The following is a 288,358-nucleotide window of genomic DNA, read 5'->3' on the forward strand; positions in this document are numbered from 1 at the left end:
CAGCAAGAATGAATTCCCAGATACATAACATAATAGCTCCTCAACTTGCTCATCTGAGGTGGCCTGGGTGCTGGGATTTATATTGGGTCTAGAGGTGTGTCTGGACCCGTTGCTGCCTGTAAGAGAGAGCAAAAAAATTTACTTCATGAATAGACTGAATATAACATTGCAAGACACTCACTGAGAATGCCAAAATGTGATGAACTCACGAAGGGTTTATCTCTACTGGCTTACTTGGAGAAGCTGATCCCATTTCCCCACAGGAACGGTCCCTGTTGTCGCCCGCCAACTCGGCAGCATCCTCCTCAAATTTGGTTATCTCCATGATGTGAGCCCCATCTGCCGCAGTCTGGGATCTCTCCCTCTTGTTGTGCACAAGCTTGGCCTGGATGAAGACAAATGCATGGAATGTGATGAGAAGAGATGGAGGAGAGGTTGCGAAGCACGCATATCTACTATGTGCTGAGCCCTTCCCCGTGGGGCTGAGGATGGAGTTTGTGCAGCATGATAGATGAGATGCTGAGGATGTTAAAGTGTCCATGAGACAATCAGTGGTGATGTGTCCTTCACTACACTAATATTGTGTGAGATCCCTGAGTGCAACTTTTGAGGGCATGATGCCTATGCGAGTGTGAGATTGGACTGAGGTGAAGGCTGACTTACCCTGGTGGAGCAGATGAGACCATTCAGCCTGTTCCTGCAGTGGATGGCATTTCAAGGGTGCTAGCCTCTGGCGTTGACTGCCCTTGCAATGGCCTCACAGGCTAGAGAGGTGAGGTTGGTCTGCTTTCTCGAGCCATCTCTGGGGTAGAGGATATCGTGGTGCAGGAGCACACCATTGATGTGGGCCTCCCGGGCGTCGTAATTGAACTTTGGAACAGCTCTCTTCTTTGATGCGGCCATCTCGGAATGTATTCTTCTCAAAGCTGAGTTAGAGAGAGTGAGGGTAGCATTTTAAAATGGCTCCCGGACCTGCAGGCCCATTAGGTGACAGCGGGGCGGGTGAAACAGTTCCCGACCCACCACGTGAGTCAGAGAGAAACTTGGTGAAGCATAATTAATGAGCTTGCAAGCACAAAATTGAGCATGATTTCCCCGCCATACCACCCAGCAGGAAACGCACCACAGAACACACCTACCACGGTTCTCAGTCACAAAGATGGAAAATTCCATCTAATAACCCTAAATGGTTGTGGATGTTCCATCATTGAGTATATTCAAGGTTGGGATAGATGGATTTTTGATCTCTAATGTAATCATGGGATATGGGAAGCAGGGGGGAAAGTGGAGTGGGGCGGAGGTAGAAGATCAGCCATGATTGTATAGAGTGGGGGAGCAGGCTTGAGAGACCATATGCCGTACTCCTGCTCCCATTTCTTATGTTATTAAGTAAGTCACCAAAATCTTTTAATGTTCCATGTAAACCTATCATACCCCTCTCAGTCTCTGTCGCATTACCCATTGTGATATAGAATTCATAGATTGATGATTCATAATTCAAAAACTGTGCATTGGTACGCATGTGAGCTACTGAAAATCAACATCAAGGAGATGGAGTGATGTTTCTCCTCCTTCTTCTGAGGAAACTAAAATATCTTGAATTGGATACACAGTGTCCATGTTAGAGGATTCACTTTGTGAGTACTCTATTGAAACTGCTCACTCTTCAATAAAAGTAGAGAAAACCCCCTTTTAAAATGGAAACATTTATGATTTTGAAGGATGTTTACCACTGCAACTTGTGTGGAAAAAACTCTTAGTCATTCTTTTAATATTTATGAAGAACCATAAATTAACACATTGTGTATTTGTGATGGAAGTCCATGCATTGACTAATGTGGCCAACCTTATTGGTGAATAATACATATCTGAAAAGTTTCAAAATGAGAGATAAACTGAGTCAGATTAAATGTTTTTCAGTTGTGTGGGAGGATGATTTTCACACTGGGTATATCCTTCAATAGAATTAACCGGTTGAAATTGTAAAAGCAAAAGTCCTAAGATGAAGGACTAGATTTCCGCAAGCTCCCCAATTTTTCCCCTAGTCCCTCGTTGGTTCCCCTGGAAAGCACCTTAATGTGCTTCATTAGTGAAAGATTCTGTATAAATGTAGAACATTGAATGACAAATGAATATTTTAACATATATTATATTTAAAACATTAATTATTAAAACTCAAATTCTTAATTATATAGATTGAGTACAAATAGTGTAAATAACCCAATATATTGTGTCATGAAAGGCCTTGCATTCTCAACCTTGCCCCTTCCCTCAGGTTAAATCACCAGAAATCTGCTCTCCACCTCAAAGGAGAAAGCAGCCTATGGTCATCTGGGACTATGGTGACTTTACTTCAGTAATGAAACAGTTTTACAGTATATTTTTATGAATCACATGATCATTCTGTTATCAAAGCATGCCACATATCTGATTAGAAAAAGGAAAATTGATAAGTGGTTTTGAGGCTTCAATCTTAACCGGAAATTGAGAGGGCACAATCTTTGCAATCAAAAATTAAATAGGTTATAGGCATCAACTGAGACCAGCAATTTTCTCTATCTTGTACTTACTACGGGAAAAATGGGATTCTTTTAGAACCCATGCTGTGAAGTTTGTGAGAACACTTCTATTTCATTTCCTGTTTAGTCTATTTTACTGCAAACAAGTTTGGTGTCAGCCAACAGACTTCATGTGACTGATACATGGTGGCATATATACTGGAAAGTTAATGATTGTGATGCTAAGTGGCTAAGTGTTAAGTAACAGGCAATAATAGTTTCTACATATTACAAAATTGTGAAAGATCTAAACTAAACATCATGGCAAATGGTGCAAACACCATCAAACATTAACCTTTTCTGGTCACTCCCCCCCCCCCCCCCCCAGCTAAAATGGTGCCTTGGGCCCTATACAGTACTGGTCTACATTCGCAACAATCAAACAAAACAACAATATCAGAAGTTATACCGGAACAAAAACAGCAAATGCTGTAAATACTCAAAAGGTAGTATCTGTGGAGAGGGCAAAAAACAGAGTTTTCTCCAGTGTGCAGCAGTTCACATTGTGAGCAGTGAATACAGTAGACTAAATCGAGAGTAGTACATACTGTTGGGTTCCTCAGGGTAGTGTCTCAGGACTTTAGGCCCAAACATTTTCTGCTGCTTCATATATGATCTTCCCTCTATTATAAGGTCAGAATATTTGCATCATGTTCAGTTCCATTTGCAACTACTCAGATACTGAAGCAATCCATGTCCATATGCAGGAAGACCTGGACAGCCTTCAGACTTAGTTGGTAAATGGCAAGTAACATTTGTACTATACAAGCAAAAGTCATCTCCAATAAGAAAGAATCTATCAATACATTAATATTCAATGTCATTATCATTGCTGAATCTCTCACTATCAATATCCCCAGGGTTACCATTGACCAGAAACTGAACTGGACCAGCAAAATAAAATACTGTAGCTACAAGAGACTGGGAGTTGTGAGGAAAGTAACTCACCTCCTGACTCCCCAAAGCCTGTGCACCATCTACAAGGCACAAGTCAAGAGTGTAATGGAATAATCTCAGTTGCCTGGATGAGTCTGACTCTAACAACACTCAAGAAGCTTTGACACCATGCAGAACAAGGTCGCCTGCTTGATTAGCATCCCATCCACGGCCCCTTTAACATTCACTCCTTCCACCACTGATGTACAGTGACAGCAGTGTGCATTATAAGCAAGATTCATGCAACAACTACCAATATTCCTTCAACAGCAACTTCCAAACTCACAACCCCACTACCTAGAACAGGACAAAGGAACACCATAGCCTGCAAGTTCCTCCCCAAATCACACACCGTCCTGGACTATATCACAAGTTTTTCACCGTTGCTGGAGCATAATTCTGGGACCCTCAAACAGCACTGTGGCTTTACCTGCACCAGATGGACTGCAGCAGTTCAAGAAGGTGGATGACCACCTTCTCAAGGGCAATTAGACTAGAAGAGGTCAAAGCCTGAGAATAATGCATATGATGACCACCACTTGACCTCTCAAACAATATATACCATCTACAAGGCTCAAGTCAGGAACATTCGCAGTTTGCCTGAATGAGTGCAGCTCTAACAACACTTAAATAGCTCGACACCATCCAGGACAAAGTAACTCACTTGACTTGCACCCCATCCACCCTCTTCAACATTCACTCACTCCACACCAGGGCATAGTGGCAGCAGTGTGTACCATCCACAAGATGCATTGCAGCAACACACCAAGGCACTTTTAACAGCACCTTCCAAACCTGTAACATCCACCACATCAAACAAGGCTGGCAGACACGTGGAAAGATCAACACCTACAAGTTCCCCTCTAAATCACACGCCACCCTGACTTAGAAATCTATCACTGTTCCTTCATTGTTGCTGGGTCAAAATCTCGCAATTCCTTTCGTAACAGCACTTTGTGGGTCTACCTACACCACTGCAGCAGTTAATGAAGGTGACTCACCATCACCTTCTCCAAAGCAATTAGGAATAGGTAATAAATGGTGGCCCTGCCAGTGAAACCCAAAAAATAAATATATATAAAATTTGAAGTTAACATACATAATATTTAAACAATCATGAGGGTGGGGGGGGGGGGACTAAAGACAGGAAAAAGTATAAACTAAAACCCAGTCTCAGTTCCAGCTGTATTCCATTGAAACTGCTACATTACAATCACTGACAATTAAATCTAAACAACTAAGATTCAAAACAAAAATTATATTGTCCTTTGTACAAGTTCAAAAATGCATACAGATTGTAGTTTAAATTTCCATGTCTGATTAATATGCTAAACTGCAATGCTTTAATTTTCTACCAGTCTTTTGCATTCCACAATGCAGAGCTCTATCAATTTGACAGAGCTTTGTCCTTTTTTAATATATTTTCTCCCACACTCTGATCAATCTGTTCCTCCCTGTTTTCATTATCCTCCATACACCACATGCAACATTCAGCAATAAAACAGGACATGGCATAGGATATGAGTCAGAGATAGGATTTCATCTCTCCCTCACTTCATCACAAGATGCTTACAGTTGGGCAAGGCCATTCAGCCCATTTTTGCTCATCCATCAAGAAAGTCCTTGAAACTCCCCCCCCCCCCCCCCCCCCCACTATTTCAGCATTCAGTTGACCGTAAATGTTTCCAGGCTTCCATCACACAACTCTATCCAGAAGTCCATTCATGTATTGAAAATTCTTTGTAAGAAAAACGTCTAGGTATTAGTCTTAAATTTACCTTTAGTTTGAACCTGTGTCCCTTTGTCTTGCTCTCACAATCTGAATTAAACTAATTTGTGGGTAAACAGTTTACAATCTTACATACCTCTTTAAGATCACCTGTTACAGCCTCCTTTCAAGATGGAACAGCCCACATTTCTCCTGTCTTTCCTTGTAATTCATACCTTTGATGCTAGGGACCAGACTTATGACTCTTCTCTCTATGGCCCCCAACACGTGAATGTCTCTCTGCGTCTCACTGACCTAAGTGAGCACAGTACTCAAGATGTGGTCTGACTAGAGAACTACAGTTTGATCACAACTTCCTGATTTGTAAACGACTGTTTTGGCTAAGTAGTTCAACATTCCTTTGCTCATTCCTACTCATCATTGGTTGGACCTGTTGGGGTAGATTTTTAACTTGGTATTGGGTATGAAACCCAGCTTGCAGATCATCTGTTCATTATAGAATTGGGGTGGTTTCTATGCTGAACGGCCCATCTGCTCAACTGGCTTTGTGCCAACGACAAGTTAAAATCCACCCCATTGATCATCGACTCTTGGGTCTCTTTTAACTTCACTGTTAGATATTTTAATCTGAGGATAGCATGTGCCACACATTTTTCCTTCCAATGTGCAAAGTTCACCTGCCTTTTATTTAAATGAGACATTTTCATTTCACCAATCTTTCAATGTGTCTCTCTCCCACTGACTCCAATCCTTCTCTTGCATGAGTTGGATGAATCTACCAGAATCATTATAGAACACAGTATAATAGCATGTTGATGCAGGATTTAGATGTTCAGACTGTCCCGAGACCACACTATAACCCACTGGCCTGCCATTCCTAGATCATCAGAGACTACTACATGCTACAGAACTGTGACATTCAACGTATGGTGTCAATGTACAGCAACCGAGGGAGGAAGACAATGAACAGTGGGGAAGGAGATTGGGGCCCTTAAAGCAACCAGCTTCTCACTTCCTAATTGAATACCATATTAACAACACTCATCAAACACAACGCAACTTCAGTGTAACCTTGTTTTATTTATTTATTTCCACAAATATGGTGATGGTCTAAGGTCTTGTTGGGCTTCCCCTTGATCACTGCATGTGACAGAGATGTCCCACAAGAAATCTATAACTTCTATGTGCTCCCCAGTGGCAGGTGCATACACGGTGACTGGTTCACGTAAACCATGTGTGTTCACGAGAAAATCCTTTAGGGAATGATATCGCCCCCAAATTGTGAGGGGGGCCTGAGATAACCCAGCTGCAGTCTCCACCGCTGACACAGTTGTGCTACAGCTTGGAATTTATGTAATCCTCAGAGGAGGATGGCAGAAGGATTGCGAAACAGCAGTATTATCTGTCCCTGTTCTATTAAATGTAATTTCTTCATGTCCCATTCATCTGAGCAAAAGAGTTAGTAGCAACAAGGTTGTCAAAACCGAAGCAGTGCATGTGGCCCCCAAACCCTGCCCAACCTGGACACATTAGAGACCAAGGCTTGTACAATTAGCAGTCTTATTATTCACAAGAAACAGCACTGTGAATACCATATGCTCCATAGCAGATTTCTTAGTGGTTACCGCCACAACAAACGGTTGTCAGCCCAGCGACTAAAGCTGCTTATGATGAACGTTCAAGTGGTTTTACAATAACAAGGTATATTAGTGACATTTATACAAAATCATATGTAAATAATACAATCTGGTCCCCAGGCTCTGACAACCTCTGATGCCATAGAACAGAAAGTCTTGGAGTGACCTGTTCCCAGCCTCCAGGCTCTCCACATTGAATGGGGCCTGGTGCTATTATACCATAATACAACCTTGGCTAGTGTTTACTTAATACCTAGGTCTGAATATGTAGTTTGCATGTCCATCTAAGGTTGCATTTACCCAGCTTATAATCTTTTCCACCTTTGCATGATGAGCTTTGCTTATAACATTGTAGTGCTTATCCCTTTCTCAAGACCTGGATGTTTTAATTTGCTACCCGTATAATTCTAAACTTGTTCATATAGAGGAACAAGATTTAGATTTCCTTCTCTTGCATATCTACTCAAACACTAAAATGCTTCAAGTTGTAATATTAGATTAACTTTTGAAATTAATCTCCTAATGAAAAAAACAACATTCCATCACCATCCAAAAACATAGCGCACTAGTGCATAGTACCCATCATTCGTTGTAGGTGCTTGGCACAGTCGCAATGAGGCCAACAGTTTTTGATGCCAAAAAAGCTTCTCCCCCCCCCCCCCCCCCAAAATACTGCACACCTAATGTTCACTCACAAAATGCTGATCAGGTCAAGTCACCCACAGACATAAAGCAAGAAAATGCTAATTATGTATTGCTTGATTTGTGCCTACTTGGAGGCCTGAGCTAGCTGAAAATTCACCCTCAGTTTAATCTACAGGTAGTCAGTGTCCAGTGCAATGCTAGACAACTGTTCAAATCTAGAGTTCTATATCTGCCTCTGACAACTATGTCAATTATTTTAGATTTGCACACATCAAGTAACCTTGTGAGCAGTGAAATTGCTAATTATGCCTGTGGAATAATAACGTACAATCTTGCCTGGTCTTCTTTGGGGAAAGCACATGGCCGATAGTTTCTCTGAGTGGGTAGTATTTGCAGGGGGTTAACTGTGGATATTTTCAGCAGCTTTTCCATGCTGTGAAAAGATAACCATCTTGTTAACCTACTGAAAACTCAGTCACAAAATTAAGCACATTTCCCATTACCTAATGTTGGAAGTAGTAAAGATCCTGCTGCCCATTTATATTGGGGAATATGGCCAGTTCCAATACCCTAAGTAAAAGTAAATATTGCCATTCTTTCATGACTTTAGTTGTTGTTGAAAACTTTGAGATTATGATGACACCATTCATTCATTATGAGATTTTAAACCTTTTAACGATCAAGCTCTTTTAATGATCTTTAAAATGTTAAATTTCAGTGCAGATAATGGTTGAAAAGCATGGGTTGTTGTTACAGATAGGTAAATTAATATGCAAACCAAATCTCTGACATGTTTTTTATATATGTAGATTAAGTTTGGTTCCATTATGGAGCCCGATGACTGGATTCCCCCAAGTCAGTTATACTCAGTTGTTGTGATAAATTCCTGGCTATAATGTGATTTGCATTAATTTTTAGAAACCAGCTAACAGCATGATTAAGGTAGTTCTATTAAAATTATGTAGAGATTAGAGTTAGCTTTTACAAGTTGCAGTATGTATTTCTCTAGTGCTCAGCATCAAGGAATACAAATAAATACTTGATAATATCGCAATACCCAAGCTCTTTGTGTCCTTCCAGCAATGGGACAATGGAAGAATAATCACGATCAGACTCTATGGATTACACTACAATCTAGGTAGTTTAATTAAAAAATAAGAATTAAACTAAAGCAATATGTTGGAATGGTAGGTTTCATTAATTTGCAATACCAAATATATAGTAGTGGCAAAACAATTAGAAAAATCATATTTTGCTAACTTTCTTAGCAACACAGGTCTTGGACTAGCAGCTGTAACATAAAACTTTTACAACTTTGATCCCCTTGTAGATCCTTCCATTTACTCTCCTCTAAAAGGGTCATAGTATATTGGAATGGGGCTAACATCTCAACTAGTTAAAACTGTATTTGTTTGCCTTAATCAGAAACTTCAATCTTGAATAAGGTCAGTGGGTACATGGAAACCCATCCCCTCAAAGTCATGAACCATCCTGGCTTGGAAATATATTGCATTGTGACTGGGCCAAAATCCTGGAATTCCCCATTTAAGAGTACTGTAAATATACCAACACCACACGGAGTGCAGCAGTTCATGAAGGCATTCATGAATGTCTCGGCATTCATGGCTGAGAGCCCAGACATCTATTAGAGTACTGAAACACCTCAGCCACTGGAAAAACATTGCTTTATTAGCAGCTCTGGGTCTCTGATTTCTTCTGGCAATTGCACAATGTTCATCTGCACAAAATAAAGAGGTTTTGTTGCTCTTTCTAGCTTTAGTCTATTTGCTCTGTTTCAGTCACCTTTGCTCATGAGTCGCCAGGTATCTTTATGATACCGCCACGTGGTTCAAGTTCAGGTTATGATTAATAACACAGCACACCGCTTAGTAAGGATTAAAACGGTCATTTATTATATACAACAAGCAATATTAATACCCTAATACTACTATTTGTATAATAAACCTATCACTACTGGCCAATACTTAACTTAGGAAGAGCCCACCAGGTCAGGGAAACGAATGGCTTGTCCAATCAAATCTGGCCTGCGGGATTCTAAAGGCTGCTACAGGTCGGTGGCTAGGTGTCTCTACCAGATAGCGATCGTTGGATTCAAACGTACGATACACGGTGGCTGGTCTTGCGAAGGTCTCGAGCAGGCGAAGAGGAGAGAGAGAGAGAGATCTGAACTTGGACCTTCACTTTTATAGGGCCCAGGGGCTTCCCGCCTCCCGGGGCGGCCCTTGACCCTGAGTCCCAAGTGATTGGATTCTGTCCCCAGTCTCTGGGGTCGATGTGTCCAATGGTGAGACGATTCCTCGATCGGGGGGTGGTCGCTCACCTGTCTTTGTTTCGGCCACTGCAGGCGCCGACAGGTCTGGCCCGGTATTCAATTGCTAATATGTTGCAATTGTTCCCGGGGATAGCCGATTTAGCTGTGGATGTCTGAGTAGATTAGGTGTAAACAGTCCTGAATGCAACTGCGGATACCTGGATTGATGGCCTGCTGATAGCCCTGAGTATCGATCTGGGCTACGTTCCCAGAGCTGAATATGCAAACCTGTCTGCAGCTGCCTGCTTGTGTCTTCTTGGCTGCTTTTCCCAGCAGTCTTTCGGGTTAGCCATTTTAAACTGGGTTTTGGCCAGATTAATCGGAACACAGCCATTTTGCATGGCTACATTCCCGCCTTGTGATCCTAACGCGAAGCGTGAAGGATCACATAAATTTTGTCCTCTTCGTTTCCCGACTGGGGGGGGGGCATCTCCCACATGGCCACTACTCTGACCCTAGCTATGCACAAAAATTTACCTAAACAATTCTTGAGGGCGCTATGTCAGGCAGGGGCATGTATCTATAAAAAAATAAACTGGGAACCTCTAATTTTACCTGAACACGCTATACTCCTAAACATTGCATTATTCTATCTTCCTAAAACATACAACAATCACAACATTTAATATACTGTTTCCTGGCTTGGCAGTCAAGCTCAGGATCATACTTTTTTTTTTTTTGAAACGTTCCGTATATCTCTTTATTTACAGGAATAGTGCACGTGAATACTCTTTATTCTTTATAGGTCGCGGGGGTCTGGGGTCTGGTCATAGCCGAATATCGGGGATCGGATCCGATATACCAGGGTTCGAGCGCGGTACGCTCTCCTTTTCCACTTGTGGAGGCGCATGGTCTGTACTGCACAACTGAGTATAGCCAATGCCAACAGTGCCTCAATGATGTACGATAGAGAGTACCAAGTTATGAGCTTGGCACACCAGGATAATGCAGGTGGTTGGTGACTGGGCCCTCGGTACTACGGGGCAGTGAAGCGTTAACGGCAGGGGGGTTTGGAGTAATGGGGTCCGCGTTCCCGCGCAACCAAAAGTCCATAATAAATATGTTGAGCACGAAGAAAGGAGTCCTCATGGCTGTCTTCTTTCTTTTCCTTTTTCTGTTTACTGGTTTTCTCCGGACTTGGAGCTTCTGGAGTTCTGTAAGACAAGCGTAGTGTGTGTAAATACTTCGGTTTAATATCTGGTGTGTTAGTGTGTCTGTCCTTCTTGGGGCCAATTAAACCCTTATAATTGGTCACTGCATGTGACTCTCCCCCCATTTTTTTTTTCAAAACAAATGTTTGGACACGGCACACTTCCCAATGGTGGACCAGTGCTAACTTTATCATCCAAATGTTCTAGGATGTAAATAGCATGTGGCAGCAACCCAAAGGTTGCCTAAATAAAATAAAACGGTTTTTGAAAGAAAAGTTCGAATGAGGTGCGTGTGGGCCGCGACGGGTATGATTTGGGTGGAGTCCCCAGGTAGGACGGCTACCAATACCGTATCTTCCCTACCCGAGCGTTTTTGACCAACGGGGGGGGTCCCCAGGCAGGGCGGGTCTCACGCTGTTTCTCCACTGCCTGAGCGACCAAAGAACGGACAAAAATGTAGTCATCATGGTGGGGTTACTGTTCTGATTCTACCATCAAATCAGAAGAGTAGCTACGATCGGGTGTCTGAGGCAAGTCCTCAGAGGTATCGGCCGAATGGGCGTGTGGCCGCGGTGGGTGTCAGTGGGAAAAGTTAAAAGTTCAGGTGAATGGGTGTGGGGCGGTGAGAAAATTCTCCTGTAGGACGAACAACATTTAACAAACAGACAACATAAAACATTCTGCAGGTTCCATCAGAAAGGACAACACTTTTCACCAAGTGTCTCCTTTAAATCATCATGTGGACACCTCAGTTCTCGGTTGCTACGGGCTCTGCCTTTTTCTTATCGAGAGTGCCTGTCGGTTGGGCACTCTGTGGTTTCTTAGGGCCATTGCATTCTCTAGCAAAATGTCCCAATTTCCCGCAATTGTAGCACTCTTGCGGTTTGGCTGGGGGGCTGTTCTTTCCCTCGTTTACCCAGGCGGGGTTGTGAAGAGTGGTTCTTACTGCCTGCACGTCTGTGGCGGCTTGGTTTTCCTCAGGTGTTCTAGTAGCTGATTTACTGTGAGCTGCTTGTTCCCAAACGCGGGACAATCTCTTGACCACCCACTTCTCATTATGAGCCTCCTCCGAGGGGTCATAATTGCTACAGGCATTCTGTCCTGCTTCCGTGGCATGGGAGATAAGGGTGCGGGTCCACTTGGCCATATTGTCTGCGGACAAATGGGCGCGATCTACGTTGCCGAAAACGGCTTCAAAGTGAATCCACAAGCGTCCTGCGAACGCTGTGGGGTGTTCAGACTTTTTCTGTCTGCATTTATTCAGACCATCTACGGGGTCGCCCCGGTTGTACCCGATCGCATCCAGGATCGCAGTATGCGTTTCTGCAAGGGTGCCTCCCCCTACATTCTGTGGGTCGGGAAGGGCTGCTGCGACCGATGGGTCTAAGCTGAGGACCGTGAGCTTTACCTGCTCTTTCTCATCCAGGCCGTACATGGTCGCCTGGTGTTTGACGGTGGCAAAGAAATGGTGTGGGTCTGAAGCGGGGAGGAACGGTGTGATTTTGGCACACGCATCCCGTAATTGGGTCACTGTGAGGGGGGTGGAATATAAGACGTCCGCCGTGTCTGCTGTGGCGGTGCGGTGGGTTGTTACAGGGTTCATGGGAGCCTGTATTATCTGTTGTGTGGGGGGTGGGGGTGCTTTCTTCCTTTGGGGTTTTTCCTGCGCACATGCTCCCTGAACATATCTCTGCGCTGTCTCCTGCAATTCTTCCCTATCAGGGCCGTCTTCCTGTTCTAAACTTTCCCCAAAGGTTTATTGAAATCCCTTTTGGACAGAAAGCAGTGCTTTCAAGTCTGCAATCTGCTTTCGGCACTTTGCATGGTCTAAAGTACTCTGCCTTTGTTCCGTTGTTGTGGCGTGGAGCACTCTCAAGGCTGCCTTGAGATCACTGCATTGTTTCTGGAGCTTCTCTAACTGGTTTTCTGTTTCTTTCTTTCCCAGAACTGCACGCTGCAGGTCCTGATAAGCCTTCTCATATTGTGACTGGAAACTACTCGAGTGCGCCAGACAAGATTGGTGACCCCGTTTGGCGTCAGTCACCTCTTGGTCCTTTGTACTAATTTCCCTTTCAATTCCTGGTTCTCTTTCTCAATTTCACATATATCGGTTTTACTTATCCGATGTATGCCTTCTATTTCCTTGCGGAGCGTCCTGACGACCTCCTCTGTGCCTCGCAATTGTGCCAGACAGGACACAATTGCCATCGGCTTGTGCGCTTTTGCTAAACTCTTTCTGTGAATCTCACTCAGGTTCTCCCACCAAGTACGCCCTATACTTCCAGGACCTGAGTCGTCGTTACAGCAGAAATCCTTCCACACGGGCCATCCTTTGCCCTGCAGAATTTTGCGGATTTCCACTTCCCAAACGGGACACTGTCCCGCTCCTACGCTGCTGACTGGTGCGACAGCAAAATCTTCGGGGTTCATGAGGCGCTGCATCGCTTGCATTGCCTGCATGGCTCTCTCTTATCTGCTCGTTACGTTCGAATTTGGAACAGGGGGCTAAGGTGGTGTGGTAGATACGGGTACGGCTTGCGCTAATTTCCGAAATACATACTGCCGATAGTTTTGACGCAACAAAAAAGCTATCAGTTTTGCCTTATAACCCTGTTAGTTACGCATGCATATACACACTTCCGAATTGTGAATTATTAACCAGAACCGCTTGAACACTTGTGGGTTTTGGTTTTTTTTCCGATTGGATTCTAATTCAAAATGTTGGGGTTCTCCCGGAGTGGTTTTCCACTTCTAAGTTGGGTCCCGTCAGGATGTCGCCAATTATGTTGCTCTTTCTAGCTTTAGTCTATTTGCTCTGTTTCAGTCACCTTTGCTCATGAGTCGCCAGGTATCTTTATGATACCGCCACGTGGTTCAAGTTCAGGTTATGATTAATAACACAGCACACCGCTTAGTAAGGATTAAAACAACGGTCATTTATTATATACAACAAGCAATATTAATACCCTAATACTTCTATTTGTATAATAAACCTATCACTACTGGCCAATACTTAACTTAGGAAGAGCCCACCAGGTCAGGGAAATGAATGGCTTGTCCAATCAAATCTGGCCTGCGGGATTCTAAAGGCTGCTACAGGTCGGTGGCTAGGTGTCTCTACCGGATAGCGATCGTTGGATTCAAACTTACGATACACGGTGGCTGGTCTTGCGAAGGTCTCGAGCAGGCGAAGAGGAGAGAGAGATCTGAACTTGGACCTTCACTTTTATAGGGCCCAGGGGCTTCCCACCTCCCGGGGCAGCCCTTGACCCTGAGTCCCAAGTGATTGGATTCTGTCCCCAGTCTCTGGGGTCGATGTGTCCAATGGTGAGGCGATTCCTCGATCGGAGGGTGGTCGCTCACCTGTCTTTGTTTCGGCCACTGCAGGCGCCGACAGGTCTGGCCCGGTATTCAATTGCTAATATGTTGCAATTGTTCCCGGGGATAGCCGATTTAGCTGTGGATGTCTGAGTAGATTAGGTGTAAACAGTCCTGAATGCAACTGCGGATACCTGGGTTGATGGGCTGTTGATAGCACGGAGTATCAATCTGGGCTACGTTCCCAGAGCTGAATATGCAAACCTGTCTGCAGCTGCCTGCTTGTGTGTTTTTGGCTGCTTTTCCCAGCAGTCTTTCGGGTTAGCCATTTTAACTGGGTTTTGGCCAGATTAATCGGAACGCAGCCATTTTACATGGCTACAGTTTTAAGGTTTCAGCTGTTATACTTTAAATGGTTGGGGTGATTGACACTTTTATTGGCCCAAAGTAAAAAGTTTTTTTAAGAAAATGGAAAGTTTTTGTAAAACTTCTTTAAAACATCCTGAGCGGGATTCTCTGGTCCGCCAGCCGCATCTTCTGCGCCCCGTTTCCGCAGCTGGCCAATGGGGTTTCCCATTGCGGACTCCTCACGCCGTTGGGAAACCCGCAGCCATGGGAACTCTGCCAGCAAACCGGAGGATCCCGCCGACCTGGAATTCCGCTGCCTATGTCACTTTAAGGTCCATCGGTTCTATACAGTGTAAAGGAAACGAATGGGCATGGAAGTTTCATAACCTGGCATGCAGGTCATAAGGGGCTACAGGGATGGATGGGGAGAACAGAAGCACCTGGGTGGACCTTTTAGATATTCTACCACTGCAGCCGGTAGCTACTTCTGAACACTTTCCCAGGTCAACTGGCCTGACTGCAGCCCGCAACCGCCCTCCATAGTGAAAATTGTCTTTCCTGACGCTTTTCCGGGGGGGTGGGGGGGACAATGGCTGGCCTGGGAATTATTCTGATTTCCACTACCTACCTCGAGGATGAAAATTCAACCCTTTACCTCATATTGCTTGGGATTATGGGTGTATCACACGATTTTTTCTTTTGTAAGATCACAAATATGTGTGACAATTGTACGATACATGATTTTTATACAAAGGTTTAACTCAGACTAAACTAGCTGTGTGACATCGGGACGGATAAAGTACCAGTACAACAGCTATGCTGCAGCATGTGTGATCCATTTTGGCACAACGTCCCCAGCTGATGGACTGGAGGCTAAATTAGATGGGCATAAAATATTTCTTTGTTCACCAATCTCTATCATATTACTCCTGTTACAGATCCCACCCTACATTTTTTGGATTGTTTCATTCACTCAAAGGATGTCGCTGGACTAGCACTTTTTGTCCATCTTTAATTGCCCTTGAGAAGGCGATGGTGAGCCGCCTTCTTCAATCACTGCAGTCTAAGTAGTATATGAACATCCAGAGTGCTGTTAGGAAGGGAGTTTTAGGATTTGGACCCAGCGATAGCTAAAAAGCTCCAAGTCAGAATGGTGCATGACATGGGAGGAGAACCTGCAAGGGATAGTGTTCAACTGTGCTTTTTGCCCTTTTTCTTCTGTGGTAAAGGTGCGGTGAGCAACTTTAGCGAGTTGCTGCTGTGCATTGTGTAGATGCTACGCATTGCTACCAGGTGGAGGAGGATGTAAATGTTGAAGGTGGTGGATGTGATGCAGTCAAGCAGACGGTTTCTCCTGTTTGATGTCAAGGTTTTTTAATTATTGTTGGGGCTGCACTCATCCAGGCTAGTGGGGAGGATTCCATCACACTCCTGACTTGTGCCTTGTAGATGCTGAACAAGTTCCAAGGACACAGGGGATGAGTTACTCACCACAGGTACTCCCAGCCTCTGACCTTTTCTTGTAGACATGGTATTAAAAGTTTCATACCAATGATGACCACCCTCCCCCCACCAGGATGTTTATTGTGAGGGTTTCAGCAAATGGTAATGCAATTAATATCAAGGAGAGGTGTTTAGATTCTCTCGATGGAGGTGGTCATTGCCTGGAACTAAATGGTGTGAACATTACATGCCACTTAGCAGCCCAAGCCAAAATGTTGTTCAGATCTTACTGCATGAGGAATGGAGCGCTTTATTATCTGAGATGCAAACGGAATTGAAAATGGTGCAATCTACAGCAAATATCTCCACCTCTGACTTTATAATGGAAATAAGGTAACTGATGAAGCAGCTCAAGATGGTTTGGCCTCTGAAGCTTCCATAAGGAACTCTTGTAGTGATGTCCTGGAACGGAGATAATTGACCTCCAACAACCGCAATCATCTTCCTTTGTGCCAGATAAGTTTCCAGCCGTGGCGAGCTCGATACCACACTCTTGCCAAATGCTGCCTTGGTGTAAAGGGCAGTCACTCTCACCGTGGGAATTCAGTTCTTTGTTCACGTGAGGACCAAGACTGTAATTGGATAAGGATCTGCATGGCCCTGGTGAAAGCCAAACTGAGCATCAGTGAGCAGTGTAAACGCCACTTGCTAATACTGTTGACAATGCATTCCATCTCGTTGGTGATGATCGAGAGTAGACTGATGGGGCAGTAATTACTGGATTTGATTTGTCCTGTGTTTTATGGACTGGACATACCTGGGAAGTTTTCCACTTTACTATGTAGATGCGAGTGCTGTAGCTGTACTGGAACAGGTTTGGTTAGGAGCATGGCTAGTTCTGCAGCACTAGTCTTCAGCACTAAGCCAGGATATTGTCAGGGCCCACAGCTTTTGCTGTATTCAGTGCATGTAGTTGTTTCTTGATATCACTTGAAGTGAACTGAATTGGTTAAAGACTGGCAACTGTAAAGACAGGGGGAGGCCAAATGATCCATTTGACACTTCTGGCTGAAAACTGCAAATACTTTAACCATTTGGTTTGCACTAACATGCTGGGTTCAGCAGTGGGAATTTTGGTGAAGCCTCGTCCTCCCTCCTGTTGTTTAATTGTCCACTACCATTCATGATTGACTGTGGTAAAACTTTGACCTGATCTGTTGGTTATTTTGGTTAAGCTCCCCAATGTTAAGTATGGGGTATCGTGGTACCTTTGGTGTATCTGATGCCTGGATTGATGCTTGGTGGTCCATCCACTTTTAGTCTTATTAGATAGGTTTGCAGCAGTGTGATACAACAGAGTGACTTGCCAGGCTATGCAGAGGGAAGTTGTCAACCACATAGTTGCAGATCTGGAGTCACTTATAGGTCAGACCAGGTAGAGACGATAGATTTCCTTCCCCAAAGAACATTAGTGAATCGGATGTTTTTTGTAAATGACAATCCAGTAGTTTGTTGGCCACCATCACTGATACATTAAATGTAAATTGCAGGATTTGAGTTCATGTTTCTGGAGTACTAGTTCAATTACATAACCAGTAAACTACAGTTCCCTAATCTTGTTGGGGTTGAACCTAGAAGTCCAATGCCACATGCACTTTAAAGGAGGCAAGTGAAAACCAGAAAAACTCTTCCTCAGCAAATAATGTACACCATGTCTTCTGGAATACTTAGCCATCATTAATTTATTCGATCAGTACATTGCATCACATATATAACTGTTCCACAATTCAAAAATGAATGACAACAATGTATATTATTAATGATCTGCAGGGCCTATGTTATCAGTTAATTGACATGTACAAAAAACCCATTTTGGACCACAATTTAAAACCCAGTTTTTTAAAGCTTCACTTTGTATTATAAATTGATGAAATTGGACAAAATAGTTAAGTGTTAAATTGGCGCTTCTCACTGCAAATGAGTGCAAGAGCAACTTTAAAATGCAAAATCCCAATATCTGTGCAACATATCGCTATTTAAATTGTAAATTGATTAAGGGCTGAAACAGCGCTTAACTACTCAGAAAGTCGAGAATGTTTTTAAATGGTAGTTTTATGATACTTTAGTTGCTCTGAAATGGAAATCAGATATGCAGAATTTGAATGCAATTCCATCACTTTTTTCTTAAATGCATATTTCCAGTAACAAACAGTAGTTTTAAATGTTTCCATTTTTGTATATTTTTTCTTCCATGCTATTCACCTTGGTTTCCAATAGGCAACCACAATGTTTTATTTCCTTCATCCAATATTGCTATGAGGTGCGAAAATGGATCACGACCAATTTTCCCACTTTACCAGATGGGGATCTTGCACCATCTTGTTTTCTACTTGGAGGTTTGGTCAAGCTAGTCAACTCACCACTTTGAGAAACCCAGAGAATGAAGTCAACCAATACTGGAATGTAAATTCAGTTGTCACATTCTAGTAATTTGTGGCTATCCAAATTTTCCATTTCAATATCTTAGAAAAAATTTAGTGGTGTACAGTTTGACAATATTCACAATTTACAATAGGAAATATTGACATTTCACAGCTTTAAAATAACCGAGCAACAATTAAAATGAAGCCTTTCATCTGGTTCTACAACAGATCATCCATTGCTAGATTGCACTGATCGACAACAAGCTGCATGGCGGTATTATATTTCTGTACGTACTGAAAATAAACTACGGTGTAGTTTTATTTTTAAAATCTCAATATTTGATTTTTTTTTAAAGCAACTATTTGCAGTTCTTTTTTGGGCAGGGTGGGAGGTGGGATTAAGAGAAGCTTCTGAAGAAAATGAGCATATTCCATTACATATGGAGGCACTTTTAGAGGAATCAAAAATAACTAGAAGGTGCAATATCAGTGCAAGAAGGATAAGTAAAGTTCCTTTCTCCATGAAATAAAATAAACTTTATTAAAAAAAAAAAATGTTTGATTTTCATAATATTGAACAGAATTTAGCAAATGTGAACATCAGATTTGAATTTATCACAGATTACAGGCTTTCTGGTGCCAGGACTTTCTTGCAAAAGGCAAAGATTGAGAATTTCATTACCATTTCCCAAATCCACAGTTGAGCCCAAATGACAGCTGACAGAAAAGCTTATTTCTAAAACATTTTTGTTTGATACAGGATGAACTATTAGCTGGAGAAAGAAAATAAAGTCACCGTGCAATATTTCTGACTCGATGCATTCGGTAAAGGTTATCAGCAATTCTCAAAACATTTACTTTTTGACTTGAGATACTGATTATAGAAGCATCAAGAGATACCATCACCTGATCATCCATTTGCTTAGAACTAAGTTTACAATTCTAAAATAGTGAACAGAAGTTCTTATGTACTGAAAGTTCACAGTTATACAGCTCAGCTCCTGAACACCAAGTCTGGATTTTGCATATTCACAACAGGAATTTTCATAGCAGAAGAGGGAGAAACATTTCCAGTTTTCCAAAATGCTGCATTGCTTGGGTTGCCCACAGGTGAGCTAGGAAACACCCACGAGTTATCATCAAATGAGCCCTTTCCACAAGAACCATTCTCCTCCAAGGCAGCTCTGCCAACTGGACTGGGTCTTGAATTTGTCCATGGTGCAAGGAACTCTTGATCACACAAGGCTGCTGTATCCTGCTGAAAATGGCGCGCGGTGGTACAATTGGAAACTTTGACGTCAGTATCCTTTGAAGAAGAACGTGGTGATCGATAAATTGCCCCAGAAGAACTCAGCTCTAGCTTTCCACCATCAAGTATCATGTCCTCTAGACACTGAACTGAATGCATAGACCACAGAAAAATAAAAAGGTAAATTAGAATTGTGCTTTGTAATCCCATTCCCAGTTGCAGGAATTTCAGGTTGACTATTTATCAGGAAGAAATATAAACAGTCTTCCTGATTACAAAAGTAAAAACAAAATTTTATCACATATCAATAATTTTATTTAGTGGGATACAATGTCAGATAACTTGCTCTGGATCTGACTTTCCTACATTTTCGTCCCCCCCCAAGGTATCTCAGTTACATGCAGAGGTAAATAATTTACAAACAGGACTGTTTCAGATTGAGACTTGATGAAGGAGCCATCTTAATCAAATATTTCCAATCCCTGTTGTAGAAAAGGGCCATTACTATATACAATGCCAAAAAGATTTTCAAACAGTAAAAAAAACAGTACAATCTCTTTAGATCATTACTTGTTATGATCCCAACCTAAACCCGATTCACTTTTTTGGAATATGCAGTTCTCCTTGCAAGAAGCAGAAATCAACATCATTTGTATGGAGAACTAATACAGCAAATTGGATCATGATTAAGACTGTGCACCTTAGGAACTGTGCAATATTAGGAGGCAATAAACCTTTCTACTGAAGAATTTATAATTTTTGTACACTTTTAAAATTGGGTGAAATCCAGATCGGTATTCACCCATACTTAGTAGTTTCTTGGGGCCTTGGGAAGTTTCTCCCTGGTTTAACCCAGACTTAGAATTTTTTTCCGCAGCGGGGGAGCTAACCTCACCTGTGAGACCGGCTCCTCAGAGATCGGACCGCCATTTTGATAGTGCCCCGAAAGAGATCGGGCCACCATTTTGAAAGAGTGAGCTTGAGGGTCCCCCACACCTTCCACCCATGGGAAATGCCCTCAACACCCTCGACCCAAAATGATGACCCCCCACAATGGGGGTCACTGAATGACCCTCCTTTTTCAAGCCCCCAACCCCACTTTTGGGGCCATCCTCCCCATCACCTCCCAAACTTTGAGGCCCCTACATACCTTCCCTCCCCACCCGCCTTTCATGGGCATGGCCCCCATCAGGCCCAAACCCTTGGCAGTGTCAACCTGCACCTAGTCACCTTGACCTTCCAGTCTGGCACCCAGGCAGTATCCCTGGAATCCTGGCAGTGCCAACCGGACACACGGGCAGTTCGAGATTGGAATTGCCAGCGTGCCCAGGTACTATTCTGCCCTGTCTTCGGTGGGGGGTGGGGGGGGGGGGGGGGGGGGGGGGGTGTGTGTGTGTGCTCCAATGGCCTCCGAGACCCTCCTAAGTGGCTATCACCCCTGAAACCAAAAAGAAAATGCTGGAAAATCTCAGCAGGTCTGGCAGCATCTGTAGGGAGAGAAAAGAGCTAACGTTTTGAGTCCAGGTGACCCTTTGTCAAAGCTAAAGACAGAGAAAGTGGGAAATATTTATCCTGCGGAGTGAGATTCACCGGAGAATCGCGTCCCAGCTATCACTGTCAACTGAAACAATGAGTATGTTAGAGGAGAAACAGCTTTAGGCAATGTAGGTCTGTTATCAAACAGAGCAAAAGTAACATGCTACAATCACCAACTTGCATTTAACGAAGTCAAGCATTCCAAATCACATCACAAAGAGCCTTGTCAAATAAAGTTTGACTGTGACCCACATTGGGAGATATTGGGTCAGATGACCAAGACTTTGCCAGAGGTAGGTTTTAAAGGAGCAGAGAGAGAAAGATAAAGAGATGGAGAGATTTAGGGAGGAGATCCTAGAGCCTAAGAGTTTTGGCAGCTGAAATCATGGACCCAGTGGTGAAGCAATTAAGCTCAGGATGCACAAGAGGCCAGAAGTGGAGAAATGTAGAGAACTCAGAAGAGATTTAAAAACTAGGATGACAATTTAAAAAGGGAGGTGTTGCTCAACTGGACCCAATTTAGGTCAACGAGCACAGGGGGTGATGGGTGAACGGGACTAGGAGCAAGTTAAGATATGGGCAGCAGAATTTTGGACGAGCTGAAGTTTAGGAAGTTTGGAATATGGAGGCTGGCCAGAACAGCTTTAGGATAGTCAAGTCTAGCAGCAACAAAGGCATGGATGAAGGTTTCAGCAGCAAAAAGACTGGGCTGGAGTGGAATCAGGTGATGCTACAGAGGTTGAAGTAGGCGGTCTTGGTGAAGACGCAGATGGAAGGAAGTTAATTGTAACTTTTGCCAAAAAAAACTTTCTGAACTAAAGAAAAGTACAAAAGATCATATTCCCAAACAGAAAGTTGATGTGTTGGTATGTGAAATGCTAATATCAGGGATTGTCAGTCAACAGAAGAAAGTGAACTGATATGTGGCTCAGAATAAATCTAAATGTACACCAGGAACAGAATACCCGGCTGACCAAAACAACACCTGCACGATGAGAATATTATTCAAGAGATAGACTCACAGTATTTATTCCTCAATACAGCCCTGAACTATGTGGTGCTTTTACATCATACATGTTTTTTGTCTTATTTTAAAGATGTGATTGGTGAGATGATGATTTTTTTTTTTTTTAAATGGCTGAGACCTCAGTCTTATGTCAAGTTACACTCAAATTTCCAGTTACACTCAAATTTCCAGTCAATCTCATTAGAATATTCCCAAATGTAAAATGACCTCTGCTGCAGTGTCAGCCAGGGTACTTGCCTGTGGAATTGTGTCTTCGGGCCTCCGTTCTCTGCATCCTTCCTCCCGTTTCCTTTCCTTCATCCTGTTTCTTCTTCTCTACTATAATGTGAGACAGGGGTAGAGGCAGCAAAAGAGCTATGTTTATTTCTTAATCAAAGCATGCAATACATCTCTGCACTAACAACAACTGTGAATGGCTTCAATATTTTCTGGATGGGGTGACTACAGGTGCCTATTTGTCTGAAAATCTGGCCGCAATTTGAAGAGATTTTTCAAGCATGCACAATTGCAGGAAGTTTGAACTGGAAAGCACAGAGCAGAGGCAGCTTTATAAGTAGAGATCCGTTTGGCAAAGTGATTGACAGATAATAAAAGATGTGGAACATATGGTGTATTGTTGTGACACATGTAGCATTGCCATTGTTTCCTGGCTGCACGCGTTTCTGAGCACAAATATGCAGGAAATTCAAAGCCATGTCTAAAATGAACACTCCAAGAATTTGATAATGAATGAATTTTTACATCAAGGTTGAACAAACGAGGAATAATTTGATATTAAAAAATATATTTTAAGATCAGAATTACTAGATAGCTCTTAAAAATAAATTACTGTTAAGGACACCAAAACTCGACAAGAACAATTCGACTGGTTTGAAATAATTTTGGTAAAGAATTAATTCTGGGCAAGTATATTTCAAGTTCATGTAAAGCATGGTTCAGCAGGTCATAGTTAACAGATGAAAGTGACCTGTTGACCTTGAAGTTGTCATTTAATGTAGAAGAACCCTTTTATTGCAAAGAAAACAACTTAGGTCTAGTAAAAACTATTTTCATTGAAGATTAATCAGAGATAAGTAACATTTTGGCACAGTGAGATCAATAAGCTTTCTCCAACACACTCGAGAGATGCATTCTAGTAGCAAGAGGCCAGAAGTGGAGAAATATAGAGAACTCAGAAGAGTTAATAATTTATAATGTGTTCTAGCATAAGTGAATAAACAGGCTTATACCAAATTTAATGATATAGGTATCTGGCATACACACTGATAGACTATTATAAAAATTGGCTGCTATTCACCATAACCATAATTTGTAGTCTACACAACAGTACAGATAGCGCCTCCACCGCTTGCACCGTCCACACCTATCATGGGTGCTAACCATTTGCCATTTCACTGAAGTTAATTACAAAGGAAGGTTCAGCTCATAATATATTATTTTGAATTGGACCCCATTTCTCATTTTACACAATGTACAAGATAACACATTAAGATCATTTATCTTAAAACAGTCATTCTATAAAAAAGGAATAAAAACAGAAAAATGCTGGAAATGCACCGTGTTTCCAAAAAATGCACTGTGTTCAACACTTTCTTCCACCCAGCTATCACAGTAGTCGTAGTGGTTGTAAAAATAAGTAGCACAGATGCAGTCCGACCACCCGGTTCTCATAACAAGCAAATCACATTAACACCAACACAGCCACTATAAACTGGCAGGAGAAGAGGTGGGGTCTCTACCAGCTTTATTGTTTTCCACGAAAACATTTGTAAATTAATAATAAATTACTTTAGACAGATCCGCACTAACAATGGACTTCAATAGTTAAATTGACAGGCTGCATAGACTTTCTTCTCTTGAGTTTAGTAGGTTGAGGAGTGATCTAATCGAGATGTTAAAATGATTATGGGATTCAATCGGGTAAACAGAGGAACCATTTTCTTTGGCGGGGAAAATTATGAACAAGAAGGAATAATCTTAAAATTAGAGCTAGACCACTTAGGAGCAAAATCAGGTGACACTTTTTCCACAAAAAGGGTCATGGAAATGTGGAACTCACCTCCCCAAACAGTTGTGAATGCTGAAAGCCAAGATTTGTGTCAGTTAAAGATATCATGAGATGCAAGAAAAGATGAGTAAATTGAATGGAGGTAAAGATCGATTGTGGCCTAATAGAATGTCAGAAACAAGTTTGAGGGGCTAAATGGCTAAACTCCGTTCTAATGTTTCTATAGATCCCAGAGACAAAAAAGCCCAATCAGGAAATACTAATTGTTTAAACATAAAATATATGGATAGTTTGAAAATTATAGTTTCATTCACTATTATGTTGTACGCAAAGTCATTTTCTCACGGGTATGAAAAAACTAAGTAAATAAATGTGGAAACAATATTCTTGTGTAATCTAAATGATGTGTCTTTTTGGAATTAAAGAGAATCTTTAACTGGCAAGGAGAAAGGCTTTTCTTAAAAAGTGACATTTTTCTAAATAAAAGATGAACAGCTCTCAACTATGTCACGACTGGAAGTAGAACAGACAATAGTTTATGTTAAGCAAAATATTGCGGATGCTGGAATCTGAAACAAAAACAGAGGAAGCTGAATAAACTCAGCAGGTCTGCCAGCATCCATCAAGAGAGGCACAGTTAACTGAGTTCCAATGAAGGGTCTATGACTCAAAATATTAACTGTGTTTCGTCCTGATAGATGCTGGCAGACCTGCCGTGTGTCTCCAGCTTCCTCTGTTCTGGTAATAATTTGTATTGCCATTTATCCCGTGACAAAAAAAAAAATAGTATCAGCAAAGGTTCCAATAACAAAAATTAAAATTGCAATCGGAGAAATGGGGTAACTTGAGCTTCTTTTCAGGGTCATTTATTAACCAGAATAATAGCATTCAAGAACTTGTTTTGTATCAATCTTTTAACTTGTAGAACTTATTTTTTAAAAAAAAAGATACGTTTCGTCTTGCAAATTGAGAGATTGGACATTAAGGTTGCTACAAAATGGCTTGGGTCACACCTCGGTATTGCTTGCAAAGGGTAGTTCATAGAGTATTTTTTAGAACTATGGAGCAGAAGCCACAAGGGGAACAAAAAAAAAGTACAGAACATATTTGTTGTGTATGAGCAACACCTTTATGTGTGAAACTGATCAGCATGAGATAGACAGCACAAATACATATGAAGGCCAGACAGTAGCTTACGTATTTAGACTTACCAGGAGATGCTGACAAGATATATTTGATAGCTGCTCTTTTGTTGGCATTGATAGAATCAGTGGTTAAAGGCAGACCATTTCCCTTCACACACTACATTACTTACCATTCTTTGTTGAGCCCTGTGTGGCTAACAGTTTTCGCAGAAGCTCAGTTTGCGTCTTTGCCACCAAGTGTAAGTTAGACATTTCTCTCTTCAGATCCTGGTATGGTTTCTGCAGACCAATTTCTCTAAAATTAAAAACATTTCACTGTCTACTTTGTCACTCCAAAAAAGCAAAATAATGTACAAATAATACCTGTGATAATGAGTATCCAGGTAAATAACCTTAGGAACAATGGGCAGATTTCTCTGCTTCGCAACACTGGCAGCGAGTTTCGTGATCGGGCAGAGAATACCGCGAATGGAAAAAATGCGTTTTGCGCCTGCTGCGTTTCAGATACCATGCTCCAATCCCTCATTGGCAGCGTTAGCGAAATTGTGGGCCCATGCAAAGCTGTCATTTGCATGGATTTAAATATCATTAGCGGCTTGGACACTTCATGCTCCACACCTCCGCGATGTTCTACCCCTCTTAGGTGGAAGTCTCACAGGCGCAAATACTTACAAGCAGGGACTCGACGCCATGGCTATCGAGTTGGATGATCAGCCATGATCGTGTTAATTGGCAGAGCAGGCTCAAAGGACCAAAAGGCCTTCTCCTGCCCCTATCTTCTATGTATTTATATATGGCTGCTGAGGGGGAACGGGAGGCTTAAACATTTTTGGAAAACCCTCAAATTGTCGGACTTGCAGTGGGGTGGCAGCCTGGGTCGGGGGTAGTAGCGGGGAATGATTTGATGCCAAGTCTGTGGATTTGGGGTGTCCCGCTCGGGATTGGGATGGTCTAGCTCAGATTGTCATTGCTGCAGAATGTTATTGAAATAAACCCCTTTGGTTTTACTTACAAGCTCCTGGCTGCTCACACTACTGACTGTTCAGTGTGTCCTGTGAATGCTCAGAGAGTCTCTGTTCATCTGGGAGCTTATCTAGGTCACCCTCTGGTAACCCTCATACCCTAGCGGTATCATCAAGGGGATAGTGGTGGCCAAGCTGGTCCACCTGGTGTTGGCACTCCTCAGATGCACTGCCCAACTGCAGAGGAAGCAAGGGATCAGCAGAGCTCACCCTAGCCGAAGGGCACCTGCACCATTGATTTTGGAACCCTTCTCAGGGCAGAGGACTCACCAGTGATCCCCACCCCTCAGGATCACCAGTTGTCTCCTCCTGGTGAGGCAGGCAGCACTGGATGATCTGCCATGATCTTCTCTGAGCCATCTTCGGGGCTGCAGTGTGCCTTTGGCAAGTGGAGCGCTTAAAAATGTCTCAATGAATTTAATAGGAGTGTTAAAAAGCAAATCTGACCGTGAGTAACATCAGGTAATATTCAGTATCAGGTAATATTCAGGCAGATGGACAACAGCTTGGTCAAAGAGGCTGGTTTCATGGAGCTGAAGGAGATAAGGAGGGGTGAGGCCACAGAGCGATTTGAAAACAAAGATGAGAATTTTTTATTTATTATTATTATTTTTTTTTTATAAATCGAGGTGCTGCTTGACTGAGAGCTGGGCACCAGAGGTCTGGATGAGCTCAAGCTTATGGAGCTTAGAATGTGGGAGGCTGACTTGCAGTGCTCAGGAACGGTAAAATCTAGAGGTAATAAAGGCTTGGATGAAAGTTTCAGCAGCAGATGAGCTCAGTCAAAGTAAGATTCATGTGCTATTTTGGAGGTGGAATTGGAGTGGCCTTAATCAAGGGGGTTGGAGGTCAGAAATTCATATTGAGGTCAAATATGACATCAAGACTGTGAACAGCCTGAATAGTTTCTATGAGGGATGAATAGTGTCAGTGGCTCGGGACGGAGATTTTGGTGGGGACTGAAAACAGTGGCTTTCATTATTCCATATTTAATGAGAGGAAATTTCTTCTCATTCAATTCAACCAATTTAAAACAAAAATCAGTGAGCAGTTTCAGCTCAATACTTACTTTTCAAATGAATAAGGGGTTTAGCCATTTCTCCAAGACTAACTCTTGGATTACTCAGAAAAAATTGTACAATGACACTCATTTTTAGGTACACAAGATGGGTTATAATTTCAGCATGTACTCAGAAACCATGAGGCAAAAGGTGCTAGAAAATGAAAAATGGAAACTGTAGCCCTGATGGACAATAAGAGACCATGTCAGTGTTAGCAATTAAAAGAATAAAATCATATTCTCAAATAAATCTTTCAGAAACATCAAGAAAAATTAAACAGAGTTTCAGTTTCTTCTTCATTCTGCACCTTCTTAACTTGACCCAGTATTGAAGATGCTCTAATGCTGCTGCAGCAAACTAACACTGGTACTCCCACACAGTACCTGCCTTGGCATTGACTAGTATCTATAACAATAGCACTACACCCATTTTGAAGGTTGATAAACCTTCCGATCTTTCTGTAAGGCCGAGCTGCCAGTCTGCTGTCAAGGGTCTGTGCTCAGCTCCTGTCTGCAGACATGCTGCATCTGCTGGATTACGGATTTCTATCTGCTTTTCCTTACTGTAAAAAAAGCCACTGAGAACATACAAACTAGGAGTAGGCCACTACGCGCTGAATTGAATGAGAAGAAATTTCCTACCATTAAATATTGAATGACGAAAATCATTGTTTTCAGTGCCCACCAAAATCTCTGTCCTTAGCCACTGTCACCATTCTCCTCCTTAGAAAGACATATGCCAAGCATTTCCCAATGCAGGCAAGTAGAACAGTTATTGGTCACTTCTTGCCCCAATTCCTAAGACCCAAACCAATTTACCCAATTACCACAGACTGGGGATGCATCTGTGAAAATTCCTTCATTCCACTGGGAGCTTTTTCTCATGTTTCACAAGATTATGATCCTTAAGTTTGAAAACCTAACTTCTTCATTCAAGGATTTCATCTTTAAAGTGGGATCCATGGGTGAGAGAACATCTAAAAGTCACTTCACACTGTTATGGATCAGCATAAACCTCACCAGTGTAACCACCAGTTTCTGCATGGACTCATGGAAATCTCAATGATGAAATGTTGGTCCAAAGGGAACCTGGGGCAGGATTCTCTGAAAATGGGACTATGTCCCCAAGCCAGCGGGAAAACCGGCACCAACAACTCCAGCGTCAACGGCAACCCAAGGTGAGGAATTCTCACCTTTCTAGGGGGTTAGGTTGCCGCCAGTCATTGGCGCCGCTCCAGCCAGCACCGAAGGGCCGGCACGAGTTCGCGTATGAGCGGAATGGCTGGCGTATTTCCGCGCTTGCACGGGGGTTCTCTTTTCCGCACCGGCCTCCAGGCAATATGGCAGAGCCCGACAGGGGCCCGGCGCGGAGGAAAGCAGGCCGCCCCCACAGAACAAGCCCGCCCACAGATCGGTCAGCCCCAATTGCGGGCCAGGCCATCGTGGGCTCCCCCCCACCCCCCCTGGGGTTGGATCCCCCCACGCGCCCCCCCCCCCTCCCCCCGAAGACCACCCCCGCATACCTACCTGCCAGGTCCCGCCATGTGTGAGGCGAGTAATTCACGCCGGCGGGACTGGCCAAAAATGGACGGCCGCTCGGCCCATCGGGGCCCGGAGAATCGCCGGGGGGGGGGGGGGGGGGGGGGGGGGGGGGGGGGCACTGTCAACGGCCCCCGACAGGCGTGGTGGAAATCCTGCCCCGCCCGAAAAATGGCAGCGGAGCATTGGGCAGCCGGCGTCGGGGCGGGATTCGCGCCTCCCCCGGGGATTCTCCGACCCGGCGCAGGGTCAGAGAATCCCGGCTCTGATGTTTAGGTGGCTTTCCGCAAGATCACACCACATGAATGCTAATGCATGCAACACTAGAGTAGCTCAGATCCTGAACAAAGACTAAACCTTCAGACAGGAATTTCTAAATAGCATGAACGGCAACCTTTGGAGTCAGTTCATGTTTTCACCCGCAAACTAGAACAACGTGTAAGCAACCCAAGTAGAACGGTGGCACAGTGGTTAACACTGTTGCCTCACAGCACCAGGGACCTGGGTTCAATTCCAGGCTTTGGTGATTGTGTGGAGTTTGCACTTTCTCCCAGTGTGTGTGTGGGTTTCTTCCAGATGGTCTGGTTTCCTCCCACAGTTCAAAGGTGAAGTGGATTAGTCATGCTAAATTGCCTCAATGTCCAAAACTGCACGTTACAGGGTTACAAGAATAGGGTGGGGGAGTGGGCTTAGGTACAGTGCACCTTCAGAGGATATGGTGCAAACTACTTCTGCACTGTGGCGATTCTATGGATTCCAGAGTAAGTAAAATGAATAGTACCTCTATATTGTAACAGCTGATTCCATGGTACCAGTCTCAGTCCTTCAGATGTTATGCAAGATAAAGATGTAGACCTACTGGGTGCGTGACGGATTGGATGATAAATGAGTAGTGGATTGTGTGACTGATTAATCTTTGAACAAAACTCAGTTTAGGAGCAGACAGCTTGGTTTAATGACATAATTTTCAGATTGGTATTTTTCCACAGTAGTCTCAGTGAACCAAAGAACATTGCCACCAGTCCACAACAGACTACTAGTACATTTTGGGCCAATAGAAGTTAATCATTGAAGACCAGGGGCGAAATTCTCCCGAAACGGCGCGATGTCCGCCGACTGGCGGCCAAAACGGCGCCAATCAGATGGGCATCGCGCCGCCCCAAAGGTGCGGAATGCTCCGCATCTTTGGGGCCGAGCCCCAACATTGAGGGGCTAGGCCGGCGCCGGAGGAATTTCCGCCCCGCCAGCTGGCGGAAACGGCCTTTGTTGCCCCGCCAGCTGGCGCGGAAATGACATCCCCGGGCGGCGCATGCGCGGGAGCATCAGCTGCCGCTGACAGTGGAGGGAGTCTCTTCCGCCTCCGCCATGGTGGAGACCGTGGTGGAGGCGGAAGGGAAAGAGTGCCCCCACGGCACAGGCCCGCCCACGGATTGGTGGGCCCCGATCGCGGGCCAGGCCACCGTGGGGGCACCCCCCAGGGCCAGATCGCTTCGCGCCCCCCCCAGGACCCCGGAGCCCACCCACGCCGCCTTGTCACACCGTTCAAAAGGTGGTTTAATCCACGCCGGCGGGACAGGCAATCTATCGGCGGGACTTCGGCCCATCAGGGCCGGAGAATCGAGCGGGGGGTGCCCGCCAACCGGCGCGGCGAGATTCCCGCCCCCGCCGAATCTCTGGTGCCGGAGACTTCGGCAACTGGCGGGGGCGGGATTCACGCCAGCCCCCGGCGATTCTCTGACCCGGCGGGGGGTCGGAGAATGACGCCCCTGGTGCTAGACATTCGATTTTTAGTATGGTCAAGAGTTTCAGCAGCTCCGGCGGCAATTTTCGTAGATTATCATAGAATTTACAGTGCAGGAGGCCATTCGGCCCATCAAGTCTGCACCGGCTCTTGGAAAGAGCACCCTACCCAAGGTTAACACCTCCACCCTATCCCCATAACCTAGCAACTCCACCCAACACCAAGGGCAATTTTGGACACCAAGGGCAATTCATCATGGCCAATCCACCTAACCTGCACATCTTTGGACTGTGGGAGGAAACCGGAGCACCCGGAGGAAACCCACGCACACACGGGGAGGATGTGCAGACTCCGCACAGACAGTGACCCAAGCCGGAATCGAACCTGTGATCCTGGAGCTGCGAAGCAATTGTGCTATCCACAATGCTACCGTGCTGCCCTTGCACAAGAATTTGATAGTAAGGGACTATGCATCAGTCAAGGTAGAGTGTTTTGGAAAAATTTCAAAATAGAGAAGTACATCAGGTTATCCCCATCATGGCTTGCAAAGATAAGCCTGCTTTTCGACAAGATGTTTATTCAGTCTAGAGGTCAGAGTGAGGGTGGGTGATTCTCTGTGCTAGATTGTTCTATCAGAACCAATTAAAACAGACTCACAGACTGCAGTGTCCCAAACAGTCAAGATCTATAGAGTTTCAACTCCAAGATTTGGAATCATGGGGCGGGATTCTCCGGCCACATCCACCCGGCGACAGGAGAATCCCGCGCAAGTTCAATGGAGTTCACCAGTGTATGCGGTTCGCCCGTGGCATTCTTGCGGCTGGCAGGGCGGGAGAATCCAGCCCATGGTCTTTGCATCACCATGTCCTGTAAATGTTCCTTCACAAAAACTCTTTTCTCAGTTGACCCTGGGGACAAATGTATCCCTTACAAGCTGGGATACCTCTCTCTTCAATCAGCAGGTTCAAGACCAATAAACTGCACAAAAGGGGATCAGCAACACACTTGCTAAAGAACTAGTGAAGCAAACCCCCCATTAGTCCTTTTTTAGGCGACACCAGGCTGACAATTGTAAAAGCAGAAATCCACATGTGAAAAACAGTTCCCAAGGAATAAAGTTCCAAAAAGTAGATTACAATCTTTCTACCGAGGGAGCTTTTCAACAAGTTTCAGTAATCTGGCTGTCAGGTACTTGCGCAGGAAAACAGACTATATATCTGAAAAATATCCTGAACTGATGAGAGGAGATGGATATACTAATGAAGTGCATTCAGGATTGGGATGAATTTTGTTAGAATGTACAATTAAGTATTAGTTGTAGGTGAAAAAAGGTGAAATACAGTCATTGATACCAATAATATTGTGGGAAATGAAAGCACAGTTGCAGGTTTCTGAAAGTCGGCAATCGGTTAATAACACATAAGATGCAGAGGATGGGAATTACAAAGTTTAGTGAACATATACTTTAATATTAAGCAATGCTTTGCTGATGATGCAATTTAACATTACAATTCAATTAATTTAATATTCCAATTCAAATTTGATTCTTCTAAATTATCATGGAATGTGGGCATAACTGGTATTTAATGCCTATCCCTACTGAACTGAGTGGCTTCCTGGGCCATTTCAGGACAGTTAAAAGTCAACCACATTGTTGTGGGCTTGAATTCACATGTAGGCCAGACCGGGTAAGGTTGGCAGATTTCCCTTCCTAAAGGATGTCAGTGAACCAACTGGGATTTTACAACAATCAATGCCAGTTTCATGGTTACCGAGACTAGCTTTCACTTCCAGATTGATCAATAGAATTTTAATTCCACCAGCTGCTATGGTGGGATTTGAATTCTTGACCTCAGAACATTCGGCCACAACTGTGGTACTCCGTGTAGTACTGGTCATCACATTAGGAAGAACGTCATTGCACTGGAGAGGGTACAGAGGAGATTTACCAAGATACTGCTTGGGCTGGAGGGTCTGAGCTTTGAGGAAAGATTGGATAGGCTGGGGTGTTTTTTTAGAGCAGCGGAGGTTGAGAGGAGACCTGTTAGAGGTGTGTAAGATTATGAGGGGCGGAGATAGGATGGATAGGAAGGCAATTTTTCCATCAGTAGTGGGGTCAATAACCAGGGGGCATTGATTTAGGTTAAGCAGAAGGCTACTTGTGACAATAAAGGTTATTTACTATTTATTTATTTAGACGAGGGGAGTGGCGGGAAAAGTTTTTCACTTGGAGTGATGAGAGCGAAGTTTTTCACTTGGAGTGATGAGAGTCTGCCTGAAATGGTGGTTGAGTCAGGAACTCTCGTAACATTTAAGAAGTATTTAGATATTCATGACATTGCCCCTACACCACCATCACCCCCATTAAACATTTAATTTTAAATTTAAATATGTAATGGTTAATAATTAAACATTCAATACACCTGGAATTCTATTTGCATATCTATGAGTTTCTGCTTTATTGATAGGAGAAATCTGTACTTCAAACAATGCACAGCATTGCACCTTTCACAGAATCATAGAATCCCTACAATGCAGAAGGAGACCATTCAGCCCATTGAGTCTGCACTGACCCTCTCTGTACCTAGGCACATTCCCCCGTCCCATCCCCATAACATCACCTAATGTTTTGGACACCAAGGGGCAATTTAGCATGGTTAATCCACTAACCTGCACATATTTGGGCTGTAGGAGGAAACTGGAGCACCCAGAGGAAACCCACGCAGACATGGGGAGTGCAAACTCAACACAGACAGACACCCAAGGTCAGAATTGAATCCGGGTCCCTGGCGCTATGAGGCAGCAGTACAAACCACTGTGCCACCCCACACAACCCAAAAACAGAAAGGGACAAAAACTACTTCTAAAGGAGTAACAATGTTATGTAAACATAATTCAATATTCTATTATAAAATTTATAAGCAGTCATATTTTCAATTACATTTTGCAACAATTTCATGACAGAAGCAAAGTGCATGTGTTAGAGATTATTAATCAATGCCTGAGCTCCACCTAGTGGAAACATTTAAAATTACTGCTATTAACCCCAGATACATGTCCTTATCACAAATTTGCCAAACAAGTGAACCCGACATGGCAATTTTAAGGTATTAGTGAAGCATTAGGCAGTTTGTGAAAGAGAAGAAACAAGAAAGTTTTGACTTTGCCTTTACAAAATCTTCCCACTGAAAATAAGCAATAGCAAATCTCGGAATTCACTACTGTCAAAATTATGGAAGTTCAATAGTTAATGATAAAAAATAAACTTACAAGGATTCATTCACAATTACCTGATTTTAAACCACTTAAATGAATGGGAAATCTGTCCCTACATCTGTAGTGTTTTTACAGGCCTGTGCGTTCAGCTGACAAATGTAAAGCACTGAACAGCTTTGCTCTTCGGGCCTTGGGCATCTGAATCGATGCTGAGATTGTTGCCTTGTATTCATTTCCAATTCTCCATTACATAATTAAATTTAAAAACGACTAAGATTGGAATATAATTAATTAAGACACAACTTTAGGGTGGCACGTGGCACAGTGGTTAGCACTGCTGCCTATGACTCGGAGGACCCTGGGTCACGGTCCGTGTGGAGTTTGCACATTCTCCCAATGTCTGCGTGGGTTTCGCCCCACAATTCAAAGATGTGCAGGTTAAGTGGTTTGGCCACGCTAAATTGCCCCTTAATTGGAACAAAAAAATAATTGGGTATTCTAAATTTATTTTATTGAGGCATTTAAAATTTTCACATTTAACAGATCAACATTCTAAATAACAGAACAATCCGACACACGCAAAAACCCCACAGTAACACACCCAACTTCCCCCCCGCCCTAACTCCTAGCTACCCATAAATTAGATTCCCTGCCCTTATTCTCCACTTCCATGACTCCCCCATTCCACCCCCCCCCCCCCTTTCTGCTGACGGTCAGTTTTCCTTGAAGAAGTCGATGAATGGCTGCCACCTCCAAGTGAACCCCTGGATAGAACCCCTTAAGGCGAACTTAATCTTCTCCAGCCTGAGAAACCCTGCCATGTCACTGACCCACACCCAAGACTTTGGAGGCTCAGAGTCCCTCCATCCCAGCAAAATCCGTCTCCGGGCCACCGGGCAGGCAAAGGCCAAAACGTCAGCCTCTCTCTCACCCTGGGCTCCCGGATCTTCCGACACTCCAAATATTGCCACCTCTGGACTCGGAGTCACCCTCCCATCCAGGACCTCTGCAAATACCTGCCAAAATCCCCTCCGCTTCGGACACCGCCCAAAACATATGTACATGATTCGCCGGACTTCCCCCACACATCCTACACCTGTCCTCCACCTCCTCAAAAAAACCTACTCATCCGCCAGTCATAAGAGCCCTGTGGGCCACTTTGAACTGGATCAGGCTAAGCCTGGCACACAACGAGGATGCATTGATTCTTTTCAGGGCCTTCTCCCATAGCCCAACTTCCCCCCCCGCCCCCCCAACTCGTCTTCCCACTTCCTCTTCACCTCCCTGATTGGGACCACTTCCCACTCCATCAATTCCTTATATATTTCCGAGACCCTCCCCTCCCCAACCCCTGTTTTTGAAATCACCTTGTCCTGTTGTCTCCTTAGAGGGAGGCGAGGGAAGCTTAGAACCTGCCTACAGACAAAGTCCAGTACCTTCAGATACCAAAATCCTTTCCCACCCGGTAACTCAAACTCCTCTAGCTCCTCCAGGCTCAGGAACCCCTCCTCAATGAAATGGTCCCCAAATCTCCCAATCCCTGCCCGCTGCCATCTCTTAAAGTACCCATCCAGCCCCCCCCGGAGCGAACCGGTGATTGTCACAGATCGGTGACCACACCGACACCCCCGCCAGTCTCAAATGCTGCCTCCATTTCCCCCACACTCTGCCACTACCATTGGGCTTGTGGAATACCGAGTCGGTGAGAACGGCAGAGGTGCCATCAACAGAGCTTGCAGACTCGTGCCCTAACAAGATGCCACCTCCACCATCTTCCCACACTGACCCCTCTCCCACTACCTAACCATCAAAATATTAGCTGCCCAGTTGTAAATAATAAAGTTCGGAAGGCCCAAGCCCCCCTCCCCCGCCCCAGAAGGACCTCCTTCACCCTCGGGGCTTTCCCAGCCCATACAAAACCAGAGATCGTCGTGTTCATTTTCTTAAAAAATGCCTTGCGGATAAAGATTGGGAGACACTGAAACACAAACAACAATCTCGGGAGGACTGTCATTTTCACAGTCTGTACCCTCCCCTCCAATGACAGCGGGAGCACGTCCCACCTGCGAAAGTCCCCTTTCATTTGCTCAATCACCCTGCCCAAATTTAGTTTATGAAGCTGACCCCAGTCCCTTGCCACTTGAATCCTCATACCTAAAACTCCTTCCCATCACTTTGAACGGCATCTCCCTCAGTCTCCTCTCCTGCCCTCTTGCCTCGATCACGAAGACCTCGCTCTTGCTCATGTTTAGTTTGTAGCCTGAGAACCGGGCAAATTCCTCCAGTATTCCCATAATTCCTGCAATCCCCCCCCAACAGGTCTGTTATATACAGGAGCAAATAGTCTGCATAGAGCGAGACCCTATGCTCCACCCCCCCACTCTCACTATCCCCCGTCAAATGTTTGATGCCCTCAGCGCCATTGCCAAAGGCTCTATGGCCAGGGCCACACTAAATTGCCCCTTAATTGGAAAAAATGAATTGGGTACTCTAAATTAAAATAAAAAATAGTGGGGAGAGTGGGCACCCCTGCCTTTGTCCCCCTGCACAGACTAAAATACTTTGACCGGACCCGGTTGGTCCTTACATTCACCACTGGTGCCTGATAAAGCAACCGGACCCAATCCATGAATCCCCGCCCGAACCTTCCCAGGACATCCCACAGGTACCTCCACTCCACCCGGTCAAAGGCCTTCTCTGCTTCCATGGCCGCCACCACCTCGACCTCGCGCCCCTCCGCAGGCATCATTATCACATTTAGGAGCCGTCTCATCTTGGATGTCAGGTGATGTCCCTTCACAAATCCCATCTGGTCCTCCCCTATTACCTCCGGCACACAATCCTCCATGCGCAAGGCCACGGTCTTTGCCAGCAATTTAGTATAAGAACTAGGAACAGGAGTAGGCCATCTGGCCCCTCGAGCCTGCTCCGCCATTCAATGAGATCATGGCTGATCTTTGTGGACTCAGCTCCACTCTCCGGCCCGTACGCCATATCCCCTAATCCCTTTATTCTTTAGAAAGGTATCTATCTTTTTCTTAAAAACATTTAAAGAAGGAGCCTCAACTGTTTCACTGGGCAAGGAATTCCAGAGATTCACAACCCTTTGGGTGAAGAAGTTCCTCCTAAACTCGGTCCTAAATCTACTTCCCCTTATTTTGAGGCGATGCCCCCTAGTCCTGCTTTCCCCGACCAGTGGAAACAGCCTGCCCGCATCTACATAGAACATAGAACAATACAGCGCAGTACAGGCCCTTCGGCCCACGATGTTGCACCGAAACAAAAGCCATCTAACCTACACTATAACATTATCATCCATATGTTTATCCAATAAACTTTTAAATGCCCTCAATGTTGGCGAGTTCACTACTGTAGCAGGTAGGGCATTCCACGGCCTCACTACTCTTTGCGTAAAGAACCTACCTCTGACCTCTGTCCTATATCTATTACCCCTCAGTTTAAGGCTATGTCCCCTCGTGCTAGCCATTTCCATCCGCGGGAGAAGGCTCTCACTGTCCACCCTATCTAACCCTCTGATCATTTTGTATGCCTCTATTAAGTCTCCTCTTAACCTTCTTCTCTCTAACGAAAACAACCTCAAGTCCATCAGCCTTTCCTCATAAGATTTTCCCTCCATACCAGGCAACATCCTGGTAAATCTCCTCTGCACCCATTCCAAAGCCTCCACATCCTTCCTATAATGCGGTGACCAGAACTGTACGCAATACTCCAAATGCGGCCGTACCAGAGTTCTGTACAGCTGCAACATGACCTCTTGACTCCGGAACTCAATCCCTCTACCAATAAAGGCCAACACTCCATAGGCCTTCTTCACCACCCTATCAACCTGGGTGGCAACTTTCAGGGATCTATGTACATGGACACCTAGATCTCGCTGCTCATCCACACTTTCAAGAACTTTTCCATTAGCCAAATATTCCACATTCCTGTTATTCCTTCCAAAGTGAATCACCTCACACTTCTCTACATTAAACTCCATTTGCCACCTCTCAGCCCAGCACTGCAGCTTATCTATATCCCTCTGTAACCTGCTACTTCCTTCCACACGATCGACAACACCACCGACTTTAGTATCGTCTGCAAATTTACTCACCCACCCTTCTGCGCCTTCCTCTAGGTCATTGATAAAAATGACAAACAGCAACGGCCCCAGAACAGATCCTTGTGGTACTCCACTTGTGACAGAACTCCATTCTGAACATTTCCCATCAACCACCACCCTCTGTCTTCTTTCAGCTAAGTTAATCTATCCTATCTATTCCCTTCATAATTTTATATGTTTCAATAAGATCCCCCCGCATCCTTCTAAACTCCAATGAGTACAGTCCCAGTCTACTCAACCTCTCGTCATAATCTAATCCCCTCAACTCTGGGATCAACCTAGTGAATCTCCTCTGCACTCCCTCCAGTGCCAATATGTCCTTTCTCATGTAAGGAGACCAAAACTGAACACAATACTCCAGATGTGGCCTCACCAACACCTTATACAATTGCAGCATAACCTCCCTAGTCTTGAACTCCATCCCTCTAGCAATGAAAGACAAAACGCGATTAGCCTTCTTAATCACCTGTTGCACCTGCACACCAACTTTTTGCGACTCGTGCACCAGCACACCCAGATCCCTCTCCACAGCAGCATGTTTTAACATCTTACCGTTTAAATAATAATCCATTCTGCTGTTATTCCTCCCAAAATGGATAGCCTCACACTTGGCAACATTGAATTCCATCTGCCAGACCCTAGCCCATTCACCTAACCTATCCAAATCCTTCTGCAGACTTCCGGTATCCTCTGCACTTTTTGCTTTACCACTCATCTTAGTGTCGTCTGCAAACTTGGACACATTGCCCTTGGTCCCCAACTCCAAATCATCTATGTAAATTGTGAACAATTGTGGGCCCAACACTGATCCTTGAGGGACACCACTAGCTACTGATTGCCAACCAGAAAAACACCCATTAATCCCCACTATTTGCTTTCTATTAATTAACCAATCCTCTACCCATGTTACCACTTTACCCTCAATGCCATGTATCTTTAGTTTATGCAGCAACCTTTTGTGTGGCACCTTGTCAAAAGCTTTCTGGAAATCCAGATATACCACATCCATTGGCTCCCTGTTATCTACTGCACTGGTAACGTCCTCAAAAAATTCTACCAAATTAGTCAGACACGACCTACCCTTTGTGAACCCATGCTGCGTCTGCCCAATGGGACAATTTCCCTCCAGGTGCCCCGCTATTTCCTCCCAAATGATAGATTCCAGCATTTTCCCTACAACCAAAGTTAAGCCTATAATTACCCGCTTTCTGCCGACCTCCTTTTTTAAAAAATGGTGTCACGTTTGCTACTTTCCAATCCTCTGGGACCACCCCAGAGTCTAGTGAATTTTGATAAATTATCACTAGTGCGTTTACAATTTCCCTAGCCATCTCTTTTAACACTCTGGGATGCATCCCATCAGGGCCAGGAGACTTGTCTACCTTTAGCCCCATTAGCTTGCCCAATACGGACTCCTTAGTGATTACAATCATCTCAAGGTCCTCACCTATCATATCTTTATTTCCATCAGTCACTGGCATGTTATTTGTGTCTTCCACTGTGAAGACTGACCCAAAAAACCTGTTCAGCTCCTCAGCCATTTCCCCGTCTCCTATTATTAAATCTCCCTTCTCATCTTCCAAAGGACCAATATTTACCTTAGCCACTCTTTTTTGTCTTATATATTTGTAGAAGCTTTTACTATCTGCTTTTATGTTCTGAGCAAGTTTACTCTCATAGTCTACCTTACTCTTCTTTAGAGCTTTTTTAGTAGCTTTCTGTTGTCCCCTAAAGACTTCCCAGTCCTCTAGTCTCCCACTAATTTTTTGCCACTTTGTATGTTTTTTCCTTCAATTTTATACTCTCCCTCACCTCCTTAGATATCCACGGTCGATTTTTCCCCCGTCTACTGTTTTTCTTTTTTGTCGGTATGAACCTTTCCTGAACACTGTGAAAGATTGCTCGGAAGGTTCTCCACTGTTCCTCAACTGCTTCACCATGAAGTCTTTGCTCCCAGTCTACCTTAGCAAGTTCTTCTCTCATCCCATTGTAATCGCCTTTGTTTAAGCACAAAACACGAGTGTTTGATTTTACCTTTTCATCCTCCAACTGTATTTTAAATTCCACTATATTGTGGTCGCTCCTTCCAAGAGGAACCGGAACTATGAGATCATTAATCAATCCTGCCTCATTACACAGGACCAGATCTAGGACTGCTTGTTCCCTTGTAGGTTCCATTACATACTGTTCCAGGAAATTATCCCGGACACATTCTATACACTGCTCCTCAAGGCTGCCTTTACCAACCTGGTTAAACCAATCGACATGCAGATTAAAATCTCCCATGATAACCGCTGCACCATTTCTACATGCATCCGTTATTTCTTTGCTTATTGCCTGCCCTACCGTCCTGTTACTATTTGGTGGCCTATAGACTACTCCTATCAGTGTCCTTTTCGCCTTACTATTCCGGATTTCCACCCAAATTGATTCAACCTTGTCCTCCATAGCACCAATATCATCCCTTACTATTGCCCGGATGCCATCCTTAAACAACAAAGGTACACCACCGCCCTTACCGTCCATTCTATCCTTTCGTATAGTCTGATACCCTTGGATATTTAACTCCCAGTCGTGACCATCTTTTAACCATGTTTCAGTAATGGCCACTAAATCATAGTCATTCACGATGATTTGCGCCATCAACTCATTCACCTTATTCCATATACTACGAGCATTCAAGTAAAGTACACTTATGCTGTTTTATAGGTCTTTGTTATGAATCCCAACACCTTGATCAGTGACTTTTCGCAAATTATTTTTCCTCTTACCCTTTCTCCTAATTTTCTTAGTCTTTGAACCCATATCTCTGCATAATAACCTGTCACGTAACCTGCTGCCTTGCTCTCCATTAACCATTATACTGTCCATAGCTTTACCCTTCCCTTCCCCCCAACTTGCTAGTTTAAAGTACTTGTGACCAATCTATTTATCCTATTCGCTAGAACACTGGTCCCAGAATGGTTCAGGTGAAGACAGGTGAAGAATGTAGTATCTACATTCAACAGGGAGATCGGTCTATACGACCCACAGCTCTCCGGATTCTTATCCTGCTTCAAAATAAGGGCGATCGATGCCTGCAATAACGTTGGGGGGGGGGGGGGCGCACACACTCCCAACTCCTTAGACTCATTAAAAGCCTTTACCAGAAGCGACCCTAGCAACCCGGAGAACTTTTTATAAAACTCAACCGGGTATCCGTCAGGTCCCGGGGCCTTACCCGATTGCATCGCCCCCAACCCGTCTCTAACCTACCCAAGCCCAAATGGGGCTCCCAAACCCTCCACCAACTCCTCATCGATCCTCGGGAACTCCAGCCACCCCCAGGAATCGGTTCATACCCTACTCCCTGGCTGGGGGTTCCGATTTGTACAATCTACTGTAAAACTCCCGAAACACATCATTCACCCCTGCCGGATCCAAAACCAACTTCCCCCCTGTATCTTTTACTTTCCCAACCTCTCTTGCCGCCTCCTGTTTCCTCAGCTGGTGCACCAACATCCTGCTGGATTTTTCCCCATATTCATACACCGCTCCCTTCAGCCTCTTCAGCTGTCCCTGTGCCTTACCTGTGGACAGGAGCCCAAATTTCAGCTGCAGCTACAGAAGCCCGTCATCCAGAGACTCCACATACCTCCTGTCCACCTGTAAAATGTCACCCACCAGCCCGTCCCAACTCTGCCAGCTCAGTCTTCTCCTTATGTGCTTGAATTGAGATGAGTTCCCCCCTAATAGCCGCTTTCAGTGCCTCCCACACCACCCCCGCCGAAACCTCACCAGTGTCATTGATCTTTATATACCCCTAACTTACAAGAAAACCTGTCTTTTTGTCTGTTCTAGAGAGGCACAGCGCTAACAGGGTTAAACCACTTCATTTTTAAAACATATGTACCTGCAATCAAAGCAGATGTGAAAAAAGGGGGAACCATCTTACCATCTCTCCCATAACACATATCTGTACGGGCAAGATAGAGACTCAGTCTCTCTCTCTCTCGCTGTATTCCATAATGCAAACACTCTTGGTTCCCTTATCCCAACAGCACTGTAACTCTCCAAAAACTTGGAACTTACACTTTGTGCTGACAAGTTAGACAAGCTAGTTTGAGCAATGTAAATGTGGATCCAGTCCTATACAAATGAAATGAAATGAAAAGAAAATCGCTTATTGTCACAAGTAAGCTTCAATTAAGTTACTGTGAAAAGCCCCTAGTCGCCACATTCCGGCGCCTGTTCGGGGAGGCTGGTACGGGAATCGAACCGTGCTGCTGGCCTGCCTTGGTCTGCTTTAAAAGCCAGCGATTTAGCAGAGTGGTCTAAACCAGCCTCTGCACATCTGCTGTCTTTGCAGTTCATAGAAGCCCGGCAGTCCATAGAGTCTGCACCGACCCTCTGAAAGAGTATTCCACCCAAGCTCACTTCCCCGCCCTATCCCCAAAACCCCTTACCTTAAGCTAACCTACACACCTACTTTGAACACTGAGGGGCAATTTAGCATGGCCAATCCACCTAACCCGCGCAGCTTGGACTGTGGGAGGAAACTGGAGCACCCGGAGGAAACCCACACTGACATGGGGAGTTCTTTGTACAAGTAGTCAGACACACCATTCTGAAAAGTAAAGTAAAGAAAGGAAGATCAAACTTACACTTTTTTAAAAAACTTATTTTATTCCAAACAAGTACAAAAATATAAATAAATCAAAAAACATTCTCCACACATCACAGTTCGTGCAAGTTTTTTCCCCTTTTCACTTGGCCGGACAAGAGAGGCAAAGGCCACAACATCGGCCTTCCTCCCCTCCATCAGCTCCAACATTTTCGATACCCCAAAAATCGCCACCATAGGGTCCTTGCCTCTGCCCCACAATCTTTGATCGCGACCCAAACACCCCCTCCCAGAATCTCTCCAACTTCACATGACTCCAGGACATATGCGTGTGATTTGCTTGCCCTCGCCCACACTTCACACACTCGTCTGCCACTGCCTGGAAGAACCCACTCATCCTCGTCCGAGTCATAAGCACCCTATGCACCACCTTAAACGGATATAAACTCGTCCAAACTCATCCTCGCGCATGAGGAGATCGAACTCACCCTGTGCATCACCTCATTCCACACTCCGTATCCCATCTCCACCCCAGCTTTTCCTCCCATTTCTCCTTAATCCTCATCACCTGCGCTCCACCCTGCTCCGCCAGCCACCCGTATCTATCACCAATCATACCCTCCCCTTCCACATCCAAAAGCAGCAACCGCTGCCTCAGGGTACACTCCGGCAGCTTGGGAACCCTCTCCATTCCTTCGGTGCAAAGTCCCTCACTTGCATATACCTGAACTCGCTTCCAGACTTGCAAACCTCTCCTCCAGGTATAAATCATATGCCCTCACCAGCCTCACCTCTCTCCACCTCCTAGACATGCCATCCGCCTCACCCAGCTTAAATCCATGGTTCCCACGCAATGTGTCAGCACCGACATCCCCTCCATCCTAAAGTGTCTCAACTGGTTCCACACCCTAATCGTGGACTGTACCACCGGGCTCACCGTGTACCTCCTCGGTGCCAGCGGAAGCGCCACTGTTACCATGGCCCTCAGGCTGGACCCCCTACAGGACTCCTCCTCCATCCTAACCCACTCCAACACCTCGCCTCACCTTCTCTGCATTGGCCGCCCAATAGTAATGCAACAGGTTGGTAGCGCCAACCCCCCTTTCTGCCTCTGTAGCAGAGCCCTCTTCACCCTAGGTACCTTCCCTGCCCATATAAAGTCCAAATTCGTTACATTCAGTTTCCTGAAAAAGGCCTTCGGAATGAAGATTGTGAGGGTCTGGAATACAAACAGGAACCTTTGCAGAACGTTCATTTTTACCACCTGGACCCGCCCCGCCAATGTCAGGTGTAGCGCATCCCATCTCCTAAAGTCCTCCCTAACCTCCTCCACCAACTTTGTTCGGTTCCATTTGCGCATCGTCACCTAATCCCCCGTCACCTGAACCCCCAAATAACTAAACGAGTCCTTGGCAACCCTAAATGGCAATGCCCCAAGATTGACTCCCCGACCCGCCACATTCACCAGAAACACCTCACTCTTTCCAACATTCAGCTTATAGCCCGAGAAGGCTCCGAACCTCTCCAGTATGTCCATAATTCGCCCCATACTCTCCAATTGGTCCAATACAAACAGCAGTAGGTCATCCCAGTACAGTGATACCTGGTGTTCCCTACTCCCCTTCACAATCCCCTACCACTCCACTGACCCCCTAAGAGCCATAGCCAAGGGCTATATCACCAGTGCGAACAGCAGTGGTGACAGAGGACATCCCTGCCTCGTTCCCCTGTGCAACCCGAAGCTCCGTGAACTCATCTCGTTTGGCCGTACACTCGCCACAAACTTTGGCCCAAACCCAAACCTTCCCAGAATCTCAAACAAGAACCGCCACTCACCTGGTCAAAAGCCTTCTCTGTGTCCATGGAGACCACTACCTCCAGTAATAACCGCATAATGTTACTGGAAAGCTGCCCGTCTTTACAAAACCCGTTTGGTCCTCTGCGACCACCCCCGGAACACATCCTTCCATCCTCCCCGCCACTAACGTATCCAACACTTTCACATCCGCGTTTAACAATGATATGGGCCTGTATGACCCACACTCCCAACGGGTCCTTTGCCTTTTTGGGGATTAGCATGATCAATGCCTGGGTCAGTGTTTCTGGTAGCTCCCACTTCTCCAGTGCCTCGCTAAACAGCCCCAGTAAATGTGGTGCTAACTCCTTGTAGAACTCTGCTGGGTAACCGTGCGGGTATTCCTCAACTTCATCCCTTTCATGCAATCCATAACCTCTCTCAGGTTATGAGACTCCTCATCCAGCCTTGGAAATTCCAACTCATCCAAAAACCTCCCCAAATGCCCTGCCTCATATTTCCTGTACACCTCAACTATCTCATCCAACAACCGTCCATACTCCTACCTCCTCCTCCCATCTCTGTGCGCCTTGAACGAGATAATATCCCCCTGAACCACCGCCTTCAATGCCTCCCAAAGTGTGGCCGCCGATATTTCCCCATTTTAATTCACTCCACATCGTCTCGGATCACTGACCGTACCTTCTCACAGAACCCCTTGTCCGCCAAAAGCCGCGGAACTAACCTCTATCTCGGCCTCTGCTCCTGCCTCAAAGTAAGCCTGACCTCAAGCCAGTGCGGCGCATGGTCTGAGATCACGATTCCCGCATACTCTGCCCCCACCATACGCACCAACACTGCTTGGCTCATTACGAAAAAGTCAATTTTGGCGTATGCCTTGTACATATGCGAGAAGGAGGAGTACTCCCTCTCTCCCGGATTCCTAAACCTCCACAGACCCACCATTCTCATCCTTTCCATAAACCCTCCCAGCTCCTTTGCCATCTTCAACCTTCCCATTAACTTAGGGCTCGACCTGTCCACCCATTCACCCTCAGTTCCAGCACGCAATTAAAATCACCCCCTCCATAATCAACCGATGAGTGACTAGGTCCAGAATCGTTCCTAGCAACCCCTCCACAAACCCCACGTCAACCCGAGATGTCTTCATCGGTCCATTCAGTTCCTATACATTCCATGTTAAGAACCTTACAGGAGGCTTGCGCCTCCACTCCCCTCTACCGCCTGCCACCATCCCTTTCCAATTCTACCTCCTTTGATTTCGCCTTGAACCGGGCCCATCCAAGATGGCCCCCTTCTCTGCCCATGACCCCACTCATTCTCCAACCCTGCCACGTTGCATCCCCTTCTCCCCCACCCCCCACTCACCACCCCCTTCCCCGACCCCAACCCCACTTGGCCAACCCTCACAGTCATCTCCCCCGCCTCACTTTAGTTCACCAGACTTAACTGCCAGCGTGGTAGCTCCTGGCCGAAGGCTCCTCCTATCTACCCCTCACCCCCCCCCCCCCCCCCCCCCCTCCCTCCTTGGTCTATGCAAATGGATCCCCGTGGATCCCACCCTCCCTCACACAAACAAAGACAGATCCAAAACCACAGGTCACCCCTACCAAAAAGAAAAACAGCACAAAAGGCTGCGTGGGGAAAGGGGGTGGGAAATGGGGTAGTTGCCACCTTACAAACTTGCTGCCCTTAACAAACAATCTTGTTCCCCTCCCATTCGCAGTTACGCTTCGCCCTGGTCCACCGGCAGGATCTTCCCCTTCTCCACAAACTTGTGGAGCCTCACAATCACTGCCCTTGGCGGCTGTTGTTTCATAACATATGTGACTACTTCACAACTTTTGGGAATTACATTTTTTTTTAATGAGAAGGCAGGGATACTGTGCAATCACAAACACACACCACCACTTCTGATCTTATGACTCAAGGAAGGTCACCATGGAAGCAGCTGAATATGGTTGCACCCAGGACACTGTCTGCAGCAGCATCCTGGGGCTGAGAGGATTAATCTCCAGCAATCACAACTATCTTCTTTTGTGCTAGGTATGACTGCAGCCCTAGCTAGGGTTTATCCCGATTCTCATTGATTTCACTTTTACTCGTGCTCCTTGATGCAACACAATTGGTCAAATGATGCCTTAATGATAGATATATAAATAGTTACTCTCATCTCGGGAATCAACTCTTATGTTCACGCCTGAACCAAGGTCCTGTCTGAACTCAAACTGAAGACTGGTAACCAGGTTATTGTTCTTCAAGTGCCGCATTAAAGCACCATCAACATCATCTTCCACCACTTTGCTGATAATGGCAAATAGACTGATGTGGAGATAATTGGTTAGATTGGATTTGTCCTGTTTTTTTCTGCACAGGATAGAGCGAGAAAGTTTTCCACATTTTGGGTGGATGCCAGTGTTGTAACTGTACTGGAATGGCATGGATAGGGGTGTAGCCACTTCTGCAGTTAAAGTCTTCAGCACTGTAGCCTGGGTGTTGTCAGGGCCCATGATGTTTGCTGTAACCAGTCCCTTCAGCCACTTCTTGATAAAGGATAAACTAAATCAAATTGACTGAAATTTGGTATCGGTGATGCTGGGAACCCCAGGAGGAGGCAGAGATGGAATCATCCACTCAGCTCGATGACTGCAAACTCTTCAGCTTTGTATTCCTCCATGATTGAGAATGAGGATGCTTTTGCAGCCTCTGCCTCCCATTGATTAACAGCACCATCCATGACTAGATGTGGCAGTCCAGCAGAACTTTGATTTAATCGGTTAGTTGTGCAATTCCATTGTTCCACTATAATGCATGTAGCCCTGCATTATAACTTAACCAGTTTGGCAACTCATTTTTAGGCATGTGAGCTCGAGTTCCTGGCATGCTCTTGCTGATGTACATTAATAACCTAGACCAAGGTTTACAGGGTACAATTTCAATATCTGTCAATGACAAACTTGGAAGTTCTGTGAACCATGAGGAGGATAGTGTTGAAGTTCAGGTTGGTGGAATGGGCAGACAGTGGCAGATGAAATTATGCAGAGAAGTATGAAGTGATTTATTTTGGTAAGAATGAATGGCAGAGAGACAACATAAAATAAAGAGAACAATTTTAAAGGGAGCAAAGGAGCAGGGGAAACTGGGTGTTGTGTGTAAATTATTTAAGGTGGCAGGACAAGTTGACAGCGTGGTTAATTAAGCATACAGTATATTGGGTTTTACCAATCCGGTCACAGAGCAAAACAGATCAATCATTTATTTAACTTCACTTGCTGTTTGTGGGATCCTACTAGTGCAAATTGAGTGGATTGCCTAGAAGTTCTTTGTTTTATTCTGTGCTTCCCATTACTTAGCAAGTTTATCAGTTCAGCTAACTAATTTGCCATTCATTCATTAATCATTCAACAGTCCAAATCTTCCGAATGGAACCCCTCGTCCCGACCCTGGTCAGACAAAAAAATACCCACTTTGCTTCCTGATTTTTCTGGGCAATCTTCTGATGGAAACGTCCCACTAAGATTATATAATCACTTTTGCTGCAGATTCTGCAATTAATTTGTCTATTTTTAATATCCATCAGCTTAAAATAAACCCAATAGCCCTTTAAAATTGTTCTCTTTATTTTATGTTGTCTCTCTGCCATTCATTCTTAATCATACTTCATACTTCTCTGCATAATTTCATCTGCCACTGTCTGCCCATTCCACCAACCTGAACTTCAACACTATCCTCCTCATGGTTTACACAACTTCCAAGTTTGTCATTGGCAGATATTGAAATTGTACCCTGTAAACCTTGGTCTAGACTATCAATGTACATCAATTCGGCCCATCGCGTCTACACCGACTCTTTGAATGACCGCACTACCTAGGCCCAATACCCTGCCCTATTCCTGCAACCCCACCCTAAGGGACAATTTTGCGTGGCCAATCCACCTAACCTGCACATCTTTTGACTGTGTGAAAAAACTAGTGCACCCGGGAGGAAACCCACGCAGACATGGGGAGAATGTGCAAACTCCACACGGACTATTACCCGAGGTCAGAATCGAACACGGGTACTTGGCGTTGTGAGGCATTCATTAATCATTGATGGATGTTTGCGCCCAGTATATTTCATAGAATTTACAGTGCAGAAGGAGGCCACTCAGCCCATCGAGTCTGCACCGGCCCCTGGAAAGAGCACCCCAACCAAGCCCACACCAGCACCTTATCCCTTAACCCAGCAACCCGACCCAACCTCTTTGGACACCAAGGGCAATTTAGCGTGGCCAATCCGCCTAACCTGCACATCTTTGGATTGTGGGAGGAAACCGGAGCACCCGGAGGAAACCCACACACACACACGGGGAGAACGCAAACTCCGCACAGACAATGACCCAAGCCGGGAATCGAACCTGGGACCCTGGAGCTGTGAAGCAACCGTGCTAGCTACCGTGCTGCCCTTTAGTTGAACTTCAATTTCCTTTTCACAAACACTTGTGGAGAGTGAAAGGAGCGACAGGTTATAGGTACTGTTCCAGCAAGTATAATCTAAACAAGAGAATAAGAAATGAGCAGCTGTAATTTTTTCTGTACACTAATATTCAAAATGCCAACTCTTGCAGGAGAGCAGATAACCGTGACTATATGTAGCTCCTTTACATGAGAGCAGATGGTCGGTCATCTGCCCACTCGTGCCTGCTCCGCCATTTGGTTTGTTTTGTGTTCTACATTCTCATCTACCTTAATAATTTTTGATTCCCGTGCCTAACAAGAACCTATCTACTTCTGCCTTAAAATATTCAGTGAACCCGCGTCCACTGCTTCTAAGATAGCGTTACAAATTGGCAGAAAAAACGGAAAGAAACAGCTCCTTTCCCTCCACCCTTCACCGAACTCTCTCACTCATCTCTCATGTTTGCAATCAGTTTCCAAGGCGGCACTAAAAACCTTGGGCAGGATTCTCGGTCTTAGAAAATTAGGGCTGGATGCTCTGATTTTGAGGCTGTGTCCGCAGCACGTGTCGAGTCTTATGACCAGAAAGACGGCGCCACCCCGGCACCGATGCTCCACCCGGTGGGGGGCTAGCAGCCGCGTCACGTAAAGCCCCCGGCTTTACCTGCAGATACAGATGGAGAATTGTCAGGTCAGTGGCCGCGCCTGCACACAGTGGTGACCTGCGGTGGCCGCGCCATACAACATGGCGGCGGCCATGCGTGGACCTGGCCTGCCAGATAGTGCCCCCCTCTAACCCTCCTCGCCATTCCCAGACCACCCCCCATTGAAGTCCCCCGGCCAGCTGGACGGCTCCCTCCTCCTAACCTGCCCGCTCCCCCCGACAATGGTGGCGCAACAACCTCGCGAGGTCCCCGAAAACTGAGAGCATACATGATCCACGCCATCGGGAAGTCAGCCCATCGGGAGTGGAGCATCAGGTGACGTTTTGAGGCCGTCCCAACAGCGTGCGGCATATTCAGCGGTGACGCCATTTTGGAGGGCGCGGAGCATCTGAAAAATGGCACCCCCTGATTTTGGCGTCAAAACGGATTCTCCGGCCAACCGCCTAGCCCTTAGTGTTGACATTGGGACTGAATCGGTGGACTACTACAACAAAAAAAATTGGCACCGGCCACGGATCAATTCATGAACTGGGCTAGTACAGATGGCATGCGGAACTAAAGCGATTCCAATGAAAATTGGTGACCGATTTGCTGGGTCGCGATTGACCCTCAAGAGGCTGACAGGCTGCAGTCGCATTTTAACACTCCACTCCGTGCACACACTCATTCTCAAGGTGGCAGCATGGAGAGCAGCACCCTAGTTCGTATCCGCCGAGCTGGATCCCCAGTTGGACGCTGGGGAGGAGAGGTGGGCGACCATGTACCGTGGGGTGGGAAGGAGGCTGCCACCCGCCAGCTTACACCGAGCCTGGGTGCAGGTGGCAGAGGCAGTGAGCACAGCCAGGACAGGATAGCAGTGCAGCAAAAAGCTGCACGACCTCCTCAGGGTGGCCAGGGTGAGTAGGCAGCACCGGGCCCCAGACACGAACCCCGTCCCACACACCCAAAACGCGACCCCGCTCCCCACACGGATGGCGGCCAGAATCCACCCACCGGCAGTGTGCGTGCTTCCCACACTACACCACATGCCAAAACCCATACCAGCCGCATTGGCCGGGTGCCCTGGCCGCAGAGGTCACCAGCTGCCTACCCTCTGTGCTGCATGCGTCCGACTGCCCATACATTGCCCTTTCTGTCGTCCTCCCCCCCCACCCCCCCCACCCCCACACCCCCAGGAGAAGACAGCGCATAACTGCCAGGAGAAACAGAAGACCAGAGGGGAAGCCACTGGATCTGCGGTACCTCGCTGCAGCAGACCGGACCTGGTTGGTGGGCCCGGACAGAGGGCAGACGCCGAGGCGGAGGTCGGCATCGGGCGAGCAAGTGTTGCAGTTCACCATTGCACGTGTGGCACCAACACCCACTATCCCAACGCACGATCCAATCAAGCATCATGTTTTGCATCCTGCAGGAACACCTGGCGATGAGGCAAGCCTTATGGTGTTCACCGCTCCTGACCCCAAGCGGATACCAACGACGATGAGGCAAGAACAGCAACGAGATCACCCAAACCGCAGACTGAGACATCCCGAGCATCAGTCCGGGCACGACACGGACTTCCCGTCACAGCCGTCTGCAAGACCCTCCACCATTCCAGAGAAGCTCAACTCGGTTGGGCACGTAAGTGAAGATGGTTCTGGGGTACAATCTGGTGCGCACCACACACGTGCTGCGGCACATCAGGTGGAGGTAGGAACCCCCGAGGGGGTGAGCAGTCAGAGGGCGGCCCGACTCCAGCGACTAGCCACCGTCCAGACGAGGTTTGGGGTTCTGGAAAGGGTGGTTCCATCGATAGTGGAGATGCAGACGCAGAGCCAGGAGCTACACGAGATGCTGTCACCAACCACCCAGCACCTGCAGTTGGAGGAGTCCAACCGCCTGCAGGGGCAGGAGACGGTGCTGACCATGCGTTCCACCCAGACCACGGTGGAAGCCTTGCGGGTGAAGGTATCGGCTATTGGTCAGGATGTGCAAGGCCTGTGGCACTCTGAATGGGCGGTGGCCGAGGCACCGGACAGGGCTGCCCTGTAGCAGGCAGCCATGTACCAGAGACACCTGAACATTGCAGCTCCAGAGCTTGCCCAGTCACAGGGGGTCATGACTGTTTGCATGAGCAGCATTGCCCAGGCGCTGGCCGACCTGCGCCAGCCCCAGAGGGAGATGGCACATCCCCAGAGGCAGGTTGGCGCAGCCACAGAGGGAGGTGGCACAGCCCCAGAGGGAGGTGGCACAGTCATTGGGTGATGTAGCCCACTCCCTATGCTATATGGCCGTGAGCATTGAGACCCTGGTCAAGACGGGAACAGGTCTCCAGCACTGGCAGCGCCAGGAGTAGGGGGAGGCTCATGGGTTAGCTCCATCCACACCTCCATCCCAAGGGGTAGCCCGGGGGCCATTTGGCAATGCTCGATCATGCCCCTGGTTGCAGCACGAGTGTCGTTGTAGCGGGTCTCCGCGTCGGTCTGTGGCCTCCGGATAGGCATCAGCCACGACCGCAGTGGATAACCCATCACCCAAGAGCCAACCCGTCACCTGAGAGTGCAATTCGAAGGTGTCAGGAACTGTCAAGTGTGCCTGGATGAAGATGTCGTGCACACTGCCGGGTATCGAGCGCAGATTTGCTTGATGTGCACCTCATGATACACACCAGCTGCATGTTCATCGAGTGGAATCCCTTTCGGTTTGTGAAAACTAGTCCGTCATGGGCTGGTGCTCGTAGGATGGCATGCATCCCATCAATCACCCCCTGGATCTGGGACATCACGGCAATGACGGCAATCCCTGCAGCCGGGCATCCTGGTGGTCTCGGTCCACATTGAATTGGATATGTTGTGCCGAACGAGCATATATAGCCTCCGTGACAGCATGGACGCACCTGTGCACCGAGGTCTTTAAGATCCTAGATAGATCCCCACTCGGTGCCTGTAAGGATCCCGTGGCATAAAGGTTCAGGGCGACGGTCACCTTGACGGCCATCAGGAGAGAGTGTCCTCCCCCTCCACACCTGTTCCAGACGCGCCATGATCCTGCAAAAATGGTATACGGTGCCCCTGCTCAGCCGGAGTCTTTGACGGCATGCCCGGTCCAGCAGGTCCTCGAAGAACAGGTGCTGCCTGTTGTTGCCTTTTCTGTGGCTCTGCTGTATCTATGGCAATCAGTGAGGTTGCCCTTCTTTCTTTTGATATCTATATTCTAATGCTCAGAGTCGCCAGGTATCAAATGATACCACCACAAGGTTCAACCGGTTATCGATCAAAGAGCCAAACACCAGTTTGTTAGTTCAAGGTCAAGGGTACTTTATTTACACACAGTCATGCAACATAAACACTACTAGTTAAACTACACCTATCGACTAAGACAACCTGTACTTAAATTCAGGCACCCGGCTTAGGTCAGAGGAACAGTGGCCGTTGTTCGATTCTGGATCTATCGGGTCTGTAGGAGTAACTGCTGCTCAGCTAGGCTCATCCGTCTGGTAGCAAGTGTTGAACTTGGACTCGCTTCAGGTGGTGCTGTGATTGGAGATGGTCGTTGCCGGGGCGCCAGGTCCAAAAGAGGACGAACGCATGGTGGACTCTCTTCTTATGCTTGGGATTTTCACGCTCTTTTGGGCGGTCCTTCAGTTTGGACCCCACTAATCGGGTGATCCCTGATCACTATGTTCGATTTCGAACCAATAAATGGGCGGGTGCCTGGATGGCTGGGCGTGTCCCACGCGGTCACTGACCCTGTTGTTTACGCTTCTCTAGTATAGGGAGTTGCACCAAAATGTCTGGGACTGTACCGGTCGCTCAAGTACCAGTCCTTTGTCTTGGTGGAGATGGGCCATCAAATGCTAATCTGTCCATCAAATGCTAATTGGTTGGGGTTTCGATACCGTCTGGATTCCTTACTCCGCAAATATACATTTTCAGGCTCTGAGCCTGCCTGAACCTCGCATTGTCCATTTTACCCGCTATGTTTTGCGAGCTTCTCTGTTCCTGGTTGTAAGTGGCCATCCCAGATGGCTACACTCCTCCTCTTGATCCTCAATGCGAAGCGTGAAGGATCACACTGCTGGATCTTCTCCTGTTCTCCGACATGCCCGGTACCCTTAATCAAGGAGAGGTTCTACCCTACTCTGTCCTATGGGTGAAAATATTTATCCAAGTTTCCCTAACAACACATTCTAAAAATTCCTAAGGGGGCATTTAACATTCAAACCTACATTCCAGTCTCCTTGCACAAAAAGGGGAACCTCTAACTGTCTCTAACTAGATTACACTCATGCTGCTATTTAACAATCAAATAACTTATCTTACAATACAAATAACCAATAGCAGCATCACATTCCGACGTATCAAATGTCTATGTACAAAGAAGTAACTTTATTAAAGAAACAACAGCCGCGGAATTTATTAGGGAGGAAGGGTTCAGAAAGAGTGTGGGGTTTGCTGGAGTCCGAGGAAAGGGGCTCTAAATGTGTATACCGGAGGGCAGGAGGCTCTCCTTCTCCATTTCCGAAGTCTGATCGTCTGGATGATATTGCAGAGTATAGCGATCACCAGTAGGGCTTCTACTGTGTATAACAGGGAGTACCATTTTATTATATTCTCACACCATGTGGGGGTATCAGTGGCTGTGTCTGTGTGGTGTAGTGTCCGGGCTGGGGATGTTGTGTTGGGGAGTCGTGTTCAGGGCCTGTGTGGTGAGGGGTGTAGGGGTGGGTAACGCGCGCAACTGTATTGCTCCAACGACGATCATGATGCAGATCATCAGGTTCGTCTTCACCTTGTCCGTCTGTCTTCAGATATCTCCGTATCTTCCTGGAGGTACAAGCATAATATGTTTATTATCTTGTTGCTTAATATCTCGTCTGTCTGTTTCTCCTTAATGTCAATTTTCCATTTAGAATCGTCACCATATGTGACTCCCTCATTTTTGTTTTTTATACAACCATTTGGGAGACAAGACATCCGAGAAAAAGATTCTGTCACAGTGCGAGCAATCTCGCAGGCTGTGTTGATGGGCTGAGTGGGCAGACAATTGCTCAGTCCTCTGCAAACTCGTTTTCCAACCGAGTGATTTGAACATGTACATCAGCAGGTGGGGGGATAGCAACCAAAGGGTCGCCAGAAAGGGGCAAAAGTTGTGGCAAAAAGTGCATTCTTTAAACCACAGATGTGAAAGGAACAGCTAAAGAGTTTCGAAAACAATTCTCCAAATTTTCTCGGGCATAATGTCCTTCTGTCCGCAATTATAACATTCCTGCGCTTTAGGGTGCTGTGCGTTACTTCTGCCTTCATTTACCCTTGCGGGGTCTTGGTGTGTCCTTACTGGATTCATTGTGGCTCTTTCTTGGTCTGTCGTTCTCTGTAGGGACTGCTCCCAAGCTCTGGATAATCGTTTCAGTACGACAGTTCATTGTGTGCCGGGTCTGAGGGGCCATGATTTGTACATGCCCTCTGTCCTGCCTCTGTGGCATGGGATACCAGAGTACGGGTCCATTTGGCCGTATCGTCTGCTGATAAACGGGTGCGGGCTAACTCACCAGATACAGCGGTAAAGTGGATCCAGAGGCATCCAGCAAATGCTGTTGGATGCTCTCACTTTTTCTGTCTACACCGGTTGATTCCTTCTACTGGATCTCCTCTATTGTAGCCAATGGCGTCTAAAATGGTTGTTTTCATGTCTTGGAGGCTACCTCCTCCTACATTTTGTGGGTCGGGAAGGGCTGAACTAACTGACGGGTCTAGGCTCAGCACTATGAGCTTTACCTCTTCCTGCTCGTCTAAAACGTACATGAGGGTCTGTTGCTTAACTAGTTCAAAAAAGTGGTGTGGGTCTGATGTGGGGTGGAAAGTCTCAATTTTATCGTGGGCGTCTCTTAACTGGGTGATAGTTAATGGGGTTGTAGACACAAAATCAGGTTGGTCGTCTGGGGTGACCCTGCGCTGCATAGTGACGGGGTTCATTGGGTTGAGTGCTGCCTGTGCAGTCGGTGGTGCGGGTGCTTTTCTTTTCAGGGCCTGGGGGGCTCTATTCTGATTTTGTGTCTCATTCACGTACCGTTGGGCCGTTTCGCTAAGTTCCTGCCAATCGGGGCCATCCTCCTGATCTAGCTGTGGGCCAAAGGTATCTCTGAACCCATTCTGGACAGATATCAGTGATTGCAATCTTGCAAATTGCTGCCTGCACTTGGCATGATCCACCAAACTCTGCCTCTGTTCCGTGGTGGAACTGTGGAGTGCTCGGAGGGCTGCCTTCAAATCCTCATCCTCGCATTGTTTCCTCAACTGTTCTACCTGGTACTCTGTTTCTTCTCTTACCAGTACCGCACGTTGCGTGTCCTGGTAGGCCTTATCATACTGAATCTGGAAGCTGTTGAGGTGGGAGAGACAAGATTGGTGTGCCCTCTTGACATCATCCATCTCCTTGTCCTTAGTCGCCAGCTGCTCCTGGAGTTGCACATTTATGAAGTGAAAAATGAAATGAAAATCGCTTGTCACAAGTAGGCTTCAAAAAAATGAAGTTACTGTGAAAAGCCCCTAGTCGCCACATTCCGGCGCCTGTTCGGGGAGGCTGGTACGGAAATTGAACTGTGCTGCTGGCCTGCCTTGGTCTGCTTTAAAAGCCAGCGATTTAGCCCAGTGTGCTAAACCAGCCTCTCACTTTCACTAACGTTTCCTTCTCTACTTCTCCTCAAGCTGTCTACGGGTGTCCTCACGACCTCCTTTGTGCCTCGCAATTGTGCCAAGCAGGACACGATTGCCATCGGCTTACGAATCTTCCTCAAACTCTTCTTGTGGATCTCGGTCAGGCTGTCCCACCAAGTCTGTCCTATGCTGCCAGGACCCGTTTCCTCATTCGCGCAAAAGTCCGACCATAGGGGCCATCCTTTCCCCTTTAGGTATCTCCTAATCTCTTCTTCCCATATGGGACACTGTTCTGATCTGTAGGTCGCTGCGACCTCGGGCTCTTGTGGATGCATAAGGCGTTCCATTACCTTCATCGCCATCCCTACAATTATTTCTGTCTCTACCGGGAATTTGGGACAAGGGGGAATAAAGCGGTGGTGCAAACACGTGTACGGATCAAGCTTTTTTCCAGTTTATGCAACTCCCGAAAGTTTCACGCAACAAAGTCTATGGAGGTTACTTTATATCCCTTTGTTAGTATGCATGCAAATTACACACTTCTGAATTGGAGGTATGATCGATACTGGTTTCACTTGTGGTTTCTTTTACCTTTCCAATTTGGATTTCTAATTCAAATGCTTTTGTGGGTTCTCTCGGAGTGACAGTCACTTTTGGGTCGAATCCCATCAGAGTCGCCAATAACTGTTGCCTTTTCTGTGGCTCTGCTGTATCTATGGCAATCAGTGAGGTTGCCCTCCTTTCTTTTGATATCTATATTCTAATGCTCAGAGTCGCCAGGTATCAAATGACGCCACCACAAGGTTCAACCGGCTATCGATCAAAGAGCCAAACACCAGTTTGTTAGTTCAAGGTCAAGGGTACTTTATTTACACACACGATTAATCATGCAACATAACACTACTAGTTAACTACACCTATCGACGAAGACAACCTGTACTTAACTTCAGGCACCCGGCTTAGGTCAGAGGAACAGTGGCCGCTGTTTGATTCTGGATCTTTCGGGTCGGAAGGAGTAACTGCTGCTCAGCTAGGCTCATCCATCTGGTAGCAGGCGTTATAACTTGGACTTGCTTCTGGTGGTGCTGCGATTGGAGATGGTCGTTGCCGGGGCACCAGGTCCAAAAGAGAACGAACATATGGTGGACTCTCTTCTTATGCTTGGGGTTTTCGCGCTCTTTTGGGCAGTCCTTCAGTTTGGACCCCACCAATTGGTTGATCCCTGATCACTATGTTCGATTTCGAACCAATAAATGGGCGGGTGCCTGGGCGTGTCCCAAGCAGTCAGTGACCCTGTTGTTTACACTTCTCTAGTACAGGGAGTGGTGCCAAAATGTCTGGGACTGTACCGGTCGCTCAAGTACCAGTCCTTTGTCTTGGTGGAGATGCGCCATCAAATGCTAATCGGTCGGGGTTTCGATACCGTCTGGGTTCCTTACTCCGCAAATATACATTTTCAGGCTCTGAGCCTGCCTGAACCTCGCATTGTCCATTTTACCCGCTATGCTTTGCGAGCTTCTCTGTTCCTGGTTGTAAGTGGCCATCCCAGATGGCTACACTGTGCACACAAGGCCTCATGTGACGCCTCCTTCCCACCTCCTCCTCGGCCTGTTGGGCGGCCGGCTCTCCAACGTCACCGGCTCGCTCCAGTTCCTCTAGGGCAGGCTCCGCTGCTGCAGGGTCCCCCTCAGACGCTCCTGCTCGTACAGTCTCCGTGCATGCCCCAGGGCTGCGGCAGCCAGGATAAAGGCCACCATTCCTGGTTGGATTCCAATAGCCTGCATGAGGTGAAAGGCAGGCATGGTGCATATCCCTGTGCCAACCAGATCCAACGGGCTGCACGGTGACACAGCCTGCACTGCAACCCCTGCCCCCGCGTGTCCTTCCCCCACAACCCCTCCTATACCAACGCCAACCACTGGCCATTCCTCCTGCCCTCTGCACCGCACCCCTAGCCCAGGGGCCAGAGCCCATCTCTGCTGACAGGCACCCTTCCCTGCCAGTAGGAGTACCAGTGGCCGACTCTACCCATGCCAGAGGTACACTCTTTGGTCCCGTCCGACACCCTCATATAGGGGCTGTGGCCGTTGCCCTTGGGTGGGCTGGGCGATGCCCCACTTGGTTGGGGGGGGGGGGGGGGGTGTTAGTGGGGCAGAGGATGGTGGGGTTCAGGATGGGGGGTGCAGTATGGCGGCTTGGGGGCACCGATACGGCCGGTTTCGCTCTGCGCAACTATGGGCAACGGTGGGCGGTCAGTGGGGCACACAAGATGGCTTGTAAGTCGCGGCAATGGCAGTCCCTGCCTGCATGCCCTGGTCTCGATAGGGTTACCCCTACCCCATGGCCCATCCCCCTCTGCTCCCCCCGGCCCTGGCAGAAACCCCCTCGCCAACGGCAGGACGGCAGCCTACAATCGCGCCTCTGCATGTCTTACATCGATTCTCCCCCTCATTACCCACAGCACCTGATTTTTAAAAGCACAAGTAACACTCGCTATCGGTAATACCTGGCGTGGATGGAGCATTGCAGAGGTCCCAGTGAATACCGGGTCAGGCCCGTTAATGATATGCCCGGCATATACTGCACGTGCGGAGTAGAATGCATTGACTCTGCTGTGGCATGGCATTGTCTGCCATCCGGCGCTGGCCACTATTTTGGCCTCACGTGCAATTCTCCACCCAATTGCAGTTTGCGATTCTGGCGTCGCTGGACTAAGAATCCCGCCGCTTGTATTGGTAGTCACCTGAACTTCGCTAGACAAATCACATTCAACCGATTAGCTAATTGATGACTGTGTTTAGTCTGTCTAAGCAGCAAGAAAAAAGAACTTGGTCTACTTACCCAACACCGTTATGCTAATAACGGGCTAGATTTTAAGAACCAACTTAACACGTTAAACTCCCCCACTCAGCTGCCTTGTTTAATGAATAAAATTTTTTTTAAATATAAATTTAGAGAACCCAATTCATTTTTTCCAATTAAGGGGCAATTTTGCATGGCCAATCCACCTACCCTGCACATCTTTGCGTTGTGGGGTGAAACCCACGCAAACAGGGGGAGAATGTGCAAACTCCACATGGACAGTGACCCAGAGCCGGGATTGAACCTGGACCTCAGTGCCGTAAGGCAGCAGTGCTAACCACTATGCCACCTTGCTGCTGCTCTTTAATGAATTTAAAGGATTCAAACTAGCAGTTGAAACATAATGCTCTACTTCTGTGCATCACCTTAACCAATAATGTATACTGTTTCTTGCAATAAATAAATAGCAAGTTGAATGCAACACCTTAAAAAAATACTACTCACTTGTGACAAAGGTTGCAAAAAAAGACAATTATTTTTTACAATTTATTTATTAATTCCAAAGGACCGCAGTATATTTTCTTTAAAGAAAAGGCTTTGAAATGATTCCAAAAACTCAGCTCATTAAAATTGGTTTTCATGAGGGTGAACTTCCTGCCGAATGATGTTAACTGTAATCAATCGACTTCATGTTTTCATTTTAGAGATTGAGATTTCCAACTTCAGAAATCAATTCATGCTAAGAAATTAATTGCCAAGCCGTGCAGGGCACAGAAAAAAAACAAAAAAAAACGGGTAACTGGGGCACAGAAAAATGCAATACAAATTCATATGGTTGGATCTGTGCTTCCTTTGCCCCAAGCCTTTAAGGTTAACCTAAAGTGTTCTCACTAACTTCATTTATATATCAAAATTTAATTAGATTAAACATAGTACAACCTTCCAACCATTCATAATAGGGTTACATTGGTCCAATTCTTATTGCCAATTGGTGTATAAAAAGGGAAGGCCATAAGTGACAAAGGTCTTACAGGGTCAAAGACATTTCAGCTCTTTCATTTTATACTTTTACAATGCTGGGGCTATTCATAGTATTAAAAGTTTGTTTTTATCATGCTCCCTATCTTGGCAAACTACCGTCTCATTTCCAACCTCACTTCAATCTGCCATTGTCCCCCAGACCTCTGCCCATCCGTCAATCATAGTTGCAGACTTTAGCACACCCACACGGCAATGATCAAAGCTCCACAGCCAAAGGAATCCAGTTGCAGAGCAATGACATTTTCTGCAAGCACGTCTGCAACCGATTTACACAATTGAGATGATGCAGCAAGTCACAGTTAACGCCACTCCGCCCTTCAATTTTGTGTCTTAATTGCCTTTTGGACTACCATAGGAAAGAAATACCATCAGTTAATATGCTGCCCACATCTGTATATTTACAGGTTCGGTACTTGTATGCATAGATCAGCACCATCACCATCTTCCATAAACAAGAACAGCACATGGCTTTTTATTGTTAATACACTGCTGCACTTCCCACAGTAAGAAGTCTTACAACTCCAACAGGTTTGTTTCGATGTCACTAGCTTTTGGAGTGCTGCTCCTTCCTCAGGTCCCACACGCTGCACTTCCCACAGTAAAGCGTTTGTGTGGCTATCAGAGTGGCACGTATGTATTCTTCTCCCACCTTCACTATTTAGTCTTCAAACCTGAGCAAATTATTTTCTGCAATCTTCTCAAGTTCACAAACCACATCCTCAGGCGTAACTTTGCTGCTGCTTGTAACACAGGAGAGGGAAATAGCTGTTGAGAGGTGCTGAACTTCTGACAGCACTCTTACTGATTACCACATACCACCCACTCAGCTGATGAATCGTACTCTTCCAAATTGAACACTGCTTGGAGGAAGCAGTGAGGGCGGCAGGGACATCGAATGTGCTCTGGGTGGGGGATTTCACTGTCCATCACCAACAGCGGCTTGGCAGTACCATTACTGATTGAGCCAGCCAGCGCCTGAAAGACATAGCTGCTAGACTGGTCCTGAGGCAGGTAATGCGGGGACCAACAAGAGGGAACAACCTATTAGGCCTTGTCCTCACCAAACTAGCTGCAGCAGATGCATCTGTTCATGACAGTATGGGTAGGAGTGAATACCATGCAGTCCTTGCGGAGACCAAGACCCATTTTCATACAGAACATATCCTCCATCGTGTTGTGTGGCACTACCACCACACTAAATGGGATAGACTCAAGAACTGATCTGGCAACTCAAAATTGTGCATTCATGAGGCAGCAGCAGCAGTATTGTATTGTATTCAACCACTACCTGTAACCGCACAGAGCAGCATGTCTTCCACGCTACCTTTACCATCAAGCCAAGAGATCAACTCTGGTTAAAATTGTAGGAAAGCATGCAGGGAGTAGCACCAGGCATACCTAAAATTGAGGTGCCAAAAGCAACAGGACTACTTGCATGCAAAACAGAACTTTCATGCAATAGACAGAGCTAAGTGATCACACAATCAATGCATCAGATCAAAGCTCTGTAGTTGTGCCACATCGAGTCATGAACAACTAAGAGGAGGAGGTTCCTCAGATATATCCCAATCCTCAATGATCGGGGAGCCCAGCACATCAGTACAAAAGCAAGGCTGAGGTATTAATAACTACCTTCAACCAGAAGTGCCGAGTGGATGATCCATCTCAGCCACCTCCTGTGGTTGCCAGCATCACAGTTGCCACCTTCAGCCAATTCAATTCACGCCACGCATTATCAAGAAATAGCTTAAGGCATTAGATATAAATTAAGAAGGTTAACAGTGAACTCGAGATGAAATCAAAATAACAGACAAGTAACAAAACTAGGTGTCTAGAGGAATGATGAGATGATATTTGCCCAGTAACAAGATTAGCAGACGTTTAGAGACATTGAGGTGCAACTGGCCATGTCAGAAACATTGTTTACCAGAGATTAGTGGGACTATACAAATAATAACTTCTATCTCCAGGGAATTTGAGAGATGCAGACAGCCAAATCCACAGAATGGGATATCAAAGAGACTGAACAGCATAACAGGGTGGCACGGTAGCACACTGGTTAGCACTGTTGCTTCACAGCATCAAGGACCTGGGTTCAATTCCGGGCTTGGGTCACTGGCTGTGCGGAGTCTGCATGTTCTCCCCGTGTCTGTGTGGGTTTCCTCTGGATCCTCCGGTTTCCTCCCACAGACCAAAGATATGAAGGTTAGGTGGAGTGGCCATTCTAAATTACCCTTCAAGTCCAAAATGGTATAGGTGAGGTTACTGGGTTACGGGAATAGGGTGGAAGTGTGGGCTTAAGTAGGGTGCGCTTTCCAAGGGCCTCCTTCTGCCTGTGCATTTTGTGATAACTGCTAGTACTCTCATTGGGGAAGCAGGGGAGATCTCTATCCAACAGTCAGGCAGGCCAGTTCGATCTATAATCCGAGCCACGGAGGCCTGGTTCCATCTAACATTTAGGACCGTGGAAAATTGTAGATATTCTCCTCTAAAAGACGCAGCTTTGTGCCTTCGCTGGACTTTTAAAAAAAATATAAATCAGACTTGGTCGAAACATTAGCTCCCTTCTCTCGCCATAGATGCTGCCAGACCTGCTGAGATTCTCCAGACTTTTTTGTTTTGTACCAAAATTAGATGTTGCTTGTGAAAAGGGGTGTCTCAATGAGTTATGGGGACATGGGTATACTTTGGGAATAAAAGGTAACTTCAGATGAAACGGTGTGTTTAGATATTAATATACTTGTGTCAAAATGCATATTGGTCTTCAGTCCTGTGTTTTCTTTAAACTTGAATAAATATTCTTTATTAATTGCTAACATAATGACTGGAATGGTTCCTTGCTGGGTTGTACATTGTTCCTCACATTATAATAAACAAATATACACAACTAAGAACCAGTGGTTTAGGTTATCCTTTGGGGTTTTGAGATGCTCTCGCAAGGAACATAAGTTGCAATACTGCAAATGTTATGCCCCGACAACATCCCAGCAAGACTTGTGCTCCAGAACTAGCCACACCCCTAGCCAACCTGTTCCAGTCCAGCTATAACACTGGCACCTACCTGACAATGGGGAAAATTGCCTCGGTGTCTTCTATTCATCTGAATGAGAAAGAATTCAGGCTGGCCAATTACTGCCACGTCAGTCTCCTATCGATCAGCATAAAGTGTTGGAAGGTATCATCAACAGTATCATCGAGTAACACCACACAGCAAAAAACTTGATTACTGCTGCTCAGTTTGGGTTCCCCCACTGCCACTTGGTTCCTGACCTCATTACACCATTGGTCCAAACATGGACAAAGAGCCGAGTTCATGCACCGAGGGGAGAGTGACTGCCCTGGACATCAAGGCAACATTTAAATGAGAATGGCATCAAGGAAACCTGGCAAAATTGAAGTCAATTGATGAAGGGGAGCCAGTGGATGTGGTGTATTTGGACTTTCAGAAGGCTTTTGACAAAGTCCCAAATAAAAGATTAGTGTGTAAAATTAAAGCGCATGGGATTGGGATAGTGTATTGAAATGGATAGAAAACTGGTTGGCTTCTGCTGACGAGGGAGGGACGTGAGCTGAGGGACAGAGAGGAGGTTGGGGGCGGGGGCTGCCTGGGGATGGACCGGTGGAGGCGCGGAGCACAGGCTGGAGGTGGGCCTAAAAAAGGGGATGGCTGATCAGCGGAGGTGGGGGGGGGGGGGGGGGCAATGAGCTCCCCAACTAGGCTGATCATCTGGAATGTTCAAGGGTTAAATGGGCCGGTCAAAAGGGCACGCGTGTTTGCGAATCTTAGGGGATTGAAGGCGGACGTGATAATGTTGCAGGAGACGCACCTTAGAGTAACGGACCAGGTTAGACTGAGGAAAGGCTGGGTCAGTCAGGTCTTTCACGTGTGATTAGAATCAAAGACTGGAGGGGTCGCGATCCTGATCAATAAGCGCGTGGTGTTTGATGCGGGTAGAAGAGTCTCGGAAGTGGGAGGTCGGTAAGATGATGGTCCTCCTGAGATTCCCATTTGTATTTCAATGTCTCCCAATTTTCCGCAGTCCTTTTTTAAGCGGGTCAACAGAGTGATCATGGGCTTTGTCTGGGCGGGCAAGACCCCGCGAATAAGGAAGGTAATGCTTGAGCGGAGTCGGGGAGAGGGCGGGCTGGCCCACCAAATTTTAGCAACTATTACTGGGCAGCTAATATAGCCTGATCAGGAAGTGGGTGGTGTGGGAGGGGTCAGCATGGTTGCGCATGGAGGCGGCTTCATGCAAGGGCACCAGTTTGGGGGCATTGGTAACTGCGCCTCTGCCGTTCCTGGGGCCAGTGGAGGTGGCATGTGGGAGCAGTGGGCGCTTCGGTTTGGGGCCCAATCGGTGATAATCACCGGTTTACCCCGGGAAGTATGGACGGGGGGTCCCGGTTATGGCGGAGAGCGGGGATTGAGAGGATGGGGGATATGTTCACAGAGGGGAGCCTTCAGAATGTGAGGGCGTTGGAGGAGAAGTTTGGGTAGGCGAGGATAAACAAATACAGGTATCTGCAGGTGCGGGACTTCTTACGTAAACAGGTGTCAACCTACCCGCTCCTACCACTAAGGGGGATTCAGGGCAGGGTAGTTTCCAGAGGGTGGGTGGGAGCGGGGAGTGTCTCGGCCATTTACAAGGAACTTATGGGGTCAGAGGAGACGCAGACCGAGGAGCTGAAGCGCAAGTGGGAGGAGGAGCTGGGACGTGAGATAGAGGATGGCCTATGGGCAGACACGCTGAGTAGAGTCAACACGTACCAGGCTCAGCCTGATACAATTTAAGGTTGTTCACCGGGCTCACATGACAGTGGCCCGGATGAGCAGATTCTTTGGGGTGGAGGACAGGTGTGCAAAGTGTGCGAGAGGACTGGCAAACCATGTCCAAAGCTTGGGGGATTTTGGCAGGGGTTTGCGGACGTCATGTCCACGGTGTTAAAAACAAGGGTGGTGCTGAGCCCAGAGGTGCCGATTTTCGGGGTTTCAGAAGACCAGGGAATCCAGGAGGAGAATGGGGCAGACATTCTGGCCTTTGCTTCCCTGATAGCCTGGAGACGGATACTATTAGCATGGAGGGACTCAAAGGAGACCTGGCTATCGGACATGGCTAGCTATCTCTGTTTGGAGAAAATCAAGTTCGCCTTGAGGGTCTCCGTTAGGGTTCGCCCGGAGGTGGCAACAGTTGTCGACTTCTTTGCGGAATATTAATCGTCACCAGACCCGGGGGGGGTAATAGTTTACATTAGAGTAGGGGATTAATAAGGGTGGGACCTGTAAGAGAGGTAAATGGCTTTGGCACTATGTTTATGGCTTCATGTATATGTTTATTTTGTTGTTACTATACCAAAAATACCTCAATAAAATGTTTATTAAAAAAAAAGAAAACTGGTTGGCAGACAGGAAGCTAAGAGTAGGAATTAACGGGTCTTTTTCAAATTGGCAGGCAGTGGCTAGTGGGCCACTGCAGGGATCAGTGCTAGGCCCCCAGCTATTCACAATATATCTTCATGATTTAGATGAGTGAACACAATGTCAAATCTCCAAATTTGCAGATGGCACCAAGTTTGGGTGGGAGGGTGAGCTGTGCGGTGGATGCGGAGATCCTTCAGTGTGATTTGGGCAAGCTGAGAGAGTGGGCAAATGAATGGATGATGCAGTATAATTTGGATACATGCGAGGGATACCACTTTGCTAGAAAAAACAAGGCGGCAGACTATTATCGGAATGGCCATAAATTAGGAGGGGAACGTGCAACGAGACCTGGGTGTCCTCGTCCACCAATCACTGAAGGTAAGCTTGCAGGTGGTAAAGAAGGCAATGGTATGCTGGCCTTCATTGTGAGAGGACTCGAGTACAGGGAGCAGGGACGTCTTGCCGCAATTATACAGGGCCTTGGTGAGGCCACACCTGGAATATTTTGTGAAGTTTTGGTCTCCTTATCGGAAGAAGAATGTTCTAGCTAGAGGGAGTGCAGGAAGATTTACCAGACTGATTCCTGGGATGGCAGTACTGACGTAAGAGGAGAGATTGACTGATTAAATGGGCAGCATGGTAGCATTGTGGATAGCACAATTGCTTCACAGCTCCAGGGTCCCAGGTTCGATTCCGGCTTGGGTCACTGTCTGTGCGGAGTCTGCACATCCTCCCCGTGTATGCGCGGGTTACCTCCGGATGCTCCGGTTTCCTCCCACAGTCCAAAGATGTGCAGGTTAGATGGATTGGCCATGATAAAATTGCCCTTAGTGTCCAAAATTGCCCCAAGTGTTGGGTGGGGTTACTGGGTTATGGAGATAGGGTGGAGGTGTTGACCTTGGGTAGGGCGCTCTTTCCAAGAGCCAGTGCAGACTTGATGGGCCGAATGGCCTCCTTCTTCACTGTAAATTCTATGAAAATTCTATGATTAGGGTTGCAATCACTGGAGTTCAGAAGAATGAGGGGGTATCTATAAACCTATAAAATTCTAACAGGACTGGGCAGGGTTGATGCAGGAACGATGTTAGTGATGGGGGGGTGTGTCCAGAACCAGGAGTCATAGTCTGAGGATAGGGGGTAGACCATTTAGGACAGAGATGAGGAGAAATTTCTTCACCTAGAGAGTGGTGAGCCTGTGGAATTTGTTACCACAGGAAGTAGTTGAGTCCAAAACTGTATGGTTTCAAGAAGCAGTTAGATATAGCACTTAGGGCAAAGGGGATCAAAGGATATGTGGGAAAGCTAGACTAGACTATTGATTTGGATGATCAGCCATGATCATACTGAATGGCAGAGCGGGCTTAAAGGGCCGAATGGCCTCATTCTGCTCCTATTTTTTCTATGTTTCTTTCTATATTTCCAGAACAAATGCTGTCTCCAAGACAGACCCATCAAAAATAACTCCTAATATCAAACATTCGAGCATACTGCACAGAGATGTAATATTTTTAAAAAAGATTATTCCGAGTATCTATTTAGTTCAATTACCATTTTATCACAGGCTTTGGCACCTCAATATCAGGGTCAAATGGCAGTCCCAAATCTGCTCTTTCTGGGAACAAGACGGAGGGAAATATTTTCTAGTAATTGGCCGCCACCATGCTTGCCATCCAATTAAGGACAGTGGAAGGACTCCTATTGCTGCCGGTCCAATCACGGGACCAGCAGCTCGAGAGCACCTCGGTAGCTCCACCAAAAGAGGCGAGCACTACTGAGGCAGGTAAGAGAATGCAAGGGCCCCTCAAAATATAGGTACTCTTAGAGAGATCAAAAAAATTACAGTCTGTAGGTCAAGTACAGGTCTTACTCAAAAGGTCCATGCTTGCAAAACCCAAAACAGAAGACTTCCTGTTAGATGTGCTTCCACGATTGGGCAACACTTGAACAATCCTAAGTGGGCTAATAGCTAGACTAAGAACCAGTTAAAAAAAGTAAGAAGTCTTACAACACCAGGTTAAAGTCCAACAGGTTTATTTTGAATCACTAGCTTTCGGAGCACAGCTGCTTCCTCAGGTGAATGAGGAGGTGGGTTCCAGAAACATATATATAGACAAAGTCAAAGATGCAAGACGATACTTTGAATGCGAGTCTTTGCAGTCTTTACAGGTCCAGATGGAGCAACTGGAGAGAGGGATAATCAGAGGTTAAAGAGGTGTGAATTGTCTCAAGCCAGGACAGTATGTAGGATTTCACAAGCCCAGATGGTGGGGGGTGAATGTAATGCAACATGAATCCAAGGTCGCCGTTGAGGCTGTACTCATGCGTGCGGAACTTGGCTATAAGTTTCTGCTTGGCGATTCTGCTTTGTCGCGCGTCCTGAAGGTTGCCTTGGAGAACGCTTGCCTGAAGATCAGAGGCTGAATGCCCTTGACTGCAGAAATGTTCCACGACGTGAAGGGAACGTTCATGCCTGGCGATTGTCACGCGATGTCCGTTCTCCAAGACGGCCTGCAGGACGCGCGACAACACAGAATCGCAGAGCAGAAACTTGTTGCCAAGTTCCGCACACAAGTACGACCTCAACCGGGACCTTGGATTCATGTCGCATTACATTCACCACCCCCCCCCCCCCCCCCCCCCCCCTCCCCAAATCTTCTGGCCTAGGCTTGCGAAATCCTACCAACTGCCCTGGCTTGAGACAATTCACACCTCTTTAACCTGTGATTATCCCTCTCTCCAGTGGCTCTGCCTGGACCTGTAAAGACTTAATTACCTGCAAAGACTCGCACTCAAAATATCATCTTGCATCTTTGACTTTGTCTGTATAATATATGTTTCTGGAACCCACCTCTTTCATTCACCTGAGAAAGAAGCTGTGCTCCGAAAGCTAGTGATTCGAAACAAACCTGTTGGACTTTAACCCAGTGTTGTAAGACTTCTTACTGTGCTCACCCCAGTCCAACACCAGCATCTCCACATCAGTTTAAGAAAATCAATTCAGCTCATAAAATGGTTCATTGAACACTTGCTAGAAGTGACATATACTTAGATGCAGGGACTGGTCCTCCGCAAAAAGGAGTATATCCAAGCCTTGCACCGTGCCTTTTTTGAGTTACCCCAAAACATGGAGAATTTATAGATTCCAGCTGCTTTCTCCCCAGCAACACCTCAACCAGAATGACTCGCCAACCAATCGGCACCCTTTAAGACATTAAAACTAGTCTATCCAAGAGGCAACTGCTATGACAAAAATAACCCCAACAAAGCAAACAAAACAGGAGTGAAAATGAAGCAACTAGCTTGAAATAAATGATTTGGACATCAAATTATTTTCCATCCAAGGTTCGATCCCAGCTCTGGGTCACTTTCCGTGTGGAGTTTGCACATTCTCCCCGCATCTGCGTGGGTTTCGCCCCCACAACCAAAAAATGTGCAGGGTAGGTGGTTTGGCGATGCTAAATTGCCGCTTAATTGGAAAAAATGAATTAGGCACTCAACTTTAAAAATATATATTTTCCATCCAATAATTCAATTTGAACAAGAATAGATTAGTTCTGAAAAATTTATTAATTTGAAAAATCACGCACATAGAAGTATTTGTATTTGCTAAGATTATCCTTTGGCTCACCAGTGCATTCCTCAGCATCAATTTTATTTGACGTTGAAATTTCAGAGGATTTCACTAGTACACTTTAAAACATGCAACCTGTTTTGCAACAAAAATGATCAAAAGGTTTATCAGATAATAGCCCGATTCTTGTGGTCAGCAGTGAAGCAGAGGTATTTGCCGCTGACTGCAGCAAGTAGTACGCTAGGCCACATCAGGAACATGTTTCCCAGCTGCAGCATGGGTGCATCGCGTAAGTCAGTGCAGAAGCCTAGCGGCCCAGTGGCTAAGTTCTTTTTTGATATCACAAGCTGAAGACATGCCCCTTGAGGTCCGTCTTCTGCTCAATGACAGACAAGTGCTTCCTGGCTTTTTGGAATTTATTTGGTTTTAGCAATGCAGCTATGCATTAGTTTCAATTACAGCTTTTCCCCCAGCATCTCCCCCCCCCCCCCCCCCCGCCCCTCTCCCCACTAACTCCTCCGCGCCACCCAATGCAGTTCTGTCCAGAGGAGGAGGGGCCACGAGAGAAGAGTGAGGAGTGTCTTAACGGTTTGTTTAAAGGGATGCGTTAATCTCTTTAAACCTCTCTGCACCAGGGAACAACTGGGAACAACCCAGCTTCACCAGTCTCTCCATGTAACCAAATTCACTCATCCTTGGTATAATTTTAGTAAATCTCTCTGTACCCTCGACAAGGCTTGACCCTGAACTACCAACTCATACACTTCACTGTACCATGAAATGCTTCTCCTTACAGAAAACAATTGTTACTAAATTTTAGCTGCACCTGTATCTACCACAAAGAGTACTTATCAGAAAATAATAAAACATCAAAATGCAAGATAAGTTCAGCTCACAAACCAGTGCTTCAAAGACACTTAAGAAATAAATTCAGTTACTGTTGTATCAACAACATCTCCCAAACTTAGCAGAATTGCCAGGTGTTGAATTAATGAAAGACATTACAAGCTTTCAGAAAGTAAACAAAAAAATCTTGTGGCAAAGCTAATCGAACATCAAATTAGCAACTCAGAATCACAATGACGAAACGCCATGAACACATGAGTAGAATGGGTATGATCCTACATGACAACCACTCCTCATCGGAGACAAACTGGCACAGAGAGGCCAAAGGATTGCTCATGTGGGGAATAGAAAAATGCTACAACAGTGCAGTAGAGTGTATTCTGAGAAAGGACCATCGAGTCAGACTTGCCTCAGGGATCCTTGATGCTAAAATTGTTGCCTAAAACTGGAGCGTTCTACTCCAACACTAACATCCCTAATTTCAATAAGCACAACATTTTTAAATTGAGAAACCATTTAATTTTTTTTCATGGGCTGTTGGTACTGTTGGCAAGGCCAGTATTTGTTGCCCAACCCTAACTGTTCTCGAGAAGGCACTGGCAAAAACTGAATTCCTGTGTCACGATCTACCTATTATATGAACCAAAACCACATTTTAAAATATAAGTTAAGCTTGGGTTGACAAGTGACAAGTTACATTCGCGCCACACAAATGCCAGGCAAAAATCATCTCCTACAAGAGAGGATCTAACCACTGCCCCTTGACATTCAATGGTATTAACATCGCTGAATCCCCCACAATCAACATTCTGGGGGGTTACCATTGGTTAGAAACTGAACTGGACTAGCCACATTAATACTGTGGCTACCAGGACAGGTCAAAGGCTAGGAATCCTAAGGCACAAGTCAGGAGTGTGTAATGGAATGCTCTCCACTTGCCTGGATGAGTGCAGCTCCAACAACGCTCAAGAAGCTCAACACCATCCAGGACAAAGCAACCCGCTTGATTGCTCCCCCTTCCGCAAACATTCAAATCCTACACCACCGACAAACAGTGGCAGCCATGTGCACCATCTACAAGATCATTGCAGTAACTCACCAAGGTTCCTTAGACAACACCTTCCAAACCCACTACCATCTAGAAGGATAAGAGCAGCAGATACCTGGAAATCCCACCACCTGTAGTTCCCCTCCAAGTCACCCACTACCCTGACTTGGAAATATATCGCCGCTCCTTCACTGTCACTGGGGCAACATCCTGGAACTCCCTCCCTAACAGCACAGTGGCTGTACTTACAACTCAAAGACTGCAGCGGTTCAAGAAGACCACTCACCATCACCTTCTTAAGGGCAACTAGGGATGGGCAATAAATGCTGGCCCAACCAGCGACAGCGACATCCCATAAATAAATAAAAGAAAAGATCCAAGAGATTATAAAACATAGAATTAGGACAATCTCACTCAGGGAAATCAAAGCAAATGGAATGAGACATAACACTGACTTAACCAGATTTAATAGCAGTCAGCAACAGAGAGGATATCAGATAAAGAACGTTTCACTTTTTCCCTCCTCAGGTTTAAAATATCTAATCCTCATCAGTTATTTCAGTTTTTCTCACAAGTGCCCTACAGTGTGTAAGCAATTCTTACAAAGAAAGAAGCAACAGCAATAGTTATCTACATAAAAATCTGAATTTTTATGGCAACAGTTTGACTTAAACAGTGCCATGCACTGCAGACTGTTAGGCACTGTTATACATTACCTGCCACTTATTCTATCTCTTGCCCACTTCCCCCATTTTCACATAGCTTCAGCAACAGAGATGCAAGTGTGTGACCTGCTTCCAGGTTTTGTCAAAGTCATTCAAGTAGAAGACAAGAGTGGAAAGGGTAAATACGCCATCCAATTTCACCTTTCTTTGGGGGAGATGGCGAGCGGGAGTTTCGGGAAATATGTCAGGTTACGTTGAGCTGCTAGTAATGCGTACAGAGGGACGATGTATTGAGTATTCTAGTGAGGTAGTGTCAACTTGGTGCAAAATTATCAAAGGGCAATAACCTGGTCCAGCAAGAGAATTTTTCATATGAAATAGGTTACTTTTATCAGCATATACAAAATAATGGCTTCAGCTTACCTCGCTGCTTCCTCATCTTTCAGAATCTCTCTTTTGGACATGCATTCATTCAGGCTTGATTCCTACAATTAAAAGAAATGAAATAGAAGAGTATAACTAAATGAAATGTGCTCACACTATTTTGAGTATTGCTGAAAAAGAATAGACTTTCTGTTGAAGTTTTTCATTTTGCACTCATTAGGACATTTTGCAAGAATACAAATCCAAGGGAGACAACAAATTTATACTCAATGAGAAGAGAGTGCTGAATGGTTGACAAGTGGGCTGTGATTGGTAGAGGCATTAGACAAACTAATGGGGCTAAAGGCCCCGAGGGCTTGCATCCTAGAATCCTAAAATAAGTAGCCACAGAGATAGTGGATGCATTGGTGGTAATTTTCCAAACATCCTTGGATTCGGGAGAAGTATCGGAGGATTGGAAAACTGCCAATGTGACACCCCTAGACAAAAAGGGAGGGAGGCAATAGGTGGGTAACTATATACCGATTAGCTGAACATCTATTGTTGGAAAAATGTTGGAATCAATTATTAAGTAATAGCAGTACATTACGAAAATCATAATCTAATCAAGTAGAGTCAGCATGGCTTCATGAAAGGGAAATCGTGTCTGACTAATTTATTAAGAGTTTTTAGAGGAAGTCTCAACCAGAGTGGAAAGAGGAGAACCAGTTGATGTGTTGTATTTGGACTTCCAAGGGGACGTCTGGGAGAACCATGTAGGGGGAGGTGTGCATTAGGTAGCTCCCGCCAGGCTACTTGTTTTTTGGCCCCTTTTATCCAGTTCCTTGTGTTTTTTAATGGGCAAACTACCCATAAGAAAGTAGCAGGGTCCTAATCTGGAAGTATGTCAAAAAAAACTACAACTAACAAGTCTGCAGGTGGTAATTTTTCAATGACTGAGGTTTTGCGTTGAGCCTCAGCAGGGAAGGCAACTGCGGCAGCTCTGGCGGTAGTGGCCGCCCTGATCACAGCAGACATGTTAACTGGCTACTGAACTTGAAAAGCAATTTGAGGCAATTGAGTGATGTTTGATACTCTCCGTAAATCGATTTGAGGAGGTGCTGGGTCCTGTTTGCAAAATGTTGGAGAGGACTTTGAAAGCTGTGAAGGAGCATGGCAAGGGTTTTAGAAGGGGTGGGGGCGGCTCTGTCGAGGTACAGCACCAAAATTGTCTCACTGGAGGCTGGGATCTCAGTGGTGGCAAAGGAGAATAAGAATCTGAGGGCGAAGATGAATGACTTGGAAAATCGGTTGAGGAGACAAAATCTCAGGGTTGTGGGCTTGCCAGATGGTGTGAAGGGCCCGAATCCTACTGCGTATTTTTCACAGATATTCAGTAAGATGGTGGGGTATGGGGCGTTAGCATTCCCTCCAGAGTAGGGCGGAGCCCATTGAACATTCCGGCAGAAGCCTCGGGCAAATGAGCCACCACGAGTGGTTATAGTCAGATTTCACAGTTCCAGGAGAAGGAGCGGGTGGCTTTAATAAAGCCAAAGCGGCTTTGTATAAGAGTGTAATGAGGCTTGGAGTGGTCACCCAGCGAGGCTGCGTTGTACCTTTGGGTCAAAGGACTACTACTTACACACTTTGGAAGAGGCTGAGGCTTTTGTAACAAAACATGGAATGGGATCAAGTTAAATGGGCCCTGTGTGGACTTGTTATGGTTGTTTATGAAGGTGTTTTGGAATATTGTGTACATTGCTTGTTATTTCTTTGTTTTTGGGTGGGTGATGGGAGGTTAACTGTTCTGTGGGATATTGTTTAAGGCAGTATTTCTCTTTTCCTTGGAAATATATGGCTCTCGGTGGGATCTTGCTCTTGGGAAGGGTGTTGAATTTGGTTGTAGCCAGGGTGGGTAGGGGTGTTTCTTTCTCTTCTTTTTTTGCCCTGGGTAGAGGCTATCCCGCTAGCAGTAAATATTTAGCTAGCGAATGGGAGCGAGGTGGGGGAAGAGGGGCTGGGGCCTGTCGGACATGTTTTATGTGGTAAAATGAGCCTATCATTTTAGTTTTGTTGGGGTTGGTTCGGAGGGGGCATTATTCATTGAAGTCTAATCTATATGTATGTTTGGATGGGTTTGGGTTTGGGGATGGGAAAAGAGAGAGGGTTAGTGTTCTGACAGTGACCATGCGGCTTTGTTTCACTTTTTGGTTTGGTGGTCATCTTGGGTGGGCCTACATCCTCTGGGTAAGTGCTTGATAATCCTTCAGTGGGAATAGCTGACTCCGGGTTGAAGCGGGGGTAGGAGGCCCCAGATTCGGTTGGCCACCTGGAAAGTAAGGGAATTAAGGGGCCCAATAAAAAGTAAGAGAGTTTTCTCTCGCCTGAAGAATCTGAGGGCTGGTGAGGTGTTTTTGCAGAAGACTCATCTGTGGGTGAGGGACCAGACCAGACTGCAGAAGGGGTGGGTGAGCCAGGCCTTTCATTCTGAGAATTGGCGCTGGAGAATGAGAAAGCCGGCGTCGGGGCGCGAAAATCACGCCCCCCTGGAGATTCTCTGATAATTAATCACCTTCCATTTTCTCTCATTCTGCATTCCTCTACGAAAGGGAAGAGTTTTGACTTACTCGGTCTATGCCCTACATGATTTTAAACACCTCCATCTAATCTTATCTCTACATTCTCATTCCCAACTCAATAACCCCAGTTTCTCTAATTACTCATAACTAAACATAACTAAAGTTCCTCATCCCTGGAAACATTCTTTTAAATCTTTTCTGCACGGTCTCTAAAGTGGGCTATCCAGAACGGAATACAATCCTCCAGCTGAAGTCACACCAGGGGCGGGATTCTCCAACCCCCGCCGGGTCGGAGAATCGCTGGGAGGCGGCGTGAATCCCGCCCCCGCCGGCCGCCGAATTCTCTGGCACCGAAAATTCAGCGGGGCCGGGATTCTCCCCTACCCGGCGGGGCGGGCGGGCACACGCGCACACACACTTATTGGTGATACTCTACTGCATCGTGCCGACTATGCGTCTAAGAAAATGGAGAAGGAGAGCCTACCGTGCTCGAACCCCGGTATATAGGATCAGATCCCCTATTTTCTGAGACGATCAGACCCCCGACCCCCGATCTATAATAAAGAGCATTCATTTGCGGTTTTATTGTAAATAAGGAAATGTAAAGAAATGTTCATGAGCAAATTGTACGATCCTGAGCTTGACTGCCAAGCCAGGAAAAATGTGTATAAACTGCTATGATTTAGTTTGTATGGTTGAGGAAGGCAGAATGGTGAAATGTTTAAGTGAGTGTAGTGTATTAAGAATAGTTAGAGGTTCCCATTTTATTGTTTTGTAATGCATGTCCCTGTTTGACATAGCGCCCCTTAGAATTGTCAGTTTAAATTTTTTTGCATAGTTATGGTCAGTGTAGAGGCCATGAAAGAAGTGCCCCCCAGGTCAGGGAATGGAAAGCAACATAGTTATGTGATCCTTCACGCTTCGCGTTAGGATCACAAGGAGGAAATGTAGCCACCTAAATTGGCCAACTCCCGATTTAAAATGGCGAACGGCAAAGGCTGATGGGAAAGTCAGCCAACAAGACAGAAATCAGCGGCTGCAGGTTTGCTGTGTATTCACCTCTGCAAAAGCCAGACAACATCGATACCAGCGGCCATCAGCATAACAAAGTAGCAGCCATCTGCAAACTGATGAGCAATCCCTGGGAACAATAAGTAACATTATTGACACACAAAGCAAAGCCAGACTCCTCGGCGCCAGCAGGAGCCAACACAAAGGAGGTGAACGAGCACCTCAAAACCGCCCATCGATCAGGGAACCGCTCCAGTATTGGAGGAAATCGAACCAAGCGATTGGGACAAAGTCCAATCTCTTGGGACCAGGTACAGGACCGCCCCGAAAGGCGGGAAGCCCCTGGGGACTATAAGAATTGAGCCCCAAGTTCAAATCACTCTTCTTCACCTCTGCGTCCTGCCCGGGTCACCCAGCAACACGAACTAACATTGACCGTGACCGGTGCAGTGACTCCAGTGATCACCGAAGCCCATGAGTCTTAATTCAACGCTCGCTACGAGATAGGCGCGCCTAGCTACCAATCCGTACCAACTTCGAATCCCGCAGACTCAGAACCCAAACGAAAGGCCATTTGTTCCCCTGACCTGGTGGGCCAGTCCGAAGTTAAGTATAGGCCTGTTAGTTGTAGAAGTAGCTTAGACGTAGAATTTGTGCATGAGTAGCGATTACGGTGTATAATAAATGAGCTTTGATTTAAACCTTACTAATCGGTGTATTGGGTTATTGATCATTACTCGGACTTGAACCTCGTGGCGGTATCATAAAGATACCTGGCGACTCGAGAGCAAAGGTAATAAAACAGAGCAATTGAACCAAGGAGAATATCAGCAACAGTAATAATCACCGGTTTGCCCCAGGAAGGATGGACGGGGCTTTTTGGAGATGGCAGAGAGCAGAGATTGAGAGGATGGGGGATATGTTTATAGAGGGGAGCTTTCCTAGCTTAAGGGAGCTGGAGGAGAAGTTTGGGTTGGCGAGGGGGAACAAATTTAGGTACCTGCAGGTGCAGGACTTCCTATGTAGGCAGGTCTCAACTTTCCCGCTCCTACCACTAAGAGGGATACAGGATAGGGTAGTTTCCAGAGTTTGGGTGGGAGAAGGGAAGGTCTCGGACATCTATAAGGAACTCATGGGGTCAGAGGATAGGCAGACGGAGGAGCTGAAGCGCAAGTGGGATTAGTTGGGAGGAGAGATAGAGGTTGGTCTCTAGGCGGACGCGTTGAGTAGAGTCAACGCGTCCACAACATGTGCCAGGCTCAGCCTGGAGGGACTCAAAGCCCCCGAAGTCGGAGACCTGGCTATCTGACATGACTAGCTTCCTCTGTTTGGAGAAAATCACGTTCGCCTTGAGGGTCAATGTTAGGGTTCGCCCAGAGGTGGCAACAGTTCGTCGGCTTCTTTGTGGAAAACTAACCGTCAGGAGAAGGGTGGTGGGGGGGGGGGTTAGTTTAGCTTAGAGTAGGGGGTTAATAAAGGTGGGACCTGTAAGGGAGGAAGCAGGCTTTTGCATTATGTTTATAGATTCATGTACATGTACATTGTTTATTTTGTTGTAAAACCAACAATACCTCAAAAAATGTTTATCAAAAAAAAAATAAACAGTGCAAGATAAGGTAGTAGCTTGGAAACAAATGCTGTAAAGGATCTATTATTTTGGATGGAAACAATGTAGTTGGGAGTCCGTACAGATCAAATCCCAAAGATGCTTTGAAACAATTGCTATGATGAAAGCAAGTTCAACATGACAGTATCACCAAAAAGACTCAGGCAAGCAATAAGTGAAAATAGTCAGTGTTTCAGTTGCTTGTGACAAAAGAAAAAGAACAGTCAAACTGACAATAATGAGACTTTTATTTACAACTAATGGCTTAAAATTCATCACAGGTAGGTGTTCCAGGTGTGTTCCACTCAAATGATGGTGAATAATCACATCCCCATGTAGAGACTGATGAACAAGCAACACTACCCATTTGGACACTTCAAGTTTCTTACTAACAAACTGATTTTGCCTTCTTTTTAAAAGAAGGGAGAGAAGCATACACCAGGAGAATACGCAGCAAAAACAATCACCCCTGCAGCACCCAAATACAGTCATTTCCCAAAGCAAAAAAATTGTTAATCATCACCTGGCTGTTTGGGAAGAAGAGGGTGGCAGCAGACCAAACATTCAAAAGCCGTGCAGGTTAGGTTGGCCATGCTAAATTGCTCCTTAGTGGGGTTATGGGGGTAGGGCGCTGTTTTGGAGGATTGGTACAGACTTGATAGGCCGAATGGCCTCCTTCTGCCCTGCAGGGATTCTATGATTGGAATCCATGATCCACTTTAGTGGTTTAAGGGAAAGTGTACATTTGGTTGTGATTTGTTACGACAAAACCATTAACACATTTGACAAAGATAGGAATAATTTTTATATATTTTTCCCTTAGTAAAATTCCAAAAAATGAACTTAAGTGTGCTGTTATTTTTATTCCGAATGCTTACTAAACAAAACCACAAGTTATTTACCTAATTACCCACGCCTTACCGATGTCACCACCGACAGACTCCCAACCATCTCTGACACCCACACAATCACTCACATATCATCACATAAAACACCCACATGATCATTGACCTTTGTCCCTAACTTTCACCAATTTCAGCAGTTGGATTCCTGCTTTTATACAAATCTATGCAATTCTATTTCATTCATTTCCCAAGCTCACTGCAGTAATACTACAAGTTAATAATGCAGTTATCAACAGTTTCTATCAAAGGAATCAGAAATTTAAGATTGCAAACGTGTTAAGTAAGCAGTTGCATCAAACATGACATTCAACTATCTGTCACAATCTAACAGCAGTAATCAGTGCAACCTTTAAATAGAAACTATTACTTGAAGCTCGTGGCGAGCTCACAATCTGCTAATATCTTAAGCCACTTTTATACTGTTCCTCAGCTGCCAGATTCTGTTGCTCATCACTCCCTTAGCCAGTGTCACATTGATGCAACACCGCCAGGATAAACAACACTGACGTGCTCTTGAACAGCCAGTGACAGAGTGCATTGCAGTGAATCTGATTATGACAACAAAGGTTTCGCAGAGTGATCATATGTTGAAGCGTGTATGAGCATAGACTACCAAGGGCTTCAGGGATCCATAGCTACACAATGGGGTTGCATAACTATTAGGACAGGCTTCTTTTTTTTTGTAAACAAGCTGAAATCAGCTGACAGTCAGAAACTTGAAGCATCCAGCTGGATAGTGTTGTGAGGACTACAAAACCGATTTTCCAAAGGCAGCTCATAATATCATAGAATTTAGTGCCGAATAAGGCCATTCAGCCCATCGTGTCTGCACCGGCCCTTGGAAAAAGCATCTCACACCTCCAAGCCCACACCTCCACCCTATCCCTGTAACCCAGTAACTCCACCCAAACATTTTTTTTTGGGACACCAAGGACAATTTATCATGGCCAATCCACCTAACCTATCTTTTGACTGTGGGAGGAAACCGGAGCACCCGGAGGAAACCCACGCAGAACGTGCAGACACCACACAGTGACCCAAGCCGGGAATCAAACCTGGGACCCTGGCGCTGTGAAGCAACTGTGCTACCGTGCTTGCCCTAATAATCTTTATCATCACAAATAGGCTCACATTAACACTGCAATGAAATTACTGTGAAAAACCCCTAGTCGCCACTTTCCGGCGCCTGTTGTGGTACAGAGACGGTATTCAGAATTCTCAGCTGGAATTGAACCCGCACTGCTGGCCTTGTACTAGACATCAGACAATAAACATGCAATGCAGACATTGTTAAGCATTTTTGTTAACATCTCTTAAGTACATGCTGAACAGTATAAAAATGTGCAATAAACTAAAAACAGAAAATGTTGGAAATACTCAACACGTTAGACTCCATCGGTGAAGAGACAAATAAATTTAGCATTTCAGGTCTCCACAATTGCTGCCCCTGCAGCTAGGTTTGTTCAGCATTTTCAGTTTTTATTCAAGACGACCAGCATCTGCAGTATTTTACTTTTGAATAAGTACGATCAATGCCATGATATGGGAAAACTGGACGATTGTAGTAAAGCAACTTTGCAACTCTTAACTATCATTGACCGACCTTGCATGTAGATGGGCATGGATATTGTAAGCCCCACACTTGTCAGAATGAAGGAAATGGCACACATTAGCCATGGTAGACTACATTGATATGCCTATATATCTAAACACAATATTGTTCACTTAAGATAGACACTTTGGTTAAGGATGTTTCCCACCTAGCGGCTAGTTTTCTGCTTAGTCAGTCACGGATGCACGGCTAATAACTTCAATTCACCCTGTTCTATCATGAATTGAGCTGGTAGAAATGTAATGGTATACTGACTCCCAGTCTAAGAATATACATTGAGCAAAATGCCAGTGGATTAAAATGTTGTCATTTACTGTTCACAGGAAGTTAAAAAATTCTCCAAGAATATATAGGCATCTCTTTTTGTATTACTATATAGATGCTGAGTGCATCTTCTGTTCATGCTTAGATAGTGATAATATGCATATGCTTAGATTGAAATAGCTTTGCTGAGTGTGCACGCAGAATTTGTAGGAATGCATGAAAACTATGATCCAAGTGGCAGACCAAGAGTGCCAGATACGTCAAGGCATGCCAGTTCTGCTATCAGTGATACGTAGCACATTACAAGCCCATTCACTGGGTTTGTACACAATGGGGAAGATGCAGTGAGGTTGTTGACATATCAAGGGACTCAAATGACAACAAATCAACATGTGAATGCCAAAAGCTTAACCTCGCCAGTGATAAGTCATTTGATGCACCATGACCACCTGAAGGATGCTGCATTAAGGGGAGGTTAAAGACCTCTCATATCAATTTCTTACTTCCCAAGTTCAAATCATAAATATAAATTATAAATGACAGAGACACAAACATTAATCCTTGTGGAACAGTGTTTTCTATCCCCTTCCAATCTGAATTAACACCCAATACCACATATCTGCTTTCTATTTTTAAAAATCAGTATAGCCAATCCATGCAGCCATTTATCCTGACTCCACGAGCCTAGCATGTGAAGCCCTCGAAGATCTTTTGAAAATCCAAGTATACGACAGCTACTGCATTACCCTTCCTCAACTCATTCCATTACATCTTTAAATAATTTTATCAGGTTAATTCAACATGGCACCCTTTTGAAATTCATGTTGACTATTTTGCTATTTTTTTGTCTCCCAAGTGTTCTATTTAAAAAAAAAATATTTTTATTCTCCTTTTTCACATTTTCTCCCAAATTTACACCCACCAACAATAATCAGTAACAAATGTCAATCCCCATATCAATAACAACAATCCCATCCTCCCACCAAACCCCAAACATTAGCCCGCATGTTCACATAAAGAAATGACAAAAGGGAATCGGGAATCACCCAGTCATTAACACACAGACTCTCTCCTCTCTCTCCCCCCCCTCCCCAACTAATGTTCCAAGTGTCCTATTTAATACTCTTCTCACTTCTTTTAGTATACGTTCCAGAACCTCTCCTATCACTGACATTAAATCAACGGTTTATAGTTCCCAGGTTTGTTACATTTCCCTTTATCTATCTAGGAACACTAGTTATCCGGCAGTCACCTGAAATTAAATACACACATACTATCACACAGTATCTCAGCTATGTCCTTCCTCGTTTCCTTTATTTTCAGACATGGTTTTTTAGTTCAGCTAGTTTGTCAACTGCTTGCTCCCTTTCAACCCCAACTGCAGTTTTTCCTGTCCTCCAGTAACATATTTTATTGCCTTAGTTTTTAAATAAAGACAATGTAAGTCATGCAATATTTCTGCCTCTTCTCTATTTTTACCAGTGAGTTTATCTCACTCCTTCTTTAGTCCTATCCCTACTTTATATTTCTGTTGCTTAATTCTACATCTGTGGGACACTGTTCTTTTTATATTCTATGATCACTTTCTCATAATTTTGGTCTTCCTGATTTTCTTAGCTCCTTTCTAAAGTTCATCGCATTTCCCTTTGTCCTTTCCTCCAGCATCCAAAAACTTCCGGTATGCCTTTTCAATATATTCAAGTTCTCCTTAGTTCATTATTCATCCCGGGTGCCCTGAAGCTTGTTTGTTTTTGTTTTTTAGGAGAATAAAATTCTCTTGAAATCTTGATTACCCTTAAATATCTTTTACTGTTTTACAGTCTTTAATATTCAAGATTTTCTCCCAATTTACTTTTAGTTCCATCCTCATTACCTCCTCCAATTTAGTTGTTCTACCTGTGTCGCTCTGATCCTAATCTTGAATCTTACCATGATGTAATTAGTACTACCAGGATGGTCTCCCATGGGCGGCATGACGCAGTGGATAGCACTGGGACTGCGACATTGAGGACACGGGTTCAAATCCCGGCCATGGGTCACTGTCAGTGTGGAGCTTGCACATTCTCCCCATGTCTGCAACCCAAAGATGTGCAGGTTAGGTGGATTGGCCATGCTAAATTGCCCTTAATTGGAAAACAAAAATAATTGGGTACTCTAAATTTATTTTAAAAAAGAGATGGTCTCCCATTCTTACATTCCCCATCTGTCTGGTTCATTACTCATTGCAAAATTCAGCAAAAAATGCATTCACGTGTATTTCTTACTTGCTGAGTGAGAAAGAAGTTCTGTATCCACAGTAAAGCTCAATTCCCTTTTCACTATTACTTCTTATGCTTTTCTCTTTTGTGTGCGAGTGCAGTAGGGAGAAAATTAACCAGTAATCCCTCCACTTCCCATATGGGTCAGTGTTTCCAGCTTGGACTCCAGCTCAAAGACTTTGAGCCAGTGTCTCGATGCTCTAACATTTTTAGCAGATGTAGCAGTCTGAGACAGTCTTCTTGTCCTAACATGCACTAAGCCGAACTTCAATTGCTTTGGCTCAGCATTTAGTGAAATGCACCACAATGTATTTTTATTAGTATAACGTAAAATAATTTAGGTAGTCACTAGCCAGAAATATATAACACAAGGAACTTTACAATTTTTTAAGCATGAAAATGGCCATTAATCAGTCATTCGCTAAATAGTACTGCATCTTTCACCCAATGGTCCTAAAAGTTAAAGAATATTTTAACTTAAAATATTTTGGTGACAGATAATTTTCTTTAATAAGTTTTACCAACATGCTAAGCAGTTTATAGTGAAAGGAATGTGCTATCTTTGCGTGGCCAAGAAGTTTTGTTCTGATTCTGATCTAGGTTACTAGCACATCAAACTATTTTTTTTTTTTTTTTTTTTTTAAAACTGATAACTTTCAACAAGGAAAACGTTGCATTGCATGACATGAAAAAACCCACACTGTATTTAAAACATTTTTGCTTTGGCCTTCTGGTCCAGATGACAGGAGATTGCGCACAGGCAACAATTCATCCAACAAAACCGGAATTATTCAAGAAAATATACAGGAAATCTTAGTACAAACTTAGAAAAAGTTTGAAAAGACTCACTAGAACACAGGGCAAAAAGCCGCTTTAGTTTGTTACTTGATTAACATACTCAAAGTGTTACAAGATTGATTATTATATTTTATAGCTAGAGCTGGTAACTAATACAAAAGACAAATTAGGACTGCTAACAGTTTCAAAATTCCAGTACCAGCCTCCCAGAACAGGCGCCGGAATGTGGTGACTAGGGGCTTTTCACAGTAACTTCATTTGAAGCCTACTTGTGACAATAAGCGATTTTCATTTCAAAACTCTTGCTTTGATTTTGTTGAAGTAATTTTTATAGAAAGAATTAGATCACCATCTAGTGGATAGATATAACTAGAGTGCCAATGTGCTTCCAAGAGTATAAGACAACAAAAATTGACACTGATCCAAAGAAGGAGATGTTAGAATGTTTGATTTGTGTGTCTAAAAGTATGGTTAAAGAAATGGGTTTTAAGGAGGGTCTTAACGGAGAGAGTTCCAGAGCTGAAGGCATAATCTGCAGTGATGGGATGTAGGGAGTTGGAGGATGCACAAGTGCCCACAGTTGCCAAAATGCAAGCATGTAGAATGAACTTGGAAAAGAGTTACGGTGAATAGCCATTGCCTGACGGTCAATTGGGTGCCTTCTGTGCTGTAATAGTTGTCGCCATCTGGGATGGCCACGTCCCGATTACAAAATGGACACTTGCAAAGAATGCAGGGAAAATTGGACAATGCTAAGAAACAAGCAGGTGCAAGCTCCGTCTGTTGATTAGAACCTTAAACTCTCAGACAGGACAGAAGCTACCAAGCAATCTACATACTAATGAGCCATCTCCGGGGACAAAAGGGAAACATTTAGATACACAATGTTAAGGCAGACTCCCCGGCTCCAGAAGAAGCTAAGACAAAGCAGACTAACAGTCACCAGGACACGTCCAGCGATCAGGGAACCATCCCTCTATTGGAGGAAAATCGATACAGATGATTGGGAAAGACCTAATTAGTGGAGGCCATGTTCAAGGCCCACCCAAAAGCGTGCAAAGCCCTTTTCAGTATAAAAGGCATCCCCCAAGGGAGAATCTTCCTCCTTTGGCTTTTGCTCTCACCGAAGAGAGAGACGTGCCTAGCAGCTGCACCAGACCAAGTAAGTCCCAAGTCAACGAGATAGATGCTCCTAGTTGCTACCCTGCAAACAGCTCAACCCAGCAGCCTCAGAACCAAGCAACCGCCAATGTTCCTCTGACTGAGTGGGCACCCAAAGCAAAGTATAGGCTTAGTAATAGTGGTAGTTTAGTTTGTAGAGTTTATGCATGAGTAGATTTGACTGTGTGTAAATAAATGAGCATTGCTTTTGAACTTACTAACTGGTGTATCGAGTCATTGATCAGTATTCGGTTCTGAACCTTGTGGTGGTGTCGAAAGATACCTGGCGACTCTGGAGCAAACATAATTAAACAGAGCCAAATTAAGAGCCAACCAAAAGTTAGCAACATTTACTGGTGACGCCGCCGGGACTCGACTTAGAAGTGGCTGAACCACTCAGAGAACCCAAAATTTGAATTGAGAATCCAATTGGGAAAAGAAAAACCACAAGCGCAAGAATAGTACTGATCAAGCCTCGGAGATTCGGAAGTGTGTTAATGCATGCGTACTAACAGGGATACAAGGTAAACCGGAGAGATTTTGCTGCGTAAAACTGTCGGGAGTTTTGTAGGCCGGAAATTAGCGTAAGCCGTACCAGTGTTTACATCACCGCTTTATCACCCCCTGTTCCAAATTCAGTAGAGATCCGAGATAGAGAAAATGGCAATGAAGGCAATGGAACGCCTTATGAACCCCCAGGAATTCAAGGTCGCAGCGACCAGTAGAGTAGGACAGTGTCCCGTTTGGGAAGATGAGATCAGGAAATATCTCAAAGGGAAAGGATGGCCCCTTTGGAGTGAATTCTGTGATAAGAAGAAAACAGGACCCAGGAGTATAGGACATACTTGGTGGGGGAACCAGTCAGAGATCCACAAGAGGAGCTTAGGGAAAGCTCGCAAGCCGATGGCAATCGCGTCCTGTTTGGCACAATTGCGAGGCACAGAGGAGGTTGTTAGTACGCTCCGTAGAGAGATAGAGGAGAGAGACAGAACCAGTGAGGTAGATGTGAGTGAGGTAGAGAAGGAGAATCGAGATTTAAAAGAGCAGTTAGCAGCAAGGGACAGAGAGGTGGATGATGCCAAGAGGGCACATCAGTCTTGTTTCGCGCATTTGAACAGCTTTCAGACGCAATACGATAAGGCCGACCAGGACACGCAACGTGCGGCTTGGTAAGACAAGAGACAGAACATCAAGTCGAGAAATTGCAGAAACAATGCAATGATTTAAAAGCAGTTCTACGAGCACTCCATGCTTCCACGACAGAACAAAGGCAGAGCTCAGTAGACCACGCAAAGTGCCGGAAGCAAATTGCAGAATTGCAATCTCTGCTGTCCGTGCAAAATGGATTTCAAAGTACATTCGGACCCCAATTTAGATCAAGAAAACGGCCCAGATTGGCAGGAATTGAACGGGACTGCCCACAGATACGTATATGGGACATGTACGCAGGAAAAACCCCAGAAAAGGAAAACGCCCCAACCAAACAGGCAAAACACACCCCCATGAACCCTGTAACCACACACCGCAGGGCCGCAGGAGAAGGAGAAGCAGACTTCCTTTACACAACCCCGTTAACCGTGACCCAATTACGGGACGTGTGTGGAAAAATTACACCGTTCCTTCCCACTTCAGACCCCAACCAATTTTTCACAAAGTCAAACAACAGGCTACCATGTACGGCCTGGACGAAAAGGAGCAAGTGAAGCTCACAGTTTTAAGCCTCGACCCTTCAGTCGTAGCAGCCCTTCCCGACCCACAGAATGTAGGAGGAAGCACACTCCCAAGAGATGTGCACAGCGATCCTTGATGCGATCAGCTTTAACAGGAGGCCTAAATAAGTGTAGGCAAAAGAAGACAAGAGCACCCCACAGCGTTTGCTGGACATTTGTGGATTCACTTCACCACAGTTTTTGGAGAGTTAGCCCGCGTCCATTTGTCCCCAGATAATATGGCCAAATGGATCCAAATTCTAGTCTGCCACGCCACAGAAGCAGGACAAAAAGCTTGCGCAAATTATGACCCCCTCAGATGAGGCCCACAATGAAAAATGGGTTTTGAAGAGATTGTCCTGTGCTTGGGAACAGTCAATTGCAGGCAAAACCGCATTTATAACACCCAATGGAGAGCAGGCAGAAATGAACCCAGTTAAAGCGCACCAGAACCCCGCATGGGTAAATGAGGGCAGGAACAGCCAACCCCGGCCAAAACCTCAAGCATGTTAGAATAGTGGACAGCTAGGATACTTTGCACGAGAGTGCAACTTGCCCCAGGAGCAGCAGAGAAACCAACAGACAGGCACCCTAAACAATAGGGCAAAGCCGATCCATAGCGTTAGCGCTCTTTCAGAGAATGCAGACATGAGCGGCACCGACTGACGGTGTTCGGGCTCCCCAACTTGGGTCTGCGACACCCTTTGGGACAAGTCCGGTAGATCGATAGTAGCAGGCAAAGTCCGGGGACAACCCGTAGAATTTCTTTGGGACACAGGAAGGTCCCGCACCACACTCAATTCCTCCAGAATCTTCCAGCAAGACACGTGGCCCACAACAGACACAATCACACTCAGCGGCTTTACAGGCCATTTAGAACAGGGATACATCACAGCCCCTATAGCAATACAGATAGCTAACATCACGACGAAGCACCCCGTAGTTTTAGTCGATCTGCCCCAAACAGCAGAACATATCCTTGGGATCGATTTCATGAGCTCCCATAACCTTTCTTTCGATCCAGTTAACAAGTGTGTTTGGAAAATGGCAAAGGCAACATGAGCCCCCGCCACGCTCACAGTAGGCTACCTGCAACAGTAGTGAACTCGCCAACATTGAGGGCATTTAAAAGTTTATTGGATAAGCATATGGATGATAATGGCATAGTGTAGGTTAGATGGCTTTTGTTTCGGTGCAACATCGTGGGCCAAAGGGCCTTTACTGCGCTGTATCGTTCTATGTTCTATGTTCTATGTAAATAGGATTAGCTCAGTAGGAGACTTCTGGTTCGACCTTCGAGCCATTAGTGCAGACAAACAGGTTAGGGCAGTCCTGCAGGAACATAAAGCAGCATTTGCACAGCAGAAGCACGACTGTGGCAGTTTGGCTGGCTTTGTGAACATTACAGGTCCCGACCCTAAACCCCAGAAGCAGTACGGATTTCCCCAGGAAGCAGAGGGAGAAATCTCCAAAGTAATAGAGAGTTTGTGCGACTTCCGGTTGCGGCGATGCGGAGCTAAGCCGCGCGTTTCGGCAGCTCCCGCGACTACGGACTTTCGGGCTCTCCAGAGGAGCCCCAACGGAGCTGTTTTGATTCAATCCAGTGTGGGAAGGTGCAGTGAGGTCCCCCCTCACAATATATGGCAGAGATCAGCGGTGGAGCGACGAGGAAAGAGGCCCTAGGGCAGAGACCAAAACAAGGGGAAAAAACAAGATGGCGGAGGGCAGAGAGCGAGCAGCGTGGGGGCCAGACCAGCAGGAGTTCCTCAAGCTATGTGTGGAGGAGCTGAAAAAGGAGGTGCTGGCGCCGATGCTGTTGGCGATCGAGGGGCTGAAGGAGACCCAGAAGACCCAGGCGGAGGAGCTTCGTGTGGTGAATGAGAAAGTGAATACCAACGAGGACGAGATCCTGGGCCTGGTGGTAAAAATGACGGTGCACAGGAGGTGGCCGAGAGAATGGAGGTCCTGGAGAACAGGTCGAGAAGGAACAACCTCCGGATTCTGGGTCTTCCCGAAGAAGTGGAGGGAGCTGATGTCGGGGCGTACGCGAGTACGATGCTCCATTCGCTGATGGGTGCGGAGGCCTCTCCGACCCCCCTGGAGATGGAAGGAGCTCATCGGGTCCTGGCGAGGAGACCCAAGGCAGATGAGCCGCCAAGGGCGATAGTGGCAAGGTTTCACCGCTTCGCGGACAAAGAAAGTGTGCTGAGATGGGCCAAGAAGGTGCGGAGCAGTAGATGGGAGAATGCGGTGATCCGAGTATAGCAGGATTGGAGCGCGGAGGTGGCAAAGAAGAGAGCTGGCTTCAACCGGGCCAAGGCGGTGCTGCATAAAAAAAGTGAGGTTCGGCATGCAGCAGCCTGCGCGACTGTGGGTTACTTATCAGGACCGACACCATTATTTTGAAACGCCAGAAGTGGCTTGGACCTTTATTCAGATGGAAAAACTGGACTCGAACTGAGGAGATGTGGTTGTACAGGGGGTTGTAAATATGGGTAAAGAATATTGCATGGGTGGGATGATGGATGGGGATGTGGGTAGAGTCCTGGTTAAAATGTCCTTTTTTCTTTTCTGCAGACAAGATGATGGGGAATGTGGGCGTCGGTGCTGGAGGGAGGTGAGACTCGGGGATGAGGGAACTGGGATAATGGCCGCAACAGGAGCTGCGCCATAGGGGGCGGAGCTGGCTCAGGAAAGCGCGGGCTTTTTCCCGCGCCAAAAAGGGGGGGGGTTGGAGGAAGGTAAGGAGGAGGAGAGACTCCCGCACGGGGGAGATCAACGGGAAGGCGGGGGAAGCCGGGGTCAGCAGAAGTCAGCTGACTCACGGAAGTAATATGAGGGGAGCAAAAGAGATGGGGGGGGGGGGGGGGGAAGAGAAAGAGGGGGGGGGGGCGGGGGAGGAAGTTTAGGGTTGCTGCTGCACTGTCCGAGGGGGAACCAAAAATGGAAGAGGTGGTCAGGGCGGGTGTCCCCCGCCTCGGGGACTGGAGGGTGCGGGAGGCGCGAGCACGGGACTGGCCTAAGATAGGAGATGGCTAGTCGGCGGGGGGTGGGGGTAAGTAACCCCCCAATCCGGCTGATCACGTGGAATGCGAGAGGCCTAAATGGGCCGGTTAAGAGGGCCCGCGTGTTCGCGCACCTAAAGGGACTGAAGGCAGACGTGGTCATGCTTCAGGAGACACATCTGAAGGTGGCAGATCAGGTCAGGTTAAGGAAGGGATGGGTGGGACAGGTGTTCCATTCGGGGCTAGATGCGAAGAATAGAGGGGTGGCAATACTGGTGGGAAAGCGGGTGTCGTTTGAGGCCAAGAACAGAGCAGCGGACAAGGGAGGTCGATACGTGATGGTGAGTGGTAGGTTGCAGGGGACAGAGGTGGTACTGGTGAATGTATATGCCCCAAACTGGGATGATGCTGGATTCATGAAACGGATGTTGGGGCGTATTCCGAACCTGGAGGTAGGGAGTTTGATAATGGGTGGGGATTTTAACACGGTGCTGGACCCAGCATTAGATCGTTCCAGATCTAGGACGGGGAAGAGGCCGGCTGCGGCCAAGGTGCTTAGAGGGTTTATGGATCAGGTGGGAGGAGTAGATCCGTGGAGATTTGCCAGGCCTTTGGTCAGAGAATTTTCTTTTTTCTCCCACGTTCATAAGGCCTACTCCCAGATAGATTTTTTTGTTCTGGGCAGGGCTTGATCCCAAAAGTGGAGGGAACGGAGTATTCGGCCATAGCCATTTCAGACCATGCCCCGCATTGGGTGGAGCTGGAGGATGAGAGGGACCAATGCCCGTTGTGGAGGTTGGATATGGGACTGCTGGCAGACTAAGAGGTGTGCGGGAGGGTGCATTGAAAGGTATCTGGAGGCCAACAACAACGGGGAGGTGCAGGTGGGAGTAGTATGGGAAGCGCTGAAGGCGGTGGTCAGGGGAGAGTTTTTTTTAATAAAATATTTTATTGAAAATTTTTGGTCAACCAACACAGTACATTGTGCATCCTTTACACAATATTATAACAACACAAATAACAATGACCTATTTTATAAACAGAAAATGAATAAATAATAAATAACAAAAATGAAAACTAACCCTAATTGGCAACTGCCTTATCACAAATAACACTCTCCAAAAATATAATTTAACAGTCCAATATATAATTATCTGTAGCAACGACCTATACATATTATACAGTGTATATTAACAACCCTGAGAGTCCTTCTGGTTCCTCCTCCCCCCCCCCCCCCCCATCCCCCTCCCGATCCTGGGCTGCTGCCTTCTTTTTTCCATTCCATCTATCTTTCTGCGAGGTATTCGACGAACGGTTGCCACCGCCTGGTGAACCCTTGAGCCGACCCCCTTAGAACGAACTTAATCCGCTCTAGCTTTATAAACCCTGCCATGTCATTTATCCAGGTCTCCACCCCCGGGGGCTTGGCTTCTTTCCACATTAGCAATATCCTGCGCCGGGCTACTAGGGACGCAAAGGCCAAAACATCGGCCTCTCTCGCCTCCTGCACTCCCAGCTCTTGTGCAACCCCAAATATAGCCAACCCCCAGCTTGGTTCGACCCGGACCCCCACTACTTTTGAAAGCACCTTTGTCACCCCCATCCAAAACCCCTGTAGTGCCGGGCATGACCAAAACATATGGGTATGATTCGCTGGGCTTCTTTCTCGAGCACCTCGCACACCTATCCTCCACCCCAAATAATTTACTGAGCCGTGCTCCAGTCATATGCGCCCTGTGTAATACCTTAAACTGAATCAGGCTTAGCCTGGCACACGAGGACGACGAGTTTACCCTGCTTAGGGCATCTGCCCACAGCCCCTCCTCGATCTCCTCCCCCAGCTCTTCTTCCCATTTCCCTTTTAGTTCATCTACCATAGTCTCCCCTTCGTCCCTCATTTCCCTATATATATCTGACACCTTACCATCCCCCACCCATTTCTTTGAGATCACTCGGTCCTGCACCTCTTGTGTCAGGAGCTGCGGGAATTCCCTCACCTGTTGCCTCGCAAAAGCCCTCAGTTGCATGTACCTGAATGCATTCCCTTGGGGCAACCCATATTTCTCGGTCAGCGCTCCCAGACTCGCGAACTTCCCATCCACAAACAGATCTTTCAGTTGCGTTATTCCTGCTCTTTGCCACATTCCATATCCCACATCCATTCCCCCCGGGGCAAACCTATGGTTGTTTCTTATCGGGGACCCCCCCCCCAAGGCTCCAGTCTTTCCCCTATGCCGTCTCCACTGTCCCCAAATCTTCAGTGTAGCCACCACCACCGGGCTTGTGATGTAGTTCCTCGGTGAGAGCGGCAATGGGGCTGTCACCATAGCCTGTAGGCTAGTCCCCCTACAGGACGCCCTCTCTAATCTCTTCCACGCCGCTCCCTCCTCCTCTCCCATCCACTTACTCACCATTGAAATATTAGCGGCCCAATAATCCTCACTTAGGCTCGGTAGTGCCAGCCCCCCCTATCCCTGCTACGCTATAAGAATCCCTTCCTCACTCTCGGGGTCTTCCCGGCCCACACAAAACCCATGATGCTCTTTTCAATCCTTTTTAAAAAAGCCTTCGTGATCACCACCGGGAGGCACTGAAACACAAAGAGGAATCTCGGGAGGACCACCATCTTAACCGCCTGCACACTCCCTGCCAGTGACAGGGATACCATATCCCATCTCTTGAAATCCTCCTCCATTTGTTCCACCAACCGCGTTAAATTTAACCTTGCAATGTGCCCCAATTCTTGGCTATCTGGATCCCCAGGTAACGAAAGTCCCTTGTTACCTTCCTCAACGGTAGGTCCTCTATTTCTCTACTCTGCTCCCCTGGATGCACCACAAACTCACTTTTCCCCATGTTCAATTTATACCCTGAAAAATCCCCAAACTCCCCAAGTATCCGCATTATTTCTGGCATCCCCTCCGCCGGGTCTGCCACATAGTAACAAATCGTCCGCATACAAAGATACCTGGTGTTCTTCTCCTCCTCGAAGTACTCCCCTCCACTTCTTGGAACCCCTCAACGCTATCGCCAGGGGCTCAATCGCCAGTGCAAACAATAATGGGGACAGAGGGCATCCCTGCCTTGTCCCTCTATGGAGCCGAAAATATGCAGATCCCCGTCCATTCGTGACCACGCTCGCCATCGGGGCCCTATACAACAGCTGCACCCATCTAACATACCCCTCTCCAAAACCAAATCTCCTCAACACCTCCCACAAATGATCCCACTCCACTCTATCAAATGCTTTCTCGGCATCCATCGCCACTACTATCTCCGTTTCCCCCTCTGGTGGGGGCATCATCATTACCCCTAACAGCCTCCGTATATTCGTATTCAGCTGTCTCCCCTTCACAAACCCAGTTTGGTCCTCGTGGACCACCCCCGGGACACATTCCTCTATTCTCATTACCTTGGCCAGAATCTTGGCATCTACATTTAGGAGGGAAATAGGTCTATAGGACCCGCATTGTAGCGGGTCCTTTTCCTTCTTTAAGAGAAGCGATATCGTTGCTTCAGACATAGTCGGGGGCAGTTGTCCCCTTTCCTTTGCCTCATTAAAGGTCCTCGTCAATACCGGGGCGAGCAAGTCCACATATTTTCTATAGAATTCGACTGGGAATCCATCCGGTCCCGGGGCCTTTCCCGCCTGCATGATCCTGATTCCTTTCACCACTTCTTCTACCTCGATCTGTGCTTCCAGTCCCACCCTTTCCTGCTCTTCCACCTTGGGAAATTCCAGCCGATCCAAAAAGCCCATCATTCTCTCCCTCCCATCCGGGGGTTGAGCTTCATATAATTTTTTATAAAATGTCTTGAACACTCCATTCACTCTCTCCGCTCCCCGCTCCATCTCTCCTTCCTCATCCCTCACTCCCCCTATTTCCCTCGCTGCTCCCCTTTTCCTCAATTGGTGTGCCAGCAACCTGCTTGCCTTCTCCCCATATTCGTACTGTACACCCTGTGCCTTCCTCCATTGTGCCCGTAGTCAGCAAGTCAAATTCTACATGTAGCCTTTGCCTTTCCCTGTACAGTCCCTCCTCCGGTGCTTCCGCATATTGTCTGTCCACCCTCAAAAGTTCTTGCAGCAACCGCTCCCGTTCCTTACTCTCCTGCTTCCCTTTATGTGCCCTTATTGATATCAGCTCCCCTCTAACCACCGCCTTCAGCGCCTCCCAGACCACTCCCACCTGGACCTCCCCATTATCATTGAGTTCCAAGTACTTTTCAATGCACCCCCTCACCCTTAGACACACCCCCTCATCTGCCATTAGTCCCATGTCTATTCTCCAGGGTGGGCGCCCTCCTGTTTCCTCCCCTATCTCCAAGTCTACCCAGTGTGGAGCGTGATCCGAAATGGCTATAACCGTATACTCCGTTCCCCTCACCTTCGGGATCAACACCCTTCCCAGCACAAAAAAGTCTATTCGCGAGTAGACTTTATGGACATAGGAGAAAAACGAGAACTCCTTACTCCTAGGTCTGCTAAATCTCCACGGGTCTACACCTCCCATCTGCTCCATAAAATCTTTAAGTACCTTGGCTGCTGCCGGCCTCCTTCCAGTCCTGGACTTGGACCTATCCAGCCCTGGTTCCAACACCGTATTAAAATCTCCCCCCATTATCAGCTTTCCCATCTCTAGGTCCGGAATGCATCCTAGCATCCGCCTCATAAAATTGGCATCATCCCAGTTCGGGGCATATACGTTTACCAAAACCACCGTCTCCCCCTGTAGTTTGCCACTCACCATCACGTATCTGCCCCTGTTATCCGCCACTATAGTCTTTGCCTCGAACATTACCCGCTTCCCCACTAATATAGCCACCCCCCAGTTTTTTGCATCTAGCCCCGAATGGAACACCTGCCCCACCCATCCTTTGCGTAGCCTAACCTGGTCTATCAGTTTCAGGTGCGTTTCCTGTAACATAACCACATCTGCCTTAAGTTTCTTAAGGTGTCCGAGTACCCGTGCCCTCTTTATCGGCCCGTTCAGCCCTCTCACGTTCCACGTGATCAGCCGGGTTGGTGGGCTTCCTACCCCCCCCCGTCGATTAGCCATCCCCTTTTTCCAGCTCCTCACCCGGTTCCCACGCAGCTGTATCTCCCCCAGGCGGTGCCCCCCCGCCCATCCCCTCCCATACCAGCTCCCTCCTCTCCCCAGCAGCAGCAACCCAGTAATTCCCCCCTCCCCCCCGCTAGAGTAATTACTCCCCCCATGTTGCTCCCAGAAGTCAGCAAACTCTGGCCGACCTCGGCTTCCCCCCGTGACCTCGGCTCGCACCGTGCGACGCCCCCTCCTTCCTGCTTCTCTATTCCCGCCATGATTATCATAGCGCGGGAACCAAGCCCGCGCTTCTCCCTTGGCCCCGCCCCCAATGGCCAACACCCCATCTCCTCCACCTCCCCCCATCACCACCTGTGGAAGAGAGAAAAGTTACCACATCGCAGGATTAGTACATAAAACTCCTCTTTCCCCCCTTTTTAACCCCCCTCTTCGCCCCCCACATTCGCCCCACCACTTTGTTCAAACGTTCTTTTTAATAACCCGCTCATTCCAGTTTTTCTTCCACAATAAAAGACCACGCTTCATCCGCCGTCTCAAAGTAGTGGTGCCTCCCTCGATATGTGACCCACAGTCTTGCCGGTTGCAGCATTCCAAATTTTATCTTCTTTTTATGAAGCACCGCCTTGGCCCGATTAAAGCTCGTCCTCCTTCTCGCCACCTCCGCACTCCAGTCTTGATAAACGCGGATCACCGCGTTCTCCCATTTACTGCTCCGAGTTTTCTTTGCCCATCTAAGGACCATTTCTCTATCCTTAAAACGGAGGAATCTCACCACTATGGCTCTGGGAATTTCTCCTGCTCTCGGTCCTCGCGCCATCACTCGGTATGCTCCCTCCACCTCCAACGGACCCGCCGGGGCCTCTGCTCCCATTAACGAGTGCAGCATCGTGCTCACATATGCCCCGACGTCCGCTCCCTCCGCACCTTCAGGAAGACCAAGAATCCTCAAGTTGTTCCTCCTTGCGTTGTTCTCCAGTGCCTCCAACCTTTCCACACATCGTTTCTGATGTGCCTCATGCATCTCCGTCTTCACCACCAGGCCCTGTATGTCGTCCTCATTCTCGGCTGCCTTTGCCTTCACGACCCGAAGCTCCCGCTCCTGGGTCTTTTGTTCCTCCTTTAGCCCTTCGATCGCCTGTAGTATCGGGGCCAACAGCTCTTTCTTAATTTCCTTTTTGAGCTCTTCCACACAGCATTTCAAGAACTCTTGTTGTTCAGGGCCCCATGTTAAACTGCCACCTTCCGACGCCATCTTGGTTTTTGCTTGCCTTCCTTGCCGCTGTTCTAAAGGATCCACTGCAATCCGGCCACTTTCTCCTCCTTTTTTCATCCGTATCCAGGGGGGATTCCCTTCTGGTTTACCGCACAGTGTTTTTAGCCGTCAAAATTGCCGTTGGGGCTCCTATCAAGAGCCCAAAAGTCCGTTTCACCGGGAGCTGCCGAAACGTGCGACTCAGCTGGTCATCGCCGCACCCGGAAGCAGTCTCGGTCAGGGGAGAGTTAATCGCCATCAGGGCTCATAGGGTGAAGAGGGCAGGGAAAGGGAGAGGTTAGTGGGGGAGATTTTAAGGGTGGACAGGTGTTATGCAGAGGCTCCAGATGAGGGACTGCTCAGGGAGAGACAAAGTCTCCAGACAGAGTTCGACCTGTTGACTACAGGGAAGGCTGAGGCACAGTGGAGGAAGGCACAGGGGGCGATATACGAATATGGGGAGAAGGCGAGCCGGATGCTGGCACACCAGCTCCGTAAGAGGATGGCAGCGAGGGAAATAGGTGGAGTCCAAGATGGCAGGAGACTACGGTGCGGAGGGCAGAGAAAGTGAATGAGGCTTTAAAGGCCTTTTATGTGGAACTGTATAGGTCCCAGCCCCCAGAAGGAAAAGAGGGGATGCGGCGATTCTTGGATCAGTTGAGGTTCCCAAGGGTGGAGGTACAAGAGGTGGCTGGTTTTGGGGCACCAATCGGGGTGGAGGAGCTGGTTAAAGGACTGGGGAGCATGCAGGCACGGATGGCCCCGGGGCCAGATGGGTTCCCGGTGGACTTCTACAGGAAATATGTAGACCTGTTGGCCCCGCTGCTGGTAAGGACCTTCAATGAATCAAGGGAGGGGGGGGGACCCTGCCCCCAACAATGTCGGAGGCGACGATCTCGTTGATCTTGAAGCGGGATAAGGACCCACTGCAATGTGGGTCGTATAGACCAATCTCGCTCCTTAATGTAGACGCTAAGTTGCTGGCAAAAATGTTGGCCATGAGGACTGTGTCCCGGGGGTGATTAATGAGGACCAGAAGGGATTCGTAAAGGGTAGGCAGTTAAACACTAATGTGCGAAGGCTCCTAAATGTGATAATGACGCCATCGGTGGAGGGAGAAGCTGAGATAGTGACAGCAATGGACGCGGAGAAGGCCTTCGATCGGGTAGAGTGGGAGTATTTCTGGGAAGTGTTGAGGAGGTTTGGGTTCGGGGGAGGATTTATCAGTTGGGTTAAGCTCCTGTATAAAGCCCCGGTGGAGAGTGTGGTCACGAACCGGCGGAGGTCGTAGTATTTCCGGCTGTATCGAGGGACGAGGCAGGGGTGCCCCCTGACCCCTCTGCTGTTCGCATTAGCAATTGAACCTTTGGCCATGGCGTTAAGGGAGTCGGGGAAATGGAAGGGGGTGGTTCGAGGGGGAGAGGAACATCGAGTGTCGCTGTACGCAGACGACCTGTTGCTGTATGTGACGGATCCAGTGGAGGGGATGGTTGAGGTAATGCAGATCCTACGGGAGTTTGGAAATTTTTTGGGCTATAAGCTCAATGTGGGAAAGAGTGAGCTCTTTGTGATCCATCTGGGGGACCAGGGAAGAGGGATAGACGACCTACCGTTGAGGAGGGCGGAAAGGAGCTTTCGATATTTGTGGATTCAGGTAGCTAGGGGGCACTGCACAAACTTAATTTGACGCGGCTGGTGGAACAGATGGAGGAGGATTTTAAAAGGTGGGACATGTTGCCACTCTCGCTGGCGGGTAGGGTACAGTTGGTTAAAATGGTGGTCCTCCCGAAATTTCTTTTTGTATTCCAATGCCTCCCAATTGTGATCACTAAGGCCTTTTTTTAAAGAGGGTAAGCAGGAGCATTACGGGATTTGTGTGGGCAAGCAAGACCCCGAGGGTAAGGAGGGGGTTCTTGGAGCGTAGCAGAGACAGAGGAGGGTTGGCGTTGCCGAATTTGGAGGGTTACTATTGGGCAGCCAATGTGGCAATGATCCGTAAGTGGGTGATGGAGGGAGAGGGGGCGGCAAGAGGTTGGAGATGGCGTCCTGCAAAGGAACAAGCCTGGGGGCGCTGGTGACGGCACCGCTGCCGCTCTCGCCGACAAGGTATACCACGAGCCCGGTGGTAGCGGCAACGCTAAGGATCTGGGGGCAGTGGAGACGGCATAGGGGTGCGACGGGAGCCTTGGTGTGGTCCCCGATCAGAGACAACCATCGATGGACGGGGGATTTCAGAGCTGGCATCGGGTAGGGATTAGACGAATGGGAGACCTGTTCATTGACGGGACGTTTGCGAGATTAGGGACGCTGGAGGAGAGGTTTGGGCTACCTCCGGGAAACGCCTTCAGGTACATGCAAGTGAGGGCGTTTGTGAGGCGGCAGGTGGGGGAATTTCCGCTACTCCCGGCACAGGGGATTCAAGATAGGGTGATTTTGGGCGTATGGGTTGGAGAGGGCAAGGTGTCGGCGATATACCAGGAGATGAAAGAAGAGGGGGAGGCTTTGGTAGAGGAGCTGAAGGGTAAATGGGAAGAGTTGGGGGAGGAGATTGAGGAGGGGCTATGGGCTGATGCCCTAAGTAGGGTTAATTCCTCTTCCTCGTGTGCCAGGCTTAGCCTGATACAATTTTTTTTTTTTTTTTAATATTTTATTGAAAATTTTTGGTCAACCATCACAGTACATTGTGTATCCTTTACACAATAATATAACAGTATAAATAACAATGACCTGTTTTATAAACAAAGAATAAATAATATATAACAAAAACGAAAACTAAAAGGCAACTGCCTTGTCTCAGATAAACACTCTCCAAAAATATGATTTAACAGTCCAATATACAATTATTTATAGCAACGACCTATACATATTATACATATATATTAACAACCCTGAGATTCCTTCTGGTTCCCCCCCTCCCCCACCCCCACCCCCCCCGGGCTGCTGCTGCTACCTTCTTTTCCATTCCCTCTATCTATCTGTGAGGTATTCGACGAACGGTTGCCACCGCCTGGTGAACCCTTGAGCCGATCCCCTTAGGACGAACTTAATCCGTTCCAGCTTAATAAACCCTGCCATGTCATTTATCCAGGTCTCCACCCCCGGGGGCTTGGCTTCCTTCCACATCAACAGTATCCTGCGCCGGGCTACTAGGGACGCAAAGGCCAAAACATCGGCCTCTCTCGCCTCCTGCACTCCCGGCTCTTGTGCAACCCCAAATATAGCCAACCCCCAGCTTGGTTCAACCTGGACCCCCACTACTTTCGAAAGCACTTTGTCACCCCCACCCAGAACCCCTGTAGCCGGACATGACCAAAACACGTAGGTGTGATTCGCTGGGCTTCTCGAGCATCTCGCAAACCTATCCTCTACCCCAAAAAATTTACTGAGCCGTGCTCCAGTCATATGCGCCCTGTGTAACACCTTAAATTGTATCAGGCTTAGCCTGGCACACGAGGACGATGAGTTTACCCTACTCAGGGCATCCGCCCACAGCCCCTCCTCAATCTCCTCCCCCAGCTCTTCTTCCCATTTCCCTTTCAGCTCATCTACCATAATCTCCCCCTCGTCCCTCATTTCCCTATATATATCTGACACCTTACCGTCCCCCACCCATGTCTTTGAGATCACTCTGTCCTGCACCTCATGCGTCGGGAGCTGCGGGAATTCCCTCACCTATTGCCTCGCAAAAGCCCTGAGTTGCATATACCGGAATGCATTCCCTTGGGGCAACCCATATTTCTCGGTCAGCGCTCCCAGACTTGCGAACTTCCCATCCACAAACAGATCTTTCAGTTGCGTTACCGGATACAATTTAAGGTGGCTCATAGAGCGCATGTGACGGGGGCGAGGCTGAGCAGGTTCTTTGGGGTGGAGGACAGATGTGGGGGGTGCTCAGGAAGTCCAGCGAACCATGTCCATATGTTTTGGTCATGTCCGGCACTGGAGGGGTTCTGAAGGGGAGTGGCGGGAACAATATCTAAGGTGGTGAAAGCCCGGGTCAAGCCAAGCTGGGGGCTAGCACTATTTGGAGTAGTGGACGAGCCGGGAGTGCAGGAGGCGAAAAAGGCATTCTGGCCTTTGCATCCCTAGTAGCCCGGCGAAGGATCTTGCTAATGTGGAAGGAGGCAAAGCCCCCCAGCGTTGAGGACTGGATAAATGATATGGCTGAGTTTATCAAGTTGGAAAGGATAAAGTTTGCCTTGAGAGGGTCTGCGCAGGGGTTTTACAGGTGGTGGCAACCGTTCCTAGACCATCTCGCGGAGCGTTAGAGGAAGGTCGGACAGCGGTTCTGGGGGGCATTTGAGCAAGAAAGCACATGGTAGGATCCGGAAACTGACATGTCCGGGAAGAATCCACTGTACAAAGTTTTTTATCTTATTGACTTGTCATGTTCAGGTCTTGCCACGCAAGATCTTTTTTTTGTTACGGGAGGGGGGGGGAGGGTTGTTTGGAAGGTAGAAAATATGGTTATTGAAAAATTCTTAATAAAAACATATTTTTTTAAAAAAGTAATAGAGAGTTTGTTGGATCAAGACGTACTCAGATCAGTAGCCTCCGCAAACAACGCACCGATTTGGCCCGTCAGGAAACCGGATGGATCATGGCAACTGACCATCGATTACCAGGAACTGAACAAAGTAACCCCAGCAGCAGCCCCCACCATAGCCACGAGTCCCGAGACCATGCTCAAACAGGGACTCCAGTCAAAATCTTTTTCAGTTTTGGACATTAGTAATGGCTTCTGGTCCATTCCATTGGCTAAAGCGCGCCAGTACAAATGCGCCTTTACATTCCAAGGGCAACAATACACGTGGACGTGCCTTCCACAAGGCTTCCACAACTCCCCCTCCATTTTCCACCGACAGCTGGCAAATGGTTTAGCAAAATTTACCGCCCCGATTGCCTGGTCCAGTATGTAGACGACTTGTTATTACAGACAGACACAAAGGGAGAGCACATTTTGCTTCTCGCCGAACTCCTAGCACTCCTAAAAGAGATTGGTTGTAAAGTCAACCCCAAGAAGGCCCAGATTCTGAAAGAAAAAGTGATTTACTTGAGAACAGTGATCACTCATGGTAAACGCGAGATCGAGCACAAGAGAATTGACTCGATCGTCAAATTGCCCCTTCCCCACAATGTCTCAGCCCTCCAGTCATTTTTAGGACTGTGTTGGTTTACTGCCGAAACCATATTGACGGTTTCGCCACCAAAGCAGCAACCCTTTCCGAACTTCTCAAGAAGTAGGCACCTTGGGAATGGCTTCCACAGTATACACATGCCGTGGACGCTTTAAAAAGAACACTCAGCACAGCCCCCGCACTACAGGTCCCAGATCCACATTCCCCGTACGCCTTCGAGGTAGCAAGCACCGACCGAACCCTTTCGGCCGTGCTCCTCCAAGAACGCCACGACCAGTTATGCCCCGTAGCATACACCTCACGCATGTTAGACCCTGTAGAGCAAGGATTTTCTGCCTGTGAAAGGCCCCAGCTCAGTTTTTTGGGGCAGTACAACTTTGCCTACATTACAGGACTCAATCCTATCACCATCCTCACAGAACACACAGCTATTGTTAGACGGCCAACTTAAAGATGGCACAGTCAGCCAAATCCGCTCAGCCCGTTGGACCCTACTTTTTCAGGGACGGGACATCACGGTACAGAGAACCAAAACCCACACATTCCTTGCCGATAATTTGCAGTATACAGGCACCTCTCATGAATCGGAGATCATCACCACGAAACAGAACACAGGCCCATTTATTCCCAAGACACCCCCCAGGAAAACAGGTAGTACACCCCAGCCCACAGACACGTGCGCACCCATGAGGATCTATGTGGATGGCTTCTCCCAGTGTTAAACGGAGAGAGAATTACCAGTTGCGGTATAGATGTAGAGGATGCGCAGGGACACGCCCTAGATGAAATTTCCTTAAAGTTGCCAGGACACTTAGGCTCGCAGGCAGCAGAGCTGGCAGCTATTGCATATATTGTAGACCACCCAGACGCGTTCCCGACCCCAGCAGACATCTACTCAGACAGCTTGTATGTCTGTAATAGTTTGACAGAATTCCTACCACTCTGGGAAACAAGAGGATTTGTTTCCGTGGACGGTAAACTCCTACCCTCAGCCCTATTACTCCGCCATATCTTAGAGACAGCAAAGGATAGGAAATACGGAATAATTAAGGTTCGCAGTCATCACCGTTTTTCCCCCCGGTAACGTTAAAGCAGACGCCCTAGCGAAGGCAGGCTCCAGGCATGGTTATTTTTGGAACCCCCCCGAAAGCACCCCAGTACACGCAGTTCAGGTCTCACAGACCAACATTCAGGATTTAGCGAAGGCCCAGAAAGAGGACAAGAAACTCAGGGAAGTATTAAAGAGAACCTTCCCAGCCCCATACAACAAGTTTAAAAACGCAATCACCACACACAATGGTGTGATTTTAAAGGATGGCCTTTATATAGTTCCCAGCCAGGACAGGAACCAGATCATTTATCAGTTCCATGACAATCATGGACACCAAGGAATTGAACCCACCCTAGCCCACCTCAGACCGCTTTGTTGGTGGCCTGATTTAAAAATCAACGCCACACACTACGTAGAGAATTAATCTGTGCCCAGAACAATCCGGACAGATATGCGAAAAAGGCTCAACTTAGCCATACCCGCCCCGTTAATGGATCCTGGACAAATCTCCAGAGATTATATGGGACCCCTACCCCCGTGCAGAAATGGTTACAAGTATGTGTCGGTGGTCATAGACACCTTCACAAAATGGGTGGAAGCATTTCCGTCAAGAACTAATACAGCCAAGACAACGGCTAAAATATTAACACACCACATCTTTACAAGATGGGGCCTCCCATACAGTATAGTCCGACCAAGGCTCCCATTTCACCGGACGTGTAATGAAAAAAGTCCTCACGATTTTCGGCATTAGACAAAAGTTCCATACCGCATACCATCCCCAGTCAAGTGGTATTGTAGAACGAATGAATAGGACATTGAAAGCCACCCTCAGGAAAAAGGGACAGCAGAATAACAGCACCTGGGATTCAGTACTCCCATTTGCCTTAATGTTTTTAAGAAACACAGTATCCACGTCCACAGGATACACCCCCCATACCCTCATGACCGGACACCCCATGAAAGGCACTGAGTATTTATTAGGACTGGCTTTGGCCAGCCTCGCAGTTACACCCTCATGCATGAAAACACGGTTAAACAACTGATACAGAACATAAAGGCAGCCCAACTTGCAGCAGCAGTGAGACCTGGAACCAGGAAGAAACAGAGCTTGTTTCGACAAAACAGTACACGCCACTGAGTTTACAGTAGGGCAACAAGTTATGCTTTTCCTTTACAACCCCAGTTCATTCCTTTCCCCAAAATTTTCCGGACCTTACTCCATTTCGGACAAAGTCAGCCCCTCAGTATACAAAATAACCTATCCCAATGGTAAGTCTGCGTGGTTTCATATAAACCAGCTCAAGGCTTACGGCTTGCAGAATAACCACACACGCACACACCAGATCCTGCTCGCAGCAGCAGACGACCACGCCCCGCCCACAGATGACGTATTCCTACCCTCCCCCAACCACTCCAGCCCGCCCTCAGACACGACTTCAACTCTGCCCCCAGAGGCACAACTCCGCCTCTCCCTTCCCTCAACCAGCAGCAACAGCGACAGTGATAGCGATCAAGATGACGACAGCCACAGCACACCACGTTACGACTATACCCCTGTACCAGGCCCCCACGCCCAGTGAATCTGAGCATGATTCTACTGACCCATTTGAGATCACTTATATCAGAGGCCCTGACCCAGACCCACCGCCCGACGATTACGGATTGAAGCATAGTAGCTCCAACCTCGACACACTATTCTGGCACGAGACAATTTGTTCAGGCTCATCCGGAATGATGAGATGGACCCCAATTCGCCCAAGCAGCTTTAGCACGGTTACTACAGACAAGAGTTTGGCAGTCAGGAGAAGATGATGACTTAGAGTCTGACTCCCACCAAACGAATCCCTTTGCGACCCTGTTCGCTATTGAGCAGAAACTTGTTAACGGTACAAGTCTGTCCCCAGACAATAGTTCAGAGGAACTAGTTTGTCGACAGAACACAACTCATAGTTGCTCTCCTAATTCGAGAGGCAGCCCCCCACGATGACCACATTCTTACCTGTTCTTGCCGGTTGCTCAGGCAGTGGAGAAACGGCATTGGTCCCCATCCTGCCTGAGGACCCACCTCTGGTCAGCTACGCTCAGGTAGAGCACATACGGCATTGATCACTGTCCTACCCGGGGATTCCACCCATTTCTTACCCGCTTTTATTTGGTTTTGGCAACCCTTGGGTTGCTTCCCTATGCTATTTACATCCTCAAACACTGGGATGGTAAATCACACAGGCTGCGGGACGGCTCACAGTACGGCAGTATTTTTCTTAGATGTCTCATCCAAATATTCGTTTTTTTTAAAAATGAGTCACAGATGGTGACCAATTAGAAAGGGAAATTGGCAATAAAGGACAGACAGACAGGCATACGGGATCTTAAGCAAGATAATAACAAAAATTATGCTTGTGTTCACAGAACTCAGGAACCCCAGAGGAAGACAAAGAAGAAGTCCGACAAAGATGAAGACAGCCTTCGTGTTCACATGGATCTTAGCGGGATCCCTTCAGTTGCACGCGGATACTACCCCCCCTGACACCTACCACACAAACCGTAAACGATTCCCACCCCTGTAATACACGGAACCCCGAGATAACTAGCCCAGCGAGCACTCTTAGTGCTGGCGATACTTTGCAGTGCCGTGCAAACGTTTAGAGTCAAAAAATGGCGAAAGAGAGCATATCGCTCTCGCACCCCGGTATACAGATTTAGGTCCCCAATTTTCGGATTTCACCAGACCCCCGAACCCATTGGGACGGATTAAAGAGCATCCATTTGTTTATTGTATTCTATGGAATAAAGAGATGTAAACCTCGGTGTCTGACTGCCAGGCCAGAGAAATTTGTGTGCTGCTATTTTGCACAGTTTAAGATGTATAGATTATTTTGGATTGTTTGTATTTTTGGATTGTTTGAATGAGGATAGTTTATTGAGAATAGTTAGAGGTTCCAGTTTTTTTTATTTTTCTGTAATGAATGTATTAATATCATAGCGCCCCGTAGTTTTTAATGATAATGAATGTATTTAAAATGGTTTAGGTAAAATGGTGTTGCATAGGATAGGACAGTGTAGAGCCTAAGTATGGGTATTACTATACAGATGCTGAGTGCACCTTCTGTTCATGCTTAGACAGTGATAATATGCATATGCTTAGATTGAAATAGCTTTGCTGAGTGTGCATGCAGAATTTGTAGGAATGCAAGAAAACTATGATCCAAGTGGCAGATCAAGAGTGCCAGCTAAGTCAAGGCATGCCAGTTCTGCTATCAGTGACATGTAGCACATTATAAGCCCATTCACTGGGTTTGTACACAATGGGGAAGATGCAGTGAGGTTGATGACATATCAAGGGACTCAAATGACAACAAATCAACATGTGAATGCCAAAAGCTTAACCACGCCAGTGATAAGTCATTTGATGCACCATGACCACCTGAAGGATGCTGCATTAAGGGGAGGTTAAAGACCTCTCATATCAATTTCTTACTTCCCAAGTTCAAATCATAAATATAAATTATAAATGACAGAGACAGAAACATTAATCCTTGTGGAACAGTGTTTTCTATCCCCTTCCAATCTGAATTAACACCCAATACCACATATCTGCTTTCTATTTTTAAAAATCAGTATAGCCAATCCATGCAGCCATTTATCCTGACTCCACGAGCCTAGCATGTGAAGCCCTCGAAGATCTTTTGAAAATCCAAGTATACGACAGCTACTGCATTACCCTTCCTCAACTCATTCCATTACATCTTTAAATAATTTTATCAGGTTAATTCAACATGGCACCCTTTTGAAATTCATGTTGACTATTTTGCTATTTTTTTTGTCTCCCAAGTGTTCTATTTTTAAAAAATATATTTTTATTCTCCTCCTTTTTCACATTTTCTCCCAAATTTACACCCACCAACAATAATCAGTAACAAATGTCAATCCCCACATCAATAACAACGATCCCATCCTCCCACCAAACATTAGCCCGCATGTTCACATAAACAAATGGCAAAAGGGAATCAGGAATCACCCAGTCATTAACACACACAGACCCCCCACCCCCCACCCCCCCCCCCCCCCCCCCCACTCCAAGTGTTCTATTTAATACTCTTCTCAAAGTATCATCTTGCATCTTTGACTTTGTCTACATAAATATTTCTGGAGCCTACCTCTCCATTCACCCAAGGAAGGAGCAGTGCTCCGAAAGCTAGTGATTTGAAACAAACCTGCTGGACTTTAACGTGGTGTTGTAAGACTTCTTACTGTGCTCACCCCAGTCCATTTCAGAACCAAGTTTGGGCAAGACATTGAAATAAATATTGTTCACCTGTAATACACATTTCCAGAAATATTGCTAGTCAGCCCTCCCACAGATCAGGTACTATCCTACAAGTAGCAGTGGCATTATTGGAGGGGTACATTCTGTCCCTTCTCAGGATTACAGCATGCCTACTTCCACATCATTCCCTCATTCAATGCCAGCCCTGGGGCCGTAAAGCTGTTGCAACATACTGCCTTAACAACATCCAGTTATCAGAATGTTAAATTCTTTGGCTTGGGTGAGGATAACATAGGCCTGAAGATGGGCTTAAAAATAAATATATATATATTAATGATGACAAAACACACAATGGCACCTTTGTGCAAAGGTGTTTATTTATACTCCAAATTACAGTTAAAAAAAATTTTTTTTTATACAGTGTACCCCCCCCCCCCAAAAATGTGTTTTTGACGAACCAAAATAACAATTAATCAAACACAAAACACGCACTTCACCAGTATGGCTTTTCAGGTGTGGGCTACTTTCGCAGTTCCTACTGTCAAAACAGAATTCCCCCTCTCAACTTTCAAAAACCCTTCTACACATAGAAGAGTCCAAAATACACAAAAATATACAGTAAATGCTTCAAGTAACATACCATAAGAGCATAAGATATAAAAGCAGAATTCGGCTATTCGGCCCATCGAGCCTGCTCAGCCATTCAATTATGGCTGATCGTTTTCTCATCCCCATTGTCCTGCCTTCTCCCCATAATGCCGGATCCCCTTATTAATCAAGAACTTATCGGTGTCTTAAAGACACTCAGTGACTTGGCCTCCACAGCCTGCTGTGGCAATCAGTTCCACAGATTCACCACCCTCTGGCTGAAGAAATTCTTCCTCATCTCTGTTTTAAAGGATTGTCCCTTCAGTCGGAGGCTGTGCTAGTCTCTCCCACCAGTGGAAACATCTTCTCCACATCCATTCTACCCAGGCCTCTCAGTATTCTGTAAGTTTCAATAAGATCCCCCCCGCCCCCCCCCCCCACATCCTTCTAAACTCCATCGAGTGCAGACTCAGAGGCCTCAACCGCTCCTCAGATAACAAGCCCTTATTCTGGGGATCATTCACGTGAATCTCCTCTGGACCCTATCCAAGGTCAGCACATCCTTCCTTAGATTTGGGGCCATAAACTGCTCACAATATTCCAAATGGGATCGGACTAGAGCCTTATACAGCTTCAGCAGTACATTCCTGCTACATGAATGCTAACATTGCATTCGCCTTCCTAACTGCCAACTGAACCTGTATGTTAACCATTAGGATTCCCGAAGTTCCTTTCATGCTCATGATTTCCAAAGCCTTTTCCCATTTAGAAAATAGTCTATGCCGCTATTCTTCCTACCAAAGTGCATAACCTCACACTTTTCCACACTGCATTTCATCTGCCACTTATTTGCCCACTCTGCAAGTCCTTCTGCAGCCTCCCTACTTCCTCAACACTCTGTCCCCCTACATATCTTTGTATCATCTGCAAACTTCGCAATAATACCCTCAGTTCCACCTTCCAGATCATTATGTATATCGTGAATAGTTGTGGTCCCAACACTGACCCATGAGGCACACCACTTGTCACCGGCTGCCATCCTGAAAATGACCCTTTTATCCCCACTCTCTGCCAGTCAGCCAATCCTCTATCCACTCAGTACCTTGCCCCCCAACATCATGGGCTATCTTATTTAGCAACCTCCTGTATGGCAACTTGTCAAAGGCCTACTGGAAATCCAAATAGATCATGTCCACTGGTCCTCCTTTGTCTAACCTCGTTATCTCCTCAAAGAATTCAAACAGATTTGCCAGGCATGACCTCCCCTTGACGAAGCCGTGCTGACTCAGTCTTATTTTACCATGCACTTCCAAGTACTCTGCAATCTCATCCTTAATAATAGACTAAAATCTTACCAACAACCGAGATCAGGCTAATCAGCCTATAATTTCCTGTCTTCTGCCCTCCTTCCATCTTAAACAGGGGTATTACATTAGTCAATTTCCAGTTTTCTGGGACACACCCTGCCTCCAGTGATTCCTGAAAGATCACCAGCAATGCCTCCACAATTTCCTCAGCTAGCTCCTTCAGAACTCTGAGGTGTAGTCCATCTGGTCCAGGTTATTTATCCACCTTCAGACCCTTCAGTCTCCCCAACACCTTCTCCTTAGTGATGGCCATTACACTCACCTCTGCCCCCTGACTCTAAGTTCTGTATGCCACTGGTGTCTTCCACTGTGAAAACTGATGCAAGGTACCTATTCAGTTCCTCTGCCATTTCTTCGTTCCCTATTACTACTTCTCCAGCCTCATTTCCCAATTTTCCAATGTCCATTCTTGCCTCTCTCTTACCTTTCATATATCAAAAAAAACTCTTGCAATTTTCTTTTATATTACAAGCTAGCTTACACTCATATTTCATCTTCTCCCCCACTTATTGCTTTTTTAGTTGTCCTCTGCTTGCTTTTAAAGGTTTCCAATGCTCTGGCTTCCCATAATCCTTGCCATCTTGTACACTTTTATGCTGTCCTTGACTTCCCTCATCAGCCATGGTTGCTTTGTCCTCCCCTTACCTGGTTTCCTCCTCCTTGGGATGAATTTCAGTTGCGCCTCCCGAATAACCCCAAAAAACTCCTGCCACTGCTGTTCCATTGTCTTCTCTGCTAGGCTCCCCTTTTCCAATCAACTCTAGCCAGCTCCTCCCTTATGTCTTTGTAGTTACCTTTACTCAAGTGTAAAATCGTTACATCGGATTCCAACTTCTCCCTCTCAAACTGCAGTGTAAATTCTATCACATTGTGGTCATTGCTCCCTAAGGATTTCTTCACCTTTAGTTCCCTAATCAAGACTTCCGGTGGCAGCCATGGAGTGAGTGGTCGCACACAGGGCAGCTCTGGCTCGAAGATGTTGGCTTGGGCATTTTATACTCGTTAACGGGGTAACTCCGGCAGGAAAGCGTTGTGGAATGTGTAGAGGGAGAGGTTCTCCCCAGACTGGCATGGCTATTGGCTACCAGACTCGACAAAAAACAGTTAAAGGCCTGGATAAGGAATTGGAGGTGACCTGTGGCACAACAACTATTGAGAGAATAGCGGAGGGGAAAGGGTCATCACCAGTGGGAAAGCCCCAGATGGAGCAGTTGATGGCTTTCATCAAGGAAGAATTTTGCTTGGTCAAAGGCCAATGAGGGAGCATGACAGAGTTGCAGACTGAGCACAGTCATGGGCGGAGAGGGCAGCCATCTTGGTGGGCACAGTTCAGGGTGGTATTAAAAGAAAGTAGAACCGGCGGGGGATGTTGGCAGATTGTAGAGGGGAATGGAGGCATAAGCTTCCGGTTGTGACGTGGAACGTCCAAGGGTTAAACAGTCTGATTAAGAGGTTCTGGGTTTTTGTTCACCTGTGGAGTTTGAAAGCAGAGGTGATTTTTATACAGGAGACATACCTCCAGGTGAAGGCTCAGGTTAGGCTGAGGAAGGGATGGATGAGACAAGTATTTCACTTGGGGTTTGACTCGAAGTTGCGGGGGGTGGGTGGCAAATTTGTTGAACTAAAGGATGGGGTTTGCGAGGGCCAAGGAAGTGCAGGATCTGGGGGGAGGGGAGGGGCGAAGATGTGTGATAGTGAGTGGGCTGTTGGAGGGGACGCCTGTGGTGCTAGTCAACGTATATGCGCCGAATTGGGATAATGTGGGACTGTAAAGGGTTATTGGGAGCGATCCTGGATATAGACATGCATCAACTGCTTATGGGTGTAGATTTTAATTGTGTGATGAAAACGAAGGTGGACAGGCCAAGCTCCAAGTCAATGGAAGGTCGAGGATGGCAAAGATCATGCATTGGCTGGAGGGGAGGCTTAGCTCGAGGCAGGTGCAGAGGCGGAGGTGGAGGCTAGATTCGGGTCTCTTGGCAGATTTGCAAAAGGGCGAGGTCGGCGATTGGGGATTACGTGGAGGAGCTGACTCAGAACGGGGAAGTGACGGCGGCCATATTCTGGGAGGTGTTGAAGGCGGTGGTCCGATGGGGAGGGGGTTCATCTCATTCAAGACAGCGAGGGATAGGAGGAAGAGGGAGGAGCATAGACGGCTGCTGGTCGAGATAGTCGAGGTGGACAAGAGATACTCGGGGGCTCCCACTCAGGAGTTGTTGGTGGAGAGGAAGAGGTTGCAGGGACAGTTTGACGACAGGAAGAGTGGTGCAATATGAATATGGAGAGAAGGCAGACCATGTGCTGGCCCACCAACTACAGAGATAGGCGGTGTCTGGAGAATTTCTAAGGGTGAGGACGGAGACGGGGGATGTAGTGTCAGAGCCGGGGAGGATAAATGAGTATTCAGGCAGTATTATGAGAAGCTGTACAGAACTGAGCTGGATGGAAAGGAATGGGATAAGGGATGATTTTCTGGATGAGTTGGAATTTCCAAAGTTGGAGGAAGAGAGGAGGCAGGCATTGGAATAGCTGCTGGGGCTGAGGGAAGTGACTGACATTATTAGGGGTATGAAGTCGGAGACCTGACATCTCCCTGGCAGAGTTTTATAAGGCGTCTGTGGCAGAGTGGCACCAGACCTGTTGAGGATGTTCAGTGAGGTGTTGGGAGAAGGGGGACTTGCCAGAGACGTTGACACAGGTATCGGTCACGCTAATCTCAAAGGGAAAGATACGTTGGAGTGTGGGTCGTATAAGCCTATTTCATTGTTGAATAGGGACGTGAAAGTACTACTAAGTGGCTGATGGGGAGTTTGGAAGGATGTGTGCCAGGGATGGTCGCTGAGGATCAAATGGGACTTGTCAAGGGCCGGCAGCTCTCTAGCAACATCAGGAGGCTGTTAAATGTGGTTATGACTGTGCCAGGAGGGAGGGTACCGGAGGTTATTGTTTCTATGGATGCGGAGAAGACCTTCGATCAGGTGGAATGGAGATATTTATTTGAAATTTTGGATAGGTTTGGCATTGGCCTGAAGTTCAAGGCATGGGTGCTGTTGTTATATGTAGCCCCAGTGGCAAGTGTACAGACAAATGAGGAGTTCACATTCAGAGTTTTGGACTGCATTGGGGACGAGACAGGGGTGTCCATTGACACTGTTGTTCGGACTGGTGATTGAGCCCTTGGCGATGGCTCTCATGGGGTCTGTGGAGTGGCAGGGTATTCGGAGGGGGAACAGGGAGCACCGTGTGTCGTTGTATCCGAATGATCTGTTGTTGTTTGTGTCAGATCCGGAGAGTATGGGTAGGATTATCGGTGTATTTGGGGGGGGGGGGGGGGGGGAGAAGGATTTTAAGAGATGGGATTAATTATACCTGACATTGGCAGGGAGGGTGCAGGTGGTCAAGATGAATGCGCTGCCAAGGTTCCTGTTTATTTTCCAGACCCTCCCAATTTTTCTCCCCAAGGCCTTCTTCCGGAAGTTGGAGACAGTGAATCTAGAGTTCATATGGGCAGGGAAGGTGCCACGGGCAAAGAGGGCTCTGTTACAGAGGCAGGGACAAAAAGGGGAGTTCGGGTTGCTGAACCTGCTCCACTATTATGGGGTGCCAAATGTGGAGAAGGTGTGGTGCGTAGTGATGGAGGAAGAGTCCTGCATGGAGGTCTAGTCTGAGGGCTATGGTGACGGCTCCACTGCCATTAGCTCTGGGGAAGAATATGGGGAGTCCAATGGTACAGACGACGGTCAGGGTGTGGAATCAGCTGAGGCATTTCAAATTGGAGGGGATGTCGGCATTGACGCCACTGCGTAGGAATCACAGGTTTGTGCTGTGGGAGATGGATGGGGTGTATGAGAAATGAAAGGAGGCGGGGCTGGAGAGGGTGAGGGACTTGTACTCATAAGGGACGTTTAGAGGTCTGGATGAGGTGGGAGGGGGCTGGGGGTGGAAGTTCGAGTTACCGAGGGGGAAGTGAATTTAGATATATGCAGGAGAGAGACTTTGCGCGGAAAGAGTGGGGGGCATTTCCCAGATTACCCTTTATTGGAGCAACTGCTGCTCCCAGATGACTTGGGGGAGCATAGGAGGGTACAGGTGAGGAACAAATGGGACGAGGAGTTTGAGGGCGGGGGAAATAGGATGGAGGACTGTGATGAGAGACGATGCAAAGGGTGAACTCAACCTCCTGCGCGAGGATGAGCCTGATCCAGATTAAGGTGGTGCATATGACAGGCGAGGATGAGTGGGGTCTTTCAGGGAATGGCCAATCGAGTGCGAGAAGTGTGGGAGGGGGCTGGCAAACCATGCACACATGTTTTGAAGTTGTGAAAAGCTGGAGAGATACTGGGAAGCGGTGTTTGTGCAGGTCAGGCCGGACCCAATCATGGCGATCTTTGGGGCATCGGAAGTGCCTGAGCTTCTGGAGGGGAAGGGGGCCGATGTTGTGGCCTTCGCCTTTCTGATTACCCAGCGAAGGATCCTGCTACATTGGAGGTCGGATACACAGCCGGGGGCAACAGCATGGCTGGGGGACTTGTAAAATTTTTGCCGGCTAGAGAAGATTAATTTTGACCTCAGGTGGTTTCGAGATGCGGTGGGGGTTGTTCATGACGATGTTTGACAAACTGTTCATTGCAGGAGCGGGGGTAAAAAAAAGGGGGGGGAAATTGCACAAACTGTGGACTGTGATTTTGTGGAGCGTGTATTTCATATGTTGTTGTTTTTTTTATATATGTGTTTGAGATAAATTACATTTTGTTTTTTTTTTTAATATAAAAGTTCCCTAATCAAGTCTGCCTCATTACACATTACCAAATCCAAAATTACCTGTTGCCTCGTGGGCTGTATGACAAGCTGCTCCAAAAAAACATCTAGTAGACATTCCACAAATTCCTTTTCTTGGGATCCACTACCAACCTGATTTTCCCAGTCCACCTGCATATTGAAGTCCCCTATGATTATTGCAATATTGCCTTTATTATATGCCTTTCCTACCTTCGGATTTATTTTCTGCCCCACATCCTGACTACTGCTAGGGGGCCTGTACACAACTCTCATCAGGGTTTCTTTTCCTTTGTGATTCCTCAACTCCAGCCGCACAGATTCTATGCCTGCGAATCCTATATCGCTTCTTGCTATCAATTTAATTTATTTCTCACTAACAACTCAACCCCACCCACTCTGCCCATCTGCCTGTCCTTTCGATAGGACACAGTCTTGGATACTTAAATTCCAGCCCTGATCCCCTTTCAGCCACATCTGTGATATCCACATCGTACCCGGCAAGCTCAACAAGCTCATTTACCTAACCCTAACCCGCCAATTTCAATGTGCGCAACAAGCTCATTTAACTTGTTTTGTATACTGCTTGCATTTAGGTACAACACCCTCAGTCCTGCATTGACCACCCCTTCTCATAGATGTCCTCATTTTTGCTGTACCTGAAGTTAGATTCCTGCCACTTTCTATACCTTCTGTTTTATCACGTGCTCTAGAAACTTTACTAAACTCTCCTGAGCCCTCGGCCCCTTTAACGAGTTTAAAGATCTCATTATTAATTTGCACTCCCACCTTCGCCTTTAACTTTGATTTTCTAATTTTCCATACCACTATTTAGTTTAAAGCCTTAATTATGCGATTCTCATTATCATATGCAAATTACAATCCAGATTTTTGATACACACAAATCATGGAATAAACCCTAAACCCCAAATACAAGTACAATAGTGCCATAGGTTAATAAAACACTTTCAAAAATACTCCCAAACATGGAATCTCCCAAAAACGGAGATCTGTGCATGTGTAACTTTTGGATAGCCACTATGATTAAGAAAAACAAGCTAAGTGAAATAAACAATGTCAAATGTCAGGTAAACGAGTTCTATTGAGGTTATTAACAAACAGTATGCCAGAAGGCCAGTGACAGGGCTATCCTCATGCACAGTATTGTGCTGAACAGTCCGAGGCCCAAATTCTCTCTGACCCCCGATGTTGTTGAGCCCTGTCAACTCAAAGTGCCCTCATTAGAGGTCAGCAATAATATTAATGGACAAAAACAAAGAGGTCAGAGTGGGAGTTGGGCAAAGGGATTAAAATAGCGTGCGCGGAGGACCTGGGTTTGATCCCGGCACCAGGTCACTGTCTGTGTGGAGTTTGCACATTCTCCCCATGTCTGCGTAGGCTTCACCCCCACAACCCAAAGATGTGCAGGTTAGGTGGATTGGCCATGTTAAATTGCCCCTTAATTGGAAAATAATATTTGGATACTGTAAATTTAAAAAAAATTTTTTTAAAGGAATTAAAATAGCATGCAACTGTGGACAGAATGAATGTGTTTGGCAAAGTGAACACACAATCAACATTGGTTGAGTCTCGCTCAACGGAAGGAACAGCACCTCGGTTTTATACTGAAAATCTTCCATTTATGTACAGCCAGCAAGGCAGTCACCACCTCTAGTTTCTATTGCTTTCTTCTGCCTCTACATTTTTGGCTTATTGCAGCCTACTCCACTTTGCCAATTTCTCTACACTTATCTCGCCCTCTTCTATTTTGTTGCAAAATATCAAACATTCTTTTGCATAGCTCTTTTATTTTAAATGTGCACTTGTGAACTGCATGCTGTAGTGTTGTGCTGGGAACATAAAAAAATATGCATGAATGAAACTTCAAACCTGTAGTTATTTGGAGGCATAATCTTTCAATTCACCTTTAGTTTACAATTGTGCAACTCTTCTCGGAGTAAACTGCATTCCTGTTTAAGGATCTCCAGCTCTTGATTCAGTGTGTACATCTTCAGTTCATTATTTGATTTTTCTAAATCCCAAGAACTCTGGGTTCTGTGCAGATCATCCATCACTACAAAATAATGAAAAATATACACTAAGTTGCCTACTTACAAAAATGTTATTGCCATTTCCAAACCAGGTGTGCCAATATTACATTATGTCGATATGCCTTTGTAACAAATTTCTGCTGTCAAATACTTAGGTTTCATGTTTTAACCTCTGTATTCATATGTTGTTTTCAAATTTGCATTATCCGTAAGTATGAAAAATGTCTGTTCACTCCATTCTCTCCCTTGCAATCTTTATTTCTTGATTGCTCACCCACCAGTACTAGTTTCTGGATTGTCAGCATCCAATCGCATCATAGACCCAACATAACTGGAGTGCTCAAGAACAGCTGACAAGATGTCCTGGGCTTTCCAATTGGGAATAGATTGTTGCTACATTCAATTGAAAGAAAAATGTCATCACTGGGTTATAAATATTTTTAATTCAAATTACTTCCTGCCATAAACAGTGAAAAGTGTAATGGAAGATACCATATTCTCGAAATGAACATTTCACCCTTCATTTTGTATGAAAGCAATCCCACAGAGACCTGCAACGGCAGGCTAGTATCAATAACATTCTCTACTAACATTTGGAATGTTTGTAAAAATGCAATTATTTATTCTAATATTTCCCTTACGAGGCAATGTCAGCTCTCCACTCAGCAATGATGAGAACTGGGCCACTGGAAAAGAGATTCAATTGTTAGCTCTAAAATGCTGAACTCAAGTGCTTTGCTTCAAGTTGGAGGGTGGCTGGAATAACTGAGATTTGAACTTCCATCATGAAATGTAAAATCTTATATCAATACACAACTTGTCAACACTGAATAATATCTCCCCAGCCCAAGCTATGCTAACTATACATAATTGGATGCCCACCTTCCTCAACTGCAAGCTTTTGTGCAAGAGTCAATATACATTCCTTTTTGTACTGTTAACATGTGTTTCAAATAAAGTTGCAAAAAGAAATGAATGCAAACTACCTCACATCTATCTATCATCTTTGGACCAAATGGTTGGACTTGCATTGGTAGCTGATTGAAGTAATTCATTGGCTCCAAGTTTTGGAGTGAAGCTGCAAACCACTGATTATGTGTTGGCTACTTTGGATTGGCATCTCTAAGTTCAAGTGTGCAAATTGTATAACAAATGCATTAGGATGCAGGTATCAAGCACATTTTGCTTTTCCTATGCAAAAATGCAATTTTTCACAAAGGAGTACCCTTGCACTAAGCCTGATCATCTGGAGGACAGAGGTGCAATATCACAGAAACATAGAAAATAGGAACTGGAGCAAGTCATTCTGCCCTTTGAGCATGCTCCGCCATTTATTATGATCATGGCTGATCAGCCAATTCAGTAAGCTTTCCCAATTCCCCCTTATCCTTTGATCTCCTCCCCTCCCAGTGGAAATATCCTTCCTGCATCTACTGTGTCTGGTCCGGTTAGAATCTTATAGGTTTCTAGAAGACTCCCTAATATCACAAACAGTAGTTGTAATTTATGTAATTACAGTATTTCATGAGTAATTTATTTTAGTGCAATAAAGCATTGTGATTGTTTAAACTGAAATTTGTGTCTCAGGGTTGATACCCTAACCCACTGATCAGCACATGGGACTTATTTCCAGACACATGCATAGATGATTACCAAGTGCAGGAACCTGGGCTCCTTATGTCATTCCTCAGCCCAGAGATTCTGAGGTTATTGGTTGCTATTCACTGTTACCTTCACCAAGATTACATATATTAGAACAGGCCAGGAATCCTTTGATATCATAGTACCATAGCCAGTACCATAATAGGCAATGTATTTTCCTATAGAACTGTTAAAGGTGAACAAAACGTGGAATGTTAATTTTACACAAAAACCCTATTCCCTAGAATACTATCAGTAACATGTACCATAACATTTTAAGCTTTCTTAAAAAAAAATTATAGAAGAATTTATTAATCAAATTGGCAAGGGTAACCTTGGGAGAACCAAGGGAGAGTTCATTGAATATGTTAGAAATGGTTTCTTGAAGCAATAATTTTTGGAACCAACCAGGGAGCAGGCTATTCTGGATTTGATATTACGCAATGAGAAGGGATTAATTAATGACCTCATAGTTAAGGATCCTCTAGGGAAGAGTGATCATAGCATGTTAGAATTTCAAATTCAAATTGAGGCAAGAAACTGTAGTCCATACTCGTGTTCTGGAGTTAAACAAAGGTTATTACATCGACACGAGGACAGATTTGGCCCCAGCGGAATGGCAGAAAGACTAAAAGGTAGGACAGTTGATGAGCAGAAGCAGTTGTTTAAGAAGATATTCAATTCACCCAACTAAAATATATTCCAGAGAGGAAGAAAGATTGTAAGGGGGAGGGGGGAAATATCCATGGCTAAGCAAGGAAGTTACAAAAACTAAGGAATACCATATTGCAAAGGCCAGTGGCTGGCTGGAAGATAGAAAAAAAAAAAAAAAAAAAAAAAAAAACTTAAGATCAACAAAGAGTTACTAAAAGTGATATGAAAAGAGAAAAGATATAATAGAAAAATATTTTAAAAAGGATAGCAATAGCTTCTGTAAGTATGTAAAAGGGAAGAGAGTAGCTAAAGTGAATGTTTGTCCCTTGGCGGATAAGACCGGGGAGTTAATAGTGGGGACACAGAAATGGCGGAGGCGCTATATTTTGCTTTCGTTTCCACAGCAGAGGACACTAGTGCCATTCCACTAGTAACAGCAAATGCAGGGGCAATAGAAAGGCAGGAAATGCAGAGGCAATAAAAAGGGAGGAAATTAGAACAATCATCAACACGGAAACGGTACTGAACAAACTATTGGGATTGAAGGCAGACAAGACTCCAGGGCCTGACGGCCTACATCCTAGGGTCCTAAAGGAAGTGACAGCAGAGATAGTGGATCCATTGTAATAATAACAATCTTTATTAGTGTCACAAGTAGGCTTATATGGTTATAATATTCCAAAATTTCCTGGATGAGAGAAAGGTTCTTTTGGAAAAATGTTAAGAAAACGCTCTTATTTAAAAAGGGAGGGAGACAGAAAGTAGGAAACTATAGACCAGTTAGTTTAACATCTGCTGTTGGGAAATTGTTGGAATCCATTATTAAGGATGTAATAACAAGACATTTAGGGCAGCACGGTGGTGCAGTGGTTAGCATTGCTGCCTCATGGCGCTGAGGTCCCAGGTTCGATTCCGGCTCTGGGTCACTGTTCGTGTGGAGTTTGCACATTCTCCCGGTGTTTGCGTGGGTATCCCCCCACAACCCAAAGATGTGGAGGGTAGGTGGACTGGCCACGCTAAATTGCCCCTTAATTGGAAAAAATGAATTGGGTACTCTAAATTTATAAAAAAGAAAATACCAGGACATTTAGAAAGTCAAAACACAATCAATCAAGAGTCAACATGGTTTTATGAAGAGTACATAGTGTTTGACTAATTTGTTAAGAGTTCTTTGATGATGTAACAAACCAAGTGGATAATGGGCATCGAGATATAGTGTATCTGGACTTCCAGAAGGCATTATCGTGCTGCACAAAGGGTTAGTACACAAGGCAAGATAACATGGGATTAGGGGTAATTTATTAGCTTGGATAGAAGACTGGCAAACTGACAGAAGGCGGAGAGTCAGTAAAATGGATCTTTTTCTGGTTGGTAAGAAGTAACTAGTGGGGTGCCACAGGGTTCGGGCCTCAGGCCCAAACTATTTACAATATATATTGATGGGCGGCACAGTAGCTAGCACTGTTGCTTCACAGTGCCAGGGTACCAGGTTCGATTCCTGGCTTGGGTCAGTGTCTGTCTGGAGTCTGCACGTTCTCCCAGTGTCTGTGTGGGTTTCCTCCGGGTGCTCCGGTTTCCTCCCACAAGTCCCGAAAGACGTGCCATTAGGTGAATTGGACATTCTGAATTCTCCCTCTGTGTATGCAAACAGGCGCCGGAGTGTGGCGGCTAGGGGATTTTCACAGTAACTTCATTACAGTGTTAATGTAAGCCTACTTGTCACACCAATAAAGATTATGATCATTATTAGGATTTGGATGTAGGGATAGAAGATACTAGCAGATGTAACTAAGATAGGTAGGGTAGTAATGTGAAAGGAGGAAATAAAGAAATTTACAAATGGATATAGATAAGTTAGGATAGTGAGCCAAAACTAGGCAGATGGAGTTTAACTTGGATAAGTGTGAGGTTATCCATTTTGGTCGGGAAAATGGAAATGCAACTTATCAACTAAATGGAGAAAACCTTCAAGAGTGCTTTGGTGCAGAGGGATCTGGGTGATCTTGTACATAAAGCTCAGAAAACTATTATGCAGGTACAGCAGGTAATAAGTAAGGCAAATTGAATTTTGGCCTTTTATAGCTAAAGGGATAGAGTATAAAAAGGAAGTGTCGCTGCAACTGTACAAGGCATTGGTGAGACCGCACCTGAAGTATTGTGTCCAGGTTTGGTCCCATTATTTGAGGGGGGATGTAGTTCATTAAAGGCAGTTCAGAGGAAATTCACTAGACTGATTCCAGAGATGAGGGGTTTGGCTTACGAAAAAATATTGAGGGGTTTAGGCCTACACTCAAGTTTAGAAGAACGAGAGGAGATCTAATTGAGGTACATGTGATAAAAGGTATTGACAAAGTAGATGTGGAGTGGATGCTTCCTCTTTTGGGGTAATCTAAAATGAGAGGTCAAAGTTTTAGGAGAAAGGGTAGCAAATATAAAACAGATGAGGAGAAATTACTTCTCAAAGGATCATGAATCTGCGGAATTCACTATCTCAAGAGTGCAGTGGATATCAGGACATTGAGTAAATTTGGGGAGATAAGATAGATTTTTTAAAAATTGTAATGGGTTGAAGAGTTAAATCAGCCTTGGCCGTATTGAATGGCGGAGCGGCCTAGAGAGGTTGAATTGCCTACTCCTCGTTCTTATGTAATGTACCTTGACGGGTTTCGACTTCACTTCGGAGTTGAAGAATCTCTACTTCTTTAGCTTGCAGAGTTTCATTCAGAATCCGCACAGAATCCATCTGCTCTTTGATCTTTATGAAACACCAAAGGTTTTTTTTGTCAGTAATGTGCACAACAAAATAAATATGTTTTCATTAACTTTTAAGAATCACATCAGAACCAAATGAAAACTTTGTTGCTAAGGATGAAGTGCTTCTGCTCAATTCTGCCAGTCTGGCACAGATTGTACACAGCAGTCCCTGGATAGCTCAAAGTTGAAGGAAATATCTACAACTCCCAGCAATAAGTCTCGCCAAGCAGAAATTCATGAAGTGGCAAAATCTGAAATGGCCACAGAAAAAGGCATACACTATACAAAAACTTAGTATTTTAAACTTAACTAAGGGCAATTTTGAGGGAATGAAAGCAGCGCGAGCTAGATTGAACTGTCACATGTGCTTAAGAGATAGTTGAATAGGGGCTCAGTGGCAAATATTTAAAGAGATATTTCAGAATACACACTAATGAGAAAAAATACCCAAGGGGACAACCTGTCTTTCGCAGTTAACTGAAAAATTTAAAGACAGTATGATGAAACTTAAAGAAAAAGGACGAGTAGCAGGTCAAAAGATTAGAAAGAACATAAATAACATCAAAGAATGATAAAAAGTTTGATAAGGAGGAGAAAACTTGAGTATGAGAATGCTCGCGCGTAATATAAAGACACATAGTTAAGAGTTTCAATAGATAATTAAATAAGCAAGGAGCTAACAAAGGTGAATGTTGATCCTATAGAGAGCACACCTGGGGAATTGATAATGGAAAGCAGGGTTATGGCAGATGAATTAGACAGTATTTTACATCAGGCTTCACTGTCGAGCTCACAAGTAACATCCCAGAAATAGCTGTAAATCAAGAAATGGAGGGAGGGAGGAACTTTTGACGAGGTGCCATATAAGAGGCTGTTAAATAAGAAAATAGCCCATGGTGTTAAGATAGAGGATTGGCTGACTGGCATAAGACAGAGTGGGGATGAAGGGGTCTTTTTCAGGATGGCAGCCAGTGACTAATGGTGTGCCTCAGGGGTCGGTGTTGGTTCCACAACTTTTCACAATGTACATTAACGATCTGGAAGAAGGAACTGAAGGCACTGTTGCTAGGTTTGCAGATGATGCAAAGATCTGTAGAGGGACAGGTAGTTTTGAGGAAATGGGGGGGGGCTGCAGAAGGACTTGGACAGGCTCAGGAGAGTGGGCAAAGAAGTGGCAGATGGAATACAATGTGGAAAAGTGTGAAGTTATGCACTTTGGTAGGAATTAGAGAGGCATAGACTATTTTCTAAATGGGGAAATGCTTAGGAAATCAGAAGTACAAAGGGACTTAGAAGTCCTGGTTCAAAATTCTCTTAAGGTTAACGTGCAGGTTCAGTCGGCAGTTAGGAAGGCAATTCAATGTTAGCATTCATGTCAAGAGAGCTAGATTACAAGAGCAGGGATGTTCTTCTGAGGCTGTAGAAGGCTCTGTTCAGTCCCCACTTGGAGTATTGTGAGCAGTTTTGCGCCCCATATCTAAGAAGGATATGTTAGCCTTGGAGGGGTCCAGAGGAGATTCATAATAATGATCCGTGGAATGAAGAGCTCGTCCTATGAGGAGAGGTTGAAGACTCTGGGTCTGCACCCGTTGGAGTTTAGAAGAATGAGGGGCTCTTATTGAAACTTACAGGATACTGCGAGGCCTGGATAGAGTGGATGTGGAGAGGATGTTTCCACTAGTAGGAAAAACTAGAACCAGAGGACACAGCCTCAGACAGAAGGGGTGATCCTTTAAAAGAGAGACGGGGAAGAATTTCTTCAGCCAAAGGGTGGCGAATCTGTGAACTCTTTGCTGTGGAGGCCAAATCACTGAGTGTCTTTAAGACAGAGATAGATAGGTTCTTGATTAATAAGGGGATCAGGGGTTATTGGGAGAAGACAGGAGAATGGGGATGAGAAAACTATCAGCCATGATTGAATGGCGAAGCAGATTTGATGGGCCGAGTGGCGTAAGTCTGCTCTTAAGTCTTATGGATCAAACCCAATTTTACCAATAGGTCTTCTGTTTGTCAACATAAAACACAATCCAATACCTAAATTTGCATTGGGGTGTTTTTTAACAAAGCACTGAGGACATACTAACGGTTGAGAACATAATAATAATTTGATGTAAATATTTCACATATCAAGCATATATGTTAATAAACTTAAAACTCCACCTAAAATTAAATCATATGCTACTGAATATAGGTTGATTTTCTTATCAGATTTTATATGAGCACAAAAGACAATTCAACTTCTACATTAGTAATCTTACTTTATACAAAAGTATTACAAATAATTAGAGTTCGTACCATCCTTTCTAGTCTCTGTCTCATCTTGTCTCTTTCAATGCAGACTTCCCGATAAGCCTGGTACGCTTTATTCACTTCTTCCTGTCCTATTGAACTTTTTTCATTGTCTAGAGAAGCATTAAGCAGCTGAAAATATGGAGCAAAAACTTTTGTCAAAAATGTTTTTTTCTGGCAATAGGTCACATATGCCCTCCAACACATTTGTTTACATACACAGAAAAGCAAACTTCCAGTGAGGCCTATACTATTAAAGTGAATGCTGAATTTCAGGAATGCTATGTGTCACTCAGGAGTCATGAGCTATACAAAACTTGATGGTAACTTGACCTGAAAGGCAAAAATAGTGTACGATAGTACTATAGATCTTAATCAAATAAAGCAAAGCTCATGTTAGCAAAAGTAACTTTAGAACTTAATTCCAAATGGTTTTTGTATTGTATCACACCTTAAAGGCATTCATTTTCACACTTCCATTTATATGTTCCAAGTTACTGTTTATGATATTGAAAAAAATATATTCTTAAAGTAACATAAAAGCACTGAATGAAAGCCATTTTATTCAAGTCCATTCCTTTCATGGTGGCACAGAGGTTACCACTGCTGCTTTACAGCGCCAGGGACCTGGGTTCAAGGGGCTGTTTAGCACAGGACTTAATCGCTGGCTTTGAAAGCAGACCAAGGCAGGCCAGCAACACGGTTCAATTCTCGTAACAGCCTCCCCGAACAGGCGCCGGAATGTGGCGACTAGGGGCTTTTCACAGTAACTTCATTGAAGCCTACTTGTGACAATAAGCGATTTTCTTTTTTTTTTTTCATTTTTCAATTCCTGCCTTGGGTGGAGTTTGCACATTCTCCCCACCTGTGTAGATTTCCTCTGGGTGCTCTGGTTTCCTCCGACAGTACAAATTGTAAAGACAGGTTAGGCGGATTGGCTATGGGTGGATATCCGGGGATGGGGCAGGGAGGTGGGCTAGGGTGCTCTTTCAGAGTGTCGGTGCAGACTCAAATGGCGAATTGCCTCCTTCTGCACTGTAGGGATTCTATGCCTTTTGCATTATTCCATCCATTGGCTTCTATTTCTATTTGACACAGGGCGACATATTTTGCCCAATCGCTTGAGTCTGTGCTCAGGATATCTCAATGCCACTGGGGACTGGCAAGATGGGCTGCAACTTGAGGAAGATTCAATTTCTTATGCTCTTGCTGCTTTAGCCATCTGCTTTTAATTATATTGAAAACTTACTCCAGTTAATGCAATTTAGCACTGAAGACAAAAATATATTAAATGTGAGGGGGAGTGGGGGATGTGAGATTTATGTATGTTTATTTAATGGAGAACTATCAAACTTGTAAATTTGAATCTTGCTTGACCCTTCTGAAGTTACTGGTGCTGTTCACAATCTAACCCATTGATCAGGTCAAATTTCGCAAAAAATGTACACAGCCTATCTTGTTCATCAACCATTGTGCAAAGGGTGTTTAAGCACACACTGATCTGTCATATTTTTAAAATCTATATAAACATTCACATCTAAATGCACAATATCAGTGAATGTTTGGAAGAAATGACAAAAGAGGGAATATGCACCAGAGAATTTGAAATATTTCATTCTCGAATTCCTAAATGTTAACAGGAAGACAGGTAGGCAAGTAGTGGTTGCAACTTAAATATTAATTCCTATGCAGTAATATTTTTGGGAATGGAGAACTGAAATCAAGGAATGAGACTTAATTTGCTTTATTTTGTCCCTTTTCTTCACAAGTATTCCCACTGATATTTATCTTTCTTTTTCTACATCAAAGATGCATTCTTATAGATATTTTTTGCAAAGGAGAGAAGCTTTCATCGTGAAGAGAAATAAAAGTTTACACTACTGCAGAATGGGTATGTGGAGCAAACTCGGAGCCGCACACACCTGAACAGGTCCAAAAGTTCCCAAATTAAATATAGATCTGTGATGCCTTTAAATTGCAGTTAATAGGTTAACAGTACTTGTCCAATTTGAAATGGCCTCAGTCCAATGATTTGATACATCAGGAATGTAATGATTCATGATGGTTTCATGGGAATGCAGTGCTTAGATTGTTGGGGAAGGAATAAACAAGAACAAAAATGCTTTATGGAAGGCCGAGGCCTATTGTCAAATATTAAAGTGCAAGGATAGATGTACCGTGTATTAATAACCTCTGAGGATCAAGTAGTAATTATGCAGAACTTTCCTTCCAGAAAATAAAATTGTAAATTCATGAGAAGGTAGAATGTGCATTGCCCATGGAAGATGCAATAATAGGCCAAACAGACTTTTCCACATTCTATTCTTGATATGCATAAATGAAAATGCTTCCAGCAAAAGCACTGCAAATTACATATCACAATCCATAAATTGATTAGTTTAGTTTGAAGATAATGATATAAACATTCATTCCATCTAAATAATTTTCATCATAGATATGTATTTCAGGTCCATCAGCAACAGCAAATAAACTAGTCTATTTGTCACTTACAGCTTAGTAAATTAGAAAAAAAATACATTAAAGCGGATTTCAGATTGACTCAATCCATAGTTACTCTTAAGGAAACTTATGTCAGATGTCATTTAGCATTAAAAACAAAATGATCATTTTACATATAAAAGGAGGAAATGAAATTGCTGTATGTCTATATAAATGGAAACTAGCAAACTTGTAAGATTGAATCCCACATGACCTTTCTGGTTACTCAGTTTAATGGACTGTACACCCTTTTTAATATTTGTCAAAAGAGACACAGAGCGACACAGACAAGATTTTCAGGCGGGGTTTCTTGATACGCTATCCAAAGAGTCAGCATGGAACACACTGCACTGACACGGTCTGCCTCGCAGCCCTTTCATGCTCCAATGAGTGCAAATTGGCTGCAAGCTGGACTCTGTCCCTCACTCAGGAGGAAATCCTGTCTTAGAGAGCTGCCAGCCAATCAGATTGGCCGGCAGCATTCTAGTCGCTGCAGCTCCAGAAGCTGCAGTAAATAGGAATGGGACCTCATGCAGTCGCCAGAGCCAACGTCCCAGGATTCCAGGAACAGGGACGTTTCGGGGTCTCAGCTGGACAGTAGGGGATGGGGTGAAGGAAGAGGCCAAGAGTGGGGATGGGGATTCAGTGGTTACTGAACCTTAAGGGAGAGGTGCCCAAAGTTTAAAAGGTACTTCCAATGGAGGTGCACCCCTCCCCACCAGAGGCTGGTTTTGGGCTTCCCCGATCTCCTGCAACACTTCCCTCCCACCAGCCTAAAAATTGAGGCTGAGCGGGAAAAGGCCTTAAGTTGTCAATAATCGCCACTCAAGCTCCACAATTGGGGCAAGGGGATCGTCCCGTCCGAGGCCTCACCTGCCCCAATGTAACATTACTGAGAGGTTCCAGCGGCAATGTGTATTATTTCATGTTGAACCCCACTGGGAGAGTGTAATATTCAGGCTGGTTGCGGGCTTTGGGGGGGGGGGGGGGGGGGGGCATAAATTTTGAATGATTAACAACTCTGAAGAAAAAGATTATAATGCACAGTTTAATAAAAAACATTACCCTCTCTTCTAGTAACCGGGATTTTCTCTTCAGGAAAGAATTTTCACATTCGGTTTCCTTCAGTCGTTTTTTGATGTCTTCATAGGCTGTGACAAGTGCAAAGTGGGAAGCAACCGACTCATCACCTGAAGAGGTTGCAATAGGGCTTAGCCTAAGATGTGTTACTTCAGGGCTTGCTTCTTCGTGGTTCAGTATAGAGATATCATCTTCCAGATACGGTCCTTCCATGCTCATACCTTCATAGAATCCCACCAGTGTTGGCAGAAGCTGCCTCCTGTTGATCTGCACAAGCTATTTGTCAAACACAATATAAAAAGTACTAAATTTGTTGCAGGTAGTATCTTCTCACAAGAAAACACACAACGTTTCATATAAATAACTGTTGTTTCAAAAACGGAAACAAGGAGAAATAATTCAGCCTACTTTGCGGTTGGGATTCATGTACAGGGCCCATTTAGATATTTTCTCCAGCCTTTTATCATGATGCAAAAAAAATCACTCAGTTACATAAAGGCTTCAACCATTTTTATGTAAATGCCTCGTTTAATTCAACATTTTATCGCCTACTTCAATTCTAAAAAAATTCTGATTAGCTCCACCTCACAGGACGATCTTGGAAACATTAACAAAGAAGGTTCCCTTCTTGCTTGTACCAAATTTAGGTCCCACAGAGGCTGATTTCATACAATTCCACTTTCCCTCTTTCGCCGCATACACTCTCACTAGCATTGCTCACAACTTGTGACAAACCGGTCCACATTCTAATAACTCTACATTAAAAAGTGTCACTCAATTTCCTCCGCTATCCCGGTGCTTATCTTGGCCTCAAAATTTTAATTGGTCACAATGGAAATCATTTTTGTTCACCTTGTCTGTTCATGTTAAATCTTATTCAATCAAGCGCGAGAGAATACAGCCCTACTAACGCTGCCCTTTTATCCCTGGTTAAATATGTTGCATTGGCTTTAGCATTTGGGATACTGTGCACTGTTGTGTTCCCCATGCTAAAAAGAAAAGGACACAGAAAGACTGGAGAAAAGCAAAAAGGATTTGCAAGATCAGTGCCAGAAGAGCAGCAATTGTTTTTACTTTTGAAAAGTGAAGAATTTGGTGATCTGAGAGGTCTTTAAAATTCCGAATAGGTTGGATTGGGTACATGCGGAGGAAATACTTTCACTTGTGGGAGAATCCAAAACTAGGGCCCATAAATACGTGGCAGTTACTAATAAGTCCAATAGGGAGAGATTCCTCAGACAGAATTTGGAACTCGTTTAGGTGCTTTCAAAAGGAAAATAGAGCAGTGCATGTGAAAAATGGGGTGAGAAAGATAGGCTAAAAAGTGGTAGATGCAATGGGAGGACAGTCATATGGAGTACAAATACCAGTTTGGGTTAATTGGGCCAGGCTTGTTACTGTGCTGCACGTTCAAAGCGAGGTCAAAGCTACACACAGTAACCTAGCTTAATCTAATCTAAATATCATTTAATACGGACAGAATGTTCTCTCTGCTTTTGCTTGGGTATAATCCCCAAAGTCCCATTTGCCTTCTCAGTGTTTTTTTTAAAAAAAAGCCACGTTCAATCACTTTTAAAAGATTTATGTATCAGTGCTCCTAGATCACCTTGTTCTTCCACTGAACTAATAGAACAGTAATAATGAAAATGATGAGCCTAACACATTGGACGTGATTCACAGAAATCGCGAAATATGATTCGGTGGAGGCAAAATCGCGGTAGGCGCCGGTTTGACGCCAAATCGGGATCCTCCGACACTCTGAAAATGGCGCAAATGCGTCGCTCGCCGATAAAGTACTGTTGGTATATCATTAGCGGGCCTGACCCTCTATTCTCTGGGGCCTCCGCAATTCACCACCGCCAATGGGCCGAGTTCCCGACGGCATGGTTCACTGGTGGTCTCAGCGGTCGGGAACCCAGTGCGGCGGCTGTGAACTGTGTCCAGCGCCGCCACAGTTGGCCGGGAGCTGTGCTGCTGGCCAGGGGGACTTCCGTGAGGGTTGGGAGGACTGGTGGGGGGTGGCCAGTATTTGGCAGGTCGGGTCTGCACACGGCCGGCGCCATGTTTTAAGGCGCGACCGTTGCAAATCATCGCCGTGCGCATACATCGCCACTGACCCGGCCATTCTCCAGGTGTTTATATCTGGGAGCTTTATTCAGCACAGCTGCTAGCCCCTCACCAGTCTCAGGATCGTTGAGGGTTCGGCGACGATTTTTCTGTCATAAAACGCCACAGTTCCCACGCCAGCGTCAGCACCTAGTCTCCAATCCAGCCCAGCCCATTATAGTGCACTGAAATGCACCTGCCAAACATCTGTTTATTATCTATGCCCGTCAACTCAAATCCTTTGTGGCAGTTCATTACTCCTATTTTGGCATCATTATGGTCGAATCTCAAACCCTGGCTTCTTTAGCATTCTCACTTTGAGTCACAAGGTTCTGTGTTCATGTTCTATTCCAGGATTTGAGCACAAAAATCAAGGTTGATATTCCAGTACAGAACTGTGGGAGTGCTGCATTGGTGGAGGTGCTGGTTTTCATATGAGGCATTAAGCCAAGCTCCCCACCTGCTTGTTCAAGTGGATGCAAAACATCCCACTGCAGTATTTTGAAGAGCAGGAGTAGAGTTATCCATCGTCAATACAAAACAACAGATTTTCTGCTCACCATCACATTGCTGTTTGGGGGAGTTTGCTATGTGCAACATTACAACAATGACTACACTTCAAAACTACTTAACTGGATGTAAAATACTTTGAGCTGGTGGTGGTGATAAGCACTATACAAATACAACTTTTTAAACTTTTTCATTAAAATTTTATGTCCATCTTTCATGTCGAACCCAAAATCCAGACCAACTTCTAAACTTCATAAAATTATATATGCAAAGTTCTGCTGCCCATATTTACCAAGCCCCTCTGATCATGGTATTTTTTTTTCATTGACTGCCTCAAATTTAAAGCTCTCAAATTAAGATAAAATCCTTTCATGATTTTCCCCTCATCTCGCCTAGCCCTACAACCTTCCCTGTGCTTCTGAATCTATCTAAATCTTTCTACCTTTAAGGCATGACATGAAGACCCTCCTGTTGCTTTGCTTAGGATTTCCTCAACTTTGCCGATATCAGTTTGTTTGGGTTGGTACTCGCATATCTCTGTGAAATACTTTGGAGTTTTTTTTCTATGTTAAATGCATTGGGAAAAAATGCAAGTTAATATTGTTGCTTTGCCATTCAAGTTATTGTTTGGCACATTTATCAGAATACAACAGTTAATTGAATGCTAGCCATGCTGATGAAAAAACGCTGATGAAATAACGTTATTCCAAACTAACTTGTGTACTTTGTTAGTACAATTGGAGGGCACCCAAGAGACAAGTTGGGTTTTTAAAACCTATGTTACAATGCAATTACGGAATTAGGAGAGTTGAGCTTTCAGCATATACCCTTTCATATATCACCCAAAATGCCCACAAGGCTTCCAATTTCCACTGCACAACCTAGACACTGCAGCAGCTCTTCAGCTGCCGAAACTCTCAGACATGCCTGTGTTATCTCTAGACTCAACCATTCCAATATCTCTTCCTGGCTGTCCTCCCACTTCCTAGCCTCTATAAATTTGAACTCATCCAAAACATTGTTGCCTGAATGCTAACTCATGCCAAAAGTCCCATTCCCTCACCATTTCTGTTAACTGACCTATATCAACTTCAGGTTTGACGACGTCTCCAAGTTTTAAAATTCCTCCATTTTCTCACTCAAACCCCATCTTAATCTCCTACAGAACCCTCTCGAGATCTTCCAATTTGGACCCATTGCATATTCCAACTCTCATTGTTTGATAATGGATTCCTGTGCCTGCAGCTGCCTCGGCCTTAACTTCTGGAATTCCTTTCCTCAACCTCTCCCCTCTTTCCTTCCTTGGTGTTCATTAAAACCGCTGACCTTTCATAACACCTCCTTTTGTGGCTCCGTCACATTTTGTTCAGATCACTCCTGTGGAACACCTTGAGACATGCGGTATTAAAGGTGCTATATAAATGCAAGCTGTTATTGTAATAGGTTCTGCCATTTTCATTATGCAAGTATGTTTCAGAACTCACAATGTGATTCTTGGCTATTAGCCTTTATAAGATTAGAACTATTACTAAAGAAAGCTCCTATTAGATTAAGATAGCAACATGATATTACATTGATCAGGTCATTTTTGTTTGTTATTCATCCAATTCCAGATTCTGGAAGCAAATGCATTTGATCCATGCTGATGTCGCTATCGGACAAGGCACTCCCGGATTAGCAAAGCAGTAATCTGTTCGACAATAACTTTTCGTGCTGTAAAGCCAAATAGTGTTCTGTTGTTACCTCACACCAGCATATGCTGAACGAACAGATTTATTTGCTTAGAATTCATGTTCAATCATAATGAGCTAGTTGATATTAAACTACAGTAGAGAAGTTTTTGAAGATGCAGTTGTTGACATTGCTGAGGTAGGACACTACTTCCTGAAACACGGATGACAAGATGGGCATTGGGCGGTCAGAAAGCTTCAGTGAAAAGAGCTTCAGGAAAGAAACAGCTCCAGCTGGAGGAGATAACAACATAGTTGCTGCCAGTTTGAGCAAAGTGTTAGTTACAAAATACAAGTTAACAATAATGGAAGCCAAATATCCAGACTCGAAAGATTTATACCAAAGGCAAAGTACTCAAAACAGTGGTTAGCACGGCTGCCTCACAGCTCCAGGGTCCCAGGTTCAATTCCGGCCTCGGGTGACTGTGTGTGTGGAGTTTGCACTTACGCCCCGTGTCTGCATGGGTTTCCTCCCACAGTTCAAAGATGTGCAGGTTAGGTGGATTGGCCATGATAAATTGCTCCTTCGTGTCCAAAAGGTTAGGTGGGGGGTTACTGGGTAACACGGATAGGGTGGAGGAGTGGGCCTCGGTAGGGTGCTCTTTCCAAGGGCCGATTGTAGACTTGTGCCAAATGATCTCCTTCTGCTCTCTAAATTCTATGGTACTCTATGTAATAGGTAAAGATATTTGGGATAGAGATCAATGATCATCTGCAAGAAATCTTTGGAAGATGGATGCACTACAAAATAAATGTATTCCCAAAAGTAATTAAAGCAGCAAGTTCTGTGTAAAAACAGAATAAATGAGTAAGGGAGGCACATAACACTCAAACTAATGGTATTGAAGAAAACCATAAAGAATGTAAAAATGTAATGGGGAGGTGAAAATGTAGATAGAAAGATAATAAAGAAAGAATGAGAACTGCTTGAAAAAAAAATCATAGAATCCCCCCAGTGCAGGAGGCCATTCGGCCCCTCGAGTCTGCACTGACCCTCTGAAAGAGCACCCTAACCAGGCTCCCACCCTACCCCTGCAACCACACCTAACCTGCACATCACTGGACATAAGGGGCAATTTAACATGGCCAAACCACCTAACCTGCACATCTTCTGTTACGTTTCTTCTCCAAATTCGTAATCAAAGCTTTTTGGCTTGTATTCATCAGGACACTTTGCAAGAATAGGAGGGGAAAGGGAAAACAACAAGTTATTCTGTATGAGTAGAAAATGCTAATTGGTATTTAAGTGGACTCTGATTGGTAGAGGTGTTGCCAAGGGGAATGCACCAGTTGACTGGCAGATAGCGGTCAAGCATTGTTTGAAATTTAAACAGGGCAACTTGACCCGGAGGAATGAATCAGCGAATGGCTGTCACTTATTTGTTTAGTTGAAACAGGTGCAATGTGTATACTTGCTCTTTCTGTCTGCAAAGAAGAGCCTCATGTATCAAAAATGTAGCTTCCAGTACATGCAAATGTGCCACACTTGAGATCCTGACTGACAATCTTAAATTGGTTGTCAGTGTAATTCCTAGCACATGGAGGATTATTCAGTAATGGTTATTCAATTGCAGAATCACATCAAATGTTGAACATTTGTGTTTTTCAAGCATGGGCTAGTTGGACACAGTCTGTACTTTGCTGACCGTGAACAGCGGGTAGGATGGGGAGTGGACACTATAGTCATTTGTGTGATAGGAAGAACGTCTTTTTGGCTCAATGCAGCATTATGCTGGTGGCAAATACCATGCATAGTAGCAGTGTGAAACAACTAGCTTCACCAGAACAATTTAAGATTTTTAATCAGGCTTGCAGTGTGGTGCATTTGCATACACAAGCTCCAGATTTTAATAATCAGAAAGAACATCTACACATTGCATCTGTTTCACCAAAACAACTAAGTGACCCATTCTCCATGCCAACACCACCACCAGAGTCCACTTGCCAACCATCAGTATTCTCTTCTCATATAGTATAAATTGTTGTTTTCTCCTTAACTGTCATTTTTACGAAGTATCCTGATGAGTGCAAGGTGAAAAGCTTTGACATGTCTTTTTTCAGCTATACTCAAGTTCTATGTACCATTAAGCAACTACAAATACCAATGACCTTTGTAAATGTTTTTTAAAATGGGCCATTCAGATGAATGTCTGAATGTGAAAAATATAAAAAATATTTTGCATCAGTTTTTTTTGAAATGGTGAAAGCAAGAAAGTATGTACACTAGAGGATTACATGGAACAATCAGCATAGAACAGCGAATAAACTAGTACTGAAAAAAAATTAGCATACTTCAAGGTCCAAAGTCACAAGAGTTCTGATAAAACAGCTTAGGGTGTGCACTAAGATAACAAAGACTCTGGCCACAAGTTTTCAAGCTTTTCAAACATGGAAACTGTGCCATTGGACTAGAGGACAGTCACGGCTAACATTTTAGCTCAAGAATGGAAGCAGCTATCAATTGGGTCTAATGCTAATAATGAACGTCTCCAAATCTATAATCAAAGATAACACCAGCAATGCATGTGTTAATTTATGTTAGCCACCATCATTGTAAAATTCATTACTATTTATATTATGGTCTATCTTTTCTTCATCTCCTTGAGCTCTCCCAAGTCTCCCTTTTCACCTCCCCACTGGTCATTTTATATTCCTTGTGATTTTATTCAGTATTATTCTGAATTTTATCATATGCCTCCCTTTAAGTTTCTGCTTTGTTTCAAAAGCCTGCATACACTTGTTAAGGAAAGCCATAGTTGACATATTTAAATTGTTTGAAGGAGCGGCCAAATTAGAAGGAAATAAAGCATATGTAGCATTTACGGATTTTTATAAAGAGTTCAAGAATGTACCTTAAGAATTAGGTTAGAAAGGTTCATAGATATGAATGAAGTGGAAAAACAGATAAAACACTAGTTGGCAAACTGAAAATAAAGTGCTGGGGAAATTATTACTCCTCATATCTTAAAGAACTTTGGATGTAGTATACCTAGACATCAGTGTTTGGTTCACTTTTGTTCTTAACTAAGTTGGGCTTGGATGGAAGGAACAAAATCCTGAAATTGTGAGATTACAAAAGTAGTCAGTCTGGCTACCAAACAGGAAGACAACAAGAGACTTCAGGAATACAGACAATTTAAATGAAATGGCTACATTGGAGACAGATGCAATTTAAATTTGGATAGGTGGAAGGCAATAAGTTGAGAAAACTGGAGGACACACCATGGAAATACAGTGAAGACTGATTGAACAGAAAAGGGTTCAAATAGCCAATTCCTTAAACTCGCATGCGCAGATGGATAAAGCTTAAAAAAAAGGGCTGATAAAATTTGATATTTTATAAATGGGGTCATAGAGTACAAGTCCAATAAAATAATGAAGAACGGCTACAAAAGGGTGATCATTTCACAGTTTGGAGCACTCTGTAAGTGTGGATTTTGGAAAGGACATTAAAGTATTAGAGAACGTTTTTTGACATAAAATTTAGATGAATGATGTTCGGGTTAGTTTGGAGGAGACTCAGGATACTGGGATCTTTTCACTGGAGGTCAGACAACCAAGGGGTTTAATAAAAGTTTCTTAAAAAATGATGAATGAGAACACTATTTCCTCTAGTTGGAGAGTCAATGGCAAGGTGTCAGCAACTTAATTATCCCTAAGACAATGAGGAATGAGGTTGGAGAAATATCTTTACACATGGGGTTGCTAAAGAATAGCATGCTTTCCTGCAGGAAGTATTTGAGGTAGTAATCACTGAATCTTCTAACGGGATAATGTGATAAATATTTTGGGGAAAAGGAAGATTTAGAACTATTGATCGTGCAAAGCAGAAGAGTAGTTTTAGATTCCTCCAGCAAAAAGCCAACATAAAACCAATGGGCAAAATGAACTTATTAAAAAATTATTTAATGGGATGTAGACATTTTTGGTAAACTAGCATTTAATGCCCACCCCTAATTACCCTTGAGAAGCAGGTGGTGAGCCACTTTTGTCCATCTATTGCTGGTACACCACACAGTGCTGCAGGGAGGGGAGGTCCAGGACTTACGTCCAAGAACAAGTGAAGAAACAAGAATATAGTTCCAAGTCAGGATGGTGTGTGGCTTGGAGGTGAATTTCCAGGTGCCAATATTCCCAAACATATGCTGCCCTTACCCTTCTAGGTGTTAGAGATAGGCATCTGGGCCACTGAGTTTCTTTAAATTATCAGAGTTCATTCTCACAAACAAATTTTATAATGTTTAATGTAGTTATTATGAAAGCAGAATTTAATTGCAAATTATGAAAGAGGAAGATGAAAGTATGGAAAGCAAACAAATAAGGTGGTTTATGTGGAATATTCATGGTACAACGATGCAACATTCTATAATTATTTGATAAATCCTAGAATCCCTACACGACAGAAAGGGGCCATTCAGTTCATAGAGTCTGCACCGACCCTCTGAAAGAGCACCCTAACCTCCCTGCAACACGCAACCCCACAACTCTAAGTGGTAACTTAGCATGGCCAATCCATTAACCTGCACATTTTTGGACTGTAGAAGGCTATCGGAGTACCCAGAGGAAACACACGCAGACACGCGAGAATGGCCACACAGACAGTACTCCAAGGCAGAAATTGAACCTGGGTCCCTGGTGCTGTGAGGGAGCAGTGTTAACTGCAGCAGTACCACCAACAGATACTTATCTATGCAAAGTTGCTTTTTGAGCTGAATGGTGAGGAAATAACTACATCCTGCAAAATGTCCACAGGGCCTCAGCCACCAGACAAATAAAAACAATTTATTCTCCAAAAATATGCTTCAGAGCCAGCATCATTTTAACCACAAAAATCAGTACATTTAATTTGAGCCTCCAAATCCCATTTCAGCCAAGAATTGTTTTAAATCAGTCTTCACAGGTACCTGCTATTGGGAAATTAAATAATTGGCATAAATCAAATCAAGCCAACCATCGATTAATTAAATAGTCACTTAAAACATCAAATCAGTCCAAGAATAGGGCATTATTTTTTTTATTTTTTATTTTTTTTCAAAAAAATATACTTTATTCATAAAAATTTATCATGAGCATTACAGAAACATTTCAAATTGTCTTGACTGTACATTCCCGGCAGAGTTACATGTTGCCTTGACTTTCTTTCATTCAATTTTGATATTGTCGTACACATATCACTCTTTACATTACAATTCCTTCTTAAATATTTACAGTGGCATGTTTGTTTTATACATTGGAGTGTTGGTTGCCCAGACCGAGGGGGCTTTACACTGTTACCCGCCCCTCGGTGTACATTTGCTGGAAAGACTTTACACAGTGGTCTTTCCCCATTGCGCCTTGGCGGCAGCTGCCCCAAGCTTGAGTGCGTCCCTCAGCACGTAGTCCTGGACCTTGGAATGTGCCAGTCTGCAACACTCGGTCGAGGACAATTCTTTGCACTGGAAGATCAGCAAGTTTCGGGCAGTCCAAAGAGCGTCTTTTACCGAGTTGATGACCTTCCAGCAGCAGTTGATATTTGTCTCGGTGTGTGTCCCTGGAAACAGTCCGTAGAGCACAGAGTCCTGTGTCACAGATCTGTTTGGGATAAACCTTGACAAATACCACTGCATCTCTCTCCAGACCTTCTTTGCAAAGGCACATTCCACAAGGAGGTGTGTGACCGTCTCATTTCCCCCACAGCCACTCCGAGGGCAGCGTGCATTGGTGCAGAGCCTTCGGGTGTGCATGAAGAATCTGACAGGGAGGGCCTTTCTCACCACCAGCCAAGCTAGGTCTTGGTGCTTGTTTGAAAGTTCTGGTGATGAGGCGTTCTGCCAGATGACTCTGGCAGTCTGCTCAGGGAACCATCCAACGTCCTCCACGGTCTCCTTTTCCCTGAGGGCCTCGAGGACATTACGTGCTGACCACTGCTTCATTGCCTTGTGGTCAAAGGTGCTTTTCTTCAAAAACTTTTCCACGAAGGACAGGTGGTACGGTACGGTCCAACTACTTGGAGCGTTCCGCAGCAATGAGGCCAGGCCCATCCTTCGTAACACCGGGGACAGGTAGAACCTCAGTATGTAGTGACACTTGGTGTTTGCATACTGGGGGTCCACGCACAGCTTGATGCAGCTGGACACAAAGGTGGCCAACAGGATGAGGGAGGCGTTGGGTACGTTCCGCCCTCCCTTCTCCAGAGGTTTGTACATGGTGTCCCTTCGGACACGGTCCATCTTGGATCGCCAGATAAATTTGAAGATGGCCCGGGTGACTGCTGTGGCGTAGGGTCGGGTTATGGGCCAGACCTTCGCCACGTGCAGTAACATCGAGAGTACCTCACACCTGATGACCAGGGTTTTGCCCGCAATGGAGAGGGAGCGTTGCTCCCACCAGCCCAGTTTCTATCTTACCTTTCCTATGCGCTCCTCCCAGTTTTTGGTGCACACCCCAGCAGCTCCGAACCATATCCCCAGCACCTTCAGGTAATCTGACCTGACAGTGAAGGGGACAAAGGACCGGTCGGCCCAGTTCCCAAAGAACATGGCCTCGCTCTTGCCACGGTTTACCTTGGCTCCCGAGGCCAGTTCAAACTGGTCGCAGGTGGTCAAGAGCCTGCGTACAGACGCAGGATCCGAGCAGAAGACGGCAACGTCGTCCATGTACAGGGAGGCCTTGACTTGCATGCCTCCACTGCCTGGGATCGTCCCTCCTCTTATACCAGGATCCTTCCTGATGGACTCGGCAAAAGGTTCTATGCAGCACACAAAAAGGGCAGAGGAGAGAGGGCAGCCCTGCCTGACTCCAGATTTGATCTGGAACTTTTCTGATTCCCACCCATTGATTGAGACTGCGCTATAGATGTTTGTGTAGAGCAGTTTGATCCAATTGCGAATTCCCTCCCCAAACCCCATTTTGGAGAGCACATCCATCATGTAGGTGTGCGATATTCTGTCAAAAGCCTTCTCCTGGTCAAGGCTGATGAGGCAAGTGTCCACCCCCCTGTCCTGCACGTAGGCGATCGTATCCCTGAGTAGCGCGAGGCTATCAGAGATCTTCCTGCCGGGTACAGCACAGGTCTGGTCAGGGTGGATCACCGACTCCAGAGCAGACCTGACCCGATTGGCGATGACCTTTGCTAGAATTTTGTAGTCCACATTCAACAGTGAAATGGGTCGCCAATTTCGAATTTCTTCCCTTTCCCCCTTCTGCTTGTAGATGAGGGTGATGATGCCTTTCCTCATGGACTCTGACATGCTGCCTTCCAGAAGCATACTCTCGTACACTTCCAGCAGGTCTGGGCCCATCCAGTCCCACAGAGCCGAATACAACTCAACCGGTAAGCCGTCGCTTCCGGGAGTTTTACTCGTCTCGAAGGACTTGGCGGCCTTTGTCAGCTCGTCCAGAGTTAGTGGTTTGTCCAGGTTTTCCAGCTCGCTGTCGCCTATGACCTCCGTGATAGTCGACAGGAAGGTCTGGGAAACAGTGCTATCTGTTGGCTTCAGGTCATACAGTCCGGCATAAAAGGATTGGCTGATCCTCAGGATGTCAGACTGCGATGACTTTTCAGAGCCATCTTCTTCCTTCAGGCTGCTGATCACAGAGGTGTCTCTGTGCACCTTTTGGAAGAAGAAGCGTGAGCACTTTTCGTCCTGCTCCACGGAGCGGACTCTGGAACGGAAGATAACCTTGGAGGCCTCCGAGGTGTAGAGCGAGGCTTGCTGGCTCTTCACCTCTTGGAGATCCTCCTTGACATCCACCCCCATCGACTGCAGCTGGAGCAAATTTTGCATACTTTTCTGGAGCCTGGACATGACCCCTCGTCTCTCTCTCACCTTTTGAACGCCCTTGAGGATGAAAAACCTCTTGATATTCCCCTTGATTGCTTCCCACCAGAGGTGTGGGGCCTCAAAGAGGGGTTTCACGGTTCTCCAACCTTTGTAATCCCTCCTGAGTTCCTCGATGTTCTCAGGGGTCAGCAGTTTTACATTTAGCTTCCACGTCCCCCTGCCTACCCCCTGGTCTTCCTGCAGGTGGCAGTCGGCCAGTAGGAGGCAGTGGTCAGAGAAGAACACCGGCGTTACGTCGGTGGACCTGACCGTGAAAACTCGGGACACAAAAAAGAAGTCTATCCTGGAGCGGACGGACCCGTCTGGCCGTGACCATGTGTATCTATGCTGCGCGCCGTCTGCAGGGTTGCTGCAGACGTCGAGCAGCTTGGCGTCTTTTACCGTTTCCATCAGGAGTCTGGACGTAGCGTCTAGTTTGCTGTCGGCTTTGCTGGATCGTCCAGCCGCATCGATGATGCAGTTGAAGTCACCACCCAGGATGACCGGCTTGGAGGTGGCCAACAGCAGTGGGAGTTGCTGAAGGACTGCCAGCCGCTCACTTTTTACGGCCGGGGCGTACACATTAATAAGTCTGAGAGGGGTGTTTTTGTATTTCACGTCTGCTACGAGGAGGCGCCCGCCCACCACCTCCTTAACGTCGGAGATGGTGAAGTTGCCTCCCCGCAGCAGAATACCCAGGCCGGAGGAGCGGCAGTCGTTTCCTCCTGACCAGATGGATGGCCCGTGGGACCACCAGCTCGACCAGCGCCTGTAGTTGCTGAGGTGCGGAATTCCGCACTCCTGCAGGAACAGTAGGTCAGCTTTTACCTTTGCCAAATAGTTGAGTGTGGCTACACACCGCAAAGTATCTTTGATGCTTCGCACATTTATGGATGCAATTTTTAAACCCATTATAAAAAGGTAGATTTACCAGTCTCAAGAGTCCAGAGTCTATACAGTTGGCTGTTCCAGCTGTTGAATGTTTCCCCAGCATGCCGGTGGTGCTCGCAAACTTTAGCACAGTTGCAGGGCTGAGAAAGCTGTTCTGGTCCGTACTGGCCCCGTGGTTTTGATGCAGATGCATTGGGGGGGGTGGTGTAGCCCTGGGGTTCGTCGTGGCAGTCAGTAGGTGTTGGGGTTGCAGGCCGGTCTTCACCTGGGTTGTTGCTGCTCGTTGCTATCGGGGGTTGGTCTGTGACCTTGTTTTCTTCCCGGTCGGTGGTCTGGGGGGTCTGTGCCTTCCGTTCCACGTTGGTGCTTTGCCTCTTTATTTGAGGCCGATTCTTGTCCTGTTTTCCCTCATCGGATGAGGTGTCGGCGCTAAGTGCGCCGGCTGAGAGGTGTCGCTTTTTGCCACTACCCCTCGGGGGGTTCTTCAGTTTGTTTTTTTGTTTTCTCTTTCGTTTGTCCCTGTTCACTGTTTCCCAGGGCTCTTTATTCTTTGTCCCATCCTCTTCCTCTTCCATTGAGTGTTCCTCATCAGATGGGGCTGGGGTTGGGTTGTCAGGAGGTGCTGGGGCCTCCTCTTTTTGTTGGGGGCCCTTCTGTTGCTTTTCCTCATTCGGAGCCGTGGTGTCTTTTTCGGTGGAGGGTGTATGCACCTCCTCTCTGGTTGCCTTTTTAACTCCGCTGCTGATGATTTGAGCGCATGTCGCCCCGCGTTTCGGGCAGGCCCTGTAAAGATGGCCGGCCTCCCCACACAGGTTGCAGCACTTGTCTTCCTTGCAGTCCTTAGTCATGTGTCCCTCCTGCCTGCAGTTTTTGCAGAAGGTCACACTGCAGTTTGCGGCAACATGCCCCGTTTTGCCACAGGTGTGGTATACTCGTGGCTGTCCCACGTAGTAGAGGTAGCCACGATTTACTCCAATAGCGAAATTGGAGGGGGGATGCAGGATGGCTCCGTTGCTGTCCGTTCTTAGGGTCACCTTGACCTGGTGCTCACTTGTCCAGATGCCGAAGGTGTCTTTCACTTGCACGCTGTCACTTTTCAGCTCAGTGTACCTGGCGAGGAACGTGAGCACATCAGACACAGGGACGTGGGGGTTGTACGTGTGCAGTGTAACAACCCGATTTCGCTGCGCCGGTAGCGTAAACAGAGGCTCCGCGGTCAGGATCGACAGGGGACTCTGGTTACCTTTTTCCTTGAAGACGTTCAAGAATTTGATGCACGCTGCGACGCTCTTGAAGGTGACATCAAAGAAACCATTCTTGGGGAAGTTTTGCAAGCAGAAGATTTCTGTTGCTTTAAACCCACAACACTCGAGCAGCACCCGCTTCACGAAGAGTATCCGATCCAAAGGTGACTCTCCTTCCGTTTTCTTCACTGTGACTCGGACAGTGTTTCGCACTCCCCAGCCTGGTGGTCGGGATGCAGCTGCATCCATAGCTCGTACGTTGGGTGTGAAACTGTATCGGCGTTAGGCCTAAACCAGAGGTTTAGGCCAGCATGTAGATCCACCAATAGCAGCCAAGCGCCAAGCGTTTCCTCTTTGACGACTTCAATCCCTCCAAGTTCGCCAATCCACGATCGACATCAAAATCCTCAGCTTCCCTCGATCAAGAATAGGGCATTATTAACTACTTACACAAGAGTACAAAAGCAAGGAAGAGATGAGGCTTCATGAAACACTGGTTCAGTCTTAACTGGTTTCACACTTTAAATTGCATGTGAAGGCCTTAGGGAGGATGCAGAAGAGCTCAACTAGAATGTTTCTGGGGCGAGGGGCACCAGTAGCATAGATTGAAGAAGCTGGGTTTCTTCTCCTTAGAGCAAAGAAGGTCCAGAGATTTGATGCAGGTGGTCAAAATTATGAGGAATCGCGACAGAGTAGATAGAAAGAAACTGCCCCCATTGGTGGAATGGTCGACACTCAGAGGACACCGATTTACAGTTGTTGATGAAAAAACTAAAAGGTGACAGGAAAACCTCATGACCGGTTATGATCTGGAATGCTGTTCCTGAAAGGCTGATGGAGCAGATGGGCTTTCAAAGGAGACTTAGTTAGGTACAAGGGCAGAGAATTAGAGGGCAATGGAGGCAGTGGTGAGCTGCCTTCCTCAACCACTACAGTCCAGGTGGTGTGGGTACATCAGCGGTGCTAGTAGGAAGGAGTGTCAGGACGTTGGCCAGTAGCAGAGAAGGAACAGTGATATATTCCCAAATCAGAGTCGTGTGTGACTTGGAGGGGAATTTTCAGGCAGTGGTATTCCGTAAATATGCTGCTCTTGTCCTTTTAGGTCAGTGTTTTTCAAACGTTTTTTCGGGGATCCATTTTTATCAACCGACCAACCTTTGGGACCCACACCGGCCAACATTGGCACAATTAATAAATCCATACCTTAAAAAATCATCTTTATACTGATTTGTGCCTGATTTCAGCTTCTTCTTAATGGGCTGTTCACCAGAGGCCCTGGAGCTCACACCAGCACTGCTTCGTCATGTGGTGGACCCTCCTGAACAGCTCACACCACCACTGCTTTGTCCTGTTGTGGATACCCCCGAGCCACTCTCTCCAACAGTTGAGTTGAGAGATCCTGGCCTGTTTGCATCTCTGGCCCTCTCTTCCTTATAACAAAACGATTCATTTTAAATTTTATTTGTTTGACGCTGACAAAAATGGAGGAATTGCAATCGCGCCCAAAGCACATGACGTCAGCGTTCAGGGTGCGTGACCTGCCTCACTTCAGGAAGGAAGATAACATTGAATTTAAAAATATCTTCTCCTGCATCAGTGCGCCGACGTCAGGAAGAGGCAGTGCTTCTCGCTGGGTGTCGCACATGCGCACTGATGAGCGGGCATGCATGCGCAGTACGTCCGCATTTTTAAAAATCTGGTCGCGGCCGTCATTTTCAAAGCTGCTCGCAGCCTGCATTGTTAAAAGCTGGCTGCTGTGACTGTTGTGTGTGAATTCATGCGATCGGAAACGCCTCGATGGACGGCTCTGTGAGACCCCAACAGCCGCCCGCCCACTTTGAAAATGCCTGTTCTAGGTGGTAGAGGTCACAGGTTTAGAAGGTGCTGTTGAAGAAGCCTTAGGGAGTTGCCAGAGTGCACCTTATAGATGGCAGACACTGCCATCTTTGTGCATCTGTGGTGGAGAGAGTGAAAGAGAGAGTGGGGAATGGGGTGCCAAGCAAGTGGGCTGCTTTGTCCTGGATGGCATCGAGGCAAGTGGAGAGTAGAATATTCCATCACACTGCTGACATGTGCCTTGAGAATGGTGGACAGACTTTGAGGAGTCAGGGGTGTTACTCATGTCAAAGTTGAATTTCAGACGGATTTCTTTGACCAAAATTGTGGGATCGTCTTTCACATGGGTAATGTTTTTGAGAGACTGACGTGCATGCTTGATTTGGATCCAAAAAAAAAAAAAAGAGACCGCTGCAATGGACTAAAGGACTAATATTAATTCAGCATTTATTTTTATAAGATTATGAACTATGTACCATAGATTTCATCCAATACAATATAAATATATGCCATAATGTATGTGACAACGCTTCACACTAAAACTCAAAATCACCAATCAGTATCTGAATCACCAAACAATCATCCCAATAGCCTGGCTGCATATTATTTGGATCTTCCTCATTATCAGTAGTACCAGAACTTCAGCATTATCATTCCACAAGAAATTGCCTTTGGTGCCATCAAACGCATTCAACATTCCAGTAATGATTTTTTTGATAATATTGGGATCAGGTTCAATCCACATATCTATGATCCACTGGTACAATGTTGCTAGTGAAGGTGATCACATATTTCCACTATCACGCCTTCCAACATCCAAGGGCTGAACAACATCTGCAAGATTGTCGGGAATGCCACATTGGCATTGGCTGATCTTGCACTACACAAGACACTGTTGACAAGGTAGGATTTGAACATGTCCCAGATGAGCAAACCTTTTCCTTTGCATAGTCCTCCTGGTCTAATTTCATCAATCTTGATAACAGTCTGGTTTGCTGGTATGTCAAAGTTCATCGGCGTTTCATCTATATTTCCAATACAGGCTAATCGATATGCATCCTTCTCAGTCAGGTGGCAAAACGGTGGAATTTGAAGATTTCATTATCGATTTCAAGCGGCAGATGGTAGGAAATGTATGTCTGTGACAGAGTACTAAATCAGTACCAGTTTAGTTCAGTTGGCTGGACAGATGGTTTGTGATGCAGAGCACTGTTTCAATCCCCATACTGGCTGAGGTTGTTCATGAAGGCCTCGCCTTCTCAACCTTGCCTCTCACCTGAGGTGTGGCAATCCTCAGGTTAAATCACCACCAGTCAGCTCTGCCCCTCAAAAGGTGAAAGCAGCCTATGGTCATCTGGGACTATGGCAACTTTACTTCTTTTACTGAATCAGACCTTTTCATGAATATCATGCACAACCTGACTGGTCTTGAATTCTGAAATACCACCATTCTTTGCTTCTCTTTGAACATGGGGTCAGTCTACTCTGCAGGTGATAATATAACCATTTTGCCGAGTCATAGAATCCCTGCACTGCAGGAAGCCGGCATTCAGATCATCGAGTCTGCACCTGCCCTCTGATAGTGCAACCTACCCCAGTCCAATCCCCCATCCTATCCCCGTAACCCCCACCTTGGGGAAATTTAGCATAGCCAATCCACCTAACCTGCACATCTTTGGACTATGGGAAGAAGCCCACAGACATGGGGAGAATGTGAAAACTCCACAGACACCAGAGGTCGGAATTGAACCTGGGTCTCTGGCACTGTGAGACAGCAGTGCCACCATGCTGCTTTGTGCCACATTGCCATAGAAGTGGTGGAGGGATAATCTAAAAGTTCCCACAGTGTCTTTAAATGAATGAGCCGGGATTGTAATTAATAATCATTATGCAATTTGATCTTTGAAACTTGGCAACAAGAGGTATGTCAGAAGCTGGTAATTCTGCAATAATTAAACTCCTGGTTCCTTAGTCTGTCCACGATCAACAACGTACAAGTCAGGTACATGATAGAATACTCTCCAATTGCCTGGATGAGTGCAGCTCCAACAACACTCAAGAAGATGAGCATCATCTAGGACAGAGCAACCCACTTTACTGGCACCCCATCTACCACCTTAAACATTCACTCGCTTCACCACTGGCACAGTGGCAGCGGTGTGCAGTACCTAAAAAGTGCAATGCAGCAGCTCACCAAGGGTCCTTTGACAGCACCTTGCAAGACATTTACCATCCAGAAAAATAAGGGAAGCAGTTGCATGGGAAAACCACAACCTGCAAGTTCCCTTCCCAAGTTATACACCTTCCTGACTTGGAACTATATCACCGATCCTTCACTGGGACTGGTGCAAATTTCTCAGAACTCCCTAATAGCACTGTGGGTATATCTTAACCAGATGAACTGGAGTGCTTCCAGAACATGTTTCACCACCACCTTCTCAAGGGCAAGGAATAAATGCTGAACTTCCCAGCAATATCCAGATTCCATGAACAAATACAAATTATTTTAGTTGATACTTCTCATAAGTATGTACCAAAACTCTCCATTCTCCCTCAACAACATTGGTTAGCACTGCTGCCTCACAGCACCAGGGACCCAGATTCGATACGGTCCTTGGGTGAAGGACGGTCTGTGTGGAGCTTGCACATTCTCCGTGAGCAATGAGTTTCCTCCCCCAGTCCAAAGATATGCAGGTTAGGTGGATTGGCCATGCTCAATTGCCCCTTAATGTGTTCAAAGGTTAGGTGGAATTACGAGGATAGGACAGGGGCTTGGGCCTGGGAAGGATGCTCTTTTGGAGGTGAATGCAGACTCGATGGGCAGAATGACTTCCTGCTGCACTGTCGGGAATCTATGAACACATGACTGGAAAATGAAAGTTCAACTAATTAACGTAGACTTTGATTCCAATTAACTTCATCGACGCATTATCCTTAAAGAATCAAACAAGCACCTTGCTCGTAATACTCATTGGTGATCTTCAAGTTTTACCTCATTTTAGAAGACATTCTTGTCGTTAACTTAGAGAGCGCTTAAAACAAAATGAATAGGCTATAGAATTAAACAGAAACATACACACGAGCCTGGACAAACTTCAATATAAACACAGCTGCCTGGAGATCTTCGCATTCCTATCACCGCGGGGGCGGCGTCCTTCCTGGAGGCTGACAGGACATGACACAGCCATAGTCAGGGAAGTGTCAGGAGTGAGGTCTGTCACTGACCTGAGCACTGGGACACGCAGCCAGCCAGTCCGCCCCTTCCAACAAAGCTGGGAGCCGCTGCTGGTTTCTCACAGCAGGGGCCAATGTTGAGGCCGAGCAGAAAGAGACATAGGGCCGAGGGGGTTCGCCCTCATTCACTCACTCACCGACCGACCGACCGACTCTCGTCCTCCGAGGCCGAAGTGCTGCGTCAGTTACAGATGTCCGAGGTGGCGAGAGGCGTGTCTCTCCTGCGTCATGCTGCCGAGCTGGGAGAGGAGCTTCATGTCCAACAGCCAGGAAACCGAGCCGCCGCCCCCTTTCACCTTTCACCTTCGGGTCACCCGCGACGGAGTGACGTCAGCGCGTCCCCTCTCCTTCCGCTCCCCTTCTGCCCCGGGGATTGAGGCAGGTGCGCAGCGCACTCACTGTTTGGAGAGGGCGTTTCCAGTCAAAGCAATGTTTGAACAACCACATACAGAACTACCAACCTCTGCGAGTTCTGTTGTGCATTTTATGTTGTCGGGTAATTGATGATTTCCCAAATTAACACAAGTAAACAATCCAACTGCTCCTTTATCTGCCCCCATTTCCTTTGTACACTATAGATTATTCTCGTTTATCTCTTCAATTCTTTTTGCGCCTTCTGTTTTGATGGGGATAGGAGATGCTGGATGATATAGCGTGGTTAAGCAGAAAAGTAAGGCATCCAGTGGTTGTAAGCGGCATCAGCAACGTGGAAAATTCGACCTCAAGGTCTCCTTTCTTTCACTTCTGCGGTGTAACAACAATGTATTTATATTATGCCTTAAAAGTAATAAACATGCACTGGAGTGATTGCCAAACACAATTTGAGCCACATAAAAAGATATTAGGACTGGATATTTTGTCAAACAAGGGGGTTTTAAGGAGCATCTTAAAGTGAGAGATAATATTTATTGTCACAAGAGAAGTTTAGGGAGTGAATTTCAGAGCTTAGGCCTTGGGAGCTGAAGGCACAGCAACTAACGGTGGAGTGCTTAAAGTGGGATATCATCATAGACGCATAGAATTTACAGTGCAGAAGGAGGCGATTCGGTCCATCGAGTCTGCACCAGCTCTTGGAAAGAGCAACCTACCCAAGGTCAACACCACCCTATCCCCATAACCCAATAACCTCACCCAACACTTAAGGGCAATTTTGGACACTAAGGGCAATTTATCATGGCCAATCCACCTAACCTGCACATCTTTGGACTGGGAGGAAACCGGAGCACCCGGAGGAAACCCACGCACACACGGGGAGGATGTGCAGAGCACAGACAGTGACCCAAGCCGGAATTGAATCTGGGACCCTGGAGCTGTGAAGCAATTGTGCTATCCACAATGCTACCGTGCTGCCCCATATATCCAAGAGGCAATAATTGCAAGTGCAGAGATTCCAGAAGTTGTTGGAGGAGGTTACAGAGTTACAGGGAGGGGCGAGGTCATGGAGAGATTTGAAAACAAGAATGCAAATTTTAAAATCGATGTCAGTGAGTCAGCACAAAGTGAGTGAATGTGATCTGTGTGAGTTGTGATACAGACAGCACGTTAACCCTAAGAGAATCGTGAACAGAAACTCCCAAATCCCTTTGTGCTTCTGATTTCCTAAGCATTTCCCCATTTAGAAAATAGTCTATGCCTCCATTTCTCCTTCCAAAGTGCATAACCTCACACTTTTCCACATTTCTTCCAGATCATTAATGTATATTGTGAAAAGTTGTGGTCCCAGCACCGACCCCTGAGGCACACCACTAGTCACGGGCTGCCATCCTGAAAAATACCCCTTTTTCCCCACTCTCTGCCTTCTGCCAGTCAGACAATCCTCTATCCATGCCAGGATCTTACCCTTAACACCATGGGCTCTTAACTTATTTCACAGTCTCCTATGCGGCATCTTGTCCAAGGCCTTCTGGAAATCTAAATAAATCACGGCCACTGGTTCTCCTTTGTCTAACTTCCTTGTTACTTCCTCAAAGAACTCTAACGGATTTGTCAGACATGACCTCCCCTTGACGAAGCCGTGCTGACTCAGTCCTAGTTTATCATGCACTTCCAAGTACTACGCGATCTCTTCTTTAATAATGGACTCTAAAATCTTACCAATGACCAAAGTCAAACTAAACGGCCTATAATTTCCCGTCTTTTGCCTCCCTCTCAAACAGCGGTGTTACATTAGCCACTTTCCAGTCCTCTGGAATCCTTCCTGCCTCCAGTGATTCCTGAAAGATCACCACCAATGCCTCCACAATCTCTTCAGGTATCTCTTGAACCCTGGGGTGTGGTCCATCCGGTCCAGGCGATTTATCCACCTTCGGATCTTTCAGTTTCCCCAGAACCTTCTCCTTAGTGATGGTCACCGCACTCACCTTTGCCCCCTGATTCTCCTGGAGCTCTGGCATCCCACTCGTATCTTCCACCATGAAGACTGATGTAAAGTAACTATACAATATTGCAAGAACGGAACACCCAATTTTGCATACAGCAAGCTCTAACGGACAGCAATATAATCAGATAATCTGCTTTTGTGATGTTAATTGAGAACACCAACGATAATTTCCCAGCTCTTCTTTGGGATCTTTTACATCCACCAGACAAAGTGAATGGGATCTAGGTTTAACATCTCATTCAAAAAACAGCACTCATCAGTGCCAGCCTTGATTTGTGTGCTCCTGTGTGACTTAATTTTGGAAACCTGTAACTGAGAGTCAAGAGTGCTACAAATTGAGTCACAACTGACAAGACCTTCTCGGCAAACAAATTCCTGCTCATACTCTGTTTAAATGGAAGACATTATATTCTGAAAAATTGCACCCTAGTTCTAGATTCTGCAAAAAGGGGAAACATTCTGTTAGCAATGACTCTGACAAGCCCCCTCAGAATCTTATACGTTTCAATAAGATCACCTCTCATTCTAAATGCAATGAGATTAAGCCTGACTTTTCCTCATAAACCATCCCCTGTATTCTAGTAAACCTTCTCTGAGCTGCCTCCAATGTAAGTACATTTTTCTTCTGCAGTTCTCTGTCAAAAGGCAGGTCCGACGCACAGAACCCCAACCTCCACCACACTTAGGGCAACGAGAGAAGTCCTAAATCTACTCCAGCAGGAACAGTGATCAAACCCTCTGCTTTTGGCACCAATCTGATTCACAATGTTTTTCCAGCCAACTGAACCAATCGCCAACCACTGTAGCCACACAACCCCACCCTTCCCAAAATAAATCTGAGGTGCTGAACAGTGATGTTAGGAGCTCAAATTTTCTTTCCATCACATGGCTGACTAGGAATCTCTCCCACTCTTGCCACCTGCCATTGATGGATGCTGGAAGGATTTAGAATTTGATTCTCAACCGGTATGAACACACATTCCTTGGCCTTCAAGTTTAGGAATGGAACTTGAACCTGGAGCACCTGGCTCAGGCGGGGTGTTATCCACTGCACCACAACGCCTCCATCCGAATACAAGTATAGCCCTCCTTAAATGAGAAGACCAAAACTATATGCAGTATTCTTGGTTTGGTCTGGCTGATGCCCTGTATGATTGTAGCAAAATCTTCCTACTTTGCAATAATGGCCAACATTCTAATTGTCTTCCCAATTACTTGCTGTACCAACTTGCTAACATTTTGTAATTCATGGGCAAGGATACCTCATAGAAAAGCGCACTGCATCATATTGACAGCTTTCAGTTCGCGGGCCCTAACCGCATTCTATTCACCATGGATGTGCAATCCCTCTACACCTCCATCCCACACCAGGATGGCCTGAGAGCTCTTTGCTTCTTTCTCGAAAAGAGGCCCGGACAATTCCCATCCACCACCACTCTCCTCCGCCTGGCTGAACTCGTTCTATCTCTCAACAACTTCTCCTTTAATTCATCTCACTTTCTCCAAATCAAAGGTGTAGCAATGGGTACACGCATGGGTCCTAGCTACGCTTGCCTTTTTATGGGGTATGTGAAACATTCCTTGTTTCAGGCCTATCCGGGCCCCCTCCCACAACTCCTTTACCGATACATTGATGACTATTTTGGTGCCGCTTCATGCTCTCGCCCGGACCTGGAAAAATTCATCAACTTCGCTTCCAGTTTCCACCCCTCCATCACTTTCACCTGGTCCATCTCAGACACTTCCCTTCCCTTCCTTGATCTTTCTGTCTCCATTTCCGGCAATAGACTATCCACTAATATCCACTACAAGCCCACTGACTCCAACAGCTATCTGGACTACTGCCCTTCGCTCCCTACGCCCTGTAAGGACTCCATCCCTTTCTCTCAACTCCTTCGCCTCCGTCGCATTTGTTCCGATGATGCCACTTTCCAAAATGGTGCTTCGAAAATGTGTTCCTTCTTCCTCAACCGTGATTTCCCACCTACAGTTGTGGACAGGGCCCTCAACAGTGTGCGGTCCATCTCCCACGCCACTACCCTCGCCCCCTCCACTCCCTCCCAGAACAAGGAGAGAGTCCCCCTCGTTCTCACATTTCATCCCACCAGCCTCCATATGCAAAGCATAATCCTCTGCCATTTTCGCCAACACCAGCGTGATGCCACCACCAAACACATCTTCCCTTCACTCCCTTTGTCAGCATTCCGCAGAGACCATTCCCTCCGAGACAATCTAGTCCACTCCTCCACCATACCCAGTACCTCTCCCATCACCCATGGCACCTTCCCATGCAATCGCAGAAGGTGTAACACCTCCCCCTTTACCTGTTCCATGCTTAACATCCCAGGCCCAAAACACTCATTCCAGGTTAAGCAGCGTTTCACTTGCATCTCTTCACATTTGGTCTACTGCATTCGCTGCTCCCAAAGTGGTCTCCTCTATATCGGAGAGACCAAACGCAGACTGGGTGATCGCTTTGCTGAGCATCTTCGGTCTGTGCGCATTCAGGACCCTGACCTTCCTGTTGCTTGCCATTTTAACAAAAAGCCCTGCTCCCATGCCTGTCCTTGGCCTGCTGCAATGTTCCAGTGAAGCGCAACGCAAACTGGAGTAACAACATTTCATCTTCCGGTTAGGCACGCTACAGCCTTCCGGCCTGAACATCGAATTTAACAACTTCAGATGATCAGCTCTACCCCACCTCAACCCATTTGTTTTCATTTGATTTTAACTGTCTTTTACCATTTCTTAATATACATTTAATTTCCCCCCCCCACCAATCTTTTCCACCTTTCCTGCACCTGTTTCCTCTTTGCTTCCCCCTTCCCCTCCCCCCACATCTACAGTTCATCCTCTGATGTTAGTTTCCCTGCTGTTTGACCTTTCACATCTTTTGTCCTCTCTGAGGACTGCCATTAGCACTCTTTCCCCTTGGTTTCTGTGGCCATTAGCGCCCAGTTTCCCTGGGTTTCTGTGGCTATGACTCATCTTTCATTCTCACTCCACAGTATAAATATTTCCCACTTTCTGTCTTTTAGCTTTGACAAAGAGTCATCGGACTCGAAACGTTAGCTCTTTTCTCTCCCTGCAGATGCTGCCAGACTTGCTGAGATTTTCCAGCATTTTCTCTTTCGTCATAGAAAAGTGTAGTCTCGTTCCATTTAGGAGCATCAAGACATTTATAAGGCCTCAAGAAATCTCACAAAGCATCAGTCAAACCTTATGATATAGAAATCATTTTTTAATGTTATGCATTTGGTGTCAGAAGTGTTCTCCTATTTCTGTTGTTAAAACATTTCTAAATCATGATTAAATTGGAAACTTTTGCTTACATTTAGAATTGTATTTGTCTCATACATCAACAACAGCTTGCATTTATTTAGCATCTTAACATCATGGAGCATTCCAAACCATTTCTGGGGTACATTACAAACATGCAAGGCACCTAAGAAGATATCAGGTAGATGACCACGCAGTCCATGTCCAAATGCAACAACGTAAGAAGTCTTACAACACCAGGTTAAATCTAACAGGTTTATTTGGAATCACTAGCTTTCGGAGCGTAGCTCCTTCATCAGGTGAACTCACCCGATGAAGGAGCTATGTTCTGAAAGCTTGTGATTCCAAATAAACCCAAATAAACAGGGGCTGTTTAGCACACTGGGCTAAATCGCTGGCTTTGAAAGCAGACCAAGGCAGGCCAGCAGCACGGTTCAATTCCTGTAACAGCCTCCCCGAACAGGCGCCGGAATGTGGCGACTAGGGGCTTTTCACAGTAACTTCATTGAAGTCTACTTGTGGCAATAAGCGATTTTCATTTCACCTGTTGGACCTTAACCTGATGTTGTAATACTTCTTACTGTGCCCACCCCAGTCCAACGGCAGCACCTCCACATCAAATGCAGCAAGACCCAGACAATATCGAATCTTGGGCTGACAAGTGGCAATTGAAATTCGCACCACCAGAAGTGCCAGGCATTGACTATTTCCAGTAAAAGAGTAACCATCACCCCTTGACATTCAATGACATTACCATCCCTGAATCACCATCCTTGGTGTTACCATTGACCAGAAATTGAACTAGACCAGCCATATAAATACTACGGCTGCAAAAGCAGATCAGAGGCTAGGAATTATGTGGCGAGTAACTCACTTCCTGACTCCCCAAAGCCTGTCCACAATCTACAAGGCACAAGTCAGGAGTCTGATGGAATACTCTCCACTTTCCTAGATGAGTGCAGCTTGAACAACACCATCCAGAACAAAGCAGCCTGCTTGATGGCACCCCATCCAAAAACATTCAACTCCCTCCATCACTGACTCACAGTGGCAGCCATGTATACCATCTAGTGAGCATAGAGATGATGGGTGAAGAAGACTTGGTGAAAGTTAAGATACAGGCCACCGTGTTTTGGATGTGCTTATATTTATAGAGGGCGGAAGATGGTAGGCTGGCCTGGACTGAATTAGAATAGTCAAGTCTAGAAGAAACAAAGGGTGAGAGTTATAGCAGCAGATAAGTGGAGGCAAGAGCATAATTGGGTAATGTTACAGAGGTGGAAGTAGATGGACTGTGTGATAGCATGGATACATGATTGAAATCTTTAAGGGTCAAATAAGATACCAAGGCGATAACAGTTTGTGGTTCTGATTGACCAGCAGAACTCGGCATTTGGGGAGTGGGGGTTTAGTCCCCAGGGTCCTTGATCCTCAGGGTAGGCATTTCCCACCGCCTATCAATTGCTTGACTGGCACAAAATGCAAAGAGCCTTTGTGAAAAGAGGTGATGCTGGGATCTTGCCTGCCAAGACACCCGCCACTTCCATAAATTTCCACCCACACTATCAGAGGATGGACAATGGTTACTTTAAACCCTTGTACTTAGGACTAACTTATATTTAAGACTGAGGGTGGAATTTACTGGCTGTTCATGTCAGCGGGATACTCCAGTCCCACTGACAGCGCACAGGGCTCCCAGCGATGAGCGGTGCAGTCAGTGGGAAATCCTGTGGACAACGGCGTAACCAGAAAATCCAGCTGGCGGGCCGCCTCTGCCGCTGAAAAACACTTGGCCGGTTGCTTGGTTATTCACGCTCTAAATTGAATCCAGTTGTAGAGCCAGGAGACCCTGCTAGTTCCTGTGGGACCCCCTGACTGTTCTCTCAACCCCCAGACTAGCCTCCCAGCCTCCGACTACCCCCAAATACTGACCACCCAAATCACCCGACTACATGTCTCTCCCCCCCACCCCCTCGGACTACAACTAACAAAAGAATGTGAAAAGGGATAAATGGGTAATTTGCAGGTTGATAAATTGCAAGGAGTGGAAAGCCACAGGGGCCTCAGCTACTTATCTGTATCAATGATTTGGACGAAGGCACCAAGTATGCTGTAGCAAAGTTTGCTGAAAGTACAAATATAAGTGGGAAAATATGTTGTGGAAAGGACACAAAGGTCCATATCTTCTGATCAGCAGCAAGGCTGGGGTGATCACCACTAATGCAAAGACCTCTTGTAATCCTATAAAATAACGTTCTTCGAGTTGGAACTTCTTGTCCCCACTACAGTAGCGCTGGATTAGCACAACCAGAAGAGGATCAGCACCGAGGACAGAAGCCTTTACAACATCTACTGTCATACTCAGCTAAATTTTAAAAGCTCTCAAAAGTTTTCGGCAGATGAATGGGTGGGTGAGTGCCTAGGTGAGTCAGTGGATGAGTGATTGGGGTTGTTTGGGTGTCTGTAGTTCATAGCATCCCTACAGTGCAGAAGAAGCCCATTTGGGCCATCGAGTCTGCACCGACCATCTTAAAGAGCACCCTACTTAGGCCCACACTCCTGTCCTTGCAACCCCACCTAAACTGGACATTTTTGGTCACTAAGGGGCAATTTAGCATGACCAATGCACCTAATCTGCACATCTTTGGACTGTGGGAGGAAACAGGATATTATGACACATGGGTTCCTTGCACGTACATAGATATGTAGGAACAGGAGTAGCAGCCCCTCGAACCTGCCTTGCCATTGAATGAAATCATGACTGATCTGTGGCCAATATCCCTTAATATCTTTGCTAAACAGAATTCTATCTCTCTCAAATTTAAAATTAACAATTATCCTAGATTTAACTGTTTGTGAGAGAGTTCCAAACCACTCCAACACTTTGCATGAAGAAGTGCTTCCTAACATCTCTCCTGAACAGTCTGGCCATGACTCCCACAGAGCAGCGCTACGCGCAGATCGAAAAGGAGTGCCTGGGCTTGCTAACCGGTTTAGACAAGTTCCATGATTATGTGTATGGTCTTCCCCGGTTCACTGTTGAAACTGACCACCGCCCCCTGCTCAGCATCATAAACAAGGAGCTGAACGAGATGACCCCTCGCCTCCAGCGCATCCTACTTAAACTCAGGAGGTACGACGTCCAACTGGTCTACACCCCAGGGAAGGAACTCATCGTTGCGGATGCCCTATCCAGAGCAGTGAGCACGCCGCCAGATTCAGAGGGGTTTGTATGTCAGGTCGAGGTGCAGGTGGCCTTCACATCGGCAAATCTGCCAGCTGACGACTCCAGTCAGGCCCGTATTCGCCAAGAGACTGCGGCCGACCCCCTTCTACAACGTGTGATGCGCCACATGATGGGAGGGTGGCTCAAAGGGCAGTGCCCACAGTTCTACAATGTCCGAGACGACCTGGCCGTCATTGATGGTGTCCTTCTGAAGCTGGACCGGATTGTGATTCCGCACAGCATGCACAAGCTGGTTCTCGACCAACTACACGAAGGCCACCTGGGAGTCGAGAAGTGCAGACGGAGGGCCCGAGAGGCGGTATACTGGCCGGGCATCAGTGACGATATTGCCAACATGGTGCTCAACTGTCCCACCTGCCAAAGGTTTCAGCCGGCGCAACCTCCTGAAACGCTTCTGCCCCATGAGCTGGTGACGTCCCCCTGGGCGAAGGTGGGTGTGGACTTATTTCACGCGCTCGGCAGGGACTATGTCATCATCGTTGACTACTTCTCCAACTACCCAGAAGTCATACGCCTGCACGATTTGACGTTGTCTGCTGTCATAAGGGCCTGCAAAGACACCTTCGCTCGCCACGGCATTCCGATGACTGTCATGTCGGACAATGGGCCCTGTTTCGCCAGCCAGGAATGGTCATCGTTTGCTGCCTCGTATGGCTTTACACACGTGACGTGTAGCCCTCTGCACCCTCAGTCCAATGGAAAGGCAGAGAAGGGCGTTCACATTGTCAAGCGGCTCCTCTGCAAGGCTGCTGCTGCCGGATCGGATTTCTGCCTCGCCCTGCTGGCCTATCGCTCGGCCCCACTAGCCACTGGTCTCTCACCAGCCCAGCTGCTGATGGGTCGCGCCCTCAGGACCACTGTGCCTTCCATCCTGGCACCCACAATAGACCATGCTCCGGTACTGCACAGGATGCAACTGCAGCGCGGTCGCCAGAAGAGGTCATGACACACGGGCAACTGATCTTCCTGCCCTGGCACCTGGAGACGAAGTCTGCATCCACCTACCAGAAGGTGGCTGGTCAGCACCTGCCGAAGCTCTCTGATGCGTGGCTCCCCGCTCGTTCCTGGTTCGCATGCCTGATGGATCCGTTCGTAGGCGCAATTGCCGGGCTCTTCGCCTACTTCCACGCTCGCTACGAGACCTTACACTGACACCGTGTCCTCCTGTTGTTCCTAATAGCGACTTCGTGGAGCTGCCTGCTACCATGCCCCTTCCGTCGTCGCCCGTGGCCAGGCCCGCACTTCAGCCGGTGGTTCCAGACCTACCCTTGAGGCGGTCAACCCGAATTCGTCGCCCACCTACTAAACTGTTTACACGTTGAACTCATGCAACCACTGTGTTAACATGTTTATGTTCTTATCGTTACAGGAATTCGTTTTATCGTTCCACATTTCCCCGTTCTTTGTTATGGTCCAACCTCGTTATTATGTCACACTCGACATCGCCCCTTGAATATAGTTAAGCCCCATGTACATGCTGTAAATATTACACACACACACACACACATTTAGCTGCACTCAGTACACATTTCTATTTATAACCACGTAGGCACATAATCTTGTAAAAAAAAGGGGGGATGTCATGATATTCAAGTGAACATCACAGCACATACATACATACATAATGATGGACAGATTAATGGACCAATTAGCCCACACAACACGACAGCCAATCACAGACAAGCGCATACACAGTACAAAACAAGGAACACGACACTTCCTGGACAGTCGAGCAGGAGACGGCTCAGGGCACAGACCTCATTGCCAGCCACTCAGACAGTCACCATGTGCTGAGTACCAGAGTTTACTATGTCAATAGTTAAATGAAATAAAACTGCGTTGTACCATTCGCAACCGTGTTGGTTTGTCTGTGTCTCAGAGTACCCACCACTTCACGCGCGACACATCCTCACCACTCGCCGCCAGCACCCCGGAGAATCGCTAGAAGACTACCTACGCGACCTCAAAGCCCTCGCACCCAGCTGCAACTACCAGGCCTTTATAGCCACTCAAAATATGGAACTCGCCGTCCGAGATGTCTACGTGGCGGAAGTCCGGTCCAACTACGTGCGACAGCGCCTACTCGAAAAGGGGGCCCTGCACCTGGATCAGACGGTAAAGTTAGCCTCCTCTCTGGAAGTTGCTTTCCAGAGCCATACCTCATTCCCGGCTGACCACGCGACCCCCTTGTGGACCCCCGACCAAAGACTACCCCAGGCCTGTGCCGTGCAGCAGCCCACCCACCATGGGGGGGCCACCCTGCTATTTCTGCGGCCAGTCCCAACACCCTTGGCAGCACTGCCCGGCCCGTAACGTGAACTGCAGCAGCTGGGGACAGCTTCTTGAACACACTCCTCCCTCCCTCCTCACCCCCACCCACCAAGACCTTCCCACCCCCACATGAGCATCCACACGCCTAACTCTCCATGTGGGCCCCAACCCTTCCTTCACCCCCCCCCCCCCCGCCCCCCCCCCCCCCCCCAACCCTCCGTCACAAACCCCATCCTATCACTGTAAGCCACATGTGTGGCTAACGATGCCGACCGGCGTGGCGCGATTCCCGCCCCCGCCGAATACCCGGTGCCGGAGACTTCGGCAACCGGCGGGGGCGGGATTCACGCCAGCCCCCGGCGATTCTCCGACCCGGCGGGGGGTCGGAAAATGTCGCCCCACATGTCCATTCTCCCGCAGGTCCTCCAGCCGACGGCACCAACCCATCCCGGGTAGCCCCTCTCCAGCCTCCAGGAGAATACCTCAGAGGAGAGCTCCAAGGAAGACATGATTGATGCCTCACAGTTGTCAGCCCTACCCTCCACCAGCGTAGATACATACACCTCGGCGGAAAACATTAGTGGTCAGGCTACTGCGGCACATTCTCGTAAGACCCACACAGTTGCTGATAAACATCAGGTGGAGGCTGATGCTGGGGTAACTGGGCTTGAACCAGCTGCCACTCAGTCCCAAGGTTAAACCTAGGGCCTTATGGTGGTGGGGGTGCTGGGTGCCAACCCGGACCCGTCCCATAGAATGGGGCTGGTGGCCACCAGCTCCCCTGGGTTCCACCCCTCTGCTAAGGCCTTTTCTCGAGGTCAGCATATGGGACAGGGTTGTAAGGCTGTGCATGTGCCATCGATAAATGCTGGGGCCCTCCGGCTCCAGAGGACACCTGCCAGCTGAGGACATGTCCCTGGAGCTGTGTCCCATACCCTGGGTGTTCGGATGTTGGCTGCTGCATGTGTGGTTTTGCCTCCCGCAGTGTTCAAGCACAATGTCCATGCATCAAGGTGTGATTGGGAAGCTAGGCAATTACTCCTACATGCTACATGGCCCACCCACCCACGGGAATCCAGTTGGTTTGTGTGAAGTGTTCACCTAACCATGATTGCCAATTCACTATTAGCAACAGTCTTCACCTGCACTACCAGACGTCTCTGCAGTTGATGGGGTTCATGGGTGGTCAGTGGGGCAGAAGGGCAGGGGTAAGGGTCGTCCCGGAACGGGCATATATGATCCAGGGATTGGCATGCTGGTGCCACACGCACCTGCACCTCCCCCTCCTTCCCAAAGCCAACCACTCCACCGAAGGGTGCCCCTCCCATCCAGACGAGGGTCCCCCACCACCAGCTGAGCACTGGGGCAGCACTCCCTACACCCCCGGGCTCTTTGCCTGTTGGCAAAGATGGCTACTCACCTCCTTGACTCCCGCAGAAGCCCTTCCGCCAGGTTCACCTTTTTTCAAAAGGAGTACTAATCGGCGCCAGCGTGACCACTTTCTGGGGACGCTGATGAATGACAGGAGGCCATTGGATAAGGGGTGGCTGTCATTAATTGTATGGAAATAGGGCTTACCTGGTGATATTGGTTTCTCGCCATGCTACGGCGAGATCCCGATTTTGCCTATGGGAGTGGGCCGGTTGCATCGCAAACTGTTTGGCGCCTGGCGCGGTTCTCGTTTTTGGCCTCTCCCGCTATTCACCGGCCTCGTTTCGCTCGAGTGAGAGCGTAACGAGGCTTGAGAATCGCACCCTATGTTATTGAATTGCGGTGGGGAATTCGCTGGCAGAGCCGGCAGGAAACCCCCTGAAAAACCCGCCACAAATGAGCTTCGCAATTTTGGGGGAGAATTGCACCAATTATGTAAAGAAGAGAGGCTCGAGAATTCTGCTTACAGCGGGATCTGGGTGTCCTCATACATGAAACCCATGCAGGTACTGTAAGTAACTGGGAAGGCATTTGGAACATTGGCCTTTATTGCAAGGGAGAGAGAGTATAAATGTATTGAAATCTTGATTCAACTGCAACTAATGGTGGTATCATGGGTGGAATTTACTGCCGTGAAAAAGCAGTTTGCAGAAGCCATTTTAAAGTGATGGCAAAGCTGAAAAACTACAGATTCTGAAAAAGTAATGAAATATTGGAAAGATTTTCAATTACTGGCAAAGTTCAATCCAGAATAGCTCAGTTCGAGTGGCAATCAGGAGTGCGCTGACTGCCTGCAATTTTCCCTGGTCAGCTTATTGTCATAATTATTCATAACTCCCAGTGCAACTTTGGTCTTGTGCGAAGAATGAGCTTAATGAGGAGACAAGAAAACCATGTTGTAGGCAAAATGTAAAGGTAAATGGCCACAAGGGGGGCAACAATTCTTACAACATTTAGGAAAGTTGAAAAGATGTTTTAACTGCTTCGTAGCACTTGCTAAGGAAAAGAAGGGAAACTATAGGCAGAAATTAAGTGAAAGGAAACAGTGTTAAGACATGATAAAGAATTTGGGGTGGTGCCAAATTTAATAGTGTTAGTTTGAGGAAACGACCATTTGAATATAGAATGGAAACAGTTAGATTTGGATTTTCAAAGGTGTTCAATATTATCTGAAGCTGGTTAGAAAAGTTCTGGCACATGAAAAAGTAGAAATTAATGAATGGAAAGTTAGCTAACAGATGGGGAAGAAAAAGTTGGGATAAATGCATGCTGTTCATTTTGGGGAAGGATTGAAAATAAAAGGGCGGGATTCTCTGGAGCCCAGCACCGAAATTGTGATCGGCGGTCAGGCGGAGAATGGATTCCCATGCCAAAATCAGGGACGGCGGCAGTTTGATGCCAGTCACCATGCTCTGCCTCCTCCAAAATGGCACTCGTGATGCGTGACACGCTCAGTTTCAGTGCCATTGGCGTGTCATCAGCCAGCCCACCCACGATGCTCCACCCCCAATGGGCCGAGTTCCCGACAGCGCGGAACACGTGTGGTCCCAACCGTGCGGGAACCCGACCTACCGGCTGTGGACAGTGTTCCGCACTGCCACACTCAGCCGAGATCCATGCCACAGGCCGGTGGGAGCTTCTGCTAGGGCTGGGGGGACTGGTTGGGGGGGTGGCCAGGGGGTGGGCAGTGAGATAGCGGTTGGCAGGTTGGGTTCGTGCATGGCCGCCGCCATGTTGTATGGCGTGATCGCTGCAGGTCCTCAGCTGTGCGCATGCGCAGCCCGTGACCCGGCCCTTCTGTGGCCGTGTTCGGCGTGATCCGCGGGACTTTCACTCAGGGCCGGTGCTAGCCCCTCACTGGTACCGGAATCGGTGAGGGGCTGGCGCCGAATTTCCTGAAGTGAAAGTCCACACATACTATGCTGGCATTAGCATCTCCAGAATGGAGAATCCAGCCTGTTGTATCACAAGAGCCAGTAGTGGGTCCATTTCTTTTCACAATACACAAACCTGTGGTTCAATAATGGCAAAGTGTAAATTATGCCGAAGGCTGGTCTCTCCATAGCACTGCAAACTACTTTGTCTTAAGGTAGCACACCTAAGTACACACAAAATGTAAAAGTAAAGAGTTGAAGTGATCATTATAGCCATCTGGCACATCGTACCTCTCAAGGAGTTCAGCTCCAGTTCAGATTGCCGCATTCAGCAAAACTGGATCACTGCCACACAGTAAATTGGAGCCGGCTGAACAGAATTCTTTGGGCAGATCATGTTTTGTCAGATGTGACAATAATATTGAATGGGCAGCATGTTCCATTGGTGTAACCTCACATGTATGGCATCCCTCTTTTGTTCCTTCTCTTCCTCCCACAAACATAAAAGCAGTAGCATTTCAATAAGAAAATCAAGGACTTGAGCACGATGAGGCACTGTCAGAAATGCCAGCAGAAAGTATTTTCAGTGCTAAGTGGGCACAAATACAGCATCAAAAATGCACAGACTCTGAACAAACATTCTACGAAACTCATTAAGCTAATTGCTTAGCTCTGCTTTTTCCCATATACATGTTTCACTGAACTTTGAATAGTTCCCTAATTATCCGTTAAAAGCTGCCTCTGCCTTAACCATTGCCACTGGTAAAGCATTCCAGTTGTCCACAGTGTTGGAAAAAGGAATTCTCCTAAGTTCTCTGCTCATTCTTTTAGAAAATTTGAAACTGATTGTTGTGTTGGGCGCTCTGGATCCGTGGAACACGTTTAGGTCACCAACACTTGAAATCGTGCAACACTATTTTATTGAATCATTAACTGTTTAACATACTCTCACTGTGGGTTAACACGATACTAGCTTTAACTAAAGACCTTTGCCTTGTCCTAACCAGTCGATGCACTCAGCACATGGTGAATGTCTGTGCTGCAGGCTGTGAGCTCTGTCCTCCTAGCTAGCTGCAGCTCGAATGAGCGGGAACTCTGATGCCCCCTCTCTTTATAGTGTGTGTGCTCTAATTGGTGATTGGCTGCGGTGTTGTGTGTGTTGATTGGTCCCACTGTGTGTCCATCAGTGTGTAGCTGCACCATGATATACTGGTGTATATTATGACATCCCCCCTTTTATAAAAGAATGTACATGTGTGGCAATAAATATAGTGTATGGTGAGAATGTCCCTGTCTACGTGTGTGCGAAAGACATATCTACCAGACTATGTACATGAGAACTAAGCTATTGACATGGGAAGGTGCCTGGTGCAGAAAAACAGTATGCAACAAGAATAACGAGATGAACACTATATACATACCATGTAAACGATCAAACGGAAGAACAGAACAATTCAGAAAGTCTATAAGCCCACAAATTAAGTCTCGAGGTGGGCGACAAATTCTGGTTGACCGCCTCAAGGGTGGGTTGGGAGCCGCCGGCTGAGGAGCGGGCTGGACTGCATCAGAGTGAGGAGAATGCAGAGTGACCGGGACCTCTGCATAGTCCATGGCAGGGTCAGCAGGAGGGTGAGGCGACAGTGGGGGATCACGTAGTGAGCGTGGAACGAGACGAAGGGCGCGTCAATTGTGGCGTAGAATGGAGCCATCCGGTAGACGAACCAGGAACAAGCGGGGGGCCACCTGCCGAAGGACCACAGCGGTTGCAGACCAGCTACCATCTGGAAGATGTATGCGGACGTTGTCATCTGGAGCCAGAGCAGGGAAATCAGCTGTACAGGAGTCATGATCCAACTTGTGCTGTGCACGAGACAGCTGCATCCGTCGAAGGACAGAAACGTGGTCGAGGTCTGGGACATGAATGGACGGCACCGTCATCCTCAGGGTGCGACCCATGAGCAACTGGGCTGGCGACAGGCCAGTGGACAGTGGGGCCGAGCGATAGGCCAGCGAGTTGAGGTAGAAATCGTACCCAGCCTTGCACAGGAGCCGTTTGACTATGTGGATGCCCTTCTCCGCTTTGCCGTTGGATTGGGGGTACAGGGGACTGGATGTCACATGTGCAAAATTGTACCGCCTGGCAAAGTTGGACCATTCCTGGCTTGCGAAGCAGGGGCCATTGTCCGACATAACCGTGAGTGGGATGCTGTGTCGAGCAAAGGTGTCCTTACAGGCACGGATGACTGCAGACGATGTAATATCGTGCAACCGTATCATCTCTGGGTAATTTGAAAAGTAGTCCACGATCAGGACATAGTCTCTACCCAGCGCTTGGTCCAAGTTGACGTGACCAACTCATGGGGCTGCAGGGTCTCATGTGGTTGGGCCGGCTGGAAGCGCTGACAAGTGGGTCAGTTGAGCACTGTGTTGGCTATGTCTTCATTAATGCCGGGCCAGTGCACTGCCTCTCGGGCCCGTCGGTGGCACTTCTCCACGCCAAGATGGCCCTCGTGTAGCTGTTCCAGGATGAGCTGGCGCATGCTATGCCGGGTGACAATGCGGTCCAGTTTCAGAAGAACCCCGTCTGCTACCACCAGATCATCTCTGACATTATAGAACTGAGGGCATTGGCCCTTGAGCCACCCGTCTGTTAGGTGGTGCATGACACGCTGTGGCAAAGGGTCAGCCGCTGTCTCGCGGTGAATTTGGACGAGACCTTTGAAGTGTTGGGTGCTCTGAGATACAGACGAACCAACACGGTTGCGATTGTTACAACGCAGTTTTATTCCTTTAAACTATTTATATAACAAACTTGATACTCAGCACGTGGTGACTGTGTGAGTATTTGGCTTTGAGGTCCTTGCCCTGTGCCGTCTCCTGATGGACTGCCCAGGAAGTGTCGTGTTTCTTGTTTTGTACTGTGTATGCTCTTGTCTGTGATTGGCTGTCGTGTTATGTGTGCTAATTGGTCCGTTGCTCTGTCTATCATAATGTATGTGTGTATGTGCTGTGATGTTCACTTGAATATCATGACAGCCTTCATCCGTGACAGGTAGATTGGAGGCCACGAAGGCCACATGGGCGTCAGCCTGGCAGACGAATCCCTCTGGGTTACATGGAGTGTTGACTCCTCTGGAGAGAGCGTCAGCGATGATGAGGTCTTTGTCTGGGGTGTATACCAGCTGGAAGTCATATCTCCGGCGCTCGAGAAGAATGGAGGCGCTGGAGTCGAGGCGCCATGTCATCAGGTCTCTGTATTATATTGACCAGCGGGCGATGGTCAGCCTCAACGGTGAATTGAGGAAGTCTGTACACATAATCGGAAAACTTAACCACACCGGTCAGCAGGCCCAGGCACTCCTTTTCTATCTGCGCGTAGCGCTGTTCCGTGGAGGTCATGGCACATGATGCATATGCAACGGGGGCCCATGATGAGGCCTCATTGTGTTGCAGGAGCACTGCCCCAATGCCGGATTGGCTGGCATCGGTCAAAATTTTGGTCTCTTTTGCTGGATCAAAGATAGCTCAGACCGGGGCCGTGGTGAGTTTGGTTTTGAGTTCTCTCCATTCGTGCTCGTGGGCTGTTGCTCTTATTAGCCTTAGTTTTATTAGCTCTAATTCTGTCACCTTTGCTCATGAGTCGCCAGGTAGCTTTCTGATACCGCCACGTGGTTCAAGCTCAAGTAATGATTTATAATGCAGCACACTGCTTAGTAAAAGTTAAATCAACGATCATTTATTATATACAGCAATAAATACTTATACAATAATCCTACTTCTAGACTATTACCTACCACTAAAGGCCAATACTTAACTTTGGTGATGGCCCACCAGGTCGGGGAAATGAATGGTCTATCGAATTGGGTCTGGCCTGCGGGATTCACAAAGGCTGGTATGGGTCGATAATCTGGAGCACCTATCTGGTAGCGATCGCTGGAGTAAGACTTACTTGTTTCTTCATCGAAGGGTCTCGAAGGTTGCGAGCAGGAAGAGAAGGGTCGATTTGAACTTGGCCCCTATTTTTATAGTTCCCAGGGGCTTCCCGCCTCTCAGGGCGGACCTTGACCCTGGTTCCAAGTGATTGGACTTGGTCCCAATCACTTGGTTCGATATGCTCCAATAATGGGGCGATTCCTTGATCGGGGGGTGGTCGTCCACCTTTCTTTGTCTCAGCCACTGCTGGCGCCGAAAAGTCTGGATCGGCTTTATGTTGCTAATGTGTAGCAATTGTTCCTGGGGATGGCTGCTTAGTATGCAGATGGCTGGGTTGTTGTGCTGTTAATGGTTGCAGGTATCGGTCTGGGCCGATTTCCCCAGGGCCGAATACACTGTTTTGCCTGCAGCTGTCCGTTTGAGTCCTGTTGGCTGATTTTCCCATCAGCCTCTTTCGTTCGCCATTTTAGATCGGGGTTTGACCATTCTAATCGGGAATCAGCCATTTTAGGTGGCTACAGGGCAGGGAGCCATTGGAAGTCTGTCGTCTTCTTCACCAGGTTCCTGAGAGCCGTGGTATGAGAGGCAAGGTTAGGGATGAACTTCCCTAAAAAATTGACCAAGCCCAGAAATTGGAGGTCCACCTTCTTGTCCTCTGGCGTTTTCATGGCTGTGATAGCAGCCACCTTGTCCGCATCCGGCCGCACATCCGACTGGGAGATGTGGTCCCCGAGGAACTTGAGTTCCGTCTGACCAAAAGAGCATTTGGCCCTGTTGAGGCGTAGGCCCTGCTCACGTATGTGTTTGAATACGCGCTGGAGGCGACTGACATGCTCTGCGGGGTGGTGGACCAAATGATTATGTCATCGACATAGACGCGAACACCTTCAATGTCTTCCATCATCTGTTCCATGATCCTGTGGAACACTTCTGAAGCAGATATGATCCCGAACGGCATCCAGTTGTAACAATATCTGCCAAAGGGGGTATTGAATGTGCAGTTTCCTGCTGGATTTGTCGAGCTGGATTTGCCAGAATCCTTTTGAGGCGTTGGGTTTGGTGAAGAGCTTGGCGTGAGCCATCTCGCATGTGATCTCTTCGTGCTTGGGAATTGGATAATGCTCCCTCATGATATTGCGATTTAGCTCCTTGGGATCAATGCAAATTCTCAATTCGCCGGAAGGCTTTTTTACACATACCATGGAACTGACCTAGTCGGCCGGTTCCGTGACTTTGGAAATCACACCTTGGTCCTGGAGGTCCTGCAGCTGCTGCTTGAGGCGGTCCTTAAGGGGTGCTGGGACCCTGCGAGGTGCGTGCACGACAGGCGTAGCATTCTGTTTCAATAAGATCTTGTAGGTATATGGGAGTGTGCCCGTGCCTTCTAAGACGTCGTGGTGCTGGTTGATGATGGCGTCGAGTTGCGCCCTGAAGTCAGTGTCCTGAAAGGCAGACGTGTCATCAGGAGAGAGAGAGTGAACTCTCTGAACTAGGTTCAACAGCTTGCATGCCTGTGCGCCAAGCAGGGAGGCTTTCGAGGAGCCCACGATTTCAAAAGGAAGGATGGCTTTGTGTGACCTGTACGTCACTTCAAGTTGGCACGAGCCCCTGGAAGCAATGGCATTGCCATTATAATCCAATAGCTGGCAGGCTGATGGAAGGATGGCTGGTTTGACACGAAGGCTTTGGAAGTCAGACCGTGCAATGAGATTGGCGGAAGCACCAGTGTCCAGGCGGAATCGTATTTGGGACCGGTTGACCGTCAGGGTGGCACACCACTCATCGCCTGGATCGATGCTGTATACCAACAGCGGCTGGTGTCTTTGCTTCGCGGATACCCTGTTTTTTGTCACGACACCGACTCAAAAAGGTGCCTTCGGGTCCTCGGTGTCACTGCTGTGTGGGAGGTCCGCATCGGACTCGGTGACAGTGGGTTGAATTGCCCGGACATTCCTGCGAGGCTGGCTGAAGCGATATGAATGGGCAGGTTGAGCTACAAGGCATAAGGCAGCATAGTGGCCAAGTCTGCCACATCGTAAGCATTGTCGAGATTTGGCAGGGCATTGCCATTTTAAATGGGCGGAGCCACGTTTGCCGCACGTCGTCACGTTCGCTGCGCCACCGCGCATGCGCTGTGCGGTCGTGCGTGGTGTGCGCCCGCGCATTACGTTCTTCGATGTCGCCGTCCCCTCGTTTGGTGCGCACAAGTGCGGGAGTCCGCGAAAAGCGCGCGAAATGGCCGCCCTCATCCAGGTTGAGGCCCTGGAGTTGCTCAATTGCTTGGACCCATTCCGCCTCGTGGGGACCTTGCCGCACCATTTCAGCTGCTTGGATGTGGGAATACCGACTTGTGGCGTTTTCGTGTAAGACACAGGTCTCAATGGCGGTCGCGAGGGTAAGTTGCTTTACTTTGAGGAGCTGCTGTCATCGGGCGTCCGACTGAACACCGAAAATGATCTGGTCGCGTATCATGGAGTCGGAGGTGGGCCTGTAGCTGCAAGACTGCGCAAGGATGCGGAGGTGCGTGAGAAAGGATTGGAAAGGTTCATCCTTACCCTGCAAACGCTGTTGGACCACATAGCGCTCAAAACTTTCATTCACCTCTACGCTGCAGTGAGTGTCAAACTTGGAGGAGGACAGTCTTGAACTTTGTTTTATCTTCATCATCCGCAAAGGTGAGAGAATTGAAAATGTGGATTGCATGGTCTCCGGCCGTGGAGAGGAGGAGAGCAATCTTTCTTTTATCCGAGGCACCCTCCCTGTCTGTGGCCTCAAGGAAGAGCTGGAAGCGCTGTTTGAATATCTTCCAGTTGGCCCCTAGGTTGCCGGCGATGCGGAGCGGCAGCAGCCGGCTGATGTAGTCCATGTTGCAGGATGACGGAATGCTGGCGGAAGGCAGATCACTTGCAGGTAGATCTAAGAAGTGCTAATATTCCTCAACACCTGGTATCATGTTGTGTTGGGCGCTCTGGATCCGTGGAACACATACAGGTCACCAACACTAGAAATATTGCAACACTATTTTATTGAATCATTAACTGTTTAACATACTCTCACTGTGGGTTAATCCGATACTAGCTTTAACTAAAGACCTTTGCCTTGTCCTAACCAGTCGATGCACTCAGCACATGGTGAATGTCTGTGCTACAGGCTGTAAGCTCTGTCCTACTAACTAGCTGCAGCTCGAATGAGCGGGAACTCTGATGCCCCCTGTCTTGACAGTGCATGTACTCTAACTGGTGATTGGCTGCGGTGTTGTGTGTGTTGATTGGTCCCACTGTGTGTCCATCAGTGTGTGTCTGCACCATGATATACTGGTGTATATTATGACACTGATGATTTTCCATCAACGACTCACTAGGCAGAGGAAATGGTCATTCTCTCCTAAACCTATTGGAACACTGAATGGTTTTCCGAAGCTCCGTTAAATCCCCACTTAGTTCTCTACTTCAGTAAAAATAACCCTCATTACTCAAGGGCAATTAAGGATCAACAATAAATGCTGGCCTGAACAATGATGTCCACTGTTGTGGTGGTGTTAGTTGCACAGCATGTCTGTTAAAAACTTTTTTAATGTTCTGTATGTTAACAGCACGTCTTTGTTAACTACTTGTAACTATATACAAACATACAGCAATGGGTACAGATATTGAGCTACAGATATTGAGCTATCTCCATCCTAGGTTGTAACAAGTCTCTGGCCAACACTACACTGACCCTAGGTCCAGGCCATGTTCATTCTTAAACACGGTGTGGGCGGTACTGTGCTCAGTCCCACATTAACCCTGTATGTGCCAGACCCTTCTACTGCATCCACATCCCATAAACAAATATAAAATATAAAAAGCACTCAGCCTTCTCCTAACCATAGTTTCTCAACCTCAGCAAATTTTTGTTGTATGTTTTCTCCAGTTTTAATGTACTAATAGGGACTCAAAAGTATACTTTATTTACCTAACCAATATTTTGTGCAAATTTACCAAGACCTCTTTTTTCTTTTATCCTGTTCTCTCATTTATAAAACTCAATATTATATTGGCTTTGTAATGCTTTATTTATCTTTTCTATTTAAAAAAAAAAATGCTCAGCCTTGTCATCAAATCCCTCCATGGTATTACTTTTTCTGATCACTGTATTCTCCTATAGATCCACATCCCTCCAAGATCTCTGCACTTCATTTTTTTTGCCACTCCACTATTGGATGACATGCTGTTAGCTGCCTAGGCCCTAAGCTGAGGAATTCCTTCCCAAAACCCCCTGCGTGTATGCGGCCCCTCACAACACATGTGTGCCTAACCGCCCTCATGCCTCACTCCCGTCCGTCTTGATGTGTTGGGTGTTCTGGATCACATACAGGTCACCAACACTTGAAGTAGTGCAACACTATTTTATTAAAAGGTTAACTATTTAAACAGACTTGAACTGTGGGTAAATACAATACTAGCTTTAACTATAGACCTTTGCCTTGTCCTAACCAGTTGTTGCACTCAGCACATGGTGAATGTCTGTGTTGCAGGCTGTGAGCTCTGTCCTCCTAGCTAGCTGCTACTCGAATGAGCGGGAACTCTGATGCCCCCTGTCTTTATAGTGCGTGTGCTCTCACTGGTGATTGGCTGCGGTGTTGTGTATGTTGATTGGTCCCACTGTGTGTCCATCAGTGTGTGTCTGCACCCTGATATACTGGTGTATATTATGACACGTCTGTCTAACCATACATGCCAGGGCCAGGGCCGGTGCCCCCCAGGGAGCCAAGCACCGACTGGGTGGGTAGCCGTAACAACAGTCCTCCGGCTGAGATGAGCCAGGAAATCACGACCCATGGGACGGAAGCACAGCGGACAGACACTCAGGAAACCAACACACAGGCGACAGACACGCAGCACACTACGACCCAGGGGACCAACACACAGGGGTCCGACACACAGGAAACCAACACACAGGGGACAGACAGACAGCACAACACGACCCCGGACTTTGGGTCCGATGATGACAGACTTTCAGTCACTGCTATCTACTACACCCTCCACCATCTCAGAGACTATCACTTCGGCTGGGCTCTTTTGTGAGGAGGCTTCTGGGACACACACTGGTGTGCACCACACAGCCGCTCTGGTACAGCAGGTGGAGGTAGGAGCTGCCGAGGGGCCTGATGGTCGGAGGGCAGTCCAGCCCCAGCAACCAGCTGCCGACCAGACAGGCCCCGGGTTCATGGAATATCCACTCCCACCCATAGGTTAGTTGCAGTCAGAGACCCAGGGACCAGAGGAGGAGATGGTGGCCGGCTTCCAGCACCTGCAGACACAGGTGGAGGAGTCCAACTGCCTGTAGGAGCAGAGAGTGGTGCCGGTCATGCGTGCCACCCAGGCCGAAACCGCACGGGTGGTGTCCGCGGTGGAGGCAATGGGGACGAAGGTGTCGGACATGGGACAGGTTATGCAAGGCCTGGGGCTGTGCAGCTGGGGGCCATGGCCCAGGACATGGCTGCCCACTCAGAGGCAGCCATGTGCCAGAGTCAGCTGCAGATTGCAGCGGCACTCTTCAGTGTGGCCCAGTCTCAGCAGGCTATTGCTGAGAGCATCGACGGCATTGCCCAGGTGCTGGCCGGCATCTCACAGACCCAGACAGGGATGGCCCCCTCCCTGAGCTCCATGGCCGGTAATGTTCAGACCCTGGTCGATACCAAAGCGGGCCTCCAGGACTGGCAGCACCAGGAGACAGGGTGGGGGGCTTGTGGGATGGCTCCGCTTGCACCCCCGTCTCATGGAGAAGCCCAGGGGCCATCAGACACTCAGACACCCCGAGGGAGCTGGTGCCCGTACCGATGACGACTGCAGGGGAGGTCCCGGAACACCGCAGCAGGTCGGACTCCCCCCCCACCTCCTGTCCCTGGTGCATCTGGTGGGCAGCGGGCAGAACAGGGCAGCACCACACCAGCCGGGATGCCCGAGGAGCAGCCTGGTCCATCCAGGCCCCAGGAAATGTCTGCCAACAGGGACCCTTGTCGCAGGGCAGGAGTCACAGCAGTCCACCTCCATTCCTGCTGTACCATCTGGAGAACCACCTTGGTGTAGTGATAGGGTCTGTAAGGCCCTAGAAAGATAGACACCGGTTAAGTTGGCACGGTTGCAGGGCACGTTAGTTATAGGAGCTAGGGCACAGACTGGATATACCTCTACACATTCAACACCTGTTATCACTGATGAAAGCTGCCTCTGTGCTCTGTCTGATGTGTGCAGGGGTGGTGGAACAGTGCGGCCCAGTGCCCCCCCGAACTTGCCCATCACTCCGTCCCCAGCGATATGACAGGGTCATGTGATGGACTGGCCAGCTCGCATGCAGTGATTACCCAGGTGGAAGGTGCTACTGTGGGCATGAGATAGAAATTGTCTAACGATGTGGAGCTTGGAGCTCTTCGCAGAGCGGGCTGTTATCATCCTCCATCCCATGGATCAGACCTGCTGTCACTGGTAACCCTGTGCCCCCAACTTGTAGTGCCACAGGTGTATATATAATGGAGGGGTGGTTCGGTGGTGGGAGAGGGGAGTGTGTTCGGTGGTGGGGGGAGGGGAGTGTGTTCGGTGGTGAGGGGAGGGGAATGTATTCGGTGGTGGGGGGAGGGGAGTGTGTTCGGTGGTGGGGGGAGGGGAGTGTGTTCGGTGGTGGGGAGGGGAGTGTGTTCGGTGGTGGGGGAGGGGAGTGTGTTCGGTGGTCGGAGAGGGGAGTGTGTTCTGTGGTGGGGGAGTGGAGTGTGTTCGGTGGTGGGAGAGGGGAGTGTGTTCGGTGGTGGGGGGAGGGGAGTGTGTTCGGTGGTGGGGGAGGGGAGTGTGTTCGGTGGTGGGGGAGTGGAGTGTGTTCGGTGGTGGGGAGGTTAGTTGGTTCGGTGTTGTGGGAGGTGAGGGTGGGCGGTGGTGAGGGGGTGCGGTATTGTGGTGTCCGTGCTCCTGCCCAGCAACCCTCCGTAGTTGGTGAAACATGCGTCGACCAAAGCGTCCCGTGCTCGCTGGCCCTGCCGGTGACGTAGTGCAGCCTACTGTGCATGTCCAGCCCCCATGTCCCGCCCTTCGTCGGACGAGGCCTGCCCTTGCTCCTCATCCTCCTCCAGCACATCGCCCCTCTGCTGGGCTATATTGTGGAGGACGCAGCAGACCACAACGATGTGGCCATCGCACTTGGCTTCGTACTGGAGGGCACCAGGCACCTGAAACGCATCTTCAGTACCCCGAAGCACTTCTCCACCACACCCCTGGTCGCACACTGGGCCTCATTGTAGCGTTTCTCCACGTCGCTCTATGGCTTCCGTGTAGGTGTCATCAGCCACAACCGCAACAGGTAACCCCTGTCGCCCAGCAACCAAACCCGCAGCCGAGGGGGGTCCCTCAAACATGCTGGGTATGAATGATTGCGCCAGTATAAACGAGTCATGCACACTGCCAGGTGCAGACGTGCAGGATTTTCATCTGGTGGTCACAGACCACCTGTACATTCATAGAATGGTAAGCCTTCCTGTTCGTAAACATCGGCCTCTCATCTGCCGATGCCCGTAGAGCGTCGTGCACCCCATGGATGACCCCCTGGGCTAGGGGCACCATGGCGATGGCAGCGAACCCTGCTGCCCGGGCATCCTGGTGGGTGTGGTCCACAGGGAACTGAATGTAGCGATCCGCAAGTGCATATAGGGCGTCCGTCACGGCACAGATGCACCTGTGCACCGATGCGGACAGGTACCCACTCGGCGACTGGAACGAACCTGTGGCATAGAGGTTGAGGACGACTGTCACCTTGACGGCCACTGGTAACAGGTCCCCCCTCTCACTCCCACGCGTGCCAGGTGTGCCATCGTGTGGCAGATGTGAGTGATGGTTCCCCTGCTCATCCGCACCTCCTCCTGCATTCCCGGTCCGGGAGGTCCTCTAAGGACATGCGGCGCCGGTACACGCAGGGCCTCAACAGGCACCTCGTTGGTGTGGTGATGTGCATCAATGTAAATGCATGTAGGCTAGCTAGACACTAGAGGGAGGACCAATGACATCACACACACACACTCAACCAATAGATCCAGGTAGATAGGAGACGACCAATGGACATTCACGATACACGGAGGTGGCACACCGGGGGGGGCATTACACCAACCCATATATAAAGGACACCACACACATGATCTGCCTCTTTCCAGTGGAGACAGTCAGTGAGTAGAGACACAGGGTTGATTCAATATTACACCCACCACGTGGATTGCAGCAGCTGGTTAGTCAGTCTGGGTAGCTATAGTAGGATTAGCAGTAGTGTCGAACCCGAGTAATAGAAGTGTAAATAGTTTAATAAACGTGTTGAAGTTATCTCCACGTCTGAGCCTTCCTTTGTCAAGTGCACCACAAGGAAGCCGCTTATGTTACACCTACAACATAACAAATCACTTGGCACCACCATCACCTCCTCCCCCTTCTCCTCATCTTGTTCCTCCTCCTCCGCCTATCAGGCAGGCGGCCCTCCAGCCTGAGCAGCTGCTACCTGCTCCTCTGCAGCCCACTCCTCTGCTGCGGCCTCCGTCGCCTCTGAGCCATATGCACTGATGCTGCCACAGGGCAGCATGCAGGGCAGCAGCCCCTGCCACGGCAGCCAGCATCACTGGATGGTTCCCAAACACGCTGATCTGGAGGGGTGAGGGGACACAACGTTACCATGGTGCATACACCCATGCACAACCAGGCCCCATGGGCTACACGGTGGCCCCGGTTGGCACCACATGCCCTGGCCACGTATGTCCCCTACCCCCACCCTTTCACCCGTGCACAACCAGGCCCCATGGGCTACACGGTGGCCCCGGTTGGCACCGCATGCCCTGGCCACGTATGTCCCCAACCCCCACCCTGTCACCCGTGCACAACCAGGCCCCATGGGCTACACGGTGGCCCCGGTTGGCAACGTGCGCCCCGACCGCTTATGTCCCCACCCCCGCCCTGTCGGTGCCCCCGCTCCTGGCCCTGCTGCCAGAGCCACCATTTGATGGCACTGCCCTCACTGGGGGCTGCAGTCAGTGTGGCCCTGGGTGGTCCCCCGTCGGGTGTCACCGGTTCGGTGGGGTGTTGGGGTGGCACCCATCCATCCGGCCATTAACCCTGCATTCACCCAGTGCCCGGGGTGGTGGCCAACAAGGTGGCCACCGTAATGACGCCCGTTGCATAAGCACCGCCCTGTCATGTCGGCGGCTCCCCGACTGCTTGGCCTGAACCCCCCCCCCCCCCGGCAGAAATCACAGCAGGTGTCCATTACGGGAGCTCGCCGTCCCCCCCACGCCAACTCCTACCTCCTCCCGCGCCGCATCAGACAGCACACAACATCACGGTTTTATATAGGTGGTTAGAACCACGCCGTCCGGGACTTCGACCCATTCAGGCCGCAGAATTCGTTCAGGCCCCAGGGAATCAGTCGCCGGGGCACACAATGCGATTCTCTGGACCGTATGGCGGGTGCCGCAATTCCATTGTGTTGGGGGGTCCGGAGAATCAGAAATCGGTGTCAAAGCCGATGGGAAAATCAGGTTGGTAATGGATCCCAAGAAAAGGAATTTGTGGAATGTCTAAGAGATGTTTTTATGGAGCAGCTTCTGACAGAGCCTACTAGGAACAAGCAATTCTGGATTTGATTATGTGTAATGAGGCAGACTTGATTAGGGAACGTAAGGTGAAGGAACCCTTAGGGAGCAGTGACTACAATATGATAGAATTTACCCGGCATTTTGAGAGGGAGAAGCTGCAATCAGATGTAACGTTATTACAATTAAATAAGGGTAACTACAAAGGCACGAGGGAGGAGCTGGCCAGAGTTGATTGGAAAAGGAGCCCAGCAGGGAAGACAGTAGAACAGCAATGGCAGGAGTTTTTGGTGGTTATTCGGGAGGCACAACAGAAATTCATCCCAATGTGGAAAAGTGTGAGGTTATGCACTTTGGAAGGAGAAATGGAGGCAGACTATTTTCCAAATGGGGAAATGCTTAGGAAATCAGAAGCACAAAGGGACTTGGGAGTCCTTGTTCATGATTCTCTTAAGGTTAACGTGCAGGTTCAGTCAGCAGTTAGGAAGGCAAATGCAATGTTAGCATTCATGTCAAGAGGGCTAGAATACAAGACCAGGGATGTACTTCTGAGGCTGCATAAGGCTCTGGTCAGACCCCATTTGGAGTATTGTGAGCAGTTTTATGCCCTCTATCTAAGGAAGGATGTGCTGGCCTTGGAAAGGGTCCAGAGGAGGTTTACAAGAATGATCCTTGGAATGAAGAGCTTGTCGTATGAGGAACGGTTGGGTACTCATGGTCTGTACTCGTTGAAGTTTAGAAGGATGAGGGGGGGATCTTATTGAAACTTACAAGATACTGCAAGGCCTGGATAGAGTGGATGTGGAGAGGATGTTTCCACTTGTCGGAAAAACTAGAAGCAGAGGCACAATCTCAGACTAAAGGCACGATCCTTTAAAACAGAGATGAGGAGGAATTTCTTCAGCCAGAGGGTGGTGAATCTGTGGAACTCTTTGCCGCAGAAGGCTGTGGAAGCCAAATCACTGAATGTCTTTAAGACAGAGATAGATAGGTTCTAGATCAACAAGGGGCTCAGGGGTTATGGGGAGAAGGCAGGAGAACGGGGGATGAGAAAAATATCAGCCATGAATGAATGGCGGAGCAGACTTGATGGGCCGAATGGCCTAATTCTGCTTCTATGTCTTATGGTCTAAGCTGGGTTTTCTGCTTTGCAGGTAAATATCGGCAGTATGAATTTTCTTTGGTACTTAGAGGCATGGGACTGAATAATGTAATTGAAGTAAAGAAGATGCTTACAGTCGGTATCAAATTCTAATTATAGTATTAAGATGTATTTTAATCATAGATCATAGAATTTACAGTGCAGAAGGAGGCCATTCGGCCCATCGAGTCTGCACCGGCTCTTGGAAAGAGCACCCTACCCAAGGTCAACACCACCACCCTATCCCCATAACCCAGTAACCCCATCCAACACTAAGGGCAATTTTGGACACTAAGGGCAATTTATCATGGCCAATCCACCTAACCTGCACATCTTTGGACTGTGGGAGGAAACCGGAGCACCCGGAGGAAACCCACGCACACACGGGGAGGACGTGCAGACTCCACACAGACAGTGACCCAAGCTGGAATCGAACCTGGGACCCTGGAGCTGTGAAGCAATTGTGCTATCCACAATGCTACCGTGCTGCCCCGAATGAGTGTTTAAAATTCCTGCTTCATTAAAGATGAGTATTTGGCTGTTTTTAAAGACGATGTTTAATATGTAGATAAATTGGTGATTCATTTTGGCATTCCGGTGTCTGTCCCTGATCACAGTACAGAAACTACGGCTACCAAAATCACACATGACACTTTATATGACTGTGACAAAGGTAAACTATCCCTCCTCATCATTCTTGACCTGTCTGTTGCCTTTGACGCCACCTTTCTTGACCTCTTAGCCAAATGGTCAGATTGTTTGTTTAATACCCAGTACTGGATAAACAAAAATTTCTCCTAACAAGATATTGAAAAGAGCAAAGCCATTGTTTACAGTTCCCACCACAAAGTATGCTCTCTAACCACCAACTTCATCAGTCTCCCTGGTAACGACTTGAATCTGAACCAAACTGTTTGCAGCCATGTTGTCATACCTGACCTCGAGATGAGCTTCCTGTCGTGTTGGGTGTTCCGATGCACAAATGGTCCAACACGGCTGTAGATGGTACAACTCTGTTTTATTGTCTTAAACAATAACAACTACTAACTGCTGGCTGATGTTCATGCTTCACCAGCTAACCTGTGGACCCAGCCTTATCACTATCTTGGTGACATAGCACATGGTCTATGTCTGAGTGTGGCACACTGTGAGCTCTGTGCTCTGAGCTGTCTCCTGGTAGAATGAGCGGGAACTGTGGTGTTCCCTGTTTTATAGTGCGTGTGCTCTCACTGGCGATTGGCTGCGATGTTGTGTGTGTGTTGGTTGGTCCAACTACCTGTCCATCAGTGTGTGTGATTGCACCATGATATGCTAATGTGGATATCATGACATCCCCCCTTTTTACAAGTATGTGTGCCTACATGCTAATAAATATAAGTGTGTACTGAGTGCATCTGAGTATGTGTGTGCAATATTTACAACATGTACATGAGGCTAAACTATATACAGAGCAAGGTGTCAGGTGCAACAGAGCAACGAGGTTGCACCAATAACAAAACAAGTGCAATCAGCAAACGACGAGAGAGAACTTCTGGAATGACAAGAAAGAAACACGTTAACAGTACTGTAAAACATTTCAGTGAGTCCAATGTGCTAACAGGCTCATAAGTCAAGTCTCTCAGGTGGGCGACGAATTTGGGTTGACCGCCTCAAGCGTGGGTCAGGATCCACCAGCTGAGGAATGGGCCTGGCCACGGGCGAGAGGAATAGGCGGAGTGGCAGGAAACTCAACGAAGTCGACATAAGGGACAACAGGAGGGCGTGGCACCGGTGCATGATCTTGTAGCGAGCGCAGAACCAGACGAAGGGCCTGTCGATTACGTCGGCGAATGGAGCCATCAGGCATGCGAACCTGGAACGAGCGGGGAACCACGCGGCGGAGAACCTTGGCGGTTGCCGACCAGCCACACTCCGTTAGGTGTATGCGGACGTTGTCTCCAGGCACCAGGGCAGGAAGATCAGTTGCCCGAGCGTCATGTGCCACCTTCTGCTGAGCACGCTGCTGTTGCATCCTTCGCAGTACTGGAGCATGGTCGGGTTCAGGAACATGAATGGATGGCACAGTGATCCTGAGGATGTGACCCATCATCAGCTGGGCTGGTGAGAGGCCCGTGGACAGTGGAGCCGAGCGATAGGCCAGCAGGGCTAAACAGAAGTCAGATCCGGCATCAGCAGCCTTGCAGAGGAGCCGCTTCACAATGTGGATGCCCTTTTCCGCCTTGCTATTCGACTGGGGATGCAAGGGACTGGATGTCACGTGCGTGAAGTTGTATGAAGTAGCAAAGGAAGACCATTCTTGGCTCGCAAAGCAAGGCCCGTTGTCAAACATGACGGTGAGCGGAATTCCATGGCGAGCGAAGGTTTCTTTGCATGCCCGGATGACAGCTGATGATGTCATGTCGTGTAGATGTATGACCTCTGGATAATTTGAGAAATAGTCAATCAGAATAATGTAGTCCCTGCCGAGCGCATGAAAGAGGTCCACGCCCACCTTCGCCCAGGGGGACGTGACCAACTCATGGGGCTGAAGTGTCTCAGGGGGTTGCACCAGCTGAAACCTTTGGCAGGTGGGGCAGTTGAGCACCATGTTGGCGATGTCATCGCTGATGCCCGGCCAATACACCGCCTCTCGGGCCCTCTGCCTGCACTTTTCAACTCGGAGATGGCCATCGTGCAGTTGTTCGAGGACAAGCCGGTGCATACTGTATGGGATCACAATCCGGTACAACTTCAAGAGGACACCATCAATGACGGCCAAGTCGTCCCGGACATTGTAGAATTGTGGGCACTGCCCCTTGAGCCACCCTTCCGTCATGTGGCGCATTACACGCTGTAGAAGGGGGTCAGCCGCAGTCTCCCGGCGAATGTGGGCCAGACGTGCGTCAGTGGCCGGCAGATTGGCCAATGTGAAGGCTACTTGTGCGTCGACCTGACAAACGAACCCCTCCGATTCGGGCGGTGTGTTAACCGCCCTGGACAGAGCCTCTGCGATGATGAGGTCCTTCCCCAGGGTGTAGACAAGTTGGAAGTCGTACCTCCGGAGCTTGAGCAGAATGCGCTGGAGGCGAGGGGTCATATCGTTGAGGTCGTTCTGAATGATGCCGACCAGGGGGCGATGGTCGGTGAACTGCGGAAGACCATACACATAGTCGTGGAATTTATCTATGCCGGTCAACAAGCCGAGGCGCTCCTTTTCAATCTGCGCATAGCGCTGTTCTGTGGGGGTCATGGCCTGCGACACATAGGCGACCGGGGCCCATGATGCGGTGTCATCCCGTTGCAGGAGTACCGTCCCAATGCCGGACTGGCTGGCGTCAGTTGAGATCTTTGTTTCCCGTGTGGTATTGAAAAACGCCAGTACCGGGGCGGTGGTGAGCTTGACCTTGAGCTCCTCCCATTCACTCTGGTGTGCGGGCAGCCACTGGAATTCCGTTGTCTTTTTGACCAAGTGGCGAAGAGCAGTCGTGTGCGAGGCAAGGTTAGGAATGAACTTCCCCAGGAAGTTGACCATCTCGAGAAAGCGTAGCACTGCCTTCTTGTCTGCCGGCTGCGGCATGGCTGCCACTTTGTGGGCATCCGGCTGCACCCCTGACTGGGAGATGTGGTCCCCCAAAAACTTTAGCTCAGTCTGGCCAAAAGAGCACTTGGCTCGGTTGAGGTGCAGGTCCTGATCTCGTATCCGTGCAAAATCACGCTGGAGACGACTGATGTGCTCCTGTGTTGTGGTGGACCAGATGATAATGTCGTCTACATAGACGCGTACCCCTTCGATGCCCTCCATCATCTGTTCCATGATGCGATGGAACACTTCGGAGGCCGAGATGATGCCGAACGGCATCCTATTGTAGCAGTATCTGCCAAATGGAGTGTTGAAAGTGCACAGCTTCCTGCTAGATGGATCCAGTTGAATCTGCCAAAAACCCTTTGAGGCATCAAGCTTGGTGAATATTTTTGACCGAGCCATTTTGCTCGTGATTTCTTCTCGTTTGGGTATGGGGCAGTGTTCCCTCAATGTTATTATTCAAATCTTTTGGGTCGATACAGATCCGGAGCTCGCCAGAGGGCTTCTTGACGCACACCATGGAGCTGACCCATGGCGTTGGCTCCGTCACCCGGGAAAGCACTCCTTGGTCCTGCAGGTCCTGCAGCTGCTGCTTGTGGCGGTCCTTGAGTGGTGCTGGGACTCTACGAGGTGTGAGAATGACCGGGGTGGCGTCTGGTTTGAGCCGTAGTCTGTACGTGTAGGGCAGTGTGCCCATGCCCTTGAAAACCTCCTGGTTGTGCGCGAGGAGTGAGTGGAGCAGCGCCCTAAAGTCTGCATTCGGGAAGTCGGACGTGCCTTCTGGAGACAGAGTGTGTACCCGCTGAACGAGGTGGAGGACCTTGCACGCCTGTGGCCTAACAGAGAGTCCTTCGAGGATCCAACTATTTCTTTTTAAAAAAAATAATTTTTATTAAAGGTTTTCATAAAATGTCAATAACAAAATGAGAAAGGAAAAAAGAACCCAACAGGGTTAAATACAAAACACAATCTCAACAAAGCAACCCCCCAAACCCCCCCCCCCCCCCGTACCTAAATAATAAATTAACATTAACACCCCGACTTAACATAACAGGTGTATACACCCCCTCAGACCTTTCCAGTGTAAATAACATAAACAAAAATAAAGTAAACCCCCCCCCCCCCCGCCCCCTCCCCCCCACCCTCCGAGCTGCTGCTGCCATTGACCAATGTCTATCGTTCTGCCAGAAAGTCTAAGAACGGTTGCCACTGCCTAAAGAACCCTTGTTCAAGGCGAATTTCACCCTCTCCAATTTAATGAATCCTGCCATATCGCTGATCCAGGATTCCACGCTTGGGGGCCTCGTATCTTTCCACTGAAGGAGAATCCTTCGCCGGGGTACCAGGGACGCAAAGGCCAGAATTACGGCCTCTTTCGCCTCCTGCACTCCCGGCTCCTCTGCCACCCCAAATATTGCGAGCCCCCAGTCCGGTTTGACCCTGGATCCTACCACCCTCGACACCGTCCTCGCTACGCCCTTCCAAAATTCCTCCAGCGCTGGGCATGCCCAGAACATATGGGTGTGATTTGCTGGGCTCCCTGAGCACCTAACACACCTGTCCTCACCCCCAAAGAACCTGCTCATCCTTGTCCCGGTCATGTGTGCCCTGTGCAGCACCTTAAACTGTATGAGGCTGAGCCTCACGCATGAAGAGGAAGAGTTCACCCTCCCTAGGGCATCTGCCCACGTCCCCTCTTCGATCTCCTCTCCCAACTCCTCCTACCACTTACCTTTCAACTCCACCACCGAGGCCTCCTCCTCCTCCTGCATCACCTGGTAAGTTTCCGAGATCTTCCCCACTCCCACCCACCCCCCGAGAGCACCCTGTCCTGTACTGTGTGTGGCAGTAGCCGTGGGAATTCCACCACCTGCCGTCTGGCAAACGCCCTTACCTGTAAGTACCTGAAGGTGTTCCCTGGGGGGGAGCCCGTACTTCTCCTCCAGCTCACCCAAGCTCGCGAACTTCCCGTCCACAAACAGGTCCCCTAACTTTCGTATGCCTGCCCTGTGCCACCCCGAAAACCCTCCACCTGTTCTTCCTGGGGCGAACCGGTGGTTCCCCCGTATTGGGGTCCACGCCGAGGCCCCAACTTTCCCCCTGTGCCGTCTCCACTGCCCCCATATTTTGAGGGCCGCCACCACCACCAGGCTCGTGGTATACCTCCTTGGAGGGAGCGGCAGCGGTGCCGTTGCCAGCGCCCCCAGACTCGTACCCACACAGGACGCCGTCTCCAGCCTCTTCCATGCAGCCCCCTCCCCCTCCATCACCCACTTGCGCACCATTGTCGCATTGGCGGCCCAGTAGTACCCACAGAGGTTGGGCAGCGCCAGCCCCCCCCCTATCTCGACACCGCTCCAGGAACACCCTTCTCACCCTCGGAGTCCCTCGCGCCCACACAAACCCCATTATACTCCTGTTAACCCGCCTGAAAAAAACCTTCGGGATAAACACGGGGAGGCACTGGAACAGGAACAAAAGCCTTGGGAGCACCGTCATTTTGACTGACTGCACCCTATGCGCCAGGGACAGCGGCAACACGTCCCACCTCTTGAACTCCTCCTCCATTTGCTCCACCAGTCTTGTAAAGTTAAGCCTATGCAGGGCCCCCCAGCTCCTGGCCACCTGGACCCCCAAATATCTGAAACTCCTCTCCGCCCTTTTTAGTGGGAGCTCGCCAATCCCACTCTCCTGGTCCCCTAGCTGAACTACAAACAGCTCGCTCTTCCCCATATTGAGCTTGTATCCCGAAAAGTCCCCGAATTCCCTAAGGATCCTCATTACCTCTGGCATTCCTCCCACCCCGTCCGCCACATACAGCAGCCGGTCGTCCGCATAAAGCGACACCCTATGCTCCTCCCCACCCCGCACCAACCCCCTCCAGTTCCTCGACTCTCTCAGTGCCATAGCCAGGGGTTCAATCGCCAGTGCGAAGAGCAGGGGGGAAAGGGGACACCCCTGTCTCATCCCTCGGTGCAACCAAAAGTACTCGGACCTCCTCCTATTTGTGGCCACACTCGCCATCAGGATCTCATACAACAGCCTAACCCACCTGACAAACCCCTCCCCAAACCCGAACCTCTTAAGCACCTCCCACAGGTACCCCCACTCTACCCTATCGAAGGCTTTCTCAGCGTCCATCGCCACCACTATCTCCGCCTTCCCCTCCCTCGCCGGCATCATGATAACGTTCAAAAGCCTCCGCACATTCGTGTTCAACTGTCTCCCCTTCACAAACCCCGTCTGGTCTTCATGGATGATCTGCGGCACACAATCCTCAATCCTCGTGGCTAATACCTTCGCCAGCACCTTGGCATCTACATTTAGCAAGGAAATCGGTCTGTAAGACCCACATTGCAGGGGATCCCTGTCCCGCTTCAGGATCAAGGAGATCAGTGCCCGGGACATTGTCGGGGGTAAAGCCCCCCCCTCCCTTGCCTCATTGAAGGTCCTAACTAACAGCGGGCCCAACAGGTCCATATATTTTTTATAGGACTCGACCGGGAAACCGTCCGGCCCCGGTGCCTTCCCCGCCTGCATGCTTCCTATCCCTTTGATCAGCTCCTCCAGCCCAATCGGGGCCCCCAGTCCCGCCACCAGTCCCTCTTCCACCTTTGGAAACCTCAATTGGTCCAGGAAACGGCCCATCCCTCCCTCCTCCCGTGAGGGCTCAGATCGGTACAATTCCTCGTAGAAGTCCCTGAAGACCCCATTGATGCCAACCCCACTCCGCACCACGCTCCCTCCCCTGTCCTTAACTCCCCCGATCTCCCTAGCTGCATCCCGCTTCCGAAGCTGATGCGCCAGCATCCGGCTTGCCTTTTCCCCATACTCGTAGACCGCCCCCTGGGCCTTCCTGCACTGCACCTCCGCCTTCCTGGTGGTCACCGGGTCGAATTCGGCCTGGAGGCTGCGCCTCTTCCTCAACAATCCTTCCTCAGGTTCTTCCGCATAACCTCCTGTCTACCCTCACCATCTCCCCCACCAGCCTCTCCCTCTTCCCCCGCTCCCTCCGCTCCTTGTGGGCCCTGATGGAGATCAGCTCTACCCTCACCACCGCCTTCAGTGCCTCCCATACCATCCCCACTCGGACCTCCCCGTTGTCGTTGGTCTCCAAGTACCTCTCTATACTTCCTCGGACCCGCTCGCTCACCTCCTCGTCCGCCAACAGCCCCACCTCCAAGCGCCACAGCGGGCGCAGGTCCCTCTCCTCCACCATCTCCAAGTCCACCCAATGCGGGGCGTGGTCTGAAATGACTATTGCCGAATACTCGGTATCCTCTACTCTCGCTATCAGCGCCCTACTCAAAATGAAAAAGTCGATTCGAGAATAAGCCTTATGGACATGTGAGAAGAATGAAAATTCCCTAGCCCCAGGCCTTGCAAATCTCCAAGAGCCCACCCCTCCCATTTGGTCCATAAATCCCCTCAACACTCTAGCCGCTGCCGGCTTCCTACCCGTCCTAGACCTGGAGCGATCCAGTGCAGGATCCAACACCGTGTTAAAGTCTCCCTCCATTATCAGGCCCCTCACTTCCAAGTCTGGGATCCGACCCAACATACGCCGCAAAAACCCGCATCGTCCCAGTTCGGAGCATACACATTTACCAGTACCACCCTCTCTCCCTTCAACTTACCACTTACCATTATGTACCTACCACCATTATCTGCCACAATGCTCGACGCCTCGAATAACACCTTCTTTCCCACCAAGATCGCCACCCCTCGATTTTTGGCATCTAGCCCCGAGTGCAACACCTGAGCTACCCACCCTTTCCTCAGTCTTACCTGGTCTGCCACCTTCAGGTGTGTCTCCTGGAGCATAACCACATCCGCCTTGAGCCCCTTCAGGTGTGTGAACACGCGGGCCCGCTTAACCGGCCCATTCAGTCCCCTTACATTCCAGGTTATCAGCCGGATCAGGGGGCTACCCGCCCCCCTCCCCCACCGACTAGCCATGACCCCTCCTCGGCCAGCCACGCGCCCACACCCCACACCCGGCCCGTTCCCCACAGCGGCATACCCCCGTCTCAACCCACCCCACTCGCTCCAGCTCCTCCGTGATCTTAGCAGCAGCAACTCGATTCCCCCCCCCCCCCCCCCCCCCCCCCCCCCCCACCCCCGGCTAGGACCCATCCTAGCTGGTTTACTCCCCCCATTGCACTTCCACAAGTCAGCTGACTCCTGCTGACCCCGGCCACTCCCGCCTCCCCTTCGACTCCTCCCATTATGTGGCACTCCCTCCTCTCCCGCTCCCCATTCACAGGCTCTCCCCCTCCATTCGAAGCACGGGAAACAATCCTCGCTTCCCCGCCCCGGTCCCGCCCCCCCCAAGTCTTCGGTGCGGGAAAAAATCCCGTGCTCGCCACCTACCAGGCCCCACCACCAACCAAAACAGTGCCCAACCCGCCCCATCCACCCTCCCCAACCCGAAAGAGAAAAAGAAACCCAAAACAATGCAAAGGCCCCCCCCCCCGAACCAAAAATAGGCATAACATATCCACCGCAGTCCCCAATCGCCCATCCCGACCCTCAGTCTGTGTCCAGCTTCTCGGCCTGAACAAAGGCCCACGCCTCCTCCGGAGACTCAAAATAATGGTGCCGGTCCTTGTAGGTAACCCACAGTCGCGCCGGCTGCAACATGCCAAACTTCACCCCCTTCCTGTGCAGCACCGCCTTCGCTCGATTGTACCCGGCCCTCCTCTTCGCCACCTCTGCACTCCAGTCCTGATATATCCGAACCTCCGCGTTCTCCCACCTGCTGCTCCTCTCCTTCTTGGCCCACCTGAGCACACACTCCCGATCGACGAACCGATGGAACCGCACCAGCACCGCCCGCGGAGGCTCGTTGGTCTTGGGCCGCCTCGCCAACACTCATGGGCCCCTTCCAGCTCCAGGCGCCCCTGGAAGGACCCCGCTCCCATCAGCGAGTTTAACATGGTGACCACATAGGCCCCCATGTCCGGCCCCTCCAGCCCCTCCGAGAGGCCCAGAATCCGCAGATTCTTCCGCCTTGACCGATTCTCCATCTCCTCGAACCGCTCCTGCCATTTCTTGTGGAGCGCCTTGTGCGCCTCCACCTTTACCGCCAGGACTAAGATCTCGTCCTCATTGTCAGAGATCTTTTGTTGAGCCTCTCGGATCGCCACCCCCTGGGGCGTCTGTGTCTCCAGCAGCTTATCAATAGAAGCCTTCATCGGCTCTAGCAGGTCCGTTTTAATCTCTCTGAGGCAGCGCTGGATACCCTCCTGTTGCTCCTCCGCCCACTGCCTCCACGCTGCCTTGTCTCCGCCCGCCGCCATTTTGTCCTTCTTCCCTCCCTTCTTCTGGTCCACCACCACCTTTTTTGTCACCCCGCTCCGAGTTAAAGCCATATACTGACAGGGAGCTATTATTAACTCCTTCCCACACCGGGAAACGTCGAAAAAGTGCCCTTGGGGGCCCTGAAAAGAGCCCAAAAGTCCTTTTTGCGGGAGCCGCCGAATGTGCGACTTAGCTCCGCATAGCCGCAACCGTAAGTCGAGGATCCAACTATTTCAAAAGACAATGTGGCTTTATGTGAGTTGTGTGTAACCTCGAGCTGGCAGGACCCCGTGGCCGGGATGACGTTTCCATTGTAGTCAACCAGCTGACAGTGGGATGGCAGAATCGGTGGTTTAACCTTCAAGGTCTGTAAGGCTGACCATGCAAGGAGATTGGCGGAGGCACCAGTGTCCAAGCGAAATGTGATCTATGAGCGGTTGACCGTTAGGGTGTGTTATAACCTGCCTATTTACCATTGGCTGGGGACTGATGACAATCCGACAATCCTGTGGGAGTATGAGCTTCCCCAATGAGGGGGGCGGAGAAACCATTAGTAAACTCCTAGTATAAATAAAGCTGGCCAGTTCAGGAACCAGCAGGAAGGAGTATGCAGCAAGGGAAGTTACTGCTACTGTTATATATATATATATATATATGTTATTGTAAATAAATGTTATTACTTTGTATCCTTAAAACTCGTGCTGGATTCTTCGTGGCCCTCACAAAACTGGCGACGAAGGTTAAAGTGAATAGCTGTCTACACTGCTGAAGCCACCTCCCTGGATTTTTGTTGGATACAGGTTGGAAGTTGTTTTCTATTATACCATGCCTCTGTACGGACATTTGGATGTTTTTGAGGCTGCGCTGGAAAGCTGGAACCAGTACACACAACGGATGCGTTACTATTTCCGGACAAACAATATCACCGAAAACGAGCGCCAGGTGGTCATATTGCTCACCGCCTGCGGCCCGCATACGTTTGGGGTGATTAGGAGCCTTACGTACCCAGCTGCGCCGGACACCAAAACGTTTGATGAACTTGTGAATATAGTGGGGCAACATTTTAACCCAACCCCATCCACGATAGTCCAGCGTTATGGGTTTAATACCACTGAGAGGACCCCTGGAGAATCCCTTGCCGATTTTCTATCCAGGCTACGCAGGATTGCGGAGTACTGTGACTATGGTGAGACCTTGTCAGAAATGTTACGCGACTGTTTGGTTTGCGGTATTAACAATGCGGCCACCCAGAGAATGTTGTTAGCTGAGTCAACATTGACTTTTCAACAGGCCATTCAGATAGTATTGTCCCGAGAGAGCGCAGAACGAGGAGTGCAGGAGCTACAGGGAATGGAAGTGCATGCCTTGGGGCGCAACCCTTTCCGTCAGAAAACGTCCCCCGCACTCCTGCGGTACCTTGGGCGAGGCAACGTCCGGACCGACGCCAGTGGCCGTCGGACATTCCTCCCCGAAGGAAGCTTTCTCCAGAACCAATGGATGAGGAGCCATTGTAGGCGCTGACCCCGTCGCGGACGGCGGTCCTGGGGGCGCCAGAGGCGCCGTCGTTCCGAGCAAAACTGGGACCAGCCCAGGTGCCGTAACTGGGACCAGCCCAGGGGCCATACTTTCCATGTGGATGAACCTGCGGCGACTACTCCTGAGGACGTGGAGACGGAGGACGACTGCCTGCAGCTGCATTGTGTGGCAGCTCCCCGTGTGGCCCCCATTAAAGGTGACAGTACGGGTCAATGGCCACCCGCTTGAGATGGAGTTGGATACTGGCGCAGCGGTCTCCGTGATCGCCCAGAGGACATTCAACTGCATCAAGCAGGGTATACAGACCCTTACATTAACCGACTCACAGGCCAGGATGGCCACCTACACGGGGGAACCACTGGACATTGCAGGAACTACAATGACCCCTGTTGTTTATGGATGCCAGGAGGGGAGTTTCCCACTTATCGTGGTGCGCGGCCATGGGCCCAGCCTGTTGGGTCGGGACTGGTTGCGCCATTTGCGGTTGCAATGGCAGCACATCCTCCAAACAGTTTCTGAAGGATTGACTGAGGTGCTAGGGCGATACCCAGATGTATTCCAGCCTGGTTTGGGGAAAATAAAAGGGGCCGTAGCCCGTATCCAAGTCGAACCAGGAGCCACGCCGCGCTATTTCCGGGCGCGCCCGGTGCCTTACGCCTTGCTCGAGAAGGTAGAAGGGGAGCTCACTCGTTTGGAGAGTTTGGGTATTATCAGGCCCGTCCGTTTTGCTGACTGGGCAGCACCAATTGTACCTGTAACGAAGCCAGATGCCACAGTTCGCTTGTGTGACGACTATAAACTTACAGTGAATACGGTTTCCCAACTCGACCGATATCCAATGCCTCGCATAGAGGATCTCTACGTGAAACTTGCAGGTGGACTCTCGTTCACAAAATTAGATATGAGTCACGCCTACCTGCAGTTGGAGCTGGACCCTGCCTCCCGACCATATGTAACGATTAATACACACCGGGGCCTGAATGAATATACATGGTTGCCCTTTGGAATATCCTCTGCCTGCGCAATTTTTCAACGTGTTATGGAGGGCATTTTGAGAGGTTTACCACGTGTGGCTGTCTACTGAGATGATGTTTTGATTACAGGGACGTCGGAGCAGGAACATTTGGAAAATCTGAAGGCTGTCCTTAGACGCCTTTCGGAGGCTGGAGTCCGTTTACGTCGCACAAAGTGCGTATTACAGGCAAAGGAAGTAGTCTACCTAGGTTATCGGGTGGACCGCAAAGGTTTGCACCCCGTCGCAGAGAAGGTGCGTGCAATTCAACATGCCCCCGTCCCGACTGACACTTGCATCTTCGTTCTTTTCTCGGTCTCGTAAACTATTACGGGAAGTTCCTCCCCAATCTGGCAACTACGCTGGCCCCTTTGCACCTTCTGCGAAAGAAAAATCACACCTGGGTTTGGGGTCAGCCGCTTTCCGGCGGGTAAAACAACAATTGACGTCGTCTGGGTTACTAACCCACTCTGATCCTGGAAAGCCTTTGCTCGTCCCATGTGATGCATCTCCGTATGGTATTGGGGCCGTCCTGTCCCACAAGATGGAGAACGGGGCCGAGCGACCGATAGCTTTCACCTCCCGCACATTGACTGCAGCGGAGAAAAAGTACATGCAGATCGAGAAGGAGGGCCTGGCAGTGGTTTTTGCGGTGAAACGCTTCCACCAGTACGTGTATGGCCGCCATTTCACTGTCGTGACTGATCATAAGCCTCTGCTGGGACTTTTCAGAGAGGATAAGCCAATACCGCCCATTGCTTCTGCATGGATCCAGCGCTGGGCTTTGTTGCTTGCTGCATACGAGTATTCTCTGGAGCACAAACCAGGTAAGCAGATACCAAATGCCGACGCACTGAGCCGATTGCCTTTATCGACCAGCCCCATGTCGACCCCCACAACCGGTGAGGTGGTTGCAAACCTAAATTTTATGGACACCTTGCCTGTCACGGCATCACAGATCCGTGAGTGGACCCAGACGGAGCCAGTCCTGTCAAAGGTTCGGCACATAGTCCTGTATGGTGGGCAGCATAGACAGTTCCCAGGCGAGTTCCGGGCATTTTCCTCCAAGCTGTCAGAATTCATCGTGGAAGACGGCATCCTCTTGTGGGGGACGCGTATGATTGTCCCGGAAAAAGGCCAGGGCTGATACTAACAGACTTGCACAATGGGCATCCAGGTGTGACCAAAATGTAAATGTTGGCCCGGAGTTATGTCTGGTGGCCGGGCCTCGACACCGACATTGAGAAGGTGGCCCAAAACTGCTCCATTTGCCAGGAGCATCAAAAGCTTCCGCCGGCCGCGCCTCTACATCACTGGGAATGGCCAGGGCGGCCTTGGGCACGCTTGCATGCAGATTTTGCAGGCCCTTTTCAAGGATCCATGTTCCTTCTACTCATTGACGCCCAGTCTAAATGGCCAGAGGTGCATAAGATGCAGGGGACAACGTCCTGCGCAACAATTGAAAAGATGCGTTTATCGTTTAGTACGCATGGCCTCCCCGAGGTGTTGGTCATGGATAACGGCACTCCATTCACGAGTGAGGAGTTTGCGAGGTTCACGAAGATGAACGGCATACGCCATATCCGCACTGCCCCTTACCATCCGGCTTCAAATGGGTTGGCAGAGCGCGCAGTGCAGACATTCAAAAGAGGCCTAAAGAAGCAGTCTTCCGGATCAATGGACACGAGACTGGCTCGCTTTTTGTTTACGTATAGGACCACCCCCCATGCAGTGACTGGGGTAGCACCCGCAGAACCCCTAATGGGCCGGAGACGTCGCACCCGCCTTAGTATGGTTTTCCCGGATATTGGCGCAAAAGTACGCCGCACACAAGAACGGCAGGGACAGGGATTTTCTCGGCATCGGCCGATTCAGCAGTTTGCGCCCGGTGACCCAGTGTTCATTCGGAATTTTGCTGGTGGTGCCCAGTGGGTTCCTGGTGTAATCTTTCGCCAAACGGGCCCTATATCTTACCAGGTGCAAGCCCAGGGTCGTCTCCAGCGCAAACATGTAGACCACGTTCGGTCCAGAAGACGATCCCCTCAAAAGATTCCCCGCCCCCGGAGCTCATTTCTACAGCCGCAGAGACCAGAGACAAGGGAAGGTAGTCCTCACAATCTTCCACTGGTGCCTCACTCGAAGCCTGCGCAGGTCGTTACGGAACCGAATGGAGATAGTGACGCTGACATGACGGAGGCAGCAGACTCTGAATCCAAGATGGAGACACAGGATGCATCAGAGGGGGAATCCTCGGGTCCACGGGCCGTGGATGTACAACCGTTGCGCCGTTCATCATGGAAGCGCCGGTCTCCATCTCGTTACACGCCGCCTGATCCAACGCCGCGTGCAAATGGTGTCCGGCCAAACGAGTCCGACGCCCTCCTTCGCCAGGGTCTTCGGTGGATTCCTTGGACTTTGGGGGGGGGGAGGGATGTTATAACCTGCCTACTTACCATTGGCTGGGGACTAATGACAATCCCACAATCCTGTGGGAGTATGAGCTTCCCCAATGTGGGGGGCGGAGAAACCATTAGTAAACTACTAGTATAAATAAAGCTGGCCAGTTCAGGAACCAGCAGGAAGGAGTATGCAGCAAGGGAAGTTACTGCTACCGTTATATATATATGTTATTGTCAATAAATGTTATTACTTTGTATCCTTAAAACTCGTGCTGGATTCTTCGTGGCCCTCACAAAAATGGTACAACTCTGTTTTATTGTCTTAACAATGACAACTACCAACTGCTGTCTTAGGTACGTGCTTCACCAGCTAACCTGTGGACCCAGCCCTATCACTATCTTAGTGGGGCACTCAGCACATGGTCTATGTCCGAGTGGCACGCTGTGAGCTCTGTGCTCTGAGCTATCTCCTGGTAGAATGAGCGGGAACTGTGGTGTTCCCTGTTTTATAGTGTGTGTGCTCTCACTGGTGATTGGCTGTGAAGTTGTGTGTGTGTTGGTTGGTCCAACTACCTGTCCATCAGTGTGTGTGTGATTGCACCATGATATGCTAATGTGGATATCATGACACTTCCGATCACATATTTGTGGCATCACTCAGACTGCCTTTTTCTACCTCCAGAACCTTGCCTAATTCCACCCCTGCATCAAGTCATCTGCTGCTCAAACCGTCATCCATGGCTTTGTTACATTTAGACTTGACCATTCCAATACACTTCTGGCTGGACTTCCATGTTTTACCTTCCATAAAATGAGATCATCCAAAACTCTTCTGCCAGCGTCCTAACTCATCATCACATTCGCCCGTTACACTTGTGATAAGCAATTTACACAGGTTCCTGTTTAAACCACACCATGATTTAAAAATTCCCATCCTTGTTTTCACATCCCTCCATGGCTTTGCCTATCTCTGAATTCTCCTCCAGCTGTGCGACCTTCCACGATACCAGCATTCCTGTAGAGCAAAGAACAAAGTACAGCACAGGAACAGGCCCTTCGGCCCTCCAAGCCCGTACCGACCATGCTGCCCGACTAAACTACAATCTTCTACACTTCCGGGGTCTGCATCCCTCTATTCCCATCCTATTCATGTATTTGTCAAGATGCCCCTTAAATGTCACTATCGTCCCCGCTTCCACCACTTCCTCCGGCAGCGAGTTCCAGGCACCCACTACCGTCTGTGTGAAAAACTTGCCTCGTACATCTCCTCTAAACCTTGCCCCTCGCACCTTAAACCTATGCCCCCTAGTAATTTACCCCTCTACCCTGGGGAAAATCCTCTGACTATCCACTCGGTCTATGCCCTTCATAATTTTGTAGACCTCTATCAGGTCGCCCCTCAACCTCCATCGTTCCAGTGAGAACAAACCGAGTTTATTCAACCGCTCCTCATCGCTAATGCCCTCCATACTAGGCAGCATTCTGGTAAATCTCTTCTGCACCCTCTCTCAAGCCTCCACATCCTTCTGGTAGTGTGGCAACCAGAATTGAACACTATACTCCAAGCGTGGCCTAACTAAGGTTCTATACAGCTGCAGCATGACTTGCCAATTTTTATACTCAATGCCCCATCCAATGAAGGCAAGCATGCCATACGCCTTCTTGACTACCTTCTCCACCTGTGTTGCCCCTTTCAGTGACCTGTGGACCTGTACACCTAGATCTCTCTGACTTTCAATATTCTTGAGGGTTCTACCATTCACTGTATATTCCCTACCTGCATTAGACCTTCCAAAATGCATTACCTCACATTTGTCCGGATTAAACTCCATCTGCCATATCTCCGCCCAAGTCTTCAAACAATCTAAATCCTGCTGTATCCTCTGACAGTCCTCATCGCTATCCGAAATTCCACCAACCTTTGTGTCATCTGCAAACTTACTAATCAGACCAGTTACATTTTCCTCCAAATCATTTATATATACTACAAACAGCAAAGGTCCCAGCACTGATCCCTGCGGAACACCACTAGTCACAGCCCTCCAATTAGAAAAGCATCCTTTCATTGCTACTCTCTGCCTTCTATGACCTAGCCAGTTCTGTGTCCACCTTGCCAGTTCACCCCTGATCCCATGTGACTTCACCTTTTGTACTAGTCTACCATGAGGGACCTTGTCAAAGGCCTTACTGAAGTCCATAGAGACAACATCCACTGCCCTACCTGCATCAATCATCTTTGTGACTTCTTCGAAAAACTCTATCAAGTTAGTGAGACACGACCTCCCCTTCACAGAACCATGCTGCCTCTCACTAATACGTCCATTTGCTTCCAAATGGGAGCAGATCCTGTCTCTAAGAATTCTCTCCAGTAATTTCCCTACCACTGACGTAAGGCTCACCGGCCTGTAGTTCCCTGGATTATCCTTGCTACCCTTCTTAAACAGAGGAAAAACATTGGCTATTCTCTAGTCCTCCGGGACATCACCTGAAGACAGTGAGGATCCAAAGATTTCTGTCAAGGCCTCAGCAATTTCCTCTCTAGCCTCCTTCAGTATTCTGGGGTAGATCCCATCAGGCCCTGGGGACTTATCTACCTTAATATTTTTCAAGACGCCCAACACCTCGTCTTTTTGGATCTCAATGTGACCCATGCTATCTACACACCCTTCTCCAGACTCAACATCTACCAATTCCTTCTCTTTGGTGAATACTGATGCAAAGTATTCATTTAGTACCTCGCCCATTTCCTCTGGCTCCACACATAGATTCCCTTGCCTATCCTTCAGTGGGCCAACCCTTTCCCTGGCTACCCTCTTGCTTTTTATGTACGTGTGAAAAGCCTTGGGATTTTCCTTAACCCTATTTGCCAATGACTTTTCGTGACCCCTTCTAGCCTTCCTGACTCCTTGCTTAAGTTCCTTCCTACTTTCCTTATATTCCACACAGGCTTCGTCTGTTCCCAGCCTTTCAGCCCTGACAAATGCCCCCTTTTTCTTTTTGACGAGGCCTACAATATCTCTCGTTATCCAAGGTTCCCGAAAATTGCCGTATTTATCTTTCTTCCTCACAGGAACATGTCGGTCCTGAATTCCTTGCAACTGACACGTGAAAGCGTCCCACATGTCAGATGTTGATTTACCCTCAAACATCCGCCCCCAATCTAGGTTCTTCAGTTCCCGCCTAATATTGTTATAATTAGCCTTCCCCCAATTTAGCACATTCACCCCAGGACCACTCTTATTCTTGTCCGCCAGCACTTTAAAACTTACTGAATTGTTGTCACTGTTCCCGAAATGCTCCCCTACTGAAACTTCTACCACCTGGCCGGGCTCATCATCTGACCGGGCTCATTCCCCAATACCAGGTCCAGTACAGCCCCTTCCCTAGTTGGACTGTCTACATAATGTTTTAAGAAGCCCTCCTGGATGCTCCTTACAAACTCTGCCCCATCTAAGCCCCTGGCACTAAGTGAGTCCCAGTCAATATTGGGGAAGTTGAAGTCTCCCATCACAACAACCCTGTTGTTTTTACTCTTTTCCAAAATCTGTCTACCTATCTGATCCTCTATCTCACACTGGCTGTGGGAGGCCTGTAGTAAACCCCCAACATTGTGACTGCACCCTTCTTATTCCTGATCTCTTCCCATATAGCCTCACTGCCCTCTGAGGTGTCCTCCCGTAGTACAGCTGTGATATTCTCCCTAACCAGTAGCGCAACTCCGCCACCCCTTTTACATCCCCCTCTATCCCGCCTGAAACATCTAAGTCCTGGAACGTTTAGCTGTCAATCCTGCCCTTCCCTCAACCAGGTCTCTGTAATGGCAACAACATCATAGTTCCAAGTACTAATCCAAGCTCTAAGTTCATCTGCCTTACCCGTCATACTTCTTGCATTGAAATATATGCACTTCAGGCCACCAGACCTGCTGTGTTCAGCAACTTAACCCTGTCTGCTCTGCCTCAGAGCCACACTGTCCCTATTCCCTAGTTCTCTCTCAATGCTCTCACCTTCTGACCTATTGCTCCTGTGCCCACCCCCCTGCCATACTAGTTCAAACCCTCCCGTGTGACACTAGCAAACCTCACGGCCAGGATATTTATGCCTCTCCAGTTTAGATGCAACCCGTCCTTATATAGGTCACACCTGCCCCGGAAGAGCTCCCAGTGGTCCAGATAACGGAAACCCTCCCTCCTACACCAGCTGTTTAGCCACGTGTTTAGCTGCTCTATCTTCCTATTTCTAGCCTCACTGGCATGTGGCACAGGGAGTAATCCCGAGATTACAACCCTCGAGGTCCTGTCTTTTAACTTTCTGCCTAGCTCCCTGAACTCCTGCTGCAGGACCTCATGCCCCTTCCTGCCTATGTCGTTAGTACCAATATGTACAACGACCTCTGCCTGTTTGCCCTCCCCCTTCAGGATGCCCTCTACCCGTTCGGAGACATCCTGGACCCTGGCACCAGGGAGGCAACATACCATCCTGGAGTTTCTTTCACGTCCACAGAAGCACCTATCTGTGCCCCTGACTATAGAGTCCCCTATGACTATTGCTCTTCTGCGCTTTGACCCTCCCTTCTGGACATCAGAGCCAGCCATGGTGCCACTGCTCTGGCTGCTGCTGTTTTCCCCTGATAGGCTATCCGCCCCGACAGTATCCAAAGGGGTATACCTGTTCGAGAGGGGGACAACCACAGGGGATTCCTGCACTGACTGCCTGCTCTTTCTGATGGTCACCCATTTCTCTGCCTGCACCTTGGATGTGACCACATTTATATAACTGCTATCTATGACGCTTTCCGCCACCTGCATGCTCCTAAGTGCATCCAACTGCTGCTCCAACCGAACCATGCGGTCTGTGAGGAGCTCCAGTTAGGTGCACTTTCTGCAGATGAAGACATCCAGGACGCTGGAAGCCTCCCGGACCTGCCACATCTCAGTCAGAGCACTGCACCCTCTAACTGACATTGCGTCAATTAATTCGTAAATTAAATTTAAAAGTTAAAAAAAAGTTACTGTTAACTATGTTTCCTAGCACTAGATTTCTACTATAAATGTGAAAGCTAAATACAGTACTCTCCGGTCTCTGGCTTAGATACCCCTCTGAATTATAATTAAGTAATTATGTTTAATTAGTTTACCAATGCTTAATTTTTTTAATTTAGTGTAGAACCCCAACCAGCCAATCAGGTCACAGCTTTTCTGTGATTTCACTTCAGTCCCCCCCCCCCCCCCCCCCCCCACACACACACAATTTGAAAAGGTAATAAGAGTAAAAATGAGTAAAAATCACTTACTTACCTTCTGAGGGTCTCAGATGCTCTCTTGTCTCTCCCTGCAGATTAAAAGTTACAGGCCAGAAGAAAAAGAGAGAACAAAACAGTAGGGAAAAAGCACCTTCTCCCACTCTGCACCAAATTACCTCGGTGCACCAAATTACCAAGTTCCAAATTCCCACTCTGGATGTGTCTCTTTGACCTGCGCAACACTAGTTCTAGCCTCTTGCGGTGCTGGATGTTAATCACTCCACCAGTGGTGGCCGTGCCATCAGCTGCCAAGGCCCGAAGATCTGGAATGCCCTTCCTAATATTCTCCACTTCTCTTCCACCCTGCCTCCTTTAAAACGCTCCTTCTGGGCATTCAACAAGGTGCCAGATCAAACGTTACCAACCAAGTAAGACCTCATGGTGTAGGGGATAACATATTAGCAGACATAAAGAACTGGTTAGCTAACAAGAAACAGTGAGTAGGGATAATTGGGTCATTTTCAGATTTGCAAGCTGCAACTAGTGGAGTGCCTCAGGGATCAGCGCTATCTATATCAATGAGTTGGGGGAAGGGACCAAATGTGTGGCAGCTAACTTTGCTGATGGCAGAAAAATAGGCAGGAAAGAACTTTTTAAAAAATGAATTTAGAGTACCCAATTAACTTTTCCAATTAAGGGGCAATTTAGTGTGGCCAATCCACCTACCCTGCACATCTTTGGGGGCAAACACGGGGAGAATGTGCAAACTTCACACGGACTGTGACCCAGAGCCAGGATCGAACCTGGGACCTCAGCGCCGTGAGGCTGCAGTGCTACCACTGCGCCACCGTGCTGCCCCCTCAGGAAAGAAAATTGTCAAGAGGTCATGAAGAGTCTACAGAAGGTTTTAAATAGGTTAAGTGTGTCATAATATACACTCATGTATATAATGTGATGCAGATAGGCAGTGATTGACACCACAGGATAACCAATGGACACACAACACATAACAACCAATCACCAGACAGGACATCACCACGATAAAACACACAGGGCATTAAGACTCTCCCTCTCTCTACAGGTCACAGCTACTGAGATAGTAAGAGTGCACAAGCCAGTGAGCACTATCACCATGAGGTAGGGAGTTAGTCTGGTCAAGCCAGTAGGAGGTTAGATTGATAGAGTGTCAACTCACAGCAGACAATGTACAGCAATCAGGAAGTTCAATAAAACAGTGTTGGACCATCTCTTGTGTCAGAAGCCTGTTTCTAGTTTCACTGCATCCAGTTGTAGTCAATGTTGAACCAACCCTACTTAACACATCATGGTACCAGAGTGATATTAATCCTAACAAACCTATCTCGAGTGTATCTGCAACGACCAGCAAGCAGCCATCCAGCGGCATGGAAAGGATCCAGCCTCCTTCGCAACTCCGGCAACCTCGGCGCCAACTGGAAAGTCTTCAAACAAAAGTTCCTCCTGTACATCGAGGCCTCCGACCTCGAGGCAGCATTGGATGCCAGAAAGATCGCGCTGTTCCCGTTGACTGCGGGGTATTCACGCCATCCACATCTATAACTCGCTTACGTTTGCCGATGGCGAAGACAAGACAGTTCTGCTGAAATTCGACAGCCACTGCGAAGTCGAGGTGAATGAGAGCTTTGAACGGTATATCTTCCAACAGAGGCTTCAGGGTAAGAACGAACCTTTTCAGTCCTTCTTGACCCATCTCCACATCCTAGCGCAGTCATGTAATTATGACTCGACGACCGATTCCATGATCCGGGATCAGATCATTTTCGGGGTCCAGTCCGACTCCCTGCGGGAGCAGCTCCTCAAAATCAAACGGTTGACCCTCTCCGTCACCATCGAAACGTGCGTTGTCCATGAGCATGCCAGAAATCGCAACTCCCGCATCAGGGCGGCAGAAACTGCAAAACTGGCCTCCCACGAGGCAGAAAGGGTGCAGGCCATAGCGAAAATGCAAAGCCTGAGCATCGAGGAGAGTGGTGCTTTTCTTGGGTTCCCACGCATGCGTGCCACGATCGCGTGGGCGATGAGGCCGAAGACCCTGAGGCGCATGCGCGAACGTCGGCCGACCGCACTGCGCATGCGCGATGGCGCACAGAACGTGCAGACGTCAGCGTCATGATGTGTCCGAATTGTGGCTCCGCCCATTTAAAGTGGCAATGTCCAGCCAAAGGCAGACGATGTCTACAGTGTGGAAAGCCTGGCCACTATGCGGCCTTCTGCAGGTCCGCTCTACCAAACAACAACCAGCAATCCCAGCTGCAGTGCAGACGTGTCCACTGCGTACAACAAGGCACGCAGGATTCTGATCCAGACAGCCCAACGGACCCCGATGCTGACTATCTCGAGTCTCCATATCATCACCATTCGTGAGTTAGTCTTTACCGTGCCTGCCAACCGCCTTTCGATCCTCAGTGTGGATCCTGACGACAAGTGGTGTGCCGTCATCACGGTCAACCAGTCTCGCATCTGATTTAAATTGGACACTGGCGTGTCTGCAAACCTCATATCACAGTCGGACCTCGACAGCATCCGACACCAACCTAGCATTCTTCCACCAGCCTGCCAGCTCCTTGACTACAATGGTAATGCCATAGCTGCCAGTGGGTCGTGTCAGCTAGGTGTCTCTCACAAGGAAATCAAGGCGACGTTGAGATTCGAGATCGTCCGGCCTGACAAGGCATCCCTGCTCGGTGCTCGCGCATGCAAACTCCTAAATCTGGTACAGCGAGTTCATGCCATGTCCTCGACACCGGCAACGGCCTCGCCCAATGTGAATCTCCAGACTGAGATAGACGACATTCTCACACAACACCACAGTGTGTTTGATGGGATGGGCACGCTCCCATATCGCTACAAGATATTGCTCAAGCCGAATGCCACCCCAGTCATCCATGCATCACGCCGGGTGCCGGCTCCTCTCAGGGATCGTCTGAAAACGCAGCTACGAGAGCTCCAAGACCAGAGCATCATCTCAAAGGTCACGGAACCCACAGACTGGGTCAGCTCAATGATCTGCGTCAAGAAACCCTCTGGCGAACTCCGCATTTGCATTGACCCCAAAGATCTGAATCGCAACATCATGCGAGAGCATTACCCGATCCCGAAGCGTGAAGAATTGACCTGTGAGATGGCTCACGACAAATTCTTTACCAAGCTGGACGCCTCCCGTGGCTTCTGACAAATTCAGCTGGACGAATCCAGTCAGAAGTGGTGCACTTTTAACACTCCATTCGGCAGGTATTGCTACAACCGCATGCCTTTTGGTATCATATCAGCTTCCAAAGTATTTCATTGCATAATGGAGCAAATGATGGACGGCATCGAGGGGGTGCGAGTCTATGTGGACGACGTGATCATCTGGTCCACGATGCCCGAGAATCACATTGCTCGCCTCAAACAGGTTTTCCAGAGGATTCATGAAAATGGCCTCCAGCTCCACAGGGCCAAATGCTCGTTTGGGAGGTCCGCTATCAAGTTTTTAGGTGACCACATTTCACAGAAGGTGTGCAACCTGACGCCGACAAGGTGCCGGCAATCAATGCCATGAAGACACCAGAGGACAAAAAGGCGGTCCTCAGCTTCCTCGGGATGGTAAATTTTCTCAGAAAATTCATTCCCAACATGGCATCACACACCACGGCCCTCTGGCATCTCATTAAAAAGTTGACAGTGTTCCAGTGGCTTCCTGCACATCAAGCGGAGTGGCTTGAGCTGAAGGCGAAGCTCACCACAGCCCCAGTACTGGCGTTCTTTGACCCAACCAAGGATACCAAGATATCCACAGACGCAAGCCAAGATGGATACCGAGCGAATGTTTCCGCTTGTGGGGGAGCCTTTAACAGGGGACACAGTTTAAAAATTGGGGATCTCCTATTTAAGATAGAGATAAGAAGAATGTTTTTTATCTCAGATGGTCAGTCACAACCTGTCAACCTGAAAATTGATCCATTTATTCTTACCCTCGATTTTCTTTTTCTTTTATTTGTTCACGGGATGTTGGTGTCACTGGCTAGGCCAGCATTCATTCCCCATCTCTAAGTGCCCTTGAGAATGTGCTGATGTGGCTGCCTTCTTGAACCATTGCAGTTTATGTATCATAGGAACACCCACAGTGCTGTTGTCACCATGCTGCTCTTGTCCTTCTAGGTGGTAGAAGGACTCTTCCATGGGGCACTGGAAGCTGGGTCATTGAATAGATTCAAGGTTAAATTAGATATATTTTTGATCAGTAAAGGAGTTAAAGCTTATGGGTGACAGACATGAAGTGGAGTTTAGGGCATAATCGTATTACCCAAGATCTTATTGAATGGTGGAACCGTCTCAAGGCGCTGAATAGCTTACTCCTGTTCCCAATTTTGTGTTCTTGTGTGTTCTTAAAATATACCTCTTTGACCAATTTTTTGGCCATCTGCCCATCTCATGTGATTTTGTGTCAAAAAATGCTTGCCAATGCTCCTGTGAAATGCTTTGGGATGGTTTACTACATTAAAGGCACTATATAAATACAAGTTGTTGTTGTTAACTTAGTGACTATTTATGAAATAAAAGTTGTTTGGTTGCAGTTTTTTTCTGTAAATCAAGATGGAATATAACTGGCAAGACTATGAGTCAAGGTCATGCTTGGATGTACAGCAGAATGTGGGAGTAGATTAATTGTGAGCCACGTGATGAAATATAACCTTTGAATTTGCAATCCAGCAGAACAATTCTGCACAAATAAACAAAAAATGCTTGAGTGAAACACATTATCCACCATTTGGAACACTTGGTAAATATGCTATCTAAAATTACCGAGTAACTTGTCACTGTTGCAATTCCAATAAATTATTCAAAATTTCAGAGAGATATTAATAAAATGAAAAAAAGAAACAGATACCCAGACTATTTCTGATGCTTGATAAGCTCTAGGTATTTCACAATTACAAGAAGCAAAATTAGGGCCTGGATTTTGTTCCCAGGTCAGGAACGTAGAGGTGAGACATCTCCCAGCAACGTGAGCCCGGTCCAGGGAAAAGAGATACTGGCCGGATTTGCATTCTGGAGATCAGGGGGCAGGCTGGATTGGAAGTTGGGGCAGCCGTCACTGGAACGTGTGTGGAGGCGGGCTGCTGGAAGACCTGCCTCTTGGGCTCTAGCACTCTGTTAAAGATATCTTAAAAAGTGATTAATACCAAAATCATCCCTCGCCCTCACACACATTTTCCATGCTCCAACCGAATGTCTGCACTGTGTGCTTCTTGAGTATACAGAGTATGGAGCTGGGAGTTTAGTGAGTGGAGGGGTCCTTAAGAGTTAATCTCTCTGACTTCAGGGTGCGGCGATGACCAGCTGAGTCGCACGTTTCGGCAGCTCCCGGTGGAACGGACTTTTGGGCTCTTAATAAGAGCTCCAACGGCAATTTTAACGGCTAAAAGTACTGTGCGGTGAACCAGAAGGGAATCCCCCCTGGATACGGATGAAAAAAGGAGAGGAAGGTGGCCGGATTGCGGTGGATCCTTTAGAGCAGCGGCAAGGAAGGCAAGCAAAAACCAAGATGGCGTCGGAAGGTGGCAGTTTAATATGGGGCCCTGAACAACACGAGTTTTTGAAACGCTGCGTGGAAGAACTCAAAAAGGAAATGAAGAAGGAGCTGTTGGCCCCGATATTACAGGCGATCGAAGGGCTAATGGAGGAGCAAAAGACCCAGGAGCGGGAGCTTCGGGTCGTGAAGGCAAAGGCTGCCGAGAATGAGGACGACATACAGGGCCTGGTGGTGAAGACGGAGATGCACGAGGCACACCATAAACGATGTGTGGAAAGGCTGGAGGCGCTGGAGAACAACGCGAGGAGGAACAACCTAAGGATTCTTGGTCTTCCTGAAGGTGCGGAGGGAGCGGACGTTGGGGCATATGTGAGCACGATGCTGCACTTGTTAATGGGAGCGGAGGCCCCAACGGGTCCGCTGGAGGTGGAGGGAGCATACCGAGTGATGGCGCGAGGACCGAGAGCAGGAGAAATTCCTAGAGCCATAGTGGTGAGATTCCTCCGTTTTAAGGATAGAGAGATGGTCCTTAGATGGGCAAAGAAAACTCGGAGCGGTATTTGGGAGAACGCGGTGATCCGCGTATACCAAGACTGGAGTGCGGAGGTGGCGAGAAGGAGGGCGAGCTTTAATCGGGCCAAGGCGGTGCTTCACAAAAAGAAGATAAAATTCGGAATGCTGCAACCGGCAAGACTGTGGGTCACATATCAAGGGAGGCACCACTACTTTGAGACGGCGGATGAGGCGTGGACTTTTATCGTGGAAGAAAAATTGGAATGAGCGGGTTATTAAAAAAAGAACGTTTGAAACAAAGTGGTGGGGTGAGTATGGGGGGGGCGAAGAGGGGGGTAAAAAGGGGGGAAAGAGGAGTTTTATGTTATTAATCCTGCGATGTGGTAACTTTTCTCTCTTCCACAGGAGGAGGTGGGGGGAGGAAAGGAGGTGGAGGAGATGGGGCGTTGGCCATTGGGGGTGGGGCCAAGGGGGAAGCGCGGGCTCGGTTCCCGCGCTATGATAATCATGGCGGGAATAGGGAAGCAGGAAGGAGGGGGCGTCGCACGGTGTGAGCCGAGGTCACGGGGGGAAGCCGAGGTCGGGCAGAGTTTGCTGACTTCTGGGAGCAACATGGGGGGTGTAACTACGCTAGTGGGAGATCTAGCGGGGGGGGTGGGAGGGGGAATTATTGGGCTGCTGCTGCTGGGGAGAGGGGGGAGCTGGCATGGGGTGGGATGGGTGGGGTGGCACCGTCTGGGGGGGACACAGCTGCGTGGGAACCGGGTGAGGAGCTGGAAAAAGGGGATGGCTAATCGACAAGGGGGGGGGGGTAAAAAGCCCCCCAACCCGGCTGATCACGTGGAACATGAGAGGGCTGAACAGGCCGATAAAGAGGGCATGGGTACTCGCACACCTTAAGAAACTTAAGGCAGACGTGGTTATGTTACAGGAAACGCACTTGAAACTGATAGACCAGGTGAGACTACGCAAAGGTTGGGTGGGGCAGGTGTTCCATTCGGGGCTAGATGCGAAAAACAGGGGGGTGGCTATATTAGTGGGGAAGCGGGTAATGTTTGAGGCAAAGCCTATAGTGACGGATAGCGGGGGCAGATACGTGATGGTGAGTGGCAAACTACAGGGGGAGACGGTGGTTTTGGTAAACGTATATGCCCCGAACTGGGATGATGCCAATTTTATGAGGCGTATGCTAGGACGCATCCCGGACCTAGAGGTGGGAAAGTTGGTAATGGGGGGAGATTTCAATACGGTGTTGGAACCAGGGCTGGACAGGTCGAGGTCCAGGACTGGAAGGAGGCCGGCAGCAGCCAAGGTGCTTAAAGATTTTATGGAGCAGATGGGAGGAGTAGACCCGTGGAGATTTAGCAGACCTAGGAGTAAGGAGTTTTCGTTTTTCTCCTATGTCCACAAAGTCTATTCGCGAATAGACTTTGTTGTTTTGGGAAGGGCGTTGATCCCGAAGGTGAGGGGAACGGAGTATACGGCTATAGCCATTTCGGATCACGCTCTACATTGGGTGGACTTGGAGATAGGGGAGGAAAAAGAACGGCGTCCACCCTGGAGAATGGAAATGGGACTAATGGCAGATGAGGGGGTGTGTTTAAGGGTGAGGTGGTGCATTGAAAAGTACTTGGAACTCAATGATAATGGGGAGGTCCAGGTGGGAGTGGTCTGGGAGGCGCTGAAGCAGTGGTTAGAGGGGAGCTGATATCAATAAGGGCACATAAAGGAAAGCAGGAGAGTAGGGAACGGGAGCAGTTGCTGCAAGAACTTCTGAGGGTGGACAGGCAATATGCGGAGGCACCGGAGGAGGGACTGTATAGGGAAAGGCAAAGGCTACATGTAGAATTTGACTTGCTGACAACGGGTACTGCAGAGGCACAGTGGAGGAAGGCACAGGGTGTACAGTACGAATATGGGGAGAAGGCGAGCAGGTTGCTGGCCCACCAATTGAGGAAAAGGGGAGCAGCGAGGGAAATAGGGGGAGTGAGGGATGAGGAAGGAGAGATGGAGCGGGGAGCGGAGAGAGTGAATGGAGTGTTCAAGGCATTTTATAAAAAATTATACGAAGCTCAACCCCCGGATGGGAGGGAGAGAATGATGGGCTTTCTGGACCGGCTGGAATTTCCCAAGGTGGAGGAGCAGGAAAGGGTGGGACTGGGAGCACAGATTGAAATAGAGGAAGTAGTGAAAGGAATTAGGAGCATGCAGGCGGGGAAAGCTCCGGGACCGGATGGATTCCCAGTTGAATTTTACAGGAAATATGTGGACTTGCTCGCCCTGCTACTGATGAGGACCTTTAATGAGGCAAAGGAAAGGGGACAGCTGCCCCCGACTATGTCTGAGGCAACGATATTGCTTCTCCTAAAGAAGGAAAAGGACCCGCTGCAATGCGGGTCCTATAGACCTATTTCCCTCCTAAATGTAGACGCTAAGATTCTGGCCAAGGTAATGGCAATGAGGATAGAGGATTGTGTCCCGAGGGTGGTCCATGAGGACCAAACTGGGTTTGTGAAGGGGAGACAGCTGAATACGAATATACGGAGGCTGCTAGGGGTAATGATGATGCCCCCACCAGAGGGGGAAGCGGAGATAGTGGTGGCGATGGATGCCGAGAAAGCATTTGATAGAGTGGAGTGGGATTATCTGTGGGAGGTGCTGAGGAGATTTGGTTTTGGAGATGAGTATGTTGGATGGGTGCAGCTGTTGTATAGGGCCCCAGTGGCGAGTGTGGTCACGAATGGACGGGGATCTGCATACTTTCGGCTCCATAGAGGGACAAGGCAGGGATGCCCTCTGTCCCCATTATTGTTTGCACTGGCGATTGAGCCCCTGGCAATAGCATTGAGGGGTTCCAAGAAGCAGAGGGGAGTACTTAGAGGAGAAGAACACCGGGTATCTCTGTATGCGGATGATTTGTTGTTATATGTAGCGGACCCGGCGGAGGGGATACCAGAGATAATGCGGACACTTCGGGAGTTTGGAGAATTCTCAGGATATAAACTGAACATGGGGAAAAGTGAGTTGTTTGTGGTGCATCCAGGGGAGCAGAGCAGAGAAATAGAGGACTTTCCGCTGAGGAAGGTAACAAGGGACTTTCGTTACTTGGGGATCCAGATAGCCAAGAATTGGGGTACATTGCATAGGTTAAATTTAACGCGATTGGTGGAACAAATGGAGGAGGACTTCAAGAGATGGGACATGGTATCCCTGTTGTTGGCAGGGAGGGTGCAGGCGGTTAAAATGGTAGTCCTCCCGAGATTCCTCTTTGTGTTTCAGTGCCTCCCGGTGGTGATCACGAAGGCTTTTTTCAAAAGGATCGGAAAGAGTATCATGAGTTTTGTGTGGGCCGGGAAGAACCCGAGAGTGAGGAAGGGATTCTTACAGCGTAGTAGGGATAGTGGGGGGCTGGCACTACTGAGCCTAAGTGAGTACTACTGGGCCGCCAATATCTCAATGGTGAGTAAGTGGATGGGGGAAGAGGAGGGAACGGCGTGGAAGAGATTGGAGAGGGCGTCCTGTAGGGGGACTAGCCTACAAGCTATGATGACGGCCCCATTGCCGTTCTCACCGAAGAAATACACCACAAGCCCGGTGATGGTGGCGACTTTGAAAATTTGGGGACAGTGGAGATGGCATAGGGGAAAGACGGGAGCCTTGGTGGGGTCCCCGATAAGAAATAACCATAGGTTTGCCCCGGGGAGAATGGATGGGGGATTTGGAATATGGCAAAGAGCAGGAGTAACGCAACTGAAAGATCTGTTTGTGGATGGGAAGTTCGCAAGTCTGGGAGCGCAGACCGAGAAATATGGGTTGCCCCAAGGGAATGCATTCCGGTATATGCAACTGAGGGCTTTTGCGAGGCAACAGGTGAGGGAATTCCCGCGGCTCCCGACGCATGAGGTGCAGGACAGAGTGATCTCAAAGACATGGGTGGGGGACGGTAAGGTGTCAGATATATATAGGGAAATGAGGGACGAGGGGGAGATTATGGTAGATGAGCTAAAAGGGAAATGGGAAGAAGAGCTGGGGGAGGAGATTGAGGAGGGGCTGTGGGCGGATGCCCGAAGTGGGGTAAACTCATCGTCCTCGTGTGCCAGGCTAAGCCTGATTCAATTTAAGGTGTTACACAGGGCGCATATGACTGGAGAACGGCTCAGTAAATTTTTGGGGGTAGAGGATAGGTGTGCGAGATGCTCGAGAAGCCCAGCGAATCATACCCACATGTTCTGGTCATGTCCGGCACTACAGGGGTTCTGGGTGGGGGTGACAAAGGTGCTTTCGAAAGTAGTGGGGGTCCAGGTCGAACCAAGCTGGGCGTTGGCTATATTTGGGGTTGCACGAGAGCCGGGAGTGCAAGAGGCGAGAGAGGCCGATGTTTTGGCCTTTGCGTCCCTAGTAGGCCGGCGCAGGATACTGTTGATGTGGAAGGAAGCCAAGCCCCCGGGGGTGGAGACCTGGATAAATGACATGGCAGGGTTTATAAAGCTGGAACGGATTAAGTTCGTCCTAAGGGGATCGGCTCAAGGGTTCACCAGGCGGTGGCAACCGTTCGTCGAATACCTCACAGAAAGATAGAGGGAATGGAAAAGAAGAAGGCAGCAGCAGCAGCCCGGGGGGGGGGGGGGGACCAGAAGGACTCTCAGGGTTGTTAATATATATGTATAATATGTATAGGTCGTTGCTGTAAATAATTGTATATTGGACTGTTAAATCATATTTTTGGAGAGTGTTTATCTGAGACAAGGCAGTTGCCATTTAGTTTTAGTTTTCGTTTTTGTTATATATTATTTATTCTTTGTTTATAAAACAGGTCATTGTTATTTATACTGTTATATTATTGTGTAAAGGATACACAATGTACTGTGATGGTTGACCAAAAATTTTCAATAAAATATTTAAAAAAAAAGAGTTAATCTCTCTCTAAAGGCTATTTTTTGTTTTCATTTGACAATTAAATAAAAATTACTGTTTTTAAGTTAAGAGGTAAGTTAAGCTTCTTCCACACTTAAACAGGGATATGCAATCTTTCTGAGAGCAACTGTAATTAGTTAATTAGGTAGCTAGCTTAAACTGGTTTGTGAGTTTCAGCAGAGCTGACTCATTGCTTTTCAGAGAGTATAAATAGAGGGGTCCAAGAGCACCGCCTCAGCGCACAGAGTGTGAAGCTGGGAGTATGATGAGTGAGCTAGTTCGGTGAAAAGGGGAATGATGAATTAATGAAGAAAAATAAATTTAATTTGCACAAAAAGATGGCAGGACAGGCGATGTGGCAGGACTGGAGTGTTTGGAAGCACCTTTTAGAACATAGTGCAGAAGGAGCCCATTCGGCCTATCGAGTCTGCACCGACCCACTTAAGCCCTCACTTCCACTCTATCCCCATAACCCAATAACCCCTCCAAACCTTTTTGGACACTAAGGGCAATTTATCATGGCTAATCCATCTAACCTGCACGTCTTTGGACTGTGGGAGGAAACCGGAGCACCGGGAGGAAACCCACGCAGACACGGGGAGAACGTGCAGACTCCGCACAGACAGTGACCCAGCAGGGAATCGAACCTGGGACCCTGGATGCCACTGCAAGCCATGGTCATTACATCTGCAGTGAGTGTCTGCTGCTTGAGCAGTTTTGGCTCAGAGTTAATGAGCTGGAGGCCTAGCTGCAGACAATGCGTCGCATCAGGAATGGAGAAGGTTGCCTGGACACATTGCTCAAGAAGGCAGGCATACCCTTTATGTTAGTGTTGTTTGATTTGCTCAGTGGTCAGGGGCAGAAGGGTGTGACTACGAATCAGGCAGGAAAGGGGATTGAGAAGGTGGGAGTGGAGGAGTCTCAGCCTTGTAATTGAGCGACATGTTTGAGCTTCTTGCAGCTTGTATGCATAAGAGTGAGGGCTGCAGTGTGATTGAGCAGACTGCCCTTGACTCCATGGTACAGGAAGCCATTCAAGTGGGGGAGTTAAAAGGAATGTAGTGGTAGTAGTGGACAGTATAGTCCGGGGGAGAGACATGTTCTTTACAGCCGAGATCAAGAAACCAAAATGCTGCGTTGCCTGCCTGGTACCAGGGTAAAGGACATCTGCTCAGAGCTGGAGAGGAACTAGCAATGGGAAGAGTGGATCCAGTCGTCATGGTCCATGCAGATACCAGTGGCCTAGGTACGTCTAGGAGGGAGGTCTTGCATAGAGAGTATGAGGAGCAAGGCACTAAATTAAAAAGCAGAATCTCAAAGGTAATAATCTCGAGATTATGAATTGGCATAGTGAAAATAAAATTAGAGGACTGAATAGAGCCTGGAAGACTGATGTGGGAGGAATGGGTTCCCATTTGTAAAGCACTGGCATCAGCACTGAAGAAAGTGGGGGCTGTACTGTTGGAATGAAATTCACATGAATCATGCTGGGACCACAGTTTTATTCATTCAATCAAGATTTGTGGGCTTTGTTGGCTAGACCAGGATTTATTGCCCAACTGTAATTGCCCTTGAGAAGGTGGTGGTGAGCTGCCACCTTGAACCCCTGCAGTCCATGTGGTGTAGATAACCTACAATACTGTTGTGGAGCAAATTCCTGGATTTTGACCCAGAGACAGTGAAGAAATGTTGATACATTGCCAAGTCAGAATGGTGAGTGGCTTGGAGGAGAACGTCAGGTGGTCAGCTTCCCATGTATCTGCTGCCTTTGCCAGTCTAGATGGTAGTGGTCATGGGTTTGGAAGGTGTTGCTGAAGGAACCTTGGTGAGTTCCTGTAGTCAATTTTGTAAATAGCATATACCGCTGTCACTGTGCGCAGTGGTGGAGAGAATGATTGTTTGAGACTGTTGTGTTAATCAAGCGGGCTGCTTTGTCTTGGATGGTGTCAATCTTCTTGGGTATTATTGGAATTCCAGGCAAGGAGAGAGTATTAAATTACACTCCTGACTTGTGGGGCTTTATAGATTGTGGACAGGCTTGGGTGACTTACTCGCACGCAGCAAACCTAAGGCTCAATTCAGCTGACATGAAACAAATCCGCTTTTAGGCGCATTTGGTGGGGTAATTATTGGTAGCTGCAGCGCAGAGAATCACGCACTATTCAATGGCATTTTGACAGTTTTTTGGTTTTGGGGAGTTTGTCTCCGCAGAGGCTGCATTTAGAGATTACCTTTGGCGAGGTGATCGCACCAGCAGGAATGGATGTTCGCAGATTGAAGCACATTTTGATTGCCAACCCCAATCTTTTTCACTCCCTTTCAGGCCCCTCCCACTTTCTGATCCATCTTTCACCCCCCAACCTTGTCAAGGGTCCTGGGAATCCCATCTCACCCCTCCTCAAATGGGCAAGGCCCTCTAGAGCCCAAACCCTGGCAGTGGCAGTGGCAACCTAGCAGTGCCACTCAGGCACCCTGCCAGGGTGCCCAAAAGGCACTGCCAGGGTGCCAGGCTGGCTGTGTTAGGGTGCCCAGGTGCCAGGGGAAGTGCCAGGCTCCCACCCTTCCCTGTATCAAACACCTTGGGGTCTCCAATGGCCTGCGAGACTTCCAAGGTGCTCGCCTGGTCCACCTTTGTGTGGAACAGGATTAAAAGGCATGCTAGCGAAGGCTCGCAGGTGTGCCTTTGAGCCCCGGGCGGCGGGTGAATCCAGCGACCAGGTATTTAAATGAACCATTTGGCTTACACCTGCTCAGTGGCTGGCGCGGAGCCTGATTTGAGGCTCAAGCGCGATTCACTCTCAGTTCCGTGCCTGGAGCAATGAAATCACTAAATCTTGCTCCTACTTTCTGACCTGCTCTTGGACACAGTATTTATATGGCTAGTCCAGTTAAAATTCTGGTTAATAGAACCCCCCCCCGCCCCAATATTGATTCAGTGATGGTAATGCCATTGAATATCAAGGAATGGTTGGAGATGGTTATTGCCTGGCACTTGTGTAGTGTGAATATTATTTGTCAACCTAAGCCTGGTTACGATCCTGGTCTTTCTTCATTTGGACATGGAATACTTCAGTATTTGAGGAGTCATGAATGGTACTGAACATTGTGCAATTATCAGCAAAGGTCCCCACTTCTGACCTTATGACGAAGCAGCTGAAGATGGTTAGGCCTAGGACTCTACCCCGAGGAACTCCTGCAGTGATGTCCTGGAGCTGAGATAACTTGGGCGAAATTCTCCTACCCGCCCCGCCACATTTCTGCCCGACTGGCCGGCGGGAGTCTCCGTAACACCGGCCGGTCTATGGGGTTTCCCATTGTGGGGCAGCCCCACACCGTCGGGAAACCCCCGGGCGCCGGCAAAATGGAGACTCCCGCCGGCGGAGAATGACGCCCCTGATCTCCAACAACCTGACATCTGTAGTGGGAAAAATGCCAGACCATTATAAAAGATTTAATAGCAGAGCACTTGGAAAACAGTGTCAGGGTCGGACAGAATCAGCATGGATTTCCAAAAGGGAAATCATGCTTGGCAAATCTACTGGAATTCTTTGAGAATGTCACGAGTAGAGTTGATGAGGGGGAAATCAGTGGATGTGGTTTATTTGGACTGAGAAGGCGTTCAACAAGTTGGGTGTAAAATTAAAGCGTATGGGATTGGGGATAGTTTATTGAGATGGATACAAAGCTGGTTGGCAGACAGGAAACAAAAAGTAGGAATAAACGGATTAATGCTTCAATGTGATTTGGACATTGAGTGAGTGGGAAAATGCATGGCAAAAGCAGTATAATGTGGATAAATGTGAGATGATCCACTTCGGTAGCAAAAACAGGACGACAGATTATCATTTTCATAGAATTTACAGTGCAGAATGGTTATAGATTGAGAGAGGGGAATGTGCAACAAGGCCTGTGTGGCTTCGTGCACCAGTCGTTGAAGGTAAGCATGCAGGTGGTAAAGAAGACAAATGGTACACTGGCCTTCAAAGTAAGAGGATTGGAGTATAGGAGCAAGGGTGTCTTGCTGCAGCTTTTCAGGGCTTTGGTGAGTCATGGAATATTGTGTGCAGTTTTGGTCTCCTTATCTGAGGAAAGATATTCTTGCTGTGGAAGAAGTGCAGCAAAGGTTTACCAGACTAATTCCTGGGATGGCTGGACTGATGTAAGAGGAGAGATTGGAGTCAGTTAGGATTATGTTCGCTGGAGTTCAGAAGAATGAGGGGAATCTCATTGAAACCTATAAAATTCTAACAGGACTAACAGGGTAGCTGCAGGGAGGATGTTAGACCATAAGACATAGAAGTAGACCACTCGGCCCATTAAGTCTGCTCCGCCATTCAGTGGAATCATGGTTGTTCCCGATGGTGGGGGAACCAGAACCAGGGGTCACAGTCTAAACCATTAACGACTGAGATGAGGAAAAATTTCTTCATCCAGAGAATGGTGAGTCTGTGGAATTCTCTACCACAGAAAGCAGGTGATTATGTTTCATGATCAGCCATGATCAAAATGAATGGCGGAGCAGGCTCGAAGGACCAAATGGCATCCTCCTGCTTCTATTTTCTATGTTTTATATTAACCACAATCATCTTGCATTGCACTAAGTATGAAATTAATTTTCCCCTTGAATCCCATTGATTCTAGTTTTGTAGGAATCCTTGATGCCATACTTCATCAAATGTAGTCTTGATGTCAGGGGCAGTAACTATCACCTCACCTCTGGAGTTCAGCTCTTTTGTCCATCAATGAAACAAGTCATGTAACTGGGGAAGTAGAGCAGGCTTTAAACTAATAGAGGGGGAGGGGGAAAGATATTATGTTGGGCAAGGTTGAGTAAATTAAAGGGAAATGGTAAATGGTAAATAAAGATAATGATAGCGGAGTATGGCAGAAAGGGACAGTGGATGGCACAGTGATTAGCACTGCTGCCTCACAGCGCCAGGGACCCGGGTTCCATTCTGACATCAGGGGACTGTCTGTGAAGAGTTTGCATGTTCTCCGAGTGTGTGCGTGGGTTTCCTCCGAGTGCTCCGGTTTCCTCCCACAATCCAAAGGTGTGCAGGTTAGGTGAATTGGCCATGGTAATATTGTCCAAAAGGTTAGATAGGGTTACGGGGATATGGGTGAGGGATTGGGCCTAGGTAGGGTGCTCTATTGGAACAAGGGCCAATGCAGATTCGAACGGCCGAATGGCTTCCTTCTGCACTGTAGTGATTCTATGATTGCAAATTTAATAGAATGGCAGCAGATAGGAGCAGAGTTTACTAAAACAGTATAAAAATACTGAATTTAAGGGCTCTCAATCTGAATGCCTGCACCATTTGCAAAGCAGATTAATTGTGAGCACAAGTAGAAATTTATATGTATTACGTGATAGCCATTACAGACACATGGCTACGAGGAAACCCAAGCTGAATATCCAAGGCCACGTGACATTCAGGAAGGTCAGGAAGCTGGATACAGGTAGCCGGGTAACTTTGTTAATTAAATAAGGCATAAGGACTGTTGCGATCAATCAGTTTGGGTGGAGCTGAGATACTACAAGGCATGGATGACATTGGTAGGAGGTTTTTTTTAAATCACCAAACTTATGTACTGTAAATCACAGTATGAATCAGGAAATTAGAGGTGTGTGTGACAAGGGTACTACAGTAATCATGGGGGAATATCAATCTACATATAGACTGGGTAAACCTAATTAGTACTAATGCTGTGGGAAACGAGTTCTTAGAATGTGTCCAAAGGGTGTTCTAGAGGAGGAAGTTGAGAAACAAGGAAATAGTTTTTCTTAGATATAGTGTTGTACAGTGAAAATAGGGTTAATTGGTAATCTTTTTCAAAAGAAAAGTTTAGGAAAGAGTGACCATATTATGACTGAATTTTATATTAAGTTTGAAAGTAATGTAATTCAATCAGAAACTTGGATCGAAATCTAAACAAAGAAACTATGAACGTATGAGGGGAAAATTGGCTATGGTAGATTGGGAAACTGCATTAAAAGATATACAGGTAGACAGACAATGACTAACATTTATAGAACTAGTACATAGTTTCAATAAAAATGCATTTATTCAATGCACAATAACCCAGCTAGTGAAATGTTCCAACCTCAGTTAATGAAATAAATCAAGGATTGAATTAGATCAACAAAATATGCATATAGAATTCCCCTCAAAATGGCAAGATTGAGGATTGGGAACATTTTAAAATTCTGCAAATGAAGACCAATAAAACATTAAGAAGAGGAAAATAGAATGAGAGTAAACCAGTAAGAAACATAAAAACGGACTGCAGAAGCTTCAAAAGTTATGGAAAAAGGAAAACATCATCAAAAATAAAGTAGTTCTATGAAAAGCGGAACCAGGAGAATTTATAATCAGGAATAAGGAAATGGCAGAGAAACTAAACAAATACTTTGGTTGAGATTCTCCGTTTCTGAGACTGTGTTGACAACGCAGAACCCGTGGAGTTCCACGACAGCAAAACTGGCGCTGCACCTGAACTGATTCAGCTACTGTTAAGGAGCTAGCACCAGAGCCACGTAGAATACAATGGATTCCAATGAGAAATGGTGCCAGATTCGCCAGTTTCGTGATTGACAGGAGGCTGGCAAGCTGCAGCCACATATACACATGCACTCCCCACACACACACCATCGCAGCCAACATGATGGCAGCAAGATGCAGCCTCACATTTCACAGATGCCAAGCTGGAGACCTTCCTCGATGTGGTGGAGGAGAAGCAGATGAACCTGTACCCCGGCCCAGGAGGGAGGCTGCTGTCAGCGCCGTGGGCAATACCGTCTGGAATGGACAGCTGTGCCGGAAAAAAACTGCACAACCTCCTCAGGGCAGCCAGGGTGAGTAGGCAGTACTAACCCCCATCCCTAATAACCCGACTCCCCTCAACCCGGAGGGCGGGCAAATACCCACCCTGCACCACATGTCAGCACCCATACTGATTGCCATTGCCAGGTGTTCTACCCACTGAGTCCACCAGCTACCACTCTCTAGGCGGCATGCATCGGACTGTCTAACACTGTCATTTTCGGTGTGCTCCCTATCCTCTCCAGGAGAAGGCCATCCACAACCGGCAGGAGGGAGAGAAGACTGGAGGAGGACCACCAGACCTGTGGCCCCCAACCGTGGCAGAGCAGAGGACCCTGGATGTGGTCGGCGGCCCACAGGAAAGGGAAGTCACTGGGGTGGAGTTCGGCCGCGGGCGAGGTAGTGACACGCTGCTGAGTTGTGGTTCCCCAATGATACATGTGTCAACCCCCCCAAAACCTTCACCTGACTTGTCAACCTTGTACCCCAGATAAGTTACTTGAAGTACTAGAAAAACACATTTTTCCCTTTTTAGGCACACTCCTGGTGCTGAAAACCTCTTAAGGACTTCCTCCAGGTTTTGCAGGTATTCTGCCCTTGTTTTTCCCGAAATGAGGACATCATCTAGGTAAATGGTGACCTGTGATAACCCTAGTAATATATTCTCCATTGTCCTCTGGAATATCGCACAGGGTGACGATACCCCGAAGAGTAATCTTCTGTACTGAAAAAGGCCCTTCAGGGTGTTTATCGTTGAGAATTTGTGCGACTCTTTGTCCAGCTTCAGCTGTAGATATGCGTGGCTCATATCCAGCTTTGAGAATAAGAGTCCTCCAGCCAGCTTTGCACACAAATCCACAATCCGGGGAATTGGATATTTGTCCGGTTGTGAGTTGCGATTAATCGTTTGTTTGAAATCGGCACAAAGGGGGACCGAGCCGTCCGGCTTAAGGATAGGCACGATGGGTGCCGCCCAAAAAAAGCAAGAGGGTAGCCAGGGAAAGGGTTGGCCCACTGAAGGACAGACAAGGGAATCTATGTGTGGAGCCAGAGGAAATGGGCACGGTACGAAATGAATACTTTACATCAATATTCACCAAAGAGAAGGAATTGGTGGATGTAGAGTCTGGAGAAGGGTGTGTAGATAGCCTGGGTCACATTGAGATCCAAAAAGACGAGGTGTTGGGCATCTTGAAAAATATTAAGGTGGATAAGTCCCCAGGGCCTGATGGGATCTACCCCAGAATACTGAAGGAGGCAAGAGAGGAAATTGCTGAGGCCTTGACAGAAATCTTTGGATCATCACTGTCTTTAGGTAATGTCCCGGAGGACTGGAGAATAACTAATGTTGTTCCTTTGTTTAAGAAGGGTAGCAAGGATAATCCAGGGAACTACAGTCCAGTGAGCCTTACGTCAGTGGTAGGGAAATTACTGGAGAGAATTCTTCGAGACAGGATCTACTCCCATTTGGAAGCAAGTGGACGTATTAGCGAGAGGCAGCACGGTTTTGTGAAGGGGAGGTCGTGTCTCACTAACTTGATAGAATTTTTCGAGGAGGTCACAAAGATGATTGATGCAGGTCGGGCAGTGGATGTTGTCTATATGGACTTCAGTAAGGCCTTTGACAAAGTCCCCATGGCAGACTGGTACAAAAGGTGAAGTCACATGGGATCAGAGGTGAGCTGGCAAGGTGGATACAGAACTGGCTAGGTCATAGAAGGCAGAGAGTAGCAATGGAAGGGTGCTTTTCTGATTGGAGGGCTGTGACTAGTGGTGTTCCGCAGGGTTCAGTGCTGGGACCTTTGCTGTTCGTAGTATATATAAATGATTTGGAGGAAAATGTAACTGGTCTGATTAATAAGTTTGCGGACGACAAAGGTTGGTGGAATTGAGGCTAGCGTTCAGGACTGTCAGAGGATACAGCAGGATTTAGATCATTTGGAGACTTGGGTGGCGAGATGGCAAATGGAGTTTAATCCGGACAAATGTGAGGTAATGCATTTTGGAAGGTCTAATATAGGTAGGGAATATACAGTGAATGGTAGAACCTTCAAGAGTATTGACAGTCAGAGAGATCTAGGTGTACAGGTCCACAGGTCACTGAAAGGGGCAACACAGGTGGAGAAGGTAGTCAAGAAGGCATAGGGCATGTTTGCCTTCATTGGCCAGGTCATTGAGTATAAAAATTGGCAAGTCATGTTGCAGCTGTATAGAATCTTAGTTAGGCCACACTTGGAGTATAGTGTTCAATTCTGGTTGCCACACTACCAGAAGGATGTGGAGGCTTTAGAGAGGGTGCAGAAGAGATTTACAAGGGTGTTGCCTGGTATGGAGGGCATTAGCCATGAGGAGAGGTTGAATAAACTTGGTTTATTCTCACTGGAACGACGGAGGTTGAGGGGCGACCTGATAGAGGACTACAAAATTATGAGGGGCATAGACAGAGTGGATAATCAGAGACTTTTTCCCAGGGTAGAGGGGTCAATTAGTAGGGGGCATAGGTAAGTGCCTTGTAGAATTTTGGGACTGTCTCTGGATCTATGTGTAATGTCGCCCTTACTCCCTTTGTTGTCCTGAGCCCTTCTTGGAAAACCTCTGGATATCTGCTCAGGTGTTCACTCAGGCGACCATTTTCAAAATGTTTACCCAATCCAGCTGGACCTCTTTTAGCCAGTTTTGCCCAATAAGCTTTGTTCTGCACCTTTCACTATCATTAAAGGCAGCCTTACCAGTTGCTCTCCATAAGCCACAGGTACATGTGTTGTGCCCAACACTCTCAGTGGTTAGTCGGTGTATGTCATCTGTTTTGCCGAGGTCCTGGTTAGGGATAAGGGTTGGTGTTCAGTGCGAATTTAATTAAATACTGTTTACCCCATCATTAATACGGCTGCTCCCATGCTGATTTCCATTAATGTGGGACATCCATTCAACCTTATGGTTAATTTAATGAGTTTTAATTTAACCATCGCGACACAATGTAGTTGTTCCTCATCGGAGGTAGTTGGGGTTTCTAGGGTGTACATTCCCCTGTACCCCAGCCTACGTGTCCTTCTCCAAGATGTTGGTTTTGGACTTCTATTTCACCTCTCTGGCTCCGACCTCTGGCAACAACTACAGTATCTTGCCGGGCGAAAAGTTGCAGGAGCTACCATTTGTCTGGTCCTAATTTTCCCTTGCTTGGGAGTGGTTCTGCATGTGGGCCTGTGTTCCTTAGTATCTGAGCTGTTCCCGAGGGGGCTATGCATTTGCCTATCCCCCAGCAGTAGTCCCTTAACACAGTTTCACTGGTGTGGGCATCTACCTCCATCAGAGTGCCTTGTAACTCATGTGCTCCGCTCGCCGCTTTTTCTAAGGACAAAGCTAGCTGCAATGCTTGTTTGCAATCCAGCTCAGCTTTTGCTAGCAGACGTTTTTGTATTGCTAAATTATTTATTCCGCACACCAACCGGTCTCTGAGCAACTCTTTTAGCATCAGGCCAAACTCACAAGCCTCGGCTAATCACCTTAATCTTGTTAAAAAGTTATTGACTGACTCCCCAGTGTCCCGGAATGCTGAGTAAAACCAGTACCTTCGCAGGATCAGAGGTGGCTTAGGATCATAGTACTTTTTTACTAAGTCCGTCAATTCCTGGAAAGTTTTCAGGTCCGGTGCCTCTGGAAAAGTGAGACTGCGCATAATGGCAAAAGCTGCCGGCCCAAACGCGATCAGCAGAATGACCTGTTGCTTTTCATCCAGAACTATATTATTTGCGCTAAAGAAGTACTTCATCCGCTCTACATATTGGGCCCAGTCTTCCACTGCAGGGTCAAAAGAATCCAACTTCCCAAATAAAGGCATTTTGTCTGTCAGTGGCTTACCCTCAATATGTGGCAGCTGCTAATGAGCAGGTTCCTTCAGGTCATTGCGTTTGCCTCATCACCACTGTAATAAGTTCACAGAGGCAGAAGTCTCTTCACCAGAATTCCTTTTATTTAAAGAACCAACAGCCGAACAACCAGATGCATTCAGCTTGCTATCTACACTGGGAGTGCAAAGGATCTGACATTCCCTGTTATATACAGAGAAAGGATTCCCTGATTGGGCCACTAATCAGGGAACTCGTATTCTAATTGGCCAATCTCAAAGGCCTGGCCTAAGTCATTACACAAATCAAAGTGGCTGATGAAGTCAGCAGCAGGATTGTGGACTCTACAACCTGAAGATAGTGCCCGAACAGGCTCAATGACCTCAGGAGGGTGGGAACTTTGAGGGGCATAGCACTTTCAAGTATGAAGCCCAATACTCTAACTTCTCCTGCAGAGCACACCTCAAATAGCTCCACATCTTGCAACTCCACTTACCCCTCTCTCTTCAGGCACCTCCTCACATGCTCATCTGAATATCCAACACTCACACTTACCCTCAACTTTGTGCCAACTCACACCTATGCGTCAGAGTCACCCTCCATAAATATTGTCCTTTCCTCCTCTACATACAATCCATTTTCCACACACACCTTACAGAAAAGAGCACACAACTCCAGGAGGTGACAGAGGCCAAGGGCAGTGGTTGGGAGCCTCCACTGCACAACAAGCCAAAAACTTTCTCTTTACCAGAGCAAACAAATTGAATCAAATCTTCCCACTCCCTGATCAATTATGAAGGAAGGATGGAATGACATGTCATTCTGTCAAAGGAAGGATTTCTGATCAAAAGGACTAAGGCATGTTATAGAAATATTCACCAGCATTTGGATATTTGAGTCTGATACAACTCTCGAAATAGAGGAAGTCTGGTGAGGGTGCCCTTGGTTCTCTCACTCTTACCTAGCTGGCCTGATGTGGGATCTGGCAGGCTTCAGTAAGGTGAGCTCTCTCATGGATAAGAGGAAGAGGACATCCTCTCTAACCAAGCAGGCATGGAAATAGCTGCGTTGGTCAGCAACAGAAATGTGCTCACTCCAACCTGTAGACAATGCACCAAGAGGATCAAGGACCTCAAAGGCATGACAGGTGAGTTTCATAACAACTTCAGGTGCCAAGTTCCAGATTCTGGCTTACCCAGCACTCTCCTGCATGGCACACCTCATGTTAACACACTTTGATGCTCCATTCATTCTTCTCCCTGCAGGAACCTCACATCTCCACCTGATGTCTAACAAGCAACAAATGAAATAATTTCCAGCAGAGCTACAACACTGGCATCTACTCAGCAATATAGATAATTGCCCAGGTGTGTCCTGTACACAAGAAACAGGACAAATCCAATCCAGCCAATTACCACCCTAACAGTACTCTCCATGATTAGCAAAGTAGTGGAAGGTGTCATCATCAATGCTATCAGGCGACACTTACTCAGCAATAACCTGTTCAGGGACGCTCAGTTTGGGTTCCGCCAGGGTCATTCAGCTCCTGACTTCATTACAGCCTTGGTTCAAACGTAGACAAAATGCTGAATGCCAGAGGTGAGGTGAGAGTGACTGCTCTTGACATCAAGGCAGCATTTGACCGAGTATGGCATCAAGGAGCCCCAGCTCAACTGGAGTCAATGGGAATCAGGGGGGAAAACTCTCCATTAGTTGGAGTCATACCTGGCACAAAATAGGATGGTTGTGGTGGTTGGAGTTCAATCATTTCAGCTGCAGGACATCACTGCAAGAGTTTCTCAGGGTAGTGTCCTAGACCCAACCATCTTCAGCTGCTTCATCAATGACCTCAATTCTATCATAAGGTCAGAAGTGGGGATGTTTGCGGATGACTGCACAATATTCAGCACCATTCGCAACTCCTCAGATAATGAAGCAGTCCATGTCCAAAGCCAACATGACCTGGACACTATCCAGGCTTGGGCTAACAAGTGGCAAGTTACATTCATGCCACACAAGTGCCAGGCAATGACCATCTCCTACAAGATAATAATAATCTTTATTAGTGTCAAAACTAGGCTTATATTAACACTGCAATGAAGTTACTGTGAAAAACTCCTCGTCGCCACAGTATGGCGCTTGTTCGGGTACACTGAGGGAAAATTCAGAATGTCCAAATCACCTAACGGCACGTCTTTTGGGACTTGTGGATGGAAATGGAAGCGCAAGGAGGAAACCCATGCAGACACAGGGAGAACGTGCAGACTCCGCACAGACAATGACCCAAGCTGGGAATCGAACCCAGGTCCCTGGCGCTGTGAAGCAATAGTGCTAACCGCTACTGTGCCACAATGTGGAAAATTGCCCAAGAGAGGATCTAACCACTGCCCCTTGACATTCAATGCATCCCCCATAATCAACATCCTGGGGGGTTACCATTGATCAGAACTGGACTAGCCATATTAATACTGTGGCTACCAGGAGAGGTCAAAGGTGAGGAATCCTACATTGAGTAACTCATCATATATAGGAGATGCCTTCAGCCAAACTCATGTAAAAAGAAAACGAAAAAATGTATAATTGTGTTTGACCATCTTTTCCTATCTTGGGAATATAATCACACACAAATTTGTGCTCCACAATTACAAAGGGAGCTGTTCATCTCCCTGACTATGCTGTTCTCGGGTCAGATTGACATTTTTGGTTTTATTTTTTGTCTGTTAGCATTGTAGCAGTTTGCCCGCATTCCTCTCCCAGTTCTGATGAAGAGACTCAGTCTGAACAATTACTTAGCATTTTTCAGTTCCAAATGGACTTTCTGGCTGAGGTATTCCAGCAACATTATTTGGACACAGGTGTTGAGCTTTTAAAATAAATGCGTTAACACCAGCATTAAAGTAACACTGTTAGGAAAATCTAGATTGCTTTGTATTCCCATTATCCTCTATTTTTATTTTAAAAATGTACCTATTTAGTAGACAGAAATATTGCTAACATTTTGCCAAGTGTGACTGATAAACTATCCACAGTAGCAAATCTATAGAGGTATTGCACCACTGAAGTTTGGACAAAAAATGTAAACGACTGAAGTAAGAATGTCCTTGCAGTGTTTCAACGCCTGAAGCATGGATGCCATGCCAAACAGAGTGAGATAATAGCGTAAGCAATCCGTGATTTAAAAGCTTAGCACTTTTAGTTTAATGTATAGTTATTAGACACGGTGTTTTCAAGCAAATTGGAGAGGAAAGATATTAAAACAAATTGTCTGCTGTGTCAGTATGGGAAACGCTAATGAGCTGCATCTGTCACAGTGAATGAACATGGCTGAGAAAACCCCCAGATTAATCGATATTCTGGGACTTGAAACCTTGTTTGTTTACAATCGGGCATCCAAGCCAATTGCAGGGCATAAGTTTTCTTCAGCAATTCTTACAGGAACCCGAGGTGGAATTCTCTCATTTTGAGACTAAGTGCCAAAGCAGGTGTAGCAACGTGGAGTGTATCCCACTACAGCAGTGGCGGGAAAACACGGCAAATCTTCTGGCCCTGATCTTATTAATTATGCACCTGGGTGTTTCCTGCCATACTCAGTAGCGGAGCAGGCCTGGATAGCAGGTAGTCTGCCATTGTGTCCGGGTGCCATGCTGAAAAGATATCCAACATCACTGACCCACCATTGAGTAAAGAAGGTGGACCTCCTGGAGATTAAAATTGAATTGTTTTCCCAATCCTTGTTTTATGATTGATGCTTTTGCACGAATCAGTAGAATGCAACACTAGCAGTGCTGGCAGTCAGTGATTTTTTAAAAGGTTGGAACTGCAGCTGAAGAACTGGTGTGGAAGTGAAACATCTGTCAAGCACTCACGCCATTGAAGTGTATAAGTGACTCTGCACCACTCTGAGACTCTTGCAAACAATAACTTCATTCTGGAACATTGCTCCAGCCAGCAGGAATCAGGCCCCAGTAAAATTTTTCAAATTTGTGAGAGCTTGAGGACTGTAAGTCTATCTGCTGTGAAGTTTGTGCAGGAACGGGCACAAAGTAGCCAATTCTGGAGACTCTAGCACTGGGAGAACTTCACAGGTAGGAGAATCCATTGCTGCTGCAGACTATCTCTTCAGGAAGCCAGGGTGATGGTGATTAAATAGTTGAGAACGGGCCAAGAAAGAAGAGCCCTTCCAGTAACAGTTCCCAACATCTCCTAGCAACTTGAAGATGACCGTAAAAAGTATTTTTTCACTGTTTGATTTACCTTTCCAGCCTGACTGCCTATTTTTGAACCCAAAGCAAGGTTTTTGGGCAGCGCTTTGGAAAAGTAAGGAAAGGGAGCAACAGCTCAACAGCACCACCATTGTAGTCAAGCAAAAGGCTGTGGTCAGTCATGGTACTGCCAGGCAATCCATCTCAGGGGGTCGCCCTCATTGGGATCAGAAGATCCCACCGGCAGGATGGGCCTGAAAATTCAGCACAAAGTCTTGAAGGACAGTGAAAACTCTGAATATATGTTCTTGTTACAGATAGTCCTATTAATGCTGCGAATAGTCACAGGATGTCCACAACATTTCCAACATTCAACTGCCTACTCTCTGCGTTCCCTTTGTGCCACAAAACATAGACCTTTATTTTCTGGACCTGGATATTTTTGCAAACCAGGTAAACAAGCCATAAAGATTAATATTGCTTTCAGCAACGAAGACCTCCACAAACGGAACACTTCAAACAATTACCTCAAAAATCCAAACAAAATATGGTCAACTCCCGAAGATCAAATGAAGCCCAACTTCTGAATGCACCATCTGGAGTTCATGTCCTTTAGATAATGACTGACAGAGATCATTAATCAAGTTATGAGAAGATGCAGAGACAAGGAATGTGACTATGACATTGGAGGGGCAGGTCCAGCTGACAGAATATTTAAGTTCGTAGTCGCATATACCCCTCTTGAAAATCTCCAAAAGGACATCTTGGACAAACCCAATGGTTACAGTATGGAAGCACTATCACAAAGCGAATGCAAATATAAAGCCATATTGGGCTCTGTGTGATTCGTCCAACATTGACCCAATAGTCAACACAGACAACCCTAGTAAAAAAACACACATGCAGCCTTGCACATGTACCCAGAAATTGCCCAGTTTTTAACAATGTATGCAAGGCATGTGTGATACCAGAGGATGCTTGAAGTGCCAATGTAGAAAGCAAAAGTTAGAACAAGTATTTCAACACCAGAAGAAGCAACAATCAGAGATCAAACAAGATTAGCATTTCAATCAACAAGGGCATGTACCAGACATTATCAAAACATAATTCATGAAATGACGAACCAAGAAATATGGTCAGATGAAGAGGATTACCAGAGCATCGATACAAGATGTGAGCATACATTCAATATAGTGAGCATCAAAGCATGTACTGGCACAATTGAAGCCTTTGTCCCTAAATTTTACGCAAAACAGGATTACATTGCAGGCGTTAACATTCTTCCACTTTGTACACTGAACTACATATACTGATAGAAATGACAATTGATGGCTCAACCAACCATGGCCAAACTAATCATGTACAGTGATTTGAGGCAATTCTGTCCTTAGGATCTATTATACTTGAATGTCACTACAACAACCCACCCTGGTCACGCAAATACTTTATATAGTGGACATCACCGGTTCAGTGATTGCAGGGCTACCAGTGTTCAGGGACCTGCCTTTGGTCACCATTCATGGTATCGTCAAGAGATTGATGAAGACCACAGACAAGAGGGAGCACCATGTGCTTATGCCAGGAGATGACCAGCTAATTCTGCAATGCAGATCATCAGGCAACAGGCTACACAGCATGGTCTGAAGTGAATACAGATACCCATTCTGAACTTCCAAACTTCACCATACTGCGGAACCACTACAGAATTACTATTCGGCAGACAGTGAGAACAACCCTTCCGAGTTATCACTCATCGATATTCCCAGGAATACAAAATAACTTGATTGGAAAACAGGAGAAGATGAAAGATGCTCACAATGGATATACAGGCAATGCATTAACCAACCTGAAAATCTGAAAAAATGTTTGAGTACAGCACCCAACCAATGGCATTTAGAATCCAGCATAAATCATCAGCATATGCCCAGAGCCGAGATCATGTCAAGTACAAACACCAAATGGCACGACAGGGCAACAAAGCTGATGCCAGATCAGACCAATACAACAACCAGAAACACCAAGTAATCCGATTGCTAGTAGAACCCAGTCTAAGACACAGCCCAAACACAGCGCCCCAATGGACAACTGGCATTCTGAAAATATATGGCAGTCTCCAACCAAGATCTCCATCAGTAAGTCTGGACATATAATTAAACTGCTAATACATTTCAGAGACTTATAAATTCCTTGCTTTATATAAGAGTATATTCAAAAACAACTTAATTTTCTTTTGATGTAATTGTTTTTGATTCTTTAAGGTTACAACCTTTAATTTACAAAAAGAAAGGATGTCGTGATGTGATAATTGTGTGCCATTCAGGAAGCATGGGCGAAATTCTCCGGTATCGGCGCGATGTCCGCTGACCGGCGCCAAAAATGGCGCAAATCAGTCAGGCATCGCGGCGCCCCAAAGGTACGGAAGTCTCCGCATCTTGGGGGGCTGAGCGCCAACCTTGAGGGGCTAGGCCCGCGCCGGACTAATTTCTGCCCCGCCAGCTGGCGGAAAAGGCCTTTGGTGCCCCGCCAGCTGGCGCGGAAATGACATTGCCGGGCGGCGCATGCGCGGGAGCGTTAGCGGCCACTCACGGCATCCCCGCGCATGCGCTGTGGAGGGAGTCTCTTCCGCCTCCGCCATGGTGGAGACCGTGGCAAAGGCGGAAGGAAAAGAGTGCCCCCACGGCACAGGCCCGCCCGCGGATCAGTGGGCCCCGATCGCGGGCCAGGCCACCCTGGGGGCACCCCCCGGGGCCAGATCGCCCCGCGCCCCCCAGGACCCCGGAGCCCGCCCGCGCCGCCTTGTCCCGCCGGTAAGAGAGGTAGTTTAATCCACGCCGGCGTGACAGGCATCCTAGCAGCGGGACCTCAGCCCACCTGGGCCGGAGAATTGCGGGGGGGGGAGGGGGGGGGGCGCCAACCAGCGAGGTGTGATTCCCGCCCCCACCAAATCTGCGGAGCTGGAGAATTCGGCATCCGGCGGGGGCAGGATTCACGCCAGCCCCCGGCGATTCTCCAACCCGGCGGGGGGTCGGAGAATCTTGCTCCAGAGCTTAAATTGTTGTCCATCATTATCCTCTATGATACAGGATGTGATTAGATAATCACAGGTCTTAGGAGACAGAACACAGCAGCAGCCCGACAGGTTAGATGTGTCTCCATAGCCTCCCATTTACCATTACCTATATATAGTCCCATCATCAGATTTTTAAAAACCTATTAATGTGTTCGCAATCCTTGTTGTTTGTTTGCAATAAAAAGAACACAACAATATCTGCCCTTTACCCCAACTCTTTGCTTTCTGTCTTAAAGCCAGCGAGTAATATATCCTGCCACTCGTCCCCTAGCTTCACATTCTCTGACCTTATTCATTAATCTGTTATGGGAAATGTTATTGAATGCCTTTTGAAACTCAAGATCAATTACATCTCCTGTATTACCATTGACTACCCTTAGTTCCTCAAAAGATTCAATAAGGTTGGTGGAGCAAGATTTTTCCTTTTGAATACCATGCTGACTATTCATTATTATATTTCTCATTTCCAGGTGTTTTTCTAATCCCTTCTTTCATAAGGATTCCATTATTTCTCCCACCACTGGCGTTAAATTGACTTGTCCAGAGTCCTTGAATATGTTCAGTCCCTCTTCTTCAATGTAGAAATTACATTAACTATCCAAACTCCTCTGGCACTGCATCTTTTTCTAACAAATCGTTGAATGTGAATAGTATTGCCTCTGCTATCCCTTCCTTAAATTATTTTAGAATGCATGGATGAAATCTTTCTGGATTACGGATTAAATCGTCTTTGAATTTGTTTACTTTATTCAATACATCCCCCTTTTATTTTAAAAGCACTTCTTCTATTATTCATCTCATCGTTCAAGGTCGGGTGTATATATTAATTGTAAATGCTAACACAAAATGATTATTTACTATTTCTACCATTGTTAGCTGTGTATTAACCTCACTATCCCTCAGTGATCCTCTTCCAATCACAGCTCACTTTTTAAAATTGATCTGCCTGTTTTATTTTATTTATGGTCACTGATAATTTGATCTCATTGTTCCTCTTTGCCTTGCTAATTGTTTCTTTTTGGCTTTTTCCCTAATATCTTCATATGCTCTCTCATTATGCATTCTTCTGCTGTCTATCTATTTAATATTTGCCTCTTCCCTGACCCTCAATTGTTTCCTTATGTCGTTGTTCATCCATAAAGTCCCACTGGTATTTAGTTTGTGCTACCCTTTAAGTGGAATAATTCTTCATGCACCCTGTTCAACATCGTTTTAAATGTTTCCAATTCTTCACCATTGTTGTTTGCCAATATAGTTGCCAATTTTTTCCCCCAATTTCTATGTCAGCCCTTGAAAATCAGCTTTTCCCCAAGATATAATTTTTTTTTTGTCATACTTCTCTATCATCATCTTAAAGTGTATTCTATTATGGTTATTAACGTCAACATGTACTCTTATCCCTCTTCGCTCTCGTTCATTTCTTATTACTACATCCAATAGCAGTTCTTCCTTTTTTGATGTTTACTTGTTGATTTAGAAAGGCGTCCTGCACAGATAGAGAACCTCCATTCCCTGATCCGCTTTATTTAACTCTTCAGTTTAATTAATATCAGCGTAGTTGAATTGCTTTTTACTCAATTCTCTAATTTGTCAGCACATTTCTTCCTCCATGTTCCTTCCATGAGTAGGTGGTCTGCAGATGACACTTAATAGTATGATGACTATTTTATTATTTTTTATCTCTCTCCATATGAACTCTATTATTGTCTAGCTGATAGCTGGATCCCTTTTCTAAACTATGCATTCCTCTACATGCATTTTAATTCATTTTAGTAGAACTCTCTCTCATGTAATATTTAATAATGTTTTAGTTTCCAGTTCAATAACTGTCTTTATTCCCTTGTCATCAAAGTCCTTCCTCACTTTATTCTTTTCTGTGTTCTCTTGCCCGGTATGTTTACATTTAGGTTGCTTACATTTTTTGTAGATCCTCCCTCCTCTTACTAGTTTCAAGCCTTTATGACCTCTCAGTTTACCCTTTCCATCAGGACATGAGTCCGATCCCATTTCAAATAGAGCCGATCCAACTCCTTCCTATCCCAGAACTGGGCCAGTGTCCCATGAAAAGAAACCCCACTTTTGCACACCAGCCCTTTAGGCATTGTTCTTTCTCCTGATCTCTCTGCTGCTCTGCCAATTTGCATGTTGATTGGGCAATAATCCAGAGATTATTACCCTTGAGGTCCTGCTTTTTAATTTAGAGTCTGACTCCTGATACCCTTTCCCTTATATCCTTTCAACACCTCCACCCTGACCCTACTATTGCTTGAACTACTTGTTATATAGTACACCATTTTCCTTGGATTGCCAGCTTGCCATGGTAGAGAGGCTTGAACATTCCATTGATTCCAAGAGAAATGTAATTGGAAGAAAAAAGATCAACGTTGAGCTGTTTCAAGAGCCAAGCATGCGAGCAAACTTCGAACAATGTCTTCACCAAAACCTCCAAAGCGTTCATTCGAAGATAAGGTCTAATCCATTTACTTTTTCAGTGACGGCAGCGGATGAGATCAGACCTGGGAGGAGAACTCGAGGCTCAGGCGAGTAAAAAAGAGCAGTAAGGTAACGCCGAATCCACATTTCAGCGGCGGCACGGAGCTCAGACCTGGGAGGAGAACCCGAGGCTCAAGGGAGTCATAGAATTAACAGTGCAGAAGGAGGCCATTCGGCCCATCGAGTCTGCACCGGCTCTTCAAAAGAGCACCCTACGTAAGCCCACACCTCCACCCTAACCCCGTAACCCAGCAATCCCATCTAACCTAAGGGAAATTTAGCATGGCCAATCCACCTAACCTGCACATCTTTGGACTACAAAAGAGCGGTTATGGTAAGGCCTAATCCACTTCCCTTTCCAGCGGCGGTGGTGGTGGTGTAAATTGGTGGTAGGACGGAGACGGACGGCAGGTTCCGAGGTGACATCACAGTTCAGAAAGTGACTTGGGACCAACAAGAGCAGCTAATTGGTAAGTAAGTCCTGGTGGGTATTTTCAAACTATATTAAATTCTAAGTCATTGTTTCAGCAAGGGTAACCATCAGCTACAAGACCAGGAAATACCAAGACTGGTTTAACGAGAACAATCATACCACCCAAGACCTCATTGACAAGAAGAGGAAAGCTCTCTGCGCCTGGCAAAATGACATCACCAGCAAGGCAAGAGGACACGTCATTAATCAGCTAACGTTGAGGTACAAAGAAGAACTAGGGAAATCAAGAACCAATGGTGAACTGAGAAAGCTCAGAAGCTGCAAATCCTCGCTGACAACCACAACACTTGGAGCTTCGTCAGTGTGGCACGATAGCACTGTTGCTTCACAGCTCCAGGGTCCCAGGTTCAATTCCCGGCTTGGGTCACTGACTGTGTGGAGTCTGAACGTTCTCCCTGTGTCTGCGTGGGTTTCCTTCTTGTGCTCTGGTTTCCTCCCACAAGTACCGAAAGACATGCTGTTAGGTAAATTGGACATTCTGAATTCTGCCTTGTGTACCCAAACAGGTGCCGGAATGTGGAGACTAGGGGCTTTTTTGACAGTAACTTCATTGCAGTGTTAATGTAAGCCTACTTGTGACAATAAAGATTATTTTATTATATGGACGCAACACCCTAGGCCCCAAACCAATGTGGAGTAAGGACAGAGATTTCTTGAGAGACAGGGAAAACATCAGCCTCTGACAGCGAGAACACGTCAAAGAACTCCTAAACCATGATAAAATCAAAGATGAGGATATGTTTGAGGAATTGCCCTAACTCCCCATCAAAGATGATCTTGGACTCCCAGCAAGCATGGATGACGTTGAAGCCACCATTAAGCACATGAAGAATGGAAAAGCTGCAGAGATGGATGGGATTCCAGCAGAGAATTTCAAACTTCGAGGAGAAGAGATCACCCGGCCTCTCCATCAGCTGCTCCTGAAAACCTGCAAATAAAGGGTTTGGATTGAGGGAGAGCGGATTTTAGTAAAATAAGGCAGAATCTGGCCAAGGTAGACTGGGAACAGCTACTTCTGGGGAAATCTACAGAAGAGCAGTGTGGGGTGTTCAAAAAGAAAATGGGGAGGGTACAGGCCCAACATGTTCCCTTTAGCGTGAAGGGAGTAAGAAGCCCAGAGAACCATGTATGACCAGAGATATTCAGGATACAATGAGAAGGAAAAGAGACGCTTTTAGCAGATACAAGGAGAGCAAATCAATAGAGGCATTAGTGCAGTACAGAAAGTGCAGGGTGGAGTTTAAGAAAGCAATTAAGAGAGCAAAGAGGGGAGATAAGAAAGCTATGGTTGGTAAAAGTAGGGAAAGTCCCAAGATGTTCTAGAAGTATATCAAGGAAAGAATAGAGCCCATCAAGGACCAAGGAGGCAGTCTGTGGGTGGAGCCAGAGGTTATTGATAGGGTGTTGAATGAATATCTCATATCTGCCTTCAACCAAGAGAATGAGCACATAGGTATGGAACTCAGGAAGAGAGACTGCAAGGTTCTTGAACAAATTAACACAGGGAGACACAAGGTATTGGCGGTGTCAGCAGGCTTAAAAGTGGACAAATCCCCAGGTCTGGTTGAATTGTGTCCCAGGATGCTGTGGGAAATGAAGGAGGAGATTGCAGAGACCAGAGACTCTGACCCAAATGTTTACTTCCTCTCTGGTCATGGGGGAGGTGTCAGCGGACTGAAGAACAGCTAATGTGGCTCCACTATTTAAGAAGGGTTGTAGAGATAAGCCAGGAAACTGCAGCCCAGTGAGTCTTATGTCAGTGGTAGGGAAATTATTGGAGACAATTCTGAAGGAGAGAATCTATCTCATCTTGGAGAGGCAAGGTTTGATCAAGAATAGTCAGAATGGCTTTGTTCGAGGGAGGTCATGCCTAACACATTTGATTGGATTTTTTAAGGAGGTGACCAGTTGATGTGGTTTATATAGATTTCAACAAAACTTTTGACAAGTCCCACATGGGAGACTTATAAAGAAGGCAAATGCACATGGGATACAAGGTAATTTGATAAGGTGGGTTCAAAATTGGTTTAGGAGACAGAGGGTGATGATAGAAGGCTGCTTTAGTGACTGGAAGCCAGTGTCCAGTGGCATACCACAGGGATCTGTGCTGGGTCCCCTATTACTCATCATTTTATAAATTACATAGATGACTATGTGGGGTGTAAAATCAGCAAGTTTGTGGATGACACAAAGATTGACCAGTTGGTTAACAGTGAAGTTGAGTGTCTTGGGTTACAGGAAGAAATAGACAGAATGGTCAAATGGGCAGATAAATGGCAGATGGAATTTAACCCTGAAATGTTTGAGGTGATACACTTCTGAAGAAGTAACTTGACAAGGAAGTATTCAATGAATGGCATAACATTAGGAAGTTCTGAGGAACAAAGTGACCTTGATGTGTTTGTCCATAGATCTCTGAAGATGGTCGGGCAAGTTAATAGGGTGGTAAAAAAGGCATATCGGACACTTGTCTTTATCAATCGAGGCAGAGATTACAAAAGCAGGGAGTTCATGTTGGAGCTGTATAAAACTTTGATGAGGCCACAGCTGGAGTACTGTGTGCAATTCTGATCGCCACATTATAGAAAGGATGTGATTGCACTGGAGGGGGTGCAGAGGCGATTCACCAGGATGTTGCCTGGGATGGAACATTTAAGTTATGAAGAGAGGTTGGATAGGGTTGGGTTGTTTTCGTTGGAGGAGAGAAGACTGAGGGGTGACCTGATTGAGGTGTACAAGATTATGAGGGGCAGGGATAGGGTGGATAGGGAGCAGCTGTTTCCCTTAGTTGAAGAGTCAGTCACAAGGGGACACAAGTTCAAGGTGAGGGGCAGGAGGTTTAGGGGAATGTGAGGGAAAACCTTTTAACCCAGAGGATGGTGACGGTCTGGAATGCACTGCCTGGGAGGGTGGGAGAGGCGGGTTGCCTCACATGCTTTAAAAAATACCTGGATGAGCACTTGGCACGTCATAAAATACAAGCCAAGGACCAAGAGCAAGTAAATGGAATTAGACAGGCAGGTCAGGGGTTTTTCATGTGTTGGTGCAGACTCGATGTGTTGAAGGGCCTCTTCTGCACTGTTTGATTCTGTGATTCTGCGATAGAGTGGAGGAAAACTGAACAGCCATCATCTCAAGCTGTGCAGAAACCATCAGCTACAAGACCAGGAAGCACCAAGACTGGTTCGACTAGAATGACTACACCATCCAAGACCTCATCGACAAGAAGAGGAAAGTTCTCTGCGCCTAGCAAAATGACATCAACAGCCAGGCAAAGAGCATCAAACAGCAAAGGCAGAGGTACAAAGAAGAACTAGGGAAATCAAGAACCATTGGTGGACTGAGAAAGTTAAAAAAATATATATATATATTTATTAAAGTTTTTTAAAGTGGACTGAGAAAGTTAAGGAACTGCAACTCCTCGCCGACAAGCACGACACCCAGGGCATTTCAGTGCCACCAACACTTGAGGCTTCAAACCGATGCAGAGTAAGGATGGAGTCCATTTGAGAGACAGAGAAAACATCAGATTTTAATGGAGAGAACACTTCAAAGAACTCCTAAACTGTGATACAATCATAGATGAGGATATGTTCGAAGAAATTCCCCAACTCACCATCAAAGATGATCTTGGACTTCCACCAAGCATGGTTGAGGTTGAAGCCACCATTAAGCACATGAAGAATAGGAAAGCTGCAGGAGTGGACGGGATTCCAGCAGAGATTTTCACATTTGGAGGAGAAGAGATCATCCGGCAGCTCCATCAGCTGCTCCTGAAAATCTGGGACAGAGAAGAAATCCATGCCGACCTCAGGGATGCCGTTATCGTCACCATTTTCAAGAAAAGAGCCAAAGAGGACTCTGGGAACTACTGAGGAATCTCCCCACTCTCCATCCACGGAATATCATCCATCGCCTGAATCCTTGCTAGCCACTTTCTCCCAGTCTCTGAAGGATTCTTCTGGAAAGCCAGTGTGGATTCCGACCAAACCATGGAACAATGGATTAAGTTTTCCCTGCTTAACAACTTCAAGAGAAAAGCCAGTGCAATATCAACCCCTTCACATTGCCTTCATCGATCTGACCAAGGTTTTTGACTCAGTCAGTTGGGAAGTGGTAAAGAAGATCCTACCAAAGGCCAGCTGTCAATATAAATTAATTAACACCCTCCAACTCCTCCACGGCAAAATCTTGGCGACAGTCCTCACTGATAGAAGTAAAATAGAAATCTTTGATGTCAAGACTGGAGTCAAGCAGGGCTGCGCCATCACCCTCACCCCTTTCTCCATCTTCATCATCGCCATCCTTCACCTTGTCATGAACAGGCTTCCTGGTGAAGTGAACACTGTCTACAGGATCTTTGTTTAAAAAATGTATTTTATTCCAAACTTATTCAAAACATAAACAGTCCGGGGAACATACACCCCACCACACAATTATACAGTTTGTACAAATTTTCCCCCATTTTCACTCCCTTCCCCCACACTCCTGCGACGAACAACTCCTCAAACAAGGCCACGAACATCCCCCACTTTGCCTCAAATCCCACCGCTGCACCCCTCAATTTAAATTTAATCTTTTCCAGACACAGAAAGTCTCCCAGCCAGGCCTCCACCCCTGGTGGTGTTGCTGACCGCCATTCCAATAAGATCCTTTGCCGGGCAACCAGAGAGCTGAAGGCCACGACATTGGCCTTCCTCCCCTCCATCAGCTCCTGATTCTCCGATATCCCGAATATCGGCACCAAAGGTTCCGGCCCAACCTCCTCCCCCACAATCCTCGTTAGTTCCGCGAACACTCCCGCCCAGCATCTCCCTAGTTTCTCACAGCCCCAAAATATATGTGTGTGGTTTGCTAGTCCCCGCCCGCACTCGTCTGCCACTCCTTGGAAGAACCCACTCATTCTTGCCTGAGTCATATGCACCCTATGTACCACCTTGAATTGTATCAAGCTCAACCTTGTGCACAAGGGAAGTCGCATTCACCCTATGTAGCGCCTCACTCCATGGGCGTCATTCTCCGACCCCCCGCCGGGTCGGAGAATGGCCGTTGGCCGCCGTGAATCCCGCCCCCGCCCCCGCCGAAGTCTCCGAAGGGAGAAAAGTCGGCGGGGCGTTAATGGCGCCGCTGCCGCGGAGAATGTCACGGGTCTGCGCAAGGCAGCCGATTTTCGGCCTGCCGATATTCTCCCTTCCGGATGGGCCGAAGTCCCGTCGACGTGATGACCGTTCACGTCGACGTGAATCAAATCTCCTTTTCATCGGCGTGACCCGGTGCTCCAGGCTCACGCCGACCAGCGAGGAGGTGAGTGACGGCCTGGGGGGTTGGCTCTGGGCAGGAAATGGCGTGGCCGCAGACTGATTGCCTGAGGAGAGGTGTGTCTCGGCTTGTGTGTGTGTGCGGCGGGGGGGGGGGGGGGGGGGGTGGTTAGAGTAGGCTGGGCTCCGGGGGAGTGCCGAGAGGGGGTCCGTGCCGGGTGGAGGTTGGGGGTTGTGGAGGGGGTCCGTGCCGGGGTGGAGGTTGGGGGGGGGGTCCGTGCTGGGGTGGAGGTTGGGGGTTGGGGAGGGGGTCCGTGCCGGGGTGGAGGTTGGGGAGCGGGTCCGTGCCGGGGTGGAGGTTGGGGAGGGGGTCCGTGCTGGGGTGGAGGTTGGGGGGGGGGTCCGTGCCGGGGTGGAGGTTGGGGGTTGTGGAGGGGGTCCGTGCCGGGGTGGAGGTTGGGGGGGGGTCCGTGCTGGGGTGGAGGTTGGGGGTTGGGGAGGGGGTCCGTGCCGGGGTGGAGGTTGGGGGTTGGGGAGGGGGTCCGTGCCGGGGTGGAGGTTGGGGTTGTGGAGGGGGTCCGTGCCAGGGTGGAGGTTGGGGGGGGGTCCGTGCTGGGGTGGAGGTTGGGGTTGGGGAGGGGGTCCGTGCCGGGGTGGAGGTTGGGGGTTGGGGAGGGGGTCCGTGCCGGGGTGGAGGTTGGGGGGGGTCCCGTGCTGGGGTGGAGGTTGGGGGGGTCCGTGCTGGGGTGGAGGTTGCGGGGTTGGGGAGGGAGTCCGTGCCGGGGTGGAGGTTGGGGAGGGGGTCCGTGCCGGGGTGGAGGTTGGGGAGGGGGTCCGTGCCGGGGTGGAGGTTGGGGAGGGGGTCCGTGCCGGGGTGGAGGTTGGGGAGGGGGTCCGTGCCGGGGTGGAGGTTGGGGGGGTCGTGCTGGGGTGGAGGTTGGGGGGGGGGTCCGTGCCGGGGTGGAGGTTGGGGGTTGTGGAGGGGGTCCGTGCCGGGGTGGAGGTTGGGGGGGGGGTCCGTGCTGGGATGGAGGTTGGGGGTTGGGGAGGGGGTCCGTGCCGGGGTGGAGGTTGGGGGTTGGGGAGGGGGTCCGTGCCGGGGTGGAGGTTGGGGAGGGGGTCCGTGCTGGGTGGAGGTTGGGGGTTGGGGAGGGGGGTCCGTGCCGGGGTGGAGGTTGGGGAGGGGGTCCGTGCCGGGGTGGAGGTTGGGGGAGGGGGTCCGTGCCGGGGTGGAGGTTGGGGAGGGGGTCCGTGCCGGGGTGGATGTTGGGGAGGGGGTCCGTGCCGGGGTGGAGGTTGGGGGGGGGGTCCGTGCCGGGGTGCAGGTTGGGGAGGGGGGTCCGTGCCGGGGTGGATGGTTGGGGGTTGTGGAGGGGGTCCGTGCCGGGGTGGAGGTTGGGGGGGGGTCCGTGCCGGGGTGGAGGTTGGGGGTTGTGGAGGGGGTCCGTGCCGGGGTGGAGGTTGGGGAGGGGGGTCCGTGCCGGGGTGGAGGTTGGGGAGGGGGTCCGTGCCGGGTGTGAGGTTGGGGGTTGTGGAGGGGGTCCGTGCCGGGGTGGAGGTTGGGGGGGGGTCCGTGCTGGGGTGGAGGTTGGGGGGGGGGGGGGGGGGTCCGTGCCGGGGTGGTGATGGGAGGCCAAATGAGTTGGTCCACCTGGCCAGGTGCCAGCCTCCAACAGTTGGACCCATGCGGTCCATGCCACCTGGCTGGGGGGAGGAGGGGATATGGGCAATGATGACATATCGTCGTTCCCCTCCCCCCCACCAGGCCGTTCATGTTTTCAGACCATCCAGCGATGTTGGCCCGCCGTGGTGGCAGCCGCTCATGTCTATGTTGCCCTGGATGAGGAGGAGGAGGAGGAGGAGGAGCGTGCCAGAGAGGCGGCGCAGGCTGCCGCAGAGGGGCAGGCGGCAGCCGCCCAGGCTGGAGGGACACCTGACCGACAGGACGAGGAGGGGGAGGAGGACGTCGCGGCCCCACGGCAACGGAGGCACCCGAGGGCGCCCCGTGTGTACCGGCCCCGGCAGTCATACCAGGACCTCACGGACCGGGAATGCAGGAGGAGACTCCGGATGAGCCGGGAAACCGTGGCACACATCTGCCACCTGCTGGCACACCTGTCACCGCATGGCACTGGCGGGTGGACACCCTCTCCCCGTGTCCGTCAAGGTTACGGTGGCCCTGAACTTTTATGCAACGGGGTCATTCCAGGCACCGAGTGGGGACCTGTCCGGCATATCGCAGACATCGGTGCATCGGTGCATCCGGGCAGTGACAGATGCCCTTTATGCCATGGCGCACCGCTACATCCGCTTCCCGTGGACCGGGCCAGCCAAGATGCCCGGGCCGTGGGCTTCTCTGCCGTTGCCGGGTTCCCCATGGTCCAGGGCGCGATCGATGGGATGCACGTCGCCGTGCGGCCACCTGCAGATAACAGGGCCGTGTTCACTAATAGGAAGGGGAACCTATTCGATGAACGTACAGGTGGTCTGCGACCACCGCATGATGATCCTGCACGTCTGGCGCCCGTCACCCAGGCAGTGTACACGACTCATTCGTGTTGTCGCGGTCATCCATCCCCGGCATGTACGAGGGACGCCATCCCCGCTGAGGGGCTGGTTGCTGGGCGACAGGGGCTACCCATTGCGATCGTGGCTGATGACGCCTATACGGAGGCCACGCAATGAGGCGGAGAACCGCTACAATGATGCCCATGTAGCGACAAGGGGAGTGATCGAGAGGTGCTTTGGCGTGCTGAAGATGCGTTTCAGGTGCCTGGACCTCTCTGGGGGCGCCCTCCAGTATCGGTCAGATAGGGTCGGCCGCATCATTGTGGTGTCCTGCACAACATAGCCCAGCAGAGGGGCGATGTGCCGCAGGCAGAGGAGGGCGGAGTGGAGGAGCAGCAGGAAGAGGCCCAGTCCTCCCCAGATGAGGGGGATGGGGGCAATGGTCAGGGCAGACGGGGTAGACACAGACGGGTGGCTGTCCACCGTTACCGGCTGGCCCGGCGGGCACGGGACAGACTGATAGACGCCCGCTTCACTGACTAGATGGGCGTGGGAATCGGGTAGTATGGCCACAGACCGCACACCATGACAACAGCCGACCACCCACACCCCCCACCCATCCACCCACCCAGCACCCTCACCCCCCTCCCCAACCCCACACACCCCACCCGCATGCACACCACCCCCCCACTCCCAATTGCCGATCCACCGGCGGCACAACGGGCCGGGCTCACCCAGTTGTGGGTGGACGCGTGTCTATCGCAGGCCATGGAGAATGATGACAACCCGCCTCCGATGAGCTCCTGGCTCTACATCATTGGACTATGTCTGACCCATGGCCACAGTACCACCATCCACCCGGACCATCCCTGCATGCGGCTGTGACACTGCAGCGCACGGTCCCGTCCTCTGCCCGGGGGATGTTGATGGCGGCCCAGGGGGAAGGGGGCAGACTCACCTGGGGCTGAGGTAAGACCACCCCTCACACACACACTTGCGCTCAACGTACATGACACCCCCGCACACTTTGGACAGAGCACAAAGGCAGCTTCGGTAGGTGTAACATTGACTTTAATAACCAAAGGAGTTCATGCACGTGCCCTAGCGCCTAAAACTCATCTGTGCCCTGCACCCGTGCCAACTTACTCAGTGTCTAATTGTTTGGCCTTACAGGCCCTTTGACTACGTCTACGTGGTTCCCCAGACGGTACAGCAGAACTGGAGGTGGATTCCTGTGATTCCTGCCCTCTGACACTGGATCCCTTTGGCGGCCGTTTCCTGGGGCGTCCTGGCCTAGATGGGCCAGGCTGCAGCCCGGGCGACTGGGATGGCGAGCTGCCAGCCTGTCCTGCCCGTTGCCCACCCGATGCACCTGGGACGGAAGGGGGGGAGTCCGAGGTGTCGCGGTGTACCGGGACCTCCCCTACAGAGGGAGCCGGGACGGACCACACCACCTCCTCCTCCCTCGGGGTGCCCGATGGCCCCCAGGCCTCTACATGGGTGGGGGATGCGAACGGACAGGCCATCCGACACGCCCCCGACATCTGGCGCTGCCAGTCCTGGAGGCCCGTGCTGGTATCGACAGGGGTCTGCAGGTTTGCAGCCATGGAGCCCAGGGGGATGTCGAACCCTGTCTGCGACAGTGCGACGCCAGCTCGCACATGGCCACTGGCGCCGATGCCCTCAGCGATGGCCTGCTGAGACTGGGCCATGGCCTGCAGAGACTGGGCCATGGCCTGCAGAGACTGGGCTATGGCCTGCTGAGACTGGGCCATGGCCTGCTGAGACTGGGCTATGGCCTGCTGAGACTGGGCCATGGCCTGCTGAGACTGGGCTATGGCGTTGAGCGCCTCTGCCATCTGGCGCTGGCACTGGCTCATGGCCTCCTGTGAGAGGGCAGCCATTTCCTGGGCCACAGACGCCGCCTGCACGGAAGGCCCCAGGCCTCGCAAACCGTTCCCCATGTCTGACACCGTCGCACCCATTGCCTCCACCGCGGACGCCACCCGTGTGGTGTCAGCCTGGGTGGCACGCATGACCGGGACCACTCCCAGCTCCTGGACGCGGGTGGACTCCTCCACCTGCGACCGCAGCCGCCGCAAGCCACCCGTCACCCTATTCGCTCGTCTCCGTGTCGGTGGTTGCATCGGATCTATGTGTGGGTGTGGTAACTGCAGGAACCCGGGATCCATCTGGGCGGCAGATGTTCGCTTGGCCTGGGCTGCCCTCCGACCGGCCCGGTCCCTCTGCTGCTCCTACCTCCACCTGCTGTACCGGGACGGCTGTGTTGTGCGCACCAGTGAGTGTACCAGACGCCTCATCACTAAAGTGCCCAACCGTGGTGAGTGTTTCTGCGATGGTGGAGGGTGTTGGTGACAGCAGTGGCATTGTGTCGTGCTCTTCGTCCCACTCTGAGTCCATGGCACTTTGGGGTGGGGGTTCGTCTCCACCCATCCACTCTGAGTCACTGTCCGGTATTTCGTCTTCCCGGGTAGGGGTGTCCTGGGTAGTGCTGTCCCGGGTAGTGCTGTCCCGGGTAGTGCTGTCCCGGGTAGTGCTGTCCCGGGTAGTGGTGTCCCGGGTAGGGGTGTCCTGGGTAGTGGTGTCCCGGGTAGGGGTGTCCTGGATAGTGGTGTCCTGGGTAGTGGTGTCCTGGCTCGGATGTGACGGGGGCCTGTGGCTGCCCCCCTCATCGCTGGGTGGTCGCTCCCGCACGTGACGGGGGTGTCGTCTCCCTGTTGCTCCAGGTCTCTCCGTCTCCCGTGGTCTCCGAGGGGCATCCTGCGGGCGTCGCATGCTGGAGGGTTCGGGTCTCTCCGTCTCCCGTGGTCTCCGAGGGGCATCCTGCGGGCGTCGCATGCTGGAGGGTTCGGGTCTCTCCGTCTCCCGTGGTCTCCGAGGGGCATCCTGCGGGCGTCGCATGCTGGAGGGTTCGGGTCTCTCCGTCTCCCGTGGTCTCCGAGGGGCATCCTGCGGGCGTCGCATGCTGGAGGGTGCGGGTCTCTCCGTCTCCCGTGGTCTCCGAGGGGCATCCTGCGGGCGGTCTGCATCTGCGGGGATGGGTGCCTGGACGTTTGGTCCTGCGATACACAATGAAGCATGCATGGTTAGACATCAGGCAGTGATCAGGTGATACGGGAGAGGGGGATATAGGGGAGGGGGGATATGGGGACGGGCTGTTGGTGGCTCACTTGCTCGTGGGGCCCCGACCTCTGCATCAGCAACCTCCCGGTCCTCAGGTCCGCCAGCCAGTTCCAGGGCCCTTTCCTCGTGTACGGTCAGTGGCCTCTCATCAGCGGGCCCTCCTCCAGTCCTCACATGCTCCCTATTGTTGTGTGCGCGCTTCTCCTGGGGGGGGGGGGTGGTGGCAGGGATAAAAGGCAACAGTGTTAGGCAGGTATATGAATGCACGCCATCGGTTGCGCGTGCATTGCAGAGGTTAAGGTTAGGGCTGGATTCACTTGGGGATATGGGGGATATGGGGGAGGGGGGATATGGGGGAGGGGGGATATGGGGGATATGGGGGAGGGTGGATATGGGGGATATGGGGGAGGGGGGAATATGGGGGATATGGTGGAGGGGGGATATGGGGGAGGGGGGATATGGGGAATATGGGGAAGGGGGGATATGGGGGAGGGGGATATGGGGGGAGGGGGGATATGTGGGAGGGGGGATATGGGGAGGGGGGGATATGGGGAATATGGGGGAGGGGGGATATGGGGGAGGGGGGAATATGGGGGATATGGGGATGGGGATATGGGGGAGGGGGGATATGGGGGAGGGGGGAATATGGGGGATATGGGGGATATGGGGGAGGGGGGATATGGGGGATATGGGGGAGGGGGGATATGGGGGAGGGGGGATATGTGGGAGGGGGGATATGGGGGAGGGGGGATATGGGGAATATGGGGGAGGGGGGATATGGGGGATATGCGGGAGGGGGGATATGGGGGAGGGGGGAATATGGGGGATATGGGGGAGGGGGGATATGGGGGAGGGGGGATATGGGGGATATGGGGGAGGGGGGGATATGGGGGAGGGGGGAATATGGGGGATATGGGGAGGGGGGATATGGGGGATATGGGGGATATGGGGGAGGGGGGGATATGGGGGATATGGGGGATATGGGGGAGGGGGGGATATGGGGAGGGGGGAATATGGGGAGGGGGGATATGGGGGATATGGGGGAGGGGGGGATATGGGGGAGGGGGGATATGGGGGATATGGGGGAGGGGGGATATGGGGGAGGGGGGGATATGGGGGAGGGAGGATATGGGGGAGGGGGGATATGGGGGATATGGGGGAGGGGGGATATGGGGGAGGGGGGATATGGGGGAGGGGGGGGATTTGGGGGAGAGGGGATATGGGGGATATGGGGGACGCTCACCCTGCCTGCTCTGACGAGGTCGTTCACCTTCTTGTGGCACTGGGTGCCTGTCCGTGGTGTTAGGGCCACAGCGGTGACGGCCTCTGCCACCTCCCTCCACAGACGCCGGCTGTGGCGTGGGGCAACTCTGCGGCCGTGCCCGGGATACAGGGCGTCCCTCCTCTGCTCCACCGCATCCAGGAGCGCCTCCACATCGCGTGACTCGAACCTCGGGGCTGAGCGACGGCCAGCCATCAAGTCGGGTGTTGCGGTCGGCTGTTCCGGTCGGGTGGGGGGGAGCTGCGCGGCCTTATGAGCCGTCACGCCGTGCAGCGCGTATGACGCTGCACGGCGTGAACCACTGCGCAAGCGCGGATCCCGTTACGTCGCTGCTAGCTCATTTCGGGCCGCAGACTATCGGCCCATTTTTATGACGTGACGCAAGTGCGATTTGCGCCGTTTTTTGCGCCGATCGGCGGAGTTTCCGCCGATAACGGAGAATTTCGCCCCATATTCCCCAATTTACCTCCCCTCCTAACTCCCCCTCCCACTTCTCCTTAATCTTCACTACCTGCTCACCTCCCTGCTCTCCCAGCCACCCAATTTTGTCTCTGATCCTGCCCTCCCCTTCCATGTCCGGGAGCAGTAGTCGCTCCAACAGTGCATACTTTGGTAGCTTGGGGAACTCTTTCCAAACCTTCTGCGCGAAGTCCCTTACCTGCAAGTATCTAGACTCACTTCCTCTCTGGAGCTCTACTCTCTCCTTCAGTTCCTCTATACTGGCAACCCTCTCTTCCAGGTACAGATCCCTCACCCTAAACAGGCCACTTCCCTCCACATCCTATACATACCATCTGTCCCCCTCGGCTCCAATCTGTGATTTTCACACAGCGACGCTAACATCAACATTCCCTCTATCCTAAGGTTCCTCCTCAACTGGTTCCAGATCTTCATTGTGGATTGCACTATGCTGCTATCACTGTAACCCTCAGGCTGGACCCCCTCCAAGATTCTTCCTCCATCCTAACGCATTCTGCCCCCTCTCCTCCCCACCACCGCCTCACCTTCCCCATATTCGCCGCTCAATAATAATGCAGCAGGTTCGGCAACGCCCCAAACTTCCCAAATAGGCCCATAATGTTCCCCATGCCCTCCAACGGGTCCAACATGTACAGTAACAGGTCGTCCACATATAGCGACACCCAATGCTCCCTACTCCTCCGCGTAATCCCTTGCCACTCTGCCGGCCTCCTAAGGGCCAATGCCAGAGGCTGCATTGCTAGTGCGAACAGCAGGGGCGATAGCGGGCACCCATGCCTTGTTCCGCTGTGTAACCTAAAGCTTTGTGAACCCATATCATTGGTCTGTACGCTCGCCACCGGTGCCACATATAGCATGCCACAAACTTCGTTCCAAATCCAAACCTTCCCACAACCTCAAACAGGAACCACCACTCCACCCGGTCAAATGCCTTCTCCGCATCCATGAACACGGGTCATAATCACATTTAACAGCCTCCTTATAATACTGGGGAGTTGCCTGCCCTTTTATGGAGCCTGTGTGCTCCTCTACGACCAGTCCCAGGACACAACCTTCCATCCTCCCTGCCACCAGTTTAGCCAGCACTTTTACATCTGTATTTAACAGTGATATGGGCCTGTACGGCCCACATTCTAATAGGTCCTTCTCCTTCTTTGGTATTAATGTGATCATAGCTTGCGTCATCTTCTCTGACAGCTCCCCCTTCTCCAGCACTTCGCGGAACGCCCCCAACAAATGCGGTGCCAATTGCATCGCAAACTCCTTATAAGATTCCGCTGGGTAACCATCCGGCCCAGGAGCCCTTCCAATACCTCCCTCAGCCACAAAGGCTCTTCTAGCGCCTGACTCTTCTCTTCCTCCAATGTTAACTCCAGCCCATCCAAGAACCGCTCCAAGTCCCCTTCTTCACCCCCATGGGTCTGCCCTGTACAGTTCCTTATAGTATTCCCTAAACATCTCATTTATCCTCCCTGGTTCCGTCACTGCCTCCCCTGTCTCTGTCCGTATCTTCAATATTTCCTTGCATGCGGCCTGCCTCCGTAGTTGGTATGCCAGGATTTGACTTGCCTTCTCCCTGTACTCGTACTGCACCCCTCCCAACGTAGCTGCCCCACTGCCCTCCCCATCGTCAACCTATCAAATTGCCCCAGAAAATTGTTCCTTCTTGCCAATCCCTCTGTGGTGGGCGGCCTCGAATAATCTCCATCTACTTCGACTATCTCGTTCATTAAATGCCCATTCTCCCCCTCCTTTCCCTATCCTCATGCGCCTTGAACGAGATAATCTCCCTTCGGACCACCGCCTTCAGTGCCTCCCAAAATGTGGCAACCGACACCTCCCCATTCAGGTTCAACTCTACATAGTCTTTAATCACCTTATCATAAAACTCTCTGTCTGCCAACAACCCCGAATCAAACCTCCACCCTGACCTCCGCTCCCATCCTGATCTAAGCTGAATCTCCAACCAGTGGGGCACATGGTCCGAGATTACTATCCCCGCATACTCAGCCCCCTCCAGCCCTACCAACACCTCATGGCTCACCACAAAGAAGTTGATTCTGGAGTATACCCTGTAAACATGTGAGAACAAAAGAGTACCCTTTCCCCCTGGGAAGCGCCACCTCTCTTCGATGAACTCTCGTAGCTCCTTTGCCATCCATATCCTTCCAATCGACCTGGGACTCGACCTGTCCACCTTTGGCTCTAGAACACAGTTAAAGTCTCCTCTCATGATCAACTAGTATGTGGCCAAATCTGGGATCCCTGCCAGCAACCCCCTCATAAACCAGACCATTGAGCCCTCACATGTTCCATGTTATAAGCTTTACTGAGGGCTTCGGCCTCCATTCCCCTTTATTGTCCATCATCCTCTCCTTTCGGCTCTGCCCCTTCTAATTTTGCCTTGTACTGGGCCCATCCAAGATGACTCTCTTCCCTGCCCTGGCCACACTTTTTCTCCAACCCTGCCACATCTCATCACTCTCCCTCCGCCCCCCCCCCCCCCCCCCCCACCCATTTCCCCCCTTGACCAACTTTCGTGGCCATCTCCCCCACCTCACTTCCGTTCACCAGCATTACATGACAGCGTGGCAACTCCTGCCAAAAACCTCCTCCTACTGACCCCCCACCCCTCCCCAGCCTCAGCTCTTTGTTCTGTGTAGAAGGCTCCCCAGGGAACACCCCTCCCCTACTTAAACAAAGACATATCGCAGACAACTGGTCGCCTCCCCCAAAGGCAAAGAAAGAAAAACACTGCCACAGGCAGGGGGGGAGGGGGGGGGGGGCGGTGCAGGCATCCCCTTACAAACTTTTCACTCATGCTACCCATTGTTAACCCAACGAAGAAAGAGAAACCCTCCACCTGGGAGGCAAAGAACCCCCCCCTCCCCTCCCACTCTACCCATTTCTTCCATTACTCCAAAGTCCCGGCACCTCTGTCTCCCAATAAAGTTCAGTTCCCCCCCCCCCCCCAGTTTGTGCTCCTTAATAAAGTAATTGGCCGCTTCTGGGGTTTCAAAGTAATATTCCCGGCCTTCATAAGTCACCCATAGTTTTGATGGGTAGAGCACCCCAAGCCTAATCTGCCGTCGATACAGCACCGCCTTGGCTCTGTTGAACTCCGCACATCATTTTGCCAGTTCAGTTCCAATGTCCTGGTATATTCGGACCTTGTTCCCCTCCCATTCGCAGTTCCGCTTCTCGCTGGCCCAATGCAGGATCTTCTCTTTTTCCGCGAACTTGTGGAGTCTTATGATCATCGCCCGTGGCGGCTCCCAAACTCTTGGCTTCTGCCTCAGAGACCTGTGCGCTCTGTCCGCCTCAGGGCCTTGACCAGCACCCCCTCCACCACTGGCCCCATCAGCATCCTCAAGACGCACCTCATGGCACTCATGCCTTCCACTCCTTTAGGCAGGCTGATGATATGCAGGTTCTGCCTTCTCGACCTACTCTCTTGCTCTTCCACCTTTGCTCTCAGTGTCTTGCCAAGGTCTCCTAAGAGACCTTTGCATCAATCCCTTCAGGGTTGCCACCGCCCCTTCGATGGCTTTCGAACTGTCCTCCCGCATCTCTTTTCTTTGTTGACGGAACTCTTCCCTGATGAAAGCCATTAACTGTTCCATCTGGGGCCTTCTAACATACACTGACCCTTCCCCCTCCACCAACTTTCCACTAGCTGCTGCGCCACAAGTTTCTTTCAACTCCTTGGCTCCTTGGCTAGGTCTTTCACCTTCTTCTGCCGGGTTTGATAACCAGCAGACATGCCACACCCGGGGGCGGAGGGGGGGGGGGGGGCGGGGGGGGCTTCAGCTACTCTTTTCCATCGAAGTTCCTCCCGTTTTTGGATAAAAAGAGCTCTTTTCTACACCTTCAATCAGGAGCCGCACTGTGTTCGACCACTCACACCATGCCGCCACCATAAGTGACGCTAAACTTGTCAACCTCAACCGGTTGAAATCCAAGAAGAAAGCAACACTGACATCGTGGTACGTGGATGACAACGCCGTCACCGCTGTCTCAGAAGAGAATCTCCAAGCTATGCTTGATGCCTTTGCGGTGACATACCGAAGAATCAGTTCAGCCTCCACCTCAAGAAGACTGAGTCCTTTACCAACCCATCCCAGGGTAAGATCCGGTCTCTCCCTCCATCAAGGTCAATGGAGAAACCTTCCCAAATATGGGACATTTCCCCTACCTGGGGAGCCACCTTTTATTTAAGGGTGACACTGATGTGGAGATCCAACATTGTAACTAATCTCTGAGCGTTGCCTTCAAATGCCTAAGGACGAGAGTCTTCAACAACCATGACATCTGTGCTGATCCCAAGTTTTGTAAAGGCCCCGAAGAATCCAGCACGAGTTTTAAGGATACAAAATAATAAAGTTTATTTACTATAACAATATATACATAGTAGTAGCAGTAACTTCCCTTGCTACCTTCTCCTTCCTCCTGGTTCCTGGACTGGCCAGCTTATTTATAGTAGGAGTTTCTCCGCCCCCCTCATTGGGGAAGTTCATACTCCCATAGGATTGTGGGATAATCATTAGTCCCCAGCCAATCGTCAGTAGGCAGGTTATAACATCCCTCCCCCCCAAAGTCCAAGGAATCCACCGTAGGCCCTGGCGAAGGAAGGCGTCGAACTCGTTTGGCCGCAGGCCGGACGCCATTTGCACGCGGCGCTGGATCAGGCGGCGTATAACGAGACGGAGACCGGCGCTTCCGTGATGAACGGCGCGGTTGCACATCCACGGCCTGTGGACCCGAGGATTCCCCCTCTGATTCATCCTGTGTCTCCATCTCGGAGTCAGAGTCTGCTGCCTCCGTCATGTCAGCGTCTCTGTCCCCATTCGGTCCTGTCATGACCTGCGCAGGCTTTGAGTGAGGCACCAGTGGAAGATTTGGAGGACGACCTTCCCTTGTTTCTGGTCTTTGCCGCTGTTGAACTGAGCTCCGGGGGCGGGGAATCTTTTGCGGGGATGATCTTCTGGACCGGACGTGGTCTACATGTTTTCGCTGGAGACGACCCTGGGCTTGCACTTGGTACGATATAGGGCCCGTTTGGCGAAAGATTACCCCAGGAACCCATTGGGCACCACCAGCAAAATTCCGCACGAATACTGGGTCACCGGGTGCAAACTGCCGAATCGGACGATGCTGAGACAATCCCGGTCCCTGCCGTTCTTGTGTGCGGCGTACTTTTGCGCCAATGTCCGGGAAGACCATACTAAGGCGGGTGCGAAGTCTCCGGCCCATTAGGAGTTCTGCGGGAGCTACCCCAGTCACTGTATGGGGGGTGGTCCTGTACGTAAACAAAAACCGAGCCAGTCTCGTGTCCATTGATCCGGAAGACTGCTTCTTTAGGCCTCTTTTGAATGTTTGCACTGCACGCTCTGCCAACCCATTTGAAGCCGGGTGGTAAGGGGCAGTGCGGATATGGCGGATGCCGTTCATCTTTGTAAACCTAGCAAACTCCTCACTCGTGAATGGAGTGCCATTATCCGTGACCAGCACCTCGGGGAGGCCATGCGTGCTAAATGATAAACGCATTTTTTCAATTGTTGCGCAGGACGTTGTCCCCTGCATCTTATGCACCTCCAGCCATTTGGACTGGGCGTCAATTAGTAGGAGGAACATGGATCCCTGAAAAGGGCCTGCGAAATCTGCATGTAAGCGTGCCCAAGGCCGCCCTGGCCATTCCCAGTGATGTAGGGGCGCGGCCGGCGGAAGCTTCTGATGCTCCTGGCAAATGGAGCAGTTTTGGGCCACCTTCTCAATGTCGGTGTCGAGGCCTGGCCACCAGACATAACTCCGGGCCAACATTTTCATCTTGGTCACGCCCGGATGCCCATTGTGCAAGTCTGATAATATCAGCTCCTGGCCTTTTTCCGGGACAACCACACGCGTCCCCCACAAGAGGATGCCGTCTTCCACGCTGAACTCTGACAGCTTGGAGGAAAATGCCCGTAACTCGCCTGGGAGCTGTCTATGCTGCCCACCATACAGGACTATGTGCCGAACCTTTGACAGGACTGGCTCCGTCTGGGTCCACTCACGGATCTGTGATGCCGTGACAGGCAAGGTGTCCATAAAATTTAGGGTTGCGACCACCTCATCGGTCGTGGGGGTCGACATGGGGCCGGTCGATAAAGGCAATCGGCTCAGTGCGTCGGCATTTGCTATCTGCGTACCTGGTTTGTGCTCCAGAGAATACTCATATGCAGCAAGCAACAAAGCCCAGCGCTGGATCCGTACAGAAGCAATGGGCGGTATCGGCTTATCCTCTCTGAAGAGTCCCAGCAGGGGCTTATGATCAGTCACGATAGTGAAATGGCGGCCGTACACATACTGGTGGAAGCGTTTCACCGCGAAAACCACTGCCAGGCCCTCCTTCTCGATCTGCGCGTACTTCTTCTCCGCTGCAGTCAATGTGCGGGAGGCGAAAGCTATCGGTCGCTCGGCCCCGTTCTCCATCTTGTGGGACAGGACAGCCCCAATACCATACGGGGATGCATCACATGTGACGAGCAAAGGCTTTCCCGGATCATAGTGGGTTAGTAACCCAGACGACGACAATTGTTGCTTTACCCGCCGGAAAGCGGTTTCTTGCGGCTGACCCCAAACCCAGGTGTGATTTTTCTTTAGCAGCAGGTGTAAGGGGGCCAGCGTAGTTGCCAGATTGGGGAGGAACTTCCCGTAATAGTTTACGAGACCGAGAAAAGAACGAAGATGCGAAGTGTCAGTCGGGGTGGGGGCATGTTGAATTGCACGCACCTTCTCTGCGACGGGGTGCAGACCCTCGCGGTCCACCCGATAACCTAGGTAGACTACTTCTTTTGCCTGAAATATGCACTTTGTGTGACGTAAACGGACTCCAGCCTCCGAAAGGCGTTTAAGGACAGCCTCCAGATTTTCCAAATGCTCTTGCTCCGACGTCCCTGTAATCAACACGTCATCTAGGTAGACAGCCACACGTGGTAAACCTCTCAAAATGCCCTCCATAACACGTTGAAAAATTGCGCAGGCAGAGGATACTCCAAAGGGCAACCGTGTATATTCATACAGGCCCCGGTGTGTGTTAATTGTTACATATGGTCGGGAGGCAGGGTCCAGCTCCAACTGCAGGTAGGCGTGACTCATATCTAATTTTGTGAATGAGAGTCCGCCTGCAAGTTTCGCGTAGAGATCCTCTATGCGAGGCATTGGGTATCGGTCGAGTCGGGAAACTGTATTCACTGTAAGTTTATAGTCGCCACACAAGCGAACTGTGGCATCTGGCTTCATTACTGGCACAATTGGTGCTGCCCAGTCAGCAAAACGGACAGGCCTGATAATACCCAAACTCTCCAAACGAGTGAGCTCCCCTTCTACCTTCTCGAGCAAAGCGTAAGGCACTGGGCGCGCCCGGAAATAGCGCGGTGTGGCTCCTGGTTCAACTTGGATACGGGCTACGGCCCCTTTTATTTTCCCCAGACCAGGCTGGAATACCTCTGGGTATCGTCCTAGCACCTCAGTCAACCCTCCAGAAACTGTTTGGAGGATGTGCTGCCATTGCAACCGCAAATGGCGCAACCAGTCCCGACCCAACAGGCTGGGCCCATGGCCACGCACTACGATAAGTGGGAAACGCCCCTCCTGGTGTCCATAGACAACAGGGGTCATTGTAGTTCCTGCAATGTCCAGTGGTTCCCCCGTGTAGGTGGCCAACCTGGCCTGTGAGTCAGTTAGTGTAAGGGTCTGTATACCCTGTTTGATGCGGTCGAATGTCCTCTGGGCGACCACGGAGACCGCTGCGCCAGTATCCAACTCCATCTCCAGCGGGTGGCCATTGACCCGTACTGTCACCTTAATGGGGGCCACACGGGGAGCTGCCACACAATGCAGCTGCAGGCAGTCGTCCTCCGTCTCCACGTCCTCAGGAGTGGTCGCCGCAGGTTCATCCACATGGAAGGTACGGCCTCTGGGCTGGTCCCAGTTACGGCCCCTGGGCTGGTCCCAGTTTCGGTCGGAACGACGGTGCCTCTGGCGTCCCCAGGACCGCCGTCCGCGACGGGGTCGGCGCCTACAAGTCTGACACGGACATGGCTCCTCATCCATTGGCTCTGGAGAAGGCTCCCTTCGGGGAGGAATGTCCGATGGCCACTGGCGTCGGTCTGGTCGTTGCCTCGCCCAAGGTACCGCAGGAGTGCGGGGGGACGTTTTTGGGCGGAAAGAGTTTCGCCCCAAGGCATGCACTTCCATTCCCTGTAGCTCCTGTACTCCTCGCTCTGCGCTCTCTCGGGACAAGACAATTTGTATTGCCTGTTGAAAAGTCAATGTTGGCTCCGCTAACAACTTTCTCTGGGTGGCCGCATTGTTAATACCGCAAACCAAACGGTCGCGTAACATTTCTGACAAGGTCTCACCATAGTCACAGTATTCCGCAATCCCGCGTAGCCTGGATAAAAAATCGGCAAGGGATTCTCCAGGGGTCCTCTCAGCGGTATTAAAGCGGTAACGCTGGACTATCGTGGACGGGGTTGGGTTAAAGTGTTGCCCCACTATATTCACAAGTTCGTCAAATGTTTTGGTGTCCGGCGCAGCTGGGTACGTAAGGCTCCTAATCACCCCAAACGTATGCGGCCCGCAGGCGGTGAGCAATATGACCACCTGGCGCTCGTTTTCAGTGATATTGTTTGCCCGGAAATAGTAACGCATCCGTTGCGTGTACTGGTTCCAGCTTTCCAGCGCAGCATCAAAAACATCCAAACGTCCGTACAGAGGCATGGTATAATGGAGAACAACTTCCAACCTGTATCCAACAAAAATCCAGGGAGGTGGCTTCAGCAGTGTAGACAGCTATTCACTTTTACCTTCGTCGCCAGTTTTGTAAAGGCCCCGAAGAATCCAGCACGAGTTTTAAGGATACAAAATAATAAAGTTTATTTACTATAACAATATATACATAGTAGTAGCAGTAACTTCCCTTGCTACCTTCTCCTTCCTCCTGGTTCCTGGACTGGCCAGCTTATTTATAGTAGGAGTTTCTCCGCCCCCCCCATTGGGGAAGTTCATACTCCCATAGGATTGTGGGATAATCATTAGTCCCCAGCCAATCGTCAGTAGGCAGGTTATAACACCAAGATTCTTGTGTACAAGACAGTCATCCTCCCAACTTTTCCATATGGTTCAGAAACTTGCACTACGTAAAGAAGCCACTTCAAGGCCCTGAAGAGGCACCCATCAATGCTGTCTGAGATCAATTTGATGAATCAGCTGGGAGGGCAGGCGTACTAACGTCTGAGTCCTCAAAGAAGCCAAGAGCACCAACATCGAGGCCATGATCATCTGAAACCATCTCTGCTAAACCGGCTCTGTGCTTAGGAGCCAAAGTTCTGACTGCCAAAGCAAATCTTCCTCACCCAGCTCAAGGAAGGCTCCCGAACAAGAGAGGGACAAATAAAGTGTTTCAAAGACCCCTAAAGGCTTACCTCAAGAAATGCAACATAGACATCAACACTTGGGAGATCCTGGGTTGGATTCTCCGCAGCCCCGTGCCAAAATCGCTGGAGGCCGCCGCTGTGCGCATGCGCGGACTCAGAACCGGATGTGCGGGGGCCGTATCCGCAGCCAAAGCTGCGTGAATCACTCTGGATCCCTGCTAGCCCCTGCAGGTAAGTGAATCGCCTTTATTTTTTGCAGGAAACTGGGGAGTGAGACACCAGCGTTTTTACGCCGGCGTGGGCACATAGCCCCATTTCGGGAGAATCCAGCCTCCTATTTGGAGGAACCTCCTCATTGAAGGGGCACAATTCTTTGAGAACACCCGACGGCAAGAGGAGTTCCAGGAAAGAGTACCAGTGATCTCAGGTCCAAGGACCAATCCCACCTCCCAGAAACACCTGACAAGTGCGCGATCAGAGATGCAGTTCGAGGATGAGCCTCATCAGCCACGCAAGGACCAACAGAACACATGACCAGTGACACGGAGTTTCTTCGGTGGACAATCATACTCGTTAGCGAGTGATTGACGAAAAAGGTGTAGTACAGCAAAAGAAATAAAATTACACGTTTTCAAAATGTTTGTGCTGTAAGTTTATTTTCAATTGCATTGCTGTAGTTAATAGCAGATTTGTGCCAGAAAATCAGTGGCTATGCGGCAGTCAGACATAACAAGCTCAACAAAATATGATGATTTCTAGCTGTATCTTAATCAGCACCTCTACTGTCATTTGAACAGAGTGTTGATACTGAAGACATAGATCATTTCCAATACAGTGTGACTGAGGCATTCTCCCTCTCTTCTGTAGCGGCATGAAATAAGTCAACAGAGCTCCCCTAAGCTATCAGAATGCAATGAACATTTTTTAAGATAACTTTTAGTTAATAATCATCACCATGAGTTTACACACATAGGGCTTGCTTTTTGGCTCTACCAGCAGCTGTGAATGGACCACATGTGAAAATCACAACGCAGCACTTAGCGGTTTGTTTTAATTATAGCCATGAGGTCTTTGATTTGGGCAGTCTGAAACCTACTGAAACAGGGTAGAGATCTTATTATCCTACAAGTTCAATAGGACACCAATGTAATTTTAGGTACCAATGGATAGGGCGTTCATTGTTCACACTCTACCCATTGGCATTTGCATTCAGCAGCCTAACTTAAAAGTACCTTTGCAGAATGCTATGGAAAAGGTAACTTAAAGTTTTAAAATAAATGTTATGGGGTCAGAAGGAACATTGATCTCCCTCCTAGCTCCACAAAAATCAAGTCCCATGTGGCCTGATCCTCCTAACCCTTCCTAGAATTATCTCCCCTTCTCCTTCTCTAACATGCTTGGGAAGGCTGGACTCCACATTTTCTGGATTTTTGAATTTGTCTGGTGATGTGAAGTGTTATAACCTGCCTACTTACCATTGGCTGGGGACTAATGACAATCCCATCTTTGTCGCCAGTTTTGTGAGGGCCACGAAGAATCCAGCACGAGTTTTAAGGATACAAAGTAATAACATTTATTTACAATAATATATATATATATATATATAATATAATATAATATATATATATATATAATAACAGTAGCAGTAACTTCCCTTGCTGCATACTCCTTCCTGCTGGTTCCTGAACTGGCCAGCTTTATTTATACTAGGAGTTTACTAATGGTTTCTCCGCCCCCCTTATTGGGGAAGCTCATACTCCCACAGGATTGTGGGATTGTCATTAGTCCCCAGCCAATGGTAAGTAGGCAGGTTATAACAAGAAGCTACTTATAATTTCAAGCAGTTTCTTGACAGAATGGTAGCAAGGCCCAACCAGAAAAAGTGGTCAGAAATCTTGCCCGTGATGTCAGGCAGACAACTGGCACACTGCTCAACGTTCACCAAGACTGAAACCCAGCCCCACAATATTTGCTTAAAGAAAACAAGTCATGAGTTGCTCTTCCATGGCATTGTACACAGGGAGTCAAGACCAAATGTAATCTTTAAGTGAGGTGGGGTACAGGGAAAAGGGATAATTAGGTTAGGGCACTTAGATGTAATTCACTCTTCATTTTAAGTTAATCCTGTCCTTTTTTGATACCATCCTTTGGATTTTATTTTATTATTTTTAGGTCAGTAGAGGAAGTAGGGTAATTTGAGAAGTGGAATTGGTTGGAGTGTAAAGGCTTCCCTCTAGTATATGCTGAGGAACTGGGAGGCACAAAACTGGGACACTATGTGCCACCACTGGTAATGATAGACTGACTGGTTATGTTGGCAATTTTCGATTTTAAATGTAGCCATAACAATTTAGAATGGAAAAACTAATACAGGAAATCTAAATAGGCAAAATCTTTAATACATTATAGATTCTTAAATAATATGTTTTTGCTACTTAACTTCCTGAACTACGAGGGAAACTGTCCTAGTTGAAATTAAAGCAAAACTGTAATTTATTTGCTTTTCATTATTTTTCTTGTTGCTATAAGTATTTGGCCAAATGATTTGGGGCGAGGTAAGGAAATGCTTGCTTCAAGAAGTAGCAGAACAATTTACAAAAAGGAGTCTTAATCGGTAGGAGAGCATGTATGAGTAAGAAACTGAGTTGAGTCTGTTGTCCAATTGGGATCATGATGACAGGGCTCAGTTGAGTTTGTTGTCCAATTGGGATCATGATGACAGGGCTCATTTGGGAGAGGACTTAGATCTTAGCGAGCTAAAGTGACCCATTTCAGATGTGCTTGTCTGATAATTCACACAACTAATTTCATGCTTTACGAGTGACGGCCAGCTCTGTGAAGCATTGTCAAAGATTTATAATGAAGTAGCTCTATCTGGATCTGCAGACAGGGTGGCATGGATATTTGCCATGTTTGTGGTAGACCTATTGATCTTCTTTTCCCCTGATCTGAGGCACTTTAGCAAATACATTCTCCTTCTTCTTCGGCAATCACTCGCTAATGAGGATGATTGTACTTCTATGAAACTCTGTGTCACTGGTCCTGGGTTCTGGCATGGTTGATTAGCCCGACTCTAGAACCACAATTTCGACTGCACACTTGGCAGTTGTTTCCAGGAGGTGGGATCGGTCCTTGAACTCTAGATCGCTGGTATTCTTTCCTCAGACTCCTTTTCTGGGCTTCCTCTTGCCATTAGGTGTTCTCGAAGAATTGTGTTCCTTTAATCAGGAGACTCCTCCAAATAGATCTCTTCTGAGCCAGGGGCTCCCAGGCATTGAAGTCTATTTCTTAAGGTAAGCTTTCAGGGTGTATTTGAAGTGCTTGTCCTCATCTTGTTCGGAAACCTTCCTTGAGCTGGGAAAATATCATGTATTAGCTATTCTTTAAGTATCCAGTTAGTGACTTCTTCAAAAATCATTTATTTGTCACATTACTTTTTTTGAAAAGGTATCTTCTAGACTGATACAAGCTAAGCATATTGAGCATACAGTACAAATCGAATATGAGATATAGAGCAAAAATGTTTAAGGCAAATTCATCACCATTACCAGGAGGAAGTTATACAGAAAAAGGGTTGCAGATCAATGCAGAATAATTGCCATAGCATTGAATCTCAATTTCCAGTATGTACTTGCTTCAAACAGAGAAGCAGCTGACTGGTGAGTAACTGGTGGGGGTTTATTTATTGAACTCTTATGTTTGTTTTTGTTCAGTCAGTTAATAGTCTGATAAATAGAGGCAAGCCAGTACATCTCAGTCCTGTGGAGTGCACATGCCCATGTGGGAACTCCAGCAGTTTAAATAAAATCCCTGCAGTGCAGAAGAAGGCTATTTGGCCCATCACATCTGCACTGACCCTCTGAAAGAGCAACCACACCTAGTAAACCCATCTAACCTTTTTTGGTCACTAAGGGGCAATTTTGAATGGCCAACCCATGAAACCTGCACATCTTTCGACTGATCACCCGGAGGAAATGCATGCAGACACGGGGAGAACATGTAAACTTCACACAGTCACCCAAGGTTGGAATCAAACCCAGGTCCAAGCCGCTGTGAGGCAGCAATCCTAACCATTGTGCCACCTTGTCATGTTCTGGACAACCACATGTGTGGGAAGCGTATTGAAGTGGAGCAGCTGGAACTCCGGATTTTAGAACTTAGAGAACTGGAGCCACTGTAGTCCATCCATTATATTTAGAATTTCATGGATTGCAGGTTTCTGCATGTGGTCACCATGCAGTTTAAGGTTATCCAGGAAGAGGAATGGTGACCACCAGACAGATAGTGCAGGACTTGCCTGAGTATATATTGCTCTCCAACATAATAAAAATAATCTTTATTGTCACAAGCAGGCTTACATTAACACTGCAATGAAGTTACTGTAAAAAATCCCAAGTCGCCACATTCCGGCACCTGTTCGGGTACACAGAGGGAGAATTCAGAATGTCCAATTCACCTAACAGCACTCCTTTCGGGACTTGTGGGAGGGAACTGGAGCACCCGGAGAAAACCCACGCAGACACGGGGAGAACATGCAGACTTCGCAGAGACAGTGACCCAAGCCGGGAATCGAACCTGGGACCCTGGCGCTGTGAACCAACATTGTTAACCACTGTGCTACTGTGCCGCAGGTATCCAGTTCTGAACATTGGTGAGAGTTATGGTTCTTCTAGGGAGCTCAACCAGAATCAACGTCATGCCACCACAGCTGCAATTGGGGGCAGGATAGGGGATTCTATAATTAGGGTAACAGACAAGCATTTCTGTGACCACAGACATGAATCCAGGATGGTATTTTTCTCCCTGATGCCAGGGTCAAGGATGTCATAGAACATAGAAAATACAGCACAGAACAGGCCCTTCGGCCCACGATGTTGTGCCGAACCTTTGTCCTAGATTAATCATAGATTGTCACTGTCCGGCAGCAGAACACTCTGACGGGGAAAGGTGAACAGCCACAGGTCATAGTTCATATTGGTACGAATGAAGGAGGTAAAGTTTTAAATATTGTGATGAGTGCAGGGATAGATTATAGAATTTACAGTGCAGCACGAGGCCATTCGGCCCATCGAGTCTGCACCGGCCCATGGAAAGATCACCTGACCTAAGCCCACACCTCCACCCTATCCCTGTAACCCAGTAACCCTACCTGATGTGTTGGGTGTTCTGGATCACAAAGAGGTCACCAACACTTGAAGTGGTGCAACTCTCTTTTATTGTAAGGTTAACTATATTAACATACTTGAACTGTGGGTAAATGCAATACCAGCTTTAACTGTTGACCCTTGCCTAGTCCTAACCAGGTGATGCACTCAGCACATGGTGAATATCTGTGTTGCAGGCTGTGAGCTCTGTGCTCCGAGCTGGCTGCTATTCGAATGAGCGGAAACTCTCCTGTCCCCTGTCGTTATAGTGCGTGTGCTCTCACTGGTGATTGGCTGCGGTGTTGTGTATGCTGATTGGTCCTACTGCATGTCCATCAGTGTGTGTGTGTGTGTCTGCACCATAATATACTGGTGTATATTAGGACACCCCCCTTTTCTATAAAGAACATGTGCCTGCGTGACAATAAATATCGTGTAGTGAATATGCCTGACTATGTGTGTGCGTGTTATTTACATGACTATGTACATGAGGCTAACCTATTTACACGGGAAGGTGCCTGGTGCAGAGAAATAGGGGGCGCGATTCTTCGACCCCCCCATTGGGTCGGAGAATCGCCGGGGGCCGGCGTGAATCCCGCCCCCGCCATGTCGCAAATTCTCTGCCACCGGAGATTCGGCGGGGCCGGGAATCGCGCCGCGCCAGTCGGCGGGAATCTCCCGGCGATTCTCCGGTCCACGATGGGCCGAAGTCCCGCCGCTGTCAACCCACGCCAGCCGGCGTGGATTGAACCACCTTTGGGATGGCGGGACACGGCGGCGCGGGCGGGCTCTGGGGTCCTGGGGGGGGCGCGGGGCGATCTGGCCATGGCCGAGGCAGAAGAGACCCCCTCCACTGCGCATGCGCGGGGATGCCGTGAGTGGCCGCTGACGCTCCCGCGCATGCGCCGCCCGGCAAAGTCAGTTTCGCGCCAGCTGGCGGGGCACCAAAGGCCTTTCCTGCCAGCTTGCGGGGCGGAAATCAGTCCGGTGCGGGCCTAGCTCCTCAAGGTGAGGGCTCGGCCCCTCAAGATGCGGAGACCTCCGCAACTTTGGGGCAGCGCGATACTTGACTGATTCGTGCCGTTTTTGGCGCCGGTCGGCGGACATCGTGCCGATATCGGAGAATCCCGCCCAGGGTGTCACACCAACAACGAAATGAACATTATATACAAACTACTGGAACGATGAAACAGAATAACAGATCAGATCAAAGAGTCAAACATTGTAAAACCCATAAGTCAAGTCTCTGAGGTGGGCGACGAATTCTGGTTGACCGCCTCAAGGGTGGGTCAGGAGCCACCGGCTGAGGAACGGGCTGGACCATGGCAAAGTGAGGAGGATGCACAGTATTCGGAATCTCCACATAGTCCAGGTTGGGGACAACAGGAGGGCGTGGCACCGGTGGAGGATCACGGAGCGAGCGTGGGACGAGACGAAGGGCACGCCGATTGCGGCGGCGAATGGAATCATCTGGCAGACGAACCAGGAACGAGCGGGGAGCCACCTGCCGAAGAACCACAGCAGTTGCAGACCAGCCACCCTCCGGGAGATTGATGCGGACATTGTCATCTGGAGCCAGAGCAGAGAGATCAGTCACCCGAGCTTCATGCGCCGCCTTGTGTTGTGCACGAGACTGTTGCATCCGCTGAAGGACCGGAACGTGGTCGAGATCTGGGACGTGAATGGACGGCACCGTGGTCCTGAGGGTGCGACCCATGAGCAGCTGGGCTGGCGACAGGCCCGTGGAGAGTGGGGCCGAACGATAGGCCAGCAAGGCGTGGTAGAAGTCGGATCCTGCATCGGCAGCCTTGCAGAGGAGCCGTTTGACGATGTGGACGCCCTTTTCCACTTTGCCATTGGATTGGGGGTGCAGGGGACTGGATGACACATGCACAAAGTTGCACCTGCTGGCAAAGTTGGACCATTCCTAGCTCACGAAGCAGGGGCCATTGACCGACATCACAGTGAGTGGGATGCCGTGACGAGCAAAGGTCTCCTTGCAGGCACGGATGACCGCCGATGATGTGATGTCGTGCAGGCGTACGACGTCCGGGTAGTTTGAAAAATAGTCGACAATCAGAACATAGTCCCTGCCGAGTGCATGGAACAGGTCAACGCCTACCTTAGACCAAAGGGACGTGATCAACTCATGGGGCTGTAGGGTCTCATGTGGTTGGGCCGGCTGGAACCACTGACAGGTGGGGCAGTTGAGCACTGTGTTGGCGATGTCCTCATTGATGCTGGGCCAGTACACAGCCTCTCAGGCCCTCCGTCGGCACTTCTTCACGCCAAGATGGCCCTCGTGTAGCTGTTCCAAAATGAGCTGGCGCATGCTGTGCGGGATCACGATGCGGTTCAGCTTCAGGAGGACATCATCGACTACTGCCAGATCGTCTCTGATATTGTAGAACTGCAGGCTTTGGCCCTTGAGCCACCCGTCCGTCATGTGGCGCATGACACGCTGTAGTAGGGGGTCAGCCGCAGTCTCGCGGCGAATGTGGATAAGGCGTTCATCCGTGGCCGGCAGATTGGAGGCCGTGATGGCCACATGGGCGTCAACCTGGCAGACGAACCCCTCTGGGTCACACGGGGTGTTGACTGCCCTGGACAGAGCGTCGGCTATGATCAGGTCCTTGCCCGGGGTGTACAAGAGCTGGAAATCGTACCGCCGTAGTTTAAGCTGGAGGCGATGGGTCATATCATTCAGGCCTTTTTGTATAATGTTGACCAGCGGGTAATGGTCGGTCTCGACAGTGAATTGGGGGAGGCCGTACACGTAATCATGAAATATTTTGACCCCAGTCAACAGGCCCAGGCACTCCTTTTCGATCTGTGCGTAGCGCTGTTCCATGGGGGTCATGGTATGTGACGCATATGCAACGGGAGCCCATGAGGAGGCCTCATCGCGTTGCAGGAGCACCGCTCCAATGCCGGATTGGCTGGCATCCGTTGAAATTTTTGTTTCCTTCGTGGGATCAAAAAATGCCAATACCGGGGCCGTGGTAAGCTTGGTCTTAAGCTCCTCCCATTCGCGCTCGTGGGCGGGAAGCCATTGGAAGTCTGTCGTCTTCCTGACCAGGTTCCGGAGAGCTGTGGTATGGGAGGCGAGGTTGGGGATGAACTTCCCCAGGAAGTTGACCATGCCCAAAAGTCGGAGGACCGCCTTCTTATCCGCTGGCTTCTGCATGGCCATGATGGCTGCCACCTTGTCCGCATCCGGCCGCACACCCAACCGGGAGATGTGGTCCCCTAGGAACTTGAGTTCCGTCTGCCCGAAGGAACATTTGGCTCTGTTGAGGCAAAGGCCTTGGTCCCGTATTCTTTTGAAAACACGCTGGAGGCGACTGATATGCTCCTGCGGGGTGGTGGACCAAATGATGATGTTGTCAACATAGACGCGCACACCCTCAATGCCCTCCATCATTTGCTCCATGATCTGATGGAATACTTCTGATGCCGATATAATCCCAAACGACATCCTGTTGTAGCAGTATCTGCCAAACGGGGTATTAAAGGTACACAGCTTTCTGCTGGACCTGTCTAGTTGAATTTGCCAGAATCCTTTCGAGGCGTCAAGTTTGATGAAGATGTTGGCCCGAGCCATCTCGCACGTGATCTCCTCGCGCTTGGGGATAGGGTAATGCTCCCTCATTATGTTGCAATTCAGATCCTTTGGGTCAATGCAGATCTGGAGCTCACCGGAAAGCTTCTTTATGCACACCATGGAACTGACCCAGTCGGTTGGTTCCATCATTCTGGAGAGCACTCCTTGGTCCTGGAGGTCCTGCAGCTGCTGCTTGAGGCGGTCCTTGAGGGGTGCTGGGACTCTGCGAGGTGCATGAACCACAGGCTTGTTTGAGCAGGATTTTGTAAGTGTATGGAAGTGTGCCCATGCTTTCGAAAACGTCGCGGTGCTGGTCGATGATGGCATTGCGTTGCGCCCTGAAGTCCGCATCCTGGAAGGCAGACGTGTCCTCTGAAGAGAGAGAGTATACTCGTTGAACGAGGTTTAGGAGTTTGCATGCCTGTGCGCCTAGCAGAGAGTCCTTTGAGGAGCCCACGATCTCGAAGGGAAGGATGGCTTTTCGCGAGTTGTGCGTCACTTCGAGTTGGCATGAACCGGTAGCAGGAATGGCGTTGCCATTGTAGTCCACTAGTTGGCAGGTTGACGGAAGAATGGTTGGTTTAACCCCAAGGGTCTGAAAGGCTGACCACGCTAGGAGATTAGCGGAAGCACCAGTGTCCAGGCGGAATCGTATCTGGGATCGGTTGACTGTCAGGGTAGCACACCACTCGTCGTCTGGATCAATGCTGTGCACCGACAGCGGCTGGTGGTTTTGATTCAGGGACAGCCTGTTCTTTGGTATAACAGCGACGCAAAAAGGCTCCCTCGGGTCCTCGGTGTCACTGGTCTGCGGGAAGTCGGAATCGGACTCGGTTTGGGCATAGGTAACTGCTTGTTGCAGTGTTCTTCGGAGGTTTATTTCATTTCCTGGTTCAATTTGAGGCATTGTGCTGTCAATCCAGGTGAAGGTTGTTTTACAGCTTTAAAATATTTTTTCATTGATTTGGGACGTTTCCCCATGAAATGGGCATGTTACGGGGCCTCTGACGTCATGACGCGTGTGACGTAGCATGTAGGAGGCGTTTACACATGCGCAGATCGCGGTTCCTTTACTGATGGCCATTTTCGTGATTGTGCATGCGCGGCGTTGCGCAACTGCACAAGTACAGTCCCTTTAGAAAGATGGCCACCGACCAACATCGTTCTCTGCTCCAGGATTTCGTCCTCGAGGGGAGTACTGGCGCTTCTCTTACCTTTCCTTGCTGGTTGGAGTGTGTTTTCCTCACAGTATTTGCCGGATTTGTCCAGGACTGCCTGGAAGTCGCTCCTGTTTTGCCCCTTGGAAAACCTGAATTTTTAAAAGATTTCTTCTGCTCTGGCACTGGCGATGGTGAGGAGAAGCTCTGTTTTTTCATGATCGGCCAGGTCTTCTAGTTCGGGTGCCAGCAGGAAGCTTTCAAACTTTTGCTGGAATGCCCGCCAGTTTTCGCGGAGATCGCCGTGGCACTGGAGCTGCTGCGGAACCCAGATCTTAAACATCTTGCCTGGGTATCGTTGCTGGTTGTCACTGTACGCTGAGGTATGGCTATCTGGACTGAACCAGTTCACTCTTGGTATCATGATGTGTTGGGTGTTCTGGATCACAAACAGGTCACCAACACTTGAAGTGGTGCAACTCTATTTTATTGTAAGGTTAATTATATTAACATACTTGAACTGTGGGTAAATGCAATACCAGCTTTTCCTGTTGACCCTTGCCTAGTCCTAAACAGGTGATGCACTCAGCACATGGTGAATGTCTGCGTTGCAGGCTGTGAGCTCTGTGCTCTGAGCTGGCTGCTACTAGAATGAGCGGGAACTCTCCTGTCCCCTGTCTTTATACTGCGTGTGCTCTCACTGGTGATTGGCTGCGGTGTTGTGTATGCTGATTGGTCCCACTGCATGTCCATCAGTGTGTGTGTGTGTGTCTGCACCATAATATACTGGTGTATATTATGACACTACCTAACCTTTTTGGACAATAAGGGCAATTTAACATGGCCAATCCACCTAACCTGCACGTCTTTGGACTGTGGGAGGAAACGGGAGCACCCGGAGGAAACCCACGCACACACGGGGAGAACGTGCAGACTCCACACAGACAGTGGCCCAAGCTGGGAATTAAACCTGGGACCCTGGAGCTGTGAAGCAACTGTGTTAACCACTGTGCTACCATGCCACCATGGATCACTGCAATGTGCCATCGTGCAACTGAGGAGGAGCTGATGCAGGGTGGTTCAGCACCAGGAACAGCAACAGCCAGAGCAGCAGAGGGAAGTGGCGTAGAGGCTGCTGAAAAAACATTCTCAGAGGGATCCCAATCAGGCCATCAATAGCCAGATTTGTAAAGCCTCAGCTTCAATATTTATTCCCAAGGAGACCTCCTACACAGTTCAGCATCCTTATACCTTCCGCAATGGATATGCGAGTCAATAAATGGTGATTGCATAGGCCCACATTATCTGTAGGTGCTTGGAAATGAAGTGTGATGCCCTTAAATGCACACAATGAGTTCAGCAAATAGCAGTACAATGAGAATACAACAAGCATAAACATGGAGCAATTATACAAATATTTACAATTGTGAATGATATTTATGTTGATCATACACTTCTGTGATTGTTTACCCTTAATGTTTCTTTACCTTTCTTTTCCGATTACTAGTCTAGGTACAGCCCTGACATATACAACTAAGATGGAGGCAGCCTGCTGACTGCTATACCATGTTGACTGTGATGGTGGGTGTCATCCGGTGGCTCGAGGCCTAGTGGGCCCCGACTTACTAAGAGTGTCCTGCTCAGGTGCAGGTCTGCCCTCCTCAGCCTGTGCTGAGATGGTGCATCATCTGTGGCTTCTTAGACATCCTTTTCAGAGGGGAGATTAGACATGAAGCTGTGTGTGGTCTCCCTTGTTGGTCTCCCCCTTCTCTTATTGGTAGCTGGAATAGAGAAAAATGTGATTTAGTGATTGATTAAGCAAGCTCCTGAATTAAAGCAATGTCTTACTCTGTGGGTGCAGCTGACAACTGCAGACATCCTCACTGGCTTTCTGGAGGAGTCCTATATCGCCTTCAGCACTGGCATCTTGCTGCTCCTTCCTGACTATCTCAGTGGTCTGCTCCTCAAAAGGGATGAGGACTTGAAAGTCCAGAATTCCTCCTCTGGTCTGGGACAGCTCCTGCTTGGTGTGTTCATTGGTCACCTGCAGAAAGACAAATGAATTGCCAGCCATCCCAATGGGAGCTTGAGTAGTTCAAGTGCATGCATGCCCTTCCCCAGAGTATTGAGAAGCAGGTTGTCCTGCACCGGATATATGATTGAGAGCATGAAGCAACTTCATACATTCAGTGCAGATGCCCCATCTGCCGGTGAGTGCTGGAACCCAAACTCCTGTCTAACATCCCTGTGCACTTGCACACTTAGGCTACCTGATGCCCTTACGAGTGTCAAGTTTGCAGTGTTTAGATGATGCACTTACCCTGGCAGAGCACCGCTGATCCTCTTCCAACACTGCTGGATGTTTCTGTGCTGGGGCTGGGCCCTATGGGTGCTAACCTCCATCGAGGTCACCATGGCTAGATAGAAGGGTCTCCTACTTCCATCCTGGGAAAACATAATCTTGGTGGTGAGAAAGCTTTTAGATCGGTATTAGGGTGCCTGCTTCTTTTGAATTATATTAACAGCCTAGACTGGGGCGTTCTCCTTAGAAGAGAGAAAGTTGACAGGCAAATCCATCCTTGCCCATCCTGCTTTGCTCCCTGAAAGAGAAAGGGTAAAAGGTCAGTGATGGTGCAGCACTGTTTGGGTGATGTGCCTGCTACAGCTGACTGGCTGGAGGTATGTGGAGGCAGCAAGAGATGAATCTGAGGCTGGCACATTGAAAGGTATGTGGGGTAGCTGGATGTTAGGACTGAATCCTGAGTGCTATGGAGTTGTTGTATCTGTCCAATTCAGATACTTCGACCAGTGTGTTAATCAAAAGTTTTACCCAGGTGCCCTTACTTGCAAGATGAACAATGGACAAAGGCTTAATGAAATTTTTCCACAATTCTCTCACTCAACAAAGTATGAATTAGACTCACAGTTGAGCTCCAAGTTTTACCCACACTCAGTGAAGGAGGTTGGCCAGGTTACAATCACTAGATGTGGATGTCTTCTCTGGGCTTCAAAACCCAGGATCTCTTCTTCTTGTGATGGTTATGCCTGGGGGACACCAAGGTATTGTTAAAGATCAGTTCCAAATATCCCTTCCTTTATACTGGTCTGCTAGCATTGGGTCATAGGTATATGCCGATAACTGGCCATTGTTCCAGTTCCATCCAGACCCCAACTCGTTAATGGGAAAATCAGGATACTCCTGTTCATCCAGGGTGATTCCATCAAGAACCATTGTCCTCTGAAACACCTTCGTCTGACCAGCCATCAGCCATGGGTTACACATTAGCACAGTGATTAGCACTGTTCCTTCACAGCGTCAGAGTCCCTGGTTCGATTCCTGGCTTGGTTCCCTGTCTGTGCGGAGTCTGCAGACTCTCCCCGTGTCTGCGTGGGTTTCCTCCGGGTGCTCTGGTTTACTCCCCCAAGTCCTGAAAGGCTTGTTAGATGAATGGGACATTCTGAATTCTCCTTCAGTGTACTGAATAGGCACAGGAGTGTAGCAACTAGGGGATTTTCATAGTAACTTCATTGCAGTGTCAATGTAAGCCTAAAGATTATTATTTTCAGCTCATTATGGAGTCGAATGGCTTTTTTTGTTTATATTCGTCTTGCTGCAAAGCTGATCACCTGTGTCTGAAATTCGTTACATATTCATAGCATGGTCCTGTTCTTTTGTGTAAACGTGAGTGGGTAATAGCAATAACTAGTTTGTGTTGACTTGAGTGCTCTTGCAGACGGCCAGTGTTGATTCCAGCCAGGGCCTCATGTGGCAGTTTCTGTTCCTGGCCTACGTGTCTGTTTTCAGTACCACAGAGGGCTGAAGATTGAATGATGGAAGTATGGTGCATTGAGCAGCATTTGTGGTTGGTGGAGGGTTGGGTAGGAAATGTCATGCAAAGGTGTATTTACTGACCTTGATCACCTATTCAAGGTCATGGAACTCCTTCCAACAATGCTCCTAGGTCTTTAGAGATAGATTCCAAACATTAACCTCCTGGTCTTTTGCTCCCATTCTTTTCAGAGGATGACTCTTGACACTTCTGGTCATCCCTGGAAACATGGTCTCTCTCCTCTTGTCGACCTCCACCCCTAAGGCCTCCAATCTCTGGAGGCCTCCAACATCTCTGCTCGAGAGTTCAATTTGTGCAGCTCCTACTTGCAGCCACTGTCAGTACAGGCAGTCAACAACAGCTTCCTTCGAATGACTGCAGCTCACTTTAAGAAGTTCAGGCTGCCTTTAAGAGAAGCAGGCTAGCTACAAAATTTGCTATCAATGCACACTGATGGGCCTCCCATTCACGAGCCCTGCTTGGCTTTGACCTTTAAAAAAAATTCTGAATAGCCTTAATTTGGGAGGAGGTAGACCAGTGATAAGAACATTTCCATCTTTGAGATCGAGGTTCACATTTGGGATGAAAGTCACCTCTGTATGAGCAAGGGTTTGGTACAAATTACCAGTCATAGCTAAAAAGACCCTTGTGGCAGATGTGGAAAATAAAATTTAAATAATATCATTCATAGAACTAACATGTGATCCCATTGCCTATGATCCCAAGGCCCATCTTACAATTCAATGATGCCCAAGAATGTCAAAATACTTCCAAAAATTATTCCTACCAAATATTTAAGTAGTTTGAAAGTATCATCGATTATAATAATTGAAGGAGTTGTACAATAGGCTGATAAAAGACACTTGACTGGAAGACTCAGCTTTTAGGGTTGTTCTGCAATCATGCTGTCTGTTCATAATTGCAAACTACAGTGTGCTTGTGTTTATTATTTTCATAATTAAAGGATTATCCACTTTCCTGTCTACAACAATACTTTGTGAACTAAAGCTTGAAATCAGCATTCGATTCAGTTTGGCACGTAATGCATTCTATTGAATTTAAGATTAACAGCTAGCAATTCTAATGCTAATATAGTGGCAAGAATTAGAGCAGGACAGTACACATACCATGTCATCTGAGGGGATTGCAGACGTCCTGGCAGTTCCCGGCTCCTTATACTGCAGGGTATGATTGTTACAGGTGAGCAATTGACAATCCTGGAGTTAGGATCTGGCACAGACTTTTTCCACATAGACTTATAATTTAAAGAGCTTGTGACGCTGGAATGCAGTGTTATTCTTCGTCAAGATTATTTATTGGAAATTAATGGATGGACAATCATGAGAGATCCATATCCAAATTCTCAATGAATCTTCCTGGCATGTGTGGGTCCATGTTTAACAGTCTCAAAGCCAAGATACTGCGGAATCCAGATCGGCAGTGCTTTTGCTCAACCAATAAGGAGTGCCTTGGCCTGAAAATCAATGAAAAGGAAAATATATTGTTAGGAGATCATTTATAATTACATGTTGAATGGTTACTACCTATGAACTTAAACTTATCGCTCTTGCTTGTGCAATATTAAAAATCTCAGGGTAATTCTGTAATCCATTTGCAGCGAGGGCATGGCCACTTACAATGCAGCCAATTTAGGTTGAGGGCCGAATTTCAATTGCTATTGACTGGCTTTCCCACCCTCACCCTTCACCTTAATTGACTAAGATGATGAAGCAGGTTGAATGTTTTGCAAGAGTAGCTAATGACGTCCATTGTCAAACAGCCAACACATTCCCACCGCACGCGGCAGAGGTGCGCGCGCACCTTGGGCACGCGCCCGCCTGACGCATGCGCACCTTGGGCACGCGCCCGCCTGACGCATGCGCGAGGTCTCCCTCCGCGTGCCTGCTTGGATTCTGGCGGGAGCTCGCGGGACGTGGATGACGGAACAGCCCTGGAGCTCGAGCTCCGCCCAGGCGAGAGGCTCTGGAAGGGTAAGTTCAGACGAGGCTTTCTGACCATTCAGCCGGGAAGGTCATTGCTCCCAACTGATCCTGCCCTAACATCACAGAATGGTTACAGTTCAGCAGGAACCATTCATCTCATGGTGTCCTGCAGAGTCATGAGCAACTCAGTTAGTCATCCTCCCCCCATCCTTTTCCCATAGCCCTGCATTTTTTTAATTTTTGCAACCACACTGTCGGGCAGTTCATTGCAGATCCTAACCACTGGCTGAATGAAAAGGTTTTTCCTTATGTTGCCCTTGGTTCTTTAGACATCCACTTTCAATCAATGGCTCCTTGTTCTCGCCTCTTAAGGGCACAGTTTCTCCCTTACTACCTTGCCTAGACGCCTCATAATCTATCACATCTCTCAACCTCTTTAAGGAGAACAAACCCAACATCTCAAATCTGCCCACATAATGAAGTTTTTCTCAACCCTGGAACCATTCTTGTAAATCTTTTCTGCACTAAAGCCCTTGCATCCTTCCTAAAGTGTGGTGCCCAGAACTGGAAACAATACTCAAATTGAAGCTGAATCTGTGTTTTCTAAAGGTTCGTCACAACCTCCTTGCTTTTGTACTTTATTCCTCTGTTTCTAAAGCCCTGGATCCTGTATGGTTATTAACCATTTTCACAACCTGCCCTGCTACCTGCAACAAATTGTACACATTGGATTGGATTTGTTTATTGTCACGTGTACCAAGGTACAGTGAAAAGTATTTTTCTGCGAGCAGCTCAACAGATCATTAAGTACATGAGAAGAAAAGGGAATGAAAGAAAATACATAATAGGGCAACACAAGGTATACAATGTAACTACAAAAGCACTGGCATCGGATGAAGCATACAGGGTGTAGTGTTAATGAAATCAGTCCGTAAGAGGGTCATTTAGGAGTCTGGTGACAGTGGGGAAGAAGCTGTTTTTGAGTCTGTTCGTGCGTGTTCTCAGACTTCTGTATCTCCTGCCCGATGGAAGAAGTTGGAAGAGTGAGTAAGCCGGGTGGGAGAGATCTTTGATTATGCTGCCCGCTTTCCCCAGGCAGCGGGAGGTGTAGATGGAGTCAATGGATGGGAGGCAGGTTCGTGTGATGGACTGAGCGGTGTTCACGACTCTCTGAAGTTTCTTGCGGTCCTGGGCCGAGCAGTTGCCATACCAGGCTGTGATGCAGCCTGATAGGATGCTTTCTATGGTGCATCTGTAAAAGTTGGTAAGAGTCAATGTGGACATGCCGAATTTCCTTAGTTTCCTGAGGAAGTATAGGCGCTGTTGTGCTTTCTTGGTGGTAGCGTCGACGTGGGTGGACCAGGACAGATTTTTGGAGATGTGCAACCCTAGGAATTTGAAACTGCTAACCATCTCCACCTCGGCCCCGTTGATGCTGACAGGGGTGTGTATAGTACTTTGCTTCCTGAAGTCAATTACCAGCTCTTTAGTTTTGCTGGCATTGAGGGAGAGAATGTTGTCGCTACACCACTCCACTAGGTTCTCTATCTCCCTCCTGTATTCGGACTCATCGTTATTCGAGATCCGGCCCACTATGGTCGTATCGTCAGCAAACTTGTAGATGGAGTTGGAACCAAGTTTTGCCACGCAGTCGTGTGTGTACAGGGAGTAGAGTTGGGGGCTAAGTACGCAGCCTTGCGGGGAGCTTGTGTTGAGGACTATTGTGGAGGAGGTGTTGTTGTTCATCCTTACTGATTGTGGTCTGTTGGTCAGAAAATCGAGGATCCAGTTGCAGTGTGGGGAGCCAAGTCCTAGGTTTTGGAGCTTTGGTGTGAGCTTGGCTGCGATTATGGTGTTGAAGGCGGAGCTGTAGTCAATAAATAGGAGTCTAATGTAGGAGTCCTTGTTTTCAAGATGCTCTAGGGATGAGTGTATGGCCAGGGAAATGGTGTCTGATGTGGACCGGTTGCAGCGGTATGCGAATTGCAGTGGATCAAGGCGTTCTGGGAGTATGGAGGTGATGCGCTTCATGATCAACCTCTCGAAGCACTTCATTACGACTGAAGTCTGGGCCACTGGTCGGTAGACATTGAGGCACGTTGCCTGGTTCTTCTTTGGTACCGGTATGATGGTGGTCTTCTTGAAGCAGCTGGGGACCTCGGAGTGGAGTAGGGACAGGTTAAAGATGTCCGCGAATACCTCTGCCAGCTGGTCCGCGCAGGCTCTGAGTGCACGACCAAGGATCACGTCTGGGCCCGTCGTCTTCCGAGGGTTCACTTTCAGGAAGGCCAATCTGACTTCGGAAGCTGTGATGGTGGGTATGGGTGACTTATGGGCTGCTGGGGCACTCGCCAGCAGATTGTTGGTTTCCTGCTCGAACCGAGCATAGAATGCATTGAGTTCATCGGGGAGTGGTGCGCTGCTGCCAGAGATACTGTTCGGCTTTGCTTTGTAGCCTGTTATGTTGTTTAGTCCTTGCCACAACCGCCGAGAGTCTGTCTGTGACTCTAGCTTGGTTTGATATTCTCTCTTGGCATTCCGGATGGCTTTGCGGAGGTCGTACCTGGATTTCTTGTATAGGTCAGGGTCGTCTGCCTGGAACGCCTCAGATCTGTCCTTCAGTAGGGAGTCAATCTCGCGATTGAGCCATGGTTTCCGGTTGGGGAACGCACGTACTGCTTTCTTTGGCACGCAGTCGTCCACACATTTGCTGATGAAGTCTGTGACGGTGGTGGCATACTCATTTAAGTTGGTCGCTGAGTTCTTAAATATGGACCAGTCCACTGTCTCTAAGCAGTCACGTAAGAGCTCTTCTGTCTCCTCGGACGAGCACTGCACAACCTTCTTAGCTGGATTCTCCCGCTTGAGTTTCTGCTTGTATGCCGGGAGAAGGAGCACCGTATTATGGTCTGATTTCCCAAAGTGCGGTCGGGGGATGGAACGGTAGGCGCCCTTGATTTTTGAGTAGCAGTGGTCAAGAGTGTTGTCGCCCCTGGTGGGACAGGGGATGTGCTGGTGGAATTTTGGCAGTACACTCGAGGTTGGCCTTGTTGAAGTCTCCGGCCACGATGAACAAGGCCTCCGGGTGTTCTGTTTCGTAGTTGTTTATTACTATGTATAGTTCGTCCAGCGCCTTCCTCACTACTGCCTGGGGTGGGATGTAGACCGCTGTGATAATGGCTGAAGTGAACTCACGTGGAAGATAATATGGGCGGCACTTCACGGTCAGGTATTCCAGGTCTGGGGAGCAGTAGGTCGCCAGAGTCGCCACATCCAAGCACCAGGAGGAGTTGATTAGGAGGCAAACCCCTCCACCCTTCGCTTTGCCTGATGATGCCGTGCATTCCCCCCGGTGAATTGAGAAGCCTTCAGGTTGTATGGCACAGTCCGGTGAGGCAGGGGTGAGCCATGTCTCTGTGAAACAGAGCACACAGCAGTCTCTTACTTCCCTCTGAGAGGTAAGTCTGGCGTTAAGTTCATCCAGCTTGTTTTCGATCGCTTGGACGTTTGCCAGGAGTATGCTGGGGAGAGGGGTCTTGAAACCGCGTTGCTTCAGTCTAACCTGCAGACCGCCGCGTTTCCCTAGCTTCCTCGGTCGGCGGCTGCTGCTGGATGATCCTGGGATCCGATGGCCGATGTCAGCTCTTGTGGAAGGTAGGTGGTTGCGTCTGGCGGGGTCCAGGGCACTGGCAGGGACCAGGGCGCTGTTTACGTATCTGGGGTCGCATTTGGCAGGGTCCCGAGCACTGGTCGAGGTAGAGGGATTGCTAGGGGGGCATGTTTGCGGTCCGGATGGGTCCCGGCGTTCTGCGGACGCGGGAATACCTTGCAGCCGATCGGGTCCTCGTGCGCGGTCTCCACCGTTTTGGGGGTCCTGGGTCGTGGGCAGGGGCATCCTGAGGCAGGTTGGGCTGGGTCCCGTGGTCTGTTCCCTCCCTGGGCGCTCCTGGGGTCGGATCTTGAAGTGGGCCCGGTCGAGCCTCCACGTGGATTTTTCTTTCTTCCATCACCAGGTAGGTCGGGTCGCTGGGCAGGTATCTCGGGGTCGGGTCGCTAGGCGGGTCGGGCCGGGTCTTGCCGTCGGGGGTCGGTTCGGGAGCTCCGGGGACTGGGCAAGGCGATCCGGGGGCTGGCGTCGGCAGTTAGGCCGGGTTTGGAGCTCCGAGTTCCGGGTCGGCTCCAAATCGAGGTGGGGGCTTCACTTCCGGTTTGGGCCCGATCTTCCAGGTTGCGGAGGTCAGGTCGGGTCGGGTCAAAAGGTCTCCAAGGGCCTCGGAGGATGTTCAAGCCTGCAAGAGAGGATAAAAGAGAGAGGTGAGTAATAATGTTAGGTTTAGAATTAAATTTTAAAAGATTAGAACGAGTATAAGTTAAGTAAAAAGTGGATCTGTTTGTGAGAGCTCGCAGAATCGCCTCGCTCCGGCGCCATCTTGGTAAAGGTGCCCTTTACACATCTGTGCCCAGGTTCCACTGCTCATGCACTACCTTAGAATTATACCCTTTATTTTATATTGCTTTTCCTCATTCTTCCTACCGCAATGTATCACTTTGTTCTTTTCTACATTAAATTTCATCTGCCATTTATTTGGATTTATTATCACGTGTACCGAGGTACAGTGAAAAGTATTGTTCTGTGTACAGTCCAGACAGATCGTCCCATACATGAAAACATATAACATACAATTGATACACAATGTAATCACATAGACACAGACATCGGGTGAAGCATGCAGAGTGCAGTACTACTCAGTAGAGAATATGCGTGAAGTTCAGTCCATAAGAGGGTCATTCTGAAGTCTGGTAACAGCGGGGAAGAAGCTGTTTTTGAATCTGTTAGTGGGTGTTCTCAGACTTTTGTATCTCCCACCCGATGAAGAGTTTGGAAGAGAGAATAACCCGGGTGGGAGGGGTCTTCGATTATGTTGCCCGCTTTCCCAAGGCAGTGGGAGGTGTAACAGAATCAATGGATAGGAGGCGGATTTGGGTGATGGACTGGGCTGTGTTCAAACTCCCTGTATTTTCTTATGGGTATTGGGCCGAGCAGTTGCCATACCAGGCTGTGATGCAGCCAGATAGGATGTTTTCTATGGTGCATCTATAAAAATTGGTGAGAGTCAATGTGGACATGCTGAATTTCCTTAGTTTCCTGAGGAAGTATAGACACTGGTGTGTTTTCTTGGGCATAGCGTTCCATGGGTGGACCAAGTCAGATGTGCACACCGAGGAATTTGAAGCTGTCAACCATCTCCACCTCAGCACCATACCTATTCAACCGGCCTGTCTAAGTTCTCTTGAACTCTATCACTATTCTCCTCACAATTACAATACTTTCACATTTTGTGTCATGTGCAAATTTTGAAATTGTGCTCAGCGCATCCAAGTCACAAATATAAATCAAGTAAAGCAGTAGTCCAAACACTGATCGTGGGCACCGCACCACTTATCTTCCACAATTGAAAAAAACATTTACAACCAGTGCTGTAATTTATCTTTTATTCCACAGTTTTCAACTTTGCTAATACGCCTATTTTTTGTGTTATGATCCTAGACCAGACCCAAAATTTTGGAATGATCTGGTTAGGGACTTGGAACTTTTTTGCCTAAATAAGGCAAAGTTTGAAATCCCAGGTGCTTACTAAGAATAAACCACAAGATTATGCTGTTTTAATAAAACCAAAATAAACTTTACTATACAAAGTCAGAAAAGTGAAATAATTTGCAATATCCATCTTATGCTGTAACATTTAACATGAGGTACACGTGAATTAACAGGCAACACACCACACTGCACAATGAATGGCAAATATGCCAAAAACAGATCCCACATATTTCTTAGCAACCCACTAAGATGCCCTTGTTAATGATGAGTTTCACAGTCTCTTAAAACTGTCTCCCTCATGAGAAATTTCAAGTCTTCATTTTTGAAGATGGAGTCTCTGAATTCCCTGCAGAAGTTCTCCAAAGCTATAAATGGCTCTCGGGGCTGCTTCTGAGCCCTAACTCTCCAGCATGGAACCAATAACTTTCTGTCTCCACCTGGGTTTGTTTTCTGGGTTCCCTTTACCTCTCTGAAACCTCCCCTTTTCCTCTGTCTCAGGACTCTTCTCTTTATACCACCCAAATCATGTGCCCTGTGACCAGGTTTTGAGCAGTTTTTTTTTCAGGCAGGCGCACTGGGCATTTGTCCTCAGCCTGAAAATCTCACAATACTGAACGATGCATGTGCAGCGTGCTCTTGCGCATGTGCAGAAGATTCCGGGGCATGTCGTCGGATTTGTCGTTCCCAACCTCTACTTGGAAGTCAGGTCAGTTCCTATTTCTTGGCATGTCACATTTTTTCAAACTCCTTTTGGAAGTCGTTGTGTGCTAAACACCCCCTGTTACCACAAAGAACTCAATCAAAATTAATGCAACATAATACCTTGGTGTGCAGCCTATGGCATGTTCCAACCCCAGAGAAACTTATTCAGGTACACCAACTCTCAGAGGAAGCTAGCTAGAAATGTAAAAACAGATAGCAAGAGTTTCTACACGTATTTAAAAAGGAAAAGAGTAAGTAAAGTGAGTGTTGGCCTCTAGAGAGTGAGAATGGGGAGTTAATAAGAGATAATAAGGAAATGGTGGATGAAATGAACAAATATTTAGCATTTGTCTTCACAGTAGAGGATGCATAAACATTCCAGTAATAGCTGCAAATCGGGTGATGGGAGGGCGAGAGGAACTTGGTGAAATTACAATCACCAGGGAAGCAATACTGAACAAACTGATGGAGCTGCAGTGATAAGTCCAGATGGACTTAATCCTAGGGCCATGTAAGAGGTGGTTAATGAGGTAGATGCACTGGTGTTAATTTTACAAAATTCCCTATATTCTGGCAAGGTTCTACCTGAGTGGAAAGTAACAAATAGGACCGCTTTATTCAAGAAGACAGGGAGGAAGAAAACAGGAAGGTTATGCCAGTTAGCTTGACGTCTGTCATGGGGAACATGTTAGAATCAATCACTAAGGAGGTTATAGATGGGCACTTAGAAAAAATCAAGGTAGGCCAGGATAGGTCAGCATGGTTTAGTGAATGGGAAAATCACTTTTAACCAATTTATTATTTTTTAAGTGACTGACAAGTGCTGTGGATAATGGGGAGCCTGTAGACTGTACTTAGATTTCCAGAAGACTTCAAAGGTTATTGCACAAAGTAGGAACTCATGGTGGAGGGGATAACATTTAAGCATGGAAAGAAGATTGGCTGACTGACAGAAAACAGAATCCGTCGAAATGGATCTTTTTCTGATTGACAGGACGTGATGAGTAGAGTCCTGCAGGGGTCTGTGCTGGAGCCTCAGCTTTTTACACTTTTTATACCAGGGGTTCCAAAACTGGGATCCGCGGAACACTGTCTGCGGGACGCATGCAGATGTTCCGGGGTTGGTTTGGTCATAGGTCCCAAGAGTTGAGGCCGAATGGGTCCGGAGAAGAACCGGGGGTTTTCCAGAAAAGCTGGGACTGTCGATCCTGAGCAGAGCCTAGGCCAAGTAGACCCCGGGAGGAGCCGAAGCCGAGGAGGCCCGAGAAGAAACGAGACTGCAGGCCCCAAGAAGAGATGAGACTGACAGGGCACGATGAGAGACGAAGCCGAGAGGGCCTGAGACGAGCCAAGGCCGAGGAGGCCCAAGAAGACCCGAGGCCATGGGTCCTGAGAAGAACTGAAGTCGAGGGTTCCAAGAAGAGCCAAAGCTAAGGGGACCCGAGAAGAGACGAGGCAGCCCAAGAAGAGTCAGGGCTGTGGTCCTGAGGAGAGCCGAGATCGAGAGGATCCGAGAAGAGCCGAGATCGTGGGTCCTGAGAAGATCTGTGGCTGGGGGCATGGGGTCCAAGAGGAATGTGAAAGGGTGAGAATGACTGAGGGTGAGAATGGTGAGGATGAGAATGGGTGTGGGTGAGAGGGTGAAGAGAGAGTGGGAGAGGGTGAGGATAAGACTGGGTGAGGGTGAGACGGGATGCATGAGAGTGGGTGGGTGAGAGTGGATGGGTGAGAGTGGGTGGGTGAGAGTGAGAATGAGAATGGGTGAGGGAGTCGGAGAGGGTCAGGATAAGACTGGGTGAGAGTGAGACGGGTTGGGTGTGGTGGTGAGGATGAGACTGGATGAGTGTGTGTGGGTGAGAGAGGGTGAGGGGTAAACTTGGATAGGGTGAAAGTGGGTGGGTGAGAGTGGGTGGGTGAGAGTGGGTGAGTGAGAGTGGGAGTGGGTGAGTGAGAGTGGGAGTGGGTGAGAGTGGGTGAGGGTGAGAGCGGGTGGGTGAGAGTGGGTGGACGAGAGTAAGACTGGATGAGGGAGTGAGTGGGTGGGTGAGAGTGGGTGGGTGAGAGAGTGGTTGGGTGAGAGTAAGAGTGGTTGGGTCAGGGTGAGAGTGGGTGGGTGGGTGAGGATGAGAGCGGGTGGGTGAGAGTGAGAGTGGGTGGGCGCGAGTGAGAGTGGGTGGGCGAGAGTGAGAGTGGGTGGGCGAGAGTGAGAGTGGGTGGGCGAGAGTGAGAGTGGGTGGGCGAGAGTGAGAGTGGGTGGGTGAGGGTGAGTGGGTGCTCCCGTTCCAAATAACAAATGTGATATTTGAAAGTATTTGTTGAATAACAACCTCTTTATTCTAATAAATGTATACATATAAGACAAAAAAACATATTTTAATTTTTTTTTGAATGCTTGTACCTATTATGCAGGAATTATCATTTTTTGTGGTTTGATTCTTCAACTCCCTCCTCAACCTGGTTCTGAAGATCCACTCGGCGCCGATGAATCTCCCTCCTAAAGTGCCACTCCCAGCTCCTCCTCCCACTTCCCTTTTAACTTTTTTAATGGAGCCTTCCCTGTCTCTAGCAACCACCCATATATGTCTGAGATCCTCCCTTCCCCCAACTCATCATATGATAAAACTATATCCAACAACATATGCCTTAGGAGCTGAGGGAACAAAGAAAACCCTTGCGGACAAAGTTCTGTACTTGCATCTGACTAATTTCACTCCCCCTCGGGAGCTGATATTTCTCCTTCAACTCCTCCAGCCCCGCGAACCTACTCTCCATAAATAGACCCTTGATCCTCTTGACCCCCAACCTCCTCCAGCTCCTACAAGTTGTGTGATCCTTGACGGAACAGATCTATGAATTGGCAACAGTACCGACATGCCCCCGAAACTGAAGAGCCGAGTGAGCAGATTCCAAATTTTAAGGGATGCCACCACCATTGGGCTCACAGTATACCTAGCTGGGGAGAATAGGAGGGGCAGTGACCAATGCCTTTAAACACACCCTGACGCAAGAAGCCTCTTCCATTTGCCCCTACTCTGACCCCTTCCCCCCCCTCCACCCCCCCCCCCCCCCCAACGCTCTACCTTTTCTACATTTGCCACCAGTAATAACCAGCCCCCCCGAACGGCACCCCCTCTGCAAGGAGGCACTCTGGATCCCAGGTGACTTGCCTGCTCTCACAAATGCCAAAATTAACTAATCCACCCTCTCAAAGAATTATTTAGGGAGGAAAATTGGGTTAACTGCAACACGAACAGGAACCTAGGAAAATGTTCAGTTTTATGGTCTGTACTCTACCCGCCAAGGAAAGCGGGAGAGCATCCCAACTCTTCAGGTTCCCTCTCACCCCCTCCACCAAGCTAGCCAAATTCAATTTGTGCATAATGGCATACTCGTGTGCCACCTGAATACCAAGATACCTGAATTTTGTTTTGGCCAGCTTGAATGGCATGATTCCAAGTCTGTGCCCCTACCCAAGGAATTCACCGGGAAGACCTCATTCTTGGCCATGTTAAGTTTGTACCCTGAGAAGGATCTATACTTTTTTAACAACCCCATTTTAACAACTGCCCCATGGGCAGCACGGTAGCATGGTGGTTAGCACAATTGCTTCACAGCTCCAGGGTCCCATGTTCGATTCCCCGCTGGGTCACTGTCTGTGCGGAGTCTGCACGTTCTCCCCGTGTCTGCGTGGGTTTCCTCCGGGTGCTCTGGTTTCCTCCCACAGTCCAAAGATGTGCAGGGTAGGTGGATTGGCCAAGCTAAATTGCCCTTAGTGTCCAAAATTGTGCCGGGTGGGGTTACTGGGTTATGGGGATAGTGTGGAGGTGTGGACTTGGGTAGGGTGCTCTTTCCAAGAGCCGGTGCAGACTCGATGGGCCAAATGGCCTGCTTCTGCACTGTAAATTCTATGTAATCTATGTAATTATCCTCCCCATACAAGAGACCTGGTCCGAAATGTACAGTAACAAATCTTCTGCATAGAGGGACAGACACGCTGTGCTCTCTACGCTCCCTTTAAATGTCACTCTATTCCTTCGATGAGCTAAGTGCGATGACCAGAGGTTCAATAGCTAATGCAAATAGCAACAGGGACAACAGGTATCCCTGTTTCGTGCCCCTATGCTGTCAGACATATCCTGAGCTCAGCGCATTCGTCCTTACACTCTCTGTAGGGGTGGTATGTACCTCTGTAGGGGCAGTGTATAAAACAATCTCACCCAGAATGTTACGACTCATGCACCGTCAATTCCAGCCCCATAGGCCCCAGAGTCTCAACACAAGTGAATTAATCAAAATTTTGTATGTTTTCCTGAGATCTTTAACCCTTGACTGCTCCTATGACTTACGGGTACCAAATTTGTAAGTAAAACTTTGAAAAACTGTTTGTTTATGACAAGAGAAAAGATAAACATGTAATGGTAACAATAGAACAATGGTCTGCTAATCGAATTATTGCCCGAACACCATCCCACCCTCCACCCACATAGACACACATGAGACTGACACAGTGGGGGTTTAGGGAAGAATCAAAATACAGGGGTTTAAACTGGGAATGAGAGATTTGAGGAGCTTCGCTGCCAAGGTGGAGGTCTTTGAGGTTGCTGATCTCTTCAGGACGCAAAACATTGAAATCCACTGGTTCGACTGGACCCTCTGTGCCTTCAATTTGAACTCTCGGGCTGTAAGACTCCCTCTGGAGAGTCACCTTCACTTCCACCGACCTGGGCTTTCACACAGAAGATGCCCCTCAGGTCTGCGCAATTCTAATTTGCATCTACCAGATGGACTACCAGCCTCAATGAGTCAAACCTAAAGTTCTCAACATGAGAGTTTTAAATGGATTTACAAGCAGCCCCTCTGCCTGCAGGTGGTGCTGGACTGGATCCTTATGCAGGTGATCCTGAAGCTTCAGGAGGAATCCATCAGGTGAGAGAGAATTCAGAGCTCTGGCTTCATAGTTGCCTGATCAGAATATAAACAACAACTTACCAACAGCTCCTAGGTTGTGCAGAAAGAGGAAGGTATTTTGTCACAAGTCATCAAATGAGAGAGATCTGATTTAGCTTCCCAGCCTCTTGGTTAAGATTCATTTTTTTCACAAGCTGGCATTTAAATCGCCCGACAGAGAGACGGTAGAGAAGAGCGTTTTAAACCTGCTCCTTGTTACACTTGAGATCTAAGCAGAACTGAAATAAAATGGCCACTGCTCTTCACCTTTTGGAACCTTCTGAAGGGCTCTACCAATTTGAATCAAGAATTGGATACACTCTGGAATTCTAGAAGAGCTGATTGGCTGCTAGCCAAGTCCATCAGATCCTGCCACATAATATACTGGTTCGAGAGGTGTGCCTGGGCAAGTTCACGTCACACATTAAACCAGGGATGTTTCAGTTTAAAAACCGAAGTCTGCAGTGTTGAAGTAGCCAGCAAGACAGAAATTGAAAAGGTAAACAAGGTTCAGCCAAGGATTTAGAAGAGGTTCCTTGCAAGGAGATAAACATTGGCCCAAATCCAAACCATCCCAATACCTCAAAAAAGGTATCTCCACTCAACCCAATCGAAAACCTTCTCTGCATTCATAAAAATAATTACTTCTGGCACCTTCTCCCTAGACGTGGTCATGACCACATTCAAGAGCCACCTAATGTTAAGCATCAACGGGGCCAAGGTGGAGATGGTTAGCAGTTTCAAATACCTAGGGGTACACATCTCCAAAAATCTGTCCTTGTCCACCCTCGTCGACGCTACCACCAAGAAAGCACAACAGCGCCTATACTTCCTCAGGAAACGAAGGAAATTCGGCATGTCCACATTAACTCTGACCAACTTTTACAGATGCACCATAGAAAGCATCTTATCTGGCTGCATTGCAGCCTGGTATGGTTGCACCAGCGTGTCTGGCAATTCCTCCGCACCAACGCATCGTTATACATCCCCAGTAGATGTGGTGCCAGTGAAGTGGAAATTGTTTATAAAATTCCACCGGAAAGCCGTCGGGCCCTGGTGCCTTCCCTGATTGCACAGACCCAATATATTCCATTGTCTCCTGCAGTCCTAATGGTTCCTTCAACCCCTGACCCTCCCCCTCTCCACCACCAGGAAGTCGAGCCCATCTAAAAATTGCTTCATCTCCCAGTCCTCCCTCCGCCAGGGGCTCGTACCTATACAGTCCCAAAATAATACCTCAAATGCTCCATTGATTTTATCTGGAGCTGTCACCAGCCTTGACCCTAACCTGAATTATCTCTCATGTAGCCAGCCGCCTGTCGTCTCAACTGGTGAGTTAACAGATAGCTAGCCTTCTCCCATATTCATAGAACACACCCCACAAGCGATGCAATTGGCTCACCGCCTTCTCAATCGATACCAGATCGAATTCCACCTGCAACCTCTTTCCGTTCAAGGTAGCTTCAACCAACCTCTGTATTTTCACCCTCTCAACTTTATCCCTGTGGGCCTTATCTGATATTACCTCTACTATGACCACTGCTTCAGTGCTTCCCAGAATGTGAAGGTGAAGGTGAAACCCCCGAGTCTGACTCCACATAGCTCTCTATGGCCGAGGCTAACTTTTCGCTAAACTTCTTGTCCGCCAGGAGCGCTGAATCTAACCTCCTCCGGGGCCGTTGGGCATGACAAGTTTCTAACTTCATGTCCAAATAATGTGGAGCGTGATCTGCTATCACTGTCGCAGTATATTCCACCTCCACAATCCCCAGCTGTATTGATTTTCCCACCTCGCAAAAGTCTATTCAGGAGTATACCCAATGCAGGTGCAAGAAGGAAAACCTTCTCCCCGGATGCCTAATTCTCCATGGATCCACCCCCCCCCCCCACCCCCCCCGCCCCATCAATCTGTTCTATGAATACCCCAGTTCCTTAGCTATTCCCGCAGTTACTAACGACTTGGATCCTAAGATGGATAGATCGAGCCCCAAAACGCAGTTGATATCACTCCCGCACCATGATCAATTGATGGGAGTTAAGGTCTGGGATGGCCGGTAGTGCCTTGTTAATAAACTCTGTTGTCCCAATTAGGTGCATAAATGTTAAATAAGAATACTGAGGCCCCCGACAGCACTCGACTCACCATCCGCCCCCCCGCCCCATGGTCCAGGACTATGCTGGCCACCGTGGAAACCACCCTCTTATTGAACAGGATCACAACCCCTCTTGACTTTGAATCGAAACCTGAGTGCAACACCTGCTCCACCCATCCCTCCTTAGCCTCCTCTGATCTCTCATCCTCAAACGTATCTCCTGTAGGAAGACAACTTCTGCCTCCAAGCTCTTCCAATGAGCAAACACCTGGGATCTTTTAAGCGAGCCATTGAACCCCCGCATGTTCCATGTCACCATCCTCACCCGGGGTTTCTGAAGCCCCCCCTCAGCTAAGATCCGCCATCCCAACCTAATGTGGAGAGTCCCGCCCGAGGTCAGTGGAGTTCTCCATTGTACGCGGCTCGCCCGTGGTCTTGCGGTGGCGGTGCGGGAGAATTCAGTCCTATGTCTCTTTTTTCAGCAATACACAATCTACATACTTCCAAATATGACCTTTCCCCAATTCACTTGTGTGCATTGTGAGATACAATTTACTTTAAAAATGATGGACCAGTTTATTACTTCTCAACGCATTTTTTAATTTGAAAGAAACTACGTAGAATAAATGCCATAATTTCCCCAAAAGCTATTTTAAAAATTTCTTTTAACATTTTTTAAATTCTCCTCCTGTTTCACGTTTTCTCCCACATTTACACCAATCAACAATAAACAATAATCTACAAGATATGTCAATCCCCATAATAACAACGATCCCATCCGCCCACCAACCCCCAAACCTCAACCCGCCTGTTTACATAAACAAATGACAAAAAGGAATCAGGGATTACCCGTAGTGACCCTTAATCTACACAGCTCTCCACCCCCCCCACCCACCCCCCCAACCAACGCCATCCAGCCTCTAAGAGAGTACCGTACATGATACCCCAAATTTGTACCCCCCCCCCTAAAGTCTCCAGCTCCTTCCGTCCAATGCCTCTTGTAAAACTCCTCCTCCCAACCTCGGTTCCCTCCCCCAACCTTGGTTCCCTCCCCCCAACTTTCCACCCCGGCTAGACCACTCAGACCCCGTTCTGTCAGGCTCCGATGGTCGCAGCCCCTCCCCCCACCTCACTCCCGTTCACTGGCCGGCTTAAACCGGCCAGCGTGGGGGCCCCCGCCCGGATCCCTTTCCCCCTTGCCCGGCCCTAGGAAAGCCCAAAGATCCCCTTTTAGCACACAAACCCCACATATCCACCTACACCCCAAAGAGCCCTCCTTTCGAGTGAAAGTCCCGTCCCTTCCCTTGTCCAAATATATGCAACATTGGCTCCTTTAGCCTCTACACCCGCGCGCAGTGATACACAAAAAAAAGAAGAAAATACAGTCATGAGGTTACATCGGCACATGACCATTCCTCAATTTGTCAGTTCTGCCACAGTCCTTCTGCCTTTGCAAACTCCTCCGCGCCGTTCCAAAATGAAAGTCCCTGAGCTTGTAAGTCACCCTCAGCTTCACTGGATATACAATGCCGCACTGCACCTTGCTAATGTACAGTGCCCTCTTCACCCGGTTGAAGGCAGCCCACCTCCTCGCCAGCTCCACGGTAAAGTCCTGGTATACCAGCTCCAGCCCACTGCACCACCCGCTTCTGTTTGGCCCAGCTCAGGACCTTCTCCTTCACACTGTACCTACGGAAGCACTGAGTCACTGCCCTTGGCGGCTCACTCGCCTTTGGTACAGGCCTCCACGACCGATGAGCCCGATCCAGTTCATATCGGGAGCGGTCCTCCCCCTCCCCCAGTAGTTTTGCCAGCATCGCGGCAAAATACTCAGTCGGCTTCGGTCCTTCAACTCCTTCGGGCAGCCCCACGACCCTCAAATTCTGTCGCCTGGATCTGTTTTCCAGATCTTCCATTTTTCCTCTCAGATTCTTGTTCGTGTCCATCACCTTCCGCATCTCCTTCCCCATTGAGGCAAGTTGATCACCGTGCTGCAATACCGTCTCCTCCACTTCCTTCAACACTTCCCCTTGCTCTCGCACCTCCGCCACAGCGCTCGCCACCGCCGTCTTCACCGGGGAAACCGCCTCCTCCACCAGCACATTCAAAACCTCCCTCATCTCCTTCCTCACCATCTCCATGCATTTCTCAATCTGCGCCAACTGCTTTTGGAATTCCGCAGCCATCACCTTAGTTAGTTCTTCAGCCGTAAGCACTGCGGCCTCCCCTGGTGCTCCAGCCTCCATTTTCTTTGTTGACCCCACGGTGACTTTTCCCCTCTCCAACGGACTTTCAGCCGCTTTTTTCCCGGCGTTTTTTTGGTGATTTTCGACATCCTTCTTCTCTTTGCGCTATCCCCTGACTTTTACTGCCGTCGCTGGCCCTAGGACCGGGCGTTACTCCGCGAAAATGCCGTTCCCGAACGGGAGCCCTCCAATGTGCGGCTGCCTCCCGCCCGCCGTCACCGGAAGTCCCCCCCAAAAGCTATTTTTAACAGACATTGACCCTAGTAGGATATCTTCCCCAGCTCCCAGATGTAGTTTCCCTTTTCAATATGCACTGAATTTACAGGGCACTGCATCTCTAACCTTCACCCTCCAGTTCATAAGTACCAATCTCTGTCTAAATTCTCAAGGACACTGCTTGAATATGCTTATTGATGTGAAGAAATTACTGAGCTAGTTTCCTTCACGATAGTATTTTAAGTAAAAAAAGCACTCAATAATCTGAAAAAAATAAAAGTACTCGTTCCCACATTTTATATTAATTCAAAAGGCAAGACCCCTAGCTCTTTCTATTTCAAGCTGGTTAAATTAAAAAATATATCTTTGCCATGTCTTGAGCCATTTGTTACAAATTAAACTTTTATTCCACCAAATGACGAAAATACAAGCTACAATATAAACATGAATAAATGCCCTTTTCATATAGTAGATTAGTAGTTATGATACTGAACCCAGAAGTCATGAGTTCAAATGTCACCATGGTAAACATAGAACATAGAAAATACAGCACAGAACAGGCCCTTCGGCCCACGATGTTGTGCCGAACCTTTGTCCTAGATTAATCATAGATTATCATTGAATTTACAGTGCAGAAGGAGGCCATTCGGCCCTTTGAGTCTGCACCGGCTCTTGGAAAGAGCACCATACCCAAACTCTACACCTCCACCCAACACCAAGGGCAATTTGGACATTAAGGGCAATTTATCATTGGCCAATTCACCTAACCCGCACATCTTTGGACTGTGGGAGGAAACCGGAGCACCCGGAGGAAACCCACGCAGACACGGGGAGGACGTGCAGACTCCGCACAGACAATGACCCAAGCCAGAATCGAACCTGGGACCATGGAGCTGTGAAGCAATTGTGCTATCCACAATGCTACCGTGCTGCCCTTAAGAACAAATAAATCTACACTATATCATTTTACCGTCATCCATGTACCTATCCAATAGCTGCTTGAAGGTCCCTAATGTTTCCGACTCAACTACTTCCACAGGCAGTGCATTCCATGCCCCCACTACTCTCTGGGTAAAGAACCTACCTCTGATATCCCTCCTATATCTTCCACCTTTCACCTTAAATTTATGTCCCCTTGTAATGGTGTGTTCCACCCGGGGAAAAAGTCTCTGACTGTCTACTCTATCTATTCCCCTGATCACCTTATAAACCTCTATCAAGTCGCCCCTCATCCTTCTCCGCTCTAATGAGAAAAGGCCTAGCACCCTCAACCTTTCCTCGTAAGACCTACTCTCCATTCCAGGCAACATCCTGGTAAATCTTCTTTGCACCTTTTCCAGAGCTTCCACATCCTTCCTAAAATGAGGCGACCAGAACTGTACACAGTACTCCAAATGTGGCCTTACCAAAGTTTTGTACAGCTGCATCATCACCTCACGGCTCTTAAATTCAATCCCTCTGTTAATGAACGCGAGCACACCATAGGCCTTCTTCACAGCTCTATCCACTTGAGTGGCAACTTTCAAAGATGTATGAACATAGACCCCAAGATCTCTCTGCTCCTCCACATTGCCAAGAACTCTACCGTTAACCCTATATTCCGCATTCATATTTGTCCTTCCAAAATGGACAACCTCACACTTTTCAGGGTTAAACTCCATCTGCCACTTCTCAGCCCAGCTCTGCATCCTATCTATGTCTCTTTGCAGCCGACAACAGCCCTCCTTACTATCCACAACTCCACCAATCTTCGTATCGTCTGCAAATTTACTGACCCACCCTTCAACTCCCTCATCCAAGTCATTAATGAAAATCACAAACAGCAGAGGACCCAGAACTGATCCCTGCGGTACGCCACTGGTAACTGGGATCCAGGCTGAATATTTGCCATCCACCACCACTCTCTGACTTTTATCGGTTAGCCAGTTCGTTATCCAACTGGCCAAATTTCCCACTATCCCATGCCTCCTTACTTTCTGCATAAGCCTACCATGGGGAACTTTATCAAATGCCTTACTAAAATCCATGTACACTACATCCACTGCTTTACCTTCATCCACATGCTTGGTCACCTCCTCAAAGAATTCAATAAGATTTGTAAGGCAACACCTACCCCTCACAAATCCGTGCTGACTATCCCTAATCAAGCAGTGTCTTTCCAGATGCTCAGAAATCCTATCCTTCAGTACCCTTTCCATTACTTTGCCTACCACCGAAGTAAGACTAACTGGCCTGTAATTCCCAGGGTTATCCCTAGTTCCTTTTTTGAACAGGGGCACGACATTCGCCACTCTCCAATCCCCTGGTACCACCCCTGTTGACAGTGAGGACGAAAAGATCATTGCCAACGGCTCTGCAATTTCATCTCTTGCTTCCCATAGAATCCTTGGATATATCCCGTCAGGCCCGGGGGACTTGTCTATCCTCAAGTTTTTCAAAATGCCCAACACATCTTCCTTCCTGACAAGTATTTCCTCGAGCTTACCAATCTGTTTCACACTGTCCTCTCCAACAATATCGCTCCTCTCATTTGTAAATACAGAAGAAAAGTACTCGTTCAAGACCTCTCCTATCTCTTCAGACTCAATACACAATCTCCCGCTACTGTCCTTGATCGGACCTACCCTCGCTCTAGTCATTCTCATATTTCTCACATATGTGTAAAAGGCCTTGGGGTTTTCCTTGATCCTACCCACCAAAGATTGTTCATGCCCTCTCTTAGCTCTCCTAATCCCTTTCTTCAGTTCCCTCCTGGCTATCTTGTATCCCTCCAATGCCCTGTCTGAACCTTGTTTCCTCAGCCTTACATAAGTCACCTTTTTCCTCTTAACAAGACATTCAACCTCTCTTGTCAACCATGGTTCCCTCACTCGACCATCTCTTCCCTGCCTGATAGGGACATACATATCAAGGACACGTAGCACCTGTTCCTTGAACAAGTTCCACATTTCACTTGTGTCCTTCCCTGCCAGCCTATGTTCCCAACTTACGCACTTCAATTCTTGTCTGACAACATCGTATTTACCCTTCCCCCAATTGTAAACCTTGCCCTGTTGCAAGTACCTATCCCTCTCCATTACTAAAGTGAAAGTTACAGAATTGTGGTCACTATCTCCAAAATGCTCCCCCACTAACAAATCTATCACTTGCCCTGGTTCATTACCCAGTACTAAATCCAATATTGCCCCTCCTCTGGTCGGACAATCTACATACTGTGTTAGAAAAGCTTCCTGGACACACTGCACAAACACCACCCCATCCAAACTATTTGATCTGAAGAGTTTCCACTCAATATTTGGGAAGTTAAAGTCGCCCATGACTACTACCCTATGACTTCTGCACCTTTCCAAAATCTGTTTCCCAATCTGTTCCTCCACATCTCTGTTACTATTGGGGGGCCTATAGAAAACTCCTAACAAGGTGACTGCTCCTTTCCTATTTCTGACTTCAACCCATACTACCTCAATAGGGTGATACTCCTCGAACTGCCTTTCTGCAGCTGTTATACTATCTCTAATTAATAATGCCACCCCCCCACCTCTTTTACCACCCTCCCTAATCTTATTGAAACATCTATAACCAGGGACCTCCAACAACCATTTCTGCCCCTCTTCTATCCAAGTTTCCGTGATGGCCACCACATCGAAGTCCCAAGTACCGATCCATGCCTTAAGTTCACCCACCTTATTCCTGATGCTTCTTGCGTTGAAGTATACACACTTCAACCCATCTCCGTGCCTGCAAATACTCTCCTTTGTCAGTGTTCCCTTCCCCACTGCCTCATTACATGCTTTGGCGTCCTGAATATCGGCTACCTTAGTTGCTGGACTACAAATCCGGTTCCCATTCCCCTGCCAAATTAGTTTAAACCCTCCCGAAGAGTACTAGCAAACCTCCCTCCCAGGATATTGGTGCCCCTCTGGTTCAGATGCAACCCGTCCTGCTTGTACAGGTCCCACCTTCCCCAGAATGCGCTCCAATTATCCAAATACCTGAAGCCCTCCCTCCTACACCAGTCCTGCAGCCACGTGTTCAACTGCACTCTCTCCCTATTCCTAGCCTCGCTATCACGTGGCACCGGCAACAAACCAGAGATGACAACTCTGTCTGTCCTGGCTTTCAACTTCCAGCCTAACTCCCTAAACTTGTTTATTACCTCCACACCCCTTTTCCTACCTATGCCGTTGGTACCAATGTGCACCACGACTTCTGGCTGCTCACCCTCCCCCTGAAGGATCCTGAAGACACGATCCGAGACATCCCTGGCCCTGGCACCCAGGAGGCAACATACCTTCCGGGAGTCTCGCTCGCGACCACAGAATCTCCTATCTATTCCCCTAACCATTGAATCTCCTACAACTATTGCTTTTCTATTCTCCCCCCTTCCCTTCTGAGCCCCAGAGCCAGACTCCGTGCCAGAGACCTGACCGCTAGGGCCTTCCCCCGGTAGGTCATCCCCCCCAACAGCATCCAAAACGGTATACTTGTTTTGAAGGGGAACGGCCACGAGGGATCCCTGCACTGTCTGCCTGTTTGTTCTTTTCCCCCTGACTGTAACCCAGCTATTCTTGTCCTGTACCTTGGGTGTGGTTACCTCCCTGTAACTCTTCTCAATCACCCCCTCTGCCTCCCGGATGATCCGAAGTTCATCCAGCTTCAGCTCCAGTTCCCTAACACGGTCTTTGAGGAGCTGAAGTTGGGTGCACTTCCCACAGGTATAGTCAGTGGGGACACCGGTGGTATCCCTCACCACCCACATGCTACAGGAGGAGCATGTAACTGGCCTAGCCTCCATCCCCTCTTACCTTAAAGAATATAGCTGCTGTGTGGACTAACTAGATCTCCGCCCTCCGACTCTGCTCCCAGTCAGCTCCACTTCCTGTAAACTCCTGGCTCTCTTCGCACTCTTTGCGGAAATGTTGGAAACAAAATGAAAGGAGCACCTTACTCCCTCCTCACCTAACTCCCTCGGTCACCAAACTCTCACTATCGCACTCAAAAAGCACCAAATTCAGCACTCCCTCGGTCACCAAACTCTCACTATCGCACTCAAAAAGCACCAAATTCAGCACTCCCTCGGTCACCAAACTCTCACTATCGCACTCAAAAAGCACCAAATTCAGCACTCAGTGCAAACTTAAATTGAATTAAATAAATCTGGTAATCTGTGTTACCTTGCTGGGGTGGTGTTCTTTCTTCTACTTCCATACCTGTGGCAACTTAAAAAAATATATATACATAGGTTTTTCTGTTTCTACTTTGGTGGAGCACATCCGCTCATTATTTTGATATTGCTGCACATAACAAAATTCATTTCACACATGGGTGGAAAAAATTAAAGGGAACCTTGAAGGCAAATGGCCTTTATTGCAGAGGGATTGGAGTAAATAGCTTTGCTCCAATCATTCAGGGTTTTGGCGAGGCCTCTCTTGGGATACTGTGTGCAATTTTGGTCTCCATATTTAAAGGAAGGATAGATCTGCATTGGGGGCAGATTAATCCCTGGGATGAGAGGATTGTCCGATGATGAAAGGCTGGGTAAAGTGGTTCTATATTCTCTGTAGTTTAGAAGAATGAGGAGACCTCATTCAAACGTACAAGATTCTGAAGCAACTTGACAGAGTAGACACTGAAAATTTTCTGCTGGTTCGGGGATCAAACATTGTCTCAAGATAAGGGGATGATCAATTAGGACTGACACGAGTAGAAACCTTTAGGAATTGTCTTTCCAAAGTCGTGTGGTAGCTCCATTGTTGAATATATTTAAACAAACCTGTTGGCCTTTAATCTGGTGTTGTAAGACTTCTTACTGAATATATTTAAGCGGCTGGTTTAGCACAGTGGGCTAAATAGCTGGCTTGTAATGCTGATGAACAATACCAGCAGCACGGGTTCAATTCCCGTATCGGCCTCCCCGAACAGGCGGCGGCGGAATGTGGCGACTCGGGGCTTTTCACAGTAACTTCATTGAAGCCTACTTGTGACAATAAGCGATTATTATTATTATTATTAAGGCTGAGATAGAGAGATTTTTGGTCTCTCAGGAAATAAGGGGACTTGGGAAGTGGGTGGGAAAGTGGAGTTGAAGTCCAAGCTCATCCATGAACGTATTGAATGGTGGAGCAGGCTTGCTGGATCATATGATCTCTTCTGTACCTACATATTGTATTCTTCTGTTTTGTGCAGTTTACAAAGCATAGACAGACTGAAGATTAAGGAGAGTCTTAAGGAGGAGAGAGAAGTAGAAGAATGCAATGTCTTGAAAGGGATTTCAAGAATTTAGGACATAGGCAGGTGAAGAGACACTACCATAGTAGAGTGATTACAATCAGGATAGCACAAGAGGCCAGAATTGAAGAAGCACAGAGATTTATGACTTGCACTGCTAGAGGAGGCTATCGTGGTAGGAAGGCGTGAGACCATGGATAGATGGATAGACTTGAAAACTAAGAGAACTTCAAAATTGAAGCGTCGCCAGACTAATGTCGATAACTGAGCACAGAAATGATATGTGAAGGGAACTTGCTGTGACTTAGCATATTTGCTTTTGATGAGTTCAAGTTTATAGAGGAGGGAACTTGAGAGGTCAGCCAGGAAAGCATTGGTGTCACCCATTCTAGAGGTAGCAAAGGCATAAATACCCGTTTCAACAGCAGATGAGTTTAAGTAGGATGGAGTCAGGCTGGAAGAGGCCAGTCTTAAAGAGAGAGTGGGTACGTGGTCAGAATCATCTCATTTTCACCATATGACACTTAGTTGCAAATTGTCTGGGCCAACCTCACAGTTATTGGGGAGATGAATGGAGTCAGTGGCTAAGGAACAGAGTTGTGGTCAGAGAAGTTTCAGTCTACCCAATATTAAGTGAAGGAAATTTCTAATCATCTAGTATTGGATGTTGGACAAGCAGTCTGATAATTTAGAGAGAGTAGATGGGTTCAGAAAGTTGGTGATGAGGGATGGCTGGGTGGTATCGGTGTATTTGTAAAACCTGACATTCTGTTTCCAGATGGCATCGCTCAGAGCTGCATATAGATTAGAAATAGGAATGAACTGAGTGTAGATTCTTGAAGTACTTTGGTACATATGACAATAAATATCAATCAATCAATCAATTAAATAAGAAATCCAGAAATACAACTACTAGCTACAGTCGGTAACTGGCTCTCTTATTCAAATGACAATCCAATATACCTGACTTTGGAATGCAGCATCCAATGTCTGTTTTATCCTTTTTTTAAATAAACAACAATTAAACCAACAAGAGGGGGATCCTTTTTATACTATTTTGAGAAAACAATAATAACTTAAATTAAAATTGCAAAGTGACAACCTCTGATGGGCACTGCAACTAAAATAAAACATCAAAAGGAAACTTAATAAATTAAATTAAAATGTCATTCCCGGGATGATGATGTATCCCAGCTTCCCTGGAGCCCACAGTCATGGAAGATCTGAAGCGTGTCATCGGATGCCTGTTTTATATGGGCAGTGAATGGCAACTGTGCTATTGAGGTGAGTTTATTAACATATTCTTTAGCCTAGCACACACCTGGTGCATGTTGAAGGAAATGGGTGCTCAGCTGTCTTTATCTTGCGATAATAAAAGTCACCTTTACCTGATGATCATCAACATTATGGTGGATTGCCCATTGTATATTGGCCCTTATCTTTTCATAGCTGTCAGAACTCTGGATTGTTTAAGGTTGTGTTTCTAAGGATGTATTTCTGCTTCAATTTTGGCATTGATACTGAAAAGGTTTCAATTTTCCAGTGTCGTTAAATTTGTATTATAAATTTTGGTCAGGCTCCAATCCATAATTGAAATGACTGGCAATCAGACTTCAAGAACCTGCCCCTACCCCATATTTCTGAATAAATGATTGGGGTATAAAGGACAAATGTCAGCATGACAATACTGCTGGGTGGCTTGGTGAATAATTTGACCTCTCATTGTTAGCTCTTGGAGGAACTTAATGATTACAAGTCCACAGGCCTTAGTGATGCAGAAATTGTAACATTGCCTGCCTAATTGGATTAAATTCACCATCCCCAATTAATGACCTAAATTGACATTTTTTTCCCCCCAACAGCTTCAGTAGCTCATAGGATAAATAGGCTATTGCAAGCAGTGCAATAGTTTTCAAAAACACTGCTATATTTCTGATATGAAGTGTAATTATAGTTTGAGAGTATTAAATTGGAGGGCAAGGGCAATACAGAACATCAACTACAACCGGTATTATTTTGCTTAAATAGTTCCTACATTTTAACAGTGACTGCAACTCTTTCTTTTCTTTGTCTCTCTCTTTTTATCCTTCTGTTTTCCATTGTCCTTCTGTCTTACAAAGAACAAAGAACAATGCAGCACAAGGACAGGCCCTTTGGCCCTCCAAGCCTGTACCGGTCATCATACCACCCTTGGCCAAAACCCTCAGTGCTTCCTCGTGCCTATCCCTCTATACCCATCCTATCCATGGATTTGTCGAGATGCCTTTTGAAAACCGTTAATATATCTGCTTCCAAAATCTCCCCTGACAGCACGTCCCAGGCACTCACCGTACTCTGTGTAAAAAGCCTGCCTCGCACATCTCCTTTACACTTTGCCCCACGGACCTTAAACCTATGCCTCCTAGCAACTGACCCCTCCAGTGGCGCAATCGGTTAGCGTGCGGTACTTATATAGCAATGCAGTCAGCGGGCTATGCCGAGGTTTTGAGTTCGATCTTCACGTAGATCGTGCACATAGTCACTTTCACAGCGTCAGGGACCCGTGTTCGATTCCTGGCTTGGGTCACTGCTGTGTGGAGTCTGCACGTTCTCCCCGTGTCTGCGTGGGTTTTCTC

At 48.0% G+C, this 288,358-nt stretch overlaps 1 protein-coding gene across 6 annotated transcripts; it reads right to left on the reverse strand.

Moving 5' to 3' along the window:
* Nucleotides 1–17,821: 17,821 nt before the first annotated feature.
* Nucleotides 17,822–145,121, reverse strand: azi2 (5-azacytidine induced 2). 6 transcript variants are annotated; one of them, XM_072509355.1, is made up of 9 exons: nucleotides 144,975–145,121; nucleotides 125,466–125,756; nucleotides 121,908–122,033; nucleotides 119,514–119,613; nucleotides 114,438–114,586; nucleotides 72,157–72,218; nucleotides 25,656–25,780; nucleotides 22,570–22,650; nucleotides 17,822–19,918 (listed from the first exon to the last, which is right to left on the reverse strand). In XM_072509355.1, the coding sequence occupies exons 2-9, from the start codon at nucleotides 125,697–125,699 to the stop codon at nucleotides 19,515–19,517; spliced, it is 1,281 nt and encodes a 426-aa protein (XP_072365456.1). In that variant the 5' UTR covers nucleotides 125,700–125,756; nucleotides 144,975–145,121; the 3' UTR covers nucleotides 17,822–19,514. The 6 variants fall into 6 exon arrangements, with proteins under 6 accessions (XP_072365456.1, XP_072365454.1, XP_072365455.1 ...); XM_072509353.1 differs by having other exon boundaries at nucleotides 144,967–145,120; XM_072509354.1 differs by having other exon boundaries at nucleotides 144,971–145,118.
* Between the last annotated feature and the right edge of the window lie 143,237 nt (nucleotides 145,122–288,358).

This window comes from Scyliorhinus torazame, chromosome 6 (genome assembly GCF_047496885.1).
Source record: "Scyliorhinus torazame isolate Kashiwa2021f chromosome 6, sScyTor2.1, whole genome shotgun sequence".
Lineage (NCBI taxonomy): Eukaryota > Metazoa > Chordata > Chondrichthyes > Carcharhiniformes > Scyliorhinidae > Scyliorhinus > Scyliorhinus torazame.

Excerpts from the sequence above, each read along its gene's own strand:
- azi2 (XM_072509351.1), bottom strand. The coding sequence starts at position 144,729 with ATGCGAAGATCTCCAGGCAGCTGTGTTTATATTGAAGTTTGTCCAGGC. Across the intron at positions 125,757-144,675 it reads AAGTTTGTCCAGGCTCGTGT|CTTGTGCAGATCAACAGGAG; the intron begins GTATGTTTCTGT and ends TTTGACAAATAG. Across the intron at positions 114,587-119,513 it reads TGAAGTCGAAACCCGTCAAG|TGATGGATGATCTGCACAGA; the intron begins GTACATTACATA and ends ATTATTTTGTAG.